Raw genomic sequence first — 288,358 nt, forward strand, 5'->3', positions numbered from 1 at the left:
ATATTCATTTAAGGTATACACAACACATATTCTATTATCTGGTGTACATGCTTCAATAAACAATTCTGACTAGTGATATCCTGGTCCTGTTTGTTTGAGCAAATATCAATATCTAATTTTTACACATGTTTCTCCTAATTCTAGGTTCCGAATGTCAATAAGAAATAAACTTTGTATTCTTTGTCCTGTTGTCAAAGCCAACAACATTACCAATTTTAATGTTAACTTCTTTAATGAAATATCTTTCACTGGTTTCAAACTTTTTAAGAACTTTGAAACGATTTCAATGTTCCAAGTGACATTATATTTTGGAAGAGAAGGTCTTTTGTTAAAAGTCCCTTCATAAACTGTTTCACTTGGACATGTTTTCCAATTTGAACAATTTGAACATCAAATACACAAAACTTGACACAGCAGATTTAGCAGTATTTAAAACACTGTAACCCAATCCATTTTCAAATAAATTAAAAAGACACTGTAGAACATTGTTTATGGGTGGATTAAATTGATTAATCTTTTCTTCGTTACAAAAAAAGAATCCACTTTTGGATTTATGACCCATATTGTTTTTGTGTACTTTCTCTCCATGATCTAACGATAATATTGCCAGCGTCTTTTGAATGGCCTCTGTCACACAATTTTTCCCTGAGAATATTAAAACTTCCAGTCTCATATTTTTTAACTGATGATTTTGATTTGTTTTCGGATTTTGTATGATATTTTGAACTTTTGGTAGAATGCAGGGTTGTTTGCATACTAATTTCAGCATCACAGGACACCAAGGTTGTGTCGAAAATAACGGAGCTATCACCACTGCTGTTGCTTTTCTAGACAAATTTTTCTGAAATACTGCACTCAATACACTGAAAGGTGGAAGCAAATATGCGTAAAAGTCACTCCATGTCAAAGAGAAAGCATTAACTGCAAAAGGCATTAACATCTGGTCCAAATGAAACATACTTATCTAACCTGTAACTATATTTTGAGACAAATAGGTCAATGTTACTAGGTCCAAACTTGTCCATGATCTGAGCAAGAGTACTGTCAACTATCATCCATTCCATATCAGCTTTTAGCTTTTGCCTGCAAAGTGCATCGGCTTTAATGTTCAACTTTCCTTTTATGAAGAAAACACTTAACCAAATTTTCCTATGCATACACCATAACTAAATTTGTTTAGCTAGTCTATTGAGTGATGTTTTTCTTCCGTCCATTTTATTCAAATATTTTAGAGCTGTAGTGTTATCCAGAAATAATTGAACATGTTCTCCATGCGAATTTTCACAAAATTGTTTTAATGCCAAAAAGGCTGCTTTTGGCTCAAGATAATTTATATGTTTTTGTCTCTCCTCTTTCGACAAAATACCTGACATATCCCAATTATACATCATGTGCACCATATCATATCATACTACTATCCGACTCATTTTTTCTGTCTTGTGATTTGAATACAATAGGTTTGAAACTATATGGTAAATTGAGAATCCACCAATTTATACAGTCTCTATATTCCTTTGAAAGCTTCAATTTGGTATCAACATTTCCTTTATTTATTTTTAACTCAAAGTCTATTTGTAAGGTTTTATAAAACAAGGGTGCATATAAAACACCAAGTTCAGCTGCAACTAATTTCCCAATGAGTTTAGGAAACTCACGCACAGTAATAAATTCTTTTTTCAACATGTCAACACTTAAATTTACAATGTTTGCCACTTTCTTAGCGGTTAGTCTGACAGTCATATTTCAAACCCTAAAAACTCAATTTTTGTAGTTGGTGTAACAACTGATTTCTTATCGTGTAAAGTAAGTCCTAATCTATCAAATAACATCAAAGAGCTTTTAACATTATAACTGCATTCTTCGTGTGAGTCACTGATGAGTAAAATATCATCTATATATGCACAATTTACATATCCTTCTTTCCTCAAAGAGGAGAGCACTGGTTTTAATAGTTTTGTGAACACTCCTAGAGCATACGATAAACCGTTTGGCATAGCAGTAAACTGAGAAATAAATTCTTTCCATTTAAATCTTAAATATTTTCTGTCATCAAGGCTAATTTTTAGACTATAGAAGGCATCTTTAATGTCCAGTCTAGAAAAGAGGGAGTTTTGTTTTTCTTATTCTACAGCTGACTTGAAAGTTTCCATTTTAAAATGTTTATACTCCAAATGATCATTTAAATTACTTAAATTGAGAATAAGCCTATGAGATCCATCAGGTTTAGGTATTATTATTAATATGTGAGATACAACTTCCCTCAACTGATGGTTAGTTCAATGACAGTTTTATTCAACAAATTTGATAGCAGGTCATCAATAATGAGCTGCGCAGTGTCATTAAATTTTATTTCTTTAAGTGAACATTTATTACAAGGTTCAGTCTCAAATTCTAAGTGATAACCTTGACACAGAATATACTGGACGGAAAAAACGTCTGTCCATACCAGTAACAGTCGTTCTAAGACTGATAATGTTTGTTAAAATTGAAACAGTTGTTAAATTTCACTGCTGCAGTTATTTTGTAACTGTCCTAACTTTAAAAGTGTTTGTTTTTAACATAAATTGACTGCAACAACGCAAGAAATAACTGTCACAGTCATTAAAGGACTGATACAACTATTTCAAAGTTGTAACAGTTGATTTACAACTGTCCCAACTCGAAAAACGTTGCAACAGTCATAAATAAACTGATTAAACGCCTAAAGGGTTGTCACAGTCGTAATAAAACTGATGCAATCATTTGAAATTTGTAACAGTTATTTAATTACTGTCCCAACACGGAAAACGCTGAAACAGTCATAAATAAACTGTTAAAAAGCAGAAAAAGTTGTAACAGTTGAAATACGATAGCAACAACCATTGTATAGGCATAGCTAATTTATAAGCACACTTAAAAGTCACGGATACAAAATGTCTAACAGTCAGGTATATAGGTTCAATTATTTTTAAAACAATTTTACCGTGTAAAATGTAAGGTTGTGACAAAGAGAAACACATTCATTCTATCTGCTTTTGAATAAATGCCTTCTAAAATATATATCCTAAGATGTTAAGCAACATTTTCCCATTGTTTTCCATAAAAACAATAAGCATTACAAAGTCATACATGTATAATGACTATTTGAACTGACAAAAGAAACCGAAAGAACTCAACTGAAGGGACGACATATATCATTTTGTCTGTTTTGTTTCTAATAGAGGACAATATTATTGTGTAGTAAAGTGTTACTCACAAGACAAAAGTTTTATACAAAGTTAAATAACACATATAATATTTTTTTTAACTGCATATGTTTTAGTTTGAGTTTTATCCATTTTTTCCAAGATATGACTGGATAATGTATAAATTATCACGACAATAGTTAGTTTTTTTTATGTATGTTTTGTTCATAACAGAGGACAGCATTTTCAGAAGTCAATTGTTACTAACAAAACAAAAAGTTTTAATTAAAACTTTATAAGTTCTGTGCAATAAATTTTCTACACACCAAAAGTTCCTCAATGCATTATATTTTTTTTCCTAAGGGAATATAAAATGTATCAGAGCAGCACAAAATAAGTACAAACATGTTTTGTTCCTAACATAAGACTATATATTATAGTAGTCAGATGTTGTGAACAAAACAAATTGTTTTATAGACATTAATAAACTTGATACATGTAACACCTTTGAGTACATTACAAATATTTGGTTTAAATGAGTTTGTGTAAAATCTAGTATGAATTTTGAAAGATTGTTAAACATAAAGGTTATTACATTAAATTAACTGACATGTGTAATGTTCATAACAAAAGACATGAAATTATGTCGTCGTTGTTATGAACAAAACATTTAAATTCTAAATTTCATTTTTACATTAACAGCTTATACACTGCTAACATGAACTTTCTTTTCTAATGAAATAATCAACGATAATATAACAAACTGGTTAGCAGTGATGGCTTATTTTTTGTCTTTACATCTATTCACATTGAATGTTGTGTGCATAACAAATGACACAATACTGACTGTTCGTTTGGTGTCCATTTTTTGGAACAGAACAATATGCTTATTATCATTAAAAAACAGTTGTGAACATATCATTTTTTTTTATTAAAAAGAAATGTTTCAGTTTTTCGTGTACTGGTTCGCATTTCTGGCATTTAAATTTAAGTATGTCACACTTTAGGACTTATTTTATATACGTTCGTCACAAAAGACACATTGTTTTGGTGTCCTGCATAATAAACGTTACAAAATAGTTATCAAAGGTACCAGGAGTATAATTTATTACGCCAGACGCGCGTTTCGTCTACAAAAGACTCATCCGTGACGCTCAGATCAAAACAGTTAAAAAGCCAAACAAATACAAAGTTGAAGAGCATTGAGGACCCAAAAATTCCAAAAAACAGTATGTGTAAAATAAAGTTCAGGAAAAAATGATCAACTGATTTTAACACACAATAAACCCATACAGACAATTCTGTGTAGAAAATATCGAAACGTCACTATCGATGTCTTTAAAAAATCATAAATCTAAAAAATCAATACGTTCGTAACACTTGGACTACACTGGGGATTCGCGATCGTGTCATTACAGCTAACTTCCTAATGCTTGTAGAGTAACATTTTGGTTGGCTTGCTTGCTTTGTTTGTATAATTGTTCATCCGAGTTTTGTAATTAAGATTGACATCTCCAACAATATACATGACATAGTTAAACCTGTATATATCATATTTAAATTCAATTGGACAGTTACCCAATATAATTGTACAATATACAAACAAAGCAAGCAAGCTAATCAAAGTCTTCATTTACATGAATAAGGAAACTAGCTGTAAAAGTTTATTTTTTGTAGAATTAACAAGTAAAAATTAGAAATGCGTCATTAGGAATTAAACATTATACTTAAAAAAAAAAACATAAATAAATTCATATCATGTTTGGAATGCATAAGAATTAAGAAAAATACAAAATTTAATGAAGTTTACTTACCCCGTTGTGTACGTCACTGTCCTCAATGTTTAAGACGACACACAATAAATGTGTGTTCTACGTCATATTTTCTGTTATTTATCACAATTTCACGTGACGTGGTAGAAATCCCCGGTCTAACAATAGATTTGAAACACATTCAATGTTCCTCAGATTCTTACATTGAAGCATAACAAAGAAAGTTGCGTTCGTAATATCATGACGCCAATTTCAAGCCGCGGGAACAAATATCAATTTCACCATAATAATTTATCTTGCCATTAAATATCTTTTGATACGGGTTGCTGTTGTTATTATTATGAAAAACAAGAAGGTTGCACAGCCATTTCTCGAGGTTTGCCCATTAATTTACCAAAATTGTCTTCTACCACTGTAGGACACTATTAGTTGAATACGGAACACGTATTTTTCAGATGGAAATTTTTTAAAACACTGGACAACTTATTAATGGTGATTTTTAGCATGTATGATAATAATACTTTCAAAATAAACGTTCAACTCTACAATTTACGCCGTTTTCCGACTGCTTTCTTTAACAATACCTTGGGATGTTTATTATGTCACATATTTGTCTCCAAAATGTAAGTTCTTTTGTGGAGAAAAAACATTCTTGGACCATACATTGTATTTCTTGAGATTACCCTAATTTTTTTTTAATTTTATTAATATGATACTAAAATAATCTGATGCACAACATTTTGTCTGCCAGAGTCAAAAATTACAACATGTACAATGTAATTTTCCCAGTAAATTTTATGACAACTTACTGGATAAAACTATATCTATAACAATTTTTTTGAGCTTTACGAAATACTTTGAAAAAGTTTATACCATGTTAACATAAAAAAATATGCATACAGATATTTTTTTTTGTTATGTTTTCCTGACATATTGAATGTTAACATACAATAATTATCATGATTATGTAGAAAATGCAAAACATCTGCAGTCGTATGTGAATGCACACGATCAAAGGAGATGTGGGATATATCAATGATGCATCAACCCAACAGTTAGACCACAATAAAGTAACCAAAACACAATTGAATGCGCGTCAAAAAATATGACTCATGATTAGAAGGTCCTTTAATCATTGCAGAATAAATAAAAAGACCATTGAATGTTACTACTTGTAAGTTAGATAACATGTTTGACATAAATGAATTTTGAAAAACAATGCTAACAGGGCACAATTTATATAAAAAATTCACATGAAGATATATAGTTTAGGTTCAAAGCATTCACAAATTATAGTGATTTAATATAGAGTCTATGTTAAATCTAAAAAGAATAAAATTATGATGCTAGCTTTGCTCTTTTAATATGTGTTTTTTTTTTTAAAATGTAGTACATGATAAAACAATTATTAATTGAATTAGCACAATTTGTTTAATCAACTGTGCTTAAATGGCAACTGTTTATGACTCTGTGCATTGTTTCAGGAACATTAATTTAATAATATTGTTTTAATTTGATGATTAATGCTATTTAACCCTTTTTTAAAATAACTATTCTCTTTCAATGCCAATGATGCCTGATATTATCAAATATGTTAATGTTTTGTTGTCCATGATTTGAGAATTATTTAAAATTTAAATGAACGTGTACACTTGCTAAATAAGTCACTATTTAATCTTAAAGTTAATAATTTTCATGACATTTTATGATGAAATCATATGTTTTTGTACTATGCATGTTTTTTTATGGAAATTGTGACGTCACAATGCATTCTTAATAGAACAAAAACTATCAGCTGATAAAGCAAAGCCAGGGAAATACTAGTAATTCAGCATAAGCATGTGAGAAACACATTGATATGGATATGTACATGTTAAAAGATTGATTTGTTGATGGTTATAAAATGTCCAATGACAAGTATTTCATTCAAATTTTGGACCAGAGTAAGCGATACATTAACATACAATACGTACACTACATGATGTATAGGTCAGTGGCAGACCCAGAACTTTTCATAAGGGAGAGGGGCCCGCTGACTGCCCTAAGGGGCGCGGATCCAGTCATGTGTGAGTGATTCCCTATATAATCGACCAAATTTTTCCCACAAAAAAGGGGAAGATATAGAGTACTCTTTTTTATATTCCACTCAGGGTGATGTATGCAAAATAAATAAGGGAATAAATGACATACACATGATAATAGGGGAGGGAAACGGTGTCCTTTATGACTTTCAATGATATATTATGATGCACAACTTTAACAAGCATATGCCTATATTTTCCCTGGAACTATGCACGAGTGTGGTATTATAGAACGTCGATTCATAGCTATATAGCCTATCGGAGTATCTCAATATAGAATCTGTAGGATCAGTGGCGGATCCAACTATTTTAGATAAGGGGGGGGGGGTTCCAAACCAGGACAAAAAGGGTGGGGGTTCAACTTTATGTCCCCATTCAAATGCATTGAGCAGCCAAAAGAAAGGGGGTTCCAACCCTCGGAACACTCCCCCACATGGACCCGCCAATGAGCTTAAACAAACTGTAAGGTCTGTAAGCTGACAAATGTGCACATTAATTTTCCCTTCAAAATTATGAATCCATGGTTATTCAATAGACGTGCGGGAATATTTCGCTACATTGAAGACCTGTTGGTGACCTTCTGTTGTTGTTTTTTATTTGGTCGGGTTGTTGTCTCTTTGACACATTCCCCATTTCCATTCTCAATTTTATTTAAACTATTGATTATTTCTACTCACCGATTGTAATTGTCAGTTCAGATTATTGTACATGTGGTCTAACATCTAGTTTTCTGTGGAAAGATGTACTAAGTAGTTTGCCGACCTGAGGTCCGGGTTTTTTTTGCCGACAAAAAATGAAAGAGGGTAAATCGTTTACGGTGAAGAATTGTTTTCCGTTTCTAATGAAACTTGACAGATTTTACTGATTAATTTTTTAATCATCGGAAATGTCCTTCGGGGTGTAATTCGAATTAAAACTGTTTTATTATGCTGTACAATATTGGTAACTTAGTTATAATCTTTTAATTTATTTCACGTACACCCATGGTATATTTTTCTATTCCGCAGAATTTATCAAAACTTTTTCAAGTATAAATTTAAATGATTTCATTATCATCTTCTCATTCTTCTGCAATAATATTAAAACTCTATTTTAAACGAAAGATTCTGCCTTTTAAAACCAGTTAATAACGAAAATGTTATAAAACAGATATTATAAAATAAAAAGTAAGGATATCAAAGGGATTATTTAAAGTCAAACGCACACGACTGTCAAAAATGAACGGACAATGCTATGGCAATAAATGGAAAACGACAAAAGACAAACAACGATCGCAAAATAAATGAATAAACAGCAAACAAAGTTTACAATCGCGCAATAGTCGATAATAGTATAAGTAATGGACTATTTCACAACTAAATTAAATCTTGAGAGCCGGTTGAGACGTGATTTTTTTTACACTGATCGACTACCGTTATGTTAAAATATTTGCATTAAAACGTTTACCGACTGTATCAACCTATGAAGTGTTTGTTTTAAACATTTAACGACTGTGTCAATTTTTTATAAGTTGTAATAAACATTTAATGACTGTGTCAACCTTTAAAAAGTTGTAACACACATTTAACGACTGGCCCAACTCTAAAAACGTTGTGACAAACATTGTTTGAGTGTATCGACGTCTGAAAAGTTGACACAAACAAATTTTAATTGTCCCAACTATTAAAAGATTGGGACGGACATTATGCAACTGCCACAACTATTAGAAAGACTGTAACACATAGGTTTAGACTGCGACCACTGCAACAGTTCTGAAATGACTGATGGTAGCATTTTTTGACTTTCACAACCCGTAGAAAAGTTGGGACAGACATAAATGAACTGTTGCAACGAAATATGACAGATTTGACAGTCATGATTACTTGTTTTTCACAGATTAAGACAGTCGTACAACGACTGTTACTGGTATGAACAGTTTTTTTTCGTCCAGTAGAGCTCAAGAGGTTTATGTCACTTGTATTGTTTTTCCATACTGGTAAACAGTTTGAAATTTTTCCTGCTACAAAATTGGCAGGTATATTTTTAAGATGATGTAATTCATTAACCATAAAAGTACTTACATTACCTTTTGTGACTAGTGTTTCTTGTGGCCCAGATTCCCCTTGCCTTTCTTTTTTTTCTGTCCCTTTGTGCTCGTTTGGTTAAAAAATAACTTTTAAAACCACTGCTATAACCACTGTTAAAACTTTTGCCCTAATTATGGTATCTGTTTGATTTCTCAGGCTCTCTAGTTTTATCCTTGCCAAAACCTTTAACAGATCCAATCTTTTCCCCAAGTTTGACACTATCATCAATTTCCTTCATTCTTTTTCCCAGATCTTCCATTTCCTCTTCATTGGAAAGTACATAGTATTTCTTGTCAAGTGCTGGAGTCAGTAATCTTTTCCGCTGGCTAGACATGTCTCTGTGTGCATACAGTAACATACTCAAAGAATCAAGTGCCAATTCGAAAAAAAAATCAGATTTCTCTGTTGAGATTTTAAAACTTTTGTTCGTCAACAAAACAAGAGGAATCATCCCCATTCACTAAATATCCTTGCGTTCTCTGAAAATTCCGGTCAGAGTCCTTTAACTTTTTCAACAAATTATCGGCATTGCTATGGGAACGAACTGTGCGCCTATCCTTGCCGACCTCTTCTTATTTTCATATGAATCGGAGTTCCTTCAGACACTTGTCAAAAACAAGAAGATCAAAGAAGACAGGTTATTTAATTTCACTTTCAGATATATTGATGATGTTCTTTCCTTTAACAATCCGAACTTTTCTGATTGGATTCCATTAATATACCCACCTGAACTAGAAATTAAAGAGAATACAGACACGGATTCCTCTGCCTCATTTTTAGACTATATAGCTAATACCTCGAATTTGACATACACAGTCATCTCAGTACCAGAATCTATAACAAATGAGTCGATTTTAATTTTGAAATTATCAATTTCCCCCACCTTAGTAGTAATATATAACAACTTCACCTGCATATGGAATATACATTTCCCAACTTATTCGGTATTCAAGAGCTTGCAGCTCCTATTCAGACTCTGTAAAACGTTACCAGTATCTGAGCAGAAAGTTGATAAACCAGGGGTATGTCAAAGAACGTCTCGTCCTTTTCTAAAAAAGTTCATCGGAATATACCACCTATAGTTGTAAGGTGTTTTGTGGAGCTTCGGAAGCCAATACATACATTGTAGTTGGGACTTTTATTGTATTTGGTTCTGCTTGTAAAGCGGAAGATAAAAGTTTATGTTTGTTACAGTTGTCGTTATCTTAAATTGGAGTCAGTTGGAATGTTGGTGAATTGGTAATTTCTCTTTTCAGAACCTCAATGTAAAATTTACGCCAAACAATAATAATATTATTAGCAGCTTTATCGGCCGGGACAAAAACAAATTCCTTGGCTAGTTCTTTTAGTTTATATTTGATACGAGAAATAGGTTTATTGTGGTTATTGGTAATAATAAAATATTCTTTAAAATGTTGAATACTAGTACGTATATTAACTATGTTCATTACTGAATTAAAAAAAAGAGTCTAAAGATTTTTTGTCAGCTTGTTCCCGTTTTATCCATTTCAAACAGTAAGTACGGAGTGAGTCGTGGATTTTATTACGACACTCATTCCAAATAACTGAAGGGCGGCGATATTAAGGTCTTTTACTGAGGAATATTTTTAACTCTCGGTCTTGAACGATGTTTGTCTGTTTGTCTTTTTCATTTTTAGCCATGGCGTTGTCAGTTTGTTTGAGATTTATGAGTTCGACTGTCCGTTTGATATCGTTCAACCCTCTTTTATAAATGTGAAAATCTTACTGTTAAAGAGGTTGATGAGATAGAGAACGATTTAACACTTCAATATAATTGTAACAGCTGCAAAACTTTAAAAACATTGCAATTAGATCTACTTGTTTCTCAAATAAAACATGCTCCGGAAAACACTGGTATTCGACCAACCACAAGTATACGGTCACGTTTAGAAAATAGCGATACTTATACAAACTTGAGTCATCCCACCGTTCTGGGTTCCACTCCCTCACGTTTAAATAACTGTAACGTATATCATATTCCTATGACCATCAGTGCCACTCCAACAACAAAATGTAATAACATTAACATTTTAGAATCTCAACTTGGACCAAAAGATAAGCAACTGAAAACCAAGAATCACTCATTTGTAAACAAGATTCCGAAATTAAATTAATGAAAAAAGAATTGACTTCTAACATAGCCCTCACTATTAAATTAGAGAAAGATAAAATAGATCTTGAACATTCCTTATTGATACAACAACAAAAACCTAGCAATATGGTACATGAACCATCTGCTCTTAATCGAGAAGATAGTTCTAGATCATATGCCATGGAACAACGTATGCGTTCATTAGAATTTGAACAACTTAAACAAGACAATAAAATTTCAAATTTAGCTGATAAATTCATTGACTTTAAAATAGATAATGGACGTAAACAACCGAGAACAAGAAAGAAGAAACAAAAAGTGTTTAAAAATCAAAATGCTGACCAGTTTAAGTATGAAAATCCTTCAAATGACTCTTGTACAAACATTTTATTTGATTCTGAGCTTGAAATGCGTAATGACGAGGCAGGAGATGAACAATCGCCCAGTCATAGTATATATCATATCGTATACTGAACAGTCACCTTTTTAAGACCATGCTCGTGCGCCGAATAGACACCTGCCACATATGAATTATTCTCCACCAAAGAAACCAATGTACCACCCTCCTCCGACAAGACAGAGAAATCAGAATCATTTCCGTCAACCAAATGTCCTTCGACAATACCAAGTGATCCCGAGATTTCAGAACCAGAGTCAACAATCTCACCTATCGAATCAGTCAAGAATTTAACTTTACATATGTTAAATATTTTATCTTTTAAAATTGAAGGACGGACCTCTTATTTAACGTATCTTTATAAACTTATTAAAAGATCTGATATCATCTTACTTCAAGAGTACTGGGTCTATAGCCATGAGAAGGATAATCTGTATTCTAATTTTACCGATTTTAACTGTCATATAAAATGTTTTGACGATGGAATTATCGATGATGTAGTTGACAGAAAACGTGCGCATGCTGGGGTCGCAATTTGCGCAAATAATTAATATAGTCCATATTTGGAGAAACTACCACAATACATTTGAACTTTGATGTACCTCTGGTGACTTATCAGCCTTGACCGATACTTATACTGATAATAGAGATACTCTGGTCCCAGTCTCAGAAAAGGAGGTGGTACAAATGATTAATTCACTTAAGAATCGAAAGGCACCTGATGCCTCTAGAGTAGCCTGTGAACATTCAAAATTTGGTGGGAAAACTCTCTCTTACGTTTTAACATCTATCATAACATTCTCATTTTCAAACCATATTATTCCAACTATATTTAAAAATGGACTTGCTTGTCCTGTTTTCAAGAAAAAGGGGAAACCGAAAGAGAATCCTGGTTCCTACAGGAAGATTACTATTACTAATCCTGTTAGGAAATTAACTGAACAATTACATCTTAGTCAGGAATAAGGACAATATTTCCAATATACAAAGTCCGTTACAGAAAGGCTTTTAAACGCAAGGTGAAATACCACTTGTTGCTGCTCTTATTCTTACTGAATTATATACTGAGGCTAAAGAGAATGGGAATCCACTTATTATTGCACTCACATATGCTAAAAGTGCTTTCGATGTGGTCTGGCACGATGGTCTTCTTCGAGAAATGAATAAAGCTGGTCTATGCGGTGACAACTGGGACAAGACCCCTAAAGGACCTTGAGATGAGGAACACAGATTTTTGATTCTCATTAAAACAATAGTCCGCCATGCATATGTGGGAGCTTTGATTTAAAAAATTGACATAAATGAACTAGGACTGGTGTTTTATAGAGCTGACGTGATGTGAAAAAAAGTATACAAAAATAAACCTGATCAAAAAATTACAAAGGACATATTTTTTAATGATTTTTATGGTCAGAATTTTGGAATTATTTTCTGTGGAGAGTGTATTTTTCACTATCTTTCGGGGTTGGGCACTTGACTGGAAAACGATTCACACTTGCAACCCCGAAAATCGCACCACATATGTCCAAGTGTCTCAGCTTCAAAACGAGCTATCATACATATCCAAGTTTACGATATGGCCTGAGCAACAGAAGAAAATGTTAACATTATGGCCTATGGAGAATCTAATGCGTTTATTGACCCAACTGGCTTCTTTTTTTAAGACTGGTATTAAGGACTGAACTCTTAGTTCAAATGGCAAGGACAAACGTCCAAAAAATTCCTGGAATCTCAAGGTGTCAGACAGGGTGGTGTCTGATCCCCATCAGCTTATAAATTTTCATACATTCTTTTCTCACTACACTCGAAACCTATCGTATAGGTTCTCATATTGGTTCAATCTACGTAGGAGTCCCGACAGTCGAGGATGATGTCACCTTAGTTTCAAACCGTCCATACGAAATACATTCTTTGTTAGATTTACAAACTTTTCACGCTAATAAATTTCGTTATCTAATTAGTAGTAAAAAATCATTCATTCATACTCTGTATGCGTACATTGCCTATGAAATTTTTTTAAAATTGTTTGTATGCACATTGAACAACAAATTTATGTGACGTATATAATTTTTCTAACGTCAGACACTCAAATCAATCCATGTGTTCTTAGACAGTAGATGTTATTGTGTCCTGTTAAATTGTTCCCTTTAAAAAGTTTTGGATTCTCATATATTCTATGTATAATTTTTGGACTAGTTTGAATCTCGGTCTATTTCTGTAATTTATTCTTACATACTTTTGATTTTTTAACCCTGTATGCGTACATTGCCTATGTAAATTTTAAAATTGTTTGTATGCACATTGAACGACAAATTTATGTGACGTATATAATTTTTCTGACGTCGGACACTCAAGTAGATCCATGTGTTCGTGGATAGGTTTTTGTGTCCTGTTAAATTGTTCCTTTTAAAAGTTTTGGATTCTCATAAATTCTATGTATAACTTTTGGACTAGTTCGATTTCTGTAATTTATTCTTACATACTTTTGATTTTTTAACCCTGTCTGCGCTCATTGCCTATGTAAAATTTAAAATTGTTTATAATCCAGGTACTTTTGATAACTATTGTATGCACATTGAACGACAAATTTATGTGACGTATATAATTTTTCTGACGTCAGACACTCAAATCAATCCATGTGTTCGTAGATGTTGTTGTGTCCTGTTAAAATGTTATACGATGATGACTGATGTTCCCATATTTTGACTATTTTATTGATTGTGACTGTTTATTTAACGCATCATGTAAATGTAACGGAATTTGATGAGACTGTTATTAAAGTGAGAGGGTTAGCGCTATAGAACCAGGTTTAATCCACCATTTTCTACATTTGAAAATGCCTGTACCAAGTCAGGAATATGACAGTTCTTGTCCATTCGTTTTTGATGAGTTTTGTTTTTTGATTTTGCCATGTGATTATGGACTTTCCAAATTGATTTTCCTCTGAGTTCAGTATTTTTGTGATTTTACTTTTTTTCTTAACTACAGATGTGCTGACTCTTATGTCTGGTATATTAACGGTGAAATTTTGGATACTCCGGAAAACGCGGTTCATCTTGGTATTCAGCGTCATAAGCTTTCCCGTCTAGGCACTAAAGAGGTTGTCCCTGGTCGCATTCAACTAGCCAGACAAACCGTTTACTCACTGATGGGTGCTGGACTTTATGGTCTAAATGGAGTCAACCCTAAGGTTTCACTTCATCTTATCCGCTGCTATGTGATTCCCAGGCTTTTATACGGACTTGAGGTCATACTGCTTTAAAAAACAGATATGAGTAGTCTTACAATATATTTTGTGAAGCTATTAAAACGTATTCAACATTTACCGGACCGTACAGCAAATGATGCAGTTATATTACTAATTGGACAAATTCCTATTGAAGCGGAAATTCTTCACAAAAGAATTCTTGGTATTTGTAGAAGCATTATTGATAATGTTAACTCTGTCGAACGTGACTTAGCATTCCGTCAACTTGCAATGAAATCCGAGTCATCAAACAGCTGGTTTCGTAAAATAGTTACAATCACAAAATTATATGATCTGCCGTCACCACATGATCTACTTGTAAGCCCTCCTTCAAAGTAAAAAAACTCTTTGGTAAACTACTACTGGATAACTAAACTAAAATATTTTAAACTATGCTGATACTAAATTTGGAAGCATTCATCCTATTTGGAATACTAGTGGATCTGAACCTTACTCTTCCTTACGTGCCTGCATCAAATCCAAATTATAATGTAATACATATACTCTTCAATGTGATAAGTCTAAATTTAGAAAACGACAAACAGTGCAATCTGTCCGCTATGTGGAACTGAGGAAGAGAACCGGTTCCATTTTATTTTGAGATGCAGTAGATTAAATAATATGAGAAACAATTTTATGCAGAGTCTAAAAACTTTTGTAAAAGATGTTGTATCTACTAAACTTTACGATGAACTATTTTGTTCCGAAAAATCAACACTTTACAGTTAATAATCAACTGCAGTGTATTTCATTTTCTGACTAGAGGCGATGTATACTATTTACAGTAGAGTGCATTACTAGAGGACTATGCGTTAAGTAACATCAAGTGCGATCGACTTTATTGAGGTAGAGAAAATAAATCAATATCAACCAGCTTATTAATAAGTGCGCAAATGTGACAATTGTTTATTTGAAATAGGACAACAAACATTTGGAGTCCAATGACTTGCGCTCCAGTTTCGGTCATGTATATATTCATGGGATGTATTTATTCTCGTGTGTAAATAGAGGTAGTGGTTAATGTGTATAAGCAAACAATATAAGTGCATTGGATTAACTGATAATTTAAAAGATATTCACACTAAAAAGTGGGTCGTCTGATATAGGCGGAACAGTACAGACGTTAGGTGTCAGACAACCAATTACTCCCTCCAATTTTAGAACGTAGAAACACAAAATTCAGAAAACAATTGATTTTTTGGTCTTAACTGATCATTTGAAATAATAGTAGCCACATTTTGATATTTTTTGGAGCAAAGAGTCACATATTGCAAATTTAGAGCCTTAAACCTGAATGTTGTGATTATAATCGGTGGCATTATTGCACATACATCAGGATTTAAATGTTGATATGGAAAAGTTGTCTACAAGTCATGTGATTATGTACATGTAGCACCTATTTTCACCCTCTAATGACCAAATAACTAAACAAAAATACATATTTTCAGCATAAAGTTGATTGGACTTCAGCTTGATCAAAAACTACCTTGACCAAAAACTTAAACCTAAAGCGGGACAAACGAACATACGGACGAACGTAGGCACACACCAGAAAACATAATGCCCTCTACTTAATCGGCAGAAAAACAGCATTGATCATTCCCGTTCCACAGGACATCGTCCAGAATATACAGAACATTGTAATGAATTCGACGCGATACAGCAGAACCTGTCAAGACATAGGCAAGATTGTAATCCGACTAAACAAAATCGGCTAAGTTTCAACGAATGTTACGGGACGCACGTAAACTGTCGGGGTACTTTGCCGAACTAGTCGGTATCTTCCCGACCCATAGGAATCTGTTACGAACTTAAACGACTGCGTTCGGACAATGATAGGACATTCAAGATAATTGAGGATAGTAATCGGACTTTTTCACTTTTCGTGCCGTATCGCTGTCTAGTCTCAAACAGGAGCAGTAATCGGCAATGTGTGAACCCCGCATTAGGAATAATAAAAATACACATCTGTTTTTTTTTTTATCATTGTAATAAATATAAATCTAAAAATATCAGCAATTGATTATCAAATTTACATGAAAACTTAAATAGAGGCTCTCAAGAGCCTGAATTGCTCACTTGACTCTACTTCGGGTTTTAAATAAAGGCAACAGTAGTATACCGCTGTTCAAAACTCATAAATCCATGGACAAAAAACAAAATCGGGGTAACAAACTAAAACCGAGGGAAACGCATTAAATATAAGAGGAGAACAACGACACAACACCGAAACGCAACACACCCAGAAACGGACCAAGCAACAGACAAAACACCACGAGAATAACAAATATAACATCAAAACCAAATACATGAATTTGGGATAGACAAGTACCGTGCCACGTCTTATCTCAATATCTCTAAAATAAAAGAAAACACAAACGACTCAACGTTAAAATGCAACACACACAGAAACGTGTAATCATATAAAAAAAGATAAAATTTGGCTACAACGTTACAAAAGTTGGTCAGCACCTCATAAGGAACATTCATGCTATGTTTGGTTTCATTCCATTCAGTGGTTCTCTGATAGAATACTTTTGTATGCATTTCCCCATAGGGTCCAATGTTAAACTAAATTCCCCGCTGGCAGCCATCTTGAATGGTGGATTGGCTACAAAGTAACAACAGTTGGTCAGCACCTCATAAGGAATATTCATGCCATTCAGAGGTTCTCTAAAAGAAGTCGTTTGTCTACATTTCCCATAGGTCCTATGATAAACTAAGTCCCCCGCTGGCGGCCATCTTGGATGATGGATCGGGCACAAAGTCACATCACTTGGTCAGAACATCATAAGGAACATTAATTTCATCCAACAGTTCTCCAAAAGAAGTAATTTGTATGCATTTCCCATAGGGTCCTAGTTTAAATAAGTCCCCCCTGACAGCCATCTTGGATATTGGATCGGCTACAACGGAACAACACATGGTCAGCACCTCATACGGCACATTCCTATTATGTTTGGTTTCATTCCATTAAGTGGTTCTCTAAAAGAAGTCATTTGTATGCATTTCCCATAGGGTCCTACGTTAAATTAAGTCCCCCAATGGCGGCCATCTTTGATGATAAGTAAGCTACAAAGTAACAACACTTGGTCAACACCTTATACGGAACAATTATGCCATGTTTTGTTCATTCCATTCAGTGGTTCTTCAAAAGAAGTCATTTGTATGCCTTTCCCAAAGGGTCCTATGATAAACTGAGACCCCCCCCCCCCTGTTGGCTGCCATCTTGGATGATGGATAGGCTACAAAGTAACAACACTTGTTCAACACCTCACAAGAAACATTCATGCTATGTTTGGTTTCATTCTATTCAGTGGTTCTCTAGAAGAAGTTAAAAATGTAAAACTTTAACAACAACGGCGGAAGACGACAACGGATGCCGGACGCCAAGTGGTGAGAACAGATACATGGCCCTTGAGCTAATAAGGAAGAACACTAACAATTTTTTATTTTTTAATATTTTATTTGGATATATAAATGAATATAAATGTTAAAAAAATTAGCTATTGTCAATTATTGTACAACAATAAGTGAAAAATGTAACCTGATACTATGCGATACTGTATTGTAAACAAAAAGCTTACATGAGACTTTAAAGGGGTACTAGCTACGAGATATATAAAAAATCTAAAGTAAGATTTTGTTTTGTTAAATCAATAATGGAAGTGAAATAGTAAAATAATAATTCGCTTTAAGTAGCCAAAATAGTTCAATTTTGTCAAATTAAGCGAAGAAACATTGATATTTCCTAATTCACTTGCAAGTGAATCAGTCGACCTCATTAAATCCGTATTCATGTGAACTTCAGTTTAACCCCTAGCTAGAGATTGACAACGCATCCATTGTACGTGTACTGGTTATTTTTAAAGAAAAAGAATGTCAACAATGAGAGTGAAACTACGGTAAAACATTTGATTACTTATTCGATCCATATTTAGATTACTTTAGATTTTTTATATATCTCGTAGCTAGTACCCCTTTGAATAAAATACCCACCTTGTAAAAAAAAAATTCACTCCCCTCCCCACCTTTATTTTTGCATCAAAAAATATATTTGAAGAATATTTTACCCTTCTTTTCCGCCCCTTTTTAACCCGAATTCCTTAAAGTTTTGAGCCATAACCCCCAAAAGCAAATCCTAACCATCCCTTTTGGTATAATTGTAGAGAGATCATACACCTTTCCACAAGTTATTGTCTGGAAACTAGAAAAAAAATGATTATTTAGGACCTTTTATGGCCACTAATTCCTAAACTGTTAGGACCATAACCCCCAAAATCAATACCAACTTTCCTTTTGTGGTTATAAGTAAATTATTGTATTCAATTTAGGAAATTATTTGTTTAAATGAATAAGGGAAATTTTTGAAAAATGTTCATATGATATGAAGTTTATTCAGTGGTGCATAATATGCAATTATGTTACACTAAAGGCCAACATTTTTCATTGTCTTTTTTTACAAACCTGCCGACCATGTATTTATGAATTTTGGGAAAAAAGTAAAAGAGAATGCTGTTAAATTTTATTATATCGTTGATCAGGTAGCTTTTGTTGTTGTGAAATTCAATATCAACTTTACCACGCTCTCCTTGCTGGAAGCCAAATCTGGTATCCTATTCATAAACTTATACTCAAATTATTGTCCTGTAACTAGAAAATCCTTGGTTTTTTTCCCCTAGTTCTATCAGATTAACCTTTTTTTAATGTTTGAAACCTTGCGATGTAATTTTATAGAGATCCTGAATCAAGAAAAATGCTAGTTTTTGGCCCCTTTCAACCTTTTGGTACAGTTTCATAGAAATTCATCTGCTTATTCTCAAGTAATTTTCTGGAAACCATTTATGTTTTCCGATGAAGACTCTTACAATGACATTTTAAACTTTATACGACCGCCAAAAAGTTGCGGCCTATAAAATCAGTCATTTTATATTTTGAAAATTTAAAATCCATTTTTTACATGAAATTATGTGGAAAGAAAAAGGAAATACCAAATGTAAATATAAGTCATGAATCTTAATCAACATATGTCAGTTGAAACAAGAATGTGTCCCTAGTACACGGATGCCCCATTCCCACTATTATTTTCTATGTTCAGTGGACTGTGGAATTGGGATAAAAACTTTAATTTGGCAGTAAAATTTGAACGTTTGCTAAACCTCTCTATATCATGAAGGACATGTGTACTAAGTTTCAAGTTTATTGGACTTCAACTTCATCGAAAACTACCTCGACCAAAAACTTTAACCTGAAGCGGGACAGACGGACAGACACACAGACCAGATAACATAAAGCGCATAAATGGGGGCATAAAACTATCTATGTTTGATTATACAAATTTCTTGAATAAATTGAATTAAAAACTATTAAAACTAACTCAAGATAAATATAATAATATTAGTTTTACACCATATTTCTGTTCCTTCGGTTAAAGTTGTTTTGATTTTGTGAGTCGTTTCTTTTTGTTTTTACCTAAAATTGAAAAATTGAATCAGATTATTAACATAGTATTATTAATAAAAAAAGATATTGTGTTATTGTTATCAATATGATATACAGATATATCTATTAATGTGGATATTTAAAGCAGCTGAAGGTCACAAAATTGTTTACCGCAAATTCGTAAACAGCTAGTAGAGCAAGGAATTGTATAGTGATACATCTTTTTCAGATAGAAGGCCACTGTGTGTGTGTAATAAGTAAAGCTGTTTCAATAAGTGGCATTTAAATCTTTAATGCACATGTTATTTTTCAATATTTTATTTCGAAAGAAGAGTTGTGTACGGTGTTTAGCTGACCACATAAATCCTTATGTATGGTGCATAGTTAAGTTGTTGTACACCCTACTCAAAATCTTTATTTCATACTCGTTTATTACCCAAAAAGTTTCAAGGAATGAGTAATCACAGGTAGGTTTATGATTCGTAACTATTACTTTTGCCTTGTTTTAGCTTCCTTTCAGATAAAACATGTAAATGTCTCGATAAATGTATCGAAATTGAAAGTTTGTGTTGACATTCAAAACAATTTGCGCTTGTAAAAGTTAATTGTTCTAATTAGAATATCATAGTTGTTTTATAAATAGGAAAAAATTGATGCCAAAATTATTTGGGAGCAGGAATTTGAAATGTTTCAAGAAATTTACTTTGAATATTTATAAAGCAAAATAGAGGTTTTCGTTACTGTGAAAGGTTAAAATCGATCATGCCCGCTTGGTTAGTACCTAAATCTGCTGTACTGATGATACACGGTATGACCCAATGAACAAGTAGGTAAAAATAAGCACGGTTTCTGACAAAGAACGAAAGTGGTAAAATTTCATAAACAGTGTAAAAACTGGACATTTATATATACCCATTATTGCCCTATTTTCAAATTTCGATTTTAGATGGTTTAATTTAGTATATCAAATAACCACGCTGTTACATTTTTTGTTAAAATCAAACATAATTAACTTAAATAATCTAGACCTTTTTGGGGTCCACTTTGATAAAAACAGGCCCAAATCAAATCAAAGCGCTGTAAGCGCTGAAGGCAGTTAACCAAAAATCAAGATGAACGTAATTATGAAAACTGTTTTAATGTTGCTTCAACATTAAACATTCATATATAGTACATGTATGTTTATCTATTGAATCAATTATTAAGTCAACTTGTACTAAAAGAGGGACGAAAGATACCAAACAGACAGTCAAACTCATAAATCTAAAACAAACTGACAACGCCATGGCGAAAAATGAAAAAGACAAACAGACAAACAACAGCACACATGACACAACATAGAAAACCAAAGAATAAACAACACGAAACCCACCAAAAATTAGGGGTGATCTCAGGTGCTTCGGAAGGGTAAGCAGATCCTGCTCCACATGTGGCACCCGTCGTGTTGCTTATGTGATATCAAATCCGGTAAATAGTCTTAATTCGGTAGGTCACATTCATGGAAGGGAAGGGAATTGTAGATATGACGTAAGGAACATATCCGATATCATTTGTGAAACGGTTATTCCATAACGGTCAACCAACTCGTGAAGGCGTCCGTAAAATTTACGAAGGGATGATTTCAACTTCTCCATTTGAAAGTCTTGGTTTAATAGCTTCCTTGTGAGCAGCAACCCTTTATCAAGAAAATCATGATAGGACATGCAAGCACGGGAATATCGTATCAATTGGGAGATATATACCCCGTATGCAGGTGCTGCTGGAATGTTGCTACATAGAAATGGACAGTTCACAATTTGAAAGCTGAAATCATCTCCTTTGTCGTAAAGTTTTGTTTTCAACCGACCCTCATTGTCAATTTCTAGATGTAAGTCAAGATATGAAGCCGACTTAGCTGTATCTGTAGTATCCTTTATCTCTACTTCAATGGGATAGATGCGTTCCACATAGTCACCAAATTCTGAATTATTTAGTGAAAGAACATCATCTGTTTGCAGTCAACCAAGGCAAATAATTTAAATGTTATCAAGGTTTCTAAAGCAATGCAAAAATCAATGTATAGTTTTTTTGGTGAGTCTGCACTGGTACAAGTTTACAATGATTGCAGTTGTTCTACTTTGAAGTTAACGTTGGTTTTGGTTGACTGCAAGTAGTACAAGTTAACTTAGCATGAACATGTAATAGTATGCATGAACTGGTTTCCCTCGAAAGGAAACGGAGTTTGTTTTCTATAGTACAAAAGTGATGAGACAAGAATCAGACAAATGTTCACTACTACAGGGATCAAATGTGAGATCTGACTGCCCTGCCTATAGTAAATGTAAATGATGAGGTGGTAAGGTGACCCCAGGGACTCGACCTATATTTCATTTAATTAGATGGATACATCTGTTGTAGAGTTGTCACTGACTCAGACGTACTTATAAATATAATTATTTTCTGTGACTGTATCTCACATTAATTTGTAGGATCCGTTACTATAGATAATTTAGCTGATCTGTAACAATAACATCTTCATGCCTTATAAATCATGTACTGCAGTACGCCGCTAGATTAAAACTGACGTGGAAAGGTAACACACGGCCAGCGAATGCTCTATTTATGAAGAGCCCAGTTGGTCGTGTGGTCTAGCAGGACGGCTGCAGTGCAGGCGATTTGGTGTCACGATATCACAGTAGCATGGGTTCGAATCCCGGCGAGGGAAGAACCAAAAATTTGCGAAAGCAAATTTACAGATCTAACAATGTTGGGTTGATATTTAGACGAGTTGTATATACATTATGTACACAGCCATGTATCACCATCATTGATGGCGATCCGATGGATACATCTGTTGTAGAGTTGTCTCTGACTCAGACGTACTTATAAATATAATTATTTTCTGTGACTGTATCTTACATTAATTTGTAGGATCCTTTACTATAGATAAGTTAGCTGATCTGTAACAATAACATCTTCATGCCTAATATATCATGTACTGCAGTACGCCGCTAGATTAAAACTGACGTGGAAAGGTAACACACGGCCAGCGAAAGCTCTATTTTTTGTAGAGCCCAGGTGGTCGTGTGGTCTAGCAGGACCGCTGCAGTGCAGGCGATTTGGTGTCACGATATCACAGTAGCATAAGTTCGAATCCCGGCGAGGAAAGAACCAAAAATTTGCAAAAGCAAATTAACAGATCTCACATTGTTGGGTTGATGTTTAGACGAGTTGTATATTCATTATGTACACAGCCATGTATCACCATCATTGATGGCGATCCGATGGATACATCTGTTGTAGAGTTGTAAATGACTCAGACGTACTTATAACTATAATTATATTCTGTGACTGTATCTTACATTAATTTGAAGGATCCTTTACTATACATAAATTAGCTAATCTGTAACAATTACATCTTCATACCTTATATATCATGTACTGCAGTACGCTGCTAGATTAAAACTGACGTGGAAAGGTAACACACGGCCAGCGAAAGCTCTATTTTTTGTAGAGCCCAGGTGGTCGTGTGGTCTAGCGGGACGGCTGCAGTGCAGGCGATTTGGTATCACTATATCACAGTAGCATGGGTTCGAATCCCGGCGAGGGAAGAACCAAAAATTTGCGAAAGCATTTTTACAGATCTAACATTGTTGGATTGATGTTTAGTCGAGTGACGAGTTGTGTATACATTATGTACACAGCCATGTATCACCATCGTTGATGGCGATCCGATGGATACATCTGTTGTAAAGTTGTCACTGACTCAGACGTACTTATAAATATAATTATTTTCAGTGACTGTATCTTACATTAATTTGTAGGATACTTTACAATAGATAAGTTAGCTGATCTGTAGCAATAACATCTTCATGCCTTATATATCATGTACTGCAGTACGCCGCTAGATTAAAACTGACGTGAAAAGGTAACACAGGGCCAGCGAAAGCTCTATTTTTTGTAGAGCCCAGGTAATCGTGTGGTCTAGCGGGACGGCTGCAGTGCAGGCGATTTGGTGACACGATATCACAGTAGCATTGGTTCGAACCCGGCGAGGGTAGAACCAAAAAATTGCGAAAGCAAATTTACAGATCTAACATTGTTTGGTTGATGTTTAGACTAGCTGCATATATATATATATATATATAAATATGGGTTCGAATCCCGGCGAGGGAAGAACCAAAAATTTGCGAAAGCAAATTTACAGATCTAACATTGTTGGGTTGATGTTTAGACGAGTTGTATATACATTATGTACACAGCCATGTATCACCATCATTGATGGCGATCCGATGGATACATCTGTTGTAGGGTTGTCACTGACTCAGACGTACTTATGAATATAATTATTTTCTGTGACTGTATCTTACATTAATTTGTAGGATCCTTTACTATAGATAATTTAGCTGATCTGTAACAATAACATCTTCATGCCTTATATATCATGTACTGTAGTACGCCGCTAGATTAAAACTGACGTGGAAAGGTAACATATGGCCACCGAAAGCTCTTTTTTTGAGAGCCCAGGTGGTCGTGTGGTCTAGCGGGACGGCTGCAGTGCAGGCGATTTGGTGTCACGATATCACAGAATTATGGGTTCGAATCCCGGCGAGGGAAGAACCAAAAATTTGCGAAAGCAAATTTACAGATCTAACATTGTTGGGTTGATGTTTAGACGAGTTGTATATATATAAATATATAGTTTAAAGTAAAAAATACAAAAAAATCACATCATTAACCGAACATTGTTTCTGTTAGCGCTTTCACCGCATCTCCTGTGGTTCATCAGACAGAATTGTTATCGTTATTAGTAACGACTTGTGACGTTACGTTATAGTAAGGACTTGTGACGTTACGGTATAGTAACGTCAAGCGGTAATTTGATATATCTTACGGAATTTTATTAACGGACAGAATTTCACTTCCTATTTTATGTCAGCTTATAAAGGTCAATTAAATATTATTCCTTGGCTTCACGCGGAGTTTTATCTTCGGTCCACATCTTAAAAAAGGGATATATTTTAAATTTTCCCTTTCCACATCGGTCAAAATTTTCAGAGCAAGGAGAATTTCGAATTGACGGGTTCTTTAACTGCTGTTTATGAACTCTCACTCTATCAATTATTCTATTTGTTTGACCTATGTAGTTTCTATTACAAGTGGGACAGGTTGCACATGTACAATAAATGATATTTTCCGATTTGCAGTTCATGCTTTTATTCGGTGTGATTACTGTGCCAGATTTTAGAGTTTAACTTTGTCCCACTGCTAATATTTCGCACGTTCCACATCTGGGATCCCCGCATTTTTGTATTTCTGCTACCTTGTGTGTACTGAAGTTTGCTCGTGTGAGAAGTTTCTTCAGATTTGGTGCTTGTCGACGGCTCCCAATAAGCTGTGATTTGTCGACAAGATTTTTAATTTTTTTGATTTATGTAGAATAGGTAAAAACCCTTTAGCCGAATTTAAGATCTGGTGATTACGTGGATTATGAGTTATAACAAACGAAATTGATTGTTGTTTATCTTTTTTGTCATTCCTTGATACTGATTTTCTAAGTTCAGCGACTGGAATGTTCAATACGTTTTTAATTCCATTTTCAATTAAACTGACTGGGTAGTTTTGTCTCTTTAGATAATTTTTCAATTCCTGTAGTCTCTTATCATGTAACTCCAAATTTAATACTATTGTGCATATACGTCGGGTTAAATTAAAAGGAATATTTCGTTTAGTATGTGACGGGTGACATGACCTAAAATCCAATACTGATGGGTATCAGTGGGTTTACAGTATAAGTCCGTTATAATTTGTTCACCTTTCTTCATAATATTGATGTCTATAAACGGGAGTTTTGAAGAGCTGGAATCGTAAGTGAACTGTATCGATTCATTTAAGGCATTCAGCATTGAATGAAATTTATCTAGTTCAACTTCACTTTTTGTCCAGAAAATAAAACAGTCATCAAGATATCGCTTCCAATTTTCTTCAATGTAAAGCCTGAAGTTTTCATCGAATTCGGAAGGTATCTTTTCGTATAGTTGTTTTTCTATGTAACCAATAACCAGATTGGCATATGTTGGTGCCACCTTTGTACCCATCGCGGTTCCCTTGATTTGAAGGTAATAAGTGTCGTCAAACTGGAAGTAGTTGTTCTCAAGAATCAGCTTTTATCCTTTGATGATGAAGTCATTAGAAAAACGTTCCGGAATTTCATCTAGATACTTATCCAATTAGTATTGTACAGCTTTTAATCCTAATTTGTGAGGAATGTTCGTGTAAAGGCTTATTACATCAAAACTCACTAGTATTGTATCAAGAGGTACCCGGTCTGAAATATAGTTGAGAAAATCCATGTCATCTCCGACAAAACTCGGTACTTTTATACAAAGTGGTTTAAGCAGGATATCAAGGAGGTTGCTTAGCCTTTGGGTACTACATGAAGGCCCTGCAATAATCGGTCTTATCTTTAGATCAGTAGGCCTATTGATTATAATATACATAGAATCACAGTTTTCTACATGGTCTTGAATTTCCTTGGATTTGTGGATTTTCGGAAGTCCGTAAAAATTGCTGGTTTTAACCTTAAAATTTTTAAGATAATCTATTTTCTTATCGGTAAGGTTGTGAGAATATTCGTTTATTAGTTTTCTTATTTTCGACATTGTACTTTTGTCTCTAATTCCATTCATTTTTTGGTAGAATACCCCGTCTTCAAGTTGATTAAGAACCATGTCTTTGTAGTGATCTTTGTCCATAATCACTATACCCCCGCCTTTATCCGCCTCTTTTATTATAATTGATTGATCATTTTGAAGTTTCGTTATAGTCTTTTGTTGAGACTTCGGCAGATTTGATTTTACGTGTGAATCGACAATATTTGTGTTGGCGGTTTGTTTTAAACAATTGATATATTCTTCTAAATGTTTGTCCCTATTCGGTTGAGGATTAGAACCCTTTTTGTTCCGTACCAGGGATCCATCTTCATGATTAGTGTTTCCAAAGAATTCACGAAGTCTGAGTTTTCTGCAGAATTCGTCGGTATCTGTTATAAGATCAACATTGTCAGATATTGGTGTTGGGGTAAATTTTAAACCATGTTCCAAAAACTTTATTTCCTGGTCAGATACATCTCTTCTCGACAGATTAATTACCTTCGGTTTTGTCTTTGAGAAGTTTGAAAGTTTACTTTTTTCTTTCGTTTTTTCCACATCTGACCTTCCCCTAAAAAATGATTGTTATTTCCAAAATCAGGCGTTTCATCTCTAGAAAGCTGATAATTATGAGTATTCCGGTGTCCTTCATTGGAAATGTTTCTATTTTGCATTTGTCGTCTACGTGGTCTTTGCGGCAAAGCGTCAGTACGGTTATAAGTACTTTGCTCTGCTCTATTACTTGATGGTTTTCTTCCGTTTTTAACCACTGAAGCATAAGTCTTATTTATAACTGACCTGGACCTTGATCTACTCCGAGGAAAAGATTGTCGGCGTGTGTTGTTTTTATTTCCCGTTGATTTATCAACCTTTCTTTTTTTGGGAGTGATAGATTTGACGGGTTCGTTGCCGTAATTTTCTTCGTATTTGTCGAACCACTCGTTCTTTGATTCTAATATTCGTTCCGACTTTTCTTGTTCTCTTTGAGTGTCAGTTTGCCATAGTTCAAGGAGTTTTTCTTGAATTTTCCCACTACTCCTTTTCTTCATTTCATCATGAATGAAATTGTCCACTTTTTCGACAATTGCTTTGTATTTCGGAACTCTCAAACGGAGAATGGCTATTTCTGATTGAAATTTTGTAAGAGCTAGGTTGAGTCGAATGTCGAATTCTTCTTGGGGTTCTGTTTCGATTCTTTTCACTCGAAATTTTCTCGGAAAGACAATATCTTCTTTATTTGTCCATTTTTCATACGTACTGACAAGATTTTCAGTTCTTATTGCATTAAAGAAAGCTTGTTTTCTTTCATTCAGTGATTTATACCACATTTTATTTTATCTGGTATCGTTTTTTGAATGCTTCTTTTTCAAAATTTAAGTCATTCCATTCTTTAAAAAATTCATGAGTGTCCGAGAGTTGGGTCTCGTTTTGCGATTCGTTTGCACTTGGTTCATATCTGCTTATGTACTGTCCGTTGAAAAACAGATCAATTTTGTCATTGTATCTTTGAGATTGCAATTCAATTTCCCTCAAAGATGACATGCATGAATCATATTTATTACATAACGTACCTAATTTGGCGGATATCTCCTCTAAAATCCCTTCCACAATTTAATTTTTTCCTACCGCTTTCGATCGTGCCTGTGACATTTTGTTCATGTACCAGATTGAATATTTTGATAAATAAAAAGTCCTTGGTATAGAAAATATAGTTTAAAAGAAAAAACATAAAACAATCACATTATAAATCGACCATTGTTTCTGTTAGCGCTTACACCGCATCTCCTGCGGTTCATCAGACAGAATTTTTATCGTTATTAGTAACGACTTGTGACGTTACGTTATAGAAACGACTTGTGACGTTACGGTATAGTAACGTCATGCGGTAATTGTATATATCTTACGGAATTTTATTAACGGACCGAATTTCACTTCCTATTTAATGTCGGCTTATAAAATTCAATAAAATATTGTTCCTTGGCTTCACGCGGATTTTTATCTTCGGTCCACATCTTAAAAAAGGGATATATTTTAAATTTTCCCTTTCCACATCGGTCAAAATTTTCAGAGCAGGGAGAATTTCGAATTGACGGGTCCTTTATCTGCTGTTTATGAACTCTCACTCTATCAATTAGTCTATTTGTTTGACCTATGTGATTTCTATTACAAGAGGGACAGGTTGCACAAGAAATGATATTTTCAGATTTGCAGTTCATGCTTTTAAGTAAGAATATAAATACTATTTTTCGTTTTGCAATTAGATGTAACATAGATCTTGTATCGCTGCTTGGTTACAGTGCTGCTGAAAGAGTGGTCAGTGTTGGCGGCTTTACAGCACTTACAGTTCCTTCTACCGCATTGTTTGTAACACCCAAATTTATAAGTTTCTTGTTTCTTTACTTTTGATGTCAGAAGTATGTCTTTGAGATTTTTGGGTCTGCGATAGGCCATACCAGGAGGTGATGAACATTTTTTTTAAAGGAAGAGTTATTTTCGATTAGACGCCAGTGCTTTCGGATAGAAGATGAAATATTTCATGAAAATAGTATGTATATTCTTACTTGTGGAAATTGCAAGCTGCAGTATGTTGGTGAAACAGAAACTACATTCAACATCAGACTTAACAATTACCGGTCGTTTTATACAAAAGGAAGAAACCAAACTTGGGACTCCGAAACGAGAAAACAGAGAGAAAGGTTCTGGATGCATCAGCTACGTACTCTTGAACCTGATGGACTTAATGAGAGGAATGAAAAACAGTTCTTCCCGAAACCAAAAAATAAATCATACTTTTTTATTTTATTTAACTCTATTTAACTAAAACAACTATTTGTTTTAATTCTAAAAAAAATGTTTATGTACAATAAACGGCAAAAATTTGTTTCATTCAATCAATATGTTAAAATTTTGTGTAGCTCAAGCAACAATGATATTTTTTTGTCATGCATCTGATTTCACCTAGATAGATGCACACGCCCGATGAAGCTTATTTGTTTAGCGAAATATTGCGTGAATAATAAATAAATAAAACAGCTAATTTTATATCACTCATTGGTGTGTTAAAGTTACATTCTTAGACACTTATATAATTCAATTTAGTAACTGCATCAGTTTATTTACAAACTGATCCACACCTAGATAGATTGAATGTTGATTGTTGCTATTTTTAGACTCTATATATATAGGAAAGGTAACACACGACCACTGAAAGCTTTATTGTTGTAGAGCCCAGGTGGTCGTGTGGTCTAGCGGGACGGCTGCAGTGCAGGCGATTTGGTGTCACGATATCACAGTAGCATGGGTTCGAATCCCGGCGAGGGAAGAACCAAAAATTTGCGAATTGCAAGTTCTCAAACAGAAGGGTGTTCAGTGACCGCAGGAACTCCCCTATATTTCATTTGATTTATCATATTGTCCTACAATGTATACTTGATTATACTAGTATATGGTTTAGGGGTGGGGATCTTGACCGTTTCAAAGTTATCAAACAGGAGGGGGTAGAGTGGCACGAAGGACACCACATTTATATCATATGATTTGCTTATATTCAGGTACCAAAGAGCTGAATAGCTCTGAGGGGAAAGACGGCCTTATTCCAATTATTATTAAAAAAAATTTGGGGTGAGGGGGTATCTTTTGATAGTCTTCATATATAGAATGAAAAAAAAGAACAGCTAGAACATGTAGAAAGGTAGACAGTATTGATATCAACTGTTGTTTAATGTACTTTCTTTTCCTTAGTTTAAGATTCAATTTGGACCAAATCTGCATCTTCTTAATCTAAACATTCGATTAAAGTTGATAGTAATTCAAAAATGCAACTGAATTCTGTCATTTAAAAACAACTACAATATTTTTTGAAACCTTTATTGTGTACCACTGAACTGCAGGCTAAGGCTATTTTCCATTTTTTGTGACATCACTCTAAGATGTTTTTCCTTTTTTTCTTTAGAAAGTTAGGACTGAAAAAGCAGTTTATTCAGTTTTAAATTTCCATTGATAAACTTCCTAGTTACAACCCTCATCAAAGGGATTCAGGTACTAATAAAAAACAATATGATCCTACATTTTGAAATATTTGTAAATTTCATGAATAAATAGGTTTAAACAAGGATTTGTATAGTTACTATACAAGTCCTTGGTTTAAACTACAAAATGCAACATTTTCAATTTACCTTTACAATGATTATGTTGGTACAGAAAATTTAGTTTTAATGGAAGACTACTTATCATATAATAAATGTCACATTTTAAGTGTTCAGATACATTAACTTAAATTTTAGTGGATAATTACTCTTCAATTGAGGTGCTCCTGAATTGGAGAAAGATTCTCAAAATAGAATTTTACAGAAAAAATGTAATAAAATCGTTTTTCTCCCCATTCTCATGTATCCCCACAGTCTTTGTTTATCTTGAAAGTTGTTGACCTACAAATTGTTCTATATTTGAATCATCAACAGCAAGCATAATTATGTTTAAATTTAACAAATACCAATTTTTGATTAGTGCACGACCTCTGAGAATGATTTAAATAAATGAAGGATATCCCTGCTTCTGCGTAGTGTAGCATTCCCACAATGACGTCACTATTAAATATAATGTAGGTTGGATATATTTAGAATATCACTTATTTTTCCGTATTGTAGAAGAAACGTAAATAGTGTAAAAGAGAGCTCATTACACGATAATTTCGCGAGAAACATAAGGGACATGTGTAAAAAAGTTTTTAAAGTCAATCTATTCATTTGTGTCTCCCCATCTAATCAATCTCACTAAGATTTGTTGTGGGGTTTTCCACACTATAAAAACAAAATGAATGATCTGAGGGAATGTCACTCTGGTCAACCCAATAGCGGATTGAAGGCTCGAAGCCGCCTTGCCCCAATAAGTTTTGAAATCGTCTATTTGGAGACTTTGGTGAAAAGGTTTGCAGTTATTTTTTATTTTCTTTCAATTGGAAGGTCACTTCGTCGGGCGTAGTAAGAAACCAAATCAAAATTCCGCTTTCAAAAGTGGAATGTCGCGGACCTCGGACCGCCGCTAATTTGAACTCATGCCTCAAAATTGAAAAGATACGAAAATTTCGTCTCCTAATTTGAAATTGACGCCAACAAGATGAACAGTTGAACTTATTATATAATATACTACGTATATACTGACGTAGTTGTCCTACATATTGATGACAAACAATATTCCTACGACTTTTGCCATTTGGGAAATTTAAACTAACTGTCTTAATAGATTTGTCGGCGATTAAATATTTTATACAAATATTTTTTGACATCTTAGCCAAAAGTACAGGTCATAATAACCTACACAAGGATTGCTAATGAGCACTAATTCCTATGTGCAACTTCAAAACTTTTGGGTGATTCGACGATCATTTAATGTTTTTCTGGTCATATTTTTCGTAATCTAGAATTAAAAGTATTCTAAAAGTGTTCAATTAGTTATATATATAACATAGTAGCCAGGTAGATAATAACAATGGCAAGTATTTCATAAAATTGAGAAAGGAAACGGGGAATGCGTCAAAGCGACAACAACCTGACCATAGAGCAGACAACAGCCGAAGGCCACCAATGGGTCTTCAATGTAGTGAGAATGCCCGCACCCGTAGGTGTCCTTCAGCTGGCCCTTAAAATAATATGTATACTAGTACAATGATAATGGACGTCATACTAAACTTCGAATTATACACAAGAAACTAAAATTAATCAAAGAGCTGAAAACTCTGAGGGAAAATGACGCCACTGTATCTAATATTGGGATATTTTTATGCAAGTCTTGATTTTCACATACCGTAATTAGTTTAACATGTCTCGTAAGCATATGATTGATATTCGTATATGTGTGTGTGTGTGAAGTGAAGATGACAACTGGCTGGTTTTGTTTTAGAGACAAATGCATAGGTCAAGACTACCTGAGTTGTACAAATAAATATTGTAGAAAGGCTGGTATATTTCTCACTGGAACGTAGTCTGAACCCCCTTCTCCCACAAAATGTTAGGTAAATAATCTTTTTTTTTTACTGTTATCAAAGGTCTAATAAAACTCCGGTAATCTCAAAGAATTCTAGTCAAACCGGCACCTGGTTAAATTGGCACCTGGACGAATCAGCACCCGGTATAGTCAAATCGGCACCTGGTTCAATCGACACATGATATAGTCAATACGTCATCCATGATAAATATATATTTTTTACAGTTTTTTTTAGCAAAAAGAGTAAAAATAAGAAAGGGGTTGCCAGAACGTTTTTTAGTATTTAAGCAAAAAGAGTTAAATACCTAAGGAAGGGATTGTCCAAAAAATATTAACTGTCAGATTTTTGGGGGTTCATGTACATTTTGTATATATTTATTTTTCTCAACTAAATGTGTATTTTTAATCATATATATGAGGTATTGGATATTTTTTATGCATTTTGTTTAACCAGTTGAAAATTTTACATGATTGTTGGTTTAATGCTGTTTAAACTTTCTTGAAAAAAAACCCACCTTAAATTTGTAATTTATTCGGCATGACAGTTTGATTTATTGAAAGGGACTCATAGTTTTCCATTTTATTTTCTAATTGTCTCATTGAGAAAACAACAGCTAGGGTGAGGGCTTCGTTGTTTACCTTTATACACAACAACATATTAACTATGTACTTTGTAAAAGTTATTGATTAATTGAATAGAAAATATTATAACAAATATCATTGGATGCCGAATTGACATCAAATAGGTGCCAATTTGACTAGATGCCGATTTAAACAGGTGCCGACTTGACTTGTACATTTCAAATCCTCTGCGATCGTTTGCAGTATTTTCTTGAGAAAACCTGTTTTCCATTATCAAACAAAAGAAAAAAATGCTTGAAAATTATTCTAGAACGCTTCATGATTGTTAAAATAAGTTTAATTCACATAAAATACAATTTTTAAACTTGCGATTTTTAAACAGGAAGTTTTAAAAGCACGTGTAAAAGAAGAAATTAACCGGTGAGAGTCGAAATCCGTACATGACAGATATCACTTTAATACGACTTTGAAAGTAAAACAGTTCCATCTTTTTGTAAAACAGTCTTTAATATACCTATCACATTGATGTTTAAAGTGTCTTAAGCTTATACAAACCATATAAGTCGGTATGAAACACCAAAACGGAATGAACAATAACCGATTACATTTTGTAGTTTACAAACTTTGAGCTGGTTTACGGTTGTACTTTTTACTATGTTTGGATCGTTTCAATCTAGCAGATACCAGTTTATTTCAAATGCATAGAAAAGAAACGAGAAATTTGTAATGAAAGGTTTAGTTTTTTTATATTCATCAGTTTTAATTTGATATTAAATAGAAAGCAGATGCTCCGCAGGGCGTAGCTTGATACGACCGCAGAGGTTGAACCCTGAACAGTTGAGAAAAGTATGGACACAACATTCAAGTGGATTCAGCTCTAAATTTGGATTGTGATTAAATAGTTCACACAGCATAGGTTTCTGACACAGAATGAATGTGGTCTAATGAACTTAAAAAAATATTATTTTGCCTTTGAGCAATTTACTTTGCTGTTGAATATTAATCCTCTCAAAAAAATGTTTGAAGAAATTTTCTTTTTATTTATGAAATCTGAAATGAGAAAAATTGACCCCCCTCCCCCATTTTTTTTCACATCCCCCTTTCCCTTATTCCAAAACTGATTTCAATTCAAATTTCTAAAGGAGTTTGCAACAATTACTGCTCATTTAAATACATCATAAAATATTAAAATGTAAAAAAAAGTGCTTGTTATCTCTGAATCGTAAAGATTGTTTTAATTGATCAGTTGGTAGTAAAAGTGAAAATACATTGTAAATTGTATAAAACAATAATTTAAGTTGAATCAACTACTATTCTGGACAAAGAAAGATAACTCCAATTGAATATTTCTTGCTACTGCACACTATTGTGCAATTAGATATTTCTTGCTATTGCGCAATACTGTGCAATTGAAAATACTTGCTATAGCACAATACTGTGCAATTGAAGATTTCTTTCTATTGAACAATACTGTGCAATCGAAAATTTCTTGCTATTGCACAATACTGTATAATTGAAATTTTCTTGCTATTGCTGAAAACTGTGTAATTGAAAATGTCTTGCTATTACACAATATTTAATATAATAATTTTGAATCCTGATTTGGACCAACTTGAAAACTGGGCTCATTATCAAAAATCTAAGTACATGTTTAGATTCAGCATATCAAGGAAGCACACTAACTTAATCTTTGTTGAAATCAAACTTAGTTTAATTTTGGACCCTTTTGACCTTAATATAGACCAATTTGAAAACGGTACCAAAAAATAAGAATCTACATACACAGTTATGTTTTGCATATCAATGAACCCCAGTTATTCAATTTTTGATGAAGGGTCCAAAACTGAAAGATTTCATCAAACATTGAATAGTTGGGGTTCTTTGATATGCCGAATCTAACTGTGTATGTAGATTCTTAATTTTTGGTCCCGTTTTCAAATTGGTTTACATTAAGGTCCAAAGTTATTCAATTTTTGATAAAATCGAACAAAGTTTAATTTTGGACCCCGATTTGAACCAACTTGAAAACTGGGTCAATAATCAAAGTACATTTTTAGATTCAGCATATCAAAGAACTCCACGGATTCAATGTATGTTTAAATCAAACTAAATTTAATTTTGGACCCTTTGGACCTTAATGTAGACCAATTCGAAAACGGGACCAAAAATTAAGAATCTACATACACAGTTAGATTCGGCATATCAAAGTACCCCAATTATTCAATGTTTGATCAATATTTGATGAAATCAAACAAAGTTTAGTTTTGGTCCCTTTTGGCCCCTTATTCCCAAACTGTTGGGACCAAAAACTCCTTAAATCGATCCCAACCTTCATTTTATGGTCATATACCTTGTGTTTAAATTTCATTGATTTCTATTCTCTTATACAAAAGTTATGGTGCAAAACCCAAGAATAAAGCTTATTTGGGCTCTTTTTTGGCCCCTTATTCCTAAACAGTTGAAACTTAAACTCCCGAAATCAATTACAACCTTCCTTTTATGGTCATGAACCTTGTGTTTAAATTTCATAGATTTCTATTTACTTAAACTAAAGTTATAGTGCAAAAACCAAAAGTATTCGAACGACGACGCCAACGTGATACCAATATACGACCAAAAAATTAAAATTTTTGCGGTCGTATAATAACTTATTAATATGGATGAGTTAAAATTATGAGTTTGAAAAATGATGAGAGCGCCCTTTACAATATCAATAACAAAGATGGCGGAACGTAAATAAACCACCTCGCCGCGAAATTGAACTTGTTCTCTTATTCCTTGCTTATTGTTCTCTATAGTCCGCACCCCCTCTGGAAGGTCCAATTTTGGAGAATAAAACCGCGGACTATACAAGCCTTTCTATGGACAGGTCAACATTTTTGTTGAAAATAAAAAAAAGTATGCATACTAGTTCCCCTCCAACTACAACACTTTGTTCGAGTGTAGCGGAATACAAGCAGATACCAGTTAGTTTGTAAAATAGTAAATATGAAACCGAGTGCGGTAGGCGGAGGCAATAATCAACTTCCTGTTATTCTGGTCAATGGTATCGGAACAATGCCGCTGACGCGTCATTTTCCAAAATTCATACAAGACTAACAAAGGCCCGAGGCTCATGACTTGGGACAGGCGCAACATTGTGGAGAGGTTAAACGTGTTAATGAGATCTCAACCATCCCCTATACCTCTATCCAATGTAGAAAAGTATTTAGTAGGTAGAACATAAACCAAGGGTGCATGAAAATTAAAACACTGTTAGATTGCATACAATAAACACAAGAGTGAACACGCTGAAATGTCTTGCCTTCTTTACTAACCAAAGATATTATGTTGATAGTCCTAAATATAAAGCTTTACTACAGGTATCACATAAACTTAAACTGATCCAAGATAATTATGAGGTCACGGTCATATAAACCAAACGGGAAATATATGTACACCTTACAATCATTCAAGAATATGTAAAATATATATAAAAAATATAATTTAATAAACATAGTTCATGAAATAAAAGAGATGAGTTGTCATTTCATATCGTGATTTTTCCATTTTTAGATGGTGACATTCCCTTGTCACCATCCTAAGGTGTGTAAATATCTCAATTTGTAGGATTCGCTTATGTTTGAAACAATGTATTAGGTTTTAGCGAGATAAATTTAATTATTACACCAGGATTGTCGATATCACAAACTAATCAAAACATAAACTAAATTTTATGATCAGTGCAAAGACATCATTCCTAAATATAATTCAATATGCAGACATCGAGTACATTCAGGTATTTGAACGTATTTCACATCCATTTTTATGGTAATATTCTGTAAAATATGCTAACAAAAGAAAAAATATTTAAAAATACCAATATAAGTTATATGGTTCGATACTGACCCCCTACGGATCCATAGAGGGTTAGTAAAATCCATAGGGGGTGAGGCCGGAGGCCGAGTCCCCTATGAATTTTATTCACCCTCTATGGATCCGTAGGGGTCAGTAGTTAACCGTATAACGAATTTATCGGACGCTGGACTTTTTCTGCGTCGTTTTGTTGAAAAATAAACAACGAAACGCAACAACATTAATAGATGACGTCGCCATTAACGCGTCATAAACCCCCTATGAAACCTACTAACCCCCTACGGTCTCATAGGGGGTCACCACGTGACGGCGTTTAACCAATCACAACGTGATATTTTATCTATAGTCCGATAATTTCTTATGTTAACCAGATGCTCCACAGGGTGCAGCTTTATACGACCGCAGAGTTCGAACCCTGAACAGTTGGGACAAGTATGGACACACTATTTAAGCTTGATACAGCACTGAATTTGGATTGTGATTAAAGAGTTGACACAACACAGGTTTCTGACACAGAAAGAATGTGGTCTAAGAACTTAAACTTAAAAACTTAAACATTTTTGATTGGACATTTACCTATTATAGTCCAATATTCAAAATCTAAATACATGGTTAGATTCAGCATATCAAACAACCATAAGCATTCATTTTTTGATGAAATCAAATAACAGGCTAAAATTTTTATTTATGGAATTTGTATCATTTCTTGTGCTCGAAATTTTTAATAAATTCCATGTTTTTTTGTACTTTAATTATCTGTGCTGCGCACAAAACTTTCTTTTACAAAGATCCATTTTCGATAGAATGTACTTTGCCATGCACAACACCTTCTATACAAAAACATTGAATGGGAAGTGTTATAAACCGCTGAAAACATTTTAATACCAAATAAACAAGGAATGTATTAAAAAATTCAAGCAAAAACAATTAGGCAAATTCCATAATTAAAAATAACTCCAAGGTCAAATAATAGCCTGTTTAATGTTCAATTTTAGACCCTTTAGACCTCGCTGTGGACCAATATGATAACCGGCCAAAAATATCAGCAACCTGAGTATAAAAGGGTTGCATCCTTTGATTTCCTAAAATATGTAAATAATTGACAGGGTTCAAATCAGAGACAATGTTTTATGAATAACTTTTATTATCACTTGTAATTTATTATGATTTTTGTTACATGTGTTCCTCCAAGAATTTTCAACATATTATGTGAAAAAAAATAATTAAATATCTTTCTATCTTTTAAATATAACATTATTAAAAATCTGAAAGCAGATTTTTAGTTCAAATTTGAATTTTGAAGGCGGAGCCTGACAACAGCTGATTCTGTTTGTAAACAAGCGCACATGGTAAATAAAGTTCTTGCATAAAGACAGCACCCACCTAATTTACAGAAATATCCAATGTTTAAATCCCTTTTAAACATTACATAAACTTTCCTTCCAGAAAACTCATTTTGTTAATTAATCCAATAAGTTAAATTGTATATAAACATTGAGTACAAAGTAATAAAACAAGGTCAAAAAGGTTTGATAATTTTAGTCACTACGGTTGAAATAAAAAAAAGTATATAACGAATTAGTACCAGCTATATCCCATGTAGGGTTTAGATTTAGGATTTGGGTACAATTCCCTCACCAGATTTAACACACAATCAGGAATAACCTCTCTCCTGACGATAACGACATTTTCATTAACCCTATCTCTATTTAAAAGCCTGCATGTTTTCGCGAGATATTGAGGACTGCTCCATGCTCCTCTATCCTGCATCATTATATTTTATATATTTTAGTTTTCTTATTCCACTATTTCTGGCATTTGCTCTCTGTCCAACATTTATCCAACTTTGTCTATTTTGTGTTACACAAGGACAACAAAAACCATCCTGACACATATCTTCATTATTGGTATCATTTTCAGTACTTTGTTGATTTGACCCACTTTGAACAGGGTGCTCAACTTCATTAGTTGCAATCATATTGTTTTCTGCATTATCTTCTAAATGAAGGTTAGATGTACTTGATGATGCTACTTCATTAAGATTCCAATCATTGTGGCTAAAAAATGCCTGAATTGCAAGCTTGTGTTCCTCAGTTACAGTCAAAGAAAGAACATTTTGGTCATTTTGGTTTTCCATTTTACTGCAGATTTCAAAAATGTCATGTGTAACAGTTTAGGTGTGCCAGTATCACCTTGCATTTTGAGGAATTGACACAATGTTTTATCAAATTTCTATATTCTGCTCTTGTTTCCCAAGTTCACCCAAGATAAAAAGTGAAGTATAGCATTTTGACAGTGGAGGGAATCCACATTTCATTTATTTTTTTGAGGGAAAGTTTTCAATAATTGCATTATAAATACAATTAAAATCTCAAAAATATTGAATTACATCTTCCAAAAACACTTGCAAAAAGTATAGAAACATATATCTGTTTTTAGAGTAAAACTTAATTTTTATTCACCCCTGCTTTGAGTGAAAATTGGAATGTCCAACATCAGTAGCTATCAAATTTTTGAGGGAAATTTAGAAATAGAATTTTTCATAATCATGGAAGCATTTGCCGTAAATATGAATGAAAATATTCAACCTGCAGAAAAAGAAAATATTTAAAAGATAAAGTTAAGAGTGTGAAAAGAAGGAATGACATGTGGAAAGACAAACCAAAACCTATTGATGGAAAAATATTTTTTTCTTCTGGATCTATTGATGAGAAAAACTTGATATATGAAATGACCAATGACATTAAAAAGGCAATGGGTGGTGGGAACCCAAACAGGACTACAAATAAAGACATGTTATTTGAAATAATGACATTCTACATTAAAAACAATATAACACAACTAGATGAAGATCAACATATGGCTGAGGAAAACAACATTCCATTTTTGGACTGCTCTTTTACATCATGTAATGAGGAAACATCAACTCAGAAACTTTTTGTCACTGCCGAAACATCAATCGAGAACCTTATTTAAAGAGTGATAAACCATGGAAAAGTTTGTAAAAGTCAGTTGCATTTTACACAACTGATATTAATGTTCATGTTTGAGTATGTAAACTTAAATGTGAGGAAAAACATGAACTACTCTGGTCAAGCTCATCGTATATGGGAGACAAATATCTATGTAATCTAAGAATGTCTCATGGATTTTATGTGCCAGGAATCCTACCAAACCAGTATTCCAGATTTTGTCAGGCATCTAACATTGGTACTATTGGAGAGACTACGCTGAATAGTATTTTCCAGAAATATGCACCGGTAGTGTCACAGCTAGTGAAAGAGTCTTATAAAACTGCTCTCTTGGAGGACATCATGTCCTATGATGAACTTTAAGAAAGTATCGATATTGTAACTTATGCAAGACATGGGACCAGAAAAAAAACTCTATGTACACAGACGTTGTTTGCCTTGGTGCCAGAACACATAAAGTTTTACGTGTTGAAACAATTTCAAAAGTGGATTGTACAAGTGTACAAAAACATGAACTTATAGGCACAGAGAGGATTTACGAATATTTTAAAAATCTCAGAGATGAGTGCGACTTGAAAACTCGTGTTCACTGTCATGACAGAAATACCAGTGTTAACAAATTATCCGTATTAATGGAATTGACACAGAATCAACAAATGATACCTGGCATGCCACTAAAAACATAGCAAAAGAAATCTAGACCATTTGTTCTTGACCAAGATACAAGAAAGGACAAACGTGGCACCCTGAGTTATCGGCTTTCCGCAAGTATTAAAACTCACCTGTATTGGGCAATGAAAAATTGCAATAAGGATCCAGTAAAACTTAAACTTAGTCTATTGAATATAGTTGAACATTATAAGAACAATCACGAACACTGTACTGAATTATCAAGGTGTTAACTGATTCGAATTATGAACCAACTAAATATTTAATCAAGGATCCCAAAGCAGAGATGTTATTAGGTTGGGTTCTAATGATCACCCAGGTATATAAATCGCCAACTGATTATGTTCATTGGATGGACAGTTATCATGTGGAAAGTTTCAATTATGCAATTCTTCAATATCACGACAAGAGAATTAACTTCTCCAAACAAGTTTATATTCTTCGGACAAATCTAGCTGTATTGGATTGGAATGAACATGTAAATAGGAAAACCACATCATTAAAAACTGTTCAAGATGCAAAAAACCCACGAAGACAAGTAAAAGTAAAAAAATTTGAAAAGGAAATCTTATAACATGTGGTCTGAAATCTGGGATCAGTTAGTTTATGATATTTCATCTCATATTTTTTTTAGGTCAAATCATTAAAACATAATTGTAAGAAAATATTTGTTTTCTTTTATTCTTGTAATTATATCTACTACAAACCATAACTAATTTGACTTCAGTGAATAAGATAATTAAATCGTCTGCTATAAATTCCCTAAGCAAGTGCATTTGTTTTGTTTACATTTGTCAGCTGCTGTTTATATACATCTTGTACCTCCTACATCACCTTATCAGTCAAATCTTAATTGCGCATGTCTTACCGATCAGGCTGATCGGATGTTGCTGGTTTACGCCACACCAAACTTCAAAACGTATGAATGAACCGAAATTTAAAAAATCATAAAAGACTAGCATTGGTAAGAGACTCCTGACTTGGGAAAATCGAGATATTCTTTCATTATCCATCCATCTTTTTTACTATGTTTCAGCGTTCAGCCATTGATTTGTGTAATGTTGTCATTGCCTTTTTTAATTCAGAAACTTCCGAGATCTTTATAGACGAAAGGGTCAATACACAAAAATGTGTACTCTGATTTGAATTTTAAAGAAAATGGAATACATTCAACTACAAGTTAATTAACAATCCAACTTTTATGAACAGGTGAAACAATATACCACTTTCGAGTTCATCCGTCACCGGCAAAAACTCGTCAATTATGCACGCCTTTATGACGTCATTTACCAGAAAGAGGGACTCGCCTGTATCCCTGCACTATTTACGTTCATCATGCGTTTTAGTGATCGTCTTTGTGCAGGATAAACTAGAAATAATGGTTGCTCTGTAGCTACTTACTGACAATTCCCTAATGACAGCAGTGTTGATTGTCTATTTTCAGAATTCAATTTGCCGATTAATTCGTACAATATAGAATTATAATTTTCCAACCACTCGCTCAACATTGTAGGGAAGTGACGACGCCCCCAAACGCACAGATGACGGGGATAAAGGCGCGTATAAATGACGAGTTTTTTCCGGTGACGGATGAACTCGAAAGTGGTCTATTACTTACTTTTAACTAGAAAAGAGTCTCGGAAACATTAAAAGTTTTTTATGCAGATAACCACTGGCACTGGTTGAAAGCTGTTTAACTTTATAATTCACACAGTTTTTAAAGTTCAAATATTTTTCTCTAACAGTACCGTATAGCGGGTTATTTTCGCGGGGTGTAAATTTTCTCTTATTTTCGCGGATAGAACAAAATCGCCAAAATAAATTCCGCCAATTTAAAAGTGTGCATGCAAAGGTAATGTTAAAAATGTTGAATCCACCAAAATAATAACCGCCAAAATATTTCGTATACCTTATTCAATGAAAATCGCGAAATTTTACACCCGCGAAAATAACCCGCTATACGGTAATTGAAGTCTCCATGATTAGTATAAATGTTTCAAACGATTTCCAACAAAGTATCAAACGATTTAAAGAATAACTAGTTAATCAACAGTATTTGTCTTTTGTGTGGTAGACTGTAAAGCACTCTGGTAGGTAGAAGTGTTTTACACATTCATTACATCCATAAATGGTTTGTCTTCTCTTCTCCTGCCTACCAGCGGCAACCTTTGCAAAACACACATGGCACCATGATTTGTTTCCAACACTGTTAGGCATATGTCTCTCTGTGAGACGTGATGGTACTGGGGCTGCAGCTTGACAACCTTTGTTACTAATGCCACAGTAACCATCAATCAAGCTACTGGCAATTTCTCGGGAAAATTTTAGAAATGTCATAGCAGGTGAGTTGCCAACTGTTTCATGGTTAGGACTCAACAAAAATAGCCTGTATGCATTATGCTTTAAAATTTCCAGAAATAAAAAAATACCACCCTTTTATACCACTTCTATGTTTTATGGTTCAATCAGTGGTACTGTATATATATACTGATCAGCTCGGTCGACTTCTCCCATGTACTAAGGGTAGTCGACTATGATTTTTGGGCATGGTATGTCTGCTTTGTTAAATTGACCAATTACTTGAACCAACCGCTGTACTTCAGACATAGAATGATCATGAATTGTAGAAATTGCTGTTACAATTTTTTTGTTTTTCCATAAACCACCAGAAATAGGCTTCCTAGTATTGATACTAACAGGCCGTTGCAACATGAAAACAGATGGTAAACCACTTCTGTTTTGCGAACTGTTCCACATGCTGCAGTTTGATAGTTATCAAACAGGTCTTGGATTAGTTTTGGTGTTGAAAAGAGGTTGTAAACATATACATGGTAATGAGTCCCTGCCCAATAATATCAGCACCCTCTATACATTTTTAGCTCACCTGGCCCGAAGGGCCATGTGAGCTTTTCTCATCACTTGGCGTCCGTCGTCCATCCGACGTCGTCCGTCGTCGTCGTTAGCTTTTACAAAAATCTTCTCCTCTGACACTAATGGGCCAAATTAATCCAAATTTGGTCATAATTTTCTTTGGGGTGTCTAGTTTGAAAAATGTGTCCGAAGACCCGGCCATCCAACCGAGATGGCCGCCACGGTTAAAATAGAACAAAGGGGTAAAATGCAGATTTTGGCTTATAACTCTGAAACAAAAGCATTTAGAACAAATCCTACATGGGGGTTTAATTTTTAATCAAGTCAAGATCTATCTGGCTTAAAATTTTCAGATGAATTGGACAACTGGTTGTTGGGTTGCTACCCCTGAATTGGTAATTTGAGGATATTTTGCCATTTTTAACCAGGTTTTTGTGACAAAAATGTCGACAAGAACAGAAGTGGTTTACCAGCTGTTTTCATGTTAAAACGGTCTGTTGGTATCAATGCTAGGGGTGACATGCAGTTCTTTCAAAGGAAGCCTATTTGGGAACACAGGGCGGCTGGGCAGTTGGCCCGACGTTGCTTCTATGCATCGCCTGACGTTGGCCCAATGATGTTTTGAGGCATATTTTTTTTTAAATCAGTTTCGTAACGAAATTGCAGTGCCAGGTGAGCTAAAATAATGTTTAAAATAACAAAAATACAGTTGAAACGTCATTCTAAAAGGAAGAAATTAATGGCGTTCTCCGTGGAGCAACATGTGTTCAACGGCCGTTTATTTCAATGTTTAACGTTTTGAAATAGGCCTTCTCGTGTGAAAGTTGTGAATGTCAATTCTGTGACCTCATTTGCGATCATTTGCATATCAATGTGAATATTCAGGGGGTTATAACTAAAAAAACAAAGCATTCAGAGCAAATCAGACTGGGTTAAAATGTTTATCAGGTCAAGATCTATCTGCCCTGAAGTTTTCAGATTGATTGGGCAACCCGTAATTAAGTTGCTGCCCCTGAATTGGTAATTTTAAGAAAATTTTGACCTTTTTGGTTATTATTTTGAATATTATTATAGATAACGTTCATAGAGATAAACTGTAAACAGCAATAATGTACAGCGAAGTAAGACATTAAAATAAGTCAACATAACCAAAATGGTCAATTGACCCCCTATGGAGTTATTGTTCTTTATAGTCAATTTTTAACAATTTTCATAAAATTTATAAATTTTTACTAACATTTTTCACTGAAACTACTGGGCCAAGTTCATTATAGATAGAGATAATTGTAAGCAGCAAGAATGTTTAGTAAAGTAAGATGTACAAACGCATCACCATCACCAAAACACAATTTTGTCATGAATCCATCTTCGTCCTTTGTTTGAAAAAAGAGGGACGAAAGATACCAAAGGGACAGTCAAACTCAAAAATCCAAAACAAACCTAAAACGCCATGGCCAAAAATGAAAAACACAAACATAATAAACAATAGCACACATGACACAACATAGAAAACCAAAGAATAAACAACACACACCTCACCAAAAACTAGGGGTGATAATTTCACATAGACCAAGGTGAGCGACACAGGCTCTTAAGAGCCTCTAGTTTAACAACATGTTCACCCAACTGGCCTTGTGGTCTATCAGTTTTTACTGTATAAACATCTGTATATCAGATGTATCCTTTATTTGAATCTGCAAGTGCCCATATCTTTATACCCCATTTAGTTGGTTTGGCTGGCATATATTGTTTAAATTTGACCCTTCCTTTAAAGGGGATCATACATTTATCTATAGAGACCTGGCGTGAAGGGACACATTCTCTTTTCATTGATCTGTTAAACATATTCAAGATGTTTTTTTTTATTTTATAGAGTAAATCATATGACGGATGACCCGGTTGTTGTGCATTTTGGTTGTTACTAAAATGAAGGTACCTCATGACTTGCATAAATCTATTTCTGGGTCCTGTTTTTCCGAATGTTGGAGATTCCATGAATGGTGACCAGTATAGTTTGGTTTTTGGTTTAATATCAATTCCCATCAGAAATTAAAGCAAAGACCTATGAAAGCTTTGATTTCTGTTAGTCATGGTTTTGACCATGCAGATTTATTACCGTCTGGGTTTTCAGTAATTTGTTTATTGGCATATCTTTCAGTTTCATTAATTATATGTTCAAATAATATGTCGTTCAAGAACAGTTTGAAGAAATCAATAGGACCCTTATCAGCAGCTAAAATAGTAGCTGGGCCGGTTGCCCTTCCATCTGGACCTCTAGGTTGAAATAAATAAGGTAAACCCCTTTCATAAACATCAAAATTGTTATGCCAGTTTTTTCCAGCATTGTCTATATCTGGGACTACTTGGTCAATGACATTATAAATAGGAATGGTATCATCAATAGGTTCTGTTTCTGAGTACTCGGACTCATTTCCTGAAGTATTGAATTCAAAATCATCACCAATTCCTTGATCTATTAATAATTGCTCGTGTCGTTTAGCAGCCTGCGCAATTTCATCGGATTCAAAACCGAAGAATTCCTCGTCTGAAGAATCAGACATTTTAATTTTGTTATTTTTTTACACATTTTACAGACGACATATTAGAATCACATGATATATCACATGTATTAAGAAGGGAACCCTGAGTTTTAATTGGACAATATAAGGTCAGAGTTAAAAATAAAATGAAATGCGAAGAATACACATTCCAACGTTCAATGCAAGTAATTGTGAAAAGAGTTGTTGAGTATTTTTGTATTAAAAAATTTTGAAAATCAACTTATCGTCTATGTGAGACATACTCAGTTTACCTTTTTTTATTAGGTACCAGGATTATGATTTAGTACGCAAGACGCGCGTTTCGTCAACACAAGACTCATCAGTGACGCATCTTCTTAGTTATCATATGTGAAAATATAAAATCGTGACAATATGCAAATGAGTTCCAAATATCCTTGATGACACTTTTGAGCACCAGGAAAACACGTGTTAGATGGAAAACATTGACACATGTTTTTAATTTGGACTCTGATTAAACTTCCAAAACACGAAAGGAGACTTGCATGCATGGGTTTTCAGTAACTTTAACAACATGTTCACCCAACTTTCAACGAAATAATGGATTATATTGCCACTGAATATCAACATTGATATGCAAATGATCGCAAATGAGGTCAAAGAATTGACATTTACAACTTTCACCCGAGAAGGCCTTTTTCAAAACATAAAACATTGAAATAAACGGCTGTTGAACACATGTTGCTCCACGGAGGACGCCATTAATTTCTTCCTTTTAGAATGACGTTTCAACTGTATTTTTCTTATTTTAAACAGTACGATTACACTAAATAAGCATAAAAAAAAGTTCAAAATACATTCAATGACGACATCTATTTTTCCTTGCATGCGCCCTGCCATTTTGCTACGAAACTGATTTAAACTAGAGGCTGTAAGAGCCTGTGTCGCTCACCTTGGTCTATGTGAATATTAAACAAAGGACGCGGATGGATTCACTACAAAATTGTGCTTTGATGATGGTGATGAGTTTGTACATCTTACTTTACTGAACATTCTTGCAGCTTACAATTATCTCTATCTATAATGAACGTAGCCCAGTAGTTTCAGTGGAAAATTGTTAAAAACTGACTGACTATAAAGGACAATAACTCCTTATGGGGTCAATTGACCATGTCGGTCATGTTGACTTATTTGTAAATCTGACTTTGCTGAACATAATTGATGTTTACAGTTTATCTCTATTTATGATAATATTCAAGATAATAACGAAAACAGCAAAATTCCCTTAAAATTACCAATTCAGGTGCAGCAACTCAACACAAGGTTGTCCGATTTATCTGAAAATTACAGGGCAGATAGATTTTTACCTGATATACAAATTTACCCCATGTCAGATTTGCTCTAAATGCTTTGGTTTTATATGTACAAGCCAAAAACTGAATTTACCCCTATGTTCTATTTTTAGCCGTGGCGGCCATCTTGGTTAGTAAGCTAGGTCACCGGACACAATTTTAAAACTAAAAAACCCAATGATGATTGTGGCCACGGTTGGTTTAATTGTCCCAATAGTTTCAAATGAGAAGATTTTTCTAAAAGATTACTAAGATTTACGAAAAATTGTAAAAAAATGATTATAGAGGGCAATAACTCCTTAGAGGGTCAATTGATCATTTTGGTCAGGTTGACTTTTTTGTAGGTCTTACTTTGCTGAACATTTTTGCTGTTACAGTTTATCTCTTATCTATAATAATATTCAAGATAATAACCAAAAACAGCATAATTTCCTTTAAATTACCAATTCAGGGGCAGCAACCAGCAAATTTTACCCCATGTCAGATTTGCTCTTAAAGTTTTGTGGTTTTTGAGATATAACCAAAAACTACATTTTCCCTCTATGTTCTATTTTTAGCCGTGGTGGCCATCTTGGTTGGTTTACCGGGTCACCGGACACAATTTTTTAAACAAGATACCCCAATGATGATTGTGTCCAAGTTTGGTTAAATTTGGTCCAGTAGTTTTCAGAGGAGAAGATTTTTGTAAAAGTTTACGGACGACAGACGCAAGACGACGACGGACAACGGACGCCAAGTGATGAGAAAAGCTCACTTGGCCCTGTGGGCCAGGTGAGCTAAAAATACCAAGAAATTATGCCTCAAAGCATCGTTTGGCCAACGTAAGGGGATGCGTAGAAGCAACGTCGGGCCAACTGCCCTGCCGCTGTACAGTCCCAAATCAATAACCGACATTTTTGTCACAAAATTCACGTTAAAAATGGCAAAATTTCCTCAAAATTACAAATTCAGGAGCAGCAACCCAACAATCATTTGTCCAATTCATCTGAAAATTTTAGGCCAGATAGATCTTGACTTAATTAACAATTTAACCCCTATGTAAGATTTCCTCTAAATGCTTTGGTTCAGAGTTATAAGCATAAATCTGCATTTAACCACTATGTTCTATTTTAAGATATGGTGGCCATCTTGGTTGGTTGGCCAGGTCACCAGACACATTTTTTAAACGAAATACCCCAATGATGATTATGGTCAAGTTTGGTTAAATTTGGCTCATTAGTTTCGGGAGAAGATTTTTGTAAAAAAAAACCGACAACGGACGCCAAGTGATGAGAAAAGCAAACGACCACGTGAGCTAAAACTAGCGGCTCTCAAGAGCCTGTGTCGCTCACCTTGGTCATTGTACACATTAAACAAAGGACACAGATGGATTCATGATAAAATTGTGTTTTGATGATAGTGCTTTGGGCCAGGTGAGCAAAAAACTGAAAAAGGAGGGGGGGGGGGGGGGGTTGAATTATTTCAAATGGTCTGAAATAAGATACATGTTAATCTCAAGGACTTTTGATTTTTGTAGAGTGATTTTTGATTTTGCAGGGGTTAAAGGGAGCATTTATTGATTAAAAGATCTGTTCGTTTCAAGCAGACTGAGAACAAGTTAGATTTATTCATGATCCAGCAATTCAAATTACAGAAAGGAAGAGAAGTTTACTTATGGTCAGCACCTCATAAGGAACATTCATGCCATGTTTGGTTTCATTCCATTCAGTGGTTCTCTAGAAGATTTGAAAAGTTTACGCCTACGACGGACGATGACGACGGGCGATGACGACGGACGCCAAGTGACAAGAAAAGCTCACATGGCCCTTTGGGCTAGGTGAACTAATTAGAGTCTCTTAAGAGCCTGTGTCGCTCACAACGACTGACGACGACGACGGACGCCAAGTGATGAGAAAAGCTCACTGAAGGACCAGGTGAGCTAAAAAAGTGTGGAAAGTTATTATTTAGTGAATTTACTCATGGCCTGGGCGATTTTATTCTTTTATTTTATCACTTGCTAACACTCAGGATACAATTTTAATATTATGGCCTGTGAAAATTTCCAACATATCTAGTGCCTCCATGATTTATTTCTTAAATAAAATATATCCTTAATCAAAAATAGATAATTATCCATATGAAAGAGTTCACTTCATTCAAAAATTAATTGCTTCATCAAGTGTAGGTGGATACCACGACAGAGGTCCAACCCTGAACTGTTTTGGGGCAAAAATTGGACACTATATTCGCACTTGATGCAGATCTGAATTTGAATTGCAATTGAATATTTGACACATAAAAGGTTTCTGACACAGAATAAAATGTAGTCAAAGAACTTAGAATTGGTTATATGATTTGAATATATATTGAAATCTTAAGAGTCCTAATAAAAAATTGTTCTCAATTGATATTTCATAGTATGTCTTTCTATGTTGTGATGTTACACTATTGTTTCAGATAATGTTGAAAGTTTGGTACCATTAAAACATTTTAACCCAATGCAACTGTCTGCAACTGTCCTAAGTCAAGAATCTAATGTTCAGTTGTTGTCACTTGTTGATGTGGCTCATAAGTGTTTCCCGTTTCTCGGTTTTTTAAATAGATTTGACCGTTGGTTTTTTCTGTTTGAATTGTTTTACACAAGTAATTTTTGGGGCACTTTAAAGCTTGCTGGTCAGTGTAAGCCAAGGCTTAGTGCTGAAAACCGTACCTTGACCTATAATGGTTTACTTTTATAAATAATTCTGACTCAGATGGAAAGTTGTCTCATTGGCACTCATACCATATCTTTTTATATCTTATTAGAGAACAGAAACGAATAAATAAGCAAGTTTATAAAGTGACATAACACACAAAAGGTAAAAGTGATGCCACCAAAATTCAAACTGGATCTGTATTTTGTAGTAATAAGCAAATTTGTATCAGTTTCATTAAATTTGGATGAGGCAAACTAAAGAAAGAGAACAGAAACGGAAAATTCAGCAATTTTTACATTTATAAAGGGGCATAAGTAAAAAAAAACATATGAGTAAGACCACACAATTTCAAACTTGATCTGTATTATGTGGTAATAAGCATTGTGTATTAGTTTCATACCATTTGGTCTAGGCAATCAAAAGTTTTTTCTTATCCCAGGCATAGATTATCTTAGCCGTATTTGGCACAACTTCTTGGAATTTTGGATCCTCAATGCTCTTCAACTTTGTACTTGTTTGGCTTTATAAATATTTTGATATGAGCGTCACTGATGAGTCTTATGTAGACGAAACGCGCGTCTGGCGTACTAAATTATAATCCTGGTACCTTTGATAACTATTTACACCACTGGGTCGATGCCACTGCCAAATGATGTCCCTTCATTTACATGAATACTTTTTGAAAATAATTGTGCAAATTTAGATATCAATTATTTTCAAAAAGTATTCATGTAAATGAAGGGACATCATTTGGCAGTTGCCAGCCCATCAGCCGTTCATCCCCAAGTCAATAACCTATTTTTACTTCTTTTACTTGATCTGTATTATGTGGTGATACATGTTGTGAATAAGTTTCATAACATTTAACTGAGACATTTAAGTTAGAGAATGGAATACATAAATTCTTATTTTTATTGTTCTAAAAAAGGAAAATTATTTTTTTGGTTCCTCTTTACAAAACAGTTAGGACAATTATAACCCCCAAAATCAATTCTTACTTTCTTTTTCTGGTATCAAATCTTGTGCTACAATTTCATAAAGACCACTTATACGCCAGTTATTGTCAAGAAATCAAACATCTTCAGATTATGATGACGATGACGCTGACACTCTCATAACATATGCTTAATGTTCTATACAAATCTTAGTTAAATACCTATGAATTTTAATGATGAGTTTCTGTAGTCTTCCAATAATTTTTGATGGTTCAATTTAATAGCACCATTCTCACCATCATATTTGACCTCATAAACTGCATCATCGTCTCCATTTGATTTCTCTAATACAGCTGTTACCATTCCATAGTAACATTTCTTAGAACCATCTTTCAAAATCCATATATGTTCAAATTTTCTTTTCAAAAAGTTCATGGTACTTCTGTTGCACTCTCTTCTAGTCCTACAAAATATATTACAGAATATGTATGATTTACCACAAATCAGGTTACAATGGTAACATACTCGAGAATTTGGTTACATTGGTTACATGCATAGGGAATCAGGTTACATTGATGGGAAATCCGGTTACTATGGTTACATGCATAACGGTGGGTATGGTTGTCCTGCGAGAAAATGTACTGTGCTGGTGATTCGGTCCTGACGGGTGCTGGTGATCAATGAAAAAATGTAAACAAAGACGAAAATGATGATTTTTGACGTTTTCACTCATAAAAAATGGAAGAAAACAGTTGAGATTTTTCAATTTCGTTTTTTATGGGTTCATATATAAACCATTAAAAAATTAACCCTCTAAACTGTTTCAGTAAGCGTAACACAAAAATGCTCATTTTCAGAAAATCTCGAACTGAAAAAATAAAACAAAAATGCTCATAGAGTCCGCTTTCTATACCGCAATCCACACGACAAAACAGTTTTGTGAAAAAACATTGCAATTTATTAAAATTTAGCATTTTCTCAATTTATTCATGTCCTGATACTGTGCTGGTGGGTCCTGTCATTGTGCTGGTGGGTCCTGATACGGTGCTGGTGATTTTGGATAAAAAGTAGGTCATATTTGTAACAAATGTTACAAAATCAATAAAATTAGCCAGATAATTGTTGCCAACAGGATCTATGACTCCTATTTTAGATCTTGTGCATCCATTTGGCTGTTTAATATGTGTTTTCAAATGATCTGAACTTAAAATTGAGAAAGGAAATGGTGAATATGTCAAAGCGACAACCACCCGACCATAGAGCAAACAACAGCCGAAGGCAACCAATGGGTCTTCAATGTAGCGAGAATTCCCGCACCCGTAGGCGTCCTTCAGCTGGCCCCTAATATATGCATAATAGTACAGTAATAATGGACGTCATACTAAACTCCGAATTATACACAAGACACTAAATTTTAAAATCATACAAGACTTATTACATAATAACATAAAAGGGCAACATCTTTCGTCCAATATCAGATAACAATATATAGTATCTAAAATAAGTTAAAAATTCCACAATACTATATAATTCATTTTATGTGTCAATTTGTTCGAAAAAAGTCGAAAAGAAGAGACTTTTTTTTAATGTCATGATTATATGTCGCTTTCTAGATTTATGCTTAGCATTTATTTCAGATGACATGGACTCTTCACCCTGATGACCCTGCTGCCTTTCATAACTTTATCCGTATACATATATTAAAAGATAAACAAAAGGCTGCATGCAACACGTATTTTGTATTTAAAATGATTCGTTGTAACGAGAATATTTGTGGTGAATGGAAACTGTGAGGGTCACAATCTTAAATTGCTTATAAATGTTGCTGGAACCAGTTTCGTTATCTGATCTGAATTTTCTGAAATGTGCAAGGTAGATAGACATTTTGATTTTTTTTTACTCGGTAATGAATCATTGTGTTGATCCCATGCTAAACATAACAAAAATCTGTACAAAGGTCTGTGAATTTTCTATAAAAATAGTGATTTTATTTTCACTAAATTCTCTTTTTCTACTAAATACAATAATGAACTATAAATAATAATGCTTTGAAAGAAGTTTCCCCTTGATATACGTACAAAATTATATCTCTATTATTCATTGTCTGTGCTGTTTTGATACTATTGCAGTTTGCACATTTCCGAATTGACAGGCCACAGGAGGGGTCATAAATCGTACACGAAAATATAAAATATTGATATAAGTACTTAATAAGCATCGTTGAACCCCCACCCCGGCTTGTTTTTTTAGGAGCCTGGGGTGTCTAAAAATGGTCGATTACAGACAGCCGAGTACGCATTTTACTTTCCAGGCGTGTTATTGTTGATTATTAAAGTCCTGAAAACGGATAGATGGAAACAAAAATGTTTGATATATCTGGCTTTAGATTCAGTTTTTTTAAAATATAAATTAAGGCTACATTTTAAAATAATAATACTATGAATTCACAATATAAAAAAATGCAGAAAAAAAATGAATAAAGTGAAATATCTTAGTAAGGAGTCATTACTACAGAGATTGTGTGTTTGACACACAAAACTTAAAAGCTTAGTGATATTACCAATATTAAAATAAAAGTGTATTTTAGTTGGGTATTTTTTCCATTTACTCATTTTCAATTATAATCAAGGCACATTTTATTTTTATTCATGAAAAATATTTATATATAGAAAAGAAGGACACATTGTTCACTTCCTCCCCCGTAATTCTTAATCAAAAATATTTATTTTGAAATGAAAAAAGCTAAGAAATCTTAATTTTACTAGTGTTCTCTAGGTTATCTCGTCTTCATTCTCTGACATATTCTAGCCTGCCCTTTCATAAAATAGTGATTTTTTTTTAGTGTTCTATCGAACTTTCGAAAAAAAATATACCCGCTAACCGTTTAGACAAAAAAAAATGTGTTGCAAAAATCCTACAGCAAGTGATTTTTAATGAATAAGATACATTTTTTTCTTTTACAATACAACTTTTAAATCTTACGGGAAACTATTCCAAGCTTTCACTGTAACCTCGCTCTAACTTATCCCCATCCCCCCCCCCCCCCAAAAAAAAAATCAGCACCAAACAAACAAACCCGCAATACTATTGTCATTCTTATAGTCAGCACTAAATTGTTCACAAACAAATGTGTTTTAAGCTGCTAAAGACATGATTCAAACGCTCAGAAAGTCCTTTGTTCTATATTTTTGCTCTCCATTTTTATGCAAAACCTTTTACATTTTTATTTTATGGGTTATTGTTGAAGGTCGTACGATAACGTATGGTAGTTAACACATACTTCCTTTGGTTTCTTATGGAAATTTGTCCATTGACAACAAACATATCACATCATCTACTTTATATAAGTATTGTATAAATTACAACGTATTTTGGTGATCTTGCTAAATGATCGTAATCCCGAAAATCGTAAACATATTTTATCTTAAAAGGGAGCAAGAAGGGTTCCATTAACAGGCCAATAAATAAGATTACAGTTAGTTTAATTTTTTTTTTAAAATAGGGGTATTTTTTCTCTCATAATAACAGTAAACAGATTCACAACAATGTCAATTTCAAGAAAGCAGACGACAGCTATTAAGTCAATAACAGTACAGCATCAATGATCTTGAAGATATGCCACTTTTAACTAAAATATAAAAGCACAGAACCAGGACATAGGAGCACAGAATCAGGACCGTTTTTCTTATCACCAGCACAGCGTCAGGACAATTCCGTTTAACAAACTTGCACGACTTTTGCAATATAATATTGTTGTAATATACTTTGCATGGTACTTATGACACATCAGAGAAAAATTAAGCAACAAAACAGTCGTTTTATTGCCGTTACGATACAATGTAAACAAACCCACCAGCACAGAATCAGGACCCACCAGCACCCGTCAGGACCAAATCACCAGCACAGTACGTTCTCTCGCAGGACAACCATATCCACCGTGATGCATGGGAAATCAGGTTACAATGGTTACATACATGGGGAAGTTGGATTACAATGGTTACATGCATGGGAAATCAGGTTACAATGGTTACATACATGGAGAATCGGGTTACAATGGTTACATACTCAAGAATTTAGTTACAATGGCTACATTCATGGGGAATCAGGTTACAATGGTTACATACATGGGAAATCACTTTATATTGGTTACATGGGTGTGAAGTCGGGTTACAATGGTTACGTGCATAGGAAATTAGGTTACAATGATTACATACATGGAGAATCAGGTAGCAATGGTTACATATATGGGAAAGTCAGGTTACAATGGTTACATGAATGAGGAATCAGGTTACAATGGTTACATACATGGGGAAGTTGGGTTACAATGGTTACATGCATGGGAAATCAGGTTACTATCATGGTTACATACATGGAGAATCGGGTTACAATGGTTACATACTCAAGAATTTAGTTACTATGGCTACATTCATGGGGAATCAGGTTACAATGGTTACATACATGGGAAATCAGTTTATATTGGTTACATGGGTGTGAAGTCGGGTTACAATGGTTACGTGCATAGGAAATTATGTTACAATGATTACATACATGGAGAATCAGGTAACAATGGTTACATATATGGGAAAGTCAGGTTACAATGGTTACATGAATGAGGAATCAGGTTACAATGGTTACATACATTGGGAATCAGATTACAATGGTTACATACATGTAGAATTTGGTTACAATGGTTACAGACATGGAGATATAGGTTTAAAAGGTTACATGTGTGGGAAAATCGGGTTACAATGGTTACATACATGGAGAATCAGGTTACAATGGTTACATACATGGGAATGTTGGGTTACAATGGTTACATGGAGAAATAACAATACTATATAATTTATGCTGGTTGCTATCAGCCGTTTTTTAAACTAGCTTCGAAAATATAGTTTAAAATTTAACTATCCCTGAACTTATCAAATGACGGTAGTTAAAAGACATGAAATAATTATATGAAATAAAATTACTGTAGAATTTTCGATAACAATAAGAATGTTTACAATATTAACAACTTTGGCCACGGACAGAGGGTAGGCTATCCCCTTCAGTATTCGCAGGTCTGCTCCAGGAATTTGTTCTGCATCATCAATGTTTCCTGGTGCACCTGCTCCACAGCGATACAAAAATGTGATAGTCGACAGGACATTCAGCACTATGGTGAATGCAGCTGATGCCAACTTGGAATTGTCTTCCAAGACCTTGGCATCACCAGGCCTCTTCTCTTTTGTTGGAGGTTCCACCTTTATGACAAGAACCCGGCTAAAATATCTGTAATTAAAACAAAATAGTTACATGAATAAAACTGTATTTAATGTGAAAATTAGCTTCAATTTCATTATTCTTATCACATTCATGACATTATAGATATATGTTGCTGTTTTCAAATATGGCTGTAATTCATAGTTGATTATTTAAATAATTAGATGATGTTAATCAATGATAAATGTTATAATTCAGAAAGTGGGACAAAACATAAGTATCTCATGTACATCCTCAGATAGAATAACATAATAATCTCGGGAATGTCATATCTATAAATTAGGTCTTTTGCGTGATTCAGTTAAAGTATGAGATGTCATTTATATTTATATATTTATGCTTCATCATTACCATTTGGTAATAATAAAATTGAGAATGGAAATGGGGAATGTGTCAAAGAGACAACAACCCGACCAAATAAAAAACAACAGCAGAAAGTCACCAACAGGTCTTCAATGTAGCGAGAAATTCCCGCACCCGGAGGCGTCCTTCAGCTGGCCCCTAAACAAATATATACTAGTTCAGTGATAATGAACGCCATACTAGATTGTACACAAGAAACTAATATAAAAATAATACAAGACTAACAAAGGCCAGAGGCTCCTGACTTGGGACAGGCGCAAAAATGCGACGGGGTTAAACATGTTTGTGAGATCTCAACCCTCCCCCTATACCTCTAACCAATGTAGAAAAATAAACGCATAACAATACGCACATTAAAATTCAGTTCAAGAGAAGTCCGAGTCTGATGTCAGAAGATGTAACTAAAGAAAATAAACAAAATGACAATAATACATAAATAACAACAGACTACTAGCAGTTAACTTACATGCCAGCTCCAGACTTCAATTAAACAGACTGAAAGATTTTGATTTCATCATATGAACATCAGGCACAATCCTTCCCGTTAGGGGTTTAGTATCATACCATCATAACATATATAAGAAGAACATAACCCGTGTCATGCCAACAACTGTTTTTAGAATAAATGTCTTTAGTTCCGACGCAAAGACCTTATCAGTGACTCAATATTAACGCCAAAATATGCAATCTTTAATGACTTGACAACAGTATCGTAATTATATCCCTTCTTAATCAGTCTATTTAAAGGTTTTGTAAGTTTCTGAGGTGAATTAGCTTTATTTAAAGTAAGTTCAGCAGGATAAATTTCATTAATATACATACTGAAGTCGTCATTATTGAGAGCCAAAATATCATCCAAATATCTAAAAGTATTATTAAATTTGTTTATCAGATGTTGTTTTGATGGGTCTTTGCTTATTTTTGTCATAAATTGTAACTCATAACAATACAAAAAGAGGTCCGCAATAAGTGGTGCACAGTAGACCATTTACCAATTTCTGTAATTGACCCTGTTATTAGAGATTTCATTTTTAGCTCACCTGGTCCGAAGGGACAAGTGAGCTTTTCCAATCACTATGCGTCAGGTGTCGTTAACTTTTACAAAAATTTTCTCCTCTGAAACTACTGGGCCAAATTACATTAAACTTGGCCACAATCATTATTTGGGTATCTAGTTTTAAAAATGTGTAGCGTGACCCGGCCAACCAACCAAGATGGCTGCCACAGCTAGAAAAAGAACATAGGGGTTAAATGCAGTTCGTGGCTTATAACTCAAAAACCAAAGCATTTAGAGTAAATCTGACTGGGTAAAATTGATTATCAGGTCAAGATCTATCTGCCCTGAAATTTTCAGATGAATCGGACAACCCGTTGTTGGGTTGCTGTCCCTGAATTGGTAGTTTTAAGGAAATGTTGCTGTTTTTGGTTATTATCTTGAATATTCTTAGAGATAGAGATAAACTGTAAAAAGCAATAAATGTCGACAAAGTAAGATCTACAAATAAGTCAACATGACCGAAATGGTCAGTTGACCCCTTTAGGAATTATTGCCCTTTATAGTCAATTTTTAACCATTTTTCGTAATCTTTTACAAAAATCTTCTCCTCTGAAACTACAGGGCTAAGTTCATTATAGATAGAGATAATTGTAAGCAGCTAGAATGTTCAGTAAAGTAAGATGTACAAACACATCACCATCATCAAAACACAATTTTGTCATGAATTCATCTGCGTTCTTTGTTTAATACTAGTATTCACATATACCAAGATGAGCAACACAAGCTATTTAGAGCCTCTAGTTTTTTGTTGTCTCACTTATGAGGGTCATAAATTTTAGTAAAAATGGAGAGTTCAGGAAAAGAGCATATTAACTTGTGTGTTATTTGGGTAACCTTAAAAGTTTTTCAACTCTTTCAATTACAATAATTTGTTGTTTAGCTAAAAGATTTTGTCACCAGAAGTTTAATTTTATAAAAAACTAGTTAAACGGCAGATACAACACTTTTAACTTTTCATGCTTTGCATTGGAAAAAGCCATTTTTTTCCGTAATGGAACCAGTATATGATTGACAAAGGGAAGTACTTTGTTTAAAAAGTGTGTAATTACAGAATCAAATTTGGACTTGTGTTAGACTATTGTGACCAAACATGCAATTATGAAATTGATTCCATGTTTGTGAGATTTATTTGTTCACTAAGAATTTGTACAATGCAAGTACTTACTTCATGAAGTTGTTTAAGTCAAAATTGGCAGTCACCATGCAGCCAGTTACAGGGGTCTTGGAAGAATGGTCTGTGGACTTGCCATGTACACAGCCATTGTATACGTCCACTGCAACCTGACTGACATAATTTGATGTTGTGGGATCATCCCATATAAATGGCAGTGTTGACTTGGTAAACCATGAATTCACAAAGGCTTAGGTACAACTGTCAAAGCAAGAAATTCAATTAAGTACTTCACAAATTAGAAGAAATGGTATTATTGTATCAATTATCAGTGTATAATTGTGCTATATTATCATAATCGACCGCATGACAAAATACCAACAAGTTTTTTTGTACTTTTGTGCAATCTTACTTGTTCCAACAATTCCTACTTTCGATAATCAAATATTGTCTGTGAGGAAAGAAGAATATTGAATAATACATTTAAATATGCATTCATTTCAACATCAATTCATGCTTGTTTAGCACTCACACCATATCTTATCTAAATTATTATACATTGGTTTCACTGAATATGATTTGAAAATATACAATTTTCCTTTTAATAAGAGAACAGGTGATCAAATCCGACTTTTTGTGTAAAACCAAATTATTCGAATGGTTTAATACCTAGATTATTTAGCATACCCATTGATTTATAACTCATACCTTAAGGATGTACTTAAGTGGTGTAAGGTAAAATAAAAATAAATCAAGAATTCAAAATTGACACTTTAAGCTGAAAGAGTACTAGTTAAGGATCAAAATAAGCTAAAAATATTGATAGGTCATGGAGCTCCTTTTAAAGATATCTAATTTATAAAATATGACGAGAAAAGGCTGAAACAGACTTTTACCTTATATTTGCATTGGTATTATTTGGGTCTCTAATCATGTAAAAGAAAATCAAGAACCTGCTAAAATTTTGTGAAATGACCTTTTGGGAGCTATCAAGTCTTATGTTAAAAGATAAATAGGTGTTATGGGACAAAACACTTTGTATCTTATGTAAAAACACCAAGGAGTCTGAACATTTGACATTTATTCCAAAACCTCACCTAAGTACACCCTTAATTGAATAATAAAATACTGTTTACCTGGAGGCTATGTGAGTCTCCGTACATCCAGTAAGCCAGGCGGCAAACATAGCAATAAGGGTTTTCCCCACCATCGACTCTCCATACAGTTTAGGGATGTTGAAGTACCTGGTATTAACACTAAGCCATTGATACTAGTACAGGCCATAAAATGAAGACCAGGCCAACAGTGCTGGACCAATGTTGGACCCTAAAATGTAATCCTCAACATCAAACAAATTCCTCAGGGATTGCTTGTTTGGATCTGTAGTGCAGATGGACCTGCTGAGCTCCCCTTTTTGGTAGTCCAGAGAGGTTAAAATTGGGTAACCATACATAAGAGCATGCATCAGGATCAACATGAAACAAGAATGTGTCCATAGTACACGGATGACCCACGCCCACTATAATTTTCTATGTTAAGTGGACTGTGAAATTGGGATGAAAAATGTAATTTGGCATTTAAATTAGATAGATCACAACCTAAGGAACATGTCTACAAAGTTTCAAGTTGATTGGACTTCAACTCAATCAAAAACTACATGTACCTTGACCAAAAACTTTAACCTGAAACTTTTAATATCATTTTTTATGTTCATTGGACCGTGAAATTGGGGTAAAAAGTCTAATGTGGTTATTAAATTAGAAAGATAATATCATAGGGAACATGTGTACTTAGTTTGAAGTTGATTGGACTTCAACTTCATCAAAAACTACCTCCACCAAAAACGTTAACCTGAACAAACGGACAGACAGACAGACGCGCAGACTAGATCATTTATTTGATCATATTCAGGTGCACATTTTGTGCATTATATGATTCAGCACGTCCTTTCAGCTGTAAGGACTGAGACGTGACTGTAATGTAATCCATTGTTAAGAAGGTATTAATGTAGGGGTTGTTTTTATAGTAATTAATCATCATGTCACTTTTATGACCGGAACTGTGTGGTTTTAAGCATTGTGTATAAGTTTCATAACATTTGGTAGAGGCAAACTAATGCAAAGTGTTCATTTGGAAAGGGGCATAACTCTAGAACAGTTAAATTGATGCCACCAAAAAGGCAAACCAACTTTGGGACGTAGGGACATAGAAGGACAAGGGTAAAATTGAATGCCCCCTTCAGGGGCATAAAGAAATTCATTTCTTATGGAGTCATTTTACTAACCCATCTCTAGAATCTCCATGCAGTTCAACTTTTTCCATGAAAAAATGATGGAAAATGATGGACATTTCTTTTTTTCCATGGATTTCCATGGAATTTCATTGAAAAATATTCCATCACAGATGGAAAACTTATATGTGTTACTTATTCATCAATACTTTTTGGATAGAAAATGAGATGACGGAGACTTAGAATATTCTTGAGATGGAAAAGAGGATGGAAACTTGACTTGGAATATTTTTTACATGGAAAATTGTAGAATCTTAACTTAGAATATTTTTGAAATGGAAAGTCATGGAAAAAATGTAAACACAAATTACATACATTCATTCCTTATCATCAATTAGACATTTGAGCCAGTGAAAGAAATGCCATCTGTTTTTCATTAGTCTTTGTGTAGAAGACAGGAAGTGATATGACTTTACAGTGTGAGGCCAAATGTAGGGTAGCACATGGATTTATACATTTTTGTGCAATTATTATTAATTAAAACATAGAAATGGTATGTAAACAATAAATGGATAATCTTTTAATAAAATATATATAAAATATTCAAGATATAGGTAAATAACAGTATTCAATTAACAAGAAATCAGATAACTCCTCATACAACACCCAACAAATTGAAAATTTGAACTTGCAATGGATATGTACATGTACATGTAGGCCACAAACAAAGATTTCTTCTCTCCTGAACAAAATGAAAAATTCCTATTGGACGTAGTTCTTGACATCCAATAGTGCAGATTTATTCTCTGATGACTTGCATTGACTGTTGGATTTAGGAGCATATTTTTTGGAAAGTACACTGAATATCCTACCATTTTGAATGTGTACAAGCTCCTTTAGTTCAACAGAATAACATAATGAAAACACCTATAGTAGATTTTTCACTTATAATTATAAAGATGGGGTATTAAGAGAAATTAAACTGTATATAGTGTATTATAATAACTAATAATCCACTACTGAAGTAATTTGGTTATAAAATAATTTAAGATCTGTTGAAATTGGTAACCACCAAATTTGATATCCAGTAAAATAAATGAATCCACAGTTAATTACAAGTCAAGTTTCATATTTTATTATAACATGTCATTCCAACAATACATCAAAAACATAATTATATTTTTTTTAAACATATTGGATACCCTATATATAGCTTGCAACCTATATCAACAATCAAATCTTCCAACATGAGTTTATATGAAAATCCAGGTTGCTAATGAGAAATAGATCCATAAGGGTAAAAACCTAGATCGCTCTAAAGAGCCTGTGTCGCTCACCTTGGTCTAAATGCTTTGGTTTTTTGAGTTATAAGCCAAAAACTGCATTTTACCCCTATGTTCTATTTATTGCCATTGCAGCCATCTTGGTTGGATGGCCGGGTCACCAAACACATTTTTAAAACTAGATACGTAAATGATGATTGTGGCCAAGTTCGGATTAATTAGGCCCAGTAGTTTCAGAGGTGAAGATTTTTGTAAAAGTTTACTAAGATTTACGAAAAATGGTTAAAAATTGACTATAAAGGGCAATAACTCATAAAGGGGTCAACTGACCATTTTGATTATGTTGACTTATTTGTTAATCTGACTTTGCTGAACATTATTGCTGTTTACAGTTTATCTCTATCTATAATAATATTCAAGATAACAACAAAAAACAGCAAAATTTCCTTGAAATAATAATTCAGGAGCAGCAACCCAACACCGGCTTGTCCGATTCAACTGAAAATTTCAGGGCAGATAGATCTTGACCTGATAAACAATTTTACTCAGTCAGATTTGCTCTAAAAGTTTTTTTTTTGAATAATAAGCCAAAAACTGCATTTTACCCTTATGTTCTATTTTTAGCCGTGGCGGCCATCTTGGTTGGATGACCGGGACACCGGACACATTTTTTAACCTAGATACCCCAATGATGATTGTGGCCAAGTTTGGTTTGTTTTAGAGGAGAAGATTTTTGTAAAAGTTAACGACGACGGACGACGGACGACGACGCCGGATACACAGTGATTAGAAAAGCTCACTTGGCCCTTGGGGCCAGGTGTGCTAAAAAGTGTATCTTTACAATAAACTGAAGATCATAACTAAGTTCTAAAGATATGGACAATACCAATGAAGACATTTATATACAATAATTATAAAAAAAAAATACATAGGACAAAGACTTAAAAGTAGTTAATCATTATTGTTTTAAGGATTTTATTTAAAAAAAATATCTCTGTATTTAAAACTGTAAAATAATTTTTAGGTATCATGAGGAAGAAATGAAACTCCAAAAAAAATGGTTAATGCTGTTCTACAAGATGTATCTACTGAAGCCTGACAAAAGTGACATTTATAACCTTAATTTCTTGTTATATAGTCAGTGCAAACATATAACAATTTTGAAGGTTTTTGCTTGTTTATTGTATTTATTATAATACATCAAATGAATTTGAATTTTTGGAATGTTTCAGATGGAAATATTATTATTTCCTTTTTTTCTCATGGATGGAAAACAGGTTCCAATACTCCATGTTCCATGGAATTCCAAGAAGTTTTCCATGATACATGATGGAAAATCAAGGGATGGGTAGTTCTCTATATAACTATTATCTGATACTTTTATTCAAGTGCTAAATATAGAAATTGATCTACCTCTTTGGTGGTGGCAAGTAATGGCCTGCATCTGTATCGTCATCAGTCTTTCTCTTAGATTGACTGAATGTTGGTTGCTTAACAGTCAGTTTCACAGGTTGTTCACTTTCTTTTTCCTCCACATTATACTACAAAAAAAGAATTAAGGTTAAATAATACAAAACCAGCACTCCATATCAGTCTTTGTTACAGCATAGTTACTTACATACTACAGCCCTACTAGCAGTAAATAATTAAAATTCTAAGCATAAGATATATGTATATAATCAAGTACAATATAAATAACTACAGACAGTGAGAGTGCTAGCAAACCTTTCCTGCAGAGGTTGAACCATGAACTGTCGAAGACATTTTCTTTTTCATTTCGGAAATCTGAAATAAGAAAAATTGAACCCCACCAAATTTTTTTCACCTCCCCCTTTCCCTTATTCCAGAAATGATCTCATCTCAAATTTCTTATGTAGTTTTCAACAATAACTACTCATTTAAATACATCATAAATATAAAATGTCATACAGTCATGATTTAAGTACTATTCTGGACAAAGGAAGATAACTCCAATGCAACATGTTATGCTGGCAAATTTCCAATGAAGTTCATTAAACTAAAGTTTTTGGCAAATTCCCAATGGAATTAATTAATGATAGAGTTTTTGGCAAATTTCCAATATACATTATTTAAGAGCAGTTTAGGTGAGATATTAAAATGAGTTTCAATTACCAACCTTACACTGCTTTTAAATTATGTGTTGTACTTAATTGTCCATTAACCTGGAATCCTTTCCCCCTTTTTTGCACCTTATTCCTTAACGGTTTGAGACATAATTCCCAAAGACAATTCTTACCATCCATTTGTGGTATTCCAATATCCAAAATCTAAATACATGGTTAGATTCATCATATCAAAGAACCCTAGAATTCAATTTTGATGAAATCAAATCAAGTTTTATTTTTGGACCCTTTAGACCTAAATGTGAACCAATTTGATAACTGGTCCTATATACTAACCAGATGCTCTGCAGGGCCCAGCTTTATACTACAGAGGTTGAACCCTGAACAGTTGGATACAACATTCAAGCTTGATTCAGCTCTAAATCTGGATTGTGATTAAATAGTTGACACAACATAGGTTTCTGACACAGAATAAATGTGGTCTAATAAACTTATTTTTTTTGTTTTGCCTTTGAGCAATTCCCTATGCTGTTGAATATTAATCCTCTAAAATAAATGTTTGAAAACAATTTCTTTTTATTTATGAAATCTGAAATTAGAAAAATTGAACCTCCCTCCCAATTTTTTGTTCACATCCTTCCTTTCCCTTATTTCAAAACTGATCTCAATTCAATTTTCTAATGGAGTTTTCAACAATAATTTTTCAGTTAAATGCATAATAAAATATTTAAATGTAAACTAGAGGCTCTCAAGAGCCTGTGTCGCTCACCTTGGTCTATGCGCATATTACACAGTGGAAACAAAAATTCATAACAAAATTGTGTTTTGATGATGTTGATGTGTTTTTAGATCTTACTTTACTGATCATTCTTGTTGCTACAATTATCTCCACCTATAATGTACTTGGCCCAGTAATTACAGTGGAAAATATTTTCTAAAAATCTACAAAAAATTATGAAAAAGTAAAAAAATTACTATAAAGGGCAATAACTCTTAAAGGGGTCAACTGACCATTTCGAACATGTTGACTTATTTGTAAATCTTACTTTGCTGAACATTATTGCTGTTAACAGTTTATCTCTATCTATAAAAATATTGAAGATAATAACAAAAAACAGCAAAATTGCCTTACAATTACCAATTCAGGGGCAGCAACCCAACAACGGGTTGTCCGATTCATCTGAAATTTGCAGGGCAGATAGATTTTGACCTGATATACAATTTTACTCCAGCCAGATTTGCTCTAAATGCTTTGGTTTTTGAGTTATAAGCAAAAAACTGCATTTTACCCCTATGTTCTATTTTTAGCCATGGCGGCCATCTTGGTTGGTTGACTTTGTCACAGGACACAATTTTTTAACTAGATACCCCAATGATAATTGTGGCCAAGTTTGGTTTAATTTGGCCCAGTAGTTTCAGATGAAAAGATTTTTGTAAAAGTTGACGAAGACGGATGACGACGACACCGACGACGCCGGACGCTGGACGCAAAGTGATGTTAAAAACGCACTTGGTCGTTCGGGCCAGGTGAGCTCATAACCCAAAACAGCAAAATTTCCTTAAAATTACCAATTCAGGGGCAGAAACCCAACACCGGGTTTTCCGATTCATCTGAATATTTGAGGGCAGATAGATCTTGACCTAATAAACAAATTTACCCTTGTCAGATTTGCTCTAAATGCTTTGGTTTTTTAGTTATAAGCCAAAAACTACATTTTACCCTATGTTCTATTTTAAGCCATGGCGTCCATCTTGGTTGGTTGGCCGGGTCACGCCACACATTTTCTAAACTAGATACCCCAATGATGATTGTGGCCTAGTTTGGATTAATTTGGCCCTGTAGTTTCAGAGGAGAAGATTTTTGTAAAAATTAACGACGACGACGACGGACGCCAGACGCCAAGTGATGAGAAAAGCTCACTAGGCCTTTTAGGCGAGGTGAGCTAAATAAGATTTTACTCAAAGTTTGTAATTTCTTTTAGAATTCTTGTAAGACACTTATTAGTCCTGAACTAAGGACATTCACAGGATATTCACAGGATATCAACTCAATGCAAGCAAATCTGTAAATCCCGACATGTATCAGGATAATTTGCTGAGACCAGGACCTGAGAATCCTGACCACAGCATTATCACAGGATTTTCTACTAGGAAATTTATGGTCCAGATGGTCCCTGGATATCCCTGGATTATCCTTGTTCCAATACCCTCCCTTGTTAAACCTATCTCAGGATCAGGATATCTCAAGATTGCCCTGTGATATTTTTCAAGCTTATCCTGAGATATCCTGGGGAGATCAGATATATGAGTCAAAAACTGCATTTTACTCCTACATGTATGTTCCATTTTAGCCATGTCTGCCATGTTGGTTAGCAGGCAGGGTCATAGGACACATTTTTATAACTAGATACCCTACATGCCCTAGTGATGATGGTGGTCAAGTTAAGTTTAATTTGGGTCATTTGTTTCAGAGAAGAAGATTTTTGTAAAAGTTAACAGATGACAACGATAGACACCAAGATATAGATGTATACACTGTTGAAAAGTTTATAAGTATCTTCTCATTGCTTCTATTGGTTCTAAATAATGGCAACCAGATGCTCAATTGACAACTTCGACTAAAATATATCATAAATATACTTATTCTCACCATTTTTTAACCATACTATTTATTTAATTTAGAGTATTGTAATGCCTAAAGAATACCTTTTGTACTAAATAAAAAATATAAATTTGAATATAAATTTTACCTGTTTCTTTGAAAAGGCACTATCTCTGATCTTTTCATACATTTGATTTGCATACTTTTGTTGAAAGGTTGCAAAGTTTGCATAAGCTGCAGGTACTTGGGTACCCCCATCAACCTGACAAAAAAAAATATACAGATTAAATTCATATCGTCAAGATGATAATTTTCAAACAACAATTGTTTTAGGAAACTTGCTTCAATTACTTTTCAATTCATATATCGTTTCAGCTTTCAATATTTTTATATCATTGAGTAATCTGAAAGAAAACTAGTGGCGCTCACCTAGGCCTGTTTTACTGATGCTTTGGAAATCATGTAAAATAAGATTATAGTATTAGATATTAGAAATTAAAATGAGCTTTGCTGAGCTTAGCTGAATTTGGATTGTAATTAAATATTTGACACATATTAGGTTGCTGACACATAATAACCTTAGTCAAAGAACTTAGAATTGGTTATATGATTTGAATTTATATTCAATTGTTTGCTATTCTGCAATACAACATGCTGTTGCTAATTGACCACCCCCCCAAAAAAAACAATGTACCCTTCTTTTCTTCTTTTGTGCAATAAACTATGCTGTTAAGAATTGCACCCCCCCAAAAAAAAAAATCCCCTTTCTCCTTAATTGTTCAGACCACGACCCCCAAAATCAATCTAAACCTTCCGTTTCAGGTTATAAACATTGTAATTAAATTTCATAGATTTCTTTTCCCTTATACATGTACTAAAGTTATTGTTATGAAACCAAAGTTTATCTGATAATGATGACAACGACGTGATACTAACATACGACTGCATTTTTAAATTGTAAAAAATGACTATAAAGAGCAACAAGAAGCTCTGCAGGGGGCAGTTTTATATGACTGCAGAAGTCGACACCTGAACAGTTGGGGCAAGTATGGACACAACATTCAAGCTTGAAACAGCTCTGAATTTAGATTGCGATCAAATTTTTGACACCATATGAGTTTCTGACACAAAAATAATGTCAAAATCTTACAAATCTTTTTCGCAATATTTTGCAATTAAAGACTTCTTCTTTTAACTTTCAAAAATTTGGAATTTGAGAAATTTGAGGGAAAAAAAAAATTGAAATCAATTACCACCACCTTTTTTTTTTGGCAAATAACACTTAAACATAAGTTATAGTTAGAAAACTACAAAAATAATTATTTTGTGCCACCTTTTCGGCCCCTAATTCCTAAACCATTGGGACCATAACCCCCAGAATCAATCACAACCTTCCTTTAGTGGTATTGAACCTTCTTGAAAAATTTATAGAGATTTATATACACTTAAACACAAGTTATTGTCTGTAAATTACAACTAGAATGGTAATCAAAGTGCTTGTAATCCCTGAATGGTAAAGACTGCTTTAATCTATCAGTTGGTAGTAAAGTGAATATCGCTTTAAGGTGGCTCGTGGGTACAAAAATTTCAGCAAAAAATTAAACCTTTATTTTTTCATTACAAATTTTATTCATTACACTATTCGTTATAACTTTATGATATGGTACGAAAATCAGCCCAAAAAATTGATTCGGTTTGGCCCAAGATGACTTTTAAAATTTTTATATCATTGAAAAAAATCCAAATTCTCCCTTTGGTGCAAAAATGCAATTTTTTGGCATTTGATTTGAAATATCTTTTTTAACTCATCGGTGACCAATGTTTTTTATAATTGTTTTCAAATAAGGCGTATATAAACTAAATAATTGTAAAATTTAAGCGATATCTGTAATTATGTTATTTTAAAAAACGGGACAAAAACATAAAGTCCCCAAAACTCGGTTTTGGCGACTTAAATAATGATAACTACATTTGCCATTACAAGCAATAGCGGAGGATGTCACCCCGTTCTGGACATTGCCACAGTAGCAGCAACCAGTTTGAATGTACCAAAGTCACAGGGCATGTCTAGTATACAACCCCCCTTTTTTCTCTTCTCGTAGAATAAGATTGATGTATATATATAGTTGGGGAACTCTTAAAAATCATAAATTAGACACACGCGCGAGGAAGAAAGGTGCTGTCACGTGATACTGAAGTATATTATCGTGGACTTTGGTACATTAATATTCTTTTTAGAGGGGACCATGGACAGACAACATGTGTATATATTGACGGAGCGGCATACTAACTGTTCGTTTTATTCTTCAATATCTGGCGTATCACACGATACATGTATTTTATCTAGTACAATTTAATTACACGCTTATCGATTGATCTTTAGCTCATGTGTATATTGTAGCAGGTGTTCGATGCAGAAATGTCACTTATGTGTACTCTTCGAGTTTCTCTCTCTATCAGTGGCGATTTTCTCTTGAAAGCACGATTTATGTATAGAATAGAAGCACGTAAAATTATATATTTGTTTTTCTTCTAGCATATTCTAGAAGATGTTTTGCAGTACAGATTTGTATTTGATCGTATGCACTTACTCCTAGTTACAGAATTTTGCCTCAAATTTGCGAGTTTTTTTGTTTTTTTTCTTCTTGCTGTTTCTATGACAACGGCAGCCATTTTGAAAATTTCAAGAACAGATGACGTTTAAATATCATTTAATTGGGAATGAGCTTAAAATTTGTAAGAAAATGCTACTTCGACGTTTTTGTCCATATGGGTCAATACTTTCTTGAACCAAATCATTTTTAAAAACTTTTTGTAAATCCCAATTTCACTTTTTTTTTTTCATCTTTTTTAATTTTTGTTTTGAGAAATATTTCCAGAATCAGAATGTTCTTGATACGTGTTCTTAAAGGAAACTGTTATAGGACAGTGTACATCAGAAAATAATTTAGAAAAATCGTGCAGACAAAAGTTGCACACAAATCTCAGCAGATGCTCAGATGTGATCACATAATCTACAACGCTAACAATTCGACAGGTAAAATTTTCCGAGTTATCTGCCATTCGCCCATTTAAAATAAAAAAGCGAGTTTGCCCGACAAAACTCTAATAAAAAAAATCCATATCTATTTTTCGCCTTATCTGAACTTTGTCTTAATAAAGGAATATTTAGTTTATCTAAAACTACAAAATCGTTCTCAATAAACCCAAAAATTTCAGTTTGACTCTCTTTATCATTCATTATTGTATAATCAACGTCGTTACCCGTTCATGCGTTAAAATCCCCAAGCAGGCAAACATTGATACTTTTCGCTGTGAGATCTATATACGGTAAATTCAGAAATTATTGCGTGCATTTATAAATGCGATTTTGCCATTTTAGACTTAAATGCGATAGTAATTTTTACGATTTTTGTGCTCAGGTGGGACATATACAATACCAAAATAAAGAGCATCATCAGTTTGTAAAGAAGTTTTACATGCTTTAAACCACATTACAAAATTACAGTCAGTTTCTAAAACTTCAATATATTTTGACAAATTATCTTTGTAACCTAACACTATTCCACCTAACCTTCTTTTAGCAATTTTGTATCTGTTTTTCATTATAAATTTAGAGTTATCTTATTTTATTTCATCGATGTAATCAGTTTTAGTTTCCGTAAAAGAAACGATACTATGCTTTTTAATTAGTTCTTGAAAGTCCGGATATTGTAATCTGTTCCTGTGTCTTCAACAATTTAAACATAATATATCTAACTCCAAACTGTTTGTTCAATTCAACATGGTTTTTTTCACTTAATGTTGTGTGTTCTCCCTGGCGTTCCTATAAACCATTATTTGCAGTTGGGGATGAAACTGCTCTTGAACGTTTTTTTCGGGCGACCGTTCGTTTGTTGAATAGGTGTCTGATGGGTTACCGGACTGTTCGATCTCCTGTCAGTATTTTGCGGTGCGATAACTGGTGTATTCATATTGTTTACAGGATCTGAAGTAAACGCATTATTTTCTGATATGTATAGCTCATTGTTAATGTATAACTTGTCTCTCAAATGGGTCACTCTGTTCCCGCCCCTTTAGCCTCTTTCATCACTGGGTAAAGTTGCGTCGTCTATTTTCGATTTCTTGTGAAAATTGTTCTTTTATTTCATATTGCGAATCCTTGAGATGGTATGTTTTCTCAAGTACATGCTGGAGGTCATTTCTATAAAGAAATTTTGCATGTATAGGTTTTGGACCATTTCTAGAATTTTTTCCAAAGTGGTGCACATTTCCAAATTGAATATTATGCTCTATACCAAGTTCTTGGTACAAAAACACGCGTAACTTTTCCATAGTGTTTTCATACTTCTCATGGTATAAACCTGTGAAAATAAGGTTGTTTTTCATCGACCGGTACTGTAGGTATAATACAGTTTCTTGCAATGCCTTTATTTCGTGCGATATGTGTTGCTCATTTGTGTTTGTTTTAACTTTGTCATCTATAGCTTGGATAGATTTGGTTACTTTGGTTATTTCGTTGGTGTTTATTTCACACTTTTTTTTGGTTTCGTCAAAAATGTTACTCAGGCCTCCAACGTCTGTTTCAAGTTGACCACATGTTTGTCGGATTTCTGTAACGTCTATTTCTACTGTACGGACTTTGTAACTGAGGGAGAGTATACTAGATTTTAGTTCTTCGGATGTCAACCCGTTCTGGACATTGTCACAGTAGCAGCAACCAGTTTGAATGCACCAACGTCACAGAGCAGGTCTAGTATACATGCCTTTGACACCCCCAACCCCCTTTTCCCTTCTCATAGAATAAGATTGATGTCTATATATAGTTGGGGAATTCTAAAAAATCATAAATCAGAACACACGCGCGAGGAGGAAAGATGCTGTCACGTGATACTGAATTATATTATCGTGGACTTAGTACATTGATATTCTTTTTAGAGGGGACCATGGACAGACAGCATGTGTATATATTGACGGAGCGGCATACTAACTGTTCGTTTTATTCTTCAATATCTGGCGTATCACACGATACATGTATTTTATCTAGTACAATTTAATTACACACTTATCGATTGATCTTTAGCTCATGTGTATATTGTAGCAGCACGGTGGGTATGGTTGTCCTGCGAGAGAACGTACTGTGCTGGTGATTTGGTCCTGACGGGTGCTGGTGGGTCCTGATTCTGTGCTGGTGGGTTTGTTTACATTGTATCAGAACGGCAATAAAACGACTGTTTTGTTGCTTAATTTTTCTCTGATGCGTCATAAGTACCATGCAAAGTATATTACAACAATATTATATTGCAAAAGTCGTGCAAATTCGTTAAACGGAATTGTCCTGACGCGGTGCTGGTGATAAGAAAAACGGTCCTGGTTCTGTGCTCCTATGTCCTGGTTATGTGCCTTTATGTTTTAGTTAAAAGTGGCATATATTCAAGATCATTGATGATGTACTGTTATTTACTAATTAACTTTTGCCTGGTTTCTTGAAATTGACATTGTTGTGAATCCGTGTACTGTTATTATGCAAGAAAAAATACCCCTATCTTTTTTTTTTTTTTAATTAACTCTAATCTAATTTATTGGCCTGTTAATGGAACCCTTCTTGCCCCCTTTTAAGATAAGAAAATGTGTTTATGATTTTCGGGATTACGATCATTTTGCAAGATCACCAAAATACGTTGTAATTTATACAATACTTATATAAAGTAGATGATGTGGTATGTTCGTTGTCAATGAACAAATTTCCATAAGACACCAAAGGAAGTATGTGTTAATAACCATACGTCATCGTAATACCTTCAACAATAACCCATTAAATAAAAATGTAAAAGGTTTTGCATAACTGAAATGGAGAGCAAAAATATAGAACAAAGGACTTTCTGATCGTTTGAATCATATGTCTTTAGCAGCTTAAAACACATTTTTTGTGAACAATTGAGTGCTGATTATAAGAATGAAAATAGTATTGCGGGTTTGTTTGTTTGGGTTTTATTTGGGGGATGGGGATGAGTAAGAGCGAGGTTACAGTGAAAGTTTTAAGCTTGGAATAGTTTCCCCATAAGATGAAAAAGTTTGTATTTTAAAAGAAAAATGTATCTTATAGCTGTTAAGAATCACTTGCTGTATCTGTAAGATTTTTTCAACATAACTTTTTTGTCTGAATGGTTATCAGGTTTTTTTCTTCAAAAGTTCGATAGAACACTAAAAAAATCACTATTTTATGAAAGGGCAGTTTTCAGGACAGTAACAATCAACGTAAACACGCCTGGAAAGTAAAATGCGTACTCGGCTGTCTGTAATCGACCATTTTTAGACACCCTCCTAAAAACAAACCGGGGTGGGGGTTCAGAGATGCAGATAAAGTACTTAGATCAATATTTTATCTTTTCGGGTATGGTTTATGACCCCTTCTGTGGCATGTCAATTACGAAATGTGCAAACTGCAAAAGTATCAAAACAGCTGCAGACAATGAATAATAGAGACATAATTTTGTATATATGTCAAGGGGAAACTTCTTGCAAAGCATTATTATTTATATAGATATAGGAAGATGTGGTGTGAGTGCCAATGAGACAACTCTCCATCCAAATAACAATTTAAAAAGTTAACCATTATAGGTTAAAGTACGGCCTTCAACACGGAGCCTTGGCTCACACCGAACAACAAGCTATAAAGGGCCCCTAAAATTACTAGTGTAACTAGTAGAAAAAGAGAATTTGGTGAAAATAAAATCACTATTTTTGTAGAAAATTCACAGACCTTTGTACAGAGATTTTTGTTATGTTCAGCATGAGATCAACGCAAGGGTACATTATCCTTAAAAGTCTATTTTAAAGTATTTGAAACTAACGTTTGCTTTGTTAATTGTGCATTTCAAAATTCCCCAAGGGTTACTGGGAAATAGAAATATAGTCACTTAGTCTTCTCCCGACCGGCAGTTAAACTCTTGCCGAAGTGGGGCGTCCGTTTGGCTGTGCAGGATCTATCAAGTTCGCAGTCGCGTCCGGTCAGAATGGGGACGTTACATCCGATGTCTCGTGTAAAGAGAGTGCCACACTCTTTGCACGTTAAGAACCCTTGCACCAACTCTTTGAGAGAGCCGTGGTGCAGTGGTAGTGCATCGGACTACTAACACAAAGGTTCCTGGTTATTTTCCCGTGCGGGATGAAAATTTCAGGAACTCGATTTTCGGCTCTCCCTTGACACCATTTGCGAGTATGGTCTTAAAGAAACGATGATAGCCCGTCGGAAGTGGACGATAAATCTGACCTGTGTTAAGAGAGAGGGCCATATCTCTTGCACGTTAAAGACACCCTTGTAGATTTCGAAAAAAGAGTAGGCTAATGCCGCTACAAGGCAGTACTCGCACTCGCAAAGTGGAAAGGGATTAATATAAGTTGCAAAACTTGTTTCCCAATCCACTATAAATAAATATGTTTAAACTAAAATAAAACTCTTTGAGGGGTCCGTAGGTGGCCTGCTGCAAGGCAAACTTTCTGTTCCTATCCAATACATAAAATTGAGAATGGAAATAGGGAATGTGTCAAAGAGACAACAACCCGACCAAATAAAAAACAACAGCAGAAGGTCACCAACAGGTCTTCAATGTAGCGAGAAATTCCCGCACCCGGAGGCGTCCTTCAGCTGGCCCCATAACAAATATATACTAGTCCAGTGATAATGAACGCCATACTAATTTCCAAATTGTACACAAGAAACTAAAATTAAAATAATACAAGACTAACAAAGGCCAGAGGCTCCTGACTTGGGACAGGCGCAAAAATGCGGCGGGGTTAAACAAGTTAGTGAGATCTCCCCCCTCCCCCCATACCTCTAACCAATGTAGAAAAGTAAACGCATAACAATACGCACATTAAAATTCAGTTCAAGAGAAGTCCGAGTCTGATGTCAGAAGATGTAACCAAAGAAAATAAACAAAATGACAATAATACATAAATAACAACAGACTACTAGCAGTTAAATGACATGCCAGCTCCAGACTTCAATTAAACTGACTGAAAACATCCTCATTTTCCAGTGGCAGTCCAAAATTCCACGACCATTGGCCTCTTGTATGACAAGACCTACCTATTGTATTTATTGTGAACTTGTTCTTGTCCTGAATATGCATGAAATATTTACCACTGGACGTTAAGCAACCAACAATCAATCAATCAATAGCTTCATACTACCAATTGAGTTTAAAACAAGTATATAAGTTTAAAAAAGAAATTCTCAGATTTAACACCTACATTTAACTTTAAAAGGTCATAACAGTTTAAAACAATACAAATCTACACACACACACAAACTAGCTTAATTTCAAATGGTTATCAACCTGAAACGTTATCAGATCATATATAAGCTCACCTTTGTCGAGGGGTCGTGTGAGGTTCATGTGTTGTCTTGGCGTCCGTAATTACAAAAAGATCTTTTCTGAAATTACTTGACCAAATGTTACCAAATGATTTTTTAAGAGTGAATCTAGGAAAAACAATATTCATCAACAAACATGACCACTGTCCGTTAAAATGTATTCGAGTTTTTAGTTACAGCCGATTCCATTAAGTATGTAGGCAAACATAATATCTTTGGTTAGCTTGCTTGTTAGCTAAACCGTACCCTCCTTTCGAAGTAGCCTGGTCGTACAGACAGAAAGATGTGTCACTGATATAAGTGAGAGGTTTAGCTAGCTATAAAACCAGGTTCAATCCACCATTTTCTACATTAGAAAATGCCTGTACCAAGTCAGGAATATGACAGTTGTTACCCATTCGTTTGATGTGTTTGGACTTTTGATTTTGCCTTTTGATTTTTGATTTTCCTTTTTGAATTTTCCTCGGAGTTCGGTATTTTTGTGTTTTTACTTTTTTCATTTGTCGGACTAGTGTATACTCTTAAAGTAGGGTAGTTTACAATACCTAACAAAGACTTTTCTGTTTATCAAGCAATATAACCAAAGATATTCCCTTTGAAATCGGCTTTAATACCAAAAGTTCAAGCAATTAGGGCAAAACTTTCACAATAAAAAAAATCAAAATGTCTATCTACCTTGCACATTTCAGAACATTCAGATCAGATAACGAAACTGGGTCCAGCAACATTTATAAGCAATTTAAGATTTTGACCCTCACAGTGACCATTCACTTTCTATTCATGATCATTAAATTGAACTGTAAAACATTTCTTGGTACCTTCTTAATTCCTTTATAAGTCTTATGTAAACATAATTATGACAATAACTGTTGTGAGCACAAGATTCACTGCACACTTTTAAAGTTCTGGTTCATCAAACATTAAAATGTGAACTTAAGTTTTGAGACTTTTTTAATCGACACGATTGAGATTTTTGTATATGAGAACATGGTTTATCTATTAGTTGAAAATGCGGCTTTGAACTAGCTTTCAGTACCTGCGAGCATTCGTCGTTCAATAATGTGTGTCTTTGTGTTATTATTTAATGTGATACATTTTTGTGTTGGTACACCACTGTAACCGGCAATGAAGGAGGAAATGAGGAGGCTTGGTTAGGTGGAAGTGGGACGGGGTATGCGAAGCGCTGACAAACATGTCTATGCGGCATGGGCTTTGATCATTGTTGAAGCATCAATGTAAGGGGCATTTAATATCTTAATAAAACTATTCTTATTTTAGATACTATATATTGTTCTCTGATATTGAACGAAAGATGTTGCCCTTTTATGTAATTATGTTATACAAGTTACGATCATTTGAAAACACATATTAAACAGCCAAATGGATGCACAAGAGCTAAAAGAGGAGTCATAGATCCTATTGACAACACTTATCTGCCCAATTTTATTGATTTTGTAACATTTGTTTCAAATATGACCAACCTCTTATCCAAAATCACCAGCACCGTATCAGGACCCACCAGCACAATGACAGGACCCACCAGCACAGTATCAGGACATGAGTAAATTGAGAAAATGCTAAATTTTAATAAATTGCAATGTTTTTTTACTAAATACTTTTGTCGTGTGGATTGCGGTATAGAAAGCGGACTCTGTGAGCATTTTTGTTTAATTTTTTCAGTTCGAGATTTTCTGAAAATGAGCATTTTTGTGTTACGCTTACTGAAACAGTTTAGAGCGTCAAGTTTTCAATGGTTTATATATGAACCCATAAGAAACAAAATTGAAAAATCTCAACTGTTTTCTTCCATTTTTTATGAGTGAAAACCTCAAAAATCATCATTTTCGTCTTTGTTTACATTTTTTCATTGATCACCAGCACTCGTCAGGACCGAATCACCAGCACAGTACGTTCTCTCGCAGGACAACCATACCCACCGTGAGCAGGTGTTCGATGCAGAAATGTCACTTATGTGTACTCTTCGTGTTTCTCTCTCTCTCTCAGTGGCGATTTTCTCTTGAAAGCACGATTTATGTATAGAATAGAAGCACTTTAAATTATATATTATTTTTCTTTAAGCATATTCTAGAAGATGTTTTGCAGTACAGATTTGTATTTGATCGTTTGTATGCACTTACTCCTGGTTACAGAATTTTGTTTCAAATTTTCGAGTTTTTGGGTTGTTTTTTTTTTTGCTGTTTCCATGACAACGGCGGCCATTTTGAAAATTTCGAGGACAGATGACGTTTCAATATCATTTAATCGGGAATGAGCTTAAAATTAGTAAGAAAATGCTACTTTGACGTTTTTTTCCATATGGGTCAATATTGCACTTTTCGCCTTTTCTCCATAGTAACAGCAGCAATCTCAAAAATTCCTACGGCAATGAATTCTACAGTTCATACTCTTGTTACAAAGGGGGAGTATTGGGGTGGTATCTGTAACGGTTGATTTACTATGAATTAATTTAGGAATTATTATCGTTTTTTCCACGTTTGGACTGTTTCTATGGCAACGGTAGCCATTTTGATAGTTTTAAAGATGGATTTCACGCTTTCGAATGATGAATTTTTATGTCTGAAAGTTCCATTTAAATTTTCAGTTTTTCACATTTTTGCCGTTTCAATGGTAACGGCGGCCATCTTCGAAAATTTTAGACCCTAACTGCACATCAGTACATGGGGATTGTCATTATGATACAGTTTTATGTCGAACTAAGCTGGACAAAAAGTGTGGAAGAATAATTCGGAACAATAACAATATATCAACCTATTTCCATAGGGTTGACATAATAGCGAAAAAGAAACAGAGAAAAGGCAATATATCACCCGACATTGTCGATCGGGTGACATAACAATAAGAAACAAGACAAAAACATAAAGTCCCCAAAAACTCCGTTTTGGCGACTTAATATTAACTAGATTTGCCATTGCAAGCAATAGCGGAGGATGTCACCCCGTTCTGGACATTGTCACAGTAGCAGCAACCAGTTTGAATGTATTAAAGTCACAGAGCACGTCTAGTATACATGCCTTTGACACCCCTTCTTTTTTTCTCTATTCGTAGAATAAGATTGATGTCTATATATAATTGGGAAATTTTAAAAATCATAAATCAGACACACGCGCGAGAAAGAAAGGTGGTGTCACGTGATACTGAAGTATATTATCGTGGACAAAAAGTGTGGAAGAAAAAAATCGTAGAATAACAATAGATCCCCCCTTTTTCAAAGGGGTCACATAATAATAAAAATACAGAAAAGCAATATGTCACCTGACATTGTCGATCGGGTGACATAACTAGATTTGCCATTACAAGCAATAGCGGAGGATGTCACCCCGTTCTGGACATTGTCACAGTAGCAACAACCTGTTTGCGTGTACCAAAGTCACATGGCACGTCTAGTATATATGTCTTTGAATCATCCCCTTTTTTTCTCTATTCGTAGAATAAGATTGATGTCTATATATAGTTGGGGAACCATTTTGAATCCTAAATTAGCCACACGCGCGAGGAGGAACGTGATGTCACGTGATAATGAAGTATACACATGGAAAAAAGTATTGCAACACCTTCATTTTTTAAAACTTAAAAAATCAGCCTTTAATTTTTGATGGAATATGATAAAATATTTGTAAAATAATACTGAAACATTCGTTTTTGATGCGTTTTGTTTTTTGATTTTGCCATGTGATTATGGACTTTCCAAATTGATTTTCCTCTGAGTTCAGTATTTTTGTGATTTTACTTTATAGTTTATGATTATATTTGCATTTAAACGAACAAAAAATGTTTGAAAAAAAAAGATTAATCTAACCACAATTTTAATAATAAAATAAAGTGTTTTTGTACAAAAAACTGCATTTTACAACTTTTACTATAGTCGAACTTTTCAATGTCAGACATTTGAAAATTTATCTTTAGATGATTGTTCACATCATGGTTGATCGTTATACGATTAAGAATTAGTACTTTGTGCGCAGCCGCAATTCAAACGGTTAACCTCAACTTAAAGTCTTCTGATTACTGCCATAAATCGACTAATTTGTTGCTAAGGTAGCAGCAACCATTTCTGATGAAGGGCATTGTTTTTCCTCACGTGTTTTGACTGGGGTGTCCTTTCGTGTCCTATGCTTGATATAGTTCAAATCCGGGCTACGATCGGGCCAAGGAAGATAAACCGAATTCCATTGGAACAATGGATCTTCCTCCACGATGCTAATTGCCAACTTTAGCGAGCCCTGCACTACATTGAATAAGGACAACTGTGTGTCTGTTCGAAAGCAAAGGTCCCCGAAATGGTCTTATTGTATTTTTTGTCTATCTGATGAGCCTTTTTCAACAGATTTGTATAGTTCATTCTTATGTTTTACTGTTATACCACTGTCCCAGGTTAGGGAGATGATTGGGATCCCGCTAACATGTTAAACCCCGCCACATTATTTGTGTATGTGCCTGTCCCAAGTCAGGAGCCTGTAATTCAGTGGTTGTCGGTTGTTTATGTGTAACATATTTTTTTTTCGTTCATTTTTTTACATAAATAAGGCCGTTAGTTTTCTCGTTTGGATTGTTTTACATTGTCTATTTGGGGCCTTTTATAGCTGACTATGCGGTATGGGTTTTGCTCATTGTTAATAGTGGAATGATGATGACCCACAATACGTGCGGTTGTCACAGCGACATTCCTGCTTTTCTCATGCTGATAATCTGCCATCTTACGGTTAAGTACATTAACCTATAATGGTTTAATTTTTAAATTGTTATTTGGATGGATAGTTGTCTCATTGGCACTCACACCACATCTTCCTATATCTATATAAGAGTTGTGAAGGACCAATTACAAGGTGTCAATCACATAACTTTATAAACTTGGTTATTAAAAGTGTTGACGTCACAACAATGAGGATAAAAACACCTGTTTTGCTGCATGTGCAGGTAAGAACTTATCGAGTCGATAATTATTGATCAAACTCAGGTGATATTTAAAAAATGTTTTACTAGTTCTATTTTAACAAATTATATATATAAAAAAAATAAAGAGTGTTTTGTTTTAATTTTAATTTCAATTTCAATTTGATGTATCACACAGTACATGCATCTTATCGTGTACAATTTAATTACACGTTCATCGATTGATTTCAGCTAATGTCTATATTGTAACAGGTGTGTGATTTACGGAAGTGTACTTTAATGCAAGTGCAGAAATGTCACTTACTATGTGTACTTTCGTGTTTCTCTCTCTCCCTCAGTGGAGATTTTCTCTTCAAAGCATGATTTTCGTATAGAATAAAAGCACGTTAAATTATATATTAGTTTTCTTCTAGCATATTCTAGAAGATGTTTTGCAGTACAGATTTGTATTTGATCGGATGCACATACTCATTATTACAGAATTGTGCCTGAAATTGCGATTTTATTTTGGATTTATTTTTTGCTGTTTCCATGACAACGGCGTCCATTTCGAAATTTTCAAGGACAGATTACGTTTCAATAGCATTTTACCGGGAATGAGCTTAAAATTTGTAAGAAAATGTTACTTTGACGTTTTTTCCGATATGGGTCAATATTGCACTTTTAGCCTTATATCCATGGTAACAGCAGCAATCCCAAAAATTCCAACGGCAATGAATTCTAAAGTTCATACTCTTGTTACGCGGGGGTAGGTTTGTGGTCGTATCTGTAACGATTGATTTACTTTGAATTAATTAAGGAATTATTTTCGTTTTTTCCACGTTTGGACTGTTTCCATGGCAACGGTAGCCACTTTGAAAGTTTTGAAGATGGATTTCACGTACTTATGAATATAATTATTTTCTGTGACAGTATCTTACATTAATTTGTAGGTTCCTTTACTATAGATAATTTAGCTGATCTGTAACAATAACATCTTCATGCCTTATATATCATGTACTGTAGTACGCCGCTAGATTAAAACTGACGTGTAAAGGTAACACATGCCCACCGAAGCTCTTTTTTTGAGAGCCTAGGTGGTCGTGTGGTCTAGCGGGACGGCTGCAGTGCAGGCGATTTGGTGTCACGATATCACAGTAGCATGGGTTCGAATCCCGGCGAGAGAAGAACCAAAAATTTGCGAAAGCAAATTTACAGATCTAACATTGTTGGGTTGATGTTTAGACGAGTTGTATATACATTATGTACACAGCCATGTATCACCATCATTGATGGCGATCCGATGGATACATCTGTTGTAGGGTTGTCACTGACTCAGACGTACTTATGAATATAATTATTTTCTGTGACTGTATCTTACATTAATTTGTAGGATCCTTTACTATAGATAATTTAGCTGATCTGTAACAATAACATCTTCATGCCTTATATATCATGTACTGTAGTACGCCGCTAGATTTAAACTGACGTTGAAAGGTAACACATGCCCACCGAAAGCTCTTTTTTTGAGAGCCCAGGTGGTCGTATGGTCTAGCGGGACGGCTGCAGTGCAGGCAATTTGGTGTCACGATATCACAGTAGCATGGGTTCGAATCCCGGCGAGGGAAGAACCAAAAATTTGCGAAAGCAAATTTACAGATCTAACATTGTTGGGTTGATGTTTAGACGAGTTGTATATACATTATGTACATAGCCATGTATCACCATCATTGATGGCGATCCGATGGATACATCTGTTGTAGGGTTTTCATTGACTCAGACGTACTTATTTATATATATAATATATACATATGTTATAATTACAAAGAATTACAGCATTCAAGCTACATGGTCTAGTTATAATGCGTCAATAAGTATTTTGAATCACATTCTGTTGGAAAAGACTTCAGAACACTTATACCAAGCAAATATATTTCTTTTAATCAATCATGGAAAATGTACCTCCCCTGCTTGTATGGATAAATTTTTAATCTATTATAAGCTTTTGAATAATGTATGATGTTCTAATGGTCATCTAGAATGAAACTAGAGGCTCTTAAGAGCCTGTGTCGCTCACCTTGGTGTATGTGCATATTAAACAAAGGTAATAGATGGATTCATGACAAAATTGTGTTTGGTGATGATGATGTGTTTGTAAATCATACTTTACTGATAGTTCTTGCTACTTACAATTTTCTCTATCTGTAATGATTAGCCCTTTGGTTACAGAGGAAAAGATTTTGTAAAAACTTGCCAAAATTTACCAAATTAATGAATTTTTTTAAAAATTGACTATGATGGGCAATAACTCTTTAAAGGCTCAACTCACCATTTTGGTCAAGTGTCTTATTTGTAGTTCTTAATTTGCGGAACATTATTGCTGTTTAACGTTTATCTCTATCCATAATAGTATCCAAGATAATAACCATAAACGGATATATTTCTTTAAAAATTACCAATTGGGCGGCAGTAACCCAACAACCAGATGTCCAATACATCTAAAATTTCAGGGCAGATAGATATTTACTAGATTAACAAGTTAACCCCTGAGAGATTTGCTTTAAATGCTTTAGTTTCAGAGTTATATGCCAAAATCTACATTTTACCATAATGTTCTATTTTTAGCTGTGGTGGCCATCTTGGTTGATTGGTGAGGTTATCACACACAATTTTAAAACTACATACCCTAAAAATGATTGCAGCTTAGTTTAGTGAAATTCGGTTCAATAGTTTCAGAGGAGAAGATTTTTGTAAAAAATTACAAAAAATTACGAATTGGTAAAACATTACTATTAAGGGCAATAACTCCTTAAGGGCATACGATACAGTTTTGATCCTGTATTTACAAGTTCATGAACATTTGCATGTAGGCTATTTTTTACCTGATTAAATCAAATATGTAATAAAAAATATACCTTCATGTGCTTCTTTTTGCGTAAAACGAGGTCGAAATTTTGTATATTTGCTCGAAATTCAGATTTGTGGCCGTAATTTCTTTTTCGAAAGAAAGACATAACTTTTTTGTTATTAAAGATAAAAACAAATTGTTTTTTGTTAAATAATCGATAATTTCTGTTTTTTTATAAATATCTTTAAAAAATAGCATTTTTTTATTCAAAAATGACTCATATTGATCAAATGTTAATGAATTGAGGAAAAACCGTAATTTTTTACTGCATGTTTATCACAATTAAAAAAAATCCTCTATTTACAGTTTTATAAAATTTGGGTCACATAATCTCCCTGCAAAATGAAACCCAAATGCCTTTTTGAGAAATAGGGGTCCATGAACTCGTTTTCAAATTAAATCAGTTTGAATGATAAAAATCAGTCGAAAAATGCATCTTTTCCCTTCCCTGTAACTGTATCGTATGCCCTTATACGATACAGTTTTGATCCTGTATTTACAAGTTCATGAAAATTTGCATATAGGCTATTTTTTACCTGATTAAATCAAATATGTAATATAAAATATACCTTCATGCGCTTCTTTTTGCGTAAAATGAGGTCGAAATTTTGTATATTTGCTCGAAATTCAGATTTGAGGCCGTAATTTCTTTTTCGAAAGAAAGACATAACTTTTTTGTTATTAAAGATAAAAACAAATTGTTTTTTGTTAAATAATCGATAATTTCTGTTTTTTTATAAATATCTTTAAAAAATATGCATTTTTTTATTAAAAAATTACTCATATTTATCAAATGTTCATGAATTGAGGAAAAAACGTAATTTTTTACTGCATGTTTTTCACAATTAAAAAAAATCCTCTATTTACAGTTTTATAAAATTTGGATCACATAATCTCCCTGCGAAATGAAACCCAAATGCCTTTTTGAGAAATAGGGGTCCATGAACTCGTTTTCAATTTAAATCAGTTTGAATGATAAAAATCAGTCGAAAAATGCATCTTTTCCCGATATGTCACAGTTTGACGTCGCAAAAATAACAAATTACTTAAGTAACGTCTTTACCTTCCCTGTAACTGTATCGTATGCCCTTAACATAACATTAAATAATCGGTAATTTCTGTATGTCATCAGTATCATAAAACAAATATGCATTTTTTTATTCAGAAATAACTCATATTTATCAAAATCGTGAATTGAGGAAAAAACGTCATTTTTTGCTGCATGTTTATCAAAATTAAAAAAAATCCTCTATTTACAGTTTTATAAAATTTGGGTCACATAATCTCCCTGCAAAATGAAACAAATTACCGTTTTGAGAAATAGGGGTCCATGAACGCGTTTTCAAATCAAATCAGTTTGATTGATAAAAATCAGTCGAAAAATGCATCTTTTCCGATATGTCACCGTTTGACGTCGCGAAAATAACATTTTACGTTAGCAACGTCATTACCTCCCCTGTGACTGTATCGTATGCCCTTAAGGGGTCAACTGACCATTTTGATCATGTTGACTTATTTATATATCTTACTTTGCTCAACATCATTGCAGTTTGCAGTTTATCTCTATCTATAATAATTTTCAAGATAATAACCGAAAACGGACAAAATTTCCTTAAAATTACCAATTCAGGGGCAGCAACCCAACACCCCATTCTCCGATTCATCTGAAAAGTTCAGGGCAGATAGGTCTCGACTTAGTTAACAATTTTACCCCCATGTCAGATTGCTCCAAATGCTTTGATTTCAGAGTTATAAGCCAAAATATACATTTGACCCCTATGTTCTATTTTTAGCCATAGTGGCCATCTTGGTTGGTTTAGCGGGTCACCGGACACAATTTCTCAACTAGATACCCCAATGATGAGTGTGGCTGAGTTTCGTTAAATTTGGCCCAGTAGTTTCAGAGAAGAAGGTTTTTGTAAAAGTCAACGACGACGGACGACGACGACGACGACGGACGACGACGACGGACGATGGACGACGACGACGACGGACGACGGACGCCAAGTGATGAGAAAAGCTCACTTGGCCTTGTGGGCCAGGTGAGCTAAAAAAAAAAAGCAGGAGGGTTTAATTTATGATGGGTGTCAATTTTCCATACAGGGGAGTTTCAATTTACCATAGCGTTATTTTTACCCCTGTGTCAATTTACCATGGGGTTCAAAATACCATATGACACTGGGCAGGTTCACTTGACTGCAATCTTATTTGACGAGGATTAACAGTTTTCCTACTGAAGGACGGTGGTTCTTTTCTTGCACAATAGCTCAAAAGTGTTGAAAGTGGTGTTAAACACCAATCAATCAATGAAATGCTATGATCAAAGTGCATATTAAAGATGCAACAACATAACAAATTTTTAAATTGAAACCACATTTCTATGGAAAAGAGTGAGAGACAATTTCCTTTTTAAATTCACATGGTCATTTTATGAAAGTTGATAGATATTAATGAAATTTCAACTCAAGACTGAGACAAAATTATATACAGCGTAGATTTTAGATAAAATCATCAAGACTTAGTGTAACCTATGATTATACATTACACTTGAATATAGTTTTGTTTATGTTTTTTTTTAATTTCCATTGTAAAATTTTGCGTTAAAATTATATTAAAGGGGCACTAAATGACAAATTCATGTTCACCGATTTTAATCAAAGTCTCAAATTTGATTTAAAACAATATAAAACATTTATCTAAACTATCAAAAGTCTAAAATAAACAATGAACAGGGCACATAATATGAAAACATGTTGCTTATTCGTTTCGTATGCATTTTATTCTAGAGGTCATCTAATTAACTATCGAGTTGACCTCTAACGTCATCTAATTACCATATAAGCCATATAAACATACATATATACACATGGAAAAAAGTATTGCAACACCAAATTGAAATTGAAATTAAACAAACACTCTTTATTTTTTTGTGATATAATTTGGTAAAATAGAACTAGTTAAACATTATTTAAGTATCACCTGAGTTTAATCAATAAATATCGACTCGATAAGTTTTTATCTGCACAATGCAGCTACTGTACCCGTAAACAGCAAAACAGATGTTTTTATCCTCATTGTTTTCAACACTTTAAATAACTAAGTTTTTAAAGTTATGTGATTGACACCTTGTAATTGGTCCTTGTCAACAATTAACTGCAGCACGATGGCAGATTATCAGCATAAGAGAAGCAGGGATGTCGCTATAACAACTACACGTATTGTTGGTCATCACCATTCCACTATAAGTCGTTTTGAGAATTAAAATCAGCAATAAACGCGGTTGAAGTCCTTCCGAGATAATGAAGACCCCCTATACCATTTGCTAGAGAAAATCAAGCATACTGAAGAATGGTCAGAAAATAACCCATTGCATACAAGACAATCCTAAAAAGAGAGTGGTGGCCATACAGGAGCCTTTTAACAAGAACTGTTCAAGATCAACTCATCGCTACTGGTTATCGTGCGATAAGACCATTTCGGAGACTTTTGCTAACGAACAGACACACAGTTGTCCGTATCCAATGTAATGGAGAGCTCGCCAAAGTTGGAAATTAGCATCGAAGAGGAAGATCCAATGTTCAAATGGAGTTTTGTTCATCTTCCTTGGCCCGATCGTAGCCGGGATTGGAACCATATCGAGCATATATGGGACACTATTGGGCGGAAAGTGCGCGAAAGGACACTCCAGTTCAAACATATCATGAAATAAACAATGCCCTTCATCAGAAATGGTTGCTGCTACCTTAGCAACAAATAAGTCGATTTATGGCAGGAATCAGAAGACTTTAATATGCGGTTATCCGTTTGAATGGAGGCTGCGCACAAAATACTAATTCTTTGGCGTATAACGATCAACCACGATGTGAACAGTCATCTGAAGATTAATTTTGAAATGTTTGACATTGTAAAGATCGACTACAGTAAAAGTTGTAGAATGCATTTTTTGTACAAAAAACACTTCATTTTGTTATTAAAATTGTGGTTATATAAATCATTTTTTTTCAAACATTTTTTGTTCGTTTCAATGCCAATGTTATCATAAACTATGTTTCAATAATATTATACACATATTTTATTATATTTCATCCAAAAAAGAGGCTGGTTTTTCAAGTTTAAAAAATCAAGGTGTTGTAATACTTTTTTCCATGTGTATAGATATAAATAGATTAAGCAAACTCGTGAGTTTTCTATGTCTTTTTAATTTCATATAATAGATGAAAAATAAATGTTTACCACCATGTTTACTGGTAGAAGAAAGAGTTTATGTGGATTGAATCAGTCAATCAAATGATTAACCTTTGTTTTACTTTCAAATGTTGACAATATTTTCCTTTAAATAACTTTACACATTCAATTCACATGTTATCCGTCTCAAGGTATCGGATTAAATTGACGTTCACATGAATACGGGTTCAATGAGGTCGAATTATTCACTTGGAAGTGAATAATTCATAATCAATATTTTTAAGCTTATTTTGGCCAAATTAACCCATACTGGCTGCTAAAAGAGAATTATTATTTCAATATTTCCATTTCATTAATGATTGAGCAAAAAAAATATGTATATATTACATTTTTTATATCTCTCGTAGCTAGTGCCCCTTTAAAAGTCAAATTTCTCAGAATTATTTATATGAACCATTTTCTAGAGTTTGTTGTTTGGTTATACAAACCTCTCTTTTCAGTATTACACAAAATCTCTCTTTTGATTTCGTTGCAGATCGTATTTCAGTAATAGCGATGATCTCATAAAATGGGATGCTAAATGTAATCTGAAAAATAAATAAGTTAAAATAGAAGAGAGATAAATGGGGAATGTGTCAATATGGACACAGATGATGCCTCAACAACATATGCATATAAGAGGGTAATTTGTGTTTTATACATTGATTTTAATGATTTGCAATAAAAATAAGTGAACATTTTTAATTCCTTCTTATAAAAGCATGTAAGATATGAGTCGTAGGAATACACCGAAATGTAACCATAATTTAATTTTCATTGGGCCCCAATCATAAAAAAAACAAAAATGTGTCCAAAGTACACGAATGCCCCACTCGCACTTTCCTTTTCCATGTTCCATGGACCGTGAAATTGAGTAAAAATCTAATTTGGCATTAAAATTAGAAAGATTACACTATTGAGAACATATGTACTAAGTTTCAAGTGATTGGACTTCAATTTTATCAAACCCAACTTTGACCAAAAACTTTAACCTGAAACTCCCACTTTCATAGTCTATGTTTAGTGGACCGTGAAATTTGGGTCAAAAGTCTAATTTGGCTTTAAAATTAAAAAGATCATATTATAAGCAACAAGTTTACTACGTTTCCAGTTGATTGGACTTCAGCTTCATCAAAAACTACCTTGACCAAAAACTTTAACCTGAACGGACGCTCAGACGGACGAACGAACATAATGCCCCTCTACTATCAGAGGTGAGCCATAAGGGCATAAAAATGGTTGCGCACTACAGTTATCACTCTGTCTATATGTTTATCACACTTTCCTACGTCGCACGGCTACACAAGTTTGAGTATGCTGATTAAAATCAAACGTAAACACAACATTACACATACTGTAAACCAACTAATTAGGCCGTGTTCTCATTGACCTAGTAAACTCGGTGTTGTGTAAGTGTAACTCACACATAAGCTAAACAAATTTACGTTCACATTGATAAAACTCAATGTTTACATGTAGTGTAAGTCGTGTTTTGTCTACACGCAGTCGATAGTCGATGTAGGCCTTGTGTAGGTTAAGTGTACACAAAACTAGGCATTCAGAACTTAAATTTTCCCGTGTATATTTAAAAAAGAAATAATTCTTATATTAAATTGATACTTATCGATTGGACGTGCACACTGACAGAAGTATTTGCAACTGGTCTTTATACTCAAACAACGATTCACTCAGAAATGCATTACTGAAAAAGGGTGAGGTTAATTGTTTGTTTGTGTAATATCTCAGATCCGTTAACATACAATTAGAAATAGAAAAAAAAAAACATTACACCCTCTCTTTGCCAAATACACCTTGAAGAAAAAAAAATACCATTTGAAACAAATAGAAAAGATACAAATGTAGTGATCCTTAACATCGTTTTTCTTCGTCTGTAAGCACGCTGATGGCGAGTCTGCGTTTTTAATGCATAATCGAGACATCTTTAAATTACTGCAAATCATCCAAAATGACTTTTTTAAAGGAGCAACCACTTAACTTTTAAAATAAAGGGGTGTTCTGAGTCTGAGTTTTTTCTCGCGCGAAAGTTTATAATTAGTTATTTTTTCGATGGTACCAATTTAATATTTAACACTTTAATGTATGGGGAAACTTTGGATTCAGCATATTTGTTCATTCTTATCATCTGTCGTGAACGATCCGATTTTTTTTAATCAAATTGTGGGAAAATCCATCCCCCCCCCCCTTTTTTAAAGTCAAATGGTCGTTCCCTAACTGCTAGAAAAGTTGTTCGAAAATTTGAATTCGGTTCTATGTAATGAACATCTAAATGACATATGTTTACAAGTGTGAACAAATATTATGTACAGGTAGCTAAGGCAGCAACCATTTGATTTTCTGGGGTGGGGGGGCTATGGTTTTTTTTTCTGGCAGAATTTTTTTTCGCGACATGTCGAAAACAATTTTTTTCTTTAAATTTTTAGCCTTACATATAGTGGCTGCTGAGGGTGAAACAAACAATCTTTTTTTTTCTCAGAATTAAAAACAAAATTATTTTTTTCTCCAAAAACTGGAAACAAACTTTTTTTCAAAAAAAAAAACATACCCCCCCCCCCCCCAGAAAAACCAAATGGTTGCTGCCTAAACAAGGTGACTAGGTGTGAACAAATTTAATGTGAAACTAGTAAACCAAATGTAAATAAATTATGTTTACTGTACATAGCGTTTGGTGTGAACACGCCGGTCTTATTTTCGTGAGCGATTTTTTTCACGACTTTAACAAGAAGAAAACCATGAAAACTATCGCGAATATAAATCGTCGAGAATATGTGAAACTTTAATTTGTCTTTACTCATCTACATCAAAATTTGAGATAGCGAAATTAATTCGCTGTGAAATGGGATAGAAAGGGCTAAACATGAAATAAAGTATTCTCGAAAATATGTTGGTTTACAGTAACCAGAGGAATCGAAAACGTGACTAGCCTTATCAAAGATTCCTATGAGCATTTCTGCGACATTGTACAGTGGTTCAGAACATATTGAAGGTTTGTATTTCCCCTTTTCATTGCTTTTGGGTTGATTTGGGAAAAAAAGTTAGATTAAAGTTGGTATTTACTGTTATCAGCATTCTTAATTTGTTGTGAACTGTTTTTGCCAAAATCCAGGTGTTGTTAATATGTAAAGGGACCCTATTATCACTCCCCTGCTAGAAAAAGGGTTATAAGTCTCACTCTATGTTTGATAGTTCTGCTTAGTGTGTTCATTGGTTGATATGGTTACATAGCTTTATAAGAAGATTAAAAAGGACCACAGGTCTGGTTTTATCAACTGTGATAATTTTTTTCTTCCTGTGGTTGCAAAGATAACAAGAACTATCTTTAAAAAGGATAAATGACGTATTTAATTTAGAGTATATGTTTAAAACTATCATTTCGATAACCTTCAGAAGCACAATGACTTAATGATGCAGGACCTCTTTATTTAAATCTCCACCTGAATGTAACTACAAGAAATTCTTTACTAAGTCTGGTTATATAAAGGCAATACTATATAATGTTTTCTCTGTTTGTGTCCAGTATTCTCGGTCCTCGTAACTTTCTGTTTACATTCACCAAAACCCCGCGGAAATCTCACATGCGTAGGTGCGTTCTTAAAGTCATGTACGTTCGTACAACAAAGTTTACATTTAAAATTATATAATTGTCCCGAATAAACAGCTGTCATGGATGCAAAGAGCTATTGGAGAAACAATTAATTTAATAAAAATATAAATCTTTGTAAGATCTAGTTCAAATATTTATAGTTTTTCACTTGCTTTCCATCACGATATAATTTACGAGACGTTTTTTTCAAACACAACCAAATCACCCACCATGACAGCATTTTGTTCAATCACAGAAAGGATTTTCGAGCATGCGTATTCTGTTGCCATAGTTAAGTGTCCTTAAGTTCAAAGGGCACCAACCGAAACTATTCCGACTACGTCGGAATAAAAACTAGAGGCTCTAAAGAGCCTGTGTCGCCCACCTTGGTCTATGTGCATATTAAACAAAAGACACAGACATGACAGATGGATTAATGACAAAATTGTGTTTAGATGATGGTAATGTGTTTGTAAATCTGACTTTACTTAACAATCTTGCTACTTACAATTTAAACTATCTATATAGACTTGGCCCTTTAGATACAGAGCAAAATATTTTGTAAAAATTCCAAATTAATGAAAATTGGTAAAAAATGACTATAAAGGGCAATAACTCCTTAAGGGGTCAACTGACCATTTTGGTCATGTTGATTTATTTGTAGATCTTACTTTGCTGATCATTATTGCTGTTTACAGTTTATTTATATCTATAATAGTAACCAGGACAATAACCAAAAACGGCAAAATTTCTTTAAAAATAACCAATAGGGGGGCAGCAACCCAACAACAGGTTGTCCGATTCATCTGAAAAATTCAGGGCAGATAAATATTAAAACTTGATGAACAATTTTCAATGTGTCAGATTTGCTCTAAATGCATTGGTTTCAGAGTTATAAGCCAAAATCTACATTTTACCCCTAATAGTATGTTCTATTTTTAGGCATATTGGCCATCTTGATTGGTTGGCTGGGTCACCGCACAAAATTCATAAACAAGATACCCTCATAATGATAGTGGTTAAATTTGGTTAAATTTGGTTAAATTTAACCCAGTAGTTTCAGAGGAGAAGATCTTTGTAAAAGATTACAAAAATTTACGACAAATTGGTAAAAAAAAAATTACTATTAAGGGCAATAACTCATTTAGGGGTCAAAAGACCATTTTGGTCATTATGACTTATTTGTAGATCTTAATTTGTTGGACATTTTTTGCTGTTACAGTTTATCTCTATCTATAATAATATTCAAGATAATAACCAAACACGGCAAAATTTCCTTAAAATTGCCAATTCAAGGGCAGCAACCCAACAACCGATTGTCTGATTCGTCTGAAAATTTCAGGGCAGACAGATCTTGACTTGATAAACAATTTACTGATGTCAGATTTTTGCTTCGGTTTCAGAGTGATAAGTAAACATCTACATTTTAGCCCTATGTTCTATATATATAGCCATGGCGGCCATCTTAGTTTGTTGGCCGGGTCACCAAACACATTTCTGTGGCCAAGTTTGGTTAAAGGAGTAGGGGCTATAAGGGCCATTTTTGGCCCCACCCCCAAATTTCATTTAACTTGTAATGTTGTCAGACTATACCATAGACCTTCTGAAAATAATTGAATTTTGGGTCTAGCTCGTTTATTCTGTTGCCTAGCAACCAATATAATGGCGGAGTTAAACTCATCAAATATGAGTGTTATACAGCTTTTATATATCTACATTTGAAATTAAACCTGTTTTAAGCATGGTGTGAACTTTTCACTTGTACATATTACATAATTAAATGCACAATTTTGCCAAATGCACTGTTGTTTCTCCCTAGCAACACATCTGTGCCCATGGCAACTGCAATTTGCTTTCTATTTTACAAGATTTAATTTCAAATATTTTGCAACAGACGTACAATTTAAGATGCAAATTGTAAAACTCCAAAGTAAACGTTAAGGGGAAAAGCAATATTGAAACATCAACAAACAACAAACAAAACACTGGGTATTGCTGATATATACAGATTGTGCATTTAGTGCCGGGTGGAGTCTCACTTACTAGCGACAAGAAGAATAATATAAAGACAAGAACACATATTTAGCGCTAAGAAATCTTAATATTAATTATCTAAAATAAATAGATACAGACACATGCATTAAAGGGTGTTTTTAAATGTCCGTGTATTTCAATTACAGTAGTTATGTTTTAGGTAGGGGTTGGGGTTGAAAAAGGGGGGGGGGGGGGGGGGGTACTTTTATTTACAAGGTGATAGAACGTGCTTCTGGAATAGTTGACCTTTTTAAGCTTGAAATAAGTAAAAGGTTAAGAAAACTATCAGTTATATATGATAAGGACACTAAAGTTCCCATAACTTCTTTGACTGTCAACTTGTTTGGTGTTCCCGCTGTGTCCACATTATTGATGTATGTGCCTGTCCCAAGTCAGGAGTCTGTAATTCAGTGGTTGTCGTTTGATTATGTGTTACATATTTGTTTTTCGTTATTTTTTTTACATAAATAAGGCCGTTAGTTTTCTCGTTTGAATTGTTTTACATTGTCTTATTGGGGCCTTTTATCATGTTTATAGCTGACTATGCGGTATGGGCTTTGCTCATTGTTGAAGGCTGTACGGTTACCTATAGTTGTTAATGTTTGTGTCATTTTGGTCTTTTGTGGATAGTTGTCTCATTGGCAATCATACCACATCTTCTTTTTTTCTACTTTATCAGCTAATATTTTTCTTTTGACACTGAAGTATTCCTCTTCTACATAAAACCACATGAAACCAAATTGTTATGGGAAAAGTATTTTTCTTCCTACGCAGTATATTAAAAGGTATATATTTTGAAAATGTAAAACAGGGCGAGGTAACAAAACAGCGGCACCCCTATCAATTAATTATTGAAGTAAACCCCAACCCCACCCTCTAGACATATGTAGAGGATCGTTAGGGTTGACTTTTTGAAATTCTTCTTATTTTTATTATCTATTCCAGACGTCCAGATTTATAACCATATCATTCTATAGCATTAAATACTGGTACATGCTACTATCTCAAATAAATCTGTATTCTTAAAAATTTTCTATATTCATTATATTTGTTTTATTGTAGTTCTTGTCAAGTTTACTAGTTTATCTTTCGCATTCACTAATCTTAGTGTCGTATGACTTGGTCTGTGATAAATATCATGACAATATTTATTTTATATACATCAAAATAGTTGAAAACAAGAATGTGTCTTTAGTACATTGATGTCCAAATCACAAGACTAACAAAGGCCAGATAATCCTGAATTGGGACAGGCTCAAAAATCGGCGGCTTACACATCTTAAACCCCCTCTACCTTTACCTGTCTTTTGATCCATATTTATTTATAGATATACTAAATAGATATACCATTCTATACATGCATGCTCACACATATATTTTTGTATTATATTGCTATAAATGTTTAATGGAGAAGACTTCAAAAGTCTGTTTGACTTGTGTCTTAATCAATTTGTACTTTAACAAATAAAATAGGTTTAAACTAAACCTGTAGCCAAAGAAGAAAAAAACCAAACACACAGCAATATGCACAGTAATACTTAGTTCAAAAGAAGTCTGAGTCTGATGTCAGATTAAACAAACTTGACCGAAAACTCAAACCTGAAGTGGGACACAAGGACGATCGGATGAACAGACAAATGGACCACAGACCAGAAAACATAATGCCCACAAATGGGGCGTAACAACAAAACTGGGTCCATTTTTAAAATTACGCTTTATTTTTACACATGATTATAAAACTATTCAAAACATAACCTTTAAAATGGTAACAGACATGTCAGTTGCTTACAGACTTCAGGCACTTGTTTCTATGCATGAGAAGGTCAAATAACCATATATATATTATGCATGTATGTACGGATATATGGATAGTCTACCATATGCCGTTTCTGTTCTCTTACCATCAAATTTTCTGGAACTTGTTCTCTATTCTCATTACCATCATAGACATATGCAATTGGAATATAGGTAGATTCATTTTCAAAATTAATTTCGTGTTTCTTGTCAATTATGTGAATTTGAGCAAAATAATCTTTTAAATTTGCCCCCCCCCCCCTTTTTTCTTAACATAGATCATGGATCAGACCCTGATACGAGAGAGAGAAGATTGCCCCATTCAAACACCAGATTTTGAATTGATAATAAGCAGAAACATAAGAAATGTACAGATGTTGTTATATATTGGTCTATCTAAAATTCCACAATTAAAAAAAAATGTTCTCAAAGTTGTTATTGACTCCCTTACACATCGGAATTTTTAAAGACATTTACCGAGACATACTTATGGAAATAATATTAGGAATACATGTTACATTCATTACCCAAAAAATAAAGTTCCTATAGGCATAAGAATGTATAAACTAAACTTTGTCAGATGAATATGTCCAATTTGAACGGCATATTTCAGCTTTTTATTGCTCCGATTGGCTATGAAAAATAAAAAATAAACTATCGCACCAACCTTGCACCAAAAAAATATTTTGTCCAAAGTTTGATCTGTATGAACTTGTCAAAATGTTAAAATTTCTTATTGGTGCAAGCATGGTGCGGTGGTCAAAATTTAGAAAAACCTTCCAAATTTCTGTATTTTTGCTTATTTTCCCAATTATGACGTCATTTGCACCTACCATTGTGACGTCATTGAACATTTTTTTGTTAGATAAAAACATTTTTTTTAAATCATTGACTCATATTCTAATAATTTATGGAGAAAAATCTGCTCTGTTCGAATTTTTATTATCTTGTAAATCTGGGGCCATTTTAGGCCATTATAGCCCCTACTCCTTTGGCCCAGTAGTTTCAGAGGAGAAGATTCTGTAAAAGTTAACGATGATGGACGACGAGGACGACAGACGTCAAGTGATAAGAAAAGCTCACTTAGCCTTTTAGGCCAGGTGAGCTGAAAATGAAATGATGAAAAATATGATGCATGATTTACAACTTTAAGTAATTTTAGTCGTTTAAATGAAAAAGAATAACTTTACTGCTAAAGTGCACCGTATTTTAATACATATATTACGGTACCTGTCCAATTGTTTCAAAGTATAGCTGTTTATTTGTGATACTTATTTGTCCTTTGACTTCACTCTTGTCTTTTGGTATGTAAATCATAGGTATTCCTGGTGAGAAAACAAGTAAAATTATAATTAACTTAAATAATACAAATCAAGATATCAAAAGCTATTTTCAATTGTGAGTTTCTTCATCATGTCCATTCTTTGACGGTACTTTATCAGTCCACAGGCTAACATGACAGTAATAATTATTGACTAAGCTAAATAAATTCAATAAAAAAAAATAATATGAAATTGAAACCAACCTAAAAATGAAGCTGAAACTTTTAAATCTTGTCAACAAGTTGGAAGATCAAATTTATTCTATTTCTATTACCATTTCATAGTCCAGTCAAACTAAGATTGATTTAACCTCAAACGAATTGCAACAGAAAATGTTTTAGTCATCATCTATAGCATTATGCCCTTTATATACACAGAAAAAAGTCCCATAAAATCTAACTTAAGGAAAACTCAAAATCAACATTTTTAATTTCCTATTGGCAATAATGAGTCTATTTTAGTCAGTGTTTGGTTGATTTTCTTGAAATTTATGTAACGTATGATACTTTGATGGGGTTATAAGTTGGTATTTGACTATATCATATAATCTTCTGCTCATGAAATGTACAAAACCGAAGGGTTATGGGTAGTTTTATTTTTTTTTGTTCATTTTTCATTTTAGAAATTGCAAAGGAGAAGATCCAGTTAAACCCATTTTTGGCCCCGAAATATAGCAGTTTTACAAAATTGTTATAATGTAAACTTTTAGTTATTTATTGGACAGTAGAATGCTTCTGCTACACAAATATGGGCTGTTTTTGACTGCTAGTTTACTGAAATCTTCAAAATTCTAGCATTTTAGTTAAATTTTAAACGGTTTTCGGGTAAAACGAAAGTGGCAGCATTCTTGTTCATCCTTAATATTGAAATGATAGTTGTATTTGATGATAATACATAACATATATAAAGGTTCAGGATGAACACGGATGCGGCCACTTTCATTCTTGACAAAAAAACCTCTGAAGAGTGATATTTTTCGGTATATTTGGTATATTTTTCATATTTGAGCCTAAATCGGATCATTTTCAATGACTTAATCTGATAAAATCTTTCACATAAACTTATTGATTTAAATGAAATACATGTAGATACTTAAGTGTTTAAAAAGTGGTCAAAACCTTTCGACAGATGAATCTGAAATTTGAGGCCAAAATCAGTCCTTACCGGACCTACTTCTTTGATGGTTTGTGACCATTTTGAAAAATAATGTGAAAATTTGGTATAATAATTGTTTATATCTGTATATTAAATTTTTTTGGCGGCCATCTTGGTTGCTTGACCTGGTCACTGGACACATTTTTTAAACTAGTTACCCCAATTAACATTGTGGTCAAGTATGGATAAATTTGACCCATTAGTTTCAGAGAAGATTTTGGTAAAAGATTACAACCAGATGGTCTAATAAACTTAAATTTTGTTTTTGCCTTTAAGCAATTCACTATATATGCTGTTGAATATTTATCCTCTCAATAAAATGAATTTTTCTTTATTATTATGAAATCTATAATGAGAAAAATTGACCCCCCCCCCGTTTTTTGTTCAAATCCCCCTTTCCCTTATTCCAAAACAGATCTCAATTCAAATTTCTAATGGAGTTTGCAACAATAACTACTCATTTAAATACATCAAAAAATATTAAAAAGTGCTTGTTATCACTCAGTCTGAATGGTAAAGATTGTTTCAATTTATCAGTTGGCAGTAAAAGTGAATATACATTGTATATTGTATAAAACAATGATTTAAGTTGATTCAACAACTATTCTGGATAAAGAAAGATACAAAAATGTCTTGTTATTGCGCAATATTGCGCAATTAGATATTTCTTGCTATTGCGCAATACTGTGCAATTGAAAATACTTGCTATTGCACAATACTGTGCAATTGAAGATTTCTTGCTATCACGCAATACTGTGCAATTGAAAATTTCTTGCTATTGCACAATACTGTGCAATTGAAGATTTCTTGCTATTGCTGAAAACTGTGTAATTGCTAATTTCTTGCTATTGCACAATACTTAATATAATAATTTTGGATCCTGATTTGGACCAACTTGAAAACTGGGCCCATAATCAAAAATCTAAGTACATGTTTAGATTCAGCATATCAAAGAAGCCCAAGTATTCAATTTTTGTTGTAATCAAACAAAGTTTAATTTTGGACCCGATTTGGACCAACTTGAATACTGGGACTATAATAAATCAAATTGCAGATTGCTCTGAGGGATACGATTGCCATTGCTTTCATTGACACATGTATACATGAAGCTGGATAATATTATTTTCAAAACTAATTTAAAAGAGGGACGAAAGATACCAAAGGGACATTCAAACTCATAAATCTAAAACAAACTGACAACGCCATGGCTAAAAAATGAAAATACAAACAGACAAACAATAGTACATATGACACAACATAGAAAACTAAAGAATAAACAACACGAACCCCACCAAAAACTAGGGGTGATCTCAGATGCTCCGGAAGGGTAAGCAGATCCTACTCCACATGCGGCACCCGTCGTGTTGCTTATGTGATAACAAATCCGGTAAATAGTCTAATTCGGTAGGTCACATTCATGAAAGGGACGGGAGTTGTAGTTACGACGAAAGGAACATATCCGATTTGTGAAACGGTTATTCCATAACGGTCAACCAACTCGTGATGGCGTCCGTAAAATTTACGAAGGGATGATTTCAACTTCACCATTTGGAACTCTTGGTTTAATAGCTTCCTTGTGAGCAGCAACCCTCTATCAAGAAAATCATGATAGGAAATACAAGCACGTGAATATCGTATCAATTAGGAGATCTATACCCCGTATGCAGGTGCTGCTGGAATGTTTCTACTTAGAAATGGAAAGTTCACAATTGGAAAGCTGAAATCATCTCTTTTGTCGTAAAGTTTTGTTTTCAACCGACCCTCATTGTCAATTTCTAGATGTAAGCCAAGATATGAAGCCGACTTAACTGTATCTGTAGTATCCTTTATCTCTAGTTCGATGAGATAGATGCGTTCCACATAGTTACCAAATTTTGAATTATTTAGTGTAAGAACATCATCTATATAGCGAAAAGTAGAGTTAAAGGATATTGCTAACTTCCTATCTTTCTTCCTAAGAAGTTCCTGAATGAAGTCAGCCTCATAATAATACAGAAATAAGTCGGCAAGTAGAGGGGCACAGTTTGTTCCCATTGGAATGCCGGCAGTCTGTTGAAAAACACGTCCTCCGAACATGTCAAATATAATACACCTAATCGCTATTTATTCCATTCCGGAAAAGTTCTAAAATTACACAACTTTGTCATCCAGTAGAAGCTATCTGGGACCCTGTTTAAACAATTCACCATGCATGATACTTTTTAATGAGACCTGTTTAAACTACCGTAAGTACTTCAAACGAAATATTTTTTTACTTCATTTTTAATTTCAAAAAAAGTGGATCATACTATATCAAAGTTTCTTGATGATCACTTTCTAAAGTTTTTCCTCCCTCAGCTCACTGCTGATGACCTCCATTTTCGGCCCGCGTGACCTAAACAGGAAGTTGTATAAATGACTGTTTTTACAGGAATGGACTAAATAGCGATAAGGTGTATTTACGTAATCAAAATATCTGAATAGTTACAAAATAGCCAATCCCGGATACAAGTGTATGAACAATGTACTTAGGCATATTGTGTTTTATTTTTGTACTATCAATTCCAAGTTTACTTTCCATAGCAGTCACGAGAGAAGGTATTTCACTTTATATCTTATCACCTACATTGTATTTTCCTATGTTATTTCTAGGAGGAACCCCATTCCTACATGTAACTCTTTAAATAATTAATTTCCTTTGGGTCAGTGGTCATGACTCCTTTCCCTACACATTCCTTGGTTGAACTTGCGATCGTTTTTTAATATAATACGACGTTTATCGACAGAACGAGTTAATTTATATCGTTTATTTTGATCTCTCAGAATTGACGGAATTTACTTCCGGAAGGGAGACAACTGGAAACGATAACATGGAAGACTCCATTTCGCCTGAAGGGGTGTTGTAGTAAAAGCTCTATGATGTGGACTACATTTATTCTAATTTAAATGATGCATATGATTTAAAATTATTCAACAACAATTACCCTCATTATTTCATATCGGTTGAGAATAAGATTCTCTTATTGGATAAAAAGGGGTCACATGACATTCATTAATCTTCAGTAATAAATTTCATCGGCCATAAACAGAACAAAACAGACCAGAAAACCGGTCGTTAACGAACGTTTACATGATAATGACCGGTTGGGCGTGGTTTCCGTCTGATATTGACCGTTGGGGCGTGGTTTCCGTCTGATATTGACCGTTGGAGCGTGGTTTCTCTGTTAAAGACCGATGGGGCGTGGTTTCTCTGTAAAGAGAGGTGTATCTTTTATTAAACATGTTCCTGTTTTTTAATATTATATTTAAGTTGTTGAATTGTTTATTATATTTTTTCGTTAATTATAAAATTAAAGAGAATTTGATTAAATATTTATATACTGAAAAGTTGCACTAAAATGAAAGGCAGTATTACTACGACTGATCTTCACTCTTCGCCATAGAAATCGTACAACTACTCGAGTTCGCTTTGGACGTTTTGAATTTATGAGAATTTTCCAAAACATGGTTTCTTGATAAAATAAACATAATAGTTCTTGAAAAACTGATCATTATCGTGATACATGGACTGCCCGTAGGACAGTGGTATTGACTGCGACAGCAATAATCACCTCGCCTTCGGCTCAGTCATTATCACTATCTTAGTCAATACCACTGTTCTGTGGGCAGTCCATATATCACGATAATGACCAGTTTTTCAAGAACTATTATATAAATAGTAGACATACATAGAAAAGATCCCATGAGTTTAAATTAATCAATTGAGTGGGGAATAGTTTTTTGCGGTCGTATAATAAAATAAGATATGATTTACTGTGACTTGACTATATGACTTTGTGATATATTGTTATTATAGTTAAGTGTACCTTGATGCTACTGCATATAATGTTGTGACCACTTTATATAATGCTGTGACCACTGCATATAATGTGATGACCGCTGCATATAATGCTGTTACGGCTATATATATATAATGCTGTGACCACTGCATATATTGATGATCATCAATATAAGGCAGTTCTGGCGTTCCATACGATACAATAAATGGGAAATGTCATAGTTACAGTGTCTATGGGACACAGATGATGCAACCTCTTGCATATCATAAAAAGATATGTATTAAGGGACATTACTGAATAACCATAAAACTGACGCTATCATAAATTGACTTGATCAGAGTTTTGTGGTAATTATTATATATATGTATAAGTTTCATTATATCTTGTTGATGCAAACTTATTATAAGTTAGAGAACAGAAAAGTGAAATTCAGCATTTTTTTCCATTTTTAAAGAGGCTTAAGGATGTACGTGGGTGAGGTTTTGGAATTTGTGTCAAATGTTCGGACTCCTTAGTGTTTTCCATACAATACAATGTAAAATATTTTGCCCCATAACACCCCTTTATTTTTTCATATAAGACTTAATAGCTCAAGAAAGGTCACTTACCAAAATTTTAGAAGATTCTTGATTTTCTTTCTTTTGTTTTTAGACCCAAACAATACCAATGCAAATATAAGGTAAAAGTCCAAGTCAGCCTTTACCCGCCATATATTAAATCTCAAATATCTCGAAAAGGAGGCCCATGACCTATCAATATTTTTAGCTTATCTTTATCCTTAATTAATGCTCTAGCAGCTTATAGTATAAATTTTAACTTCTTAATTTCTTAATTTTTACCTAACCTCACCTGAGTACATCCTTAACTCAAGAACAGTAAAAGTGACACCACCAACATTCAACCTTGATCTGTTTTTTGTGGTTTTAAGTATTGTGTTTAAACTTTAAGTTTATTAACATTCGATTGAGACAAACTAAAGGTAGAGAAAGAAAACAAAAGTTCAGCAATTTTTCCACTTGTAAACCGGCATAACTGTAGAAGTTTCACTTTGTAAAAAAGCTGTTTTTCAAACCACAACTCTTTTAGTTGGATTTGGTCCAGTAGTTTCAGAGAATAATATGTAAGAAATAGGTTACACAAGACAGAGGACGATGATAGACGTCAAGTGATGGTAAAACCTCACTGTTCATAACGAACGGTGGGCTGAAAAAAAAGACAATAAAGTATGCAAGACACAACATAGAAAACTCAAAACTTAGCAACACGAACACTACCATATATGTTTTGGGCCCAACTGAAGGACTGCCTGGAATCCTCCAGGAGCAAGAGTTTCTCACTAAATTGAAGACCAATTGGTTGACTTCGGCTGTTTGTTCTATGGTCGGGTTGTTGACTCTTTGACAAATTCCACATTTTCATTCTCCATTTAATTCTATATCAACAGTCAACCAGTTTGTGATAGCTTCCGTAAAATTTACCAAGTGATTATTTCAACTTCATCATTTGGAACCTTAGAACACATCCAGGACATGGCCGGCTTTTAGAGTTTGCATGAAAGTATGTAAACTGTGGTAGTCATTCATGATGAGATTTTTTAAAATAATTGATTACTGGAGAATTTCAGGAAAGGTATCAAAAGTCAGAGGTAATTGGGGACAGGACAATTTGGTTTGCCCTCCTCTTATTTTCAAATTCCGCTATTTGTTAGTTATGTTAATATAATAGTTATTGACCAAGCAAGTCAGTATATTGGATTTAATCTGCACAGCACGAGATGAGCCAATAACGTAGGAGTTCTGGTTATTGAATCATCTCGTGCTGTACAGATTAAATTACATATACCAATTTGATTGGCCAATAACTGTTTTAACACATATCGCATTAATCAATTTACGTGAACGTTTTAGAAATGTTGACGCCATTCCGCAATCCACGGATCCTAGGAAAGTTTCTTGTAGGGTAAAAAAAAAAGGGGGAAAATACAACTTTGGTAAGTTTAACTTAATTTTTTTTTTTATATTAAGACTCATGCTAAAATTGCAATTTAATGGTATATTTTTTTTTTTATCGTTTTCGTTAAATTTATTCCCAATTTTTATTTAATTGGTGACGATTAAGACTTTGACAAACTGTGGACTTTCAAATCGGTGTATGAATTAAAATAAAACATAACTGCAAGGGTTATTTAGTTTAAATTAGATTAATTGCTTTTGAATTTCTTTCCCTCAATGATATGCTCAGAGAAAAAAAAGAACCGAGGAAGATATCATAGTACCACAATTTAAAATGTTAAACAAACAGAAAAAAACGTTTCTCTTTCAAAACCTTTTACTCCCCACGTCCCCCCTTTTTTGTCTACTGTATTACTTTTTAAGACACGTCCATCTAAATGAAGTCTGATTGATCTCCAGTTATTCCCCCTGTTTTTAAAACAAACTTAAATATGGTCCTCATTAAATTCGATCCCAAAAATAGTTCCTTTATAGAAGAGATATTCAAAAAGTTGTTATAAATTTCTTTGAGTCTGAAAGTTATCTAAATCAGATTTCTTTTATTCGGATATTCTGAGATACAATTCTTTTTTGGCAGAAATTAAAAAATATTGTTTCAACTATCTTTTTAACTTTAAAACACTGATTTAGATTTACGTTGTACACAACATATAATAAAACAGTGTCCCAGCTTAGATAAAAAAAAAAAGGAAGGAGAAACCTTTCTTTTTCCTATTTTGAAACTACGATATTTGTACGAAGTTCAACTGTGTCGTAATTTCAAGCCAGATGGCGGATTCGGGTGTGTGCGCGAACAGGTCGTTGACCCTTGGATTTGACAAAGTATCGTGTTTTAGCTTAAAATCGTCAATATTGTCTTTCGTCTCGCTACACTCGGGGATATTTTTTTTAATTTGATAGAATAACGCCCCTTTTAAAATCCAAGAACCGCCCCTAAAGGTAAAAATAGATTTGAACTGTGCAGTATATCTGAGGTAGTTAATGCACACCTTAGCTGTGCATTATCCAGATTATAGTACAGAAAGCACAAAGAGATTTTACGCTTGCCATGTGTTAACTACTTATAATTATGTAAGGACTTTTTCTGTATACAATGCATGATGAACAGACATAATTTTATGATAATATCCTATACTCTTCAAAATCTTAATCTAGTGTCAATTTGACTATATAAAGAGAGATAACTCTACATCATGTTTAAACAATAACTGGTTTCCTGTTGGAGTTATCCTCTTCCTTGTGTAACATCTTCTTATAGTTATTAAAGTACTAAAAAACTTATTGATGTCATTCTAAGTTCATTAACATACTATGCATGACGAACAGACATATATTCTATACTCTTCACAATATTTGACCACTGTTGATTGTAAACTTTGAATTGATAGAAAATTTAAGCAAATTCAAAATGTACACTTTATTCATACTAAATATGTATGTTTATAGAATACAGAAAAAGTGAAAATAGTTGTCCTTTTTTTACTGTGTCAGAGTTGGTTGTGATACATTTTACAAAGTCTTAACAAATTATTTTCCCTAAACATACTTAATTTCCTGCCAAGTTATCTAACATATGTCAACATTTGGTGGATGCAAACTAAACGATATTTCTAGATTTAATCAAACTAAATTCTCCTTAAGTTTCATTTCAATTATTTTAGAAAATGATATCTACTTACATTAAAATGTATTTTTCACTTAGTTTAACTTTTGATATATTGTACCTTTTAATATATATGATTCATCATCAGCAGCACAATTTCCATTATCACTTGTAATCTGAAATAGTTTCAATATCTAAATATTAAACTTAATATAATTATAATTCTTTGAAAGTTGAAGTCATTCGTTCTGATATCACTCTCAACTACTAGATACATTAGTACCAGTACCTACCAGTCTAACAAACATTTGTTAAATTAAAACAGCTGACAGTAAATAAGTTCAGACGATAGATACATGTAGTTAAAAAATGTACCATACAATGTATATATATATATGTTCCGGACCACATGAGTATTTGGACCATACGCGTATGGTCATGACCATATGGCTATATACTCATATGGTCCGACCATACGCGTATGGTCCGACCGTACGCGTATGGTCGGGGCAATTAACACTCTGGTACAGTTTACTTAATACTTCTAAACTCTTCATATGGTATGACCATTCATAAAAAAGACGATATCATATAGGTAATTTTATTATCATAATTATTATAAGAAAAAGATTAGCTAAATACAAATCAGAAGTTTCACCTAGTTATTTTACTTACTAGTCAAAACTATAATAATCACATTTTATACTTATGGTCATTACCGATGGTCAATACCGATTTGTTATTAAGAGTGAATGGCAATATTTCGACTTAACAAATAAATTCCAAAAATTTCTTAATGAACTGAACAACATTACACAATAAAAAAAGTTACTAGAAAGTAACATAGTTTATTTAAGTGGTTTGTGAATATGATGTATTGCAGTCCTGTTACAAATGCTTTGATGAATACAATCAGTCTTGTTACTATTGCAATATAGGGAGTGTGTGTGTGTGGGGGGGGGGGGGGAGGGAATAAAACATGCGAATACGTCCCCTACGAAACGGTCCCCTACGAAACAGTCCCCTACGAAACAAGTATGGGAGAAAAACGTTTCGTAGTGGACATTACAACTACCATGCAGTCTTTTTTTAATCTTTTTAGCTCACCTGGCCCGGAGGGCCAAGTGAGCTTTTCCCATCACTTAGCATCCGGCGTCCGACGTCGTCGTCGTCGTCCGTCGTCGTTTACTTTTACAAAAATCTTCTCCTCTGAAACTACTTGGCCAAATTAAACCAAACTTGTCCACAATCATCATTGGGATATCTAGTTAAAAAAAGTGTGTCCGGTGACCCGGCAAACCAACCAAGATGGCCGCCAGATGAATCGGACAACCCGTTGTTGGGTTGCTGCCCCTGAATTGGTAATTTTAAGGAAAGTTTGCTGTTTTTGGTTATTATCTTGAATATTATTATAGAAAGAGATAAACTGTAAACAGCAATAATGTTCAGCAAAGTCAGATTTACAAATAAGTCAACATGACCGAAATGGTCAATTGACCCCCTAAGGAGTTATTGTCCTTTACAGTAAATGTTTAACAATTTTCCACTGAAAATACCGGACAAAGTTCATTATAGATAAAAGTTCATTATAGATAGAGATAATTGTTAGCAGCAAGAATGTTCAGTAAACTTAAGATGTACAAACACATCACCATCATCAAAACACAATCCATCTGCGTCCTTTGTTTACTATTCACATAGACCAAGGTGAGCGACACAGGCCATTTAGAGTCTCTAGTTTCAATTATATTCGTGCAAAACAAATAACTAGGGTCAGTTTCATTTGATTTTTATTATGTTTTTATTAACGTATAATAGGGTTGATGTCAGCTACGAAACTTTTTGTCCACTACGAAACGGTTTTGTCCACTACGAAACGCATCAAAATGTCCTCTACGTTACATGAGTTGTACCTTTATATGTCATGTATGTGAAGTACTGTCTTATCTAGATTTTTCTAGTATTTAAAATAAACAAACTGGAATGTCTATAGGAAACACTTAAAATTGCAAAAAATGTGTGTGTTTAGAAGACGATTCGTAGGGGACAAAAGTCCCCTACGAAACAGTACACAAATTATGAAAATAATATCATTTTAAGAATATTTAAGATTGCACTTTTTGTTTACAAACAGGTCTATAATAGAGGTATTCAAAATAACTCTTGAAATAAAATTCTAGACAAGTTGATTTTCCATTTTTTTTAGGTCTGAAAGTTACGCTTTAAAATTTATTGAAAAACGCCCACGTACGGACAAGGGTAAAACTTAATGCTCCCACCGCTATGTCGGGGGGCATAAAAAACATAACATTGTCAAACATGAGATACCGCTGAATGGTCCAGTGAATACCCATCTCCTAGTTTCACACAATTAAATGTATGAAATGTTTTATCTGAACACATGTTTTTCATTAATTTTTAAAGAAAGTCTCTTAAGTGGTATGTTAAATTACTATCTTAAGGTAAGCATGTAAAATCGTTGAAACCAGCTGCATTTACATGCACCTGTCCTAAGTTAGAGGAATGTTGTTTAGAGGTTGTTGTTATTTTTGTGTAGTTGTGCTTTTCTAATTAATAAATCAGACCAGGTTTCTCAATTGTCATCATTGTAGTTAAATTGGAGAAAAATGTGAAAAAAATTTCAACTTGTGTGTATACTGTAATTCAGAAATTATTATGTGCATTTATTATTGCGATTTTGTCATTTTAGATTTAAATGCGATTTAATTTTTACGATTTTGAGAAAAATCCCATTTAAATCATAAAATATTTCAAATGCGAATTTAAATCATTGCCTTTACAACTCTTTTTTTTGCAATAATAAAAACCTCACAATAATTTCTGAATTTACAGTATCATGTGTAAAATGATGCAAGTTTTTCGGCAAACAGGAAGCTATTGAGTAATGAATGTGAAAACGCATATATGACATGGTGTAGCTGACTAACATAAACCCTGAAACCAAATTTCAGAAATTCTTATGATGTAGTTCCTGAGAGATGCAACGAAAAATTTGCATGGGAAGGATGGACAGATAAGGGTAAAACTTACTGCCCATCTGCTACATGTATGACATGGGCATGAAAATAGTTGATTGGCACTAATTTTTCAAACTTGTCAAAAGCATTGTTGAAATATATAAATGATATAAAGTTTTAAAATAAAATACTTTGCTGAGCACAACTGGTCGTGGTCACAAAAGGTCAACCAATGAACAGTTTTGGACACAATGCAATATTTAAGCTTGGTACTGGCTGAATTAGGATTGTTATCAAACGTTTAACATTTTATCGTTTTCTGACACAAAATAAAAGATCTATTGTGCAATACTTTATAATTGAAGATAACCTCTTGAAACTTTAAAAAAAATGAATTTGAAAATTTCATGGCAGATAGATCTAAACCTGATAAACAATTTGATCCAAGTCAGATTTACTCTTAATGCTTAATGAGATATAAGTATGACAGTGGAAAAAGCAGCTTCGTTTAATATTAGGACTTTAATATTTAATTCTCAATTTTGATATTTTAGACATTAATTATCTGTGTTTTATTATTCATTATATTTTATAATTTCATTTCTATTTACATTTCGTATCCAGGACTTAAGATCAACATTCTTTAATATGCATTTAATTCTCAGTTTGGACATTGAGTTACATGTTTCAATCGGTTAGCTAATTAGTGACATTTTACCTTATTCATAATGTATGTTCTTAATTGTCGTAATCAGATTATCATTTAATATCTATTCTTCAAGTTCTAAAAATAGTTTAATCTTTGTCAGTGAACAATATCACTCAAATTAATTTTTATTTGTTATGTCCATACTTGTTAATTCAATTGTGTATAAATACTTGTTTATAATTTCTATAAGCAAGATTCGGACTCAGGACTTTACCCTGAACACAGTCCATCCGTAATAAAAGTATTAGTATTCCATGCTGAATTATTGGTTTATTCATCGCTAGTTCCAGAGTCTCAGTAGTTAGTTTCACCAGAATTTCAAGGTTCAGAGTTTCATTGCTATTCACAGCAATCATTCGTTGTGTGATCAGGTGCATCACACACTTTCAGTAGCAAGTCCTAGGCCATTCAGTCAGGCTCTTGTTCCACGACCCCAAAATAAATGATGTTAGGCATTTGTCTTAAGTCCTAGAATTTAAGCTTGAATCCTGAAATATGTGTGCAGGCAATAAGCTTAATGCCTAAAATATAAATGCGAGTAAATAAGTAATAGTTATTATACACCGAGGGAAAGGTATGTCTGGATAAGAAACCCCGTCGGCCGGAGGCCGTAGGGGTTTCTTATCCAGACATGCCGTATCCCGAGGTGTATAACTAACTTACACCCCATTCTAAAATCTATATTGTTAACATTGATTATCAAATGGAAAAAAAAAACGATAGCATATATTTTATTGACAATATCAAAACATGATTTATAAGATTTGTTTGTTATTACATAAAAAAACCCACTAGTAACCTTTTTTGGTTATCTTCGTTCACACTTTGACAAGTGAGTATGTTTTACCAATGTCAAGGTTATTTTGCATATTCCAAATAAATCCTTGGGTTGATATGGATCAGCAGGTCAAGGTTGACCGTATCGTGTATTCATATTAAAAACAAAAAATACGTCATGCTCCTTGTATGCAGTTGTCAATATGGAAGGGTAGGAGACGGACGACATTTCTTAGCAAGCGTTGGATTTGGTAGATGAGACTAATTTGAAAGAGAAAGGCAATAATATAACCCAAAGTACTTACCTGTATCAGTTTTATAAAGGTAATCATAACTATATTTTCTATCTTACGGTACCGTTTTTATGGAAAAAAAGCCCCCCTCTTCTCGAGAATGAATAAACATTCATATTTGGACCTACAAAGTGATAAGTGTGTCTGCAATAGAAACCCGACTGGCACGCTCAGCATACAAAGATACAGATTTAATATTTCGTAACTCTCTCTTTTGCGGAAGAGGGGCTGATCCAGCTGGGGTTCCCAACCCAAAAGAAAGGGACGGGGGTTCAAATAAGTCAAATACATTGATCTTTTAAATCTGGTCCAACCCGCGAAACCCCTACCCGGATCGGCCACTGGATAACGGGGGAGGGGGGTCGAGAGTTAGAACCCCCCCCTTTTTTTTTTATAATAGAAACATATGACTGGGATAAAAAAATATTACTTTCAGCAAAGGAGTAATTGAAAGATTTATTTTCGCTATTTGAATTTCCTTAAATGTTTTTTTTTAATATCTTAAAACAATTTGTGGTGAACACTGTAGGTAATTTCTTGTGTTCATGCTATTTAAAGAATAATCAATTTCTATTGTTACGAATAACAATGGACTTTGTTTGCGGGATGTAGAAGCAGGGGTTTCCAGAAACCCCGCTTGTCACAGCCTGTGGTTAAAATCCATTGTTATTCGTAACAATAGATCTATTCAATTTACACGTGTTTCCAAAATAGAAACTATGAAGTATAACAAAAGAGCTGGGGTGTAATACCATATCATTAGCCTAATAAAATGTTTTTATGATTCATGTATTTTCATGATTTCGAAAGTAATTGAGCTGCCTTGTATGAACATTTCCTTATCACGTGTGTTTAAAAAATAAATATAAATTTTAATTAACATTTTATCTTTTAAAAAAAATATAAAAAAGTTAAATACAAATCTGTTTTATAAATACAGCATAAACATTTTAATCTTTTGTGTACCCACTATTAATACACTGTGTAACTTAGAAAAGTATTATACATTATAAACTACAAAAGTAACATTATTCTTTAAGTCACTTTATTTCAAATTTTATTTTTTGATAAGATCAATAAAATTTCATTCCCTTGGTGCCTGTTATATCAGTATCAGTACATTATAGTCCAGAAATAAGTTAGAATTACTTCAACATAAACATATTTACATTGTATGTATAAAGGATAGCAGAAACTTGATATGGTCGGATAGAAAAAACCCAGTCAAGTGCACCATCAGTAATATTGTGAATAAGGGAAGCCCTAGCTGTTCGCACAAGTGTGTTTTGTTTTATACAATATTAATACAAGGTATCCATTATCTATTGTCAAAATATATTGATATAGTCGTGAATAAAGGAAGCCCTATTCACGTGAATATTTTCACATACTAGTAACACATATGTATACTCCACTCTCCTCATTAAAGGAACAAATTATAGTACACATCATCATCGTCAATTTATTTACATCATCTTAGCAATAGATATCAAATTTGCTCTTTCGAAGTAAATAGACGTCGATATATAAAACATATGAGACGACTGGATGCAAAGTACTAAAAATAAATGCTCAGTAAGAATTGAGACGAATTAAAATAAAACATTTAATTTTGGCAAATTATTACAATTTCTTATGAAAAAACAATTATAGACGTTAAAGTTAATTCAATCAATGTTCAGCACCATTCATCAACAACACTTTGACTGCACGTCTTTATCCATCGGACAACAATAAATCTGACATCTACACCATTGCGAATTTATCCAAATCCAAATCATCGGTTATACACTATGTTGCTCCAACGTCCATTAATCGGTCAATTTTATTGTAAATTCGTATATCCACAGAAACATTAGCAAGGAACATAGGCTGAAAAATAAAACTTCCACAAAAAATGAGGCTGAAAGTACTGATTATAAATATTGGGTGGGATAAATAATGGGAGGGTTAGTTTTCGGCTATCGACGGTAGAATGAAAAACTTTGTAGTCGTTCAGGTAGTTCATTCATTTGAAATCTGACCATCAGGCGTGTTCAAATATAGCGAGGACCATTTTCACTGTTGATAAGCTATAATTTGTTGTTTCTACGTATCAAAATGAAGTCAACGGTTGAAGTTATAATGTATTTTCAAATCAGGCGAAGAAATATACATGTATGAAGAAATGTACATGCAGACAGACCTACGATTATTTGAAGTAGACTTATGTAAAAGAAAAGGACATTTTTTATTTGTTAAAAACCTGATTTGATTACTTTTGATAACTTCCAATAAATTATTTAACGGCGAAATTCACGGTAAAATATTAAAACGATAAATCATCTTTTATTGTTGACATTTCAGCGCAGTCAGATAAAATTGAGAATGGAAATGGAGAATGTGTCAAAGAGACAACAACCCGACCAAATAAAAAAACACAACAGCAGAAAGTCACCAACAGGTCTTCAATGTAACAAGATATTCCCGCACCCGGAGGCGTCCTTCAGCTGGTCCCTAAACAAATATATACTAGTTCAGTGATAATGAACGCCATACTAATTCCCAAATTGTACACAAGAAACTAAAATTTAAATAATACAAGACTAACAAAGGCCAGAGGCTCCTGACTTGGGACAGGCGCAAAAATGCGGCGGGGTTAAACATGTTTGTGAGATCTCAACCCTCCCCCTATACCTGTAACCAATGTAGAAAAGTAAAAGCATAACAATACGCACATTAAAATTCAGTTCAAGAGAAGTCCGAGTCTGATGTCAGAAGATGTAACCAAAAGAAAATAAACAAAATGACAATAATACATAAATAACAACAGACTAACTAGCAGTTAACTGACATGCCAGCTCCAGACTTCAATTAAACTGACTGAAAGATTATGATTTCATCATATGAACATCAGGCACAATCCTTCCCGTTAGGGGTTTAGTATCATACCATCATAACATATATGAGAAGAACATAACCCGTGTCATGCCAACAACTGTTTTTAGAATAAATGTGTTTAGTTCCGACGCAAAGACCTTATAAGTGAATCAATATTAACGCCAAAATATGCAATCTTTAATGAATTGACAACAGTATCGTAATTATATCCCTTCTTAATAAGTCTATTCAAAGGTTTTGTAAGTTTATGAGGTGAATACTGACACCTTTGTGCTTTATAAAGAATATTTCCATATAAAATTGGATGTGAAATACCTGAACGTATAAGAAGTCTGCATGTTGAGCTATATTTACGAATGATGTCTGTATACCGATGATAAAATTTAGTAAATGTTTTGACTAGTTTGTGATATCGAAAACCCTGGTGTAATAATTTTTCAGTAATACATAAATTTCTCTCGTTAAAATCTAAAACATTGTTACATACACGAGCGAATCGTACACGTTGAGATATATAAACACCGTAAGATGGTGACAAGGGAACGTCACCATCTAAAAACGGATAATTAACGATAGGAAATGAAAAATCATCCCTTTTATCATAAATTTTAGTATTCAGCTTTCCGTTAGTGATATAGATATCAAGATTGAGGAAAGGGCAGCGGTCATTGTTAGTATTAGCTTTATTTAAAGTAAGTTCACCAGGATAAATTTCATTAATATACATACTGAAGTCGTCATTATTGAGAGCCAAAATATCATCCAAATATCTAAAAGTATTATTAAATTTGTTTATCAGATGTTGTTTTGATGGGTCATTGCTTATTTTTGTCATAAATTGTAACTCATAACAATACAAAAAGAGGTCCGCAATAAGTGGTGCACAGTTAGTCCCCATTGGAATTCCGATAAGCTGACGATATACAGAATCCCCAATTTTTGTTGTACAGTTCCGGTTAATCTTTTCTGATTGGCCGACACTCTAGCGCATGAATTAGATTAATACGCTGTTGCTAAGGACCTTAGAAACTAGCGATAATTTTCATTCTCACTCTACACGAGTGATATGAAAATAATCACAAAAAAACATCAAAGGAAAAATACAGATAATAGCGATAAATGTAAAGAACCGAAATAATTCGAATAGTATAAAGTCTATTTCTTTTATCTCCAGTCGCCAATTATATATTTTTCATTAATTAAAAATAGCACAATTTGCTCTTTCGAAGTAAATAGACGCCGATATATAAAACATATGAGACGACTGGATGCAAAGCAATACTATAAACAAGTTGCTTTCTTTAAAAAAAGAAATGCAATTGTAAACCCAAATGCTTGTTTGGCATTATATATATATTAGATAATTGTTTGATAAAGATGTATTGTCTTATATTACTTTTGTTGTGCATAAGAATTAGAAACTGACATTGCCTGTTTACTTAATGTAATACCGGCTTCACACATCAACGTATAGATCCGACGTACGTCGGCCGTGGTAAAAAAAATCATGCACGCTACCAATACGCTAGTAATTTTGATGCATTCAACCTGTCAATCATATCTGAATCGTGTGCACAACGAGCTTAAAGCGTGTATTGGGTGTGCGTAAAGCGTACCTAAGGGTTTCTCCTATTCTTTCTACATTCCCAACTGCAGGTCTGTCTATATGTGAATGTTTGTCAATAAGTCTGTTTACATGTTTACCAGTCCGTCTATGTCCACTGGTTCGTCTACATGTTCACTAGCTTTCGGTAAGTGCGATTATTTCAGTGATTTGTGTCTATTGTTTTTATGTGAGTGATTATTGTGCACCGTACCCATATTTTTAGGGACGCGAATTGAAAAAAAAATGATATTTTACAGTTTTTTCTTGCGATGTGTTGTCCTTAATGTTTGGTTCATTTTGGAGGGTTGGGTTTTTGGCCACCACATTGTTTATGTGTCAATGTCCATTCTAAAGCCAGGAACATGTAGTACAGTGGTTGTTGTTCATAATTCATGTCGGTCAAGTTTTTTTCGTAAATTTTTTTGTTATCAATAAGGCTTAGTTTTGTATGATTTTTGTTTTTTAATTTTAATGGTCGGGGCATTTAATAGCCGACTAAATAGTGTTTTTTTTTCATTTTTGGAGGCCGCTCGGTGGCCTTTAAAGAGTTTCTACCAAGTCATTGTAACTCTGGTTGGTACTTGTATCATTAGTGCTGGACCATGGTCGATCCTATGCACTTTTGAGGCAAGCGGGATATTTTTGTAGATCTTGTACAGCTCAAACTAATAAGAGTAGTTTCTGTACTTATATGTCTAGTCCCATGTTGCATGGTTGGAGAGGGTGTAATATCTTCTGTAGGTTTGATGAAGTTTCACCCGTATCGGACTTCTCCTGAGTGAAAGCTTTAAGGCGACGAGTATTTTTGTATGCAATGTGCACTTAACGTGTCTCAAACTTACCGTGTAGCGTGTATATCGTGTGCGTGCAGTTTACAGGTATACGCTTGACAAACGCTTGAGCTGAATGAAATTTTTTATGTTCCATTAAAATTTTCCTGATGTAAAAGCGTTCACCTTGTTGAGCGATATACCTTTGTATTTCGACGTACTTCAAACTTATTGATCGCGGGTTTTTAAAACGGAGTGTCTATTCGTCCGGCTAGCCGGGCGAATAGTTAAAAATCTCTATTCGTCCGGCCATCCGTCTGCGGATGCGCAAATCTTCAATATCAACAAAAGTGTCATGTGACGCGGAAAGTGTCCCGGACGAGGTGTCGGATAACACACGCGGTGTCGGATAACACACGCGCGTATGCAATGAACGTTTTGAGAATTAGAGATCGTTACTTATATTTTAAGGTATCATAGAGAAAACCTGAAAGAATGTGATTGCTTTAAACAAATGTATATAGGAGTGATTCCAGAACAATAGCGTGTATACATGTTAACTGTGAGGAATAAGCCTGAAATCGAAGTGAAATTGATGATTTACCCCCATTTACCTTATGGAGGCAAAACGCATTCGGAAAAATACTATATCAAACTTGCTTGAATGAAAAATACTATATCAAATTTGCTTGAATGAAAAATACTATATCAAACTTGCTTGGATGCATTATTTTCAAGTTCTACTACAACGGAGATAGTATGAACATTCTGATATATGCCTTGACTGTGAATAAGACACCAGGGTTGGGGTACCCCCCTTTTTCTGTTGTATCTAATACACATTTTGTTCTAGAACAATCTTATCGAAAACAAAATCTTACTTTTGGGGACAGGTTACACGTGCCTGCCCTTTTCTCTAATTTCCTATGAATTAAAAATCGCCGAACAATTTAAAAGAAAGAATCGTGCATAATCATATGGGGATCTTCCTTTAACCAAACTTCACAGAAACAATAAATTCAGGATCTTTTGGATTCATAGATAAAGTCAATAATGATTGGCCCGACTATTTACCTTACATGAAATTCATAGGCAGAACTACAAAAGAGAGAATCACCCCCCCCTTCCTACCCAAATTCCTTTAGAATATTAGAATAAAAAAATCTGAATCAAATGTATATTTTTGTTTTTGTTTTTTTATTAGAATGAGTTCTTTTTCATAAAAAGATGTTAGAATGTTTTGCTTTATTTAAAACTCTCAAAACACAAAGCTATATCTTCATCATTATGTTTTTTGCTGGACAAATAGCGAAAAACCGTAAAAATACTATTTGTCCTGCTTGCCGGATAAATAAACATTTTTGACTATTTGTCCGGCTAGCCGGACGAATAGCCACTGCCTTTTTAAAACGCTTGCGTATGCGTTCTTCTGGTGAGCAAATAAGTTACGCATACAATGATACGGACTTTGTTAATTTTCTTTTTTGACTGATTGTTTTACATTGTCATTTCGGGGCCTTTTATAGCCGACTATGCGGTACGTGCTTTGCCTGTTGTTGAAGGCCGTACGGTGACCCATAGTTTGTATTTCTGTGTTATCTTGGTTTCTTGTAGATAGTTGTCTCATTGACACCAAACCATATCTTCTTTTTTATATTCGATATCTTATCGCCGACCTGCTTGTTTTTTTAAAAAGTAAATAATGTAACAATATTTAAACAAAAAAAAATAACTTTAAATTTGTAATATTAATGAAAATAAATATGGACATAACTTTCATAATTAATTTAAACGTTATTTTCAATAAACGATTTTTTTTTGAAAAATCCTCGTTTTTACAGCTATTTGAGGCACGTATTTATGGTTATATTTCCATGTCCTTGGTCTTTCCTAGACGTAAAATTTCAAAAAGTGCTTATACTTTTTTTAAAGATTTTATTTTTAATTGTTCTCGTTTAAAATATTTAATTTTTTCATATTCAATATCTATTTAATTTTATTTTTAATAACCTTTTTTTTTTTATTAAAGTTGCAATATTTAACCTAAAAAAATAATTGTAATTTAATCATATGCAAGAAAGACTTCCCTTTAATTTCCTTATAAAAAAATAAATAGCTTGCTTTTTACAACATGTACATCTTCACTAAACGTAAAATCTAAAATAAAATGCTACTAAAACTCTTTCTAAAGATTTCATTTTTTAATTATTCTCGTTCAGAATATAAAGCGCATTGTTTACATGAAATCTTATCTCATATCTAAACACAGCTGGTTACATCGTTTGATTAAAATACTACGCATGTAGGTTATTATTAGCAGCTTGTATTCGTGTGCAACAAAATACTATATCATAATAAATTTCAGATCATACGTAAAATATCTCTATAGCAACTTAAGATACTAATGCATATTCAACAGATTAGTAAGCTATTGCGCATGCATTTGAACGTTGGTCATAGCTATTGCGCATGTATTTGAAAGGTGGTCATAGAAAGAACAGAAGTGTTCCGAATAACATCCGGTGTTCCGAAAGACTACATCACTCGTCCAATATATACTGCTCAGTAAGAATTGAGACGAATTAAAATAAAACATTTAATTTTGGCAAATTATTACAATTTCATATGAAAAAACAATAATAGACGTTAAACTTAATTCAATCAATGTTCAGCACCAAAACCCCAACGGCCAAACAGTAACCAAAGCACATTGATAGATACTTAACAAAATTTAAAAGCTATTTAAGTTATAGGGCTCATCTAAAGCCATGTTTCACCTTATATACAAATAAGAGTGAAAACAAAAATAATGAAAATACTGAAATGAATGGTCAGAAATCACACAAAATCACTGACATGAATGGTCAGAAATCACACAATATCATTGACATGAATGGTCAGAAATCACAAATATACCTGACATGAATGGTCAGAAATCAAAATATCACTGACATGATTGGTCTGATATTTCTAACAAACACAAAATATATAATAATACCGACATGAATGGTCAGATATCAAACAATACCACTGACATGAATGGTCAGATCTTAATTGACAAAATTGGCCAGAAAACAAAATGTTCTCTTAAGAATATATACAATCACCCACTACTGTAAGCACAATTGAACAAAAAGGCAAAGAATAAGATTGCTCCTTCTGATTAAAAGTAACAAGATGAGGCTTAACATTCTCTTGTTTAACAATGAGACAATACTTGAACAAAAAAAAATTTGTCAACTTTAAATTACCAAAATAATTCAAATGTTACTTACAGATGGGTGAATAAAGTTCACAAACTGGCATTCCAAACTTCAAAAAAGGTTTATAAGTAGCTACAAACTGAACACCGCGTTTAAAGCATAAACTTCTTAATCTAGAATTAATAGTAGTGACAAAATAACATGTATTCTGAAAATCAAGTAAACGTGGAATATTATGCTGACATAACTATTACAGTATGTGGCTTAACTAATTTCTCAATTGTAGAGATAAGCACATTGTAGGCTATATCAAAACCAGCAACCTCATAGGTGCCAACATTATTGGTTCCTACATGCATCAGAATTATATTATAATAATTTACCTGAATTGTTCCACAATTAAGCAAATTGATAATATCCCAAATATTTGCTCCAGGAAAGGCTTGCAGGTGACACCTTTTAATAGTTTTAACATGCTTTGCTATGGAATCGCACACCAGAGTAGACCTAAAATCTATAAAGAGCAAATTTTAATTTGTTCCGCTACATTGATTTTATCAGACAAAAAACTGACAATATATTTAGTATAGCAATTGCTTTTCCAATCACCCATCAATTGGATAGAACTAGAAGAAACCCCTGCTTTCGATGCCAACGTTGCTCCACCTCTTCGGAAACTATGAGAAGAAACTAATTTTGGATTTAAACCAATTTTACAAAGTAATTATCTTAGTTTATTCTGAAACTGATTATAAGTAATTGGTATCAGTTCCCCTTTTTTTGTACAAGAAAAAGCGGCATCATCTGAAGTGCAAGGATATAAAGAACACATCCTTTTATACGCATTTACTGGGCAAAATTTAGATAGAGGATATGCAAGCAAAGGTATCATTAAAAGACGATTACCCAACTGAATTGTTTTTGTCCATTTGAATGCAACTATTATAAGAGACGGAAAGAATGTGACATCACCTCTGCATAGCTGTTTATTTTTGTCAAATTTTTTGGTTGATACTGGAACTAAATTAGACTTCCTGCTTAAAAGTAATAAAGCAAACAGAAATAAACACCAATATGTCGCATCTAGCGGCGTATTCAATTCAAATGTTCACGAATTTTTCCTAAAATTTCTAAAGTGATAGGAAATGCCTGTTTAGGTAAATGTTTTAATTTTCTGTCTAAGCCTTTCATCGTCAACTTTAACTCGTAAAATGGTTAATTTAAAAACGCAGTAGAGAGCTTATTTATTGTTTTGTAATTACTTTCATTTAGAACCTTTTGATATTGATTCTGAATTTTTATGCACTTATTCAGAGTTTGTAGAAGTTTCAGATCAGCTCAATCTATTCGCAATTATTAAAACGGAGTTAAAGTTCTTTTCTTGTTGTTAGGAGTACATGTGGATGTATTTTCGTATTACGAGTTAAAGTTGACGATGAAAGGCTTAGACAGAAAATTAAAACATTTACCTAAACAGGCATTTCCTATCAGTTTAGAAATTTTAGGAAAAATTCGTGAACATTTGAATTGAATACGCCGCTAAATGCGACATATTGGTGTTTATTTCTTTTTGCTTTATTACTTTTAAGCAGGAAGTCTAATTTAGTTCCAGTATCAACCAAAAAAATTGACAAACATAAACAGCTATGCAGAGGTGATGTCACATTCTTTCCGTCTCTTATAATAGTTGCATTCAAATGGACAAAAACAATTCAGTTGGGTAATCGTATTTTAATGATACCTTTGCTTGCATATCCTCTATCTAAATTTTGCCCAGTAAATGCGTATAAAAGGATGTGTTCTTTATATCCTTGCACTTCAGATGATGCCGCTTTTTCTTGTACAAAAAAAGGGGAACTGATACCAATTACTTATAATCAGTTTCAGAATAAACTAAGATAATTACTTTGTAAAATTGGTTTAAATCCAAAATTAGTTTCTTCTCATAGTTTCCGAAGAGGTGGAGCAACGTTGGCATCGAAAGCAGGGGTTTCTTCTAGTTCTATCCAATTGATGGGTGATTGGAAAAGCAATTGCTATACTAAATATATTGTCAGTTCTTTGTCTGATAAAATCAATGTAGCGGAACAAATTAAAATTTGCTCTTTATAGATTTTAGGTCTACTCTGGTGTGCGATTCCATAGCAAAGCATGTTAAAACTATTAAAAGGTGTCACCTGCAAGCCTTTCCTGGAGCAAATATTTGGGATATTATCAATTTGCTTAATTGTGGAACAATTCAGGTAAATTATTATAATATAATTCTGATGCATGTAGGAACCAATAATGTTGGCACCTATGAGGTTGCTGGTTTTGATATAGCCTACAATGTGCTTATCTCTACAATTGAGAAATTAGTTAAGCCACATACTGTAATAGTTATGTCAGCATAATATTCCACGTTTACTTGATTTTCAGAATACATGTTATTTTGTCACCACTATTAATTCTAGATTAAGAAGTTTATGCTTTAAACGCGGTGTTCAGTTTGTAGCTACTTATAAACCTTTTTTGAAGTTTGGAATGCCAGTTTGTGAACTTTATTCACCCATCTGTAAGTAACATTTGAATTATTTTGGTAATTTAAAGTTGACAAATTTTTTTTGTTTAAGTATTGTCTCATTGTTAAACAAGAGAATGTTAAGCCTCATCTTGTTACTTTTAATCAGAAGGAGCAATCTTATTCTTTGCCTTTTTGTTCAATTGTGCTTACAGTAGTGGGTGATTGTATATATTCTTAAGAGAACATTTTGTTTTCTGGCCAATTTTGTCAATTAAGATCTGACCATTCATGTCAGTGGTATTGTTTGATATCTGACCATTCATGTCGGTATTATTATATATTTTGTGTTTGTTAGAAATATCAGACCAATCATGTCAGTGATATTTTGATTTCTGACCATTCATGTCAGGGATATTTGTGATTTCTGACCATTCATGTCAATGATAATGTGTGATTTCTGACCATTCATTTCAGTATTTTCATTATTTTTGTTTTCACTCTTATTTGTATATAAGGTGAAACATGGCTTTAGATGAGCCCTATAACTTAAATAGCTTTTAAATTTTGTTAAGTATCAATCAATGTGCTTTGGTTACTGTTTGGCCGTTGGGGTTTTGGTGCTGAACATTGATTGAATTAAGTTTAACGTCTATTATTGTTTTTTTCATATGAAATTGTAATAATTTGCTCAATTTAAATGTTTTATTTTAATTCGTCTCAATTCTTACTGAGCAGTATATATTGGACGAGTGATGTAGTCTTTCGGAACACCGGATGTTATTCGGAACACTTCTGTTCTTTCTATGACCACCTTTCAAATACATGCGCAATAGCTATGACCAACGTTCAAATGCATGCGCAATAGCTTACTAATCTGTTGAATATGCATTAGTATCTTAAGTTGCTATAGAGATATTTTACGTATGATCTGAAATTTATTATGATATAGTATTTTGTTGCACACGAATACAAGCTGCTAATAATAACCTACATGCGTAGTATTTTAATCAAACGATGTAACCAGCTGTGTTTAGATATGAGATAAGATTTCATGTTAACAATGCGCTTTATATTCTGAACGAGAATAATTAAAAAATGAAATCTTTAGAAAGAATTTTAGTAGCATTTTATTTTAGATTTTACGTTTAGTGAAGATGTACATGTTGTAAAAAGCAAGCTATTTATTTTTTTATAAGGAAATTAAAGGGAAGTCTTTCTTGCATATGATTAAATTACAATTATTTTTTTTGGTTAAATATTGCAACTTTAATAAAAAAAAAAAAAAGGTTATTAAAAATAAAATTAAATAGATATTGAATATGAAAAAATAAAATATTTTAAACTAGAACAATTAAAAATAAAAAAATAAGTATAAGCACTTTTTGAAATTTTACGTCTAGGAAAGACCAAGGACATGGAAATATAACCATAAATACGTGCCTCAAATAGCTGTAAAAACGAGGATTTTTCAAAAAAAAATCGTTTATTGAAAATAACGTTTAAATTAATTATGAAAGTTATGTCCATATTTATTTTCATTAATATTACAAATTTAAAGTTATTTTTTTTGGTTTAAATATTGTAACATTATTTACTTTTTTAAAAAACAAGCAGGTCGGCGATAAGATATCGAATATAAAAAAGAAGATATGGTTTGGTGTCAATGAGACAACGTTCTACAGGAAACCAAGATAACACAGAAATACAAACTATGGGTCACCGTACGGCCTTCAACAACAGGCAAAGCACGTACCGCATAGTCGGCTATAAAAGGCCCCGAAATGACAATGTAAAACAATCAGTCAAAAAAGAAAATTAACAAAGTCCGTATCATCGTATGCGTAACTTATTTGCTCACCAGAAGAACGCATACGCAAGCGTTTTAAAAAGGCAGTGGCTATTCGTCCGGCTAGCCGGACAAATAGTCAAAAATGTTTATTTATCCGGCAAGCAGGACAAATAGTATTTTTACGGTTTTTCGCTATTTGTCCAGCAAAAAACATAATGATGAAGATATAGCTTTGTGTTTTGAAGGTTTTAAATAAAGCACGAGTTGTTTAAAAAAAAATTCTAAGATCTTTTTATGAAAAAGAACTCATTCTAATAAAAAAACAAAAACAAAAATATACATTTGATTCAGATTTTTTTATTCTAATATTCTAAAGGAATTTGGGTAGGAAGGGGGGATGATTCTCTCTTTTGTAGTTCTGCCTATGAATTTCATGTAAGGTAAATAGTCGGGCCAATCATTATTGACTTTATCTATGAATCCAAAAGATCCTGAATTTATTGTTTCTGTGAAGTTTGGTTAAAGGAAGACCCCCATATGATTATGCACGATTCTTTCTTTTAAATTGTTCGGCGATTTTTAATTCATAGGAAATTAGAGAAAAGGGCAGGCACGTGTAACCTGTCCCCAAAAGTAAGATTTTGTTTTCGATAAGATTGTTCTAGAACAAAATGTGTATTAGATACAACAGAAAAAGGGGGGTACCCCAACCCTGGTGTCTTATTCACAGTCAAGGCATATATCAGAATGTTCATACTATCTCCGTTGTAGTAGAACTTGAAAATAATGCATCCAAGCAAGTTTGATATAGTATTTTTCATTCAAGCAAGTTTGATATAGTATTTTTCATTCAAGCAAGTTTGATATAGTATTTTCCCGAATGCGTTTTGCCTCCATAAGGTAAATGGGGGTAAATCATCAATTTCACTTCGATTTCAGGCTTATTCCTCACAGTTAACATGTATACACGCTATTGTTCTGGAATCACTCCTATATACATTTGTTTAAAGCAATCACATTCTTTCAGGTTTTCTCTATGATACCTTAAAATATAAGTAACGATCTCCAATTCTCAAAACGTTCATTGCATACGCGCGTGTGTTATCCGACACCGCGTGTGTTATCCGACACCGCGTGTGTTATCCGACACCTCATCCGGGACACTTTCCGCGTCACATGACACTTTTGTTGATATTGAAGATTTGCGCATCCGCAGACGGATGGCCGGACGAATAGAGATTTTTAACTATTCGCCCGGCTAGCCGGACGAATAGACACTCCGTTTTAAAAACCCGCGATCAATAAGTTTGAAGTACGTCGAAATACAAAGTATATAGCTCAACAAGGTGAACGCTTTTACATCAGGAAAATTTTAATGGAACATAAAAAATTTCATTCAGCTCAAGCGTTTGTCAAGCGTATACCTGTAAACTGCACGCACACGATATACACGCTACACGGTAAGTTTGAGACACGTTAAGTGCATATTGCATACAAAAATACTCGTCGCCTTAAAGCTTTCACTCAGGAGAAGTCCGATACGGGTGAAACTTCATCAAACCTACAGAAGATATTACACCCTCTCCAACCATGCAACATGGGACTAGACATATAAGTACAGAAACTACTCTTATTAGTTTGAGCTGTACAAGATCTACAAAAATATCCCGCTTGCCTCAAAGGTGCATAGGATCGACCATGGTCCAGCACTAATGATACAAGTACCAACCAGAGTTACAATGACTTGGTAGAAACTCTTTAAAGGCCACCGAGCGGCCTCCAAAAATGAAAAAAAAAACACTATTTAGTCGGCTATTAAATGCCCCGACCATTAAAATTAAAAAACAAAAATCATACAAAACTAAGCCTTATTGATAACAAAAAAATTTACGAAAAAAACTTGACCGACATGAATTATGAACAACAACCACTGTACTACATGTTCCTGGCTTTAGAATGGACATTGACACATAAACAATGTGGTGGCCATAAACACAACCCTCCCAAATGAACCAAACCTTAAGGACAACACATCGCAAGAAAAAACTGTAAAATATCATTTTTTTTCAATTCGCGTCCCTAAAAATATGGGTACGGTGCACAATAATCATTCACATAAAAACAATAGACACAAATCACTGAAATAATCGCACTTACCGAAAGCTATTTCAAAGCTAGTGAACATGTAGACGAACCAGTGGACATAGACGGACTGGTAAACATTTAAACAGACTTATTGACAAACATTCACATATAAACAGACCTGCAGTTGGGAATGTAGAAAGAATAGGAGAAACCCTTAGGTACGCTTTACGCACACCCAATACACGCTTTAAGCTCGTTGTGCACACGATTCAGATATGATTGACAGGTTGAATGCATCAAAATTACTAGCGTATTGGTAGCGTGCATGATTTTTTTTTACCACGGCCGACGTACGTCGGATCTATACGTTGATGTGTGAAGCCGGTATTACATTAAGTAAACAGGCAATGTCAGTTTCTAATTCTAAAGTAATATAAGACAATACATCTTTATCAAACAATTATCTAATATATATATAATGCCAAACAAGCATTTGGGTTTACAATTGCATTTCTTTTTTTAAAGAAAGCAACTTGTTTATAGTATTGCTTTGCATCCAGTCGTCTCATATGTTTTATATATCGGCGTCTATTTACTTCGAAAGAGCAAATTGTGCTATTTTTAATTAATGAAAAATATATAATTGGCGACTGGAGATAAAAGAAATAGACTTTATACTATTCGAATTATTTCGGTTCTTTACATTTATCGCTATTATCTGTATTTTTCCTTTGATGTTTTTTTGTGATTATTTTCATATCACTCGTGTAGAGTGAGAATGAAAATTATCGCTAGTTTCTACGGTCCTTAGCAACAGCGTATTAATCTAATTCATGCGCTAGAGTGTCGGCCAATCAGAAAAGATTAACCGGAACTGTACAACAAAAATTGGGGATTCTGTATATCGTCAGCTTATCGGAATTCCAATGGGGACTAACTGTGCACCACTTATTGCGGACCTCTTTTTGTATTGTTATGAGTTACAATTTATGACAAAAATAAGCAATGACCCATCAAAACAACATCTGATAAACAAATTTAATAATACTTTTAGATATTTGGATGATATTTTGGCTCTCAATAATGACGACTTCAGTATGTATATTAATGAAATTTATCCTGGTGAACTTACTTTAAATAAAGCTAATACTAACAATGACCGCTGCCCTTTCCTCAATCTTGATATCTATATCACTAACGGAAAGCTGAATACTAAAATTTATGATAAAAGGGATGATTTTTCATTTCCGATCGTTAATTATCCGTTTTTAGATGGTGACGTTCCCTTGTCACCATCTTAGGTGTTTATATATCTCAACGTGTACGATTCGCTCGTGTATGTAACAATGTTTTAGATTTTAACGAGAGAAATTTATGTATTACTGAAAAATTATTACACCAGGGTTTTCGATATCACAAACTAGTCAAAACATTTACTAAATTTTATCATCGGTATACAGACATCATTCGTAAATATAGCTCAACATGCAGACTTCTTATACGTTCAGGTATTTCACATCCAATTTTATATGGAAATATTCTTTATAAAGCACAAAGGTGTCAGTATTCACCTCATAAACTTACAAAACCTTTGAATAGACTTATTAAGAAGGGATATAATTACGATACTGTTGTCAAGTCATTAAAGATTGCATATTTTGGCGTTAATATTGATTCACATATAAGGTCTTTGCGTCGGAACTAAACACATTTATTCTTAAAACAGTTGTTGGCATGACACGGGTTATGTTCTTCTCATATATGTTATGATGGTATGATACTAAACCCCTAACGGGAAGGATTGTGCCTGATGTTCATATGATGAAATCATAATCTTTCAGTCAGTTTAATTGAAGTCTGGAGCTGGCATGTCAGTTAACTGCTAGTTAAGTAGTCTGTTGTTATTTATGTATTATTGTCATTTTGTTTATTTTCTTTGGTTACATCTTCTGACATCAGACTCGGACTTCTCTTGAACTGAATTTTAATGTGCGTATTGTTATGCTTTTACTTTTCTACATTGGTTAGAGGTATAGGGGGAGGGTTGAGATCTCACAAACATGTTTAACCCCGCCGCATTTTTGCGCCTGTCCCAAGTCAGGAGCCTCTGGCCTTTGTTAGTCTTGTATTATTTAAATTTTAGTTTCTTGTGTACAATTTGGGAATTAGTATGGCGTTCATTATCACTGAACTAGTATATATTTGTTTCAACATATCAAAAATAAATTTTGGCAAGATGTTCTGAAAGCATGGCAACTTCTTAGAGAAAAAGAAGAATATGACAGTTGGGAATGCTTTCTTGCTAGTCCAATCTGGCTTAACAATAATATAAAGGTAGCAAATAAACCTATTTTTTATAAAGATTGGTTTGAAAATGGTATAAGATTTATAAATGATATTGTAAATGAAGATGGGACCTTTTTCTCTCATCAAAAAATAGAAGAAATGTATCAGATAAATGTGAATTTCATGAGATATAATAGTATTATATCTGCTATACATCAAGCATCAAAATCATTTGTGGGAAAAAATCACAAATTAGAACTACCTTTAATTCCATCTGCTATTAAAAGGCTAGTTAAAAGTTCAAAAGGATCTAAAGATATGTATATTGTTTTAAATAAAAATGGAAGTGTTCCCACTAGTCAGTCAAAATGGACTGAAATTTTTGGCTTTGATCAAAATCATTGGAAAAAATTTTATAAACTACCATTTGTTGTCACAAATAATACTAAGTTACAGTGGCTACAGTATAGATTCAATCATCGAATCTTAGCTACAAACAAATTTCTTCATAAAATTAAGATTTATGAAAATCCAAATTGTACTTTTTGTAATAGAGAAATTGAAACATTAGAACATTTATTTTGGGAATGTGAACATACACAATTATTATTAGAACAGATTGAAAATTGGTTTCTGACCAATGGAATTAGTGTACTTTTTACACAAGAAGTTTTTTTGTTTGGTAACTCTGCAAAAATATCAAAAGGCAATGCAGAAAATACTATTTTTCTTACCATAAAGCAATGTATTTATAATTCTAGATGTTTTAAAAAAAATCTTACATTAAACTCAGTAAAAGAAAAGATGAAATATGTGTATGCAATGGACAAAAATATTGCTATGAAAAACAAATGTGAACATCAGTTTCTCAGAGAATGGAATGTTTTTGATACATTACTTAGTTAAATACAAAAATGTATATACTTTACATTTAATATTATACATGTTATAAATGAAAATGCTGTATTTACTATACTAAAATAGAATTCAATTTCTAGATGAATTATATTGAAAACTCATCACACTCTTCTCTCTCACTCTCACTCTCTTTCTCTTTCTCTCTCTCTCCCTCTCTCTCTCCGGTGTTCAAACTGCTTTACTCTTTATCTTATATTTGTATTTAAAAAAAAATAAAAAAAAATTGCTTCCTAATAGACAGTTGTATTGATTAGATAATATCTATAGATTTATATATTATATTGCTATTATATTTGTGTATATTATGTTGTAAATTGGAAGTTATAAATAATAAAAATAAAAAAAAAAAAAAAAAAAAAAAAAAAAAAAAAAAAAAAAAAAAAAAAAAAAAAAAAAAAAAATATATATTTGTTTAGGGACCAGCTGAAGGACGCCTCCGGGTGCGGGAATATCTTGTTACATTGAAGACCTGTTGGTGACTTTCTGCTGTTGTGTTTTTTTATTTGGTCGGGTTGTTGTCTCTTTGACACATTCCCCATTTCCATTCTCAATTTTATCTGACTGCGCTGAAATGTCAACAATAAAAGATGATTTATCGTTTTAATATTTTACCGTGAATTTCGCCGTTAAATAATTTATTGGAAGTTATCAAAAGTAATCAAATCATGTTTTTAACAAATAAAAAATGTCCTTTTTTTGTTACATAAGTCTACTTCAAATAATCGTAGGTCTGTTTGCATGTACATTTCTTCATACATGTATATTTCTTCGCCTGATTTGAAAATACATTATAACTTCAACCGTTGACTTCATTTTGATACGTAGAAACACCAAATTATAGCTTATCAACAGTGAAAATGGTCCTCGCTATATTTGAACACGCCTGATGGTCAGATTTCAAATGAATGAACTACCTGAACGACTACAAAGTTTTTCATTCTACCGTCGATAGCCGAAAACTAACCCTCCCATTATTTATCCCACCCAATATTTATAATCAGTACTTTCAGCCTCATTTTTTGTGGAAGTTTTATTTTTCAGCCTATGTTCCTTGCTAATGTTTCTGTGGATATACGAATTTACAATAAAATTGACCGATTAATGGACGTTGGAGCAACATAGTGTATAACCGATGATTTGGATTTGGATAAATTCGCAATGGTGTAGATGTCAGATTTATTGTTGTCCGATGGATAAAGACGTGCAGTCAAAGTGTTGTTGATGAATGGTGCTGAACATTGATTGAATTAACTTTAACGTCTATAATTGTTTTTTCATAAGAAATTGTAATAATTTGCCAAAATTAAATGTTTTATTTTAATTCGTCTCAATTCTTACTGAGCATTTATTTTTAGTACTTTGCATCCAGTCGTCTCATATGTTTTATATATCGACGTCTTTTTACTTCGAAAGAGCAAATTTGATATCTATTGCTAAGATGATGTAAATAAATTGACGATGATGATGTGTACTATTATTTGTACCTTTAATGAGGAGAGTGGAGTATACATATGTGTTACTAGTATGTGAAAATATTCACGTGAATAGGGCTTCCTTTATTCACGACTATATCAATATATTTTGACAATAGATAATGGATACCTTGTATTAATATTGTATAAAACAAAACACACTTGTGCGAACAGCTTGGGCTTCCCTTATTCACAATATTACTGATGGTGCACTTGACTGGGTTTTTTCTATCCGACCATATCAAGTTTCTGCTATCCTTTATACATACAATGTAAATATTTTTATGTTGAAGTAATTCTAACTTATTTCTGGACTATAGTGTACTGATACTGATATAACAGGAACCAAGGGAATGAAATTTTATTGATCTTATCAAAAAATAAAATTTGAAATAAAGTGACTTAAAGAATAATGTTACTTTTGTAGTTTATAATGTATAATACTTTTCTAAGTTACACAGTGTATTAATAGTGGGTACACAAAAGATTAAAATGTTTATGCTGTATTTATAAAACAGATTTGTATTTAACTTTTTTATATTTTTTTTAAAAGATAAAATGTTAATTAAAATTTATATTTATTTTTTAAACACACGTGATAAGGAAATGTTCTTACACCCCAGCTCTTTTGTTATACTTCATAGTTTCTATTTTGGAAACACGTGTAAATTGAATAGATCTATTGTTACGAATAACAATGGATTTTAACCACAGGCTGTGACAAGCGGGGTTTCTGGAAACCCCTGCTTCTACATCCCGCAAACAAAGTCCATTGTTATTCGTAACAATAGAAATTGATTATTCTTTAAATAGCATGAACACAAGAAATTACCTACAGTGTTCACTACAAATTGTTTTAAGATATTAAAAAAAATCATTTAAGGAAATTCAAATAGCGAAAATAAATCTTTCAATTACTCCTTTGCTGAAAGTAATATTTTTTTTATCCCAGTCATATGTTTCTATTATAAAAAAAAGGGGGGGGGGGTTCTATCTCTCGACCCCCCTCCCCCGTTATCCAGTGGCCGATCCGGGTAGGGGTTTCGCGGGTTGGACCAGATTTAAAGGATCAATGTATTTGACTTATTTGAACCCCCGTCCCTTTCTTTTGGGTTGGGAACCCCAGCTGGATCAGCCCCTCTTCCGCAAAAGAGAGAGTTACGAAATATTAAATCTGTATCTTTGTATGCTGAGCGTGCCAGTCGGGTTTCTATTGCAGACACACTTATCACTTTGTAGGTCCAAATATGAATGTTTATTCATTCTCGAGAAGAGGGGGGCTTTTTTTTCCATAAAACCGGTACCGTAAGATAGAAAATATAGTTATGATTACCTTTATAAAACTGATACAGGTAAGTACTTTGGGTTATATTATTGCCTTTCTCTTTCAAATTAGTCTCATCTACCAAATCCAACGCTTGCTAAGAAATGTCGTCCGTCTCCTACCCTTCCATATTGACAACTGCATACAAGGAGCATGACGTATTTTTTGTTTTTAATATGAATACACGATACGGTCAACCTTGACCTGCTGATCCATATCAACCCAAGGATTTATTTGGAATATGCAAAATAACCTTGACATTTGTAAAACATACTCACTTGTCAAAGTGTGAACGAAGATAACCAAAAAAGGTTACTAGTGTTTTTTTTTTTATGTAATAACAAACAAATCTTATAAATCATGTTTTGATATTGTCAATAAAATATATGCTATCGTTTTTTTTTCCATTTGATAATCAATGTTAACAATATAGATTTTAGAATGGGGTGTAAGTTAGTTATACACCTCCGGCCGACGGGGTTTCTTATCCAGACATACCTTTCCCTCGGTGTATAACTATTACTTACACCCCAGCTCTATTGTTATACTTCATAGTTTCTATTTGGGAAACACGTGTAAATTGAATAGATCTATTGTTACGAATAACAATGGATTTTAACCACAGGCTGTGACAAGCGGGGTTTCTGGAAACCCCTGCTTCTACATTCTGCAAACAAAGTCCATTGTTATTCGTAACAATAGAAATTGATTATTCTTTAAATAGCATGAACACAAGAAATTACCTACAGTGTTCACTACAAATTGTTTTAAGATATTAAAAAAAACATTTAAGGAAATTCAAATAGCGAAAATAAATCTTTCAATTACTCCTTTGCTGAAAGTAATATTTTTTTATCCCAGTCATATGTTTCTATTATAAAAAAAACCGGGGGGATTCTAACTCTCGACCCCCCTCCCCCGTTATCCAGTGGCCGATCCGGGTAGGGGTTTCGCGGGTTTGACCAGATTTAAAAGATCAATGTATTTGACTTATTTGAACCCCCGTCCCTTTCTTTTGGGTTGGGAACCCCAGCTGGATCAGCCCCTCTTCCGCAAAAGAGAGAGTTACGAAATATTAAATCTGTATCTTTGTATGCTGAGCGTGCCAGTCGGGTTTCTATTGCAGACACACTTATCACTTTGTAGGTCCGAATATGAATGTTTATTCATTCTCGAGAAGAGGGGGGCTTTTTTTTCCATAAAACCGGTACCGTAAGATAGAAAATATAGTTATGATTACCTTTATAAAACTGATACAGGTAAGTACTTTGGGTTATATTATTGCCTTTCTCTTTCAAATTAGTCTCATCTACCAAATCCAACGCTTGCTAAGAAATGTCGTCCGTCTCCTACCCTTCCATATTGACAACTGCATACAAGGAGCATGACGTATCTTTTGTTTTTAATATGAATACACGATACGGTCAACCTTGACCTGCTGATCCATATCAACCCAAGGATTTATTTGGAATATGCAAAACAACCTTGACATTGGTAAAACATACTCACTTGTCAAAGTGTGAACGAAGATAACCAAAAAAGGTTACTAGTGGGTTTTTTTTATGTAATAACAAACAAACCAACCCTGGAATATGCCTCCCCAGTATGGGATCCTTACTAATTCACCACCATACGCGACATAGAGCAGGTACAAAGACGAGCAGCTCGCTTTGTTTATAGTTGCTACCATCTTCAGTGGGAATCACTGCAACACAGACGATGGTGCCTTGTTACAAGACTGAACATGAGATGATTGCCATTGATCCAGCCAAATACTACACAACAGGGGACAGTAGGACCAGGGGCAACCGCAAACGTAGACAAACCATTCTTCCCAAGAAAAAAACTAGAGAATGGAATAAACTCCCCAAATCTGTAGTGGAGTCCGGATCTCATTAATATCATATTTTATTGTTTTTAAAATACCGTCCAGTTTATTTCCTCGTCCTTTGGCCAGAGGAGTGGCATCCTGTCTGTTTGAGATGCACCCGAGTCAATTACACATTACTACAGTGTTCGACTCGTAACGGGAAGAAGAAGAAGAAATGAATTATAGCATTGCACAGACTCTTGTTATATTTATATAGTATGTAACTTACCGCTTCCCAGAATTCCAAATCCATTTCTTGTAAGTACTCAGGTAATAAATCAACCCTCCCGGCAGTTCCAACTCCGATCTTAATACGGGCCATACTACTCTACACTGATGGAGTATTAACTGGCAAAGTTAGTAAAGGTTCCAAGGAAGTAAATACATTTCTGTGCGCCACCTGGTTTTTACATCCTTCTGTGCGCCACCTGGTTTTTACATCCAACATAAAGCCAAGAAGTTAATATATATTTTTTTTATGAATATGTATGATATTTAAATAAATTACTGGTGGAAGAAAGGTATGTATTTATGCAACAGTATGTATGCATTTAAATAATTTTATTGAATCAGCAATAATTTTCTTAACCTATCTGTTGTAGAGGTTAACGTCCCAATTTTTGACACAAAAATTAGGTTCAAGCCTGACGGTAGTTGTTAAGAACCAAAATTTAAATTAAAAAAAGCTGCGGCACCATATGTTTTTTGGTACTGAACAACACCCAAAGGTATGATACTCTGTGATTCAAAAGACAAATCCCTCCTTAATGCAAGGGTAAGTGAGTGAGAGGGAGAAATGTTAACATTGTCGGCAATGCAAATAATTACTTCATTTTCGAAGCAAGGTTGTCGGCTGTGTTTTAGACAATAGATTTATTAAAACTGCTTATCATCCCTCAGTATTTGAGGTTAATTTTTCATTATAATAGATTTTGACACACGACTGCCAAATAAGGCATTAAAACAAGTGCTCTGCTACTGAAATATGATAAATCAGAAGACTTCCTCCGTGGGTTACACTAAAAACCAGAAAGTAGATCTGAAAAGACCTGAAAATATACGACTAAAATTATTCAAATTGCAATAACTTTTTATTATTGATTGGAATTTCTTTAAACTGGAATTTTATTAATTGTAAATACCTATATTTCATTAAGATTTGAATGTTTTAAATTAAAAACAAATTGTTGATGCCAAAAGTTGGCGCTGAACGGAGAAATGAAAAGACCTGAAGGGACCTGAAAATCTATGGTTGGACTAATTCTAACTTTAATAACTTTTTTAATATTCAGTGGATATCTTTCAACTTTTGATTTGTAAAACAAAGAGTTCAATGTAAAGATAATATAAAAAAATATATATGAAAAATATCTTTGGGGTGTGAAAACTCGGACCTGAACTGAAAACTAAAAAACTGAATGAGCCTTAAATTCCGCTAATATCTTTTTAAAACGAAAATAATAAACATAGACGAAAAAATGGATTGATAATTTTATAACTTTACATGTTCGATGTCATTTGGTCTTTTGTGATTTCCAAAAAAAAAAAAACCGCGATCCCCCCGTCTACAAAGAACTGACACATATGCATCATAAAACTTTTCATTGGTCCAGATATTAACAAATATGACCCAGAAACATATCAAACGTATCATACATGTACATAATAACAATTAACAAGTATTTAATGATAGTGCGTTGGTTTCACCATCCATAATTGCTTTTATCCCATCTACCGCAAGACGTATAACTCACGTTGCAGAGGCATTCTATAATAATTACAATGAACTGTTATGGATCTCATCCTCAATAATTAGAAATATTGTTAAATTTATAAGTGACATGTACATTTCTAGAAATGCTTTATTAAGTACTAAATAATTTTGGTACCACCTCCTCACATATATATATATATCTATAATACTAAAATTACGAGGTCCAATTTGTCAGCCGTCATCACGTAAAAACGACGAATCAAAGAATTCAACTTTATATATAACTAACATAGTACAAAGGTGAAGATTAAAAATTACACCACTCCAGGCCCTTTTGTTTTCCACGTAATTAATATTGCCAATAATTAAGAAGTTCCGGGTGGAGTCCGATACCGATACCAATAGTATAATCACCTGTTACTTATAACCTTATCTGTACGTTCCACATCTGACAGGGGCACCACCAAACAGTGTTTGCAGGATTAATATGCTATATACACGGGTCATAATCACAGGGTTGACACTACTAAATTGTCAAATTCAATGTTATCTATTGTAGTATTTTAATCAGTAAGACTTTCTAAGATAACAATACGAATACTAAAAATCTGGACTAAAAATAAGGCGTTTAGGTACAGTTTTCAATTTGTTAGCGGGTATGAGTGACGTAAAAAAGCGAATCAAAGAATTCAACTTAATTTATAACTAATATAGGACAATGCTGTTGATTAAAAAATACTCCATTCCAGCACCTTTTGTTTTCCAAATAGTAAGTATTTATCATGAACAATAATTGATAAGTTCCAGTTCGACGGGTTCAAACAGAAAGATTTGAAAGCAGAGAAAACTGTGTATCTTATAATCGGCATGATTTTATCAGATGACAATACTAATACTAAAGTAAGGCCTGCGCATAGTTAAATACTTTAATTCAGTCACGGACCCGCGATGTCACGGGTGTGTTCTAGAATATATATATATATATATACGAGTCTAAATTGAAAACTACGTTCAAACCTATGACTGCGTTGGATAAAAACCGCAATTTTTATACGTGTGCATGTCAAACAAATTTCGTTGTAGAAGGGTCTAAAAACAGCACAAACAACATTTTCCAAAAGACCAAAAGAGTGAAAAAGTATATTTAAACAAAACGCATTTGACTAACAGGTCGAACAACTGATGTTCTTTAACCCTGCTGACTGCCATTGACGATTGCCAAATAAAATTGATCACAAGATGTAACAAAATGGATCTTAATATAAATTTAATACGTCACAGAGTATATATATATAAGAAAATTATTAAAAGATAATAACGGTTTCAATGCATCACTTTATTACTAGTACTTTCACTGCCTCCGCAGATCTTCAGGTAATATGACTTGCATATAAATAAAACAATTGATTGACGTTAACAATAGTATGACGTTAACACATACAGGTTAATTACCTGAAGATCTGCGGAAGCAGTGAAAGTACCAGTAAAAAAGTGATGCATTGAAACCGTTATTATCTTTTAATAATTTTCTTATATGTTACCAGCATACGGACTTTACGTAACTTTTTCTTATATATTTATATATCCCGGCGAGGGAAGAATCAAAAATTTGCGAAAGCAAATTTACAGATCTAACATTGTTGGGTTGATGTTTAGACGAGTTGTATATACATTATGTACACAGCCATGTATCACCATCATTGATGGCGATCCGATGGATACATCTGTTGTAGAGTTGTCACTGACTCAGACGTACTTATGAATATTATTATTTTCTGTGACTGTATATTACATTAATTTGTAGGATCCTTTACTATAGATAATTTAGCTGATCTGTAACAATAACATCTTCATGCCTTATATATCATGTACTGTAGTACGCCGCTAGATTAAAACTGACGTGGAAAGTTCTATAATACTAAAATTACGAGGTCCAATTTGTCAGCCGTCATCACGTAAAAACGACGAATCAAAGAATTCAACTTTATTTATAACTAACATAGTACAAAGGTGTAGATTAAAAATTACACCACTCCAGGCCCTTTTGTTTTCCACGTAATTAATATTGCCAATAATTAAGAAGTTCCGGGTCGAGTCCGATACCGATACCAATAGTATAATCACCTGTTACTTATAACCTTATCTGTACGTTCCGCATCTGACAGGGGCACCACCAAACAGTGTTTGCAGGATTAATATGCTATATACACGGGTCATAATCACAGGGTTGACACTACTAAATTGTCAAATTCAATGTTACCTATTGTAGTATTTCAATAAGTAAGACTTTCTAAGATAACAATACGAATACTAAAAATCTGGACTAAAAATAAGGCGTTTAGGTACAGTTTTCAATTTGTTAGCGGGTATGAGTGACGTAAAAAAGCCAATCAAAGAATTCAACTTAATTTATAACTAATATAGGACAATGCTGTTGATTAAAAAATACTCCATTCCAGCACCTTTTGTTTTCCAAATAGTTAGTATTTATCATGAACAATAATTGATAAGTTCCAGTTCGACGGGTTCAAACAAAAAGATTTGAAAGCAGAGAAAACTGTGTATCTTATAATCGGCATGATTTTATCAGATGACAATACTAATACTAGAGTAAGGCCTGCGCATAGTTAAATACTTTAATTCAGTCACGGACCCGCGATGTCACGGTTGTGTTCTAGAATATATATATTTATATATCTATATAAGAAAATTATTAAAAGATAATAACGGTTTCAATGCATCACTTTTTTACTAGTACTTTCACTGCTTCCGCAGATCTTCAGGTTATATGACTTGTATATAAATAAAACAATTGATTGACGTAAACAATAGTATGACGTTAACACATACAGGTTAATTACCTGAAGATCTGCGGAAGCAGTGAAAGTACTAGTAAAAAAGTGATGCATTGAAACCGTTATTATCTTTTAATAATTTTCTTATATGTTACCAGCATACGGACTTTACGTAACTTTTTCTTATATATTTATATATCCCGGCGAGGGAAGAATCAAAAATTTGCGAAAGCAAATTTACAGATCTAACATTGTTGGGTTGATGTTTAGACGAGTTGTATATACATTATGTACACAGCCATGTATCACCATCATTGATGGCGATCCGATGGATAAATCTGTTGTAGAGTTGTCACTGACTCAGACGTACTTGTAAATATAATTATTTTCTGTGACTGTATCTTACATTTATTTGTAGGATCCTTAACTAAAGATAATTGAACTGATCTGTAACAATAACATCTCCATGCCTTATATATCATGTACTGTAGTACGAGGCTAGATTAAAACTGACGAGGAAAAGTAACACACGGCCACTGAAAGCTTTATTTTAGTAGAGCCCAGGTGGTATTGTGGTCTAGCGGGACGGCTGCAGTGCAGGCGATTTGGTGTCACGATATCACAGTAGCATGAGTTCGAATCCGGGCGAGGGAAGAACTAAAAAATTTGAGAAAGCAAATTTACAGATCTAACATTGTTAGGTTGATGTTTAGACGAGTTGTATATACATGATGTACACAGCCATGTATCACCATCGTTGATGGCGATCCGATGGATAAATCTGTTGTAGAGTTGTCACTGACTCAGACGTACTTGTAAATATAATTATTTTCTGTGACTGTATCTTACATTAATTTGTAGGATCCTTTACTATAGATAATTGAGGTGATCTGTAACAAAAACATATCCATGTCTTATATATAATGTACGGTAGTACGACGCTAGATTAAAACTGACGAGGAGAGGTAACACACGACCACTGAAAAATTTATTTTTGTAGAGCCCAGGTAGTCGTGTGGTCTAGCGGGACGGCTGCAGTGGATTTGGTGTCACGATATCGCAGTAGCATGGGTTCGAATCCGGGCGAGGGAAGAAATTAAAACAATTGCGAAAGCACAGATTTGACATTGTTGGGGTGATGTTTAGACGAGTTGTACCGGTATATACATAATGTACACAGCCATGTATCACCATCATTGATGGCGACCCGATGGATAAATCTGTTGTAGAGTTGTCATTGACTCAGACGTACTTATAAATACAATTATTTTCTGTGACTGTATCTTACATTAATTTGTAGGATCCTTTACTACAGATAATTGAACTGATCTGAAACTATAACATCTCTATGTATTATATATCTTGTACTGTAGTACGACGCTAGATTAAAAACTGACCAAGGAAAGGTAACACACGGCCTTTGAAAGCTTTATTTTTTTATCGGACCACAGATGAATTATCACGTTGTGATTGGCTAAACGCCGTCACGTGGTGACCCCCTATGATACCGTATGGGGTTAGTAAGTTTCATATGGGGTTCATGACGCGTTAATGGCGACGTCATCTATTAATGTTGTTGTGTTTCATTGTTTATTTTTCAACAAAACGCCGCAGAAAAAGTCCAGCGTCCGATAAACTCGTTATACGGTTAACTACTGACACCCTACGGATCCATAGAGGGTGAATAAAATGCATAGGGGACTCGGCCTGCGGCCTCACCCCCTTTGAATTTTACTAACCCTCTATGGATCCGTATGGGGTCAGTAGCGAACCATATAACTTATAGTAGAGCCCAGGTGGTCGTGTGGTCTAGCGTGACGGCTACAATGCAGGCGATTTGGTGTCACGATATCACAGTAGCATGGGTTCGAATATCTGCGAGGGAAGAACTAAAAAAATTGCGAAAGCAAATTTACAGATCTAACATTGTTGGGTTGATGTTCAAACGAGTTGTATATACATGATATACACAGTCATGTATCACCATCATTGATGGCGATCCGATGGATACATCTGTTGTAGAGTTATCACTTACTCAGACGTACTTATAAATATAATTATTTTCTGTGACTGTATCTTACATTAATTTGTAGGATCCTTTACTATAGATAACTGAGTTGATCTGTCACAAAAACATCTCCATGTCTTATATATCATGTACTGTAGTACGACGCTAGATTAAAACTGACGAGGAAAAGTAACACACGGCCACTGAAAGCTTTATTTTAGTAGAGCACAGGTGGTATTGTGGTCTAGCGGGACGGCTGCAGTGCAGGCGATTTATTGTCACGATATCACAGTAGAATGAGTTCGAATCCCGGCGAGGGAAGAACTAAAAAATTTGCGAAAGCAAATTTACAGATCTAACATTGTTAGGTTGATGTTTAGACGAGTTGTATATACATGATGTACACAGTCATGTATCACCATCTTTGATGGCGATCCGATGGATAAATCTGTTGCAGAGTTGTCACTGACTCAGACGTACTTGTAAATATAATTATTTTCTGTGACTGTATCTTACATTAATTTGTAGGATCCTTAACTAAAGATAATTGAACTGATATGTAACAATAACATCTCCATGCCTTATATATCATGTACTGTAGTACGACGCTAGATTAAAACTGACGAGGAATGGTAGCACACGGCCTTTGAAAGGTTTATTTTTGTAGAGCCCAGGTGACCGAGGGGTCTAGCGTGACAGCTACAATGCAGGCGATTCGGTGTCACGATATCACAGTAGCATGGGTTCGAATCTCTGCGAGAGAAGAACTACAAAAATTGCGAAAGCAAACTTACAGATCTAACATTGTTAGGTTGATGTTTAGACGAGTTGTATATACATGATGTACACAGCCATGTATCACCATCATTGATGGCGATCCGATGGATAAATCTGTTGTAGAGTGGTCACTGACCCAGACGTACTTATAAATATAATTATTTTCTGTGACTGTATCTTACATTAATTTGTAGGATCCTTTACTATAGATAATTCAGCTGATCTGTAACAAAAACATCTCCATGTCTTATATATCATGTACGATAGTACGACGCTAGATTAAAACTGACGAGAAGAGGTAACACACGGCCACTGAAAGCTTTATTTTTGTAGAGCCCAGGTGGTCGTGTGGTCTAACGGGACGGCTGCAGTGGATTTGGTGTCACGATATCGCAGGAGCATGGGTTCGAATCCGGGCGAGGGAAGAAATAAAAAAAATTGCGAAAGCACAGATTTCACATTGTTGGGGTGATGTTTAGACGAGTTGTATATACATAATGTACACAGCCATGTATCACCATCATTGATTGCGATCCGATGGATAAATCTGTTGTAGAGTTGTCACCGACTCAGACGTACTTATAAATACAATTATTTTCTGTGACTGTATCTTACATTAATTTGTAGGATCCTTTATTATAGATAATTGAGCTGATCTGTAACAAAAACATCTCCATGCCTTATATATCATGTATTGTTGTACGACGCTAGATTAAAACTGACGAGGAGAGGTAACACACGGCCACTGAAAGCTTTATTATTGTAGAGCCCAGGTGGTCGTGTGGTCTAGCGGAACGGGTGCAGTGCAGGCAATTTGGTGTCACGATATCACAGTAGCATGGGTTCGAATATCTGCGAGGGAAGAACTAAAAAAATTGTGAAAGCACAGATCTAACATTGTTAGGATGATGTTTAGACGGGTTGTATATACATAATGTACCCAGCCATGTATCACCATCATTGCTGGCGATCCGATGGATAAATCTGTTGTAGAGTTGTCACTGACTCAGACGTACTTGTAAATATAATTATTTTCTGTGACTGTATCTTACATTTATTTGTAGGATCCTTAACTAAAGATAATTGAACTGATCTGTAACAATAACATCTCCATGCCTTATATATCATGTACTGTAGTACGAGGCTAGATTAAAACTGACGAGGAAAAGTAACACACGGCCACTGAAAGCTTTATTTTAGTAGAGCCCAGGTGGTATTGTGGTCTAGCGGGACGGCTGCAGTGCAGGCGATTTGGTGTCACGATATCACAGTAGCATGAGTTCGAATCCGGGCGAGGGAAGAACTTAAAAATTTGAGAAAGCAAATTTACAGATCTAACATTGTTAGGTTGATGTTTAGACGAGTTGTATATACATGATGTACACAGCCATGTATCACCATCGTTGATGGCGATCCGATGGATAAATCTGTTGTAGAGTTGTCACTGACTCAGACGTACTTGTAAATATAATTATTTTCTGTGACTGTATCTTACATTAATTTGTAGGATCCTTTACTATAGATAATTGAGGTGATCTGTAACAAAAACATATCCATGTCTTATATATAATGTACGGTAGTACGACGCTAGATTAAAACTGACGAGGAGAGGTAACACACGACCACTGAAAAATTTATTTTTGTAGAGCCCAGGTAGTCGTGTGGTCTAGCGGGACGGCTGCAGTGGATTTGGTGTCACGATATCGCAGTAGCATGGGTTCGAATCCGGGCGAGGGAAGAAATTAAAACAATTGCGAAAGCACAGATTTGACATTGTTGGGGTGATGTTTAGACGAGTTGTACCGGTATATACATAATGTACACAGCCATGTATCACCATCATTGATGGCGACCCGATGGATAAATCTGTTGTAGAGTTGTCACTGACTCAGACGTACTTATAAATACAATTATTTTCTGTGACTGTATCTTACATTAATTTGTAGGATCCTTTACTATAGATAATTGAACTGATCTGAAACTATAACATCTCTATGTATTATATATCATGTACTGTAGTACGACGCTAGATTAAAAACTGACCAAGGAAAGGTAACACACGGCCTTTGAAAGATTTATTTTTTTATCGGACCACAGATGAATTATCACGGCGTGATTGGCTAAACGCCGTCACGTGGTGACCCCCTATGATACCGTATGGGGTTAGTAAGTTTCATATGGGGTTCATGACGCGTTAATGGCGACGTCATCTATTAATGTTGTTGTGTTTCATTGTTTATTTTTCCACAAAACGCAGCAGAAAAAGTCCAGCGTCCGATAAACTCGTTATACGGTTAACTACTGACACCCTACGGATCCATAGAGGGTGAATAAAATGCATAGGGGACTCGGCCTGCGGCCTCACCCCCTTTGAATTTTACTAACCCTCTATGGATCCGTATGGGGTCAGTAGCGAACCATATAACTTATAGTAGAGCCCAGGTGGTCGTGTGGTCTATCGTGACGGCTACAATGCAGGCGATTTGGTGTCACGATATCACAGTAGCATGGGTTTGAATATCTGCGAGGGAAGAACTAAAAAAATTGCGAAAGCAAATTTACAGATCTAACATTGTTGGGTTGATGTTCAAACGAGTTGTATATACATGATATACACAGTCATTTATCACCATCATTGATGGCGATCCGATGGATACATCTGTTGTAGAGTTGTCACTTACTCAGACGTACTTATAAATATAATTATTTTCTGTGACTGTATCTTACATTAATTTGTAGGATCCTTTACTATAGATAACTGAGCTGATCTGTAACAATAACATCTCCATGCCTTATATATCATGTACTGTAGTACGAGGCTAGATTAAAACTGACGAGGAAAAGTAACACACGGCCACTGAAAGCTTTATTTTAGTAGAGCCCAGGTGGTATTGTGGTCTAGCGGGACGGCTGCAGTGCAGGCGATTTGGTGTCACGATATCACAGTAGCATTAGTTCGAAACCCGGCGAGGGAAGAACTAAAAAATTTGCGAAAGCAAATTTACAGATCTAACATTGTTAGGTTGATGTTTAGACAAGTTGTATATACATGATGTACACAGCCATGTATCACCATCTTTGATGGCGATCCGATGGATAAATCTGTTGTAGAGTTGTCACTGACTCAGACGTACTTGTAAATATAATTATTTTCTGTGACTGTATCTTACATTAATTTGTAGGATCCTTAACTAAAGATAATTGAACTGATCTGTAACAATAACATCTCCATGCCTTATACATCATGTACTGTAGTACGACGCTAGATTAAAACTGACGAGGAATGGTAGCACACGGCCTTTGAAAGCTTTATTTTTGTAGAGCCCAGGTGACCGAGGGGTCTAGCGTGACGGCTACAATGCAGGCGATTCGGTGTCACGATTTACAGTAGCATGGGTTCGAATCTCTGCGAGAGAAGAACTACAAAAATTGCAAAAGCAAACTTACAGATCTTACATTGTATGGTTGATGTTTAGACGAGTTGTATATACATGATGTACACAGCCATGTATCACCATCATTGCTGGCGATCCGATGGATAAATCTGTTGTAGAGTTGTCACTGACCCAGACGTACTTATAAATATAATTATTTTCTGTGACTGTATCTTACATTAATTTGTAGGATCCTTTACTATAGATAATTCAGCTGATCTGTAACAAAAACATCTCCATGTCTTATATATCATGTACGATAGTACGACGCTAGATTAAAACTGACGAGGAGAGGTGACACACGGCCACTGAAAGCTTTATTTTGGTAGAGCCCAGGTGGTCGTGTGGTCTAACGGGACGGCTGCAGTGGATTTGGTGTCACGATATCGCAGGAGCATGGGTTCGAATCCGGGCGAGGGAAGAAATAAAAAAAAATGCGAAAACACAGATTTCACATTGTTGGGGTGATGTTTAGACGAGTTGTATATACATAATGTACACAGCCATGTATCACCATCATTGATGGCGATCCGATGGATAAATCTGTTGTAGAGTTGTCACCGACTCAGACGTACTTATAAATACAATTATTTTCTGTGACTGTATCTTACATTAATTTGTAGGATCCTTTATTATAGATAATTGAGCTGATCTGTAACAAAAACATCTCCATGCCTTATATATCATGTATTGTTGTACGACGCTAGATTAAAACTGACGAGGAGAGGTAACACACGGCCACTGAAAGCTTTATTATTGTAGAGCCCAGGTGGTCGTGTGGTCTAGCGGAACGGGTGCAGTGCAGGTGATTTGGTGTCACGATATCACAGTAGCATGGGTTCGAATATCTGCGAGGGAAGAACTAAAAAAATTGCGAAAGCACAGATCTAACATTGTTAGGTTGATGTTTAGACGGGTTGTATATACATAATGTACCCAGCCATGTATCACCATCATTGCTGGCGATCCGATGGATAAATCTGTTGTAGAGTTGTCACTGACTCAGACGTACTTGTAAATATAATTATTTTCTGTGACTGTATCTTACATTTATTTGTAGGATCCTTAACTAAAGATAATTAAACTGATCTGTAACAATAACATCTCCATGCCTTATATATCATGTACTGTAGTACGACGCTAGATTAAAACTGACGAGGAAAACTATCACACGGCCTTTGAAAGCTTTATTTTTGTAGAGCCCAGGTGACCGAGGGGTCTAGCGTGACGGCTACAATGCAGGCGATTCGGTGTCACGATATGACAGTAGCATGGGTTCGAATCTCTGCGAGGGAAGAACTAAAAAAAATGCGAAAGCAAACTTACAGATCTAACATTGATAGGTTGATGTTTAGACGAGTTGTATATACATGATGTACACAGCCATGTATCACCATCATTGATGGCGATCCGATGGATAAATCTGTTGTAGAGTTGTCACTGACTCAGACGTACTTATAAATATAATTATTTTCTGTGACTGTATCTTACATTAATTTGTAGGATCCTTTACTATAGATAATTGAGCTGATCTGTAACAAAAACATCTCCATGTCTTATATATCATGTACGGTAGTACGACTCTAGATTAAAACTGACGAGGAGAGGTAACACACGGCCACTGAAAGCTTTAATTTTGTAGAGCCCAGGTGGTCGTGTGGTCTAACGGGACGGCTGCAGTGGATTTAGTGTCACGATATCGCAGTAGCATGGGTTCGAATCTGGGCGAGGGAAGAAATTAAAAAAATTGCGAAAGCACAGATTTCACATTGTTGGGGTGATGTTTAGACGAGTTGTATATACATAATGTACACAGCCATGTATCACCATCATTGATGGCGATCCGATGGATAAATCTGTTGTAGAGTTGTCACCGACTCAGACGTACTTATAAATACAATTATTTTCTGTGACTGTATCTTACATTAATTTGTAGGATCCTTTACTATAGATAATTGAAGTGATCTGAAACAATAACATCTCCATGCCTTAAATATCATGTACTGTAGTACGACGCTGGATTAAAAACTGACCAAGGAAAGGTAACACACGGCCTTTGAACGCTTTATTTTTGTAGAGCCCAGGTGGTCGTGTGGTCTAGCGTGACGGCTACAATGCAGGCGATTTGATGTCCCGATATCACAGCAGCATGGGTTCGAATCTCTGCGAGGGAAGAACTGAAAAATTTGGGAAAGCAAATTTACAGATCTTACATTGTTGGGTTGATGTTTAGACGAGTTATATATATATATATATATATATATACAACTCGTCTAAACATCAACCCAACAATGTTAGATCTGTAAATTTGCTTTCGCAAATTTTTGGTTCTTCCCTCGCCGGGATTCGAACCCATGCTACTGTGATATCGTGACACCAAATCGCCTGCACTGCAGCCGTCCCGCTAGACCACACGACCACCTGGGCTCTCAAAAAAAGAGCTTTCGGTGGCCATATGTTACCTTTCCACGTCAGTTTTAATCTAGCGGCGTACTACAGTACATGATATATAAGGCATGAAGATGTTATTGTTACAGATCAGCTAAATTATCTATAGTAAAGGATCCTACAAATTAATGTAAGATACAGTCACAGAAAATAAGTATATTCATAAGTACGTCTGAGTCAGTGACAACCCTACAACAGATGTATCCATCGGATCGCCATCAATATATTCATGCCTTAGATATCATGTACTGTAGTACGCCGCTAGATTAAAACTGACGTGGAAAGGTAACACATGCCCACCGAAAGCTCTTTTTTGAGAGCCCAGGTGGTCATGTGGTCTAGCGGGACGGCTGCAGTGCAGGCGATTTGGTGTCACGATATCACAGTAGCATTGGTTCCAATTACGGCGAGGGAAGAACCAAAAATTTACGAAAGCAAATTTACAGATCTAACATTGTTGGGTTGATGTTTAGACGAGTTGTATATACATATATGTACATATATACAATGTTTATGAATTGGGTATATATATGTTTGTATGCTTTGTATTGTCTTGGTATATCAATCCTTTAATTTTAGATTTCAAACCGATACAAAATATTTACTTTCTTACTTACTTACTACTCCTTCAATATTTGTGTTTTTTGACAAAATAGGCAAGCGACAAGCTACTACATATATATTAAAGTTCGAAATACTCATGCAGCAGCAGTAAGAAGAAGTTTTAAGGATGAAAGAAAAGAATGGAACTGTGCGGTATTCTAATATTTTTGTCATTCGGGAGACTGTCAAGCATGGCTCCGACATTTGAAAAATAACAAGTTGCTTGATGAAATCTTTGATGAACTCTAATATTACTTTATGACGTTTGTGCTACAAATTTTGGTAGGTGCATCATTCTCTATGTAAATATGAATCAATTAAATAATGAAAAAAGTTATTTTTTATCCAAACGTTTTTCTTAAAAGATCTTAGAATGGTGGAGCTTCGAGTAAAACGATTAAAACTGTCAAACAACAGCGATAAAAAATGTCAAATAAACATCGAAAAACAATCGTTTATACCAGAATTTTCACGTGTACCTTTTCTGATATATAGTCTCACCTGTCTGAAAGTTTCAAAGCCATTGTCCCAGAAAAATTCCAAATATATTCATTTTCTCTATATTTCTGATATTTTTAATGACTGTACAATCGCTTACTAATCTACTGTACAATCACTTGCAAATCTACTGTACAATCTCTTGGAGCTTTCATACACAATCGATTGACCGAGTTATATTGAAAACATTGCATATGAATTTCATTGGTCGTTCCTTGTTTGTCCTATAATATTCATCTGAGGTATTTGAAATGAAAATGAGCTCAAAATCAATCTTTTTGCCTATTACGATTATATCAAGAAACCTGTTTCAGGTGTCTATATCAGAGACAAAATTTGTACAATAAAAATAAAGGTACAGTAAAAAAGTAAAGTAATCACTCAAATGAAAATATTCCTCGTACATAAAAAATATGAATATATACCGAAAGGTGACAGTATGCTCTGGAAGGATAAGCATATTTGAAGTTTACTTAATTTATTACTTACCATCATTTCAAAAAAATAGATAACACTCTTATTAGACATTTAAAGTTAGACACATCATATCATAGGGAACATTTGTGATAAGTTTCAAGTTGATTGGACTTCAACTTCATCAAAAACTACCTTGACCAAAAACTTTAACCAAAACCTTTAACCTGAAACTTGCACTATCATTTTCTATGTCCAGTGGACCGTGGAATTGTGAACAGATATATCATGTTATGGAGGGGTATTTGCGAAAAATACCAGTCAAGGGACTGTAAAATTTTCCGAGCCGCCAGGCGAGGGAAATTTGATCTCAAGACTGGTATTTTTCTCAAATACCCCTCCATAACATGATATATCTGTTTAATTACACCGAATCTATTTTGATTATAACTGTTTGTACAGGTCAAAGGAAATCTTTTTGTTACCACTAGTAGTAAGCGGGCACAGGTCTTTTGCGCTTTTTTACCTATAAATCGATAAGACATTTGCGCTTCAAACACTATGGACATTTGCGCTTTAAATTTTGATTCACCTGTATTAAATTGACCGGACATTTGCGCTTTTTACCTATAGTCGTGTGAGAAGTAAGCATTACGTAAATAAAATCAACTTATATTTGGCATTAGTTAATTCACATTAACAAAGTCTTAGACATAGAGTTTAAAGTTACAGAGAATTTTAGTTTATTTAAGGTAAAAAATGTATTATGTCAAGATGAATTTTTATATCGTTTTGATCAAACTCTCTAAAGTGAAGACCTTTCATGGAATTGTACCGTGAAAAAATGAAATGCTTGAATTAAAATGGACCATGAGACTTGAATTGCACAAGTCATGTCTTCTTTGACTATTAATGACGTTAAAATACTAAATCCCTGGGATGTGTTTTAGTTGATTTTAGTCTCTGATGCATGATTTTTTATTATTAATTGGTTTTGGCTTTTAACTAGCTGTCAGTAACTGCGAGTACTCATAAATCGTATTTTCTTGTTAATTCGACCTGTTGATACTGTTTATAATGCTTTTTTGTTATTTTTTATTTATATGGATCTTGTCTGTACACTCACTTTGATAATTTGTAATATCTTCAATTTTTCACTTATTCTTACAACATTTGTATAAACTTTAAGATTATAAAAAAACGTTTTTTTTTCTAAAGTGAACATTGATTGGTTAAATATTTCTCAGTGTGTTTGAATTTGTTTGTTAGCTTTTTTGGTCATGAATATTTGTCTCTAATATTTAATTTACTGTGCATTTGTATTCAGATATCGCAGATCAAATTTATTCGTTCATTGTGTAATCAAACGTTTTTTGATTGAGTTATGGTCAAGTTACAGTAAATGGGCTATGTCGCAGATTTCAGTAAAATTTGGCAAACAACTCTGGCTCGATGAACTTCAACTGAAAATCGAAAAAATATTGCATTTATCTCAATTATCATTTGAAATATTACTGATTGAATTCTTACAAAATGGATGAACATTTGTATAGAAAGCACATAAAATCGGCGAAAGCCCTTTTAAAATTTGTCTTAAAATCGCCAAATCTCGAATTCTACTCCATAGATTTTTCTTAAAAAACTATATGTTGTTGATACATAAATTTTCGTTATAATGATACAAAATAAAGATAGGGTCACCGACTTCGTTTTTACGGTATACTTCATTTAAAGTTGCGTTCTTTGTGAAAAAATCCGATAAAACGTCGAAATAATCGTAACGTTATCGCGTTGCAGGCCGTAAAACGTTGATTTTTGACGTTTTTCACTACCAACAAGGTAACAAATTGATTATTAGACAAAAAATTTGTAAGGGTTCCGCGGAACCCAGTGTCTCGCCGACTTTTGCTGTAAATTGCAGGCTCAACAACAATGAGGAAAAAAATCAATAAAAATATTCCTCTTGATACTATCTCAATTATCATTTGAAATATTACTGATTGAATTCTTACAAAATGGATGAACATTTGTATAGAAAGCACATAAAATCGGCGAAAGCCCTTTTAAAATTTGTCTTAAAATCGCCAAATCTCGAATTCTACTCCATAGATTTTTCTTAAAAAACTATATGTTGTTGATACATAAATTTTCGTTATAATGATACAAAATAAAGATAGGGTCACCGACTTCGTATTTACGGTATACTTCATTTAAAGTTGCGTTCTTTGTGAAAAAATCCGATAAAACGTCGAAATAATCGTAACGTTATCGCGTTGCAGGCCGTAAAACGTTGATTTTTGACGTTTTTCACTACCAACAAGGTAACAAATTGATTATTAGACAAAAAATTTGTAAGGGTTCCGCGGAACCCAGTGTCTCGCCGACTTTTGCTGTAAATTGCAGGCTCAACAACAATGAGGAAAAAAATCAATAAAAATATTCCTCTTGATACTATCTTATGATAGTAAGAACCTTCTGTTCAAGTTTGGTAAATATCTAGGATAGTAAATGAATCTAATAAAATGTTTTGAAAACTTTAACTGCAGACTGTATATTATGTTAACTGGAAGAAAATCTAAGTCCATTTAAAATAAAATACAGAAAAAATGGAAGTTATTAAAATTTCAAAAACTTTAACCACAGAGTGAATATTTGTGGACGCCGCCGACGACGACTCCGACGACGACGGAAAGTAGGATCGCTTAGTCTCGCTTTTTCGACTAAAGTCGAAGGCTCGACAAAAACGAAGTCGGTGACCCTATGATTATTTTATATCATTAAAACAGAAATTAATGTGTCAACAAAATATAGTTTTTTAAGAAAAATCTATGGAGTGGAATTAGTGATTTGGCGATTTTAAAACAAATTTTAGAAGGTTTTTCGCCGATTTCATGTGCTTTCTATACAAATGTTCACCCATATGAAAAGAAATCAATCTGCAATTTTTCAGATAATAAAAAATATTAATGTATTTTTTTTCGATTTTCAGTTGTAGTTCAACGAGCCAAGGTTGTATGCAAATTTTTAGCAAAATCTGCGACATAACCCATTTACTGTTCCTTGACCTTAAGTCTGCCAATTGATATTTTATTGTATGTTTTTCTATGTTGTGATGTTATGCTATTGTTTCAGAAAAAGGGAGAAGGTTTGGATCCATTCAAACGTTTAATCCCGCTGCAAATGTTTGCACCTGTCCTAAGTCAGGAATCTGATGTACAGTAGTTGTCGTTTGTTTATGTAATATATACGTGTTTCTCGTTTCTCGTTTTGTTTATATAGATTAGACCGTTGGTTTTCCCCGTTTGAATGGTTTAACACTAGTAATTTTGGGGCCCTTTATAGCTTGTTGTTCGGTGTGAGCCAAGGCTCCGTGTTGAAGGCCGTACTTAAACCTGTAATGGTTTACTTTTTAAATTTTTATTTGGATGGAGAGTTGTCTCATTGGCACTCACACCACATCTTCCTATATCTAATGAGAATACTAATATTGTAATTCAGAAAAATGAACATGTTTTCTCACAAACGGACGGATCATTTAATTGTTGCCCATTTTTTTTAAACCAGCTTTATACCAGACTGAGTCATGGATTTAAAAATTGGAACTATATTCCCCTTGTATTTATTGTGTTGACTGGGAAGTCTGAGGAAATTACAATACTACTGGACCTAACCCCGGAAAAGAGGAGGGAAGTCATAACAACCAAATATTCCAAAAGCGCAAATGTCATATGTAAAAAGTGCAAAATTAATGTCTTTTTAAAAAAAACGCAAATGTCCTTTGTTTTGAAGCGCAAGTGTTCAAATAAAAAAAGCGCAAATTTCCTATGAAAAAGCGCAAACGTCCCGTGCCGTAGTGAGCTGTAATCCATAAACAAGTTTATGCATAATTTGCATATGTACACAAATAATTACATGATCTCATTAGGAATAATACCACAACAACTATTTTATGTGAATAAATTGAGTGTGCAAGATTGATAAACTTTTAATTTTGTTTAATAAAACACTATGTAAAATATTTATAAAACGAATATTCCATGTGTAAGTAAGTAAGTAAGTAAGTAAATTATTTATTATAGTGACATGTGTAAATTATGTACAGATTATAAACATATAATATATGATAAATAGTAATACACCCGGACCAATGGACCTATAAGTCACCTCAAATAAAGTAAAACAATTATATCACGTTCTAATCGTTCGTTGACGTAAGTAAATTTCAAAAATATATAGACATAAAAATATTTGTAAACAAAAATTTAAGCTTTAAATATGTAAAAAAAATTAAGTGTTATATAACAACTGACGTCTGATATGAAATGCACGAACTATATATTTTGCTAATTTTCTTATGTGGAAAGACATTAAAAAGTTCAATTTGTCAGCATGATTTAAATCTGTGAAATTTTCCTCAATTAAAAGTTTACCAAAAAAGTTAACTCGACATTCAATATACAATGGACAATCAAACATAAAATGGAACTCAGTTTCAGTTTCTTGATTTTTACAAAATATACATAGTCTTTCTTCTACACTTTCGTTAGAGTATCTACCAGTTTCCACTCTTAATGGTAAAATTCCAAATTGCGCTAAGTGTGACCGCTCAATTTTACTCAAGTTCAAATTCACAAAATTTTCAGTTTCAAAGACTGTTTTAAAGTTCCTATATGTTCGTAATTTTGAAACGTCTTGAACGGAATTCCTCCAGATATCTGAATACAGACGAAAAATGTTAGTTTCAACCAAAGATAAATCGACCTCTGATATCAGTTCGTAAAAATGTCCTAGTTCAAGCTGGTCTAGTATATCCTTTACTTCACTACACCAGTTACTTTTACAACGATCATAGTCAATATTGAATGCTAATTTGGTGATGCGGTTGTTGTCAAATCGAATGAGTCTATTCCAGTATCTCACCATATTGATGCAACGCCGATACTGACTCGGGATCCAGCCGATATCTCCGTGTATAGCAAGGATAGGTGCAAATCTGTGTACTCCTAAATAATAACGAATAGCCCTGTTCTGAATATTGTCTATTGACTGATATTTTCGGTATCCCCATACACCAGACGAGTAATCAAGTATAGGAACAATACATGAGTTGAATAATTTTTCATATGATTTATATCCAAAGTCCTTAATATTATGGATTTTAGCAATTATATTCCCAAGTGCTCGTCCGCCACTTTTCGCAAGAAGATGCACATTTGACAAAAAACTGCCGTTGTAGCTAAATGTTATACCTAAGTATTTGTACTCGTTAACTAATTCCAACTGGTTCCTGCCCACGGTGAAATTAAACTCAGTTTGTTTCGATTTCCCTTTCCTAAAATGAATACATTTCGACTTTTCAGTGTTAATCAATACTCGCCATCGCGTGAAGTTTATCTAACATACATTGAAGGTCCAATTCCGATTTCGCTAATATGGCTATGTCGTCCGCATACAATAAAACTGACAATTTTCTACTATCTAAATCTATTCCTACGTTTAAATCGTTCAATTCCTTTACTAGATCATTGATAAATATTGAGAAAAGTGTCGGGGATAAATTGTCCCCCTGTTTCACTCCGGATTTACAGTCAAGCCAGCTTGTAAGTTTGCCATTTAATCGGACACAAGATTCAGAATTCTGATAGATGCTTTTCACAGAGTTGTACAGTTTGCCATCAATGTTGTGTATGAGTAATTTATACAGCATCATATCTCTGTCTATGAAGTCAAAACATTTTCTAAGATCAATAAACGCAACAAAGAGAGACTTATTGTTACGGACAATACTGTTCAGTGTGTAAATGTGATCCTCACAAGATCGATTTTTTCTGAAGCCGTTCTGTTCATCTGCGAGTATATCCTGATTTTCTAAATAATGCGTAATTCGCTTGTTAATGTGTTATACAAACAGAAACATGAAAAATAACAGTGTCAACTATAAATGTTAAAAACATAAATTTTATGAAATATTGTGAATGGTAACATTACAGTAATTAAACACGATAGGGTGCTTGTTCATCCCAGTAGTCTGTGCTGGTGGCCATGGATTTTTGTTGGTTAAGTCGGAAAGAGGGTGCACTTCAGCTTCTCCCTGTTAAATACTTTCAAAAATGTTATCACACTGATCTTCAGTTAAATCTGATTCATTGACATCAAAAACAGAATTATTTATATTTTCATTGTTATTGTTTTGATCGAAATTTTCAGCGGTATACGACAAAATTGAAGCAGACATGTCACGCTTCTGCACTGCGGATTTGTCACGAACATAGTTTGTACACTCTGTTCATTCCTATGGTCTGAAATAGTGACAATATGTCTGTCTTCAAAACCAGAATTACTAAGAACAGTTATACACGTTGCTCGCACACAGTGATTAGTCACAGAGACTCGGTTAGCAAATTACAATTTTGTAAATCAATGTTTTTAATTTATTTTTTATTATTTCCTGTCTATTTGCATTACTATATTAACGTATTTAAAGTTGCCATCACTATTTTTTTGTTTTCTGGCAATGTGCAGTTTACTATCCATATCCATATACTGAAAAAACCTAAAGGGATCTAAGTCGCCATCTTGAATTGCCTTCCCTACTTTAGATACAAAATAATTAAAAATATTAATAAATTACTATATACATTACAACAGCCCTCATTTTCTTCCGAAATTATTCTTCTTCCACATGCATATTTTGATTTGTGGATTAACAGAACCCTTACGCAGTTTCAGTTGCATTCGTGTCAGAATATTCAAATTTCCCGGCGAAAGCAACGTGACATTCGGAAACTTCCGGGTTGATGCGTTTACCACAACGATAAATCCTTATAAACATACGAGTGCTGTCCCTTTACTTCATACCTACGCCACACCAAGATATCCTTCATATAAATTAAATATCAAACAAAAATGTCTTTGAACAGTTAGTGCATGTGTTGTTTCATTATTAGATTATCCTTCTATCTTTCCGCCCATTGAAAATATCAAATGATTGTCCTAAACTATCGGGTTGTATTTCTGACATCGTCATGATATTTTTCAAATCATGGATTTATGCAGTACAACACTTATATAATCAGAGGAGTATGTATGTATATGGAAAAGTGGCCTTCTGAATGAACTTCATACATGCATGTATGATAAGTTAAACTTTTTCAAAGTATTACTCCAAGTTTACCTACCAACCGGCCCTCCCCCCTTTTTTTATATCCTGGTACTGTTAGTGAACCTTATAAATCCCATTGAACGTGTCAATATTTTAAGTAGCTTCTTCATTTTATTGATGTGTCTACGAAAAAGTCAATATTTATGTTACCCCGTTTGAAGAAAGGTTCTATTCGTTAACATGGTTAATAATTTTGCGCTCGATATGTAACAATAAATCAGGGGACAGCACTCGTCTGTTTATAAGGATTTATCGTTGTGGTTAACGCATCAACCCGGAAGTTTCCGAATGTTACGTTGCTTTCGCCGGGAAATTTGAATATTCTGACACGAATGAAACTGAAACTGCGTAAGGGTTCTGTTAATCCACAAATCAAAATATGCAAGTGGAAGAAGAATAATTTCGGAAGAAAATGAGGGCTGTTGTAAGGTATATAGTAATTTATTAATATTTTTAATTATTTTGTATCTAAAGTAGGGAAGGCAATTCAAGATGGCGACTTAGATCCCTTTAGGTTTTTTCAGTATATGGATATGGATAGTAAACTGCACATTGCCAGAAAACAAAAAAATAGCGATGGCAACTTTAAATACGTTAATATAGTAATGCAAATAGACAGGAAATAATAAAAAATAAATTAAAAACATTGATTTACAAAATTGTAATTTGCTAACCGAGTCCCTGTGTGATTAGTGTATGATTTGCATAAATTTGCAGATTCTGAAATGTTTTTCATCATACTTCCTAAAGTGTTCTTCCCAAGGGGTTTATTTTCATACCATATTTCATCCGCTTCATCAAAAGCATCTCTTGGTCTCTGCCAAAACGCAGTTTGGTTTGGGTTAAGTTTACCAAGATACTTTTTGAAAGACAAAACTGGACACATTGGGGTTCCGGTGGCATACATTCTGCCCCCTTCTGGCTCAAAGTCTTCTTCATCCACTCCCTAGTGGTTCTTTGTCATTACAGATGAAATTTAGTGTACATATTCTTTCCCTTTATCATCTTAAGAAATTTGAAAGTCTTGTGGCTTCATTTCATGGAGATTTTCTTGCCCCAGGCGGCAAAAATATAATAAAACCTCGAGCCACACTTTGTTTCATAGTCCAGAAGGTGAATTAACATTGAATGTACGTGGATGTTCATACAGTTTCTTAATATCGATTTTGTCAACAGATTATTTATGTTTAATTTGTCCCTTTTCTTCCTTCCTAAGTTTCTTGCACATTGCTTTGAAGATGTTGTTTGCCGTAGTAAATGCAGTATCAGTTATAACATCAAAGGGTTTGTTGTGTGGCGGCTGCTTTAGGTGCCTATTGATAGATTGACACAAACGCTACTCTTGGAATAGTAATCTCCATTTGCTTGGCGAATGTTAACATAAAATTCTTTTAACAAGTTATTTAAACTGGCTGGGCTTCGGTCCTCTATATTTGCGTCTATTCCTTTAGACACACAATAGTCATAAACTAGTTTTAATGCAAACTTGGTTGACTTTTTAGTGTTAATTGCAAACACATCATTCATCAAATCATCGATATCTTCATCTTCAGGAGTACCAAATCTTTCTAACCCACGACCGCCTGCAGCCGTGTGAGCTGACATTTTTGTTTACAGTATTCGGAATATCTCTATCAATCAATATTGATTAATCACGTTGCCTTAATAATTGGGATAAAAAGAGAAACGTTCCGAATAGTTTGGCGGGAAGAGGCTCGCGAGGGTATAAAAGTAATATCCAAAAATGGCAAATACCATGGTATTTGTGTCAAATTCACCGGCAGTGGTGAAAAAAAGCCAAATTCTTTTGAAATGAAGAAAAAAGTTTAGAATATGCAAAAAATACACTGGTTCTTAACCAACCAAAATGCAGCATTCTTACATAAGGTGTAATTAGGGTAAAAAATCCACGCACGGACGAACAGACGCACATACCAGAAAACATATTGCCCCTTTACTATCGTAAGTGGGGCATAGAAAAACGTATAGGCCAATAAACATGAATCCAAATAGGAAGATGTTATATATTTCAAATGATATATCTGTGTATTACAAGTTAAAGCTTCTGACGGAATTTCTTATGTATTACATTTTTAATCAAATGTTCCGTCAATATACTTTTCGACAATGAACAGTTTACATGCAGTTAGTTATAGTAGTGCAATACACGCAGGTATACATTGGAAACTTCAAGCTAGTCCGGGGTCATGTCAGGACGCAGGCCGGACTCACCTGTTCAACATTGTGTATTACATGGGTGATCGCTGCTTAAATGTCGTTTATTGATTTGTCCGATGAATATCGAATAATTTAAGAAATAAAAAAATGAGTAAAGGAAAAGCCAAAAGCAAAAGTGGGAAAAAAATCTTTCAATTTAACAAATAATTTGTGTATAATTACATGGTTGATTGCTGCTTTAGTGTCTTTTACTTATTGATCATTCCGATGACAAACAAATATTTAAATTAAAGAAATAGACAACTAAACGAGAAAAGGGAAAAATGGAAATGCAATCTTTCAATTAAACACTAATTTTTAAATTGTTATTTGGATGGAGAGTTGTCTCATTGGCACTCACACCACATCTTCCTATATCTACTTAATTCAGTATTGGTATATTGTTTATATACATAATAATTCGTATACTCCCAGTCCGGGGTTATTTCAGGTCACGGTCCGGACTCACCTATTATTATTTCGTTGGTTCTCGGATAAAAGTATTTTGTTAATTTTTCCGATGACAATTTGATAAGCAAAAAGTTCAATGATTACACATTTAAAAACATATTTCTATCAAATAATATGTGAAGTTTTACATCTCTATCAAACTCTACTTTTATAGAATACACCTAGTCCGGGGTTACTTCAGGTCACCATCCGAACTCGAATATTACGACCAACATTTGATTATTTCGTTAAATCTCGGATAAATGTCTTTTACATTTCCTATGTATTACAGGTTTAATCAAATGTTCCGTCAACATACTTTACGACAATAAACAGTTTGCACACAGTTAGTTATCGTAGTGCAATACACGCAGGTGTACATAGGAAACTTCAAGCTGTCATAGTCCGGGGTCATGTCAGGTCACAGGCCGGACTAACCTGTTCAATATTGTGTATTTCTTGGTTGATCGATCGCTTAATTGTCTTATTTTATTTGAGCAATTCCAACTACATGTATGTATCATCCAATCAGGAGTCAGAGAAGAATTTATTCAGAGTACCATCTTAGGGTAAAAAAAAATCCCGGTTTTAAAGTTGTAAAAAAAGGACTTACAAATAAATACTGAAAATTAAATCTTCAAAAATATAAAGCAAACATTGTTAAGATTTCAACTATACAATTGTATTATATAATGAGGATTTTATCGCAGAATGAACACACCGGTATAATTTCCTTCAAGTTAAAAGAATGTCAGTTTTGAAAAACAATAAGATTTAAAATATATATATATATATAGTTATATGTATTTAATAGATATATGACATATATATATATATATGATTATATGTATTTAATTGATATATGCAGAGACATATATACACATGTGTATATATGTCTCTGATAAATGACATATATATATATTTATAGATTATCGTTGATCATCTCAACGAGATTGATTTTTCTCGCTTGAGCTGGTACAGCGAAAGTGAGAAAAGCAATCGAGTTGAGATGACCAATGATAATCTGTTTATCGCTATTTTACCTATGACGACGTTGTCAATTTCAATGTCAATTTCGTTAGCGACACCACGTGGCCTCCTTAGTTTCTAGCGATATTTTTTTCCATATCAAGCGAGAAGCATGATATGGAAAATTTCGTTGTTGAAGGGTCTAAAAACAGCACAAACAACATTTTTTAAATGACCAAAAAAGTGAAAAGGTTTATTTAAACAAAACGCATTAAATTTGACTAACAGGTCGAACAACTGATGTTCTTTAACCCTGCTGACTGTCATATACAATTGATCACAAGATGTAACTAAATGGATCTTAATATAAATTTAATACTAAATGGAAAAAAAATAAACTTGTGGCCACGATGTTTATAATGCCACAAACATACGGTGTCAATATTTTTTTAGTACACCAGATCCGGATTTCGACAATAAATGTCTCTCCAGTGATGTTAGGGATTTGGAAAGCCATATAAAAAGTACCCTCATTTTTAGATACACTCTTGAATTTTAAGAGTCAATATAGGATGAACGGATCATATAAACCGGAGGGAAAATTAATACAAGCCCAAACGAAAAAATATAAACGAGTCTAAACTGTAAACTACGTTCAAACCTATGATTGGGTTAGATAAAAACTGCAATTTGTATACGTACGTCTGCAGGTAAAACAAATTTCGTTGTAGAAGGGTCTAAACACAGCGCAAACAACATTTTACAAAAGACCAAAAAAGTGAAAAGGTTTACTTAAAGAAAACGAATTAGACCAACAGGTCGAACAACTGATGTTCTTTAACCCTGCTGACTGCCATTGGCGATTGTCAAATAAAATTGATCACTAGATGTAACAAAATGGATCTTAATATAAATTTAATACTGAACAGAAAAAAATAACTTGTGGCCACGATGTCATGCCACAAACATACGGTGTCAATATTTTTTTTAGAACACCAGATCCGGATTTTGACAATAAAGACGTTACGCACAGTATTGGTGAACCCTACTAGTTCCGCGTTTTTTTTATCCTAATTTGAGCATGTCTTTTAGAATAAATGAAAACTGGTAGATTCTATGATATGTAATGTCTAAAAGACTATAGTTTTATATTAATATTTTTGAAATAATAAAATTATAACATAAAATTAAATCAAATAACCCTAAAGGGGAAAAAAGTCAAAAAATACGAGCGTAACTTGTAACATGGAAATCGAGTTTTTTTAGGAATTTGTATCAGAAATCTGTTTTTTGCACGCAAATTAGCGGGAAATGCTATGCGAAATTTTAGCACAATTCGCTATGACGTCATCCGACGTTTTGGTATTTTTTTTTCAAATATCAGTTAGAACATGCATTGAAATGTTCAAAAGATGATGTTACAAGACATATGAAATAGGGGGAAACATTACAATGGATCTACGGTAAGACATTTTATAGAATGCCTTAATATACAAACGAAAAAACCCATAAATTCTTAAAAGCATTTCTGTGATAAAGACTACATTGTGATATAAGTAAAGCATATCTGTGTTAACCTTTTCTCTGATATAGGGCCTATCCGGCCTATTCAAAAACACTACCGTTGAGTGTTACGCTGAGGCCCAAAGGCCAACGGAATTTTGACGTTACGTAATAATGAGCATTTATACGTCATAGTGCCAGAGTGCTTGATTTGGAAAATGGCCGGCGTCAACGCCGTGGATTCGGGTTTTGCCTGTCAGAAGAAGATGAAGAACCAGAGTTTAACGTTAGCCAACGGGGAATAATTAGAAAGCCAGATAAAACTGGATTTTTACAAATGTTAATTATGTTCATCATAAAAACTACTTTATCCGTACTAAAAGAAATAATCTAACGAAAAAAGAAGATTTTCCTTCTTTGAAGTCATAAAAAAAAATTCTAAAAAGAATTTCTCAGTGTATGCAACGTGAGCAAGCGAGAGCAACTGATAGCTTGGTATATACAAATTCTTTATATTCGGAAAATAAAATGATGTCGCATTGTTGTTTTGTTAAGGGAAGTTGTATTTTTTGTTTATACTATAAACTATCAACTATTCAAATTATCTTCAAAAATATAAAGCAAACATTGTTAAGATTTCAACTATACAATTGTATTATATAATGAGGATTTTATCGCAGAATGAACACACCGGTATAATTTCCTTCAAGTTAAAAGAATGTCAGTTTTGAAAAACAATAAGATTTAAAATATATATATATATATAGTTATATGTATTTAATAGATATATGACATATATATATATATATATGATTATATGTATTTAATTGATATATGCAGAGACATATATACACATGTGTATATATGTCTCTGATAAATGACATATATATATATTTATAGATTATCGTTGATCATCTCAACGAGATTGATTTTTCTCGCTTGAGCTGGTACAGCGAAAGTGAGAAAAGCAATCGAGTTGAGATGACCAATGATAATCTGTTTATCGCTATTTTACCTATGACGACGTTGTCAATTTCAATGTCAATTTCGTTAGCGACACCACGTGGCCTCCTTAGTTTCTAGCGATATTTTTTTCCATATCAAGCGAGAAGCATGATATGGAAAATTTCGTTGTTGAAGGGTCTAAAAACAGCACAAACAACATTTTTTAAATGACCAAAAAAGTGAAAAGGTTTATTTAAACAAAACGCATTAAATTTGACTAACAGGTCGAACAACTGATGTTCTTTAACCCTGCTGACTGTCATATACAATTGATCACAAGATGTAACTAAATGGATCTTAATATAAATTTAATACTAAATGGAAAAAAAATAAACTTGTGGCAACGATGTTTATAATGCCACAAACATACGGTGTCAATATTTTTTAGTACACCAGATCCGGATTTCGACAATAAATGTCTCTTCAGTGATGTTAGGGATTTGGAAAGCCATATAAAAAGTACCCTCATTTTTAGATACACTCTTGAATTTTAAGAGTCATTATAGGATGAACGGATCATATAAACCGGAGGGAAAATTAATACAAGCCCAAACGAAAAAATATAAACGAGTCTAAACTGTAAACTACGTTCAAACCTATGATTGGGTTAGATAAAAACTGCAATTTGTATACGTACGTGTGCAGGTAAAACAAATTTCGTTGTAGAAGGGTCTAAACACAGCGCAAACAACATTTTACAAAAAACCAAAAAAGTGAAAAGGTTTACTTAAAGAAAACGAATTAGACCAACAGGTCGAACAACTGATGTTCTTTAACCCTGCTGACTGCCATTGGCGATTGTCAAATAAAATTGATCACTAGATGTAACAAAATGGATCTTAATATAAATTTAATACTGAACAGAAAAAAATAACTTGTGGCCACGATGTCATGCCACAAACATACGGTGTCAATATCTTTTTTAGAACACCAGATCCGGATTTTGACAATAAAGACGTTACGCACAGTATTGGTGAACCCTACTAGTTCCGCGTTTTTTTTATCCTAATTTGAGCATGTCTTTTAGAATAAATGAAAACTGGTAGATTCTATGATATGTAATGTCTAAAAGACTATAGTTTTATATTAATATTTTTGAAATAATAAAATTATAACATAAAATTAAATCAAATAACCCTAAAGGGGAAAAAAGTCAAAAAATACGAGCGTAACTTGTAACATGGAAATCGAGTTTTTTTAGGAATTTGTATCAGAAATCTGTTTTTTGCACGCAAATTAGCGGGAAATGCTATGCGAAATTTTAGCACAATTCGCTATGACGTCATCCGACGTTTTGGTATTTTTTTTTCAAATATCAGTTAGAACATGCATTGAAATGTTCAAAAGATGATGTTACAAGACATATGAAATAGGGGGAAACATTACAATGGATCTACGGTAAGACATTTTATAGAATGCCTTAATATACAAACGAAAAAACCCATAAATTCTTAAAAGCATTTCTGTGATAAAGACTACATTGTGATATAAGTAAAGCATATCTGTGTTAACCTTTTCTCTGATATAGGGCCTATCCGGCCTATTCAAAAACACTACCGTTGAGTGTTACGCTGAGGCCCAAAGGCCAACGGAATTTTGACGTTACGTAATAATGAGCATTTATACGTCATAGTGCCAGAGTGCTTGATTTGGAAAATGGCCGGCGTCAACGCCGTGGATTCGGGTTTTGCCTGTCAGAAGAAGATGAAGAACCAGAGTTTAACGTTAACCAACGGGGAATAATTAGAAAGCCAGATAAAACTGGATTTTTACAAATGTTAATTATGTTCATCATAAAAACTACTTTATCCGTACTAAAAGAAGTAATCTAACGAAAAAAGAAGATTTTCCTTCTTTGAAGTCATAAAAAAAAATTCTAAAAAGAATTTCTCAGTGTATGCAACGTGAGCAAGCGAGAGCAACTGATAGCTTGGTATATACAAATTCTTTATATTCGGAAAATAAAATGATGTCGCATTGTTGTTTTGTTAAGGGAAGTTGTATTTTTTGTTTATACTATAAACTATCAACTATTCAAATTATCTTCTGTTGTGGTTGTCGGTGTTTCTGTTTCCATGTACTATATGTTTACTGAATGAATTTGAATTTATATAAAAAGTGTCATCAGCTAAACAAAACAAACGTATAAAAGGACAAACTAGCACACAAAATTTCGAAGGCTAGCACACACGTGCACATGTTCTGATAACGTTTACAGGTTACATGTTTCTGGAGAAAAGTAAAAACATTAGATAACTCAATGATCTGCAAATATTCTTCAAACAATTCTATTTCTTTCTAATCAAAAGTAAAATCCAACATAATGTGTTTCAAAATTTATATTTTAAATGTGCTAAATATTTGAAACCAATAGCAAAAAATGAATACTGTACATCCATAAGACAGAAAAAACGATACAAAAATGAAAACAAAATAAAAAGAGTTAAGGGGTCAACAAACACTGCCGCCCATAAATTGTATGGCTTGATCCCTTCTACACAAATATACGGTGGCAGAATGCGGCCATAAAAAAAAAAGAAATATGTTGTTCCCTCAAGATACTATGTCGTTCCCTCAAGATTATATGTCGTTCCCACGAGATAGTTATCTAGTTCCCTCAAGATGCTATGTCGTTCCCACAATATAGTTATCTCGTTCACACAAGATGCTATGTCGTTCCCTCAAGATACTATGTCGTTCCCTCAAGATGTTATGTTGTTTCCTCAAGATAGTTATCTCATTCCCTCAAGATGCTATGTCGTTCCTACAAGATAGTTATTACGTTCCCTCAAATGATATGTCGTTCCCTCAAGATATCATGTCGTTCCCTCAAGATAGCAATAAAATTATATTCATACGAGGAACAACATGTATCTTGAAGTAACATGATATAAATATTTTTTTCTTTCATGGCCGCATTCTGCCATCGTAGAAATCAGCAACTGCTTGTGGATGACATGAGAACAAAATGTGCGGAAGATATAAAGGGTAACACAAAACCGGTCCTCCGAAAAAGCGCCCGAGACCGCCCGGGAAGAGAAAAAGAGCCCGGAGAAAATAAATAGCGCCCGGGGAAGAAAATATAGGGCCCGGGAGAAGAAAATAAGAATTTTTATAACAATAATTCTTTATCGAATTAAAAAACATAAAAATCATTGCTTGTGTTGTCTAAAGTGTGAAGAAAGTGTTGTTGAACTTTTACATTTTAGATTTCAAAATTGTATATAAGTAAGTAAGACGTAAATATAAACAAAAGGAAAACAAAAAATCATGAATGATATTGTCCTCGATCAAAACGTATATTTCGTTATTAAAAAAAATCAGTGCCCGAGTTCTAAAATTCGCAACTGCATGGTGACAACTCTTCAAAGTTTTGTATTTTATTATACACATTTGAATAGCCATTGGACGGTCGTGGAAGGGTTTCAACATGCCTGTCACTAAAAAAAGTAAACCCCACAGCTAAAGCAAATATGATATTCTGACCTTGTGGAATGTGCAGTTAAAATTATAAAATTTATTAATTTTTGTTTTTCTAAAACAAAACCTGTTCAAACCGCGGCTTTTTATCGGTGATTCAATGTTTTTTTGTTTATACTAAACACCTGCTTTTATCATGCATAGTATAATTATTTTATTTGCTCCTGCTGATATGCATGTCCGTGTCACTTTTATCGTTCTTAAATAATGTGCAACTCTTTTAATTTTATAGAATTACGGGTAACGATACAGTAACATGTACTGCACAAAAAATAAGTACGTCTGAACCAGTGACAATACTACGACAAATTTTATCGGATCATTGACTGAAAACACATTCTGTATAATTATATAATTCGTTTGGATATCAACCAAACAATGTAAGATCTGTAAATTTGCGGAATTCTATTTTCTGTTCAATAGGGGAATGGCATAGTAAGGTCGTGATTGCATTGTGCATCACATTCTTAATTTAAAGTTTCTCTATACATAATATGTTCATTTGAAACAATTCAAACAGTACACACAAATTCGTGTACTCCTGTAAATATTATTTTAAACGGAAAATGTATTGACATAAAAGATAGTTTCAAAGAGCTGCATCTGATAAAAATCGACCGAATGCAAGTGCGTGTATATATGTGCATGTATATAAGACTCAATTTAAGACTTTGTTTGATTTTGGAACATTCAAATACGAAAAAGAAGATGAATTTTGGACTGTTAGTAGGGTTCTTATAACAACTCAGTTTTCAAACACTTACAGACTTTCTGTAGATTAACCACAGGCACTTGTCTAAAAAAAAAAACCCAACATATTCCTATATACCTTAATATGATATTAAGGTATAGAGGATTTTTTTTTATTTGAGACAAGTGCCTGTGAGATTAACAGATGTATTGATATACATTTGCATAAGATAGATTTCTATCCGACGTAGCTCAATTTTGATACATTTATATACTTCTTTCTGAAGAATATTAAATATGCTCTTTCCCACGAACTATAATATTTCTTGCATCCTTTTTTATATATATATTCTGCTCTAATAGGTATATCAACTTTGCATATTTCTTAAACATCCATTAGATTGACCATTGTCGTTTATTATCAAACAAAAGTCTAACTGACAAACGTCGACCGTCGAAACAGAATTGCGTCCATACGGAAACAATTGCATGACGTTATGCATTGTAACGCTTCCTTTGTGACGTTTTCCGTTGAAATTTGAAATCAAGGGCCTTTCTCTTGGCACTCAACGGTAGTTTACCCCAAACACCCGTGGCACTCTAAGGCGCAGAGACGTTGTATTTTCACATGGTTACGTTGCCATACATATTTCAATGACGTTACTAAAATGATACGTAACGTAACGTCAACACGTTACCTACAAGCACATTAGTGCTAAACATCTGTGATTTGTTGTGTATAAATGTGCAATATCATTGTAAATCGTGTAAATTATTATCTAGAAAATTCTTGGACTGTTGTTGACATTAATTATATATGCATATTATTTATTGATAATTAACGTGACGGTACCCAAATTGCACCTATTTTGACAGTTTTTCCACCTACATTTTTTTATGATCAAGAAAAAAAATTTCATACTGTGTTTATTTTGTAGCCCTATCCTTCTTTATTGTATAGGTACACCAGTTTGATTTTTAATCCATATTGAGTCATACAAAAATGGGTTTGAATCAACCTCCAAACTACCCATGATGCTGTAACGAGGAGTACCCAAAGTGCATCCATGCTTAAATTCACATCGTCAAAAGCTTTTGTTTAATTTCTTCAAAAAAATTTGAACAATTGGATATTAGTCCATGCTTACTCTTCATATTTTACGAAATGGATACTTTTAATATATTGTATTTGCTAATTTAAAAAAAATGACGTTTTGATGACGTCGCATGGTGACGTTTTCGTACATTTTGCTTTTTCAGTAAACAGTCCAACAGTTGATAAATACTGTGAACGTTTTGTGTATATCTTAATATGTTTACCTATGTTGAAAGACGTGCATAGTATCAAATCATAAAATTACAAATTGTTTAGTCTCTAGGAAATCTTTTAAGATTTCCGTTGCTATCGTTCCTAAATAGGTGCAATTTGGGTACTCGGTGCAATTTGGGTACCCTAACGTTACATGTTGATTAAGTTTAATTTGAATTTATCAAATTTTCTCAATTTTAGATAGTTTGTTCTTTAATGTATTGCAAGTTATTTTATATAAAAATGTTTCGATATATCTAATCAAAATCTCATGTGTATTAATTTATTTTCTCTAATTCTATGGAAATTTATCCCTTTCCGATCCCATTGTATAATTTTTTTTTTATCAACGTGTGGTTAACTGTGATCTCAACAGATAATTGGATGATTTTAAGGGTCATGACCTTTTTAGCTAATTGAATGATTCAAATATGCTATAACAGGTGTTAATGAAATTGACAACTTCGTGCAATGTGAAAGGCACCCGAAGGGGTTTTTCGATTAACAAAACAAGAAAATGTTTTTAATCATTAGAGAAACATTTTAAACAAGACTTTATATTTGTAATATGTACAAATAAATGGTTATATAACACGTATAAATCTCATTTTAAAATGGAGATTAGAGACATATAAACACAAACTATTTTAGTTTTCACTTCTTATGCAGAGAAATTACATTGTTAAGCAGTGTAAAATATCTACACTTTATCGATTATTTAGATTAGACAGAGACAAAAATTGTTCTCCTTCCATATACTTAGTTCACTATTGGCAAAGAAGTACAAATGTAGGAGAGGACGTTTAGATTGCACTCTGTTTATCTGTCTGTCAATCTTTCAGTCCAAAAAATCAGTTTTCAACATTTTGTATGCTCCATATATGGTGATCTATGGTCATTATGTTTTTAGTCTGTGCATCCGTTTGTCTGTCTGGCTTCATATTGAAGCTTTGGTCAAGTTAGTTTACAAAATAAGTACACTAATCAGTTTTCCACACTTCTTTCTGCATGTTTGACGTTATTGTTTCAATAATTTAGTATACTAGTATAGTTTTATCACGACAAGTTACGAATCTTGCTTGAATTTTGTTTTGGTCTCACTCTGATGATTTGTGGTTCTTGGACTAAAAAAATCCACTTAAAATAAATCATCATGCTTGAATATATTGGCTTCATGTTTCTGTGTTTGTTTATACATTGCACTAGCTATAAATATATATAGTCCATATAGAAATTTACATAATGACTAGTCTGAATTTTGGTTCCAATACCATGATTTTATAACCAGTGGGGGACTATAAATGTATGTGTGTTGCCATGCTATATAATTAGATCTCTGAATATAGTTCACATTGGCACTAATATTGATTTTGTCATTAGCAAATTAAAACATAACTAAATTTCATTATCTTTTGAGGCGAGATGTTTAGAGACACAGACACGTTAACTTTTATTTCTATAGAAGTCGCTCTTCACTATACTACTACCTGTCGATACATTTATTTTTGGCATTGCAAAAGTCATGTCTTCTTTGACTATGAATGACGTTAAAATACTAAATCCCTGTGATGTGTTTTAGTCGATTTTAGTCTCTGATGCATGATTTTTTACTATTAATTGGTTTTGGCTTTTAACTAGCTGTCAGTAACTGCGAGTACTCTCAAATCGTATTTTCTTGTTAATTCGACCTGTTGATACTGTTTATAATGCTTTTTTTATTTATATGGATCTTGTCTGTACACCAGCTTTGATTATTTGTAATATCTTCAATTTTTCACTTATTCTGACAACAATTGTATAAACTTCAAGATTATAAAAAAACGTTTTTTTTTCTAAAGTGAACATTGATTGGTTAAATATTTCTCAGTGTGTTTGAATTTGTTTGTTAGCTTTTTGGTCATGAATGTTTGTCTCTAATATTTAATTTACTGTGCATTTGTATTCAGATATCGCAGATCAAATTTATTCGTTCATTGTGTAATCATACGTTTTTTGATTGAGTTAAGTCTGCCAATTGATATTTTATTGTATGTTTTTCTATGTTGTGATGTTATGCTATTGTTTCAGAAAAAGGGAGAAGGTTTGGATCCATTAAAACGTTTAATCCCGCTGCAAATGTTTGCACCTGTCCTAAGTCAGGAATCTGATGTACAGTAGTTGTCGTTTGTTTATGTAATATGTACGTGTTTCTCGTTTCTCGTTTTGTTTATATAATAATAGATTAGACCGTTGGTTTTCCCGTTTGAATGGTTTTACACTAGTAATTTTGGGGCCCTTTATAGCTTGTTGTTCGGTGTGAGCCGAGGCTCCGTGTTGAAGGCCGTACTTTAACCTATAATGGTTTACTTTTTAGCTCACCTGGCCCGAAGGGCCAAGTGAGCGTTTCTCATCACTTGGCGTCCGTCGTCCGTCGTCGTCGTCCGTCGTCGTTAGCTTTTAGAAAAATCTTCTCCTCTGAAACTACTGGGCCAAATGAAACTAAACTTGGCCACAATCATCATTTGGGTATCTAGTTTTAAAAATGTGTGGCGTGACCCGCCAAACCAACCAAGATGGCCGCCACAGCTAAAAATAGAACATAGGGGTAAAATGCAGTTTTTGGCTTTTAACTCAAAAACCAAAGCCTTTAGAGCAAATCTGACGGGGTAAAATTGTTTATCAGGTCAAGATCTATCTGCCCTGAAAATTTCAGATGAATCGGACAACCCGTTGTTGGGTTGCTGCCCCTGAATTGGTAATTTTAGGGAAAATTTGTTGTTTTTGGTTATTATCTTGAATATTATTATAGATAGAGATAAACTGTAAACAGCAATAATGTTCAGCAAAGTAAGATTTACAAATCAGTTATCTTGACCAAAATGGTCAGTTGACCCCTTTCGGAGTTATTGCTCTTTAAAGTCAATATTTAACCATTTTTCGTAAATTTAATATATCTTTTACAAAAATCTTCTCCTCTGAAACTACTTGGCCAAATTATTCCAAACTTGGCCACAATCATCTTAGGGGTATATAGTTTAAAAAATGTGTGGCGTGACCCGCCAAAAGTACCAAGATGGCCGCCATGGTTAAATATAGAACTTAGGGGAAAACACAGTTTTTGGCTTATAACTCAAAAACCAAAGCATTTAGAGCAAATCTGACATGGTGTAAAATTGTTTATCAGGTCAAGATCTATCTGCCCTGAAAATTTCAGATGAATCAGAGAACCCGGTGTTGGGTTGCTGCCCCTGAATTGGTGATTTTAAGGAAATTTTGCTGTATTTGGTTATGATCTTGAAAATTATTATAGATAGAGATAAACTGTAAACAGCAATAATGTTCAGCAAAGTCAGATTTACAAATAAGTCAACTTGACCAAAATGGTCAGTTGACCCCTTTAGGAGTTATTGCCTTTAAAAGTAAATTTTTAACCATTTTTCGTAAATTTTATATATCTTTTACAAAAATCTTCTCCTCTGAAACTGCAGGGCCGAATTAATCCAAACTTGGCCACAATGATCTCTGGGGTATCTAGTTTTACAAATGTGTGGTGTGACCTCCCAAACCAACCAAGATGGCCGCCATGGCCAAAAATAGAACATAGGGGTGAAATGCAGCTTTTGGCTTATAACTCAAAAAACAAAGCATTTAGAGCAAATCTGACACGAGTAAAATTGTTTATCATGTCAAGATCTATCTGCCCTGAAATTTTCAGATGAATCAGAGAACTGGTTGTTGGGTTGCTGCCCCTGAATTGGTAATTTTAAGGAAATTTTGCTGTTTTGGGTTATTATCTTGAATATTATTATAGATAGAGATAAACTGTAAACAGCAATAATGTTTAGCAAAGTAAGATTTACAAATAAGTCAACTTGACCAGAATGGTCAATTGACCCCCTGAGGAATTATTGTCCGTTATAGTCAATTTTAAACAATTTTCATAAAATTTGTTAATTTTTACTACTGGTAACATTTTCTACAAAAACTACTGGGCCAAGTTCATTATAGATAGTGATAATTGTAAGCAGCAAAAATGTTCAGTAAAGTAATATGTACAAACACATCACCATCACCAAAACACAATTTTGTCATGAATCCATCTGCTTCCTTTGTTTATTATTCACAAAGACCAAGGTGAGTGACACAGGCTCTTTAGAACCTCTAGTTAAATTGTTATTTGGATGGAGAGTTGTCTCATTGGCACTCACACCACATCTTCCTATATCTATATATGCACATTATAGATATTATCATTTAGAAAGATGTGATATGAGTGCCAATGAAACATCTTTCCATTAACACAATGTAAGTAATATTTTATCAAAGTTTATGAGGAAGGGTGAAATTTAGATGGTTTGTATGTATATAGTTTTAAATTTCAGAATTGTATTTTGATATATATGTGATATTATGTTTTTCTGTATAATAAAATATCCATCGGAACGTATTTATTGGATTTGATTTCTTATTTACAGAATAGAATCTTATGTCAATAATAAAAGAATAAAGCATGCTGTTTTGTTTATCTTTATATGCTAATTAAGTTGATGACCTGAGTTCTGGTATGTGAACCCTTTAAATGCCTATTCATTGTTTTGATGGTCAGTATTGGTCACTTTGTCTATTCTCATTGGTCAGTTAAATCACATGTATATGTGTGGAGGGAAATCTCTTTGTTCTTTAAATGTATTCTTTTGGTATTACTCAGCATGAGGCAGACATTTTGAACCATATACATTTATTTCTATTTTGATGTCCATTTGAGTCTTTATATGCAGCCACTGTGTTATTTTATCATCATATTATTCATTCAGGTATTTATGATTACTCACATATATCTAATTGTCATTTAATTAATAATTTTAGTGTATTTGAAATGAGTGATTGATTGACTGACGGATAATACAGCTAAATTGATTAAATGGTTAAAAACTATAAAAAGTATTAAAAACGTTTATGAGTTAATATTTAAAACCATAAGATATTAATATAAACTATCTGAGTAGTATTTTTCATTAAACTAGTAAATATAAACCAAAAGTAAAGTTTCATGTACAAAATGTGTATTAGTGTAATTGTGCATTTTTGTGGCACAATAGTTATATTCCTTATTTTATATTCAGGAGTTACTATGTACTGCTGATTTCCATCCCATGAGGGGATATTGTTTTTGATCCTTGCATCTAAGTGTGAGGTAAGCATTGAGTTGGGTTTTATATGTTTTGTTATCAATGCTTATTATTTTGCTTGCTTATGCTTATTTTTAATTGCTTTGCTTTTGCTTAACATTAGCCAGTTAGTTTGTTTCGTGTAGAATCTAGTTTTGCATGTGATTATATTTTAAAGATATTATAATGATTGAATAGCTTGTAAATTCAATAAGCTACTTAATTCAATTAGAGTACATTGATATTTTGTTAGAATAATAAAATAAGAGAAAGATTAAGAACTTGTATAATTTATTTTAATTGGAAATTCATTGAGTTCATATTGTACTCATGTTATTATTCTTGACCCATTGGTTATAATTTTATATTTAATTACAGGGTCTTTTGACGGGCCGCTTTTGACTACAACCTTTATTCATATCATAATAAAGAATCCAAAACCTGAGGAGTGTTTTATTTGTTTTATTGAATCCAATGAAAACCACTCGACTACATTAACACTTATAGGTCAAGGTACACCCTTTAACACAGAGCTTTGGCTCTCATTGAACAGCAAGCTGCAAGGGCCCGAAAATTTTAAGTGTAAATGTTGTAAAACATTTCAAACAGGAAAACCAATGATCTAATTTGTGTTAAAACAAAAAAATGAGAAACACTTAAAAACCACTTGCCATGCTTATACAGCCCGCAACCACTGAACCTTTGATTGCTTGTTAAATATTATAAAAAAAATCTGAAGAAGAAAGTAATGCAAATAAAAACATTCATGAGCTCACGTTTATACTAGGGAATCAGACTGACTATAACCGTGCTTGTTCCAAAATGGCATGAAAAGTGTTTATGTATGCACTTACATTATGGTACAAATTCATTTAAAAGAAAACAAACAATACATTGAGTTTAAATTTAGACCTTTTGCACCTACATGTATATATGAGGACAATTCTCATTTAACATGAAAAAATTTGAATAGCATATTTCACCCGTTTACGAAATATTTAAATCCACTGTGTTATTTTATCATCATATTATTCATTTAGGTATTTATGATTACTCACATATATCTAATTGTCATTTAATTAATAATTTTAGTGTATTTGAAATGAGTGATTGATTGACTGACGGATAATACAGCTAAATTGATTAAATGGTTAAAAACTATAAAAAGTATTAAAAACGTTTATGAGTTAATATTTAAAACCATAAGATATTAATATAAACTATCTGAGTAGTATTTTTCATTAAACTAGTAAATATAAACCAAAAGTAAAGTTTCATGTACAAAATGTGTATTAGTGTAATTGTGCATTTTTGTGGCACAATAGTTATATTCCTTATTTTATATTCAGGAGTTACTATGTACTGCTGATTTCCATCCCATGAGGGGATATTGTTTTTGATCCTTGCATCTAAGTGTGAGGTAAGCATTGAGTTGGGTTTTATATGTTTTATTATCAATGCTTATTATTTTGCTTGCTTATGCTTATTTTTAATTGCTTTGCTTTTGCTTAACATTAGCCATTTAGTTTGTTTCGTGTAGAATCTAGTTTTGCAGGTGATTATATTTTAAAGATATTATAATGATTGAATAGCTTGTAAATTCAATAAGCTACTTAATTCAATTAGAGTACATTGATATTTTGTTAGAATAATAAAATAAGAGAAAGATTAAGAACTTGTATTATTTATTTTAATTGGAAATTCATTGAGTTCATATTGTACTCATGTTATTATTCTTGACCCATTGGTTATAATTTTATATTTAATTACAGGGTCTTTTGACGGGCCGCTTTTGACTACAACCTTTATTCATATCATAATAAAGAATCCAAAACCTGAGGAGTGTTTTATTTGTTTTATTGAATCCAATGAAAACCACTCGACTACATTAACACTTATAGGTCAAGGTACACCCTTTAACACAGAGCTTTGGCTCTCATTGAACAGCAAGCTGCAAGGGCCCGAAAATTTTAAGTGTAAATGTTGTAAAACATTTCAAACAGGAAAACCAATGATCTAATTTGTGTTAAAACAAAAAAATGAGAAACACTTAAAAACCACTTGCCATGCTTATACAGCCCGCAACCACTGAACCTTTGATTGCTTGTTAAATATTATAAAAAAAATCTGAAGAAGAAAGTAATGCAAATAAAAACATTCATGAGCTCACGTTTATACTAGGGAATCAGACTGACTATAACCGTGCTTGTTCCAAAATGGCATGAAAAGTGTTTATGTATGCACTTACATTATGGTACAAATTCATTTAAAAGAAAACAAACAATACATTTAGTTTAAATTTAGACCTTTTGCACCTACATGTATATATGAGGACAATTCTCATTTGACATGAAAAAATTTGAATAGCATATTTCACCCGTTTACGAAATATTTAAATCCACTGTGTTATTTTATCATCATATTATTCATTTAGGTATTTATGATTACTCACATATATCTAATTGTCATTTAATTAATAATTTTAGTGTATTTGAAATGAGTGATTGATTGACTGACGGATAATACAGCTAAATTGATTAAATGGTTAAAAACTATAAAAAGTATTAAAAACGTTTATGAGTTAATATTTAAAACCATAAGATATTAATATAAACTATCTGAGTAGTATTTTTCATTAAACTAGTAAATATAAACCAAAAGTAAAGTTTCATGTACAAAATGTGTATTAGTGTAATTGTGCATTTTTGTGGCACAATAGTTATATTCCTTATTTTATATTCAGGAGTTACTATGTACTGCTGATTTCCATCCCATGAGGGGATATTGTTTTTGATCCTTGCATCTAAGTGTGAGGTAAGCATTGAGTTGGGTTTTATATGTTTTGTTATCAATGCTTATTATTTTGCTTGCTTATGCTTATTTTTAATTGCTTTGCTTTTGCTTAACATTAGCCATTTAGTTTGTTTCGTGTAGAATCTAGTTTTGCATGTGATTATATTTTAAAGATATTATAATGATTGAATAGCTTGTAAATTCAATAAGCTACTTAATTCAATTAGAGTACATTGATATTTTGTTAGAATAATAAAATAAGAGAAAGATTAAGAACTTGTATTATTTATTTTAATTGGAAATTCATTGAGTTCATATTGTACTCATGTTATTATTCTTGACCCATTGGTTATAATTTTATATTTAATTACAGGGTCTTTTGACGGGCCGCTTTTGACTACAACCTTTATTCATATCATAATAAAGAATCCAAAACCTGAGGAGTGTTTTATTTGTTTTATTGAATCCAATGAAAACCACTCGACTACATTAACACTTATAGTTCAAGGTACACCCTTTAACACAGAGCTTTGGCTCTCATTGAACAGCAAGCTGCAAGGGCCCGAAAATTTTAAGTGTAAATGTTGTAAAACATTTCAAACAGGAAAACCAATGATCTAATTTGTGTTAAAACAAAAAAATGAGAAACACTTAAAAACCACTTGCCATGCTTATACAGCCCGCAACCACTGAACCTTTGATTGCTTGTTAAATATTATAAAAAAAATCTGAAGAAGAAAGTAATGCAAATAAAAACATTCATGAGCTCACGTTTATACTAGGGAATCAGACTGACTATAACCGTGCTTGTTCCAAAATGGCATGAAAAGTGTTTATGTATGCACTTACATTATGGTACAAATTCATTTAAAAGAAAACAAACAATACATTTAGTTTAAATTTAGACCTTTTGCACCTACATGTATATATGAGGACAATTCTCATTTGACATGAAAAAATTTGAATAGCATATTTTACCCGTTTACGAAATATTTAAATCCACAAAGATTTGACTAACAGGTCGAACAACTGATGTTCTTTAACCCTGCTGACTGTCATATACAATTGATCACAAGATGTAACTAAATGGATCTTAATATAAATTTAATACTAAATGGAAAAAAAATAAACTTGTGGCCACGATGTTTATAATGCCACAAACATACGGTGTCAATATTTTTTTAGTACACCAGATCCGGATTTCGACAATAAATGTCTCTCCAGTGATGTTAGGGATTTGGAAAGCCACCCTCATTTTTAGATACACTCTTGAATTTTAAGAGTCAATATAGGATGAACGGATCATATAAACCGGAGGGAAAATTAATACAAGCCCAAACGAAAAAATATAAACAAGTCTAAACTGTAAACTACGTTCAAACCTATGATTTGGTTAGATAAAAACTGTAATTTGTATACGTACGTGTGCAGGCAAGACAAAGTTCGTTGTAGAAGGGTCTAAACACAGCGCAAACAACATTTTACAAAAGACCAAAAAAGTGAAAAGGTTTACTTAAAGAAAACGAATTAGACCAACAGGTCGAACAACTGATGTTCTTTAACCCTGCTGACTGCCATTGGCGATTGTCAAATAAAATTGATCACTAGATGTAACAAAATGGATCTTAATATAAATTTAATACTGAACAGAAAAAAATAACTTGTGGCCACGATGTCATGCCACAAACATACGGTGTCAATATCTTTTTTAGAACACTAAAAGACTATAGTTTTATATTAATATTTTTGAAATAATAAAATTATAACATAAAATTAAATCAAATAACCCTAAAGGGAAAAAAAGTCAAAAAATACGAGCGTAACTTGTAACATGGAAATCGAATTTTTTTAGGAATTTGAATCAGAAATCTGTTTTTTGCACGCAAATTAGCGGGAAATGCTATGCGAAATTTTAGCACAATTCGCTATGACTTCATCCGACGTTTTGGTATTTTTTTTCAAATATCAGTTAGAACATGCATTGAAATGTTCAAAAGATGATGTTACAATGGAAAAATTACAATGGATCTACGGTAAGACATTTTATAGAATGCCTTAATATACAAACGAAAAAACCCATAAATTCTTAAAAGCATTTCTGTGATAAAGACTACATTGTGATATAAGTAAAGCATATCTGTGTTAACCTTTTCTCTACTATAGGGCCTATCCGGCCTATTCAAAAACACTACCGTTGAGTGCCACGCTGAGGCCCAAAGGCCAACGGAATTTTGACGTTACGTAATAATGAGCATTTATACGTCATAGTGCCAGATTGCTTGATTTGGAAAATGGCCGGCGTCAACGCCGTGGATTCGGGTTTTGCCTGTCAGAAGAAGATGAAGAACCAGAGTTTAACGTTAACCAACGGGGAACAATTAGAAAGCCAGATAAAACTGGATTTTTACAAATGTTAATTATGTTCATCATAAAAACTACTTTATCCGTACTAAAAGAAATAATCTAACGAAAAAAGAAGATTTTCCTTCTTTGAAGTCATAAAAAAAAATTCTAAAAAGAATTTCTCAGTGTATGCAACGTGAGCAAGCGAGAGCACCTGATAGCTTGGTATATACAAATTATTTATATTCGGAAAATAAAATGATGTCGCATTGTTGTTTTGTTAAGGGAAGTTGTATTTTTTGTTTATACTATAAACTGTCAACTATTCAAATTATCTTCTGTTGTGGTTGTCGGTGTTTCTGTTTCCATGTACTATATGTTTACTGAATGAATTTGAATTTATATAAAAAGTGTCATCAGCTAAACAAAACAAACGTATAAAAGGACAAACTAGCACACAAAATTTCGAACGCTAGCACAAACGTGCACATGTTCTGATAACGTTTACAGGGTACATGTTTCTGGAGAAAAGTAAAAACATTAGATAACTCAATGATCTGCAAATATTCTTCAAACAATTCTATTTCTTTCTAATCAAAAGTAAAATCCAACATAATGTGCCTTCAAAATATATATTTTAAATGTGCTAAATATTTGAAACCAATAGCAAAAAATGAATACTGTACATCCATAAGACAGAAAAAACGATACAAAAATGAAAAAAAAAATAAAAAGAGTTAAGGGGTCAACAAACACTGCCGCCCATAAATTGTATGGCTTGATCTCTTCTACACAAATATACGGTGGCAGAATGCGGCCATGAAAAAAAAAAAGAAATATGTTGTTCCCTCAAAATACTATGTCGTTCCCTCAAGATTATATGACGTTCCCACGAGATAGTTATCTAGTTCCCTCAAGATGCTATGTCGTTCCCACAATATAGTTATCTCGTTCCCACAAGATGCTATGTCGTTCCCTCAAGATACTATGTCGTTCCCTCAAGATGTTATGTTGTTTCCTCAAGATAGTTATCTCGTTCCCTCAAGATGCTATGTCGTTCCTACAAGATAGTTATTACGTTCCCTCAAATGATATGTCGTTCCCTCAAGATATCATGTCGTTCCCTCAAGATAGCAATAAAATTATATTCATACGAGGAACAACATGTATCTTGAAGTAACATGATATATATATTTTTTTCTTTCATGGCCGCATTCTGCCATCGTAGAAATCAGCAACTGCTTGTGGATGACATGAGAACAAAAAGTGCGGAAGATATAAAGGGTAACACAAAACCGGTCCTCCGAAAAAGCGCCCGAGACCGCCCGGGAAGAGAAAAAGAGCCCGGAGAAAATAAATAGCGCCCGGGGAAGAAAATATAGGGCCCGGGAGAAGAAAATAAGAATTTTTATAACAATTATTCTTTTCCTGAATTAAAAAACATAAAAATCATTGCTTGTGTTGTCTAAAGTGTGAAGAAAGTGTTGTTGAACTTTTACATTTTAGATTTCAAAATTGTATATAAGTAAGTAAGACGTAAATATAAACAAAAGGAAAACAAAAAAATCATGAATGATATTGTCCTCGAATAAAACGTATATTTCGTTATTAAAAAAAATCAGTGCCCGAGTTCTAAAATTCGCAACTGCATGGTGACAACTCTTCAAAGTTTTGTATTTTATTATACACATTTGAATAGCCATTGGACGGTCGTGGAAGGGTTTCAACATGCCTGTCACTAAGAAAAGTTAACCCCACAGCTAAAGCAAATATGATATTCTGACCTTGTGGAATGTGCAGTTAAAATAATAAAATTTATTAATTTTTGTTTTTCTACAACAAAACCTGTTCAAACCGCGGCTTTTTATCGGTGATTCAATGTTTTTTTGTTTTATACCAAACACCTGCTTTTATCATGCATAGTATAATTATTTTATTTGCTCCTGCTGATATGCATGTCCGTGTCACTTTTATCGTTCTTAAATAATGTGCAACTCTTTTAATTTTATAGAATTACGGGTAACGATACAGTAACATGTACTGCACAATAAATAAGTACGTCTGAACCAGTGACAATACTACGACAAATTTTATCGGATCATTGGCTGAAAACACATTCTGTATAATTATATAATTCGTTTGAATATCAACCAAACAATGTAAGATCTGTAAATTTGCGGAATTCTATTTTCTGTTCAATAGGGGAATGGCATAGTAAGGTCGTGATTGCATTGTGCATCACATTCTTAATTTAAAGTTTCTCTATACATAATATGTACATTTGAAAGGATTCAAACAGTACACACAAATTCGTGTACTCCTGTAAATATTATTTTAAACGGAAAATGTATTGACATAAAAGATAGTTTCAAAGAGCTGCATCTGATAAAAATCGACCGAATGCAAGTGCGTGTATATATGTGCATGTATATAAGACTCAATTTAAGACTTTGTTTGATTTTGGAACATTCAAATACGAAAAAGAAGATGAATTTTGGACTGTTAGTAGGGTTCTTGTAACAACTCAGTTTTCAAACACTTACAGACTTTCTGTAGATTAACCACAGGCACTTGTCTAAAAAAAACCCAACATATTCCTATATACCATATTATAATATTAAGGTATAGAGGATTTTTTTTATTTGAGACAAGTGCCTGTGAGATTAACAGATGTATTGATATACATTTGCATAAGATAGATTTCTATCCGACGTAGCTCAATTTTGATACATTTATATACTTCTTTCTGAAGAATATTAAATATGCTCTTTCCCACGAACTATAATATTTCTTGCATCCTTTTATATATATATATATTCTGCTCTAATAGGTATATCAACTTTGCATATTTCTTAAACATCCATTAGATTGACCATTGTCGTTTATTATCAAACAAAAATCTAACTGACAAACGTCGACCGTCGAAACAGAATTGCGTCCATACGGAAACAATTGCATGACGTTATGCATTGTAACGCTTCCTTTGTGACGTTTTCCGTTGAAATTTGAAATCAAGGGCCTTTCTCTTGGCACTCAACGGTAGTTTACCCCAAAAACCCGTGGCACTCTAAGGCGCAGAGACGTTGTATTTTCACATGGTTACGTTGCCATACATATTTCAATGACGTTACTTAAATGATACGTAACGTAACGTCAACACGTTACCTACAAGCACATTAGTGCTAAACATCTGTGATTTGTTGTGTAAAAATGTGCAATATCATTGTAAATCGTGTAAATTATTATCTAGAACATTCTTGGACTGTTGTTGACATTAATTATATATGCATATTATTTATTGTTAATTAACGTGACGGTACCCAAATTGCACCTATTTTGACAGTTTTTCCACCTACATTTTTTTATGATCAAGAAAAAAATTTTCATACTGTGTTTATTTTGTAGCCCTATCCTTCTTTATTGTATAGGTACACCAATTTGATTTTTAATCCATATTGAGTCATACAAAAGTGGGTTTGAATCAACCTCCAAACTACCCATGATGCTGTAACGAGGAGTACCCAAAGTGCATCCATGCTTAAATTCACATCGTCAAAAGCTTTTGTTTAATTTCTTCAAAAAATTTGAACAATTGGATATTAGTCCATGCTTACTCTTCATATTTTACGAAATGGATACTTTTAATATATTGTATTTGCTAATTTAAAAAAAAATGACGTTTTGATGACGTCGCATGGTGACGTTTTCGTACATTTTGCTTTTTCAGTAAACAGTCCATCAGTTGATAAATACTGTGAACGTTTTGTGTATATCTTAATATGTTTACCTATGTTGAAAGACGTGCATAGTATCAAATCATAAAATTACAAATTGTTTAGTTTCTAGGAAATCTTTTAAGATTTCCGTTGCTATCGTTCCTAAATAGGTGCAATTTGGGTACTCGGTGCAATTTGGGTACCCTTACGTTACATGTTGATTAAGTTTAATTTGAATTTATCAAAATTTCTCAATTTTAGATAGTTTGTTCTTTAATGTATTGCAAGTTATTTTATATAAAAATGTTTCGATATATCTAATCAAAATCTCATGTGTATTAATTTATTTTCTCTAATTCTATGGAAATTTATCCCTTTCCGATCCCATTGTATAAAAACATTTAATCAACGTGTGGTTAACTGTGATCTCAACAGATCATTGGATGATTTTAAGGGTCATGACCTTTTTAGCTAATTGAATGATTCAAATATGCTATAACAGGTGTTAATGAAATTGACAACTTCGTGCAATGTGAAAGGCACCCGAAGGGGTTTTTCGATTAACAAAACAAGAAAATGTTTTTAATCATTAGAGAAACATTTTAAACAAGACTTTATATTTGTAATATGTACAAATAAATGGTTATATAACACGTATAAATCTCATTTTAAAATGGAGATTAGAGACATATAAACACAAACTATTTTAGTTTTCACTTCTTATGCAGAGAAATTACATTGTTAAGCAGTGTAAAATATCTACACTTTATCGATTATTTAGATTAGACAGAGACAAAAATTGTTCTCCTTCCATATACTTAGTTCACTATTGGCAAAGAAGTACAAATGTAGGAGAGGACGTTTAGATTGCACTCTGTTTATCTGTCTGTCAATCTTTCAGTCCAAAAAATCAGTTTTCAACATTTTGTATACCCCATATATGGTGATCTATGGTCATTATGTTTTTAGTCTGTGCATCCGTTTGTCTGTCTGGCTTAATATTGAAGCTTTGGTCAAGTTAGTTTACAAAATAAGTACACTAATCAGTTTTCCATACTTCTTTCTGCATGTTTGACGTTATTGTTTCAAGAATTTGGTATACTAGTATAGTTTTATCACGACAAGTTACGAATCTTGCTTGAATTTTGTTTTGGTCTAACTCTGATGATTTGTGGTTCTTGGACTAAAAAAATCCACTTAAAATAAATCATCATGCTTGAATATATTGGCTTCATGTTTCTGTGTTTGTTTATACATTGCACTAGCTATAAATATATATAGTCCATATAGAAATTTACATAATGACTAGTCTGAATTTTGGTTCCAATACAATGAATTCATAACCAGTGGGGGACTATAAATGTATGTGTGTTGCCATGCTATATAATTAGATCTCTGAATATAGTTCACATTGGCACTAATATTGATTTTGTCATTAGCAAATTAAAACATAACTAAATTTCATTATCTTTTGAGGCGAGATGTTTAGAGACACAGACACGTTAACTTTTATTTCTATAGAAGTCGCTCTTCACTATACTACTACCTGTCGATACATTTATTTTTGGCATTGCACAAGTCATGTCTTCTTTGACTATTAATGACGTTAAAATACTAAATCCCTGTGATGTGTTTTAGTCGATTTTAGTCTCTGATGCATGATTTTTTACTATTAATTGGTTTTGGCTTTTAACTAGCTGTCAGTAACTGCGAGTACTCTCAAATCGTATTTTCTTGTTAATTCGACCTGTTGATATTGTTTATAATGCTTTTTTTATTTATATGGATCTTGTCTGTACACCAGCTTTGATTATTTGTAATATCTTTAATTTTTCACTTATTCTGACAACAATTGTATAAACTTCAAGATTATAAAAAAACGTTTTTTTTTCTAAAGTGAACATTGATTGGTTAAATATTTCTCAGTGTGTTTGAATTTGTTTGTTAGCTTTTTGGTCATGAATGTTTGTCTCTAATATTTAATTTACTGTGCATTTGTATTCAGATATCGCAGATCAAATTTATTCGTTCATTGTGTAATCATACGTTTTTTGATTGAGTTAAGTCTGCCAATTGATATTTTATTGTATGTTTTTCTATGTTGTGATGTTATGCTATTGTTTCAGAAAAAGGGAGAAGGTGTGGATCCATTAAAACGTTTAATCCCGCTGCAAATGTTTGCACCTGTCCTAAGTCAGGAATCTGATGTACAGTAGTTGTCGTTTGTTTATGTAATATATACGTGTTTCTCGTTTCTCGTTTTGTTTATATAATAATAGATTAGACCGTTGGTTTTCCCGTTTGAATGGTTTTACACTAGTAATTTTGGGGTCCTTTATAGCTTGTTGTTCGGTGTGAGCCAAGGCCCCGTGTTGAAGGCCGTACTTTAACCTATAATGGTTTACTTTTTAGCTCATCTGGCCCGAAGGGCCAAGTGAGCTTTTCTGATCACTTGACGTCCGTCGTCCGTCGTCGTCGTCCGTCGTCGTTAGCTTTTAGAAAAATCTTCTCCTCTGAAACTACTGGGCCAAATGAAACCAAACTTGGCCACAATCATCATTTGGGTATCTAGTTTTAAAAATGTGTGGCGTGACCCGCCAAACCAACCAAGATGGCCGCCACAGCTAAAAATAGAACATAGGGGTAAAATACAGTTTTTGGCTTTTAACTCAAAAACCAAAGCATTTAGAGCAAATCTGACGTGGTAAAATTGTTTATCAGGTCAAGTTCTATCTGCCCTGAAAATTTCAGATGAATCGGACAACCCGTTGTTGGGTTGCTGCCCCTGAATTGGTAATTTTAGGGCAAATTTGCTGTTTTTGGTTATTATCTTGAATATTATTATAGATAGAGATAAACTGTAAACAGCAATAATGTTCAGCAAGGTAAGATTTACAAATAAGTCATCTTGACCAAAATGGTCAGTTGACCCCTTTAGGAGTTATTGCTCTTTAAAGTCAATATTTAACCATTTTTCCTAAATTTTATATATCTTTTACAAAAATCTTCTCCTCTGAAACTGCTTGGCCAAATTATTCCAAACTTGGCCACAATCATCTTAGGGGTATCTAGTTTAAAAAAATGTGTGGCGTGACCCGCCAAAAGTACCAAGATGGCCGCCATGGTTAAATATAGAACTTAGGGGAAAACACAGTTTTGGCTTATAACTAAAAAAACAAAGCATTTAGAGCAAATCTGACATGGTGTAAAATTGTTTATCAGGTCAAGATCTATCTGCCCTGAAAATTTCAGATGAATCAGAGAACCCGGTGTTGGGTTGCTGCCCCTGAATTGGTGATTTTAAGGAAATTTTGCTGTATTTGGTTATGATCTTGAAAATTATTATAGATAGAGATAAACTGTAAACAGCAATAATGTTCAGCAAAGTAAGATTTACAAATAAGTCAACTTGACCAAAATGGTCAGTTGACCCCTTTAGGAGTTATTGCCTTTAAAAGTCAATGTTTAACCATTTTTCGTAAATTTTATATATCTTTTACAAAAATCTTCTCCTCTGAAACTGCAGGGCCGAATTAATCCAAACTTGGCCACAATGATCTCTGGGGTATCTAGTTTTAAAAATGTGTGATGTGACCTCCCAAACCAACCAAGATGGCCGCCATGGCCAAAAATAGAACATAGGGGTGAAATGCAGCTTTTGGCTTATAACTCAAAAACCAAAGCATTAAGAGCAAATCTGACACGGGTAAAACTGTTTATCAGGTCAAGATCTATCTGCCCTGAAATTTTCAGATGAATCAGATAACTGGTTGTTGGGTTGCTTCCCCTGAATTGGTAATTTTAAGGAAATTTTGCTGTTTTGGGTTATTATCTTGAATATTATTATAGATAGAGATAAACTGTAAACAGCAATAATGTTTAGCAAAGTAAGATTGACAAATAAGTCAACTTGACCAAAATGGTCAATTGACCCCCTAAGGAATTATTGTCCGTTATAGTCAATTTTAAACAATTTTCATAAAATTTGTTAATTTTTACTACTGGTATCATTTTCTACAAAAACTACTGGGCCAAGTTCATTATAGATAGTGATAATTGTAACTTGTAAGCAGCAAGAATGTTCAGTAAAGTAATATGTACAAACACATCACCATCACCAAAACACAATTTTGTCATGAATCCATCTGCTTCCTTTGTTTATTATTCACATAGACCAAGGTGAGTGACACAGGCTCTTTAGAACCTCTAGTTAAATTGTTATTTGGATGGAGAGTTGTCTCATTGGCACTCACACCACATCTTCCTATATCTATATATGCACATTATAGATATTATCATATAGAAAGATGTGATATGAGTGCCAATGAAACATCTTTCCATTAACACAATGTAAGTAATATTTTATCAAAGTTTATGAGGAAGGGTGAAATTTAGATGGTTTGTATGAATATAGTTTTAAATTTCAGAATTGTATTTTGATATATATGTGATATTATCTTTTTCTGTATAATAAAATATCCATTGGAACGTATTTATTGGATTTGATTTCTTATTTACAGAATAGAATCTTATGTCAATAATAAAAGAATAAAGCTTGCTGTTTTGTTTATCTTTATATGCTAATTAAGTTGATGACCTGAGTTCTGGTATGTGAACCCTTTAAATGCCTATTCATTGTTTTGATGGTCAGTATTGGTCACTTTGTCTATTCTCATTGGTCAGTTAAATCACATGTATATGTGTGGAGGGAAATCTCTTTGTTCTTTAAATGTATTCTTTTGGTATTACTCAGCATGAGGCAGACATTTTGAGCCATATACATTTATTTCTATTTTGATGTCCATTTGAGTCTTTATATGCAGCCACTGTGATATTTTATCATCATATTATTCATTTAGGTATTTATGATTACTCACATATATCTAATTGTCATTTAATTAATAATTTTAGTGTATTTGAAATGAGTGATTGATTGACTGACGGATAATACAGCTAAATTGATTAAATGATTAAAAACTATAAAAAGTATTAAAAACGTTTATGAGTTAATATTTAAAACCATAAGATATTAATATAAACTATCTGAGTAGTATTTTTCATTAAACTAGTAAATATAAACCAAAAGTAAAGTTTCATGTACAAAATGTGTATTAGTGTAAATGTGCATTTTTGTGGCACAATAGTTATATTCCTTATTTTATATTCAGGAGTTACTATGTACTGCTGATTTCCATCCCATGAGGGGATATTGTTTTTGATCCTTGCATCTAAGTGTGAGGTAAGCATTGAGTTGGGTTTTATATGTTTTGTTATCAATGCTTAATAATTTGCTTGCTTATGCTTATTTTTAATTGCTTTGCTTTTGCTTAACATTAGCCATTTAGTTTGTTTCGTGTAGAATCTAGTTTTGCATGTAATTATATTTTAAAGATATTATAATGATTGAATAGCTTGTAAATTCAATAAGCTACTTAATTCAATTAGAGTACATTGATATTTTGTTAGAATAACAAAATAAGAGAAAGATTAAGAACTTGTATTATTTATTTTAATTGGAAATTCATTGAGTTCATATTGTACTCATGTTATTATTCTTGACCCATTGGTTATAATTTTATATTTAATTACAGGGTCTTTTGACGGGCCGCTTTTGACTACAACCTTTATTCATATCATAATAAAGAATCCAAAACCTGAGGAGTGTTTTATTTGTTTTATTGAATCCAATGAAAACCACTCGACTACATTAACACTTATAGGTCAAGGTACACCCTTTAACACAGAGCTTTGGCTCTCATTGAACAGCAAGCTGCAAGGGCCCGAAAATTTTAAGTGTAAATGTTGTAAAACATTTTAAACAGGAAAACCAATGATCTAATTTGTGTTAAAACAAAAAAATGAGAAACACTTAAAAACCACTTGCCATGCTTATACAGCCCGCAACCACTGAACCTTTGATTGCTTGTATAATATTATAAAAAAAATCTGAAGAAGAAAGTAATGCAAATAAAAACATTCATGAGCTCACGTTTATACTAGGGAATCAGACTGACTATAACCGTGCTTGTTCCAAAATGGCATGAAAAGTGTTTATGTATGCACTTACATTATGGTACAAATTCATTTAAAAGAAAACAAACAATACATTTAGTTTAAATTTAGACCTTTTGCACCTACATGTATATATGAGGACAATTCTCATTTGACATGAAAAAATTTGAATAGCATATTTTACCCGTTTACGAAATATTTAAATCCACAAAGATACTTTTTCATTTTTTGGAAAATCTAACAAAATAAACATTTTATAACATTATGATTACAGCATGTACAGCATGTACAGCCAGTACCAAAGCACAAGTATTTCTTCGGCGATTTTGCATTGGTAAACAAAAGTTTAATCCTCATGTCCATCCCTTTCACCATATGAACTAGTTGTTCACAACTTCCAAATAATAATGACATCTCTGATGTTTTTATTTCAATATTCTTGTATCTGCATGTTAATGGTGATTTTATTTTAAAAAAAAATAGACATGTAGACATCATGTGCATTGTAACAATTAAGACATAATTATGTAAATATTAAATGTTCTTTGTAGAAAATTGAGGAAAGGTATGATTGCTTATAAAACATAATTATATATATAACTATAGTATAAAGTTGTAATAAATTTTAAATGCTTCAAATGAGCATGAGGATAAGCTTCTACGTACAGTCTTCCACAATGAGAATAACACTCTTTAATTCATGACAACTTGATATAATTTTACTTTCCAAAGTAATCTGATTTATCCCCTTAGGCAACAACCATTTGATTTTTTCTTTTGGGGGGGGGGGGGGGGGGGGCTTTGGTTTTTTTTGAAAAAAAAGTTTGTTTCCAGCTTTTGGAGAAAAAAATAATTGATTAATTGTTTTTTTCTCTCTCAGCTGCCACTATATGTAATGCTAAATTTAAAAGAAAAAAAATGTTTTCGACTTGTCGCCAACAAAATAGATTGGCGAAAAAAAGCCATAGCCCCCACTCCAGAAATCAAATGGTTGCTGCCTTATCTAATACAAATTGTCTCATTAAAAAAGTTGAAGGATTTCGCAAAGTAAAAAAAATATTTGATTGCTGCACACGTGTAGTGAGTGATACGCGACACATTATAAAACCAACATCAAGGATCAGGAACATCGAGTGATCAACAGATTAGCGATCATCAAAGGTGTCAATAAGGCCACTTAATATGTTATTTACAGAAAAAGGATGCATTTCATCATGAGTATTATGAATTTTCTTACCTACACTGACCTACCATTCATCATGTTCATCATAGATGTTGAAACCATGTCGGTGAAAACACGTGTATGAAATTGATTCCGTTCCATTCATTGCATCATATTTAGAGTATACATTATTAATGCTAATCTTGGCATTGGATATGTTGTCAATAATATCATTCTGTACAATATGTAGCGTAAAAATACCGGGTACGTGATTATATTTTCATAGAATTAATCATCAGTTCCATATTTTCTTCTGTCTCATCTTGTTTACATCATTAGCGCGGGGAAAATAACGAAACATTAGCCGAACGTTTCCGGAAACTCCGGAATTTCCCAAAGATTGATAAACAACAAACGATCCTCATAGAAACAAAGATGGTGACCAATCAATGCAAACTTGTCATAGGGAAAGTCAAGGTCGGAATTTCAACCGTCCAATACACAAGGGCTGCCGTAAAACATTTGGAAATGTCAACACCAAAAATTATGCGTTAGGAAAACATAATTTTGAATAAACGCGGTAAGTCATTTTTACGTACGAAGCGTTTTAGCCCAATCAGAAAACCCTGAAATCGACTGTAATGTGCTTTTAATACCGTTTACAAATAGTACAAAAATATGGTTTGAAAGTGGAATTTTCTAATCGAATTTTATCTTTTTGCTTGTCTAGTCCATTTTGTTACCGTGTGCTTAATGCACAAATTATGTACGTTTTCGTAAAGATGTTGTACATTCGAACGTAAATAAAAATCAATTGTGTATCTTATTCTTTAAAAGAGGGACGAAAGATACCAAAGGGACAGTCAAACTCATAAATCTAAAACAAACTGACAACGCCATGGCTAAAAACGAAAAAGACAAACAGAAAAACAATAGTACACGTGACATAACATAGAAAACTAAAGAATAAACAACACGAACCCCACCAAAAACTAGGGGTGATCTCAGGTGCTCCGGAAGGGTAAGCAGATCCTGCTCCACATGCGGCACCCGTCGTGTTGCTTATGTGATAACAAATCCGGTATATAGTCTAATTCGGTAAGTCATATTCAATGAAAGGGACGGGGATTGTAGTTACGACGTAAGGAACATATCCGATATCATTTGTGAAACGGTTATTTCATAACGGTCAACCAACTCGTGATGGCGTCCGTAAAATTTACAAAGGGATGATTTCAACTTCACCATTTGGAACTCTTGGTTTAATAGCTTCCTTGTGAGCAGTAGCCCTCTATCAACAAAATCATGATAGGAAATGCAAGCACTAGAATATCGTATCAATTGGGAGATATATACCCCGTATGCAGGTGCTGATGGAATGTTGCTACTTAGAAATGGAAAGTTCACAATTGGAAAGCTGAAATCATCTCTTTTGTCGTAAAGTTTTAAAGGGTGTAGGATGACAAATTTTGTCCTGCATTTTTTTTTGGCTGTAATCTCTGTCCTGCTTTTTATTTTCCACTGTGTTCGGTCCTGCCTTTATTTTTTTTTAGTTTATCCTGACTTTTTTTTTACCTAAACTGTCGTCCTGACTTTTTTTTTGCAAGTGTCTCATCCTGCCTTTTTTTTTTCTCAAAACTCCTGTCCTGCTTTTTTCAAATTTCATCCTAGCCCCATCCTAGCCCCCCATAAAAATCAAATGTAGCTTCCTAACGTTTTTCCGTGATTTTCAACGTAACGTTTATTTTGTCATTTTAATTTTTTATGCATAAACTAAAGAAACTATAAGTCACCTTTTCTGGGATTGTACCCTAGTTAGAAATTTGTGGTTAGAAATTGCAGCACTTTTTCAAGTTGAAAATAATTTAAATTTAATTCTTAAGGTGGTACCTAACACTACAGGGAGATAACTCTGTAAAATCAGCAGAACGTTTTAATGACGTTGTGTGTATAAGGGAATATTAAGCTTTTCAATTATCAAAATAAGCGTTTGTCAAACTGCTATATAACCAGTGTAATTTTTCTGATCAAACGGTTGGTTCAAATTTTGAAATTTTTACATTTTTGTTAAAAGGACAAAGTAAATTCTTTGTCAAAATTTTAAGAAAATTAAACGAGCCAAATTAATTTTAGTTAAAGTGTTAGGTACTACCTTAATATGGAAACATTGTTCTTGGGTCAGAGTCTTGGGATATTTCCCTAAACTTATTCACTATTCTGGTTAAATATTACATTTATACATGTCGCTTTAATACTTCATTACCGACTCTTACGGGTGTCATAGCTATGATTAAAAATTCCTACCAAATAGAAAAAATATCTACCTCCTTTTACAGATCCCCTAGACCAAGAGAGAAATTTGATTGTAAATGGGAGTTAATTAAAAACATAGTTCACATGTGAGGAGAGATCTTTCTATTTTGTACTTACTTAAGGCTTTATAATAGTTCATGTAGAATTAATTATATGTTGATGCACATCACAACTGGACAGTGATTTGTGTGCATCTTAAAAGTACTATCTATGTTAATTGCTATTGTTATATATATATTGATATACTAGTTTTTGTTTGATTGTATTTGAATTATCTCCCCTTGGCTTAGGTTGACATTTATTATGTGACTCTGTCCAACATGTTGTCCAATATGTTATCTTTTAAGGATCTCTGGTGGCCTCTCCTGGTACCTCTCATGTTCAACATCATTGTAAAGGGAGTGATGCATGTAGCTAGAGGAAAAGCTGATGCAATCATTAACCTTATCAGCATATTCCGGTATTCTAATCCAGAGTGATAAAAGATGTGTATGATCTAGCAGAAAATTTAGACCAATTAGCATAACTAACTTTTTAATTTTAGACTGTTATTGAAAAATTTAATTTCAATATATGTATTATGAAATAACTATATAATTATATATCACAATATATACTTGGTGTATTTTCAGATGAAATAAAAATAAATTACAAAAAAACCTACGTTCTTGTAGGCCAAAACAAATTTAACCACCACTGAAAGAATAAGATTGAATAAAGAAAGAAAAGGAAAAAGAAGAGAACAAAAGGCGGAATGCTACAGAAAAAAACATTACAAAAAAAAAAAAAGTATCAAAGACTAAAGCACTAAGTGAAACAAAAAGCGCAGTTAAACAAAGACTTTATAATGAAAGAAGAAAGCAGAAAAACCTGCAAAAAGATAACAAAAAGGAGAAAAGAAGGAATTGCATCAATAATTACAGAAAAAGAGTACGTGCTGATTTAACCAGTACACAAAAGAGTGACGAGGGAATCCCATTTTCTAACAGAATGGATAAAGCGAGGTAAAACAAATTAGAATAAAATAAAATGACATAAAACAAATTGTTAAAACAATTAAACAATTAAATATTCAAAATCTTAAGACTCATTCTTTTACCCGTGTACTGTGGGACTTAGACATCTATTATCACATTTTAGAGAAATTAGAGGTTTCACTGCATGTTACAATAATACATAGACATTCAGTTCTCGAATATGACGGAAAAGATAGCACCGCGGAAGAATCAAATATTGTCACTGAACAGTTTTTTGTGATAAGCCCAGACCAAAAACATGATCATCATAAAAACATTGTGTGCAACACTTGGTCTCGGAATATTTGAAATCTATTAACTGTGAAATATCGGTAATACATGAGTTGACTGACGGGTGTAGCTCACAATATAAAAGTCGACATTGTATGGGGGATGTAAGTTATTCCTGCTCCGATTTTGGTTATGCAGAGATTCTTCTAAACTATTTTGAAACATCTCATGCGCGTGGTTAACAAGATGCAGCAGGCGGGTTTATAAAGAAACAAGCTGACCTAGCAGTTATTCGTGGTACACATGTGATACAAAGTTCAAGCGACCTATTTGATTACGCGCAGAGTAATTTTTCCACCACGGCAGACTATTCTAAATGTTCACGACGAATTTTTCGATATGTAGGCTCCGCTAATCGTGATCGGGATCGGAACTTTCTTCCCGTTAAAGAAAACCGAAAATTAACCAAGTTCGATCATTCGATGACTGAGAGATTTTCGTAAGAAAATTATCTTGTTATTCTTGTCAAAGTTGTATTGTTGGAAATTATAGCACCTGTATGAACGATGCACAATTGGGAACATATGATAAAATAAAAATGGTGAAAGAATCGGAACATAATGACTCTGATGCCGATTCCGATAACGACGAAGGGGTTGATGACGAGACTAACATTTGTGAATTTGTTTCAAATAGAACAATTTTTGTAGTTAAGGCTGATGACACTGAAAGTCAATATTATATTTTAAGAGCAAGCAAAGGCCCAGTAATTTTTAGAAAAACAGCTACCGACAAATGGGGTGCCTCGTATCATCAGGGAAATAAAGTTATACATCGTTACTACTTTAACACTATTGATAATAACCCATTCAAATTGAAGTTATTAAAACGAATTACGGCAATCGTTCCCGCGATTGCCAAATAAAATTGATCACAAGATGTAACAAAATGGATCTTAATATAAATTTAAAACTAAACAGATACAAATTAACTTGTGGCCAAGATGTTATGCCACAAACATACGGTATCAATATTTTTGTAGTACACCAGATCCGTATTTCGACAATAAATGTCTCTTCAGTGATGTTAGAGATCGAAACGGTATTTGGAAGGCCATATAAAAAGTACCCTCATTTCTAGAAAAAGTACCCTCATTTTTAAGATAAACTTTTGAATTTTAAGAGTCAATATAGGATGAACGGATCATATAAACCGGAGGGAAAATATGAAACAAGCCCAAACGAAAAAATATAAGCGAGTTTAAAATGAAAACTACGTTTAAACCTATGGTTGCGTTGGATAAAAACCGCAATTTTTATACGTGTGCATTTAAAACAAATTTCGTTGTAGAAGGGTATAAAAACAGCACAAACAACATTTCCCAAAATACGGAAAAAAAGATGCATTGAAATTCAAGTTCAAAATATTTAATACAGAATCAGATGTTATATACAAATTTAGACTATTGATTTATGTTGACAAATATTTCTACTTTTATAGAGAATTTCTATACTTCACAGTATTAGGTATATATACATGTATAAAGTCTCTATTTTAGATTTATTAAGTTTTATGGTTTCTAGCTGACTGATATAATCCTAAATGATTTTCTATTCATATTCTAAATAGATATTTAGTCTATTTCGAACAAATAAAATTTCTAACAAGTTTTGTAATTTCAAATTGTATTACAGGACATGCTTCAATGATGGGAAAGTAAACAGGGAAAGTGACCTGTTATGATATAATAAGTAAAAGCTGTAATTTTTGTGAGCATCATGAGGGAAAGACAGACACAGTTCCAAGTCATGACTGTTGTAGAAATTGGTATGGGTCTAGCAAGTCTATGGAACCAGATATGGCTGTTTCCATGGCACATAATATGAATGATAATGAATGCGCGATTGATGTAATTCATGCTGACAATGATTCCTCTACCATGATAAAACTGAAACTGGACTTTGAAAACTTGAAGAAAAAGGACGACCAAAATCACAATACAAAGGGAATAACAAAATCACTGATTGAATTGTCTAAAAGAGAATGAAAGTTATGTTTTCAGTCATATTGTTTTTTGTGCCTCTTGGCTACATGGCAGACATGGCTAAAATAGAACATTGGGAAAAAATGGTATTTTTACTTTAATTTCTGAAACTATAGCAAAGGTATAACAGCTGTATTATTGCATGCATCAATTGTAAATGAAACATATCATGTGAGTGGCACATGTTTTATATTTCAGACACTATGGTGGTTCACAATCCCTGGCAAGTAGAGTGTCATCAGCTGTGCTCCAAAAGAATGAGGGATACAATTACTTAGAACAGGTAAATGTGAATTTTTATAGGTTTTCATAATTCTTAATAAATCCAAGAAAAGCCATTGCTACCTTTTGCAGCGGACTATACAGTTTTAGTATCCTCATTGTTGACAACCGTACAAATGCCTACAATGATTTGAATCAACTTTGTTTGAAATTTAGCAATATTTGTCTTACTGACAATCATACAACATTTTATTTTTACACTTATTTTTATACATAATCATTTACAATTTATTTAAAGAATGACTGTAATATTTTATCTGTCTATGAAGAAATAATATAAAAAATTTGGTGCACACTGAATAATGCGCGTAGCGGGTTATTTAACAGTGTGCACCAAATTTTTTATGTTATTTCGGATAGACAGACAAAATATTACAGTAATTTCTTATAATTTAATTCTAAATTCCATTTAAAACCGTAGAAAATAATGAAAAAAAATGTTGATGACGTCATGGTCATATGACTAAATTATGCCTATGGGCTCCTATCCAACAGTTCAGTAACAAATATTTCATACATCTTTCAAAATATCACAATATGAATTAAAAGTTTTTAATTTGGACATCATTGGCGAATAATTCTTCATAGTAGTAACAAAAATATTCAATTAATTCGTCCACTTAAAATATTCAGACTGACAAATAGTCTAATCAATTCCAATAATGAAGATTGTAAATGGTCTGTTCTTCATGAAAGTTTTATCCTGAAAAAGAAAAAGACAAATAAAAATAAAAAGTACATTAATGTATGTGTATTTATTAAAGTGGCATTTTTTTTTTATTGTGTACTAGAGAATCTAGATATGTGGATGATAATATGTATGACATGTTACTACAATATTAAATTAAAGTATTTACCATCTGCTACTAAATTTCCTGATCCAGAAAAAATATTAATCCATCTTGAAACGTCTCCATTAAAAACTGATGAAATAACCTTGACCAGAAATTCTATAAATACTTTAGCGATGAGGTCAAAATATAGAACGTTCACAACTTAAAGTAGAGAGCACCTGGACAGCGAAAGTCTAAAACTATTGCAAAACAAAAATCATATGCTTGACAAATATAATCATCATGAGAATAGGTTATCAATGCTAACTATGGAAAAGATCGATAACATAATACATTTTACGGTACGGGAAAATAAACTGCTAAAAATATTGTTCAGGAATACACCGACTGTAAACATAGAGATAGTAAACAAAGCGGTATTATTTGAGAAAAAAAACAAACACAGACCGAAATTCATCGTTTAAATACCCACGATCTGAAAAAAACAATCGCAATCAGTGAGGCGTATAACGGTATTTCTCAGGTAAAACAAATGTTAAATCAGTATGTAAACTGTCCTATAAATAAGTCTTCTTGGAAAGAAACAAGACTAAAAGAATTTAGTTTTAAGTCAGTCAAAAGAAATAACAAAATAATAATAAATAAAACCAAAACCAAATACCTCATTATTAATGGTTAGAAAGATAACTCACCATGCTACTGTATGAAATTTAAAATATCCAACTATAAACCACCATGAAAAACTATTTGCACATCTGTACGGTCAATGCTAATGGCCTACAGCAACCTGAAAAAATAAGTAAAATAGTAAGTTGGGCAAATCAACAAAAATGTGATATAACTTTTATACAGGAAACTCATTTTACTAAACAAATGCAAGATACTTTGTTTAAAGAACTTGGTAAAAACATTTTCAGAAGTGATGGTACCAGTAATTGACGTGGAGTAGCAATATGGATAAAAGATAGAATTAATTTTAAAATTAATGATGAGCATAAAGATTCTGATGGCAGATTTATTTTGATTAATATTGAAATAAATGAAATCATTTACACGCTAGTGAATATCTATGCTCCAAATAGATCAAGAGAAAGAAATAGTTTTTTCAAAACAGTTAAATCAAATATAAATAAATATGGATTAGGTCAAACAGTTCTTGGGGGGGATTTTAACGACATCTGGTCATTAATTGATACAAAAAATAAAACTAAATCCTCTAAAAAATTTGATAAACCAGTAACAGGTTTAAAGGGCTTATAAAATCATGTAAATTGATAGACATTTGGAGAAGTAGAAATAAAAATCTCAGGCAATTCACGTGGTGTAGAAAAGATAGATCAGAAGCCACCAGAATTGATTACTTTCTGATTTCAAAAGAAGTACAAAAAAATTGTAAAAGCTGCGATATTAGACCTTTAGTACAGAAAATAACTGACCATACTGCAGTATCTTTGAAAATTAATACTGAAAGAGGAAATAAGGGGCGTGGCTACTGGAAATTAAACTCCAGTGTTTTAAATAATGATGACTATGTAAATGAAATAAACAAATTAATAAACAGATATGAAAACGAATCAATTAACTGTGATGATTTAGGGATACTATGGGACAATTTGAAAATAGAGGTAAGAGATGCAAGTTTAGACTATAGTAAAAGAAAAGCCAAATTTAAAAAGATAAAATAACTATCCTAGAAAAACAACTAAATGATCTCAATAATAAAGCAAATAATGGTACAGATGTAAATCATATATTACAAAAAGAAATTGAGAATTTGGAAAACGATCTAGATTGTTTATATGAAGACAAAATTAAAGGACAAAAAATAAGATCAAGGATAAAGTGGTTCGAAGAAGGGGAAAAAAATAGTGCATACTTTTTGGGACTAGAAAAAAGTCGTCAAACAAAAAAGATTATAACTGAACTATATGATGAAAATGGGATCCCAACAACTGATCAAGATAAAATTCTAAATCTACAAGTGAAATATCACAAAAAACTTTATGAGTCTACTAATCCTTGTGAAAATGAAGTTAAAACATATATTAATGAAACAAAAACGCTTAAAGATTCCGATAGTGATCAATGTGAAGGGAAAGTAATAGAAATTGAATGCACTGATGCAATTTTTAAAATGAAGCTTAATAAATCCCCTGGTCTTGATGGACTGACAGTGGAATTTTATAGGCAATTTTGGACAAGCCTTAAACATATTGTTGTCAAAGTATTTAATTATAATTATGAAAAAAAAGAACTTACAAACTCACAAAAGAAAGGTGCAATTTCACTGATTTAAAAAACAATGATCCTCTTTCATTAGATAATTATCGTCCCATAACTTTATTAAACATTGATACTAAACTATTAGCTTATGTATTAGCTCAGAGACGTAAAAAAGTACTACTATCTATTATTAGTCTAGATCAAACAGGATATGTTAAAAATAGATATATTGGTTTTAACATCAGACAAATTCAAGATATAATAGATTATTCTGAGAAATTTAATATAAAAGGAGCAATCCTTTTCTTAGATTTTAGTAAAGCTTTTGACTCACTAGAATGGACTTTTATGACGGAAACACTGAAACGGTTTGGATTTAAAAGTAGCTTTATCAGATGGGTGGAAACTATGCATAACGACATTAAGGGAATGTATCTTAAATAATGGGTGGGTCTCAGGTCCGTTCAAAATATTTTGAGGAATACGACAAGGGTGTCCGATTTCAGCGTTACTTTTTGTTATAACAGTAGAATTAATGGCAATAAGACTTAGAAGTAATAAAGATTTTAAAGGTATAAAAATTACATTAGATGGAAAATCTTGTAATTTAAAAATTTGTCAGTTAGTTGATGATACAACACTTTTTCTTCAGTCAAGGAAAGAAATAAGTTTAGCTCTCAGTATAATTGAAACATTTGGAAGTTTTTCAGGACTTAAGCTAAATAGAAATAAAACTGAAGGGGTATGGTTAGGACGACTAAAAAGTTCAAAAGATAAATATGAAAATATAAATTGGACCGACAAACCAATCAAAAGCCTGGGAATATATTTTGGGTACAACAAAAAAGAGTGTCAAACATTAAATATTGAAAAAGTGTTGGACAAATTAACGAAACTTGTAGAAAGATGGGCAAAAAGAAAGTTAACAATACTTGGAAAAATATTAGTAGTAAAAGCTCTTCTTCTACCAAATATAACCTAAATTGCGACTAACAGTATCATTACTAAAGAAAATATAAAAAATATAAATAAAATCTTATATAAATTCATTTGGAACGGAGGAAAAGATAAAATAAAAAGGTCAATAATAACAAAAAACTTCGCAGAAGGGGGGTTAAAAATTATTGATATAGAATCCTATATAAAATCTATACATTTAAAATGGATTATAAAAATATTAGAATCAGAAAGTGCAAATTGGTCTGTATAATCAAAACTATACCTTAATAAATTTGGAAAAAACCTTCTTATTTTTAAGATGAATGTGAATAACACAAAATTGCTAGATAAAAACATATGGAACAGTACACCAACCTTCTATCAAGAGATGATAAAAACATGGATAAATGTAAATAATTGTGAAAACAATCATCATGATCAAATCAATAATTATTTAGAAATCAGAAAACAAGTTATATGGGGAAACAAATTCATAGAATTTCAAGGAAAATGTCTCTTCTTTGATAACTGGATTGATAGTAACATACTAAATATAAATGACATAATAGATAAAAAAGGAAATATATCAGAAGAAATGATTATTTCAAAATTAAGAAATAAAAGGAATTAGATTTCTGAATTCTCAAAACTAAAAAAATCCATACCAAAGCAATGGACCGACAAATTAAAATCAGAAGAATCAATCAAAACAAAAGTCCATATCAACCGAACAAAAACTAAACTTAGAGATTGTAATGATGTTCTAACTATTAATGCTAAAAACATATACAACTAAGTATTAAGTGTGTCAAAAACAGAAATACCACTAGGATTTTTGAAATGGGAGAGTCTTAAGCAAAGGGAGACTAATAAATGAATTTAAAGACTCTATTAAATTTAATTTTGAATATCTTAAAGATAATAAAATAAAAATGTTTAGGTGGAAATTAATGCACTTTATTTTGCCAAATGAGGTGTTGCTTTTTCAGTGGAAAATTTCACAAAAAATTTGTGTTCATATTGCAATGAAATAGATAATTATAATCATTTTTTCATTACATGTTCATATCATAAAACATTGAAATCAATGAAAGTTTTACTTAAAAAAGTCTTCATAGGCGAACATGTGATAAGTCTTCATTCGTTGGTTATAGGATACAAAATTCATGACAATGTATACTATGCGCTAAATCATTTGCTTAGCTTAATGTTCTTTTCAGTCTATAAATCACATTATGTTTCCAATAAAAAAACCAAAGCAGTAGATACCTTTAAATTTTTTGAATATGAGGTAGAAAATACTGTAGAATTATATAGTATGACCAATACAGAGATCAGTAGTTTATTTACAAAGGTGTTGAATATTTTGAAGTATAAAAATGAAGTCATTTTATAGTTAACTTAAGCTACATGTATAGAAAAAACCCAGATGTTATAGATCTAGATTATGTGTGATTGTATGTGTGTTTTTATTCTTCCTTTAGTATAAATGTACTATGCAAGTAATTATCTGTAAGTGATATGCCTAAGGTATGAGTATGTGTGAATGGTATGGGAAGAAATTTGTCTGTAAAATTTGTCATGTGGCAATGAACAAGAATGACTGTAAGCGCAGAAGTTTGTGTGTACAGTAATTATTACTAGAATGTATGAATGATAATGTGGGTAAATCAGATATATTAGTGTGTAGGTGTGTGTGTGTGTCTTAGTCAATATGTAGGTACTTCGACACGTGTACACTAAATATGTGTGTACTGTTTACAAACTTAGACAGGTAAACTAAAGGTCACGACACGATACTTATCTAGGTCAAATCAATAACAAATTTAATAAAGATTGAAAGTGCAACTGTGAAAAATATATTTACACTCTAACTAACCTTTACGCAATATTATTCCAAGCTTTTAAAACCACATCGAAATTAATAATCCAAATTCACGAAACACTTCAAAAAATATTGTCCAAACACGAGGATAAGAAAAGTCGTGTGAGGTCACTTGACCGCAATTTATTTCTGATTAAATAATAAAAGAACCCAAAAAGTCATTCCGGATGAATGATCAAATTCCGTAAAACAATTATTGTGTAGATATTTTTTATATGAATATATCTGAAAATACTTTAAGTGATGTAGAAAATACTATTTGTAACAAATATGATAATAGTTTAATGTGTGAATTAAAACAATGTAATTTATTAGTTAATTTTACTGAATATTATCCCTGGGTATTCAGTTGTAATCTAACAGGGAAACTTGATAAAATGGTGTACACCAAGTTTAATTGTTAAACAGCAATATGTACAATAAAGAATCAATTAGAGTGTTAAAAAAAATTAAAAAAAAATATTCAATTAAAAGGGTGATCAACTATTAAAAGTAAAATTAAATGAGAATGTTTTGAATAAATTAACATTTTAATAATTAGTGCTTGTACAGATTGAATGTTGTGTACAAGGTCTCATTTTGTACAAATTGTAATTTGTACAAAAATATTGTACACATTATAATTTGTATTTTGACTTTGTACGAATTGTAATTTGTACAAAAAGTGCTTGTACAAATTACAATTTGTACAAAATAGGACAAAAATTCACTTATAACTTGTACAATAAATTTTTATATGGATTTTGGCGAAAAAAACATTGATACACATTATTTAATTGCTACTAAATGACCAGACAGTACACCTGCGTTACAAAATTCAAAAGTAGTTCTTTATTATTCGTTTGAGCAGGTGATCTAGTGATTTATGGAATCAGGTATTGCAAACCATCTTTTGACTCTCAAATCGATAACGACCTGTTTTACAGATTCATATAGCGAGCGTTGAAGCTCAAGAACCGTTGCTGTGAATAAATATGTGTATTTAACTGCTTCATTCAGAGTTTTAGACAAAATAAATATCCAAGAAGATTAAACACCCCATTTGGTTAGGAATATGACTATGCTAAAGTCAGGAATATGTCAGTGGTTTTATTGCCGGTTTTTTATCAATGTTTTTTTTTATCAATTCTTTTTTTAACAAGGATCTTAGTTTTACGAATGTGCATAACACTTAACGGAAATCATTTAAGACAATCTAAACTTTAAAAACAAAATAAAAGTTATGCAGACCAGACAGACGGACTTTTATTTTATAAGAAAACTAGTTGGTGTAGTATTATAAAATCATCAAACCCAATGGCATTGAACCATCAATCATTTCACAAACAAAAGTGAAACAGATTAAGTTATGTAAATCCAATCTTTTGATGTACCAATAACAAATATAAATTATAACTTGCTGAAAGAAATATATGATTGTTTTCATGAACTTTTAGAAATAACGAATAAGTGGCATCAAATCTTTTGAAATCCTTTTCACAATCATCAAAACGCTGTACACGATCTTTCACAATACAAAATATAAAATTTTACAAATATAACCGTTTGCAATATTTTTGTACAAATTATAGTTTGTACAAAATGAAAACTTGTACACAACATATATACATATCTAACTGTATGATGTTCTTTTGTATGCATGTACTATTTTTAAGATAAACATATTTATTCATATGCATGTTATAGCTTATGTAAGAGCGATTCAGATGATTTGTTTTTCTACTTTAGTATTATACATTGTTATATGTACACACATAAATACACAACTTTTTTATGCAGTGAGCAGTGAGCGTCATCTACAAATACTGTCTTGATAAAAAATAATTGCCAAATCCAACAGTAATTTTCTTTCGTGTCCAATAATTGACTCTGGACTGGAGAAAATAATGTCAATTTTGCCTTCCTTCAGATCTCCTAAGGAAAGATTTGTTAGGCCGTCTTCAAAATTAGATGGTAATGTCCTTCAAATATACTGCTTTAATCCCTTTCCTATTCAATGCTTGAGTCTGTGTACGCATTTAAGATGTTAGAGGCGAAATACAATACACATATCACTCTTCTGTTAATATTTAAATACAAAAGTTAATTATGTGCGACTTCAGTTGGAGAACAAAAAAATACATATTTGCATGCCAAAAAGCTTTCTTCAACTTTTCTCTGGTTAATTTTGATTTCAGTAAATGACAACTTTTGTAATTCAAAATCTATTGCAGCAGATATGACATCTGTATCCATTTTGATGTAAGAATCATAAGAAAAGTCAAGTTGTAATCTACTTGAGATAATATAAGGGTGCACAGCATGTGATATATACACATGACAGCCTAATTTTCTATTATCATCAGGTGTGAAATAATAGCCTCTTACCGACTGGTCGAAATAAAATGTTATTATATAAGACCCTCTCTCCAAGGGCAATCAGTACGCTGGAACTTATCAGTAAACTAATAAGTTGGTAAGAGAGAAATAATAGAAAGGGAATCGTAGAAAATCTATACCGAGCTTAGATCGCCCTTATTGACTTGTTATGTCCAGCCTATGTCCTCGTCTCGATGATAGTTATGGAATGCTTATCAAAAATGTAATAACAAAAATACAACAATCCAAGGCAAATCAAAACAGGGGATGTCCAACAAGTCTGAAAAAAGCAAAATAATACTATACATGTATGCATTTTTTATAAGTTTTTAGTGGCTTTAAACCAGCTGTTCCTTAAGCTGCAAGTAATCTCAGATCTGTTCTTAATTTATTTTTGTTGTTCGAATATACATTTCCCAGGTACGTTCACACTGTATTTTTATTTAGATGTATTTCTATTTGTATCATTCTGAAGTGGTAGCTTTTTTCAACTGATTTTTATAGTTAGTTCTTATGTGGTATGCTAGCCGCCAAAGAGGAGAGGCGGATTGAATTGCAACTACATGTTTTACAAACGTAACAATGCGCGACCAGCTATTACACAGATATTTCATGGATCTCAATTCATACAAAATGGAGTCTCTTCAACTCTAAACATAAGATGTAGTATATTCAAATAATCATAAATAAACTTTTGACCGAGCAGGATTTTTACAGAAAAAGTATTATTCCTTTAATATTTTAACAGAATTATTCTAAAGTTATAATCATGATATTCATTCATTCTCTACATTTTGCTGATATGCAACTTTATTTGATGTGAAGATCTGCTTTATAATATGGCATTATGATATGTTGAAACATGAATGTGAAAACCTAGCGTTTTAAGATTGTAAAGCAACTGCAATATATCACTTTAGTTGTCATTTGTATAAGAAAATGTAATTGTGTCCTAATATTTTCCAATACAATTTGTTGATTTGAATTGTTTATTGTTATGACCATATGCAATCTTACAAATATTATATAACTGCCGTTAGAAAATTGTGGTGGATGTTGTAAATAAGTATTTTATATCAAAACATAAATGTTGCATATAAATACATTTGGTTAACAAATAAAGGATTTCAGTACTTATATATTTAAAACAATTCTTTTTAATTCAATATATTGAACAACCAGATACTAAAAATAAGTTGCAATTTTTTTTATTTTGAAAATTATATGAAGCCTCAAAACACCTCGCGAAATAAAAAATGAAGTTTTTAAATATTCTTATGTACATGTTTGTTATTAAACTTTTCTGTTTTCTTTTTATTTCTATGTCTTTTTAAAGTATTGCAATATCCAATTTTTCACGGGATTATGTCTTATATATTGCAAACAAGAATTTTGAAATGAGTCCATTTCAAGTCACATTTCACAATATTTTAGCAAACAAGCCGTATATTTTAAGTAAACAGCCATGTTTTTTTAATGTGGATTGCAGATCACGTTAACATGTTAGTTCAATTGTCGTATTTTTCTAAAAGATTTTTTCCTTGCACAAAAAAGTATTCCTTTTTTATGATTTTCTTAATTATTGTTTAGGACAGATAACCACTGAACATAATTGGAATTTGATGCGACTGTCATACAAGTGAGACGTTTAGCGCGATAAAATAAGGTTGATTCCACCATTTTCTACATTTGTGAATGCCTGTACCCAGTCAGGAATGTAACAGATGTTGTCCATTCATTTGACGTGTTGGTTTTTGCCATTTGATTAGGGACCTTCCGTTTCAAAAATCGAAAATAAACTGACAACACAATGGCTTAAAAAAGAAAAAGACAAGCGAAAAAATTGAACACAATACACAACAAGAACCCATCAAAAATAGTTATGATCTCAATTGCTCCGGAAAGTGACAGAAGCCTTTATGTCTGTTGCAATTAACAATTTGACTTTTCCAAACTGATTAAATTCCAAAGTTAAGCATTTTTTCTGTCGATGAAAACATAAAATAAAAATTGTGATGAGAATAACACCATCGAGTTAAAGATTGACAATTTTTATACAATCTGTTTTATTTTTGAAATATTTTGTTTTGTTTAGGTTGTTGTGGTTATCTCAATCGATTACATCCCACTTATTCTTTTTTTAAACTATCTGATGAGTGCATTGTGTTCAATGTTTGAAAAGTCAAAACATTACATAGACATTAACGCAAAATCCTGTACAGTATCAACAGGATGTGGGTAGTACAAAAACAACAGACATTGAGGCCTGAGTATTTGAGGATCGTTTAAAGTGTAATTCTATTGAAACTTATTTATTCTATTGAAATTACAGACCGTCCCATTAAATAGTACTCTATAAACGTCTTTATCGCTCAAAATAAAACATTAGTTTCAATTGAGAGTTTTTGAATATAGATTTTTGTTATTTGACAAACATGATATCGATTCAGACTTTGCAAACTCTATGTATCTATTAAAAATGAAGAAATGAAAACATTGCAAAGTTAGTTATTCTAAACAGTTTTGTATATTCAAATTGGAGCAACGTCTTGAAGGTTTGAATTTAAAGGACTGATTATTCACAATAAAAAAGCACTTTAAAAATAACTTCTTTTACAAACTGTTTTTTATCAATCACATGGATATTAAAAAAAAACGATAATTCTTAACTCTACTTTTTGCGATTAGTGTGATAGAAATTGAAAACATAGCGACTAGCCAAGGTTGAAGAAAAGAAAGGGGATGTCTTTAATTTCAAATAGCAAACTGCTATATAGTGAAATACCTTGTGAATTAAGTAATACAAAGCTGTGCATTTTTTTTTATTATGACAGAGTTTTAATCTTTTTAAGAATCTTTCGAAATTAAAAGTTCTTACGGCTTATTTAAAGCATCAGGAATTGGATACGAATATTTTCAGCATTTCGTATATACATTTTCCAACTTAGTTTACGATTATGGTGTGATTTTTATCACCAGTTGTCAACACGTCTATGTTGATATGAATTATCATTGTTATTATTGCTAATTTCATCCAGTATATTTTACCATTTTATTTTTAGAGCATACATGTACAATTGTATATCTATTATTAATCAAATTTTTCAAAGGCGGAAAGTTTTGCTAAACAGGTTCAACACAAACATTTTGTTGATGTATTTTCCTCGGTTTTAGTTTTAATCTGGATTTATTTTCCCTCAAACGATTCATGACTTTTTAACTCCGGTATGCCACTGTTGCCCTTATCTATAATAAGAGATTATCGATGATCATCTCAACGAGATTGATTTTGTATCGCTATTTTACCTATTTTACCTATGCCGACGTTGTCAATTTTATATCAATGTCATGTTAATTCCGTAAGCAACTCCACGTGCATGCTTAGTGCATGCTTAGTTTCTAGCGATAAAGGAGTAAGGACCGATTTTGGCCTCAAATTTCAGGTTAATCTGACGAAAGATTTTGACCACTTTTTAAATACTTAAGTGTCTATTGATTTAAATCAATTAGTTTATGTGAAAGATTTTAACTGATTTAGTCATTAAAAACGATCCGATTTAATCTGAAATATGAAAATTCTACCATATATGCCAAAAATGTCACTTTTCAGATGTTTTTTTGTCAAAAGTGAAAGTGGCCGCATCCGTGTTCATCCTCAACCTATATATATGTTATGTATTATCATAAAATACAACTTACATTTCAATTTTTAGGATGAACACGAATGCGGTCACTTTCGTTTCACACGAAAACCGTCTAAAATTTACCTTAAATGCTAGAATTGTGAATATTTCAGTAATTTCGCATGACTTCGTGGTGCTAGTACCCGATATATGTGCACTGTATTGTAAAAAAGCAGCCCATATTTATGTAGCAGAAGCATTCTCCTGTCCAATATATAATTAAAAGTTTACATTTTAACAATTTGGTAAAACTGCTATATTTTGGAACCAAAAAGTGGTCTTACTGGACCTACTCCTTTCCATCTCAAGCGAGTAGCATGATATGAAAATTATCACAAAAAGAGATGAAAGGAAAAATTCACAAAATAGCGATAATGTGTCTTATAATAGGTATCAACCATCCGATTTGGTGTATTCAGTTATATTTATAGTATTTATAACGTTACCCATCTACACCAGTCGAAAGTTTTGCCATCATAAAGCAAATGTGAGGTGAGTTGTATACTTTTATTGCAAATGAAATCGACGTATTCCTTTTTGTTTTGAAATTAAGGGGATATCCTGTTGAAAAACAAACTGAATTAATGCAACACTCCCAGGTATTTTCAAAGGCGTAGGTCCGGCAAGGACCGATTTTGGCCTCAAATTCCAGGTTCATCTAACGAAAGTGTCTATTTCAATTGATTCAATTAGTTTATGTGAAAGATTTTAACTGATTTAGTCACTAAAAACGTTCCGATTTAAGCTTAAATATGAACAATCTATCAAATATAACAAAAAAACGTAACTTTTCAGATGGTTTTTGTCAAAAATGAAAGTGGCCGCATCCGTGTTCATCCCCAACCTTTATATATGTTATGTATTATCATCAAATACAACTTTCATTTCAGTATTATGAATGAACACCAATGTGGACACTTTCATTTAAGACGGAAACCGTCTAGAACTTAACTAAAATGCTAAAATTGTGAAGATTTCAGTAGTTTTACTTTATGATGCTAGTACCCGATATGTGTGCATTATATGAACGCCGTAGATTGACCTTTAATGGTTTACTTTTAAATTATTATTTGGATGGAGAGTTGTCTCATTGGCACTCATACCACACCTTCCTATACCCAAAAAGGGGTCTTAGTGAACTAAGTATATTCTGTATTCTGTAAACACAACATGTTTTTGAGCAAACATTAATGTACACATGAAACAAACGTTGAGAAGCCAAGGAAAATATAATCGTCAAACAAAAACCGGGCGAAAGAGGACAGTCAAAATCGTAAAAGGCGACATTAATTTAGTACAGTTTAACTGCAAATTGATATATATATATATTTTCAAAAAATGCACCGCATGTATTGCCTCAAATTGCGTATTATCAACTCTGGTCTAGACTCATCAGATTGAAACGAATATAGGCATGTTAAGAATAATACATGGTAAGTAATGCGTCACTTGATAAAAACAACATGGCATTATAGATTTTTTTTTTAAGTTACGCCCGGACAACAGATGTCAGTAAATTATATATGGAGCTTCGTTCCCATCCAATTTAGAATTTACTGAACCCACAAAAATCCTACAAGGTCACACTGTGTTACTTCTAATATGTGCGTGATGATAAAATTGTATAGAAAAAAATTAATGGAAAAAGAAATACTTGTTTCAAGCCAGGAGTTAGACATTTGTTTTCTATTCGTTTGATGTGTTTGAGGTGGTGATTTTACTTTTTGATAAAAGCTTTTCCGTTTTGAATTTTCCTTGGTGTTCAGTATTTTTGTTAGTTAACTACTCTTTGCTTTAATATCGTCTATTCAGTGCCCGCATAAGGTGTCTCTCCAAATGGGGCTGCACACAATCCTGGATTTATTTTGGTAGATCATATTTCAGAAAAGCGTTACCGATTTCGATTTTTTTTGTTCGATAGAAACAATTAAATATTGGTGTGCTGAATGATAATCTATCAAAATAAGGGGGAAATTGCCTCAAATAGTTTAAGGTTGATGTACCCTTCTTTAGCCATTTTTGTACAAATTTTTCAAACCTCAATTGTTTCAAAACTACATATATAATGAATAATAGAGATAGGCCATTTAGTACATATTCCAAGGGGAAACTTGATGCACAGCATTATTTTTTTACTGTTTCATTGCATTTGATAGGAAAAGAGGACTTTGTGGCAAAGAAATCAAGATTTTTGTAGAAAATCCACAGCCTTTAATACAGAGATTTTTGTTATAAAATTTGAAACATAAATTACTCACTTTGATGTGCTAGTGTTTATTTTTTACACAAAGTTGTAAGCAACCTGTTAATTCTAAAACACTTCGTGCTGATTCACTAAAGTCGAGCGCACCCTAAAAGGTGTACTTGATTTTGGCTATATTTATATTTGTTTTAACCAATAAATACATTTATAAACTTGTTTTAAGGAAATCAATGCTAGCACTGCATGCAATATTCCTATATCTATCAGTCTTCAAATTGCCAAATATGAGAGTACAAGGATAAAGACTGTGGATTTTCTATAAAAATCTTGATTTATTTGCCACAAAGTTATCTTTTTCTATTAAATGCAATGGCACAGTAAAAAATAATGCTTTGCATCAAGTTTCCCCTTGGAATATGTACAAAATGGCCTATCTCTGTTATACATTATATCTGTAGTTTTGATACAATTGAAGTTTGAAAAGTTCGTACAAAAAATGGGTACAGAAGGGTACACAAACCTTAATTATACTTCCAGAATAGTGTCGCAGGCTTTTTGAGAAAATATTATTTGTTCTTTTTTGTTACAAGAAATTCATACATGTAGTGTGCCAAAACATAAGTGTTCAGTTGCACAAACACATTACACAGAGCAGCATGATATTTGTAACACATTCATCATTATACTAGCCCGACATCCAACCCTTTGATTTAACCGGTATAAACGTTCTTGATGGAGGTACTAATCAGAAAGATCACACAATTCTCTGTTTCCGCTTTGATATTACTTCAATCATTAGTGAGTAAAATGAAACTGGCTATGATGTAATTAGAATAGGAAGTTGTCGGAAAGAGAGATGGCGAATAACCGGAAGCTTGAGTCAAATCTGTATATAAAACTGCTTGTTGCGTGACATGTTTCTATATTTGTGCTAGTTGAACGTATTGATTATACCCAACCCAGGATGTAACAATAGAGTTGTTAATAAGGTTTTGCCTTAAACGCTCTTTATAGTTTTTAAACAATTAAAAAGCGTCAGTAACTATTAATATACGTTACATAAACTCGTTTAATATCATACATTTCTTTAATAGATTTAGGTTTATCAACGATTTCTCCTTATTTTATCGATTTTTTTAATCTGTAATCAATCAATTATATTTTTTTTTATATATTATGCATAAACATGTCATTTAGAAAAGTTAAATGCAAATAATATATTAATATATGCCAACTTTGGCTTAAATCTCAAGAACGCTTATATTCCGAAACAGAGGACTAAAAAAGAAATCATTTTTGCGTTACTGTGGTAGTTGTACAACGAGTTTTGTTTGCGTTCTACAATAAACTTACATTTGAGGGAAATGACGAGTATAGTAACCATTTACGTGTATACGACACGGGTTTTTTTTTAAAAGAAAAGGTATGACGCGGAATTAGGGTCATAAACATTGAATTTAGCATATGCTTAAATGATTTTAGCATAAGCTATATTATAATTTAGCATATGCTAAAATGATTTTAGCATAAGCTAAATTCATTTAAGCTAAACTCATTTTAGCATAAGCTGAATTCATTTTTGCATAAGCTAAAATCATTTTAGCATATGCTGAATTGTTTAGGTTATACATAAATCTTGGCGCGGAATTAAGGTCATAAATACTAATATTCAGCTTATGCTTAAATGATTTTAGCTTATGCTAAAATGAATTCAGCTTATGCTTAATTAATTGTTTTATCCAATCAAAATCTCGCTTTCTTAACTACTTTTATACTTTTCTCTGGTAAAAAGGAATAACCACTTTTCTCAAATAAATAAATGTTTTTCTTAATGTAACTACATATATAAATAGGGAGACTGTGGCCCTCTGCCATCCCGCTAAATCCGTCTCTGTTACCAATTAAGCCGATTTTGTATGAGAATTTAAGTCTCGCATGTTGGGAAATTTATTTCAAATTCATGACACGTGTTTTTTGTTTAAACAATATTCTATGTGTAATTGTGTATACATTGTATTCGATCTTTTAACCCTTAACGGTGCTATAAATATACAATGTGTACATTTTTTACCGATTGCATAAATGAAAATTCCACTACTGTGTGGGGTTAAAAGGTCGAATACAATGTATACATTAAAATAGATGACAAGTTGAGATTGGAACAAATGATGGGTTTTTTTAATCTTGTACAATGATTTAGCACTATCAGAAATACAGGTCAATTTTTATTTGAAGCACAATTCCTTTTGCAGTTTTCGAGTACTTCTGTTTTTGATCGTTCTTAACTTTTGCCAAAATATAACTGATACCTGAATCTAACGGTTAGAGATGTGCCTGTGAGGCCAAGTAAATTTTCAGCTCAATTGCATTTTTAGTTTTAGATCGAGTTATGCTGTTTTCAATTAAGGCATTCCCAATTATTTAGCGATATACAGGGGCGGATGCAGGAATTTTCGAAAAGGGGGGGGGGGTGCTAACCCAGGGCAAAAAGGGGGGGGGGGGGGTTGCAAAACATATGTCCCGATACAAATGCATTGATCGGCAAAAATAAAAGGGGGGGTGCGCACCCCCGGACCCCCCCCCCTCTGGATCCGCCACTGATATAGGGGGGTTGGGGGGAAGGGGGGGCTTGTCAATTCGAGATAAATTCAATTCGAATTAAATGTACATTAGACAGTGACTGAAAACCAAATGCCAAATATGATATGGTGAGCTTCCCGGCATTTTTATGACTTTCATCTAGAATATTGAAATGTTAGCAATTATAGGCAACCATACGGCCTTGAATAATGACAAAAACCAACACCGAATGGTCGGCTATATTTTTTTTTTACAAAACATCAAAATTAAGTCGACAGACATGAACTATCGACAACCACAGGCTATGCATATTGTATGTGCCTGTCCCAAGTTATGAGCCTATACAATATGCATGCAAATAGAGCGGTCAACCCATCCTTGTTCAAGGTGCTTTGAAATACCCAAGATATATGTGTATGACACAGAAATGTTTTACTTCAATAAAATGTAGGATTAATCACTTACAAGTGTCATATTTAAGGGTGTATTTTTTCACGACCTATGTGATGTACCACGATTTGGTGGTATGACACATGAAGAAGACATTATTGTTAATAAAATGAATGTGACTTTATTCATTTGTAATAATGGTTATTTCAAGCATTTCTGTCAAGTTTTGTCATAATCAGTTCAATAGTAGTTTGAAAAAAATCTAGTATAATGAAAGACGACATCTACAAATTCCAAACCAAGACGCATCAAGATAGATTATAGTGTGGACAAATAAAGGATCAAAATTAATATTTATCACATCTGCCTACAAACAGTTGAATATGATACACAAGAAAATTTTAGAAAGATATATACCACTAATGAACCTTTTTTGTCTCGTTTATCATTTTGGTCAACTTATTACTCTAATTTTCTCAAAATTTCAACTTTTCAGGCCAATGAATAAAAATGATGGGATAACTTTTATTCATTTATGATAGAATTATTATATGAAATGAGAAGTTGAAGTAATTTAGCAGAATGAACAAAACAATATAAAAGTTCACTGTCTCCAAGTAGGTTTCAATAAGTCCTTACGTAAATATTGAATTTACGCCGCGTTCCACAGAGGGACATTAAAGGGTTCTCTTTCAGTGAATAATTTGTTGTTACAACATTAAGAATAATTTCATTTACTTATAACTTTATATTCATTTAAGTATTTTCTATGAAAATGTTCTATGTTCGAGGGTATCACCAGCCCAGTAGCCAGTACCGAAAGGAAAATACGGATTGTTTGTGTTATTAAAATTTGCTGTAACAAAATGATAGAAATTATTATAAATTAAGGAATGTATCTCCCTCAAGCAAAGCTCTGATTCCTTTCACGGATTTGGCTATACATTTTGGACCTTTTGGATTATAGATCTTCATCTTTTATATAAGCCGTTTGAATGGTTTTACACTAGTAATTTTGGGGCCCTTTAAAGCTTGTTGTTCGGTGTGAGCCAAGGCTCCGTGTTGAAGGCCGTACTTTAACCTATAATGGTTTACTTTTTAAATTGTTATTTGGATGGAGAGTTGTCTCATTGGCACTCACACCACATCTTCCTATATCTATTTGGATTTCAAATATTTTAGCCACGAGCATCACTGAAGAGAAATGTATTGTCGAAATGCGCATCTGGTGCAGGAAATTGGTACTGTTAATGTTATTTAAAAATTCTACCATAGTAGAAAATGAAAAATAAGGAGAAACAGCCCATCCCCCATAAAAAACAAAACAAAACAAAAAACGGTTACACGCCATTAGTCCGACAACCCATTAGTCCGACAACCCAATAGTTTGATTGAACCTTTCTATTGTTTAGAATATTCACAAGATGATCACATTGATAAACGTTTAGGAGACTTGATTTCCTTATTTTTTTCATAAAATGACACCCTTTAACATTTAAGAAATATTTAGTCACATGTTAGGATTTTCATGTTGTCACTTGTTCACGTATTATGTGCTATTGTAGACTAGTTATGTTTTATAACATTTTTTATTGCGCTGAACCCTTCCACCGAAACCGAACTGAATAAAAAAGCTGCAATGCTAAGGTATCATTTGTGATTTCAATTGCAACCAATTTTAACAAGAGTAAAACATCCTATATGCAAAAACAGTATTTGATTTTTATCCATAGCTTAGATAGTAAAAATGTTATCATAAAATGATATATGCCTCAGGGAACAGTTAGTATCTCAGGGACTGCTAATGTGCTTTCATCCTTGCAACCATTCAATAATAGTACAAACGTATGACATTCATGGAACCTATTTTTTACGAGAAATTTAATGTTTTAAATTGAACTAAAGATTTTACAAATTTTATGTTTTCATCAGAGTATTATTTGTTACATCAATAGATATAAACAATTCACCAAAGTTTCATGGACACATTAACGGTTCTCGAGAGGTAGAGCGGACACAATTTGTTAAGAACAGCAAACGGATGGATTGGCCGACGGACGGACCTTTGACACACACTCTGGTGTCATGTACAAACCGACAGACAGACGGTCAAGTATAAAGTATGAAATATTAACGGTTCTCGAGAGGTAGAGCGGACAAAATTTGTTAAGAACAACGAACGGATGGACAGACCGACGGACTGCCCTTTGACCTAGGATGCATACATTATGACACATTCTCTGGTGTTGGTTAATATATATGTTAAGTTAAAAATGTTTGTCAGGTATAAAGTATGAAATAATAACAGCTGTCCTCTCAAAATATAGTGTGGATCAAATTTGTTAGCGATGGAAAGACCAACAGACAGACGGACCTTTGACCTAGGAAGTTGTACATACATCATGACTCACCCTCTGATGTTGGTTAAAATGGATGTCAAGTATAAACTTGGAAATCATAACGGTTCTCAAGATATAGAGCGGGCACGATCTTATCCACAGGACACAGGGTTGTCAACTGAAACCAAAGTTTGTTTTACCTTGACCTTTGACCTAGAAAGTTGTACATACATCATGACACGCCCTCTGGTGGTGGTTAATAAACATGTAAAGTATAAAGTATGAAATCATAATGGTTCTCTAGATATGGAGCGGACACAAGGTTAAAGTGTTACGGACGGACGGACGGACGGACGGACGGACGGATCACTATAGGGCGATCCGCCTAAAGGCGGGGCCCTAATTATCTTTATAACACCGCAAGCCTCATTCACAATCGAAGCCAAAACAAAATAGAAAAAAACGACTAGCACATTGATATCAAATGACAGTCAGTATCAAACCATGTACTACATAATTCAAAAGAACTTACAATATAATCATCTTTTTTTCCCCAATATAAGAGCCTATTTATAAATAACATAGCTGAATAATGATTCAAAGTCTGTATAAGCTCAAGATAATTTAAAGTTAAAGGTACGAACCATTTGAATTAAGGAGGCAGTCTTAGATATTTGAGGGAAAACAAATGACTCTGATTTTTGTCTTCAACAAGTTCTGGCTGAACTAGATTAAAAACAATAATCTTGCCCACTTTTTTGCTATTAAAACAGAATTTTCCAACAGAATTATTCAGCATTAAATGAACATGATTTTTTTTGTGGCCGTGGTTTGCATGTCTGACAGGAATGTCTGTTTCGTCGAACTAATATGTTGAATACTTTTTTCAAGACCAGACTGCAACCTGTCTGCTGAGTGTGGCCGTATTGTCTCCATTTGTCGAACGTCATTCATAAATTCGTTGCCATAAAACTCATACGTTGCCTTTTGGTTGCTTTGGAACACCTCACTTCCCTTGATTGTGTTGAGTGTAACAAATCAATCAAACATTGGGGTAAAAATTGCTTGATTGTCTTTTTTTAACTCTTGTCGGTCTTATTGTAAATTCCATTGAATAGCTAGGTGTATAATATCTTGTTTACAACAAGAAATCTGTGAGGTTATGATAACGTAACTATATTTGTAACCGGCGAGAATTTTCCTTGTCTATTTTTTACTGACAAGTCCCACATCAAATTTATCAGTACATAGCTTTGAATCCATACTATCATTTTATAAAAGACAAATAATAGGGAGAATACATGATCGAAAATGTCCAACCCTTACGATTTACAGCAACTACAAAATGAACATGCTCCGTGTAGAGATTTGTCTCAATCATACCACATCTTTTTATTTTAGCATTTAAAGAAATTCCTAGTCCTCGTTTGCTGAGTGATCAAAAAGTTTATTTGCATGCAGAAATTTAATTTCTAGGATTACCATAATCAGTTATCTACGTGGCGATGGTCGTTACTTCTCTTTGTACACCGGCTTATTTATAATCGATTTTTTTGTTGTTGCTTATTATGAAAAAAAAACATACTTGATGCACATAAGGAATTATCATTTCACTATCTCACTTTTGTTAATGATTGAACAAAAAAGTCATAATCTAAATTGTTTATGTATTTCATAGCTAGTGCCCCTTTAAGCAATTATATTTTTAGTACATTAATTTGGTGCATGGGATGAAATCATGATAGGACCATGAAAAGATTTATCTCACCTTGACAATATGTTTATTGGTCATTGAATTATCAATTAAATGTAGTACTTGTAGAAATAAACTCAATTTTATAAATACTGAAACAAAGAAAACATTTCAGTCTTTGTATGATAATTATCTATACAATGTAGATAAAAAAAGAAGATGTGATATGATTGCCAATGAGACAAGTTGACAACTCTCCAGAACAGATCAAATGACATAGAAGTTAACAACTATCAGTCATCATATGGCCTTCAACTATGATCAAAGCCAATACCGCATAGTCAGCTATAAAAGGCCCCAACATGACAAATGCAAAATAATTCAATAATTCAAATGAGGAAACTAATGGCCAAAATTATTTACAAAAGAAAAAAAACGGAAAACATATTAACAAACGAAAACCACTGCAAGGCCATAACTACCATTGAGGCAAGTAAGGCGCCTTACTAAAATTTCGACACTGATTTTTTTTATATACATATATAAATAAAATAGTCATTTGTTGTTCTGTCTCAACCTCAATTCTTCCTGGTTATAACTCAGCATCTATTTTTCAGATGTCATTGTATCATAAATTACCTTAAGTTGTGGAAATCGATTTAATAATGTTTACCCTCTACGTTATTTTTAACCCAAAACGCAGTAATGTCGCAAGTAATGTAGGAAGGAAAAAATGGGACGGAATTACATGTATACGGTTTACCATAAAAATAAACAAAATTTCAGTTAGATGTACAGAACTTTTATCATAGGATGTTTTTGGAAAGAAAGTATGTTTCCAGTTTTTGACGAAAAAAATACTTTGTTATTATGGAAAGCCAACGGGGTCAAAATTCTTACTTCGTAACTTGTCAATTTGTTACTTGTAACTATGTGATTTGTCAATTTGTATATTGCTGTTTTGTAACTTGTCGATTTGTTAAATGTCGATTTGTATATTGTCTGTTTGTATATTAATGTTTTGTAACTTGTCGATTCGTGAATTGTCAATTTTTTATAAATATTGATGTTTTGTAACTTGTCGATTTGTTAATTATATAAATGTCGATTTGTATATTGTCTATTTGTATATTAATGTTTTGTAACTTGTCGATTCGTAAATTGTCAATTTGTATATTGATGTTTTGTAACTTGTCGATTCGTTAAATGTCAATGCGTGATTTGTCAATGTGTGAAATGTCATCGTTGTATTATGCTAACGATATTTATGACGACAGATGGCGCTCAGTTTCTTCTTCGTTTTATAAGCCTCCTGTAAGTAAAAGCACCTCCATATGGAATATATATACCTAAGTAATTTTAATCAATCAATTACAGCAAATGCGTCTAAAAGAAAGCAAAATAAAAATTGCATGTTTACAGGACCCCAGTTTTATTTTATTTACTGACGTGGACTTTCGTTCGAGAACGGAAACTATAAAAATACACCCGACTAGCCAAGTCCCTCCTTTTATATTTATTTTTATATTCTTTTATCTTTTTATTATTTACGTAATCATAAAGTGTTTTTTTTATTCATTTATCTATTCAAACTTTTGCTCTTTAAAATTTCTATCTAACTTTATTTATCATTCTAAATTATGTCAATTACCACATGGTAAAAATATAAATTATGTAATGCCCAAAAAGGCGCAAGCCAGGGCCGACCGTGCAAGGGTTGTATAGCCAGTCAAGGTCGTTAAAAACTTCCATTTTTTGTCAAGTCCGTCGACGTAATCGATCTCTCCTACTAGACCTTTTCAACATCTCTCGACATCTACAGTTGAGAACGACTACGACAGGTAAAATGTGAAGGGTCGTCTCAAAATTAAAAAAATAAATCAGATCATTATTGATTTTAATGCTTACATTGACAATGACAAAACTTTCTTATAGGTTGACAAGGGCGTCACATGTCTGTTAATTTTTCGCCTTAGATGCCTCTATAATGTACTCAATACTTTGTATCATTTCAATTCACTTATTTGGTGTTTCACTTGAATTCTGTATTCACCAATCACTGCTAAAATGTTGTTACATTGAAACGAGTGGTCAATTATATTTTTTTTCACAATTTATCAAGGAAAAACTTCAACTCGAGCAAGATATCTTGAAGCAGAGAAGACCGTCGTTTATAAAAAAAAACTAAAAAAAACCTGAAGTGATATTATCCTTCAACTTAAAAAGTCAATATGTAAGTATCCCTCTAGAAATTGAATATGTACATCAACTAAGGTGAAGATCGGTGGAAAAACACCAAGTTGGTCGTGTTCACAAGAGTGTGATACGGACGGAGGGTCCATTATTCTTTTTCATAAATTTTGAAAAAAGTCACAAAAGCTTTTACGCCAACAAATTAAATCGTTATTGGCATGCGGTAAATATTTGGCGAAAGACTCACATTATCACAAAAGTGAAGAGAAAATGGGAAAGGATTCAGAATGATTGAAATAGTTTTTTAATCAATTCAACATGAAATGTCGTGCATATAAATACGAAATAAGAATATATGACAGAGACATATGTATGGTGGACGGTTGGGACGTTTCCCCTTTTCGTGTTTTCGGGGTAATCCATAAATCAAGAAATTGAGAAATCAGGAAATCTAGAAATCAAGAAATTGGAAAATCGAGAAATAGAGAAAGCAAAAACGCGAAATCGAGAATAGATTTCACGTTTTCGTGTTATCTCTTTGGTGTTTTGGCGTTTTTGCTTTCTTGCTTTCTCGATTTCTCTATTTCCCGATCTTATCTATTTCCCAATTTCCCCGGCCCACTTCTCAATATATCTCGATTTCTCGAATTCTAATTTCGCGTTTGCAAAGTGAAAGGAGAAGTCACGAAAACGCGAAATAAATGGCCACATTCGGCCACTGTACATACATTTATTTATTTACTTGGTTGATATATATTCTTAAGCTATATAGTCAAAACAGTATAAAACGGCCAATACAATATGTTACGTAATGATAATCATGTTTTTTTGTCTTTGAGACGAGCCATCCATTTTACCTGTAAACTGTAGGTGTCATTAGTCGATGTCGAGAGATGTTGAAAAGGTCTAATTGTGAGGTAATTGAAATAGTCGTTGGTCCGTGGAATATAACGACTGGATTATTCAGGTAAATACAATAAGGAGATGTGGTAATAAACCGTATAATTGACAATGAGACAACTATCCACCAAAGCGAAGTTCAAATAAAGTCGATGTAAGCAAGTATAGGCAACCTACGGCCTTCAACAATGAAAAAACATAATACCAAATAGTCGGCTATAAAAGGCTACATCATTACTGGAAAACCCGGGTTCTAGTAATAAACGTATATATTAATCCTAAAATGCTACTGATTATCGGTTCATTTAATTCTGACAGGAGGGGAAAGGGCTGACATATATATATTGATACACATGCCTACTGAATTTTTTCTGGTCAAGAATCTTAAAAATTGCCGCTACCAGATTCCCGTTCTATGAAAATTTACAACCAAAAAGATAAAAATATTCACGAGTCCCTCGATCGCAACAGTTGCTTATTAACGCCTAGTATTCAAGATATGATCCCCACCCGGTGACACACCTCCTTATAGCCCGGCAACCTTACCAAATCTTATATTTTGTCTATCGGATCGTTAATTAACCGAAATGATTTACGATGTTAATCAATAAAGCTAAAAGATTTTGAATGTGCATGTCATGTAAAATAAAAAAAATCATTTGCAATGAATTCGTAACAATATAATCCTAACTCAATTGACAAACCATGCTGTATTCCGCCTGGCTCTTCTGTTCAGCAGTCAACCATGATCCCAGGTCGGATTGTTGTCTCTTTGACACATTCCCCATTTCCATTGTCAATTTTAAATAGGTGACGCGTGTAGAAAAAAATAAACAGTTTCATAGTTTTACGATCATGGTCATTAACAAACTATCCAGAGGAAAAACCTCCTAATATTTTTCGATCTAGTACCATGATCATTCAAGATTTGTACCTGTATCTGTAGGAAAACGTTGTGGATAAAAAAAAACGGCTTTAATACAACGATAGACAGAGCGCCGTCGATGTATTGACGATGCACGAGAGCAGTTTCTGAACGACTGTCAACTATCGCGGTTTGTGCACTACAGTTTCTTCAAGGTGGTTCCACTCGAATACTGTTTTTACGAAAAATAAGTTGGAAATATTATGGTATTTTGCTCGTTGAGATCTCAAAACACTTTTTGAAGTTCTTGATATGCAATTTTTTCAATACGTTTCTTGACTGATAATTGTTCAATCGGGCACTTGGCAGCAATTGATTGTCCTTTTTTGGACGAGCTTTTTTTTTATTTTCTGGCTCTATAGCACTGAAAAACTTTCTTATCAGGAATCCTAGTGTTAATTTTGACTCTTTGACTACGTTGCATTTTTGGAAATATTTTCTGACCTACAAGGAACAGGTCCGTATAGAGACATTAACCAGAGGTCTGTGTTACAAACTATATCACAAACGTTTACTTTTAATGTCTGAGTAAATTTGATTCGCATTTACTGGATTGTGTCAGGATGTATTCTGCAATATTGAGAGATAGTTAGTGTTTGAACTGAAAACTCGTATCCAAGGCTTGTAAAATATCAAGTGGTTTTAGATTTTAAATATTTTATTTGCGTGTTTTATATGGAATAATTGCTTACCAAATGAACAGTAAAACGTTTTTAAGATTTTAAAGATAACAAGGAAAGTGTTTGAACAGTAAATGCTATTGCGAGGGCAGGAGTGTTTTAATTATAGACTATTTAACCCTATGTTATATGGAGATATAATAGTGATCCGGCTATGAACGATTGGACTGTGTAATATATATAGTTAACTCGAGAGTTAACCATGTTAACTACGTTTACATGGTGATGGATTAGTCCGCATGCTGTATATATGTTACTGTTATAAATTATAATAACTACGCATACTGATTTTATGAGTGCCCCGTGTGTAAGGGTTAGGGTGCAAATAAGGGTGCAAATTTGAATTACGCTATAGAAGCGAAGCTCCTGCTAGAGGAGGAAGATAAAGACTAGGTTACAGGTAACAGGTAGTCCAATTTAGGTCCTCGTTTAGTTTTCTGGTTCCTTTAGATTTTATTACAAAATAGTGCATATTCAATACAGTTTTAATAAATAGTATACATTAATCAAGTAACTCATTTGAAAAGAAAACCATTCAGTTTGTCTTTGCAAAGTTCAAATATGATATTATAAACTGTGACATCTGTTATCTTCATTACTCAGGAGCCAAATAAATAAAGATTGTTCGTCTATTTGCTTCTTGTATTAAAACATCATTAGAGAATTGCATTCTTTTCTGAAATTTTTATATTGAGATTATAATATTAAGGAATAATGAGTGTCAAACCATTTCTCCCATTCATGATACATTTGGTTCCAAATTTGATACCCAGGACACTATTAGTAAAAATTTTCCAGCACCGTCTTATATTTCATGTATTTAGTCTTATTTTGACCCGGTTAAATATTAAGTATAAATTTCCTGCCAAGTGACAGTAATATATTTGCGAAGTTGATAAGGAAGCCCGTTCGAGGACAGCGACACATCTATGATATCCCATCCCAGGTTTGGTGACCAGTACAGTAAACTATAAATAAAAGCGGGACCCTGATATACATGCTATATAAAACAAACAATGTATTTATCTATTTGTTTTCTTTTTTATAAATGTGCTTTACATAATTGATTTAAATTACATTGGTATATATTCCATATGCCGGTGCTCCTACTTACAGGAGGCTTATACACCGTAGAAGAAACCGAGCGCCATCTGTCGTCATAATGATCGTTAGCATAATACAACGATGACATTTCACACATTGACATTTCACACATTGACATTTAACGAATCGACAAGTTACAAAACATCAACATACAAATTGACAATTAACGAATCGACAAGTTACAAAACATCAATATACAAATAGACAATATACAAATCGACATTTAACAAATCGACAAGTTACAAAAGTTGAAAACAGCAATATACAAATTGACAAATCACACAGTTACAAGTTACAAATTGACAAGTTACGAAGTAAGAATTTTGACCCCGTTGGCTTTCCATATGTTTTTGACCCTGAGAAAAAAAAATGTTTGTTTCACCCTCAGCTGTCACTATATGTAATGCTAAAATTGAAAGAAAAAAATGGTTTTCGACTTGTCGCCAAAAAAATATATTGTCTTTCGCCGAAGGCGAAAAAAAAGTTTGTCCAGAAAAACAACTCCATAGCCCATAACCCCCCCCCCCCCCCCCAAGAAAATCAAATGGTTGCCGCCTTTTATCTGACATTCTGTGCAAGTAAATCAAAAAATGTTTATCCTTGATTAATTTGAATAGAATTTTATTTTCGTGACACATGATTTGTCGAAGTACACCTCTTCAATTACTTGAACCTTGGCTTGCGAATTATTTTGGGAATACTTTGTTATCTGAAGTATCTTGCTTTAAATTGTTTAACTTCTGATATACATTTTGAAATATAGTAATCTGCTACTGGATATTCCGTAAAAACCGCTAATATAATCACGGGTTTTATTTATTCAATGAAACGGTTTTCGTGGGTGTTTGGGATTAGTCTTTCAATTACCTCCATTTCAGGCACAAATTTATATTGACGAAAAGTTCCGGCTTCGCAAGTACAGGAATTACTTTACATATGACAGTTATAACATGTATAGCAGGACAAATCTCGAAGTAAAACAATACGTGGACTTGTATTAAGTCTTTTAATATTGGTGAATGCACCTTACTGAAGTGACGACTTTAAATGATCTATTTCGGAGTACTTCGGCAACATAAATTAAAATTCGCACTTTACATTTAAAGGACTGTCTTGGTGTCTCCAATTTGTCTTTTCAAAAGTTGAACGTTATGCATGTAATGAGGTTTTTTTCCCATTTCACCATTCTTTTAAATAAATTGTTAAAAGCTATAGACGATTAATGAAAATTGCAAAATTTAACCTGTTTCGAATCTCTGTCCCTGACCGGAGTCTATAGCAACATGCACTATTCTTGTAACGTTGGGCATCCTTTTTTTTCCCGCATAGCTTTGTTATTTTAATCCTCAAATATATACTAAATGTTACTTAGTATATGATCAAGACATATAAAACATAACTAAAAACATATATTTGATTTGTTTAAATACTGGTTCGTGTTTAACACTGTGCGGGACAAATTTGCCATTCCGGTATCGGCAAATCTGACTTTGTCGGTTTACAAGATATCAAAAAAAAATATTTGCCCAGTGATAGATTATTGAAAATTTAAAAAAAAAAAGCCATATGATCCAACTTTTCACTGTTGTCACTCTTGTCACTGCAGCTGATTAAAAGTACATTTCCCATGGGAAATTTGAAAATTCCCATGGGAATATTAGAATTTCCCTTGGGAACATTGAAAGTTCCCATGGGAAAATTTACTTTTCCCATGGGAAGTTTAGAGTTCCCATAGGAACTTTAAAGTTCCCATGGGAACATAAGTAAATTGTTTGTTCCCATGGGAATTTCAAAATTTCCCAAGGGAAACTTTAAATTTCCCAAGGGAATTTTTCTTCCCAAGGGCACTCCTTTTCTTCCCATGGGAAAAACTTTTCCCATGGGAACAATATTTGTTCCCATAGGAACAATAATTCTTCTCATGAGAACAATACTTCTTCCCATGGTAACAATAATTGTTCCCGTGGGAACAATATGTTTTCCCATGGGAACAATGATTGTTCACATGGGAAGTGATATAACTAAAAAGAAAACATAAAAAAATCCTCTCATTGCATGAGTGAAGCAATTTCACAAAGCGGACTAAGTTATTATGGGTATAAATATTTCTCTGTATTTTAATTGTAGATATATATAATTTTTGTCTTGGCATGCTCAATTGAAAGTAAATCACTATGTGTCATAGTGCAAATCGAGTTTCAAAAAATTAACTACTATTAATTCAGAAATTATTGCTGTTTTTATTATTGTGAAAATAGTGACAGGGTTATAATCACAATAATATACACTTGCATATTGAAATTTTTATGACCTCAACAGGATTATTCTAAATTTTGCACACAAAAAAATGATGAAAGCTAGCAATAATTTCTGAATTTTCAGTATATAGTTTTGCATATATAGCTTTCATACAATGTCTTATGTTTATCCATTTGAATGATTTTGTGTTTTTTTCATGCAGACATTTAAATGTTGATAGGTCTTGCTCATTGTTGACGGCTGTTCAGTCACTGGCTGAAAATACCGTTATCTCTGGTTTTTAGTTGTCTCATTGGCAATCACATACCATATCCTTACTTAATTTCAACACTTCTTAATTTAAGTTATGTGCATTTGAGAATATCATTTTCAAAAAGACAAAACATTACATTTTGTATTACAAATAAGGCACTTGTGTTTTAATATTTCACCTTTCACTGAGATAACACCATCAAGTAAAATGTATGAAACAGATATTTTGCAGAAGAATCATTAAAATGAAAATAAAATCTGCAGATGACATAAATGAAGTTTACGATGATTATTAGAAAATTAAGACACGTCAGTTCAAACTCTTAAAGCCTATTTTCAGATAATAAATATTAACCCCCCCCCCCTAACTTAACCCAAACGTTGCATAAGATTCAAACGTACTTAACAGACTTTTAAAAATTAGGGGTAGGCATGCTAAATGTATATACTCTTTAGACCAAAACTCGGACCTTTGGTGAAAACTAACCATCAGTTGATCCACCTGGGACTTTTGGCCCATAAGACCTTTGAATATTACCTATAAAATGCACCTAGTAGGTAAATGGGTATTGACGAAAGGACATTTTGACACTCTTTAAAAAATCTGGGGTAGCCATGTTAGACCGTTTAGACTGGACCTTTTGAAGACAAACCATAACATATCTATTTTGGAGCTATGGTGAAGACAAACCCTAAAATGTAAAATGTCCATCCTTAGCCTTAAGGTCCATTGCACCCTAGACCATTACCTATCATTTGTACCTAGTGGTTAAACATGATTAACCGAAAGGAACTTTTGTCAGATTTTTTAAAATTAGGGGTAGGCATGTTAGACCCTGCAAACATAATTAAGTTTGGACCTACCAGGAGTTGTACCACCTGGACCTTTTGGACTATTGGAACAGTGCTTTGGTTTTTTTATATTTGGTGTAAGTAAACAAAAAGTAACAAGAATATGTCCACAGTACACGGATGCCCCACTCGCACTATCATTTTCTATGTTTAATGGACCGTGAAATTGGAATAAATTCTCTATTTTGGCATTAAAATTAGAATGATCCTATCAAAGGAAACATGTATACTAAGTTTCAAGTTGATTGGACTTCTACTTTATCAAAAACTACCTTGACTAAAAACTTTAACCTGAAATTTGCACTATCATTTTCTATGTTCAATGAACTATATAATTGGGGTCAAAACTCTAATTTGGCATTTAAATTAGAAAGATCATATCATAGAACACATGTATACTAAGTTTCAAGTTGATTGGACTTCAACTTCATCAATACATACCTTGACCAAAAACTTTAACCTGAAGCGGGACAGACGGACGAACGAACGGACGGACGGACGAACAGACGGACGGACGAACGAACAGACGGACGGACGAACAGACGGACAGACGCACAGACCAGAAAACATAATGCCCCTCTACTATCGTAGGTGGGGCATAAACAAATTCAATTGGTAGGAAGAAATCGCTGTAACTATACAATAATTTGTCAATTTTTTGTCTTGTATTTAATATGTGGATGATGGTGAACCTTAAAGAAACTCTGTTAGTCCTAAATTTTATTTTTATTGCAAATTTCCGATGGTCAAAAACCTTTGGATCACAACTTTTCAAAAACCTGAATTGTAGAATACAAATGACGTTAAGCACGATATTGCGTATCATATGGTAACGTCAAAGTTTTACGTTTTACGGCGATTACCGATTATTTGTGATAAGTTTTGTATTTCGCTTGCAATTTTTGTTTTGCTTTTCAATACGTATACTACTTATAATGTTTTGTTGTACCGAATATGCATAGAATATTTCCCAATGATAGTAAAGTAAGCAACAAACAAAAAAATGTATCATATTCAGGGGCGGATCCAGCCATCTTAAAAAGGGGGTCCCAACCCAGGACAAAAGGGGAGGGGGGTTCTAACTATATTTCCCCATTCAAATGCATTGATCGGCAAAAAAAGGGGGGTTCCAACCCCCGTACCCCCCCCCCCCCCCCCCCGTCCACGGATCCATCAATGGCATTTGGGTAATGCATAGGTATATAAAATGAGAAGATATATATGGTAGGATGAGTGCCAAGAAAATTCTATCTGAGGAACTATATACAGATGATCCACCATAAATAGCGTACCCCGAATCGACAACGTTGAAATTTTACGAACTTGCAAGACATTTCATTCCTTAAAAAACGAAGTCGTTTCGACTACGCAAGTTATCAAAACGTATGTAGCTGTTTTGTAAAGTTAAAACACAATTATGGAAAAGCAATATTTAGCATGCAACTAATCTAAATTTTCAATAAATAACGTCGCAAATGACAATTTATTTGTAAAAAACGGCGAAATCCGACATTAAACATTTTGCAAGACATTTGACAAAGGCCGTTGCAATTTTATATGTAGTGTGAGTGCTGCAAAAATTCAATTTTGATATTGTCTATGTATGTACTTATATGTAAGCCGAATTTACACAAACAAAATATCATATAATCTAATATTTCAAAACCTATAAATTTTGAAAACTTTTAACATCTTTTAAAATCTGACCAATATGAACACTTTTTGATTTTGCCAAAAAAACGCGTTGGTCATATCAGAAACACATATCCAGTAATATTATTATACTTTATATAGAGAATAATACTTGGCAAAATTCGTATCATATGTCGTATCATCCCGAGACATCACTATCAGCCCAAGGGCCTTTAGGCCCGAGGGATGATATTGGTCGAGGGTGATACGGCATGTGATACGGATTTTGCCATGTATTATACGCTTTATCATATATTTCAACAGAAGGGTATTATATTATATGAACTGTTTTCTGATCCATAGCACTAAGTTACCTTCAGTTCTGCTTTTCTCTTGTTTCAAAGCCATAAAATAACTGCTCAATTATTTATACGAAGCACCTAGGTTACTTCACAATTTGCGTGCTGTTGTTTTAAAAAAAAAAATGTTTATTTTTGTATTTTTTATAGTTGCATTTAGTGTGCCAAAAAATATGATAGCTTTTGTTCGTGACGTCACATACAATATAAAAACTTGACGTTCGTGACGTTACATACCAAACAATGACGTCATTCAAAAAATTGACCTTTTTTGAGGAAATTTTTTCTTAAGCAAAAAAAAAACCAAAAAACTGACTTCATGTAAAAAAAAAAAAAAAAAAAAAGGTATGCGATACGGGTTTAGCTATGCGATACAGGGTAGGTGATACAGACTGGAAAAAACGAACCTTTATTAGATATACAAAATAGCTGTATTTTGTACTAAATATAATATGATAAATATATATATAAAGCATATCATTCATTCGAATTTTCGTGGATATAACACTATTTTGAAGAACACAAACACCTCTGCTAAAGTGATTGTGCGTATAGTCTGTTTCGTCTGACACGCATATTGTTGACGTTTTGTCAATATGTTGTCCTTATTTTAGACTAAAGTAAAATATGATTAAACAATTTGTTCTTTTTTTCAGAATAGTATTTATCTGCCTAGTCTATGGATATAAGTTTTAAATAACTTAACTGTTATGATTTTATAGAAAAGCTGTTTATTAGTGTGGACTGGTTGTTTGCACGGTATAGGTCCTTGATACATCGAAAATTGACGCACCCGCAGGCGTCCTTCAGACTGTTTATGACTAAATATGTTGATATGTAGTGATTGATACTTGAGTCTTAGAAGAACAAGGTTTATGTCAGTCTTAGTGCAATGATTTGGACAAACTTTCAGTTATTGTACATGTTCTCATTTTGGTGCTTTGTGTTTATAGCTATTGTCTAGATATAATGTTAGTGTTTCTTAGTGGTTTCGTACCAGTCTTTTAAGTTTATCTGTTTTCAATTGATTTTACAGTTTGTTCTTAATAAGTTGGCCATTCACTCAGTTAAACAACGGGATCCACAGTTTTTCGTGAATGGCCGAAAAGGTCGAATTTACTATAATATCATGCACCGCTTGCTTGGATGCATTTATTCTTCCCGAGTGATTTTGCATCTAAGGCAGCAACCATTTGATTTTCGGGGATGGGCGATGGATTTTTTCCCCGGGCTAAGGTTGGTTTTTTTAGAAAAGAACAATCTATTTTTTTGGCGACAAGTCGAAAGCAAATTGGTCACTTACCCCCCCCCCCCCCCCCCCTTAAACACACACACAAATAACCCACCCACCACCCCTCAGAAAATCAAATGATTGCTGTCTGATTTCAATTTCTTGGGTCACTATGAAAACTACTAATGGAATTGTGCTGCATATAAAAATTGACCTGTATTTCTGATAGTGCTAAATCATTGTACAAGATTAAAAAACATCATTTGTTCCAATCTCAACTTGTCATCTATTTTGATAAATATACATTGTATTCGACCCTTTAACCACACACAGTAATGACATTTTCATTTATGCAATCGGTAAAAAATGTACATGTACACATTGTATATCTATAGCACCGTTAAGGGTTAAAAGATCGAGTACAATGTATACACAAATACACATAGAATTTCATTTAATCAACAAACACGTGTCAAGAATTTGAAATTTTGCAACATGCGAGACCTAAATATTTATACAAAATCGGCTTAATTTGTAACAGAGACGGATTTAGCGGGATGGCAACGGGCCACAGTCTCCCTATTTATATATGTATTTACATTAAGAAAAACATTTATTTATTTGAGAAAAGTGGTTATTCCTTTTTACCAGAGAAAAGTATAAAAGTAGTTAAGAAAGCGAGATTTTGATTGGATAAAATAATTAATTAAGCATAAGCTGAATTCATTTTAGCATAAGCTAAAATCGTTGTAGCATAAGCTTAATTCATTTAAGCATAATCTATATTCATTTTAACATAAGCTAAAATCATTTTAGCAAAAGCTTAAATCGTTTTAGCATAAGCTAAATTCATTCAAGCATAAGCTGAATTTTAATATTTATGACCTTGATTCCGCGCCGAGGTTTATGTATAAGCTAAACAATTCAGCATATGCTAAAATGATTTTAGCTTATGCAAAAATGAATTTAGCTTTTGCTAAAATGAATTTAGCTTAAGCTAAAATGAATTAAGCTTATGCTCAAATCATTTTAGCATATGCTAAATTATAATATAGCTTATGCTAAAATCATTTAAGCATATGCTAAATTCGATGTTTATGACCCTAATTCCGCGTCATAAAAAGGTACAAAAATAGCAAATAAGTTGAAATATAAATAAAAACGTTAGGTTGATAATCGTTAATAACAAAAATGTCTTACTGGTCATGGAACATTGTTTTCGTCATTTGCTTTTCGACAAGAATTCCCCCTATTGTAGAAATTGAATTACCTGCAATAATTTTGAAAACACCTTTTTTATAATTTCTTCGTGCTTATGCAGGAAAGAGGAAAAATGTATGGCATTACCTGTAAAAAGAGTACATTCAAAGTGTATAGTACCAATGTTATTTCAACTGATTGGGCGGAGTTTATAAAAAGTAAAATCACATAAAATACTGAACTTAGAGGAAAATCAATTCGGAAAGTTCATAATCACATGGCAAAATCAAATAACAAAACGCATCAAAAACGAATGGACAAGGTATACGACTGTCATATGTCAGGAACCTAGAGTGGTTGTATGTTTTCAAATTTAAATGTTTTTGTAATGTCATCTGAAAACTGTGATGTTGCAGACCGTTTTTTGTCATTGTTTGTTAAATTCAATCAAATTTTTTGACTCGAACAATTCAAAAATTAGCAAATGCTAAAGACACCTAACAATTGCTTGAAACCATACATGATCGTTGCCATCTAACAGAACTTATTGAAATATTGATCTTAAATTCAATGCTCGTATACCAAAGATTTTATTTCATATTCATATTAGGATACGTAATATAGCGGTATGTTCTTGTTATTGACGTTGGCTCAAATGTCGCTATAACCATTCTCAAATGATTACGTAAGGTGACTTATTAATCTCTGTGTTCCCTGTTAAGAGTTTTCTCACTGGTTGCTATATCACATCTTCTTTTTTTATATCATGAAACATTATCTATAATCAGTTTCACAAAAACTCGTATGACTTAAAAAATCAGTTTACTGTGTTCAACTTATTGCTTTTGGGCACTGATAATATAAAACTAAACTTTTACTGCTCAAACTGAAACATTTGTCTTTTTACTAAATCTTCGCCGCATGGTCTTTTCTAATTATAGTTCGTTTTAGTGTTAAATGTTTTGGAAATCATTAGTTACTATGAAGAGTAGTAATCAGTGTTCAATAATAATATGCTCTCTGAACATCTTTTTTATTTTCTGTTTCAATACTTTTGTATTGCTCCCGATAAAATCCAAGACACCACCTTTTTTCTTGATTTATATGTTAGATGTTTTTTTCTATAGTTGAATGATCGTGTTTTCTAACGGTTGTAAAGCTATTTTTGTCTCTTGAGATACCATATTGTCTCACAACTACAACTCATCATTGTTTCTGTCAATTTCTATCACAAAATCTAACTGCATATTCTAACTTTTGTTTTGAAATTGGTCTGGCATCATTTAATCTTTTTGATAATGTTATAAATAGACTTTAATTCTACATTTGCCTGTAATATCTCTATGCAGATTTGATCAATTTTCCTCATAGATATTTTAACACCTCATTTTTTACAATTGAGTGATGTTTCATCGGCACTCATACATTGTACTTGATTGGCTTTATCAATATGTTGATATGAGCGTCTTATGTAGACGAAACGCGCGTTTGACGTTCTAAATTATAAATCTGGTACCTTTGACAGCTATTTACACAACTGGGTCGATGCCACTGCTGGTGGATGTTTCGTTCCCGAGGGTATCACCAGCCTAGTAGGCAACATTCCGGTGTTAACATGAATATCAATAATGTGGTCATTTTTATAAATTTCCTGTTTACAAAAAGCATATATTTTTCAAAAACTAAGGATTTTCTTATCCCAGGCATAGATTACCTTAGCCGTATTAGGCACAATTTGTTGGAATTTTGAATCCTCAATGCTATTCAACTTTGTACTTGTTCGGCTTTATAAATATTTTGATATGAGCGTCACTGATGAATCTTATGTAGAAGAAACGCGCATCTGGCGTACTAAATTATAATCCTGGTACCTTTGATAACTATTTACACCACTGGGTTGATGCCACTGCTGGTGGACGTTACGTCCCCGAGGGTATCACCAGCCGAGTAGTCAACATTCCGGTGTTGACATGAATATCAATAATGTGGTCATTTTTATAAATTTCTGGTTTACAAAAACCTATCTTTTTCGAAAAACTAAGGATTTTCTTACCCCAGGCATAGATTACCTTAGCCGTATTTGGCACAACTTTTTTGGAATTTTGCATCTTCGATGCTCTTCAACCTTGTACCTGTTTGGCTTTATAAATATTTTGATATGAGCGTCCTTGATGAGTCTTATGTAGACGAAACGCGCGTTTGGCGTACTAAATTAAACTCCTTGTACATTTGATGACTAATTGTACCACATCTTCGTATGTATATTTTCCATACACAAAATGTTACTAGTATACGATAAAGATAATTTATGACTTTTAAAACCACCTTTATTACTGAATACATTTTGACAAACATGTATTAATTTGCTCTTAGTAGATACGATTAAAAAACTTAACCAACGATGAAAGTAAGGAAAATATAAACAGACAACTTATTAAACCAGGCTAATGAATCTTCATATCCATACAGATATTAGTTTAATACGTATTGTGGTATATCGCTATAGGGACACTTCATTTGATATATGGTGTTGAGTTTAAATACCAATAGAAGACTTCAAAGTATTTTACAATATTTTAAGGTTATTTTAATAAACCCGCGAGATTATCTCGTGATCCTCATGGTCCGAGAACACAATTATTTTCTTGTGCATTTCTTTTAGAACATAAATGAAAATAGAAAAAAATTCAACCTTCGCTTTCTCAAAGAAACTTTTACAGTGTGTTGTACCACTTTTGGGACAAATGAAATCAAAATGATAGAAAACTTCATCGCCTCTAACTTAACATAGGGACAACCTTATGTTTATGGGCGTCTTGAAATCTTTTGACAGATTCCGAAGTGCTAATTTTAAACCTTTTTCTGCTGGACCAAATCCCTTCTTTCCTTTAAAATTCTGGACCCAAATTTTTTTACAGCGTAATTTCAACCCCCTACTTGCGATTTCAGGCATTAAACATAAATAAATTTGGAAGGGGTATAAAAATTAATGGCAGGTAACCCACTGTCAACACTAGGGACTATGTGTGAACAACGAAAATCAAGGGACGACAATGGTGGTCTCGGACTTTATACGAAACTGATATAAACTGTTACACTAATGTGATCAGCCTTAACAACTCAAGTTATTTATTTTCACTTTCGCGAGCTAAAACTGACAATCAAACTAACAATATCAATACAAACAGTTTATTTTCTTTGTTTGTTGATTAAAGCGCAGACTAACACATATGGCAAATATCCGTTTTTTGTCAAAAATCCATTACCTAGGAGATCAGTGAATATGATATTTTTCCCTTAAGGTTATGGATGTTTAACATCTACATACTAAAACCTGTTGTGTTGTCCGCTTAATGTCCCTTTTGATTAACATTATGGAATTTAAGACCTACTGCATACCTGCAATGAAATATATCAAGTAAGTCAGAACACTGTCGTTGTATTCATCCTTGATTAAGTTAGGTGATGTGATAGCCATTTAAAGAAAGCTAATATCCTAGAAGTATATTGACATATAAAAAAAAGGTTTTATATCAACGGAGTAAAACCAAATACTATATTTTTATTGCAAACATGTTCTTCTACATGTCATTACTTTGTACAGTAATAAAAGAGTCGATACGTTTGGCACCGCCTGTACTGGGTAATTTACTCTACTCTGATTCTAACTTCTGATTCAAATAACCATACATCAAAACGATTTATGTCTGATACAAGCAAACTAAACGAAGCATATTTTACTATGAAAGCAATAATTTCAAAATCCATGTGGTGCCAGTTTGTATGTTTTTATAACTAAGATAAGATACTTGTTATTTCAGTAGATAAAAAATAAACAAAAATAAACAATATCATACATTTTTCGACCAAACACAGGTTAATATATTGAGTATTTTATTTCATGGCTTGAACTTAATTATAGAATCTTAATAACAATACATCTGAGTGAAAAGTCAGTTAAGAGTCGTTGTTGACTAAACAATAATGTACAGGGTTATAAACGACAAAAATATGATAGATAATTAAATATTGATACGTTCATTGCTTTATTTCAGGATATGTAAAAACAGTGCAAATTTAAGATTGCGTTTAAATGTGTTTTCAATATACATACAGGATATTGCTATGCATTTATAATTGTGTACAACAAACAATAAGTAAGGTTCAAACTTTCATTACATTTAATTTGTATACTTCTATTAATCCCTTTTATTATTTTTTTTTAAGTTTGAGTTTTCCGAAATACTAAGGATTTTCTCATTCCAGGCACAGACTACCGTAGCCCTATTTGAAACAATTGTTTGAATTTGGGATCCCTAATGCTCATCAACTTTGTACTTGTTTTGCTCTATAAATATTTTGATATGAGTTTCACTAATGAGTCTTATGTAGACAAAACGCACGTCTGGGGTATTGAATTATAAGCCTGGCACCTTTGATTACTATTGTCAAAAACTACCAATGTTTGCCCAAAGATGTAGAGCTGGTTTCATTTACTGATATTTTTCAATTGAAAATGCAAGGTGGTTACCTACATTAAAGTGTTTTCTTTGTTTTCGTTATCAAACGATTCACACCGATTCCCACAATTTTCAAGGTTTTATAACGGAGTGCAATGTCTGTGTAACATACAAAGTATCATTGACTATGCAAGAGTATAGTCGGTGTTAAATGTTAATTTCACTCACTGAAACATCTAGATATACATTTAACTCGAGATACAAGATGCATGGTGAATAAGGCAGCAGACGCCAAAGTAAATCTTATTTTATCCAACGTTGAGTAATAAATGACCACTTAATAATACGACTAGCATTTCAGTGTGTTTAAGAATCAGGTCTGGAAAGACACTTGTCTATTAATTCTTATTGATTGCTTGAATCAAACGACTGGAAGCAATCGTTAATAAAGAAAGGGTTCAGTAGTCACAAGACTAGTAACCGTGCAAAATGTATGTGTCTGTGTCCTATGGCAGGTGCTGTAGAAGTATTTTTTGTAATATCTTATCGAAATAAGGTTTTATTGACTGTCTTTGTTCAATTTAGGTCGATAACTTGTTGAAAAAAACTTATTCGCGATTCTCCAACATTTGAAAAATCTACAAGTGAACGGCAATATATGTGCTTGGTGATTAATGATATATAACGAGTAAAAATATTGTTTTATGAAGATATATTGAGACCGGAATACCCGGCCACGTCCACTTTTATTTTTGTTCATCTGATGAGTTAAGCCTTTTTCAACTGATTTGTATGTACACTCCTACTCGCTAATTTAAACTCGAATTACAAAAATAGAACTTTAATATTCAATCGATTCATTACTTTTGAACTTGCCTTTATGATGTCCATTATTTTAACCGGTGATTTTGGAATATGAAAAGTCTTTATTTTGAAACATAGTGTAAGGGTGCAATTTGATAAAAGAAAAATGATAAAAGGATGTGAAATAGAAAAAAAATCTTGATTACATATTGCACTGATTTATAGGATGCAAAACATGTTCCTTAGAACTTTCAATAATGCATTCAAGTCATCTACATATATATATAAAAAAATATATGTCTCAGCAGACAAACTATCATCAAATGATATATAACAGGAGGAAATCGAAGCTTGATGCACAAGTAATGTAATAATAGGAGCAAATCAGTTTGATGTTATCGCATCATTTCATGTTAATCAAAAGTTAAACAAAAGATCACTGTGTTAACACTAGACTGACAAATGTACGTTCATTGTCAATATACTCAATGTAAGCTAATATTTTCTTGTTTCGTATCGACGAAAAATGATATAAATTGAAGAATAATAAAGTTTTCTAGTGAGACACCATAAACTGTAATTCAACGAAATCCAAAAATATACTGATCATCGTCAATCAATGGCAATTTGTTCTTCGCGACAAGACCTTTAATATCCACAATGTCTGTAATAGATAAACTGCCTCTAATATACACATTGTCTCTAATAAACAAATTGTTTTTAATATGCTCAATGTTTCTAATAAACAAACTGTTTCTAATATATATAATGTCTCTAATAAACAAACAATCCCTAATATACACAATGTTTCTAAAAAACAATCTGTCTATAATATAGATAACTGAATGCCTCTAATAAACAAACTATCTCTTAGATACATTATGAATCTAAAACACAAAATGTCTCTTTTTGCGACAAGGCCTTTAATATACACATTGTCTCTAGTAAACACAATATCTCTATTCGCGACAAGGCTTTTTTAATATACACAATGTATCTAATAAAACAAACTGTTTCTAATATACACAGTGTGTCTAATAAAACAAGGTATATGATTGTCAATAATATACACAAACAGCGAATTGCAAAGAAACAGTCTATACCATGTATAAACTAATTACTGTTATTGAATGCATGTGCTTGTAAGTATTGTATATGTAGCTGTACTTACATTGGTTGGTGGGTTTAAAATCAATTTCAATTTGAAGAACAGTGTGCTACAAATGTACAAACGACTTTGGTAGGGAATTTTTGTTTTTTTGAAATATGTCTTAAAAGAAAAAAACTAAAAATACAGATCTCCGAGGAAAATTCAATCGGAAAATCCCTAATCATATAGCAAAATCAAATTCAAAGCCCATCAAACGAATGGACAACAACTGTTATTGCTTTAAGACGTGTTACGGTACTTTTATATCCCAATTTCAAGTTTTTAGTTTTGATGTTATACTTTTGATTCTCATCAGATTTTGTCTAAATAAATTGCTAAGTTCTTTTCTGTGTGTGTTAAATTTTTATGTTGGTCGCCTCTAATATTTATTGCGTTTCCCTCAGTTTTAGTTGGTAGCCCGAATTTGTTTTTTCTATCAATTTATGAGTTTTGAACAGCGGTATAGTATTGTTAACTTTATATAAACTTGACTTGGTACAGGCAATTTCAAATGTATAAAATGGTGGATTGCACCTGGTTTTATAGCGCTAAACCTCTCACTTGTACGACAGTCTCATCAAATTTCGTTATATTTACATTTACAACAATGCGTGAACAAAACAAAAATAATGATAAAATAGTCAAAATATGGGTACATAAGTCATTACTGCATTACAATCTTAAACACACAATTCTACACAAAAGCACTAAAGCATCTATCAAATTTAAAACACATTCATTGCTACGCGGGTCTGACGTCATAAAATGTAAACGTCACATAGAAAGTAATATTGTCGTTCAACTTTTATTCAAAACAATTTTATAATGTCACATGGGGAATGTTGGCTGAATAAAATCAAAATTATGTTAGAATCAATATCAGAAATAGACCAAGATTTAAAACAGAAGTTCTTTAGAAATTTTAAAATGCCACAAATGGTTAATACCACTACGCGATTAAAATAATTTTGTCTAACTGTTTATCAATTAAAAAAAGCCCGGTATATACTCCTTAATACACCTATCTACGATTGTCCTCATTAAATAAAGGACGTCCATATAAAATCCCCGTTATATCTGTTTTGTTTGGTTTTGTAAAGTGTTGTTTAGCATTAGGTTTTTCAGTGACATTGCGTTGGAAGTGTATTTCCGTCTTGAGATTATGAAAGTAACTTTCGTATATATCGTTTTCTAGTTTCAACATCTTCCATATATACTTTGAATTGAGACACAATCCATGCTGGTCAATGTATTTTTGCAATAAACATATTTCGGTAAAGTTTGATCCTCATTGACTTAAAGATTGTTCTTAGTTATGTTAATTACGATAAATCAAATCTTTTGTGAAAGATTACACGACTATTGTTTTGAGATGAGTAAAAAATGAAATGTATATGACATTAAACTGAGGATATTTCAAAGTGACGGACGTATTGATTAATGAGATATTTAGACAGAAAGGCTTATAATAGACGTCTTAATCACACTTGACCACTCTTCATTTAAAAAACTATTTATCATAGCAGTGTCTCAGCAGGAAAGACCTTGTCTATCAACGGTCACTAAATATTGATGTTTATCCAGAAAAAAACCCCGGCAAAAGCTGTTATTTGCATATTCTACTACATCTAATAGTTCTTTTAGAAAAGCGCTCTTATGAACAACATATTCTTTTTTCTGTAAAACATTAGACAAACTTTAAAGACAACAGTTTAAATAAAACAATGCTCTCAACCCGCATCTATAAAACATTTCTGTAAATGGTAAAGAAAGAATTTGTGATAATTTTTGAAATTAAATAGTCTTTCATTGTCCAAATTTACACCTAAGAATATATTTCACTGAAACGAAATTGAGGCTACATCATTGATCTAATACCATTACTTAAAACGTTGAAATCAATCGCAACGTTTGCGCTTTTGATATAATAATAAAGAATTATTTAAAAATTATATTTATAAATCAATTGTTGCAAACCTTCGATTATTTTTCAAAAACAAAATCATCTATTATAAATAGTTAAAAAAAAGATGTCCATGTTCAATAACAAATTTCCTCAGCAAGGTGTGGTCAAATCTTCATGTATTTTGGAACTTGAATAATTGTGTGTACTTGTCAAATCTTTGATGTTATTTGTTTCTTTCTAAACTGTTGAGATATCTCTATTGGGAAGTGTGTTATTACCTTAGCCGTATTTGGCACAACTTTTTGAACCTTTAGATCCTCAAGCTCTTCAACTTTTTACTTGTTTGGCTTTATAAATATTTTGATATGAGCGTCACTGATGAGTCTTATGTAGACGAAACGCGCGTCTGGCGTACTAAATTATAATCCTGGTACCTTTGATAACTATTGACACCTACATAATGCACAAAACCACGTTTGCCCACTTGGTCTAAAATTTTCAAAATATGCACAATCATAATATTTTAGTATGCTATTTTTGCGTTTAGGAATTGATTGCAATAGCCCGACAGTGTGAGGGCTCACCTAAAAGTATAAGTCGTTATAAAGTACTAGTTATTTAGTTTAGTCAGAAACAACAAGTATACAGCCTGTAATATAAGGGAGTGACAGATACCAGAGGAACTTTTGATTTCATACGTCAAAAATAGAAAAATTAAGTGTTTTAAAAACTTTATTATCTAGAAATATTGCCGTAGCACATATATTAGGTGTGCAAATGATTACGGTTAACGGTAGGAAAACAAATATTTGCATACCTACGAAGAAATATATAGAAAAGGGGAAATAAACAATTAAAATACATATTCATTATTTTTATTTTCACTTTTATTTGTAGGGTCGCCGTTTTTGTCGGTCACAGGTCTGAAATATTAAGAAGTAATCAAATATATATTTCAGTTGATAGTTATTAATTTCATTCTGTAGTTGATTTAGGTCGAACTGTCTGTGCAGATCTATAAACTATTCGCCAGTATAATTTTATGTCTGATTGTTATAGCAACATAACTGAATAAATCAAGGCATTTTTTTTTTTACTTTAGATGTTGTAGATATAGATCAATGTTTGCTATAATGTAAAGCTAAGCATACTATAAGTTGATTTACTGTATATTACTTCAACACTTCATTAAATAAAATCAGCTGATGAGATCTTACATAACTTCTTTATCGATGATATTCATTTAAAAACAAGTACGTTTTCTCCCGTTTCTCAATGTGTATACCTGGCATATCTTCTAACGTTTAACGACATCCATGGTTTGAATGATTTTAGCAGTCGTAAGCTGAAGATGTACATGGGTTTTGTTCCTTTTAACTTAGCCACGATCTAATCTTTTCTATTTCAAAACAACAATTGTAATTTTTGTTCGTATTTAACATTCCATCGGCAACACAATGGCTTCTGCAAATACTTAAAGACCATCAACGTCGGAACCGTTTGTACACAGCTTGGAAAACATTACAATTCGATGCTTTTTAGAAGTTCATCACCGATTCTGTTCTTGTTTCTATAATTCAGTTGTGTATACAAATTTGTGTACAGTTGTTTAGTTGTAAGTCTCTGTTGACATTTGATGCATTGTGGGTTTCTGTCACTTACTGGCTCATGATGATGGTAGCTTAATTGTTGTTTTATTAAATAACACAAAAGCACATTTTAAAGGTCCATATCAAATTATGCCATTGTTATTTCGTTTGTAAAACATATTCAATTTCTGCACATTCTCTTTATAATATCTTCACAAATTATAATCAATGTTATATACATCTAAATTTTTTGTCAAAATATTCAACGGTTATCGAACTTAAAAGCAGGAAACAAAGGCAACACTATTTTGTACATTTCAGAGCTAAAACTGCATGGTATCCTGCTTGTATCAATATTCCTAACCTAATGACCAAACACAGATGTAATAAATGTGATTCCCATTGATTAAGTAGCTTTTTAGACTGACGATTTTTTTCATAACCATTAGAACATAAAATGTTATAAATACAGACCATTGATAACCAATTACAAATAACACTTGTACTATTGTAGAGGCGTGACAAATTAAAAATCAGACATTGCAATTGATTTTGATTGTGTTAGCTTGGAGCGATAAATAAAAACATAGTACTCTTAAATAAGTGTTTAGAGTAAATGTCTGGAAATGGCTTTTATTTATCATTGATCAGCAAATTACTTTAATAAGGAACAAAGTACGAAAGGGCACAGTTGTCAATTGAATCTTCCATGTGGTGAAAAATTGTAAAATAAATAATATGTCTTCATTATATGTGTACATAAATGCAAAAAGACAAATAGGAAACATACATCGTTAGAAACATCTTTATTCTCTGTGCTTTCGTTTTATCCAAATTAATCTGAATTGGTACATCAGAATAAAGTTACTCTCCTATTTTCTTCCACAGTTTGTGCATTTTTTCTATCTACTTTTTATTAATGCCTCTGCCTATTAAAACTATAATATGACCTTGAAATATTGTTTCTTAAATGGTGTCACAACGAGATATTTTTTTACTGTGCTCAACCAATCTTCATGGAAGGAAATTTACAACATTTTAGTTTCTATCGCTCTTCAGATAAACTGGTTTCTGCTTGTTCTCGTTAAAGCTGTAAGTAAATTGTATGTAAAAACACAAACTTACCAATGAGATTTGTTAGCTATCGAAACAAGTTGGATTTATTTTTTCCAATGAAGGATACTCAATTTTAATGAATGCTCACGATATGTTTGAGGATTTCAATATCATACGTTAATCAAAAGCTTGCCTACCACAGTACGTTCAAAATGCAATCTATCAGACAATGTCTGTACAGAAAAAGGTCTGTGATTATCAGCATTGTATTCAATTAGTGTCTACTAGAGAATTCAAAAGCTGATATTTACACTGTTCGTTTATACTAATTAATGCTTTCAAAGAAACATAAATTAGGAATCTTAATTTGCTGTGTAAATATAATCAGAAATTTAACAGCAAATATGTCTCTCGACAATTGATATTGGATGCTTTGGGTTGACAGTGATAAGAACATGCACGACATTTGTATGTTAAGATAATCTTAAAATTTTAAAACATCATGCTCCATTGTCAATAGTCGGTATCGTATTTGTGCCCATTATCAGAAATTGTAAATTCAGAAAGTAATGCGAGGTTTTACTAATGCGAATAATGCGACTCTTTAGATGAAAACAAAAACCACTCGCATTCGGAAAAATGATTCATATATATGCAAGAAACATTTATTCACAACGCGATAATAGATGAACGATACAATGTCTGAATTGATTGTAATCTATTTATTGATATAACTTTTTTAATTTAAAGTATAAACTCATTCATTCTAGATTCTCGGAGATGCAGACCTATTTGCCACACATACATTTATAGCGTTAAAATGTCAACCTGTTTATCTCAAGATATATTTAATTTTTAATAGGCTATGGCAACACAGTCTTTGAGGAAATCCGATCTCGTGTTATTCATACTCGAAAAGGGTCCAATTTGATACTCATTAAAAGCAAAGTTTGTCACATAAGTTTGCTTTAAGGATTTAAAAAATTGATTCAAAGAAAATGAATAATAATTAGAAGAGAACAGCAATCAAAATCAAGGAGTAAATAAAGACTCACGAATCCAAAAGACGTTTACATCAACAGTTATAAATAACAAACAACACGAACTGCACTAAAAACCGGCAGTGAAATCATGTGCTCCGGAAGGGTAAACATTTCCTGCACCGTATACGGCACCCGTCGTGTTATGTCTTTGTTCAGTTCGTTAATGGTCGAATATTATTATGACTGAGGAAGAAAATCAAGTATGATTCCTGACACACTTTTGTCATAATGGCCAATCAGCTATGTTACTTACGTAAATATATTTGACCACTCACAGGAAATGCATTCCAATACGTTGTGATATCTGTTTAGTAGTTAAGAAAAGATTTATAAAAATAAATAGTGTTGTTTTACTGAAGATCTCAAAATTGTGTACTGTTGTCAGAAATCCTATTGACTAGAATTAAAACCAACTTAGGACTTGACATTAATTTGATAATAATGACAGTCATATAGTTACCTATGGTACTAGGATTCCCATCTTCTCTAGACTTGGAATGAAGATCAGCTTAACATGTTACATGTATACAGAATATACAATGTAGACACCTGTCTACTGTGGACGCTGGTAAGTTAAACTCTTAATGTCTGATTTTACATCGTATGAACACCCAACATTTTTTTGTAAATCCTAATAAACACTTTTGAGTAATATAACATTGCTTTATGCTGATAATATGAAAACTGTTAGAGGCCGTATACCAAATCATCTGATTTTTTTTATATAGAAAAAAACAAAACCCGAAAAACAAAAACAAAAAAAACCTAAAATTCCTTATATTGACAATGAAACGTGACTAAACCAAAACAGACATATAAGGTAAAATGTCAAAAATAGGGTTACAAAAGTCAACATTGCGTTGTTATCTTAAGCACCAGTATAATAAGTATATATGTCAACAAAGAATACCAACTTAATATTTCAACATCAGGAAATTAAAATCACCATCGTCGCTGTCATTCAAATGAAAGTGTTTGGCACTTTCTTAAGTTTGTGTTTATTGATTATTATCTACATAGAGGCATACAGTACAAAGGGTAGATTCAAATCACTAGCCGAATAAAAATTCACAACGTGAACGACGATGGAAGGATGTACAAGTCCACACATTTTTTATAGAAAATTAAATACTTAGTTATATGAGTCCCATCAATAACCCATGACTGATCTCAGATGCAGCAGAAAAATACGTAGTTCCTGATTTCAGCATATCGTTGATCATCTATGGCACATACAATTCAAAACAATCAACCAACTCGTAATGGCGTTTATAAACGTAAGAAAGCATGACTACCACTTCACCACTTGAAAACATTGATTCCATAGCTTTTTGTAATCATTGACTCTCTATCGAGGACATCACGATATGAAAAAGTAAAATCGCAAAAATATTGAACTCCGATGAAAATTAAAAACAGGAAAGTCTCTTATCAATTGAACGCACGCCCTTGCAAATCGTTACGTGGAGAGATAAACTTCATATGTACTGTGAACTTCAAAAAAAATAAATGAAATAAAGTAACGTTAACATCACGATTATCTACGGGAAGTGAACTACATTGTCCGAGAATACAGTTAAACTTGTTACAAGGTGTTTTCTTTTATATGTAGGACTACGGATACAAATAATATCGTGTTACAGTTCCAATAATTTCATGAATTAAATTTTTTTTTTTTATTTTTTTTTTTAATATTAAACATATTTTATGAATTAATTAATTGAAACTAACATAACCTATTTAAAGATAAGTAAACAGATTATTTTTAAAATTAAAGTAGTAATTAATGTATTGGAAAAATTAAAAGGGATAAATGTTATTATCAGTAAAAGAAAATATTTTACTTATATCATAGGCAAAAGATTCAGATTGTTTTATCAAAGCTTTCGTTTTTCTATCATTTAATGTGTCCATATTCATTTATGACGGAAGTGGATAACAACCTTCACTGGATGTACATCCCTCGCATGGTCTGCTCGGTGCCCCGGTCGTTGAGCTTTAAATGATTTTGTGTCATGGGTCAGGAACAGGTAGAGAACGCCATTTCGGTATGTCGCCATCTCTGTTTTGTGAGTTGTTTTGGTTGTTTTTTTGTTGACTATGTTGGTGTTATTTCTTCACAACGGCTGCTTTCATGGCCAAATTGGTCAGCTTGGCAGCCCGCTAATCTCGATGATTGAGTACTGGTAGATGAGTCTCGGACGTAGTATTTAAGTTGAAATGAAGCACTATCAGGACCCAAATCGCAAGGCATTGAAATGAAAGTCCATGATCTAACACCTAGTATACAGCCCTCAATCGGCATAACATTCCCTAATATACAATGGGTGTTTATGTGCATGTTGACGCGGGAATAAATGCACAACAAACATTTACTGTACAGCGTTGGATTGGTTTCTGTCATCTAAAGTAGTTTGTGGTTGATCCATTCACAAGTAGACCGTCATCGAAGATAGCAAATAAAGGAGCTAGCCCAGCACGTCCGTTCGATGGAAGGACGGAGACGTGACTGGATTAATAATTGATTGTCCGTATTCATTTTTCTAATTACAATCATGATATACACAACTTTAAACAATATATGATGAATGATATATAAATTTGTTTTGTGATTTAACAAAAATATCCGCTGGTAGCACTGTGAGTTATATTTACGTCATTATATTCCAAGTCAGCAAAAACATTTGTTAGTTAAACTTTTATTTTTATATATGGAGATCTTGCAATTAAACACCCAACATCTACCTTTAATGCTCTATCAAAAATAATGCTAGACTATTATTTAGCATTTATGCCATACAAGACATTTAGCTGTACATTGTTTAACAGATAAGAAACCGGACCAAAAGTTTGTGGCATAATCTGAAATGATAGTTCGTATCTAGTTTTCTGCACATGTATTGCGAAACAGTGACTTCCTGAACAGAACAATACAATTTTTAGTATTAGTAAAATTAACTCGTCATAGATATAAGACTTATGATTTTGTACGGGGAAAGCGTCTACAGACAGAGTAACACCGACCAATAAATAGGGACAAAAGATACCAGAAGTAAAGACTAATAGATCGAAAAAAAACCTGACGTTGCAATTCACGAAGTTGCATTGTATCAAGTTGAACAACACACACGAACATATTGATATTCTTTCACCTTACATTCTACTTTCCCCTCCTATGTCTTATATCTAATTCATCGAAAACAGGGTGTCTCAGGTCAAATGTGCCAACGATGACAGGATTACCATTTGATATGCAGAGTAGGGTGATTTTTTGCAGATTTACTATTCATTTTCATCTCTTGTTAGGCTTGTTTATAATTTTTAACCTGAAAAATGTCAAAATTATTCTTCCCAAACCAATTATATCAATTACTGTTTAAAATAGTATTGACGTTGCAAATTCATTTTTAAAGTCAACTTTGTGTTGTTATGTTTTCTTGGAATGATAACATGACTTCTTTATATATATATTTAGTAAAAGTTTAATCTAACGAGACTCAAAGATGATTCATTTCACATCAGAATCTGACTGACGAAGGATATCTGTTATCCGAAATATTTATAAATAATTACATTTATAGTTACCTTTTTTTGTATTTGGAGTTGTTGTGTACACTTTTTTAGGCGTTTATATAATTTATTTATTGTGTACATGTATCGTTACTCGTAACGATCCAGCGCCCACGTGGGGAAAATCGTTGACTACTATACAGACGTTTTATATATATATATATATATATATATATATATTTAAAAAATAATTATCAAGGTTATGCAATATTTTTCAATTATCCACAATAAAATCTTCTTCATTTTCAATGTTATATACCTGTGTTTGCATATTTACTCAAAAAGCTATCAAAGTAACCATACTGTGCGTTTCTTGTAAAGGTAATCAAAAATATGCGTTTAAAAACAATGAATTTGATACATTTGAATTGGTAAAAATGCCGAATCGATCAATTTCAAGCGTAATACGTTTCTTTTTTTAAGATTGCCTTTTAAAAGTATTTTTTGCATATTAACCTATTGGTTTTGCACAGTTGGATTGCCAATACTGCAATCCAAACCACTATCGATAAATTTAAGAAAGAAACGGAAGTGTATTGAACCCAGATTATGGAATTAATTCGTTTTGCTCCATGCTGTCTTCCTTTTTTGCAGCTCGTCTTTTGTACTCTGTCTGTATTGACTTTGCAATAAAAGGCGGATGGCCGAGGGATCAAGCTAGAGAATGCAAACATGAACTTGTTTTGACAACTACATTACACACAATCTCGTTCTTTTGTCACGAGTAAAATTTATATCAGTTATTTAATTTCTGATATCGTGTATAGTTTAGGTCTTTCTTCTAACCTATATCTTTTTAACTTCCAATTAGATATACATATTTAAATGGATGAGTACGAACGAATGAGAGCTATACACAATGTCATCATGTAACCAAATTTTATGAATCCTACTTTAAGAGATATTGTCCTTTGTATACCCAATTACATTGAATTTATTAGTTTTACCTTGCTATTTTTCAATTTTTTAGTTTTTTCTTCATTCCGTTGTTCAAAAGTCATAAATCGATTGAGAGAAAACAAATCCGGGTTACAAAGTAAATTGGGTGAACTCAACAAGTATAAGAGGAAAACAACAGAAACAGAAAGTGCGACAAAACAAAAACATTAATAGAAACGCACTAATATGAATTCATTATGTTTTATTAGAGATAGCAGTTTTTGTTGTTTGCGTAGGGGTACAATCAAATTATTTTCAGTGAAAGACAAATTCCGAGAGGCGTATATGGATGCTTCGGCAAAACAACGAAAATTATTTACGGACACAAAACACGAACAGATAATTGGCACCTATGCAAATATATGAATCCACAGTTTTTGATAACAACTGCTATATTGTTTACTATGTACAAAAAGATTCAGGGGAAAATGATGTGGTGAATCTGGTTTTATGGTTAGCGAAACCTACCTTCTATGGCAATATCAAAAGATAAATCGATAAAATCACAACAATACGTGACCTGAATGCAGTAAAAGTACATTGCATAAAACGAATAGGTTAGCTTCTAGATCTTCTTGCGGATAAATATCTCTTCTTTTCGATACTTCGCCTTACAATATGTGAAATATACGACTTTGAATTTAAACTGTTAACACAGATATGTAATGTTATCGATATCTATCAGAGAATGCCGCTTGAATTTGTTTGAAAGATGGTTATGTTATTGCAACTAATACTCATGATTTATAGAGTATTGATAGTATTTTTCCACTAATATACAGTATCTCTTCAATTCCGAAACATTGTTTTTAAACAACATAATACAATATTTTTAATACGGTTTTTCATATACGTACGATTTTCAAAGGATCTTTCACGTTTTCTTTTTACAAGAAGTGCTCTGCTTGCTTATAATTCAAGATAAAGGTTACACTGATACCGATTTAATGTTGCTTTAAATGTGTTCTTGAAATTAAACATTACACTAATTTACCGAGGCTGAATGATATTCTGCCTGTGTGCAATAATGGCAATTTGTTGGCGTCTAAAACAGATTTAATTGGAAATTTAATTGACAAATCTAGAAAATTTTCATTAAAACAACTGAGGTCTGTCAAAAGAGAACATGCTCATCTAAGAGACATTTCAATAAATTATATAGAATACTTTTAATTTACGAATGATCTAAGAATGCAACACTGAAAATCAAATAACACACAAAGAATAGCAGGGCAAATATTTGACCTTCAACTGATTGTTCCTCTGTATTTCATTCAATTGACTTTGAAACACACATCTTATATCATTTTGCAGACTTTTAAATCTTATACTTTAGGGTCATATCTGTCTGTACATGTAATTATATTTTGAACTTGTATAGAAAACGAACAACTACTTCTTTTCAAAAAGAAATGATTAACATATAACGAAATAACCCAAATTTCCCTGTACTAACCTTTTTTCAAGGACATAAGCTTGAATATGATGTCAAAGTGGAGCCAATTTTATGAAAGACAAAAAGAAAATAGCATACCTTTAACTTACATCTTACATTACGAAATAATTCAATATTTGAATATGAATGCAAAAAGCGAGATTTACATTGAGCAAATGATATCTAACAATTTTATAAAATGCATCAGTACATCAACAAAATAATATCTAGACCAGCCTTCTGGAGAAATTCCGGAAATTATCAACAAAGGTACAATATGTCTATCAGTATTTCGGTGAAATGTTTCCTTATATATAAAGGCAACAGCAGTATACCGCTGTTCAAAATTTATAACTCGATAGAGAAAAAAATCGGGTTACAAACTAAAACTGAGGGAAAATTATCAAAATAAGAGAACTACGACACACCAGAAACACAACAAAGAAATGTAGCACACAGAGAAACGAATTATAAAGTAACAATGGCCATGTTTCTGACTTGGTACAAGGCATTTTATGAAACAAAATGGTGGATTGAACCTGCTTTTATGGCAAACCAAACCTCCCGCTTTAATGGCAGTGTTATTCATAACATTATAATGACGACATTACACGACGGGCTACAATAAGTAAATAGGAGAAAATATAAGACAGAGAAAAAGACGAATGATATCCATAAAAAAGTAACAGGTAGAACAATATGTGTATACGCAAGACGCGCGCTACGTCCACACAAAACTATGCTCAGATGAAAAACGTTTGAAAGCCATAACAATTATATAGTTGAAGATCGCCGAAAGCCTAAAGTTCCAAAAAGTTGTGAAGCCTGGGTTATCCGCCTAGGACAAAAACATAATTATTATCGTGAATCATACATAGTTTTGCAATCAGTAGATTTTATAAGAAATGACTATTTAATAGGTATACAAGATTAAACTGACATTAAACATTACAAAATAACAGCCGTGATCGCCAAAGTCATTGCAACGCCCAACGTGACGTCACATTTAAATTTCTATAACGTGTTACGAAAACTAAGAAAGGATTTGGATGAAATTCAAGATTAAATGTGTAAGACTTATCTTACTTATATTTAGAACTGTGAAAATTATTATACTAATAACATGGCTTTTAACAACCTTTTTCTGAGCATTTTCTTTTAAAATTTTACTTGCTGATCGAGTCTATAAAATTAGTTGTTAATTCAGAATGATTTTCTCTTGTTTCTGTTGTATATGTATGTGTTAAAAGTCGACATAATTCTTTTTTTTATGTTTATCATCAATAACTTCGTTTTCATTTGAATCTGTATCATTTAAAACGATTAAATATATTTTTAAATACGATTTTTGTTGTGATGAAACTAAAACACGAAAGTTGGAACCAATAATTGGAATTGCATAATGTTGAAATAAAACTTGCAGTTTCTTGACATGGTATAATAAGGTACATTATTTATAATTTACATGAAATCAATAACATTTTGGTATAGATTTGAAAAGGGTTTTACGAACTTCTTAATTTAACTGTTTTATTGACATCTGTTCTTCTTGTTAGGTCTGTAACTCTGTAATGTTGTTAAGACTTATTTAACCTTCATTTCTCAATTATATCATAGAAGCATCTGAACTTCATTACTGTTAGTAAAAGCTATCCTTCGTTATTCTTATCAAATTTCACAAATGTTGTTTAGAATTGATGCTATACTGACACACTGAATTTAGCTGTAGAAAATAGGTCACTTCTTTCATCGTTTTAAATTGAGTAAGTGTTTTTAATTGAGCTCATTGTTTCAACTTTTTTTTGTGCATTGCCTTTATGTGTTAATTATAGAGCATACTTTTAATCCGCAAGAGATAATCAAAACTAACTATTGAGGTAGTACAATTGGAAACCAAATGAACTATAAAAGGAATGAGATCGATTGCATTAACTGATAATCAAGATCTCAAATGCATGCATCGTGGAAATCAAACAAAATATCAAAAATTAAATGTCAATGCATGAACAAGAACTACCCGACATACATAGACTTTGCCATTAGATGCTAGATTCTTTTTATTCTTGATACGAAGCTTCAATATGTTCTGATTGAGACTATGACTCTCGGGTTTAATGGCTGTATTTTGACAATTATACCTATAATGTCTGTTTTGTTCAATCATCGTTTTGAATATAGCGAAATTTGATGCGACTGTAATACAAATGCGAGGTTTAGCGCTAACCAAAACAGGTTCAATCAACCATTTTCTACATTTGAGAATGTCTGTACCACGTCCGGAATATTGCAGTTATTGTCCATTCGTTTGATATGTTTTATGATTTTAATTTTGGTATTTAATAAGGGACTTTTCGTTTTGATTTTTTTTTCGGAGTTCAGTATTGTTTTAATTTAAATTTTATGCATGAAAGACTAAGTCGCCTAGAAGAAAAATGCAGTTTGATTACATTTAAATGCCGGATGATTATTATAAAATTCGTATTCCAAACGTATTAAATATGTTGTCAATCAAATAACTAAACCTCCTCATCGTACCGGATGTAAGTGTCAATGAGACAACCTTGAATTCAAGTCACAAGTGTCATATATAAACATGTCAAAACAAACATTTTTGACCTAAACTTATGCAAAATCGGATTTTAGTTTTGGAAAATAGATAAACATATTGATGATTATAGTGTGAGGGTTTACACGAGCAACACGACGGGTCAAACATGTGAATCAGTTTCTGCTTAGTTCTTTCGGAGTGCATGCTATCACACCTAGTCTTTTTTGTGGGGTGTTTGAATGTCCCAGTTGTATCTTTCGCAATCAAGTTACTATTGCAAAAAGAGGATTATCTTTATCAAGTGTTCAATATGTTTTTCACTTTGCATGCAAACAAACTTTGACATTTCCATTCTCAAATTTATAAAAACGACGCCTTAAATAAATCAATTTCTGGATGTAAACGTATAGATTACACATTTGTATATTGATTAGTTCAGTACTTGCAAATTGCCATTAGAAAATAAAAAAATATGTTCATGAATTGGAATACATGTAGCCTAAGTGCAGCTTGGGACCATTATATATGACGCGTCTAAAAATATACTGCAGTTAAAAACACCATTAACACTTTGTTATCCTGATGATTAAGGTTTTTTCCTAGTTTCATTTATACCAATCTGACAAACCACTTACTTATGTAAATATCAATCTGTGTTTTATTTTCAAAATATGCAACTTTTATGTTTTCTGTCTACAGCAAAGAATAATATATTGCTGTAAAATGTCATATCGTTTAAATGGGAAATAACTGTAACAGTATATAAGTAACAATTCATATTTCCGTACTAAAAAAATATTTTAAAACAAGTACTAAATATACAAATTAAAAAATAAACAGTTTTAAAAGTGTAAAGTGGGCCTTGATTTTAAAATTAAAAATGAAATAAAATGATTCTGTGAGCATCATGACTACAAAACTGCTCGTGTACTTTCCTGTTATCTAATTCTTATACTTAATTATCTCAATCGCAAGAACAACTTAAGTTTATGAATATGATAATAAATTAAAAAAAAATGATAGATACGATATTGCTTAAAATGTAACCATAACTTTAGATAAAATTTGAAAAAAAACCAAGTTAAAAATTAAGAAGGTAACCAATCCTCTGGTGAAGCTATGAAAGAATATCTGCAGCATTCATTTTATATTATTTCTTATACGTAAGTAAAGCTGTTTATTTTTACTTTTCAACAGTTTGCTCATGGTTGAAGGCCGAACAATGACCTACAGTCGCTGCATGTTACATCTTCGATATTTGGTTGATAGTAACTGTTGTCACATTGGCAATCATACAATATTTGTTGATCTGATGGAGATTTTTGTTACAGCGCCATACTACATTATTTTTTCCAACTACAGTGTTTACTATTGAATGCCTTCCCATTCATAGCACAATACTACATCACATGTCTTACGAAGTATTGATTGTCATGTTAGAAGGAATAAAATTGCAGTGACAGCTTAATAAACACACGATAGAGCAATACTTGACATAGAACAATTCTCGTAACAATTTGTTTGATTTTCCAATTGATCTAACACTCAAATTACTATTAAACTTTTAGGAAAAACATTTAAGTTGTACACTTTCGGTATTTGAATTCAGAATAAATACAAATGTATCAACTAGAAATGAACAGTTTTCGATGTATCACTTAATTATGTCGATTATTCTCTTTATAAATTTTCATTAAAAAAAGTTAATTTCGCTTTTCTTATTTTGAAATGTCCACTATTTAACTACGATGAAACTAAATTGAGGAGTATATATCGCATTCGATGCATACAGTGATGTCTTATTTTTTTTGTAAATGTTATAAGATTACTGAACTATATAGAATAAATCAGAGAACTTTAATCTAAAGATTCGTTTCTTTAAAAAATGTTCTGAATAAGTGTTTATGAAACGTTTGTGATTTTATATCCATAATCGTCAATAAGGCAGTAAAAACAAAACCCCAACCAACAACATTCAACTCGGAAAAGTTGTCAATAACAAGTTTCAACATCATTAATTCATTGAATAATTTAAAATATGTTATCTGATTTTTGTTTTCTTCAATTCAGAACTTTTTTTTTATATAGTTCATGGATACATATGGAACATTTAAACGATTAAAACATTGGTAAACATGTACGTTTTTTGGTTTAAATGCGTCTGCTTCAATAACATATCATGCAGTTCTAAAACTCATTACTTAATGTAGTCAGTCTAGATTTTGAATTTTCTGGACTAAGTCTATTTAACCGTAAGCATGACCAACTGATAAAATAGAGCCTATAGAATAATGCTTTACAACACTTACGCCGAGGGAGACATTTTGCAATAACTAGCTTTCCTGCTATATCGATATAACATTATAAAAACACTATCTTTTGAATCTAGACGTCAAAATCATTTATTTTTCCACACCTGCTACTAATGAAAGTGCCGAGACAATATCTCAAAACTTTCATTTCACTTTGTATTTCGTTTCTACAGGATTGAAAAAATCCATAAAATGGCAAAACAACTTAAATGTTTTTTATAATAACTGTGCTAAATTGCGATTTTAGTTAAAGAGAATATAATCATGACAATTAGGTTTAAGAGGAAACATACTTACTACTACATTTCATTTTATTGTTCGATAACTATTCCAATAAAACAATCAATAAAAACCATAGTACAGTAAATGGCAAAAAGTTAAAAGTAACATACACTGTACTTGTTAAATGTTTGATCTAAAATAATAGAACTGCATATTATTAAAGGAAAAATAAATTCGATAAGTACATTTCCAGATAAAACGAGAAAGAAAGACGTTCTAATTGGTCCTGTCCAACAATCGTTGACGTAAACCTAATGAAATAATACATACAAATAATGTGATCAGTCAGATATGTTTGCTTCATTAAATGTTAATCACGAATAAGACAAGACATCATATTCTTATCTCTTGATTGAAAATTGTGCTTAATGTGGCTAAAAACCAACATAGATGTCAATGTATGTATAATATTGTGCATTGATGAAATCCCTCTTCGAAGATTATCTCACGTTTCTTTTTATCAATGTCAAAATCGGTGATATATTTAAATCTTAAATTTCTGCAGATTACTTGCAAATCGAGGTTTTTTTATACCTATTTTTCTTTTTTGTATTGCTGAATATAATATTGCTGATATTATGCTTGCATTGTCAATATTCATGATCTTACTTGTGTTTAGATTGATTGAATGTTTTGTGCCGTTTCCCATAGCATTGCCTCTTATAAATAGTGTTTGAATAATAATCCTGGTACCTTTGATATTATTTCTATGTTATATAATTACAGGCCACAATGATTTCCAACAGTCAAAACTAGCATTTAGGTAAAATACATGTATAAACCTTTTGAAATAATTAAAACATCTTTCTTTTTTCTAAAGCTTTCAGTTAGCAGGTACAAGAATCATACATTTACATGTCTGAGCCTCATTTCTAATACTGTTGAACTTATGTCTTTGATTTTCCCTTTTAGTAACATCGTAGCTCCAATATATGTATGAATCTTATTATTTACGCTCTCTGTCACTGTGTTTATAGCTCTCACTAGTTTATTTATTTGTTAGTTTGTCGACACTAGTACTACCTAATAAATTTAATTTACTATTTGATGTCTGTAAATCTTCATTCTACGTTTGTCTGTTAGCTTTATAATTAAAAGCCGTAAATCAATCTATCAGATTTCACGAGTTGATGTTTTCTACAATTAAATCAAGACGGCATCTGAACTTTATTATGAGAATTACTGACCATAACCTAATTTAATTTTTGCGTGATTTCCAATTAAATACTACATTGACATTCTTTTCCGAATATACATTTAAGAAAAAATCATCAAATATATCAGGCTTATTTTTTTTACGCCAGAAGTGCATTTCGTCTACAAAGGACCCACTAGTGTGTTCGAATAAAACAATGTTAAAGGGAAACGTAATACACGATAAATGTTACCCTCTTATATAGTATATTGGCCTCTAGTTCTTTATCTTTATCTATAGTACTTTATCATGTTTATGCTAATAATATCTTGTACTGTACGTTGGTCTCATATATTATATGTCGATCTCCAGTACGGTATGTTACCCTATAGTTTTGTATTTTGCCATCAAGTTATTGAAGTTGACCACTTGGTTCTTATATTGACCTCTATTGCAGGATGTTTACCACTAGTACTGTATGTTTTACACTCATACGCAATGTTACTTCTAGTACTGTATTTTTTTCTCTAGTACTAATTGTTGCCCTCTTGTACTGAATGTTACCCTCATGTACTGAGTGTTGCCCTTTTGTACTTTACGTGGACCTCTAGTTTGTTCCTTTTTAAATTCTTACACGACAATGACTGCTGTACCCATATTTTAACTATTTTATTTATTGTGTCTGTTTAGTAAACGCATCATTGTAAAAATTACGGAATTTGACGAGACTGTCATCAAAGTGAGAGGGTTAGCGATATAAAACCAGGTTTAACCCACCTTTTTCTACATTTGAAAATGCCTGTACCAAGTCAGAAATATGACAGTTCTTGTCCATTCATTTTTTATGTGTTTTGTCATTTGATTTTGCCATGTGATTATGGACTTTCTGAATTGATTTTCTTCTAATTTCAGTATTTTTGTGATTTTACTTTTTAGTATACTGCCATTTATTATTTTACGTTGCTCACTTGGCCATAACATTGACATCTAGACTATATATCATCCTCTCCTACTGAAAACTTGCCTCTTAGTATTGTATGTTGACCTCTTGTACAGAATGCCCTCCTGTAGAACTGTATGTTGCCCTTCAGCACTTGATGTTTACCTCTGTACTGTATGTTTTCCCTACTACTGTATTGTACCATCTTACGTTGTCCTCTAAATCTGTTTTTTTTCTGCTGATTTTCGGCTTACTATCTAATTGACATTCGTTACATTTCTACATTTTCTTTCATTCATAGATCAAGATTGCAGCATGTAGTCTCTATTACTGCTTGCTGTCCGATGTAAGCCAATGCTCTGTGTTGAAGGCCGTGTTTTGACCTCCGGTGTTGTTTTTTTTATAAAATGTGATTTTGATGGAGAGTTCCAATAGTCGATACCTTATACAATCAGAAATCAAAGGAATTTGTGATATGCCATGATTTCTTAAAAGAAGTACAGTAGTGTTTTATGAACAATTACATCAAATTGAGAATGGAAATGAGGAATATGTCAAAGAGACAACAACTCGACCAAATAAAAGAAACACAGCAGACGCTCACCTACAGGTCTTCAATGTAGCGAGAAATTCCCGCACCCGGAGGCGTTCTTCAGCTAAACAAATATATATACTAGTTCAGTGATAATGAACACTATACTAATTTCCAAATTGTACACAAGAAACTAAAATTAAAATAATACAAGACTAACAAAGGCCAGAGGCTACTGAGTTTGGACAGGCGCAAAAATGCGGCGGGGTTAAACATGTTTGTGAGATCTCGACCCTCCCCCTATACCTCTAACCAATGTAGAAAAGTAAACTAAACAACGCCCACATTTAAATTCAGTTCAAGAGAAGTCCGAGTCTGATGTCAGAAGATGTAACCAAAGAAAATAAACAAAATGACAATAATACATAAGTAACAACAGACTACTAGCAGTTAACTAACATGCCAGCTCCGGACTTCAATTGAACTAACTGAAAGATTATGATTGCATCATATGAACATCAGACACAATCCTTCCCGTTAGGGGTTTAGTATTATACCATCATAACATATATGAGAAGAACATAACCCGTGTCATGCCAACAACTGTTTTTAGAATAAATGTGTTTAGTTCCGATTCAAAGACCTTATAAGTGACTCAATATTAACGCAAAAATATGCAATCTATAATGACTTGACAACAGAATCGTAATTATATCCCTTCTTAATAAGTCTATTCAAAGGTTTTGTAATTTTCTGAGGTGAATACTGACACCTTTGTGCTTTATAAAGAATTTTTCCATAAAAAAATGATGTCCTTATACCGATGATAAAATTTTCTGACTAGTTTGTGATATCGAAAACCCTGGTGTAATAATTTTTAAGTAATTACATACACTTATACCATACATTTTAAAAAAAAATCCCCTAAATACACAATTACTCATATTGAAATAATTTAGTGGTCACTTATTATCAAGAGGAATTAATCCCAGCCCCGAAAACAGCGTTTGAGTTGAAAGTAGTTCGTATGTTGAAAAATCGAAAATTATTGCTTATTGAAATTGATTTGTCGTCTTTCCAAACAGTCGTATAATAAATCGTCTTTTTATTCTATTTTGCTTTTTTTTTCTTAACTCGCTGGCACACACATGTGGCAATATCTTTTTATTGTAAGATACCATTCCATAGAGAATATAATCTTTATAACAACACTTTTGAGGATGTGATGGTTCAGTGGTATGCATATTATTTCTAAAAAATCAAACTCATATCTAGATGTTCTCTAACATTTTTATAAAATCAAATAGTGTTAAAACATCAATGATATCTTTGGTTTAGTGCAGTGTATCTGATAACTTTGAAATTAGAGAAAATTGTTGAGTAAGAAGGCAACCTTTATTCTATCATCGAGTACAGAAAATATATTGGATTATTGTAAAGCAATATAATATTTCCCACAGAAAGTTACCAAAAGTTAGCGTGCAATTAATTCCAATATTGCACTAGTGCAATACATTTTCTAAATTCATGATGTCATCAACGACAAAACCTTAGTTTAAACCAATTGTACTTTCAAATATTATATCACTATACAATAAAAGGGTTATTGCAAGAATATTGGGGAATATTGTCCATCGTAGAACATATCGTAAGATGGCAGACTTGTTTACTGTATCCTGCTTCTTAAATTTGTATAGAATATTATATTAATGCAACTAAAACACCACCACTAGTCGATATTTTATTTGAATAAACCCATTTAACTCATTTTGTCAGAAACTATAACTTAAAGAATGTGTTTGTCAAATCAGTAGAAATAGATAATTGTTCAGAGTTGTAACTAGTCACGTCACTTCAAAGATTTCAATTAAACCATCATATATTTGATTAATCACTAACTGAAAAGATATTTGTATCTGTTACGTAATAAGTATGACAATTAACCGAATGTCTCTTCAGATTTTTAATGACTATCTATGCATCCTTTGAAGCTGCACATTAAGTTAAAGCATTTGGTTGATGTAACATTTATTTCACTTAACGGATAATATTTTAAATTGATACTTTACTGGGAAAAATATATTCTGTTCAGTTGTTGTATAATCACCACATATCTGCTGTCTTATGACATAGAAAACATCTTAGAGACGAATTAAAGGGGTAGCCAACACCTTGACTAAAATTAATTTTGCTCGTTTAATAATCATATAATTTTGACAATATATTGACTTTGACCCTTGGAATAACATATAAGAATTTAAAAACATATGAACCAATCACTTTCTCGGAAAAAAATTGTTGGATTCATTTTGAAAAACACTCATTTTGATCGTTTAGAAGCTTAATATTTCCTTAACAATACAACGTGATTAAAACGTTTAGCTGATTTTGCAAAATTTAATCCCTGTAGTGTAGGGTACCACCTTAAGTCACCTGGTATACCGTGTCTATGAAGACAGAAGAAAAAAAACCGCGAACCGTGATGTAGACACCCCATAATTGGACTAAATACAGCAGCTCATTGTTAACTGTTGCTTTTTTTTTTGAGTGGAATTTTGACATTTTTATGCTTATTCCTCTAACAAAAAAAAACAATAATATATCTGAAGGGTTGTAAAAACTAGATGATTTATTACCGTTAGAAATACATTTCTTTTGAAATTTTACAATGATTTCAATCTTTCGGTTTTTCATGTAATCTGTTTATATTTAAGTCTCCCAAACAAAATTTGGAAACTTATTGTTTTAGCTCAGTTCTTATTATTTTCATTCTTCTTCTTCTTCTATTTCTTTCGCAGCAGTTCTCCAAAACATTTTAGATTTACTTAGGATTTCTATACATTTTAGACTGGTATGTCTAGGTGAGCCATCAACCTTTTATTTGTTCCTAGGGGTCTATTACGGGATATTTTGGGGCATAAAAAATGGAGAGGTTAATTATAAAACTCTTCATGATTATTTAAAAAAAAATTTAAATGACTATAACTTAAAAAGTGTAAGTGACAGACACACCCAGTCTTCAGAAATGATCACAGGACAATAACACAAATCATATTAAATATATGGTGAGCCTGGGGGTCACCCCAGCCCCTTTAATTTGAGAATATACTATTATCTTGAAACGGTTGAGATCCCCACCCCTAAACCATATTTATTCTTGAATGAGACAACAAAACAAAATAAATGAAATAAAAGCGAACTCCCTAGGGGTAATCCCAACCTGTTCAATATGAGAATGTGCTATTATCTTGTAAACGGTCTAGATCCCCACCCTAAACCATATATAATCTTGAATGGGATACTACAATACATCAAATGAAATATATGGGAAGTCCCGGGGGTCACCCCTACCCCCTCTTGTTTAAAACCTGTAAACGGCCAAGATCCTCACCCCTAAACCATATATGTTCTTGTATGGGACAATAAAACAAATCAAATGAAATAAAAGGGAAGACCCTTGGGGTCACTACCACCCTTTTTAATTTGAGAATGTGCTAATATCTTGTAAACGGTCGAGATCCCCACCCCTAAACCATATATATTGTTGAATTGGACGACAAAACAAATCAAATGAAATATAGATGAAGTTCATGGTGGTCACCCCACCCCCTCAAGTTTGATCACCTGTAAATGTTCAATATCTTCACCCCTGCACCATACATGTTCTTGTATGGAACAATAAAACAAATCAAATGATATTGGGGGCATGGGAATGGCGAATTATAGGAGCTTTGTTTTGGAGAACTCGTAACAGCATTCTGTTATAATTACTTCCTGTTATTGTTTGTTTCTTAACATCCTCTTATTTGTATCATTTTCGTTTATCATTTGCATGGATATCGTTTAATTCAATTTAGTTTAAGTTTCAAACACTATCGAAAAATGAAGAGCTAGTTTTTAGAGAAAAATGACCATCAGACGAATGATATTCAACTATACATATTGTGTTAATTTTAAGACGCTAATATAATATATATATTTCATACTTTTGTGTTTTTTTTAGATATTAGTAATCGCCTACATTCTTGCTGACTTGCTATATTTTTCGCATTCAGTGCAGTAAACGCAAAAACGTAAATCCCTGGGTATTTTATTGTGTTGAAAGAATGTTAAACTAATGGAATTTGCTTGGAAAGACAATTATACGCTAAATAAAATTACATGAATGCTACTTTTATTTATACTATTGTCTCGGATATTTTGCGCAAATGCATATTATTTGGTGGCGCAAATAAAATGTTATTTGAACTAAATGTTAGACACTGTTATGAGGTTTAACTAATATAAGGTTGTGCAAAAATGATAAAAAATTTGCTTATAGCATTTAAAAAAAGTGCTTATCAGAAACATGTTTTCCCTCACAATGCACATATTGCAATTGGAATCTTTTTCTGTTACATTTCCATCATGTCTTGCGTAATGTGCTTACAGTGATATTTAGTTGCTTATATCTATGTCTTTTTACTTTGTAACATGAATAGTTGTTATAATGGCAAACATATCACATCTTCTTGTATTTTACCATGAGAAAAAGTCCTCCTACAACCACATAATAGAATCATGTATAAGGCGTATTACTAGTTGTTTATATGTTCATTACTGCTTATGTTTTCTCCTTCTCTGTGAAAGTGTTATTGAAATCCTCTATCAAGGTTTTTGTTTGTGACTTTAAATATTCTTCTAAATCGATTATTGAAATGCAATATTCGAAAAAAAATAATGTTGTCTCATTTTCACAGGCATGCAGTAGTTGGGATTGGCTGGTAATATATTTCATTGTTTGCCTTGGTCTCACATTTATCAAACTGCTGTATGTGTTAATGCAACTTTGGTACATTCACATCAGGTTATCTATATACATTTGGAAGTACAAATGTAATTGCTACATTTAAGGCAAATTTGTAAAAAAATATTCTGTACATTTAACAATGGTTGGTAACATATCTCGTTGTTCAATGAAAAAAATCTTGATATACGGATTTCAAAAAAATTGAGAAAGTTGAAGAGTTTTACCATCAATACCCTTTTCTTTTCAACTATCACGTTTTTGGTCCCCTATTATTGTTAAATAAACAACTGTTAGTCCGTTAAGAATCTAAAGTGATTGATATTTCAACCGATAGCAATCCGTCTGAATTATGATTATTTGGCAACATATATATATGTCGACTATGAACAGTGTAGTTGTCTCATTTGCATTGAATCACACATTGCCATCTCCATATTTGTTATAGTAAATTAATTTATACAACCTGGTTGCTATAAAACATGGTTTAATCCACAATTTTTAACATATGAAAATTCCTGTACCAAGTCAGGAATATGACAGTTGTTATGTGTTTGAACTTTTGATTTTGCTATTTGATTAGGGACTTTCGTTTTGAATTTTCCTAGGAGTTCAGTATTTTTGGTATTTTTGTTTTTCTCTTGAATGTTGATACTAATATGATATAAATATTTGTAGTGTGCTTTGCGCTGAATTTATAATTGATCTATTCATCTTATAACTTTTCCTTATGAACAAGGAGAATGAAGGCATTGTTTTTGTTTTCAATATTCATTTGTGTTAACCAGATCGTGTAATGTTTCACAGTTCATCGATAGATCATAATAATATAGTGAAGAATGCCTATAAACATGTTTCATCATTAGCAAAAAGTAATTCCAATAGAGGAGCTTGTTTCTTGAGCTGTACAGTGATCGTTTGTTTATGATCTTTACAATACATTTATGTCGTTCTTACATTTGTAATCACATTTGTGAGTTATGTCAATATTTTGTCTGACATATGTTATATGTCGTATTATATTATTGGATATCAATGTTCTTCCCTACGAATACAATGCTTATCAATTTTTCCCTTTACATCAATAAACGTACGGTATTTCTTAAAATGTGTGAAATTACCCCAGAAAATTAAAGGCCTGTACAAAGTCGTTTTGAAGTTTCCTCGGAGTTCAGAATTTTTGTAATTTTACCCTTACACTGTTGCGTACAAACGCGACTATCTTTTTTTGACACAAATGTGAGTTTAGAAATTAACAAACGTTAAACTAGAATGTTAAACTTAATCCAACCTGGACTGTCTTTTCCATATTTACTCCTGTGATTTATTCAGTTTATTTCAATGCATTTACTGAAATCGGTTATGGTGTGGAATGTGTAGAAAGCAAAATCACAAAAATACTGAACTCCGAGAAAAACTAAAAACGGAACGTCCCAGATCAAATGGTAAAATCAACGCTCAAAAGCATCAAACGAACGAAAACAACTGTCATGATCCTAACTTGGTGCCGGTGTTTTCTTATACAGAGCATGGTGGATTAAACCTTAAATGGTATATAAATATGTGCGTGTTATTAAATGTTTAATAGGAACTAAAACAATACTGCAGATTATTGATAATTTTATCAAAATTGTTTTGAAGAGTATCCTTTACAATTTGTTTGAATAGTATGTGTTCTTTTTTTTTACAAAGTTCTTTCTCTGAAAATAAAGAAAATAAACAAAGATCTTGGATGACTAGATAGACTTATTAATTTAGACCTCATATTATTTAATATACTAAAATATATTGATGAGTTTAACGAATGCCATACTTTTTTAAGGTGCACTTTTTATGTCTTCGTAGTGATAAAAAAAGTACAATTATTTTTGTCAATGAAATTGTACATGTTAAATATCCCTTTTTTAATTTTAAGGTAAAGCTCTGTTTATGCTATTTTATGCACAAATGCACACTGATATGAGTTTGTTATGTGTTTTTTTTTCTAACACGGTTATAGAATATGCCCATTTGCCGTTTGTTTAATTACCAAAAAAGCGACTTTTTGTTTTGTTATGTTTTTCACTGTGAATTCATCAAGTTCTTGAAGTTGTGACGACATGATTTCATTTGAAGTGTTGTCTAATTGACATAAACCTCTGGACTATAATTTATGTCAATTAAACACACAATGATAGTGTTGGTGTAAATCATTATCCTATTGTAGACGACAGAGTTGTGTTTAGAAGCAATAAATGTCCTAACATTTGTATAACTGCTTCGAAATTCATTAGACGTGTCTAGCTCTCATAAAAACAGGCTTAACTTTATTTCATGATTTTTTTCTATTCCAGCGGTTCATTCTATATACCAACATTCACTGTAAAGATTTATGAAGAAAGTTGAATATCTAAAAAAAAGGTATAAAACGTTTTATGACTTCAAAGTAATTTCTCAAATAATTGTTCTATTCGTTTGCAATAACATTGTTTATACTTGTTCATAGTTGATACAATGTGTTATAATTTTATTGATTTCTTTTTACTTGTACTAAAGTTATTATCCGGAAACCATCCGTCTTCGGACGACGCTGACAACGACGACATGATACCAATTTACGACCGCAAAAATTTCTGCGGTTGTATAAAAATTTCAAAAATGTACAAATGTACAATGAAATATAGTTTTAGAAATCAATTAGGCTAGATAGGCCTTATAATTTTTTTTTACATAATTGAAGGACCATTTACACTCAGGACCGAGTCATCAGTAGACAGTACAGATGTATTAAACAACCTAGCATCATATTGCTAGTAGCGGGGGTAGCATTCTTTTTAGAAATTTGTCCTTTTTTTTTTATAATATGTTTGGTTCAAATCAAAATGGAATGCTTTTATATCCCTAATACTTACATTGTACATAGAGGTGATACTACTTTGACAAATCCTTGTACATGAAAGTTGTCTGTCAAATCTTTATTTCACAAAGAATGAATTGCATAACAATGAACTGAACTCAAAGCAAAGTACTTTAACACCAAGTCTTTGATAGAACCATGCAAAATGCCTATAAGTGGGTCCACATGACATGTCAACCAAATGAAATGAAATTTTGCACACATGTTATGATAGTCAAGAGAAAAAAAATTCTATCTTTAAAATTTTATTTTTAGCTATTTTTAGATTTTACAGCGCCATCTACTGGAAATGCCTAAATTTCCAAAAAAATCTACAAAAATATCACAATTTTGCTGCTCTGAATATGCTAGATCAGGTTATGTTTAACTGGTATTTGAATTGATTTTTATAACAAGCATCATTCGTCCTTGGAAACTTGACAAAATGTTAAAGCTTGAGTTGCTAAATTTAAAGGCTAACCGGTCCAAAAAGGGCATTTAGGGCATATTTTGGATGAAGGTGTATTACAATAAGGCAGTATGTCTCATAAAATGAAAACTGCCAGTTGACCTTGACCTTTGACCTCAAGGTCAAAATATTTGATTTTTTCCCTGTTTTTTTTTACTAGAGCACACATTTTTCTCTTCCTTGAAGATTTTTTTAATACTTGACACACAATGTCAGCACCTAAATATGATGTGTTGTGTACCATGGATAATGACCTTGATATTTGTCCTTCAAGGTCAAATAAAAGGTCAAGGTCAAATAGGTTATTCTATTCTCAGCCTAAAACACAACATTCTGTCTTGACATGTCAATATGAAAGAGGAGTGTACTGATTGCTTATGAGACATCACAGTTTAAATGGAGTGGAAGCAAGCAATTTTATTTTATAGGCCACAGTACAGCTAAGGGTTTGCCCTGTGGTCATGTTCCGCTCCCTCATATAACGATGTTACTGTTTAGACTTATTATTTTTTAAAAGTTAAGAACTCAATCCGTAACCCATATTTAATCTTAATTGCATTTCTAGTTCATCATGGGGGTCATGCCCTGCCCCCTACATACAATTGATGGTTAAATAGCTTGAAATATGTTCATATTCCTACCTTAAATCATATATATTGTTTCAATCAGACCTTAGAGTACACCAATGATATATAATTTAATAATTTTATATCATGACTAGACCAATTAAGTGTACCATATATTATGTTACTCATGTCCTAACCCCCTGACTCTACAGGGAAGACATTAGTTTTGATTCACTAAAACAGTTCTAACGAGTAATATTTAACTTTAGAAAAAAATCGTAGAATTTTAGCTTAATGCAAAAACTTAAAATACTGCAAATTCAGAAATTAACGTTTGTAATAATATTATAATTGCTTATTCACGGTGACCGTCAAAAATATGAGATTAATCGAAGCAAATTAAATTACACTGTAACAGAATATTGTACATAAATGAATTACAACTTTGGTTATATAACAGCCTATGCCATATAGAGTGTCGGGTTTCCCAGTTTGTTGCAGATCGTGTAGCGACCAATGGGTGTACAATTTTTGGCTGGTTAACTTCTGAGATGAAATGTTGTATCCTTGACATATACCCAATATCTATTCTTGTTGTCCCTCTCAGCATCACATTGCAGCTGGGGATATATAAATGCTGTTCGTTCTTCTATCCGAGCATCGGTTCGTATTGTCAAGTATCTAGTATAATTAATCGTTATCTAATCTAATATCATGCCATTGCTTTCTAAAGATAAATGGTCAAGGCTGCAGATGAGCCCAGTTCAAACAATTAGCAGTTGGGGGAACATTAAACATCGGTTGTTTTATTCATATTGCAAATATTTTTGAATTTATAGAAGGTTTCTTTAGTCAGTTTCTTAGATTTCCCAAATAATAATCAAGACAACAATGAAGATTTTTGATAAATAATGGCTGTTGTTTGAAAGGCACAAGAAAAATGTAAAATTTCTTCAAAAAATTAAAAAGAACCTATTATAATACATTGTACCACATCTTCTTACTTTTATATTGTATGCTTTTTATACGACTGCAAAAAAAAACACATTTGGTTTAAGTGGATGGAGCTCTGTAATTTAAAAAATATATGTGTCAGAGCGACACAAATGGCCCTGTCCCAAAAAGTTGAAAATCTGCAATTTCAATATAAACACATGTGGACACAAACATAATGGTAGTCCCAAATATAAAAAATCAGCTCAAAATCTGGAGGCATATAGAAAAAAAATCCATATAACTGTGATTTTCAATAATTTCTCAAAGTCCAAAGCCCGTAATTTCGTCAAAAATTAGTGGAGCGGAACGAACTTAAACTTGATCTGCAACTCATCATGGTTAACTCACATACCAAAAATAAGCCCAATATCTGAAGGCGTTTAGAAAAAAAAGTCCGTACAACTGTGATTTTCAACAGTTTCTCAAAGTCCAAAGTCTGTTATTTTGGCAAAAATTAGAGGAGCGGAACGAACTTAAACTTGATCTGTAACTCATCATGGTTAACTCACATACCAAAAAAATCAGCCCAATATCTAAAGGCGTTTAGAAAAAAATCCGTATAACTGTGATTTTCAACAATTCCTTACGGGTTGCTGCTACAAGGGGGTTTCAAAAAGGTAAAGGGGGGATTTTTTTTCCAATTCATTAAAGGGATTCATATTTTTTTTCCAAAATTTTACAAATTTCAAATTCGATTGCACAGTATTGCATAATAAAATTGTTAGATCTTTGACCACATTTATTTTGTGTCAGAATTATATATATTATGTCAAAAAATTGATTTCAATCTAAACTCAGACAGTATCAAGGATGGGTTTGGGTCCAAAATGCCCCAATTGTTTAATGTTCGACATCTCCGGTCGTATCTGGCTGCGCTCAGCGAAGCATTTTATATAAGCAAGGTGGAAAAAACTGAAAAGACCTCGTTATGAAGGCTGTGAATGTTCGTGTCAGTGTAAAAGTGTAATTTTGACATAAAAATATATAAAGTATTACTAAAGATTGCTTCAGCCATTATCTCTTAACCATACAAAAAACTGTCCAAATTTCATAAAATCTAAGTTTTGATAAAGTTGTTGGTGTTAAAAAAAAAGAACTAAATGTTGACGCTACTGCAAACAACGAAAGAATATAGGATCGCTTTATCTTACTTTTGCAACATGTATTATGTATTATCCAATTGGTCATATAAAAATCAATGTTAATTTGACTATATTTTTTTTAGGTATTTACACCTTGTTAAATTATTTCTCTTTTCTTTTAAAATATTCTTTGAAACTATATGGATATACAGATTGTTATTCTATAAATGTTTGTTATCAATTAACAACTGCAAATTTTTACTTTTTTCAACAGAATAGTACAAGAAATCCTGATTGTTTTAGTCTAAACATTCTCTTTAACACCTTTGTTTTATATTTATCTTTATGAAAAGAAAGGAAGTATTGAAAGGCTTAAGATTTATCAAGAGCAGAACACTAAAAAAATTTCTTCAGATTGTTGAAAATGCATTTTTTCTCAGAATTACCTCCCTTTGTATCATAGATAATCAATATTTATGGCATTATTTATTTTGATTGTATAGTCTTCATTGTTAGTTTAACATTGTTAGGTATAATAAATAATAAATACATTCACAAAATTGTCTACGGATTGATATATTAATTTCATTGATTTCAGAGAAAGGGAAATTTGAATATTACATGTATTCAAGGAGAATTTTAGAAAGTACTAACCCAACCATCGTATATGCTAAAATGCGTTAATAACTATGTATCTTAATACAACCAAATAAATATATACTTTTATGTTTAACATGTGTACTGAGAATTGGTAAGTTTGAAAAAAGTTATTTTAATTTTTTTTAAAATCATTTCTACTAGATTATCTCCCTTTGTACCATATACATTCAATATATGTGGCACCATAAATTGTAATTGAACTATGGTCATTGTTACTTTGAATTAATTTGTCAATTATTGTACTGCTTTTGAAAAAGAAACACTTACATTCGCAAAATTATCCACAAAATACTAGTTTAAATTCATTGATTTATAGAGAGAAAATGTAGATTTAGCAATTGTTTAGAAGAATTCTACAATGTACTTGAAAGAGACCCCAGCAAGGGTATTAGCTAAAATGCATAATTAAGTATTCCAATTGATAAAACAAAGTGAGTTATATTAATAATTTTAATGGACCAAAGGCTGGACAGCTTTTGAAATATGTACTTTTTATGATTTTCTGAAAATATTTTTTACTGGATTATCTCCCTTGTAATAATCCACAAACTGTTTCTTGAAAAATGTATGTACTGATGAGTTTTTAAAGCTTTAACACTTGATTATTCAATAAATCATCTTTCTCCATCTCGTTATTTTTCGCATTTATAAGTTTCAGGGTGTTGAAATTGGTTAATTTCATAGAAAAATACTTCCTCAAACATGGGAAAACTGGTTCCCGGTACATTACAGCATCTCCAAGCTGAAAGACACGGGAACCAGATGAAATATTTTCAATATGAACTTCTTTCATAATGATGTTTAAGCACACAAAGTTTCAATCGAATCTGATGACCCCCCTTGTGGACTGTTTTGCATGGTTCTTATGGGAGACTGGATGTTAATAATACACTTAGACAAATGACTAAATCCAGTGATATACTTTGTACTACAGGTCCTTCATGAACATCCATCGACCAAAACCATATCTCAAGAACATTCCATACTACATGGTTGGATTAAGAAGTCCTGAAAAAGACATGATTTTTTTTTATTGTATTTTTAGTATATATGCACAGGTTAATAAAACTTTCTTGTGGTATAATCATTCAATATCTAGCAACTATCAATTTGCTTCATGCACATATTGATATAGGTTGAGTGTCCCTCTGTTGGAAATAAGAACACACCTCCACCTCATTTTCATGTTTTAGTCAACTGACAAAACATTCAAAACTATAAAATGTTATCTAAGACTTGTCAGTGTCTATTCACAGTTGCCACTGAATCAGTGATATATGTACACATAATTATATACATGTAAGACTAAAATTATGAAGTACATATATAAGACTAAACTGACATTTGGTCTTTACTACATCTTCATTCCCCAAGTCATTTTTAAATCTGACTTCATGATAAAATAAGATTCCATATCTACATGTAACCAATGAAAATCAAATATCACTCTAATAGACTAGCATTTAAAGCCCAGTTTTCTAAAATGGTAGCCAGGTGGAACCTAGAACTAAAACATTAGAAACAATATAACTGAAATATTTCAAATGCATGTATATTTAATAATATAAATTCTCCAAAATTCACTATATTTTCCCCTTTTTTATCTTCTGTTCGAGACTGTATATTGACCTCTATAGATGTCTTTCAATTACATTCAGTTTGGTGTGGGTTGATCATGTTTGATTGTTGTACATGTTACAACCAGATGCTCGGCAGGGCGCAGCTTCATACGACCGCAGAGGTTGAACCCTGAACAGTTGGGGCAAAAAAAGTATGGGCACTACATTCAAGCTTAGGTTTTGAAATAAGGGGGAAAATGTAACCTTTTCAATTTATAAAAAAGGGGGTATACATTTCCATAGAATAAAACTTTTCTGAAAGATGATTCCATTTATTTTCAATAAATTATAAATATTGAAGTCTATCTCATGCATCTAGAAACAGGCTCAACATTATTTCTATACATGTATTAACATATTCCAAAATGTGGACAAACCTACATTAAATATTCTACTTCAATAAGTGGAGGAGATCAAATTAAAAAGTTGCAATGGTTAAATACTCTAATGGCAGTACTTTCTGCTAAAATCTCATGTGTAGAATGTGATATACCATTTTTGGGTCTATATATTGTCCTTTATATTAAGGTCATTTTGACACAGCAAAATATAAAGAAAATGTAAACTATGATCTGGAAATTAAGTTCTTTTTCGCAAAATAAACCCACTAAAACTGAACTTTAAATGCAAAAGACCCCTAAATGGCTAACAGATATTGCTATAAAGAATAGTCCATGATTATACATATAATTATAGAATTCATGAAATTTACACTGATTCTGTCAGTTGAATGGACTAGAATGAGATAAATTATATAGACACAAAGGTTTTTTCCAACAATTGTGAATTAAATCAGTTGTAATTTATGGTTGATATATTTATGTATATGCATGTATGTAGATCATTGGCTTTTCAACGCATTGATATTTTACAATATCGATTATCTTTTTATTGTTCTATTGTTGGTATTTTTCAGTTTCCTAAAACAGTTTTAACACAACATGAGCGCAAGCTTGATAAGGTGTCCTCACACATTTTAACGTGGCTGCAAAAATTTTGGTTGACATATGTGTCCTCTTTTCATCCGTTATTGTGCTATTAAAAATGCATTCTGGCGTCACAATTTCATTTGAAAAGGCATGCAAAGTACAAATTCAAATGACATACGATAACATATGATCTGACCATATACATGTACATGTATGAGGGTAGTAATTTGGGTACCTTATTAAAGTATTCTTGCCAAATGAAGATTAAACAGTAATTTTTAGACATGACGATAAAATGTACACTTTTTTCAGACGATAAACAAATCAGCTGAATTTGACAAATCACGCTATTTGTTTTCCAAAAATAACAGTAAAGATAATTATTTGAGACATCTGTAAAATCACCTTAAGGATATTTTGACTAATCGCAGTTAAATTTTAACCAATTTAAAGCTAACAGTAGCTGAGAATGACTGTTTGACGCCTGAAAGTAAAGGGCATTAACACACTCATGTATGTACATGTTATCAGCTTTTCTACATATAAGCCAGTGAGCCGCAATGAACTTAATGGCGAGTGAGTGCAGCTAATGAGCTAATGTGAATCAAATTGTGTCCACAGTGGGGGAAATTTTAAGGGATCTATACGAAGAAAACCAAATCTGTTCATCTGTTACTGGCTTTTTCACCTCCATAACTTGGCCTATGACATTTTTTACAGACGAAATCGAGCTTGATAACTTCTCACACATATGTATAGATTATCAGCTTATCTACACATGAATATCATTAAATAATTGCCAGTAAACCGTAATGAAAATTTTTAGCGAGTGAGCCCAGCTAATGAGCTAAAATGAATCAAAATGTGTGCTCAGCCAGAGTTGGTGAAATTCTAAGGTATCTTAACAAAGAAAACCTGCAAATCTCAGTGGCGGATCCAGAACTTTCCATAAAGGGGTGAGGGTCTCTGACTGACCAGAGGGTTGCCCACTCCCGTCATGTTTCGATGATTTTCTATATAATCAACTAAATTTTTCCCACCCCCTGGGTCTGTCTGTGCATCTGTTTATCGTTCTGCGAAAAAGTACTAATACTTGCCTTCCCCCTCCCCTTACTTGGCCCTAGACAGTTGCTCATCTGTTTATCTTTCTATACTGCCATTTTAAGACTACAGATTACATGATTATATATATATACAAGATTTGTAATCAGCAAGTAATCATATGAATGTGGCTTTACCAGATACACCAGGTAGGCAACTAGTTCTAGGAACAATATTGCTTGCATCAAACATAACAAATGTCATTCATGAAGATGAATGCTGATTTTGCAAAATGCAAAAAAAATAGTTTTTGTAAGAATCAAAATTATTTTTTCAAGGTTAATTGACGCATTGACAGGATTTTCTTTATCTGAGTACATACAAAAATCCATTAAATTTTTTGGCAAACAAACCACCTCCTAGTATAACCTTTTTGAGGAAAACCATATTGAACTTGTCAGTGAGATGAAATACCAAAACACAACAATATAAAGTGAAACTGTGAGCCTACTCATAATATTTCGGTAAACAGAAAGTTGTTGAGTGATGAATCCGAAAACGCATCACACGCTATAGCTGACTTATATTGAACCTAAAACCAATTTTAGAAATCATCGTATTGTAGTTCATGAGAAAAATGCGACAAAAAACATTCATCGGGCGGACGGAATTACTGACGGATGGACGGATAGACAGACAGGGGTAAAACAGTATACCCCCACTATTATTTAAAGGGGTATAACAAGGAATATATAATGCCAAAGTTATCGCATAGACAGAAAAACAAAGGACGTAGTATGTCTCTCTAGTTCATCTAGCTTCTAACGATTCTGCATATTTATAAATACAATACTTTTAAATATTTGGGTTGTGAGAGTCGCCAATGAAGCTTAATCCAGAAAAGTGCTTCTTTCTATATCTATTCGTAAGAACTAAATTTATAAAGTGATATTTTTATATTTACAGATAATCTGACGTAGAAATCTTCTTGCTAATTATGCACAATGTACGCATATTCCAATGTATAACAAAGACAATAAAGTTGTTCGTCGTATTTACTTTTCTGTGTAGCTTAGTCATTAGCATACTTCATATTTCCAACGTTGGTGTCCATTACTGGTGTTCAGATCAGCAATTAAGAAATTTAGCGTATAATAAGTATGCTGACAAGCATTGGGCAAGATTGTATGTACAAAGAGTAACGCCAGATCTCAAAACCGCTATCGAGTATGCTGTTGTCACACAGTCAAAAGATATATAGCAAGATATTTATTATAAGTAAATTACCAAAACAAATATATATTTAAACCGATTAATTTAATAAATTTAGTAATAAATGAAAAATGATGGAAGTTATGATAACATTGTTACAAAGTATTTTCTTTCAAAATCATTTTATCAGATACCTTGCGTTAACATCCAAGCGCGTTCTTCACCATTAAATAATTTGGCACTTTAATATTCCTAATACCTGAATTAACAGAAAACGTATTTGTACTAGGAGAGATTAAAACTTGATATACGGTACTAATTTATTTCATTGATGAATAAATAAATACTTACGGTAGGTTAACTCGGTACAACAGGACAGCTTTCTATTATCAGTTAAGAAACGAGTGAGATGTTTGACTAGCTATAAAACTAGGTTCAGTGCACCATTTTCTACGGAAGGAAATGGCTGTACCGAATCAGTAATACGACAGTTTGTTATACTCGTTTGATGTGTTTGATATTTTCATTTAGCCTTTTATTAAGGGACTTTCTGTTTTGTGTTTTCTTCTTATAAGTTCCTTATTTTTCTTACCTATAATCCTTTGGAAAGAAAATTGCCATATTCTGAAATAAATTCGATTATTATGAGTTAAAAATATAAGGTTTATCATTAAATTTTTGATATCATTTATTTGTCCTAAACATAATTGATATATTTTAGGGACTTTTGCACCCCAATCTTTTCCAACATAAGCTAACGAAGTATAAAGAATATTCTTCTCCATCGTTTGACAATTATCATCGGCTATAATATCTGTGTATATGAGTGTGAATTAAATCAACAGAAAATACCAAAACTACCATGGAGACGTGCTTTATAAATGCCCATATGCCAAATATCCGCTATAAACACATGACGCAACTATTGATCACCGTAAATAAATGAAGGATAAACACTGCCGAAGATTTCATCAACATCGGTAAATCTTTTCGTCACAAACAAACATAATGAGGATTTTCTTTTAAAGCACATTTTCATTCATATTGGAATGGGTAGCTTTCGTTTATGAAGTCTTTGGAATAATTGTGTGTTTTCTTTTTTCGGAATACCATAAAATCTTAAGAATATGAATACTGCAAAATATTTAAAGTTGGACAATATAAATTTAAGATGTTCGAATCTTGTAATCAAGGTTACAGGTTCAACAAAATACAGGTTAATTGGTTGGCCGTAAAAAATGTTTCTAAGTAATACATTTCAATTTTGTGAAATGAATGTGATACATCTAAATGAAATGCTGACACAAGTTTGCAGATGATGTAAATGTCACACATCACGCAATAAAAACATGCAATTCTATTTTTATTATAATCAAACGCAATAAATGTTATTAACACTTTTCCGAAGGTCGGTTTATCATTAGAAATGAATGAAACAGATGTCAATCTTTGAAACAGCAAACTCAACTAAAACAAAAAAGAAGATATTGATTAAAAAAACGATCAGATCTATACACTGTTACGTGTTTATGCTAGTTAAAAATTCTTGTAGTATAAAAATGTTGGGAATTCATCTAAAATAAGTCATACGCATTGATCTAATGTTATACAGTCGAATCAATCAAATCAAATAAAAAATTGCATATGAACTGAGGGATGTCACACAACAATAAAATACGCTCCTTTCGGCATTTATCTAACGAACATACAAAGAAAAGACAAATCTTTAACCTTGGAATTGTTTATATTTATGACTCTTTGATGAAACAATCGATTTTATTAAAAGTGTAAGAGCGTAATTATATAAATCTTTTGCGAAACAAAATCCAGGAATATAATATCAGTATGTTATTTTATTTATAAGATTAGTATAAACGACATGTATTCTAGAAAGTAATGGAGGACATTTTCAACAGTTATCACCGCAAGACAGTTATTTTCCTGGATATTTTGATAATACTGAACTCCCTCTTATTTGTTATATTTACAAGAAATCTACCCGGAAATATGTGTTTAATTATAGCCAATTGTGTAAAGATATAAATATCATTGAAAATACACCTATGTCGTGTAATTGCAGAAATTCCGAATACACCTATGGCCCCATTTCCCATGTCATAACAGGAGACCTTAACATCGTTCGCGACCGAGAGTTAAAATCATTCCTCAGTAAAGGACCTAAATATTGTCCAACGTCAATTATTAATTGGAATGAGTGTCGTAATATCATCCACGACTCACTCCATACTCACTGTTTGAAATGGGTAAAACGGGAAAAAGCTGACAAAAAATCTTTGGACTCTTTTTTTAATTCAGTAATGAAGATAGTTGATATTCGAATACAACATTTTAAAGAACATTTTACTCTTAACAACAACCATAAAAACCCTATTTCGCGTATCAAACATAAACTAAAAGAACTACATGTAGCCAAAGAATTTGTTTTTGTCCAGGCTGATAAAGTTGCTAATAATATCATTACTGTTTGACGTAAATTTTATATAGAGGTTCTGTAAAAGGAAATCACGAATTCACCAACATTCCAACTGACATCATTTTCAGAAAACGACATCTGTAACAAACACAAACTTTTAGCTACTTCTTTACAAGCAGAACCAATTACAATGAAAGTCCCAACTATGTACTGGCTTCCGAAGCTACACAAAAAAACCTTACAAATATAGATTTATTTCACCTTTAAGCCATTGTTCCACTACAACGTTGTCTGTTTTACTTACTAGTACACTTGGTACAATAAAAAACCAAAAACCTGATAATAAATTGTTCAAATAAAGCCTTTGAAAATAGTGGAATTAATTACTTTTGGAGTGTCAAAAACTCGTTGGAAGTACTTGATAAATTGCATGCATATATTGGTGATTTTGAATCTGTTCAAAGTTTAGATTTTTCTACCCTTTATACAACTTTGCCTCATATTCTTATTAAGAAAAAATTCACATCCCTTATTAACTTGGAATTTAAAAAGTCAGAATGCGAGTATATATGTTCAAACTCTTTTAGGTCATTTTTTAGTAGCAATAAACAAAAGAACTATGCCAATTGGACATGCTTTGATACTATATATGATCTTGAATTTTTACTTGATAACATTTAGTTCGCTTTGGAGATTCCGTATATCGTCAAGTTATTCGAATTCCAATGGGGACTAACTGTGCACCACTTATTGCCGACCTGTTTTTGTGTTGTTATGAGTTACAATTTATGACTAAAATTAACAAAGATCCATCGAAACAACATTTGATACAAAAAATTAACAATACTTTTAGATATTTGGATGATATATTGGCTCTCAATAATGACGACTTCAGTATGTATACTAAAGAAATTTATCCTGCTGAACTTACTTTAAATAAAGCTAATACTAACAATGACCACTGTCCTTACCTCGATCTTGATATCTATATCATTAACGGGAAGCCTAATACAAAAATTTACGATAAAAGAGATGACTTTTCATTTCCTATCGTAAATTATCCATTTTTAGATGGTGACGTTCCCTTGTCACCATCTCATGGTGTTTATATATCTCAACTTGTACGATTCGCTCGTGTATGTAACAACGTATTAGATTTTAGCGAGAGAAATTTATGTATTACTGAAAAAATAATACACCAGGGTTTTCGATATCACAAACTGTTTAAAACATTTACTAAATTTTATTACCGGTATAAGGAAATAATTCGTAAATATAACTCAACATGCAGACATCTTATACGTTCAGGTATTTCACATCCAATCTTATATGGTAATATTCTTTACAAAGCACAAAAATGTCAGTATTCACTTCAAAAGCTTACAAAACCTTTAAACAGACTTATTAAGAAGGGATATAGGTACGATACTGTTGTCAGGTCATTAAAGACTGCATATTTTGGTTTTAATATTGATTCACTTATAGGGTCTTTGCATCGGAACTAAACACATTTATGTAAAAAAAAACAGTTATTGGCATGACACGGGTTATGTTCTTCTCAAATATTTTATGATAGTATGATACTAAACCCCTAACGGGAGGGATTGTGCCTGATATTCATATGATGAAGACATAATCTTTCAATCAGTTTAATTGAGGTCTGGAGCTGGCATGTCAGTTAACTGCTAGTAGTCTGTTGTTATTTATGTATTATTGTCATTTTATTTATTTTCTTTTGTTACATCTTTTGACATCGGACTCGGACTTCTCTTGAACTGAATTTTAATGTGCGTATTGTTATGCGTTTATTTTCTACATTGGCTAGAGGTATAGGGGGGAGGGTTGAGATCTCATAAACATGTTTAACCCCACTGCAATTTTGCGCCTGTCCCAAGTAAGGAGCCTCTGGCCTTTGTTAGTCTTGTATGATATTTAATTTTAGTTTCTTGTGTATAATACGGAGTTTAGTATGACGTCCATTATCACTGTAATAGTATACATATTTTTAGGGGCCAGCTGAAGGACACCTACGGGTGCGGGAATTCTCGCTACATTGAAGACCCATTGGAGGCCTTCGGCTGTTGTCTGCTTTATGGTCGGGTTGTTATCGCTTTGACACATTCCCCATTTCCTTTCTCAATTTTATGTATTGTTTTTTTTTTTTTTTTTTTTTTTTTATTTTATCTAATTCAGCATTTAGGGACATGTATTGCTGTCAAGGCCTTGTATCTAATTTTGAATTTTTTCTTAACCTTTTGCTATATTTTTTGGCGGTCTAAATTTTTATTTTCGTTTACGTTTTGAGGTAGTTCGTACGTTTCTTGTTATTCGATTTGAATCATTGCATACAGTCCGATATGCGGTTTAAATAGAACAATAGAATTCGACCTCTTGTGTTTAGAAAGTAGAAAAGTGAAATAAACTTTGTATACGGTTGTCAATATGTCACAAAAGTTACTTTCCGTAAAGTGTTATGAATATTTGCATTCACGTTGATTAATTTTCGTATTGTACAACTGTTAACAATGCAACTTGCAAACAATCGTTTTTAAAACGACCATAATTCAAGTTGTTACGTCAATAAGTAGGTCTCCTTATAAACTGCTGCTTTTTTTTGCCCGACATAGAAAAAATCTGGGGAAAATTACGAATAAAGAGAAATGAATTATCAATCGGTTAAGACCATTCCAATAGTGGCACACTTAAATTTGACATTTGTACGCAATTTCAAAGTTGGGTGTTATATGGCGGGGTTTTGTTAATTAATCAACGCATCGAACACACCCCGTCCTATATATGTAACATCACATGACTTTTTAGTGATTAAAACTATTATTTAAAAATAATATTTCCATGTTTGACATGTTTTTATTCTTAAACAATTACAATTACTCCGACAGTCATAGTTTCTGTATTATTTAAAAAATTTTGTTACGCTTTTTGTTACAATAGTTATAGTTTGCCTGGGGTGACAGGTTTCATAGACGGTACACATATTCGACTGTCAGCTGCTATTGGTGGTGAAAGGACTACTATAATAGAAAAGGGTATCCATCTATTCAGTTGCAGGTAAAACATATCACAGATCTTTCATTAGTAGCTATACAAATTTCAATTGAAATAAAGTTTAATCATGTACAACGATGTCTGTTTATGGGGTTTCTGATTAACATCCAACCAGTAACAACTTCCATTAAGACTTTTGTCATGTCTTCCTTCAGGTTCATTGATTGGTGACAAAGTTTTTAAGCAATTAACAACTGACACATTTCTTTTCTGCCGGTCAAGTTGTTGTCTCTTTAACAGTTTTCCATTCTTTATTCTAATTTACATGATTATTTCATTGATGTTTTGCAGGCAGTGGTGGACACCAATATGAAAATCATTAATGCTTACACCGGATGGCCAGGCTGTGTGCATGATGCACGCGTTTTAAGAAACTCAAGTGTATACATCAAAGCTGAAGCTGGCGAGCTTTTTTCACAAAATTATCACATCTTCGGGGACAATGCATATCCTCTTCGTAATTGGCTAGTACGCCATTTAAGAACGTTGGAAATCTGACAAGGCAACAAATTAAATTTAACAAAAGGTTATCAGGTGTGAGACAAACAGTTGAAAGAGCCTTTGGTCATCTTAAAGGGCGATTTCGCAGACTCAGAGATGTGCCTCTTCATGATCATAAAGAAGTTTGCAACCTTATTATTGCTTGTTGCGTCTTACATAACTTGTGTATTATTAATGAGGATGATGTGGAAGGATACATTGAATATAAGGAAGAAGATCCCAATAACTTTCCAAATGTTTACCAAAATGGACATGCCGGTGTTCTAAGGCGTTTACAGCTTGTTAATGTACCATATATCTTACATATTTTATATATAAACAAATCGAACACAAATGAGCTGGGATAATGACAGAGGTAATTAGGCTCAACCCTTGCCCCAAATTTTAGCTGCTTTAGTGGGTTATACAGAGACTAGTGCTTGTGTCAACCTTGACTTGCGGTTTAAAGACCCTACTAATTTTGTAGCTAGGAATATCAATTTAAATGTATAGAATGGGCAAATATAGGCGCACCGAAAAATGTTTAACTGGATTAACCACCAAATCAGAACATTAAGAGCAAGGCATACCAAACACGTGTCCGTCTCAAACTCGAGTACTCGTCTTTAGTATTGCAGGGTCTTATTCAAACATTGGAGTACAAACCACCCATATCAGCCCTTAGAAATATAAATAAACGACGGCGGTTTTATTTAAACCCATCTGTTGATTATGTCTTCTACAGAAGAAAAACTATATACGGAGATTCACACTCATCAACCTTTCAACTATTGTGCCTTCTTTATCTTTGACCAATCTTCTATATAATGGCCCTCTCTTTTACAATTGTGACACCTTCCTTTTCTTGCATAACTAGGTTAGACATATGTCATATTTCACTTTGCATTCTAAATCACCGAAGTGTAGACAAACAAACCATTAAACTTTCCATCAGGCTATGTCATGCACCGTTTTCCTTTTCACCTTTTTATTTGAACATAAATAGAATATGTTGTAGTTATCCAACTGCCAAGTTTGATTAATGTTTCATTTATCGGCCTCAAATTCAAGATACTGAAAATATCTTATTGAACCACCAAGCCATCTATAAGATACTGACCAAACAAACATTCATGTACATGTACCAACAAAATTACTCGTATCTGTACATGTTCAACTGAATGACAATGAACTTCTTGCATTTGTCATCAACGCAACTCAAATGTTTTCCATCCCAGTGGTGGTTAGCTGTGCACCTCTTTCTCTAGAAAGGAAGGTAAACACAATATGAAAGTTGTCGCTAACAATGAAACTGCCTCAGTCCCACCACCAATTTAAGCAGCCCTACTCGGTGATCATGTTTGTACTTTAGGTGTTTTCTTCAAGACTAGTCTTAAGGGGCTTCAACTATAGGTTAGAATTCAAAATTGCAAAATGTAATAGCAATCAGACATTTTCCAGATGTATATCTTTCCCTGTCAGCACCATCGCACTATTCACCGTTTCTCCTGTTAAACCCTCATACTCCTGAACACGTTTCTCCACAGAGTAATCTATTAAAATATTGTCCCTTTTCAGCTTTGCTAAACTTGAATCTGATATCGGCTCCACTTGAGACCTCATTATACAGGATAACCGGGATTAACAGCTTTCCTATCAGCAAATGTATAAGTTTCAACACACCAGCCATATAAATCAACTAAAGTAAACAAAACAGCTAAATGTCACAAATCTATCCCACAAATTTGACAAATATACAAAGTCTGAATTCGATAAGACATAATGCATAATAAATTATGACACATATCAAGTATGCAACAATCAGAAAAGGTCTACTCGACTATACACACATCAAAAGAAAATTCTAGTTCTAAGTATACAAGGTATAATTTCCCTTCTAAATTATGTAATAAAATAAGAAAAATAAAGGTATACTATATATATATATATATAAAAAAGGATGTCATACATATAACAAAGGGGGAAACCATTGTCAAACTAAATTATATGTATTTTTTTTTAACCAAAAAATCCAGCCTTTCGTCATTTTCATAAAAACAAACATTGTAAACATATATTATTACTCCCTCCTAAGTATATGATACCCAAGTGTAAAATAATTGCAACAAATATTAAACAAACATCACAACCAATACAACATTGAACGTTGTCCCAAAAGTCGAACGCACCTTAGAAGTTGTACGTGAAAATATCCAAATTTCACTTTAATAAAGAAAGTAAAATTATAGGGAAATACATGCTACTTTCATCAATTATTTAATACTATGCACGATGTAAATATAATTGTGAAGAAAAAGGGCGGTTGATTTTCTATATAATGGGAACAACAGAATGATACATAGTCAGCCGTAAAACACTTTTCCACCACAGTAAAACATAACAATAATGTTCCGACATGCGAATCTAGAAAACAATTTAATGTCCGTCACGCATTCAACATAGACATCATAAAGTGCATTCAGCTTTCTGACAAATACAAAACGATTATAAAATGGTAAAGAACAAGATATTAAAATAAAGTTACGTTTTTTTCTTCTCCCTATCATTTAAATAACCTAATACCATAACATAACAATATACTTGCAATTAACATTACAATTGAATCAACAACTTCTTACCACATGCCAACACTCTTCACGAGAAAAATTGGCGTGTCTCAACATTATCCAAAAATATAAACAGAAATACCGAGCAAAAACCTTGCTATCTCTTCTATGTCTAAAAAATAATTCCAAAACGCACTTTCTCTTCCAATGTTCAACTACTTTAAAATAAATTCAAATACACTTTTCTCTTCCAATGTTCAATTATTTCAAAATAAAGGCCCTAAATTGCCTCGTTCAATTTTATCGAATACACCTGTGACTACATTCCGCATGTACAACAGCGTGTAATAAACACCCTAGTACTACTCGACTAGGTACACAAATATTGCAATTCTTAGGCCGCACCTATTGATTGCCAAAAATTTAAAAAAACCTTTTTGACACCTGTAGATACATTCAACATGTACAACAGCGTGTAATAAAAACTCTAGAACTACTCGACTAGGTACACAAATGTTGCAATTCTTAGGCCGCACCTATCAATTAAAATAAATAACTTACGCAGTTAGTGCACTCAACACAATGTCCCAAATGGACAGAATGACAGGCCAACTGTTCAGGCCGACAGTTCAGCAAATAATGACAGGATAACTCACCTTGTCTATTCTCGCGATATCTCATTTAAGATAGCACATGATAGTTTTCCCCTTTGAGGCCCGCAAACTTAATGAATTAATAGTTGATAAACTTACAACAGTTAAGATATTTTGCCCGTCAAAGTATACCAATAAGTAAAATTATTTATCCTTTCAAAACATTTTTATATAATTGACAAATGAATATAGTGGTGTAGTTTCATCAATTTATTACACAACAGATGTCATGTCAGAAGTCACGGTAACGTCATGCACGTTTCTAAAAAAATGACAAATGCCAAACATATAGGCATTTGAGTAATTGTTCTATGATAATTTTGGTATTCTTGTCTTTTATTTTTGTTAATGTGCTTTGTCTATATGCCTTTTTGTGTTTCTTTGTTTCATTTTGTTTGTTTGTATATTGATCAAGATTATTACACTATGTTAACTACTGTACCCCTATTTTTGACATTTTTACCTATTACACTGTATAGCTTTTTGTTTTGTTCACACATCGTTGTCAATATAATTGAATTTGATGACACTGTAATACCAGTGAGAGGTTCAGATAGCTATAAAATCAGGTTTAATCCACATTTTTCTACGTTATGAAATGCCTATATCAATTCAGGACTATGACAGTTGTTATCCATTCGTTTGGTGTGTTTTAACTTTTTATTTTTGCCATTTGATTACTGACTTTTCGTTTTGAATTTTCCTTGTAGTTCAGTACTTTTGTGAATTTACTTTTTACATATTGATCTATTTAATACTAGATAAATTAGACAGACTGATCCCCTCCCCCCCAAAAAAAAATAATTGAAAATTAAAAATTACTATACTCACATTTAAAACATGAGACATGAGTCATATAAAACATTTGTTTGGCTCACATCTCAGCATTAACATTTGTTTAGAACAACTAAATTTGGACTTGTTTGTTCCATAAAGTATCACCAGCCATAAGTCAAGACTAAGTGTGCAGACATAAAATCAGAGAAAATATATCAAGGTTACCATAGATAAAAAGCTGATAAGTAAAATATTTGCCTATTTTAATATTCAATTATATTTAATTACTGGCATCTTTGCAGGTCATGAAAATAAGATGATTTTTACTTTTTACAGTTCATATCTAAATATTGAAGTTTTGGAGCTAAAAAAACGTCACTTTATGAAAAAAATATCCTACAGCAAGAGTGATACATCTACCATGTTGAATTACATGTAAATCTTATTGCGGTGAAGATTTTTTTGATATCAAAGTTTGTTATAAAAATGCATTTTCAGTTAAGTTGACTTCTCATTTAGCTAAACACTTTTATATGATATAGTGATATATGATATAGTTTCTGCGGGGGAATCAGACTGTTTAATACACCTATAACAAAAAAGAACGATATACAAATTTGGGTTTTCAATCAATAACTTATACTAGTGGTAAAATGGCGATTCGTCAATGTCGAAATTTTAGGTAGTTATTATGCATCTTAATACTTTTTGTTTTTTTTTATCATTTTTTGTTATTTATTAAAGATTCTGCTAAAAAACGGTAATATTATTCTGTCAAGGCAATAACTCCTATAAGGGGTATACTGACTATTCGTCTTAATAAGAATTAAATGTAGATCTTACTGTTTTAGTCATTCTTTCTACTTAAAGTATTTCTATATCTAGGTCCAAAATAATAACCAAAAATGGAAATATTAACCAATAATGTAAATTTCACGTCTTTCAGTGTTACATATTTGAACTTTACAAAATGTTGATAGTATTTAAGAAATCTTAATATGTCAAAAACACCTTCAGGGAGATGAATGCATAGAACATATTTCGGTATTAAGTTGCTTTGGCCTACTTCAGTATCAAAACAGGCTCTTTTTAAGTCTTAGCGCTGGAGTATCAAAATCTTACTTATTTTTACAAAACTTGATATTCTTTCAATCGTCAAAATATTTTGTCAAGTAATAAATGTAAATCTTAATTTAAAATCTCACTAAAAAAAACTAGAGGGCATTTAGAGCGTGGTTGAAAGAATAATACTAAGTATAATACTGTAAAAGGATGAATTTTTGTAACACATTTTACGACTTGAGATTTTAGGAAAGGTATCGAAAGTCATAGGTACCTGAGGACAGGACAATTGTTGTTTAACCCACCTGTTTTTTTCGGTGCAGGACGTTTGCACTTTTTCATAGGACATTTCCGCTTTTATTTTTGGACACTTGCGCTTCAAATCATAGAACATTTGCGCTTTTTAAAAAAGGACATTTGCGCTTTTTACATAGGCCTTAATTTCAAATAAATAATCATGTTTCTCAATTCTGGGGTGCATGTTCATCAATATAACAAATGTTAATGTAATTCACACAAAAAAGTGGGCATGGAAGGATTCTGCACCATTTGTCTTAATAATAACAAATTTTAAGTTATGCATCTACGTTCTATTACTTCTCATTAAAATTACAGGTGGACGACTATAGGTAAAACGCGCAAATGTCCGGTCAATTTAATACAGGTGAGTCAACATTAAAGCGCAAATGTCCATAGTATTTGAAGTGCAAATGTTCTATCGTTTTACAGGTAAAAAGCGCAAACGTCATGTGCCCGTTTTTTTAAATGTCCTTTATTGTTTTGTGTTTCAATTAATTTTAATAATTTTCTAGTTTTTCTGATTACGTATACTATAAACAGACATATACTATAATCACTATATGATATATTACTGTCGTTGATAGTAAACTTGAAATACAATGTGCATTTTATTAATAGTATATGTATGTTCATAGAATACAGAAAAAGCTAAAATAATTGTCCTGTCCCCGAGAAGCGACACACAAAACGAGGTCTTTTTATTTCAATTTATAGATACATGGATGCAAATTCGGTAAACAATGTTACAGTTTTGAAAATAAAGAAACATGATATCAGCATAAGTAAATATTTTTTTCTAGACTTTAAATAGAATTGATTTTATGATATTTCATATGTATATATTTCAAATATTTAGACTGTTTTTTCCTCATCACTGGTCCTAATTTTGTATGATCATTAACTAAAAACGAAACAATAACATTTTGTGTTTTGTAATGTTGTATATCTTTTATCTTTTTAATATCTCTGTTCATTCTCTGACTGGTGTTTAATTAGATAAGAAAAGTAAAAAAAAAAACCACCAAAATTTTCCTTTTTGCAAAACACAACTACACATTATGTTTTTCGATCACCTATGTTCACAGTTATAATACATCTTATCTTATAACAAATTAATGTAAACAATTTATCTAAATTTGTGTTCGTCTTCAAATGCAATTTAATTTTAAACTTCATATCGAGAGGGTATACTTGAAAAATGTTAAAAGTGTAAACGCTTTAGAGACAAACTGTTTCAATTCGAATACGTGTGTGTTGATGTTTAATATATAATTAGTGTGAAATAAGATATCAAGTGTCAATAAAATTGTTTAGGAAAAACACCACCCTCAACGGAAAAAGACAAAATACAAAATATTATACAAATAACACATAAAAAAGGGGCGAAAGATACCAGAGGGACAGTCAAACTCATAGATCGAAAACAAACTGACAACGCCATGGCTAAAAATGAAAAAGACAAAGAGACAAATAATAGTACACATGAAACAACATAGAAAACTAAAGACCAAGCAACACGAACCCCACCTAAAACTCGGGGGTGATCTCAAGGGCTCCGGAAAGGTAAGCAGATCCTTCTCCACATGTGGCACCAGTCTTGTTGCTTATATTATTACAAACCCGGTAAATATTCTAAAAATTGAGATAGTGATAGAGCAGAATGTCACCTTGAGTATTGCAAATGCTAATTTCAAGAAGGTCTCATAAAATCGTGAACTAAAGAGAGAAAAAAACTTTAAGTCATTCTAAATAGAATTTATGCGTGATCCATGAGTTACTAGGCTTTTTGTGTTCACAATTTTCAAAAATTCAAAAGTGCTATTAAGAGTATATTTTTATGCCCCACCTACGATAGTAGAGGGGCATTATGTTTTCTGGTCTGTGCGTCCGTTCGTTCGTCCTTCCATCCGTCTGTCTTTTCGTCTGTCCTTCCGTCCGTTTGTCCCGCTTCAGGTTAAAGTTTTTGGTCAAGGTAGTTTTTGATGAAGTTGAAGTTCATTCAACTTGAAACTTACTTAGTAAACATGTTCCCTGTGGTATGATCTTTCTTATTTTAATGCAAAATTAGAGTTTTTATCCCAATTTCATGGTCCACTTAACACAGAAAATGATAGTGCGAGTGGGGCATCCGTGTACTATGGACACATTCTTGTTTGTTGTTTTTTTTATTTTTTTTATATCGGACTACTTTCAGTATAAATAAAGACAACAGTAGTATACCGGTGTTCTAAAATAATGAACCCATCGAGAGAAAACCAATGCGGGTTACAAACCAAAACTGAGGGAAACACATCAAAAATAAGAGGAAAACAAAGGAACAGCAAGAACACCATAGTTCAACAAAAACAAACGCCAACACACGTAGAAACAAATAATTCGATAACAACTCCAATTTTCCTGACTTATAACGGGATATTCTAAGAAAACAATGGTGGGTTGAACCTGGTTCCATGGCATGCTAAACCTTCCGCTTTATGACAATATTAAAAATATCTCTAAAACACTATGCGACAGAAATTCAGCACAAACACACGCAAGAACATTCATAATAGAGAAACGAACAAACAAATAATATAATAGTCGACACCACATGCAAGCCACAGAACATCAACGAACATATGCCTTTAACGACAAACACCACAGTATAAATATTTTCATTGAGTCTACATCCATGTCAAATTGATTATTTATTTGAAAATTGATACACCTGTCTGCAACTAGAGAATATATATCATGTTATGCTGTTAGTTCGAAGAATTTGATTGTCAAGGAAACTAGACATTGGCACGTGTTAAAAAATTACCATAAATATGACTTGCAGAACAATACTGTCTTGCAGGTTGTCAGGGATAACAATTAATCGGAAGTATGATTATACATGAACTCTATGTTAAACTTTTGTTGGTAAAAAAACCTCTTATACTGATATCAGTGCGAGATAATTTTATAAAAACATATTGATTTAGTTATATTCACTCTTTTGTGGGATTTGTAACCCAATGAAAATTTATTGTGAAATTATGCGCAAACATTATCATTAAAAAATGACTGATCTCATAGTTAAAAAATATCATATATATAAATATACGAATTTAAAAATGTTCTCATTCACGGAAAAATGTATTGAAGAAAACATAAATTTGAAAAACGAGTTTCTATATCGCTTTCATCATTTTTAACCTTCTGTAGGGAATTGTCAAGAATCTAGCGACTTCGTAAAAGGAAACGTGTCTGTAGATGATACTATGCTACTGCGTTATTGTTCGTTAAGTTATAAAACTCTTGCAATACGCGTTTATATTTGGTTTACTTATATAGTATTGTCTGGTTTTTCGTCTTTTTGTCTTTGGAAATTGTTTGCCTTTTAACGTTGTCGTTTTTTTAACATAGTGTTCAAGTTTCTGTCGAATTGTGCACTTGAAATGTACATTTAAAAAATCATGCATACCAAAATAAATAAAAGTCACTGACTATTTATATTATTGCTTAGAAACTCGCATACCTATATAAAGTAAATATATAATACATTTGTACGACGGAAAGATATGAGAGCAAATAATGGCAACTGCAAATTCACATTGGATTTTTTTATGTTTTGAATAGGTATATAACCAGAATACCCAACCATAAGTCTACAATATGTTTATTCCGTTCCTTTTCTCAATTGTTCTGTCATTCATTGCAGTAGAGAGTAACGACAGTACCCAGGTTTGTTTGTGTATTTATTGTATAAGTGCATAAACCTATATCGCGACGGAACTGATGGTAACTTATAATTTGATAACTTGAAAACCATTCGAATTCTAGAGAAGAGGGAATCGACCTTTGAAAAATATATTTCAGATTAAGCAGTTTCAAACTCTTCGATTCAATATTTTAGAATATTCCCACATGGTAACTATATAAGACCATTCATTTCACTGTACAAATGCCATGATTCAATGAATTAACTCTGGTTTTGAATTCATCGTGTGTGTTGAATTGGATGTTTAAACAATCATATACTGGTCCATTTGTTGGGTATTTGGAAAAACATAACGTTTTGGCAAATCGTGCTAAAATGTATGTTTAATACTTAAGTTTTCGTTTTAATGTCATATGAACTTGTTCATCTTTTACTGATGTTCGTTTATTTGCTATAGAGTTGTCAGTTTTGATACGACTTATGAGTTCTGAATGTCCCCTTCCTCCTTGCAATCGTCCGACTTTTGGTTATTATAATTATATTACTAGTACATATACAAAATTCCATTTAAACAAATCGATAGTTTCTTCTTTCGTGTTATGTACACAATTAGTAATGGTAAAGTTTTGAATTTCTAAAACATCAGAATGACACCCTAAGGTCTACATTTGTTCAGATTTTGATTTGAGTACCGTAATTCTAAACAAATCATCTGATTTCTTTTACAGTCATATATATTTCTGTTTTCATATTCTTAACTAACAGACTTACAGAATTAATATCGGTGTTCCTGGAGGAAGAATAAACGAGGATGTTGTTGTTGACTCGAGCAAAAATACAAGGACTGTCAATGAAGGCGGCGTCTCTCATCTGAACAACTCCTTCTGTCCATCAATCAATCTTCATGACTTTGAAACAGTTTGTTTATACAGTTCTTTTTAAATATAAACCAAAATGTATAGAACCACATCAAAACTGTGTGTTCTTATAATGAAAATCAATGACTTGTGACTGAAGAAAAACAATAAAAGAAATTTTTATGTTTATGTTGAAGACAAAGTATGCAATCACATAAAACTTATGTCTATTTGACGTAACAATTTTGTTAACTGTTTAAGCTGGTTTTTTTTAATGATTTTCCTTTTATGTTTTACCTATGTTTTTAAAAATCTTAGGTACAGTGATGTCGATAAAAAATTAATAAAAACATGTAATGATTTCTTCGGCAGAAAAAAAGTAGCAATAAAGAACATCGATTATGGAAGTTGTTTTATGGTAGATACAAAGGAATATTACAGTGATTCAGTAGACTTACTAGAAAAAATTACCAGGTGACTTTGTTGAAGTAATTTTTAATAGGTTCGGCCGTTTTTGGTATTCGGGCGCTCCAATACCCCTTAAATCGGATCTGTACTATAAGTGTTAATTATGGATAATATTTCTTGTAAAATTGAATTATAAATCTTGTTGAATTTTTTTTTTTTTTTTTTGTGTTTTGTTAGCTATCATTTAAAGGTAATTTATGGCTGTAATAGTATAATGTGGTTTATGTAATTATTTTATGTATAGCATCTTTTTAGGATACACTACCGACATGAGATCAAAAACGAAATAATGGTCCGCGCACATCGTATTTCGCTTGATACCATGTTAAAAATAGCTGGCGAAAAAATTGCAGACTTCTGTCAAGGTTACAAACTCTACGTTGGAGAAAAGGTTAACCAGGATGGTATGCTTTTAGCTGGTATGTTGATTATTATAATGAACTTACTGTTGGTATATCTTGTTTTTTGTGTGTGCATACATCTTTTCTTTCTCCATACTTTCCATGTGAACAATGCTATCGGTTTCATTGTTTTACACAACATATATCCAATAACTCAGTTTTTTCTGTTTAGACTTCTTTAATATCGAACAGAAAATTAAGTATATGATCGACTTTCAGGTCAGTCATAAGAAAATAAGAAGCAACTAAGATCTGTAATTAAAAACTAAATTATTTTATTTTACCGTTGAATTTGTTAATAAAAAAATACTTGCCAATCTTTAATAAATCCAGGACAATTAAATGCTACAAATCAAAACTTCATGAAAATCATGAAAGTGTTTACCCCAGGAGTAGATTACCTTAGCCGTATTTGGCACAACTTTTTGGAATTTTGGATCCTCAATGCTCTTCAACTTTGTATTTATTTGGCTTTTTAACTATTTTGATCTGAGCGTCACTGATGAGTCTTATGTAGACGAAACGCGCGTCTGGCGTATAAAATTATAATCCTGGTACTTTTGATAACTATTTACATCACTGGGTCGATGCCACTGATGGTGGACGTTTCGTCCCCGAGGGTATCACCAGCCCAGTAGTCAGCACTTCGGTGTTGACATGAATATCAATTATATGGTCATTTTTATAAATTTTCTGTTTACAAAACTTTGAATTTTTCGAAAAACTATGGATTTTCTTACCCCAGGAGTAGATTACCTTAGCCGTATTTGGCACAACTTTTTGGAATTTTGGATCCTCAATGCTCTTCAACTTTGTATTTATTTGGCTTTTTAACTATTTTGATCTGAGCGTCACTGATGAGTCTTATGTAGACGAAACGCGCGTCTGGCGTATAAAATTATAATCCTGGTACTTTTGATAACTAATTATGCAAATAAGTTTTCTTAACTTATCACATAATACTAGAAGCTAAAAGAGACGAAAGATACCAAGGGGGCGTTGAAACTTATCAGTCGGAATAAAAGTGATAACGTAATGGAATCTCTTTTTTGTGAACACATATCTTTACTCACTTATAAATTACTTCATGTGTAACACCACCAAATCACAGTATGTCACATCAGGTTTCATACAAAAACAATTCACGTAATATAACAGTTATTGGAAGTTGACACCGAATTTCATTGAAGAAAAAAAAATCATTTGTTATAAACAATTAGCTTGGGTGCTTTTCTTGTTTTTTTTTGTATCTGTTGTTTCTATTAAATATTTTGGAAACTCGAGGTTACATGTTTACTCAAGCTTGTACATGTATGCACATGATGCAGGCAAAACATTTGTGAAAATTTGATTGGCTAACTTCCAGTGATAATTACCTTCTTATATGCAATGAAATGTTATGCGAAAGTTTGTCTGTCTGTAGTACTGGACAGGATCAAATTTTAAATATGCCAAGTATTTCTTATTTGAATCAAAGATAAATTCCGCACTTTTTTTTTGGAAAAGTACAAATTTATCAAAGACTTACAATTCATGGTAGTATTATTCCTTCATTCCAACAAAAAATTAAGTTGAAATTATAGGATGCTATGCAAGGGGTTTAAAGAGTACAACTTATGTCATACTGTTGGATATTTATATATTGTCTATAAAAACAAAATAAAAAATGAACATTAAAGCAAAACTGAATGGAAAATTAAATGATTGAGAAAAAAAGTAAGACCAAGTAAAAAGTTAAAATTAAGAGACAAGTTCTGCTGTTATAAAAAAAGGAACGGGATTTTGGAAACGTCGTATTGAGTCTCAAATTACTAAAACCATACTTCAAACAATCATTAAAAACAAAATGGGCATTTTTACCAATTGATATTGACACAGTATTCATATGTTGAATTATTGTTTGTAGTATTTTCAAATAAATAATTTGTGTGTTGAATATTAGAC

At 32.8% G+C, this 288,358-nt stretch overlaps 1 protein-coding gene, 1 long non-coding RNA gene and 1 pseudogene across 2 annotated transcripts; 1 reads left to right on the forward strand and 2 right to left on the reverse strand.

The window, feature by feature from the left end:
- Window positions 1–18,579: 18,579 nt before the first annotated feature.
- Window positions 18,580–132,923, reverse strand: LOC134686355 (uncharacterized). The gene is made up of 8 exons (XM_063546030.1): window positions 132,749–132,923; window positions 105,178–105,232; window positions 96,377–96,471; window positions 88,167–88,265; window positions 67,464–67,577; window positions 64,043–64,170; window positions 51,545–51,786; window positions 18,580–20,312 (listed from the first exon to the last, which is right to left on the reverse strand). Exons 1-8 carry the CDS (start codon window positions 132,839–132,841, stop codon window positions 20,269–20,271), a joined length of 870 nt encoding a protein of 289 aa, XP_063402100.1. The 5' UTR covers window positions 132,842–132,923; the 3' UTR covers window positions 18,580–20,268.
- A 60,760-nt stretch (window positions 132,924–193,683) lies between these two features.
- Window positions 193,684–199,043, reverse strand: LOC134686356 (uncharacterized). Its single transcript, XR_010101600.1, has 3 exons — window positions 198,890–199,043; window positions 194,541–194,635; window positions 193,684–193,757 (listed from the first exon to the last, which is right to left on the reverse strand). It is a non-coding gene; the product is annotated as an uncharacterized LOC134686356 (long non-coding RNA).
- Window positions 199,044–264,937: 65,894 nt separating this feature from the next.
- LOC134688010 (putative nuclease HARBI1) lies at window positions 264,938–276,012 on the forward strand (annotated as a pseudogene).
- Window positions 276,013–288,358: the final 12,346 nt, after the last annotated feature.

Source organism: Mytilus trossulus, chromosome 10 (assembly GCF_036588685.1).
Source record: "Mytilus trossulus isolate FHL-02 chromosome 10, PNRI_Mtr1.1.1.hap1, whole genome shotgun sequence".
Classification (NCBI taxonomy): domain Eukaryota; kingdom Metazoa; phylum Mollusca; class Bivalvia; order Mytilida; family Mytilidae; genus Mytilus; species Mytilus trossulus.

Bases quoted from the DNA above. Each gene is read 5' to 3' on its own strand.
- LOC134686355 (XM_063546030.1), bottom strand. From the start codon at position 132,841: ATGGCCCGTATTAAGATCGGAGTTGGAACTGCCGGGAGGGTTGATTTA. The intron at 96,472-105,177 runs GTACAATATATC...TTTTCTCACCAG, and splicing joins TGAATCATATATATTAAAAG to GAATACCTATGATTTACATA. The intron at 88,266-96,376 runs GTACCGTAATAT...TTTATTTTTCAG, and splicing joins ACTTTGAAACAATTGGACAG to ATTACATTTAGCATCCCATT.